This window comes from Acanthochromis polyacanthus, chromosome 2 (genome assembly GCF_021347895.1).
Source record: "Acanthochromis polyacanthus isolate Apoly-LR-REF ecotype Palm Island chromosome 2, KAUST_Apoly_ChrSc, whole genome shotgun sequence".
NCBI classification, from domain to species: domain Eukaryota; kingdom Metazoa; phylum Chordata; class Actinopteri; family Pomacentridae; genus Acanthochromis; species Acanthochromis polyacanthus.
In genome coordinates, this window is record NC_067114.1 from 16,363,987 (window position 1) to 16,652,344 (window position 288,358).

General features: G+C 40.1%; 14 protein-coding genes across 18 annotated transcripts in view; 7 read left to right on the forward strand and 7 right to left on the reverse strand.

Annotated features, from left to right (window-relative positions):
* The first annotated feature begins 9,989 nt into the window (after positions 1 to 9,989).
* On the forward strand, positions 9,990 to 75,833 carry galnt2 (UDP-N-acetyl-alpha-D-galactosamine:polypeptide N-acetylgalactosaminyltransferase 2). Its single transcript, XM_022193561.2, has 16 exons — positions 9,990 to 10,774; positions 48,509 to 48,596; positions 52,506 to 52,659; positions 54,949 to 55,047; positions 55,140 to 55,207; positions 55,305 to 55,370; positions 55,503 to 55,624; positions 57,057 to 57,144; positions 59,088 to 59,175; positions 59,265 to 59,368; positions 62,577 to 62,703; positions 66,927 to 67,019; positions 67,929 to 68,012; positions 68,518 to 68,644; positions 70,489 to 70,608; positions 70,700 to 75,833. Exons 1-16 carry the CDS (start codon positions 10,679 to 10,681, stop codon positions 70,853 to 70,855), a joined length of 1,680 nt encoding a protein of 559 aa, XP_022049253.1. The 5' UTR covers positions 9,990 to 10,678; the 3' UTR covers positions 70,856 to 75,833.
* A 4,177-nt stretch (positions 75,834 to 80,010) lies between these two features.
* smyd2a (SET and MYND domain containing 2a) lies at positions 80,011 to 93,075 on the forward strand. Its single transcript, XM_022193562.2, has 12 exons — positions 80,011 to 80,324; positions 81,511 to 81,574; positions 82,403 to 82,513; positions 83,244 to 83,304; positions 84,956 to 85,083; positions 86,491 to 86,558; positions 87,764 to 87,866; positions 87,971 to 88,081; positions 88,801 to 88,921; positions 89,043 to 89,217; positions 89,994 to 90,102; positions 90,382 to 93,075. Exons 1-12 carry the CDS (start codon positions 80,152 to 80,154, stop codon positions 90,463 to 90,465), a joined length of 1,308 nt encoding a protein of 435 aa, XP_022049254.1. The 5' UTR covers positions 80,011 to 80,151; the 3' UTR covers positions 90,466 to 93,075.
* A 488-nt stretch (positions 93,076 to 93,563) lies between these two features.
* On the forward strand, positions 93,564 to 114,594 carry cenpf (centromere protein F). 2 transcript variants are annotated; one of them, XM_022193563.2, is made up of 38 exons: positions 93,564 to 93,645; positions 94,422 to 94,597; positions 94,801 to 94,926; positions 95,248 to 95,318; positions 95,491 to 95,627; positions 95,880 to 95,971; positions 96,053 to 96,326; positions 96,493 to 96,695; positions 96,825 to 96,950; positions 97,051 to 97,179; positions 97,516 to 97,638; positions 97,751 to 97,886; positions 97,994 to 98,123; positions 98,244 to 98,523; positions 98,863 to 99,069; positions 99,328 to 99,536; positions 99,760 to 99,889; positions 100,716 to 100,994; positions 101,098 to 101,685; positions 101,834 to 102,007; positions 102,231 to 103,135; positions 103,902 to 104,110; positions 104,212 to 104,347; positions 104,454 to 104,580; positions 104,876 to 104,987; positions 105,219 to 105,469; positions 105,575 to 105,683; positions 105,858 to 106,063; positions 106,278 to 106,496; positions 106,778 to 106,921; positions 107,159 to 107,348; positions 107,431 to 107,528; positions 107,617 to 107,658; positions 109,034 to 109,852; positions 110,115 to 110,244; positions 110,441 to 111,145; positions 111,937 to 112,058; positions 113,725 to 114,594. In XM_022193563.2, the coding sequence occupies exons 2-38, from the start codon at positions 94,436 to 94,438 to the stop codon at positions 113,890 to 113,892; spliced, it is 8,268 nt and encodes a 2,755-aa protein (XP_022049255.2). In that variant the 5' UTR covers positions 93,564 to 93,645; positions 94,422 to 94,435; the 3' UTR covers positions 113,893 to 114,594. The 2 variants fall into 2 exon arrangements, with proteins under 2 accessions (XP_022049255.2, XP_051799914.1); XM_051943954.1 differs by having other exon boundaries at positions 103,902 to 104,107.
* Positions 114,595 to 121,683: 7,089 nt separating this feature from the next.
* kcnk2a (potassium channel, subfamily K, member 2a) lies at positions 121,684 to 138,698 on the reverse strand. Its single transcript, XM_051944939.1, is given in 8 exon segments — positions 121,684 to 125,496; positions 129,106 to 129,540; positions 132,485 to 132,645; positions 133,848 to 133,965; positions 134,518 to 134,608; positions 135,294 to 135,406; positions 135,531 to 135,637; positions 138,386 to 138,698. Coding segments are annotated over 8 exon segments (1,365 nt in total). The 5' UTR covers positions 138,387 to 138,698; the 3' UTR covers positions 121,684 to 125,157.
* A 17,854-nt stretch (positions 138,699 to 156,552) lies between these two features.
* Positions 156,553 to 162,309, forward strand: cgref1 (cell growth regulator with EF-hand domain 1). Its single transcript, XM_022193527.2, has 7 exons — positions 156,553 to 156,759; positions 157,880 to 157,985; positions 158,228 to 158,302; positions 160,915 to 160,988; positions 161,257 to 161,381; positions 161,514 to 161,615; positions 161,728 to 162,309. Exons 1-7 carry the CDS (start codon positions 156,729 to 156,731, stop codon positions 162,013 to 162,015), a joined length of 801 nt encoding a protein of 266 aa, XP_022049219.1. The 5' UTR covers positions 156,553 to 156,728; the 3' UTR covers positions 162,016 to 162,309.
* Positions 162,310 to 164,138: 1,829 nt separating this feature from the next.
* On the forward strand, positions 164,139 to 174,621 carry efcab2 (EF-hand calcium binding domain 2). Its single transcript, XM_022193566.2, has 7 exons — positions 164,139 to 164,839; positions 165,027 to 165,111; positions 172,621 to 172,693; positions 173,011 to 173,087; positions 173,906 to 173,948; positions 174,189 to 174,255; positions 174,359 to 174,621. Exons 1-7 carry the CDS (start codon positions 164,761 to 164,763, stop codon positions 174,475 to 174,477), a joined length of 543 nt encoding a protein of 180 aa, XP_022049258.2. The 5' UTR covers positions 164,139 to 164,760; the 3' UTR covers positions 174,478 to 174,621.
* adpgk2 (ADP-dependent glucokinase 2) lies at positions 173,384 to 185,233 on the reverse strand. The gene is made up of 7 exons (XM_022193565.2): positions 184,990 to 185,233; positions 183,390 to 183,549; positions 181,071 to 181,261; positions 180,854 to 180,950; positions 180,606 to 180,742; positions 179,071 to 179,207; positions 173,384 to 178,516 (listed from the first exon to the last, which is right to left on the reverse strand). The coding sequence occupies exons 1-7, from the start codon at positions 185,183 to 185,185 to the stop codon at positions 177,959 to 177,961; spliced, it is 1,476 nt and encodes a 491-aa protein (XP_022049257.1). The 5' UTR covers positions 185,186 to 185,233; the 3' UTR covers positions 173,384 to 177,958.
* A 1,493-nt stretch (positions 185,234 to 186,726) lies between these two features.
* On the reverse strand, positions 186,727 to 194,674 carry ctsba (cathepsin Ba). Its single transcript, XM_051945025.1, has 11 exons — positions 194,509 to 194,674; positions 191,393 to 191,520; positions 191,221 to 191,306; positions 190,895 to 191,009; positions 190,528 to 190,643; positions 189,970 to 190,055; positions 189,733 to 189,879; positions 189,108 to 189,224; positions 188,797 to 188,925; positions 187,716 to 187,797; positions 186,727 to 187,498 (listed from the first exon to the last, which is right to left on the reverse strand). Exons 2-10 carry the CDS (start codon positions 191,513 to 191,515, stop codon positions 187,724 to 187,726), a joined length of 993 nt encoding a protein of 330 aa, XP_051800985.1. The 5' UTR covers positions 191,516 to 191,520; positions 194,509 to 194,674; the 3' UTR covers positions 186,727 to 187,498; positions 187,716 to 187,723.
* A 2,923-nt stretch (positions 194,675 to 197,597) lies between these two features.
* Positions 197,598 to 211,302, reverse strand: xkr5b (XK related 5b). 3 transcript variants are annotated; one of them, XM_022193569.2, is made up of 13 exons: positions 211,081 to 211,302; positions 208,643 to 208,732; positions 208,448 to 208,553; positions 208,086 to 208,252; positions 206,629 to 206,762; positions 206,444 to 206,522; positions 206,100 to 206,269; positions 205,173 to 205,284; positions 204,801 to 204,968; positions 204,402 to 204,589; positions 204,180 to 204,269; positions 203,638 to 203,821; positions 197,598 to 201,994 (listed from the first exon to the last, which is right to left on the reverse strand). In XM_022193569.2, the coding sequence occupies exons 1-13, from the start codon at positions 211,187 to 211,189 to the stop codon at positions 201,306 to 201,308; spliced, it is 2,286 nt and encodes a 761-aa protein (XP_022049261.1). In that variant the 5' UTR covers positions 211,190 to 211,302; the 3' UTR covers positions 197,598 to 201,305. The 3 variants fall into 3 exon arrangements, with proteins under 3 accessions (XP_022049261.1, XP_022049262.1, XP_022049260.1); XM_022193570.2 differs by having other exon boundaries at positions 204,198 to 204,269; positions 204,402 to 204,592; XM_022193568.2 differs by having other exon boundaries at positions 204,402 to 204,592.
* Positions 211,303 to 214,036: 2,734 nt separating this feature from the next.
* Positions 214,037 to 223,603, reverse strand: eva1a (eva-1 homolog A (C. elegans)). Of its 2 annotated transcripts, XM_051945026.1 has the most exons (5): positions 222,998 to 223,603; positions 220,647 to 220,765; positions 216,221 to 216,404; positions 215,278 to 215,637; positions 214,037 to 214,932 (listed from the first exon to the last, which is right to left on the reverse strand). In XM_051945026.1, the coding sequence occupies exons 3-5, from the start codon at positions 216,321 to 216,323 to the stop codon at positions 214,820 to 214,822; spliced, it is 576 nt and encodes a 191-aa protein (XP_051800986.1). In that variant the 5' UTR covers positions 216,324 to 216,404; positions 220,647 to 220,765; positions 222,998 to 223,603; the 3' UTR covers positions 214,037 to 214,819. The 2 variants fall into 2 exon arrangements, with proteins under 2 accessions (XP_051800986.1, XP_022049265.1); XM_022193573.2 differs by lacking the exon at positions 220,647 to 220,765.
* Positions 223,604 to 231,365: 7,762 nt separating this feature from the next.
* Positions 231,366 to 267,015, reverse strand: itsn2b (intersectin 2b). The gene is given in 41 exon segments (XM_022193575.2): positions 231,366 to 233,707; positions 233,948 to 234,121; positions 234,913 to 234,996; positions 235,079 to 235,102; positions 235,105 to 235,160; positions 235,993 to 236,111; positions 236,220 to 236,369; positions 236,829 to 236,891; positions 236,981 to 237,064; positions 237,207 to 237,290; positions 237,417 to 237,515; positions 237,860 to 238,043; positions 238,182 to 238,288; positions 238,486 to 238,607; positions 242,291 to 242,485; positions 242,601 to 242,697; positions 243,072 to 243,193; positions 243,276 to 243,306; positions 243,516 to 243,682; positions 244,072 to 244,127; positions 245,168 to 245,364; positions 245,475 to 245,729; positions 245,855 to 245,976; positions 246,079 to 246,887; positions 247,014 to 247,213; positions 248,513 to 248,652; positions 248,967 to 249,054; positions 249,292 to 249,432; positions 249,558 to 249,707; positions 249,814 to 250,076; positions 251,044 to 251,132; positions 251,285 to 251,422; positions 252,190 to 252,253; positions 253,051 to 253,187; positions 253,322 to 253,421; positions 253,947 to 254,207; positions 254,413 to 254,600; positions 254,744 to 254,807; positions 255,755 to 255,847; positions 257,639 to 257,697; positions 266,746 to 267,015. Coding segments are annotated over 40 exon segments (5,673 nt in total). The 5' UTR covers positions 257,646 to 257,697; positions 266,746 to 267,015; the 3' UTR covers positions 231,366 to 233,558.
* Positions 267,016 to 267,446: 431 nt separating this feature from the next.
* On the forward strand, positions 267,447 to 275,686 carry gcfc2 (GC-rich sequence DNA-binding factor 2). The gene is made up of 18 exons (XM_022193577.2): positions 267,447 to 267,945; positions 268,202 to 268,303; positions 269,309 to 269,521; positions 269,740 to 269,988; positions 270,388 to 270,488; positions 270,662 to 270,813; positions 271,035 to 271,218; positions 272,131 to 272,254; positions 272,347 to 272,398; positions 272,577 to 272,671; positions 272,944 to 273,143; positions 273,255 to 273,399; positions 273,736 to 273,857; positions 274,090 to 274,166; positions 274,455 to 274,521; positions 274,633 to 274,773; positions 274,893 to 275,029; positions 275,344 to 275,686. Exons 1-18 carry the CDS (start codon positions 267,627 to 267,629, stop codon positions 275,474 to 275,476), a joined length of 2,613 nt encoding a protein of 870 aa, XP_022049269.2. The 5' UTR covers positions 267,447 to 267,626; the 3' UTR covers positions 275,477 to 275,686.
* Positions 275,687 to 276,789: 1,103 nt separating this feature from the next.
* LOC110950799 (saccharopine dehydrogenase-like oxidoreductase) lies at positions 276,790 to 287,181 on the reverse strand. The gene is made up of 12 exons (XM_022193579.2): positions 286,854 to 287,181; positions 284,843 to 284,955; positions 282,502 to 282,582; positions 281,575 to 281,704; positions 281,392 to 281,441; positions 281,019 to 281,149; positions 279,691 to 279,808; positions 279,455 to 279,574; positions 279,238 to 279,294; positions 279,028 to 279,139; positions 278,640 to 278,721; positions 276,790 to 278,249 (listed from the first exon to the last, which is right to left on the reverse strand). The coding sequence occupies exons 1-12, from the start codon at positions 287,050 to 287,052 to the stop codon at positions 278,159 to 278,161; spliced, it is 1,284 nt and encodes a 427-aa protein (XP_022049271.1). The 5' UTR covers positions 287,053 to 287,181; the 3' UTR covers positions 276,790 to 278,158.
* A 243-nt stretch (positions 287,182 to 287,424) lies between these two features.
* tfb2m (transcription factor B2, mitochondrial) overlaps positions 287,425 to 288,358 on the forward strand; it is a 5,978-nt gene continuing 5,044 nt past the window's right edge. The window contains exons 1-2 of the mRNA XM_022193578.2: positions 287,425 to 287,602; positions 288,194 to 288,358. The exon at positions 288,194 to 288,358 is cut by the window's right edge and continues 198 nt beyond it. Coding sequence (XP_022049270.1) covers positions 288,269 to 288,358 — 90 coding nt within the window. The 5' untranslated portion in view covers positions 287,425 to 287,602; positions 288,194 to 288,268. The remainder of the gene's footprint in view (positions 287,603 to 288,193) is intronic.

Here is a 288,358-nt window from a genome sequence, read left to right on the forward strand (position 1 = left end):
CGGGTTAGCGGTTGCTCAGAAGGTTTACCGCTATTTATAAAGTTGATGGTTTGATCCCCTGCTCCTCAATGTGTCCTAAGGGCAAGATGCTGAACTCTGAAGAGCCCCCATTACCATTTTTCTACACCCCACTTCTTGTGTTTTTGTGCTCAGGTGAGTGTCTTGGCTTCAAGTCCATTTTCAGACAAATGGCTTTGCTGACTTACAGCACTTCCACAAGACCACTTCTGGTATCTATATTATATAAAAAAAGAAAAACTTGCTAAAAATAACGCACCTTACCACTTAACTAAAGAGACAGAGGGTTGTTCCATGGTGCCACTGGTCTCCACACCATTTCTGATGGCACTGCTGGACATCTTCCAGTTTCAAAGTGAAGTCATCTTGATGTTTCTTTTCTCTGCTGCCCCGTGTGCCTCTGGAATATTTAGCTGTTTTTGAAAGGAACTGCAGAAGTTATAAACAGCAAACGTTCTTTCGACACTTATTTGTGTGCATCTCTACATTTATTTGGTTCAGTTGTAGTGAGGGATCAGGTGGGTTGTTTCAACTCAGAATGTGTAAAGTGCTGTACATCTAAGGAGTCTGAAGACCTAACATGTTAAACATGAATCCATTTACACAAGTAAAAGAAGTCTAGAACAAAAGCAAAATCGCATGTTTGTACTGTGAAGGGGAAGACAACTGCATCTTTGGCCACTGAATCTCTGAGGAACTTATATAAAAATGTCCACAGAGCCTGCACATCAAAAATACAGAAAGTGGCTTTGTTTTTTTTTAAATAAATAAACTACTAATGATGAATAAAATAGATGCTCAGCCGTGTTACTGTCAAACAAGCAGGTTATCATTAAGTGGATTTATGGAATCAGATTTTATGAGGTTCTGGAGCTTTTCCATTTAAAGCGCCGTAAGAGTCTGGAAGGACAGGCTTTGCTATTGTTGCTGTCATCACGGCTCTCAATTAAACACACACTGTTGTCCTGCCAACCTCATTAACGGTTTAGATTTACTGTACTTGCTCCGTTTGTGTGCAGCTGTTAAAACAGTCAGTCTAATGAGGGGGGAAGCACTAATGAAAGTATATTAAAACTACTGTAAATCTGTCACTGTGTAACACCCCTGAGCTGTTTTATGTTTATATAAACTAAATGACAGTTGTTTGGTTTTATTTTCAGTAGAGCTACTAAGCTGTTCAAACAAAAGATAGCAGTAAGTGACAAATCACACTGTAAACTGATTATTGAGACTGACTGTAAATGTTTGCAAATACCTGGAACATTCCTGTAAATAACAAAATATATGATGTTGGTTCTACAATATTTCAGCTCTGATTTTATTTACTTCTCTTCTTCAGACAGAACTATAAAATGAATAAACTCCACCCTTGTCACAGTGCTTGCACCAATGTAATATGCTTTCTCATAACACGGTGAGCAGATAGAAAATTCTCCTGTCACAAGTTCGTGCATCAGTGCTCAGAAATGGAAAATATTAAATTACAAAACAGGAGCATCAAAGCAAAGTTCAAGAAAGTGGAAAATTGTTCTTAAAACCTTGTTTCCTATTTCAGTAAAAGCTTCACAAATGAGGCATGTAGTCAACCAGAAATAGCTTGAAATCTTCCCATCATATTTTGCAGCACATCTCAGAAAAGTTGGACACTTTTTTTTTACTCATAAGTCTCCTGTTTGTTCCTGGAAATCTGTGCAGGACTGAAATGTGAAGGCTGAACAGGCCAGAAGGCTCCCTGTAAGGGTTAGTCACTAGCTTTTTTTAAAAAAAAAAGAATGTAGCGGTGTAAAGTAATGTTTTAGTGCCACTCTTGAGGCAGAAGATAAAAATGGTGCTTATACAACTGCTAGTGTTGTGACAATTTGTGATTTTTGAAATGCTTGTGTGAGTATTGTTTATTATTGTTTATTTATTTGATTATTATTACTAAAGATCCATCATCAGCTCAGGCTGTTCCACACAAGGGTCCACACAACAGGTGGCTAAAACTGTGATGATCAGACTAAATTAATTAATATATATGACTAATAAGTATGAGCTTTGCCTTACATTTGTTTTAGAGTGACAGACAGACATTCATATCTCCCATTGCTAGGATACCTCAACGTGTCCGCCATGTTGGACCAAGACAGACTGCTCTGTAACATAACGGAAGGAAACTGAGAAGCTGCGTTTTTTCTGCATAAAAGCCACTAAAATGTTCACATTTCTCATTTTCAGACTCAAGGGTTGATATTATATGTTGAGCACAACATTATTTTATTATCAGCAGTTACTTAGAATCTCTAACTAAAGCTATAATTAATGCTAGAGGCTCAACAGAAAAGTATGTATCAACATTTTGGCTAATTCAAATTACTTAAGTGGCTGAAAAGAGATCACGGTCATAATGAACTGAATGAATTTGACTCATTTTCCTTTTGTTGGGTTTAGGTTATTGGCCATGGAGTTGTCCCTATTTAACATACAGTTTTATAATTTAATGCTCAGTAAATGTACAGAAAGTCTTTCACATTGTGGAAATGGCCTTTCTGTCTGAGTCTCCTTCATTTCAGCATTTCTTGTGCTCCAGTTCACAATATAGCTCATTAGCTCTGAATTATGGGAAAATATATTGCTTATGCTTGTGACATAATCATGCAAATATGTGAAGCGGATATGCAATAACAAAATGCCACACTGTTCCTTTCCCTTTTATAACTTTTCCAGTACAAGAACAGAAATATAGTGGAGTTACTGAAGTATGTATGATACTATGTGTATCTTACAGATGGGCACATTGTCTATCATGCATATCTATATGTATATCCACCACACCATATCTGTACATGTAAAAGGTGTACATAGTTTTTAATTCCATCCCTATAGCGCTTTTATATTTCTTGTTTTGCTTCTTACTCTGATGTATTTGTGTATAGCTGCTGTAATGTGAATTTCTTCAGTAGGGGATCAATGAAGTTTATCTTATCTTATCTTATCTTATCTTATCTTATCTTGTCTTATCTTATCTTATCTTATCTTATCTTATCTTATCTTGTCAGTTAGGTTAATTAACCATCACTCAAAATTGAACAAAATTGGCAAATATAAATCAAATAGTGAGATCCTGGCAATCAGTCTTCTTTCTGTCCTTTTATATCACTGAAACGATATTTTCTAAGAAATAATTACAGATTAGTATATTTATGTTTATTGATCACCAAAGGGAGAATCCAGGTGTTACAGCAGTGTATATTAAAACTATTATACAGTATGAATAGGATACAATATAAGTGTGATATAGTATAACATGGGCTGTACTACTAGTGAAACATTATATGGTATAGGGCAGCAGTTTAATAAGTAAATAAATTATCAAACAGTCGCATGGCAGCATTCTATCCCAGATGATTAGTAGAGACCAGTTCATCACAAGTGGACCCAGAGACAGACTGATTCCTCGTGACACACCTTCTATTTGGACTGCTGACAAGTTGCTTAGCTCCGTCTCTTAACCTGTCAGTCTGACCAGCCCGTCAAAGTCCTCTGGTTTGAAGGATTCACTGCAGAGCATGGAAGACTCACAGGTAGGAAAACTTTACCTTCTTGCTGCTACTTTCCACTGCTTCCTCAACTCTTTGTGTTGAGGAAACCTTAGAAGTGTGAGAAGAGTTAGGCTGCCAATGAACTACAATCAGATTTATAATATGTTGGTCATTCAGCCAAAACAAGTAGTTTGTAAATAGATGAAAACCTTGACAATGGGTAGGTTAGTGTTTATTATTTCTGTCAGGGCTCCCTCCTCACCCCCGTTCTTCCCACCTGACATCCTCAATACCCCCTTTCCTATCTGGTTTCTCCTCCTCTCCCCCTCTCCTGTTCCTCTGCCCTGTCTGTCTTGCCTGTCTCCCATCCGCTCCTCTGCCCTGTATCTCCCCCTACAGCTCGGTGCCTGAGTGGAGTCTAGCTTCCCAGCTGACTCCACTCAGGCAATCAACCACCTCCACGGCTCCCGGACAGCTGACGATCATCACACTAATGACTCACCTCAACAATAAGAACCGGTTCATCCTTCCACTCCCTGCCAGATTGTTGGACAAGAACCACGCAGTTCAGTTTGCTCTTTAGCCTCTACAAGATCTGTTTTGAGTTCCTGCCATGTTTTCTAACGTTGTTTTCTCCTGCCTCCACACAGTCAGCTGTCCGGGATCCCCCGCCATCCTCCTTCCCCTCCGGCTCTCCCCGACAAGTCTTCACCGGTTTCCCCTGCCTGGACCCCCCACTCCTGCCTGGACCCCCCACTCCTGCCTGGACCCCCACTCTTGCCTGGACCCCCACTCTTGCCTGGACCCCCACTCTTGCCTGGACCCCCACTCCTGCCTGGACCCCCCACTCTTGCCTGGACCCCCACTCTTGCCTGGACCCCCACTCTTGCCTGGACCCCCACTCCTGCCTGGACCCCCACTCTTGCCTGGACCCCCACTCTTGCCTGGACCCCCACTCCTGCCTGGAACCCCCCACTCCTGCACCCTGGATTTCCCCCCTCTGTTCCATTATTCACCCCCCCAACAATAAATCACTTTCATTCAGCCAGCCTTGGTAGTGTGGCTTTCTGCTTGGGTCCACCTGCTCGCCATGACAATTTCCTTTAAACTTTGATCTTCTATTCCTACCATTATAGCAAATTATTAATAGTCAGACTTGGTGGCCTACTAGTTAGCTGTAAGTAATATTATATGATAACAAAATACAACCAAAAACACACCACAAAAAGGTGCACACAACTCAGATATCTTTTCTAGTTTAATCTACCAAGACTTGTGGCAAGTTGCCCAGTCCAATATGGCATCAACTTTGACGAACAATCCAGTGGCAAGTGCGGTATTTACATTTTGTCTGGTGATGTTTGTTTATGATTAAGCCTCGTGGACAGAACTCCAGATTTTTGGACTTAAAATTTAATCTTATTTTAATGAAAATAATGGCCACAACTAACTAAAAAGGACATACGTCTCTGCTTAGTTCTTTTTCAACAATATAAACCATTAACATTTTTTTTTCCAGAAAAATCAGAGATCAATTCTTGTCTATAAAGGTCTAAAACAGATGTATCTGCTATGTGCTATTTTAATCAACAATAGACTGTTTCATGACAGTAGTAATATCTTCCTCTTGCATCATTTTGTCACTCTAGATCTCCCACAGCACTATGTCTGTCAGGTGAAGGAGGTTCTCACTGACCAGCAGCTCTGTAACCAGGAGAGGAACTCAACTCTGGACCAGGAAGAACCAGAACCTCCACAGACTAAAGAGGAACATGAAGAACCCTGTCCCAGTCTGGATCTGGAGGACCTGGAGCATCTACAAATTAAAGGAGAACAGGAGGAACCCTGCACCAGTAAGGAGGGTGACCAGCATGCACTGAAACAAGAGACTCATATGCTGGCTCGGTGAAAGTACAAATGTGAAAAAAAAAAATATATATGTTGAGAAATATTGAGAGTCTTTGAAAACACACTCATGCTGTATAAGGAAGAGATTTATTGTCAGAGCAGACTGCTGGAAAACATCTGGAAGCCCTAAATTAAAATACACAGAATACAAATGTATCTAGCTCCATGCTGCATACTGTATATTCTTAGGGTGACAGGAGAATATTATGGGTTTACTGCAATAAATAGCATTAATGCATCTCTTTTTGAAACTGAAAGATGCAACCTTAAACCTACAGTGTACATGAGACACAGAAGACACTGGCTTATACATATTTTTTGCACATTTGTACATTCAGAGTATTTTACACTGTTGCTTTTGGTACTTTTCCTGAGGTACAAGATCTTAGTACCAGCTGTGTGGGTAGATCAGTGCTTTCTGAAAAATGCCATTTTTACAATAACTGAGTGCATTTACTCAAGTACTCTATGTCCAAAATGATTGTCCTCTGATGGACCAGATTACAGATGACACACACAAGAAATAGACAAGAAAAGAACATTTTTGAAGTTTTAATGAAATATATACTAGATTTAAACTACATTTCACTGATAGCTAGAATTTACAATGAGCTTCTAAACTATAACCTTTACTGATAGTGGAGATTTCAAGGCCAGTATGTGCTGTAGAAACTATGTTGGACCTGGTAACTTTGTCACCACAAAAGCGACCACAGATCACGACAGCTTGCACAATTCTCACTCTCTGAATCTGACAGATAGTTGGCAGTTGCGTTGAGATATTTCAAACTTTGGCTCATCACTCCATGTTCATAGATGCACAGAAGAAAATCCTTTTCTCTTGGCAACAGTAGCTTTTACACAATCCTCCCCGCTCGGCTCATGTTGAAAAACCTGCACTTAAAGTGGCTGGGCTTATGTTTCACTGCCACTTCATCACAGCTTTATAAGACTCATGACTTGAATTAATTATATGTTTAAATCTGACGTCGCCTGGCTGACAGATGTGCATTGTCATCTCGGTTGCAGGAGTTTTCTTCACTGAATTAAGTACAACAACTAACTATAGTGGTGTGTTTATGCTGCGTGTTCATATAGTGATGACACACCTGCACATGTGAACAATGATTTGGATTTGAAGGAATTTCGATCAAACAGATGATTAAAATCAATCCTCCGTCTTCAGTGTAGTAATAACTGTTATTTTCTGGTCATATTTTCTGAGCTGAGTTTTGTCAAGCCCTGTAATCCCAATTGCTCTGATGATATACTGGGTGTCCATAAAGTCTCTTTACAGTTTAAAGAATTTATGACAAAGGCAGCTGATAAGATATTTGACCAGATTTGTTTCATTGTAATCAATAGTTGTCAAAGTATTTTCTACCTCATTTAATACACCTCTATATTGACACCATTAGTTGCTCGAAGCACTTCAAGTCGGTACTCGATTTCTTGCCATGTACGCTGTAGCATAGCCTCATCAATGGTGGGAATGGCATCAGAAATCTTTAGCTTCAAGTCAGTAATGTTCCATATCTTTGTTCGATACACAATATCTTTAACAATCAATCATCATAATCCACCTTCAATAAACCATGATACACATTGTGCCTTCTCTTGAGGAGTGGCCATTTTTTAGGGTTTCATTTAACAGTACCTCTTTCACCAACAGGACACCCAAAACACACAGTTTCAATGTGATTACAAACTTTAATAAACACTGATTACAACAAAACAAATCTGGTTAAGATATCTTATCAACTGCCTTTGTAATAAATTCTTAAAATTGTAAAGAGACTTTATGGACACCCGTATATTTGTTATTACCTTCTGAAAATTACTCATTAATACAGTTTATCTTAGTTAGAGGGGCCATATTGGCACCACCTCTCCCACTGTTTTGGACGATGCTTCATTGATCCTTTAATTACAGTTATCTACGTTTCCAATGTTAATTTGCACTATTGTGTTCTTTTTATTGTACAATGAAAAATGCCGACATTCAAACCCATGTGTGTTACAGACACCGTGTGTGTTTTTGTGAAGCAATACAAAGAACACAAAAACATGACAAGTGATTTAACATAGACAGATATGATATGACATCTGCAATGTCGGTTTAACAGCCAGGATCAAAGGCATCAAGATGTTCTTTGTTGCCTCTGATCTTTATTTCTGAAGGACAGGCAGGCCGAATTCTTGAAGAGTCAAACTGACCCTCTTCAGGGGTAATTTGAGACCCTCATAACAGCTATATAAGGGCATCCAGGGCAAAGGGCAAAAGATAAAAACCTCTTTCACCTCTGTGCTGCTAAATTTGCACATCTGTTTCTCGGCTTCTTACTCCTCCTCCCCTCTCTCTCTCTCCTTGAGTTTGACTTCCATCCATCCATGCTCTAACACTACTGTAGGTAACATAAACACACACTTCTCAGACCACCGTAGTGAGGGCAGCTATGAATCAGTGTGTGTATGTGTGTAATACTACTGGGACGTCTTTGGAGGCACGGCACAATGTTCGTATTGATAGCATTTTTAACTTGGACTGCGGGGCATTTCGCTCTCCAGTCAAAATCTCATTTTGTCACCATTAAAATGAGAAATGTCAGGGGCAGATTGAACCGTGCACAACACGAACTAGACCTTTTAGTTTAGCCAGAGGTGTTCCAGCTGAGCTCTGTCTCACAGAGAGTTGATCTGAGAGCAGCAGACCACAGAAAAATCTATTTGTACTGCTCTCTGAAATTGTTTTAACGCTGTCAGTTTGACTCGCGCTAAAATTTCTCACTGAACACTTAAAGATTTTCTGAAATGATCCATCAACTTCCTTTTATTTGTGCTGGGGAGTTGCTGAATTTTATGGATTTCTGCTGCTTAAAAGGCCCTGATAGCTTCTTACCATGAGCAATGAGAGGCGATATAAACACAGAATTGTCTGCCAAAATGAAAGCAGTTTTGCTTCTTTCATATGGAAGATTTTCAGAGTGTTTGGTTGTGTCTGCGCTCTTCTCTCTAGCGTGGCGTTGGCAGGGAAATGATGATGTTACAGAGATGTACTGGAAGCAAAATGTTCAGGCTTTGTAAAAAAAAAAAAAAAAAAAAATCCACCACCTAGCCTCTTGCTTCAGAAGTGTCATTATTGTGTGTTTTCTTGCTCATATTTAGGACAGTCCATCTCAGGAACTACACTACATGTTACATTATAATTATGAGAAGCTTGGACATCATTAAAACTTTTTGCTCCGTCATCATGGGGCTCATTGAGATCAGGGTGTGACCCTCATCTGCTGCACTGCCACGGTCCACGTCACCCACATGCTCTAACTGTATAAAAATACCCTGAAGTCCCAGAGTGACTACAACAGATTTTAGTACTTCGCCTGCATATAAAAACATAAAGAGACTTGGAAATGAGACAATAATACAGATTTTTAAAAAAAAAGTAAACCCAGGATGAAGCAGTGAGCTCCAACTGAAATGTATTAAAATTACTTTTGTAAGGTGATTTGTCCTTTCCCAGTATTTATAGAACTTTTTGTTGTGATGAACCAGAGTAATTGTGAGCACCAATTATTGATCTAAATGATATCAAAATTCAGCTGATTGCACATCATTGCAACTCAAAATGTGCAATCTGGCCTGGTCTTCATGCAGAGACCCAAACGCGCTTTGGATTTGTCATCCTGCAGTCACTATGAGACTCCTGATTATTGTTTTATGACCCTGGTTGTTTGGTTTGACACCCTACTTAAGGCGGCTAAGAAACAATTAACACAATTATTTATTAACCAGCTAATTATTTTTCCTTCACTGTTGATTTAAGTGTGAAAAATGGCCATCACGGTGTTCTTACCCCAAGGGAGGGGGGAGAAAAGCTTGTTAGTCTGCTCAACCAAAAGAATGAACCTCAAGGTGAGGTTGTTGCTGCTTAAAAGGGCCAAGAATGAACTTTAAAGTTTAAAGCCAAGTTCTTACAAAAAGTTCTTACAGGAGTTTGAACAACCATAACTCCATGACCAAATGTAATGAGGAAGACTATGTGTTGAGACTGATAGATAGATAGATAGATAGATAGATAGATAGATAGATAGATAGATAGATAGATAGATAGATAGATAGATAGATAGATAGATAGATAGACAGACAGACAGACAGACAGATAGATAGATAGATAGATACTAAATTGAGGAAATGTTCAAATCCCATGATCTGAAATCTTTGTCATGTATATTACACATCTTTTATGGGATGTGTTTTCTACAAATTTGGACATTTCAAGACATTTAGAATCACACTCCACTTTTTTTCCAAGCAGGTTTTCACATGAGTAATTTGACTTGGTGTCTTGATGCATAACCACAAAAACTGAAAAGTATAGAAGTACAAATAGACAAATAGGATGAAAGGATGTAAATAAAATAAACACTTTTATGAATACATATATTTATTTATAACTGTAAGCTTGGTGTATAAATCAGAACAGAGATCCCAAAATATTGGGTGGAAATAAGAAAGAGGACATTATTTCTTTCAGATATTGTCTCTTTTAAAGGTTTTGACACTGAAAAACATGAAAGAATGCATTGAAACAAACACAGCATATCAGACTGTCAGAGAAGGAACAATAAAGCCACAGTTGTTTCTGCTGTTGCCCCAGATGTTTTCACTGGAAAAAATTTCCTTTGAGGTGCAACATCAGAAGTAGAGGGAGAAGAAAAGGGAAAGGAGACAATTAAATAAAACAGGCAGTGATCCAGTGAAGGCTTTAAAGAGGAAGCTTTTGCATGCTGCTTTTTAACCCGGTTTAAAGTGTCTCTGGCGCCCCTACCGTCTCTCACACACAGTGAAACCATGTAGCACGGTGATCACAGACACTCTCAGCTCCACATAACTGAATTTTTACAACAATCGTTTCCTACAGGGACTATCCCCACCCCCTCCGCTCTAGCACGGCACGGCTCGACTCGCTGCCAACCCCGGCCCTCCTCCAGGACTGACTGAGCCGGTGTTTGATTGGATTAGAGTCGGCTAGCCTTTGCCCTCTAACCCCGCTGATGTTGGCTTGCTGCTTCCTGCTCCCTCTGACCGACTGACGAAGCCTGCCGAAGCCGCACGGCGAAGCGCCCTGCACGGACACAGCCGACCGGGACGAGCCGCGACAGCCGGAGGAGAGCGGAGCCGAGAGCCGCGCAGCACACAGGCAGGCGGGCGGACGGAGAAAACGGGCAGCCATGCGGAGGAAATCAAGGATATTGTTGTGTTTTGCGGTGCTGTGGGTGCTGGGGATAGCCTACTACTTCTACTCGGGGACAGCGCTGAACAGAAAGGTAGGATTTCCGTTCCTAGACTGCTTTTTTTTCCTCCTGGCCGCTCGGTGCGTGTCGGTGCCCGTGTGGAGGTTTTTCTTCCAGGACAAAGCGAAGATGGAGCGGCTGTGATTCGGCGCCGCTCTGCCTCTTTTTTTAACCTCTTTTTTGCGGCTGCACGACGCTGAGAGGAAAGTGATAAGGGGCCTGCTAGTATCAGTGGGCAGGCATTGATTTGGTGGAGATGAGTGTGGACAAGGGCAGCTCAGTGTAGCGGGGCTGGCGTGCACGGACCTCCCGCTGCGCCGCCGGTCGTCTCCCCGCGGCAGCCCGAGCGGAGCACGTCATCACCGGGCAGAGTGTCCGGCGCTGAGCGCCGGTGGTTGCCGGTCAATGTGTAGGCAAATTGAGAGCATGCAGAAGCGGCTCTTCTGGATATGAGGCTGCTGGCCTGGCTGGCAGGGCCGGTGGGGGGTTTGAGCCTGTAGAGCACGTCAGCACAAGCTGCTCCGAGAACCGAGCACAGATCAGGAAGTGTGCAGATTAACGACGCCGGGTTAGAGGGCTCTCACGCCGGCCTTTCAGCGTGGGACTTCTCCTTATAAAAGAAGCTCATTTTTAAACATTAGATCGTCGCTCTGCTGTGAGAACAACCGAGACTGTAGTCCAGATTGTGTTTGCCGGTTGTGTGAAAACATTTTTACTCTGATCAACACTTAACTGAGCTACAACTAATCCACAATAATGCCAAAATATCTTATTTAGTTTTAGCTGAAACAGTTTAAGAGATCAAACTTTGTGTTTCTGATATTTTCTCCACCTCCAAACCTGTCTGCCGCTGTGACAGTCAACTATTTTTATGACAAACTTTAGTCAGATGAGAGAAAATGGACTGTAATTTGACATTTAATGGGTAGTAATTGTCATGTAGGTCATAGCTTTTGGTTGTAATCTGTTGTCTGTACATTATAAGGCATTCAGAATCAACATCTGTTTAATGTGTAATTTGACTTGCAGACGTGATGCAAAACAGGAAACAACGATGAGCAGAAAAATAGGGGGGAAAAGTACGTCAAGTAAGCATGTTACAAGACAAATAAGAAGTGTTGCAAATCAAAGCTGCTAAAAAGGGAGACCTTCCATGCGATTATGGGAAGCTGCAATCCTCTGCAGATAAATCGGCTATAAAACTATAATTAGTGGCATCCTTCATTCCAGCTTAACAAATGTGAGGCTTAAATGATAATAAACCGAAAAGATCTTTAAAGTTCTGGGTTAATGGAGGCTGATGAAGACATCACTCTGGAAACTGTGGCGGGCTTCTCTCATTATTTTCTGATGTTTTATGGATCAAATGATTAATCATCAGCATCGGTATAATCAGTCTTTCCCTGAAATGTGTGGATTTTCATGCGTGCGAGACGACGTGGGCTTGCTTCTCCAGCTAGTGGGTGTGTGTGTACCTGGCGGTGGAGTCACAGCAGTAGTCGCTGGTGAGGCTGAGTGTGTTTCTGTGGAGGCACAGATTCCATTCATGATACTCTGGGCCTGTACTTGCAGCAGTATGTCATGCATGAAATGTAAGTAAAATATCCTCAAGGTGTTCGCATGTGGAGTTAGACATGGCACTGTTGTTGTGCTCATGTGTGTCAAAGAGAGACTGAATCACTTTTGTGTGTGCGCGCTAATGTAGGCCAGTGTGTGTATGTATGGAGTGCTCTGCATGAGTGGTTGTGTGCACAGTACACTGCCTCTATTACCCCTCTGGATTTGGTTGTGTGTGTGAACATCCTGTGTGTATTCCACCTGTCTCTTGTCTTGTCCTATCTGTCTCTCTGTGTTTGCTTTGCTCCAGTCAACCAGAGCAGCCCTTTTACTTTTCCATTAGGCTGATAGCTCCAGTGTGTGTGTGTGTGTTTGGGGTTCTTAAGGGGGTCAAAGTGACACTCCACGATAAGCAACTTTCTCCGGCGTTGGATTGCAAGTAGCATTAATATGGATGATGGGCCGTACACAGCTGGTGTCTTTACACTGTGGGACATTTAATCTGTTTAAACAAACGCAGCAGCTGCACAGGTAGAGCGTTGTTTTCCATCACGTCTTCGTCCCGTTTGAAACAGCTGGGGCATTTAATAGTCCCTCCCTGCAGCCGCAAGGCAAACTTTATAACTCTACTTTTAGTGAGATTTGTCAGAGGCACTCAACATTGAGAAAAAGACTCCCAACGGACAGACAAAATTTCACAGATGTTGGATTTATAAAACCAATTCAAAAGCAGATCTGAAGTTTTAGACACCTGCTGCTGGTTGTGTTAAAACTGAGGATCTTTTTCTCCATCAGCTAATCTGCTGTGCTGATGTCTTCAAATACAGTTAAAATGCTTAATAATTATATGTTTCTGTGGTCCAAAGTGCTGACTCACAGTTCAGAACATCCACTAATGCAAAACAGAAAATGCCCTCGTTGGATCCTTTTCCTTTGTAAATTGCTCGATGACTTAAAATTGTCTTCGGTTAAGTTATTGGGTCTCTCGACCTCTAAAATGTCATAATCATTCTGCAGTAGCTCCTGGTGCTTCTTTAGCTCACCGGTTTTAATTTCATTGAGATAATTGAACACAATGTTGCAGCGAGAAGCATGTCCAGGAGCAGCGGCCGGATTTGAACCATGAAAACTTCCCAACAACTTCATCAGACTGACCAAACGGTGGATATTTATACCACACTCCAGCCAGACCTCGGTCCTGCCGCCCTCTCTCACTGGTCTCAGTTAGTTCCCCGCATCCAACATTACACCTCACAAAGCTGCGTGTTGTTGTGTTGTCGCTGCACTGTGAGGTGCATTCAGAGCCTCCAGTCCAGACTGAGCAGGACTTCCATTCCCATGGCACCTAATTCAAAAGCCCACTTCTGAATAATCTGAAAGACAGTGTCTCTGCCAGAAGAATTAGTTCTTGAGCTCCGTCACACGCCAGTGATACTGCAGCCCGTGAGATAAAAGCGCTCACCAAATAGCATTTCTACTATTATCGGCTGTAAAGTCCCTTATTTGGAAGAATGTGTCTCTTGTTGGAAAGTTTACGCCAATTTAAAGTCCCTTCTTGGACACAGTATCAGTGCCTCTGAGCGATCACAGTGCAGAGAATGAATGCTGCCGTTCCTGACAAATATCTTGTGAGCTTCTTTAATATTGCAGTTGGAAAAAAAACAACACGTCTCTCGAGGTCAAAAGCAAACCTTTGTACAAAATGTTCCTCATATCTTTGATCAGAGATTTCATGCGGCATCAGTGGGAAGGATTCTGTCTTTTATTAGTTTACACAGTGACACTGAGGGTTCTTGAGTGTTTCTCAGGTTTGCTGAACTCGGCTACATCGACCTGCAGCGTAAAAGACACGGGCTGAGACTTGAACTGGGCTGTAACAACAACCTTGTTTTGGTACTTTTAAAACGGACTCTTAAAGTAATCCCTAGAAAAGTCTTGTCATTTGGATCATTTTTTAATCTTTTAAGGAGTTTTTGCAACAAAGGCCAGCAGTCTTTTATAAAACCTTTTCAGATTACCGGCCTCTTACAGCTGGAATTTAAAAATGCATTTCTATGAATTCTAATTCTTTTATATTGCTACACAGAAGTGATCTGATGGACAGACAGTGAAATTTCTTCCTCGTTTCTTCTCCCATACTCTCTCTGTAAAGTATGTAGAATGACAGGAAACGTTTGGAGACTCCTAGCAGCTGAACTCTGTACAAACCCACGTATGTGTAAAGCACATTGTTGTGCACAGCAGGATAATGTTGCATCAGGATGCCCCATGAAAGTCTTCTTTATTGGACAGACCTTACAGGGTTTTTTCCTGGCACCTCTTTAGAAGCCAGCGTCTCACTGTAGAGCCTACTTTTCCTGCTAATCAGCGGGATGTGAGGGGAGATAAATGACAGACAGATGAGGGCGGCACCGAACCACAGGAAAAACCAACAAAAATAGACTTTTTTAGTAAAGTTATCTGTGTGAGCAAAGCTGCAGACAGGCGGTAATTGGATTTATCAAAGTTTAAAGCAGTGTGACTGCTTTGTTTTTCCCTCAGATGCAGTGTGTTACATGCACTTCCAAATCAAGTTCAACCAGTGCGACATACCTGTTCCAAACAAAAATATATTTAATTTAATACAAAATAAATTCTGCTTCTCAAGGGAAAGGAGAAGAATGACATTGAACGCTGCTGAAATGAAACTCAGCTCTCATCCAAAGGCGCATCAGAGGTTCAAACTGCAGGTATTTCAGAGAGGATTCTGTGTAGCCAGAGGTTTGGATTATTCTCCTGCTGGACTGTAGAGTGACTTCTTCTTCCAGTGAAATAAAGAAGGGAGAGAAGTGCACATGAACTGGCTCAGGAGGGATTCTGGCAAGTCCAGAAGTCTTGAGTGAACCTTACAGTCTCTGTTATCTGCAGCTTAAGGCTTTCAGCTTCTGCCTGTCCGTGCATGTCTCAGACTTCAGCTTTATCGATACATCTGCCTCTCATCGTGGGCAGCAGGACTTCACTGGCTCTGAGCGTTACTGCTGTTTTTTTTTTTGAAGCAGAAAATGTTAGAAAGACGGTTCAGCTGCTGCAGACCACAGTGTCTGTGAGGGAGCAAGTGATGATATTACATTAAGGTTACTGAGTATGTTTTGTGTTAGACCTGTCCCTTAGCGGGTGGACTCCCGTCTCTGTTCTTCAGGACACAACACTGCTGTCAGCTCCCTCAGGAACACACACTCACACAGACCAGCAGCTACATGTGTGTCATCTTTACAGTAAAATTGCTGCTCACAGCTTTACTCATAATACTGATTACATGTGTTGGCGTTCCTGCTGTTGTGTAACCGCATCACAATCATTGAGCCTGCAGACCCGTGGCGGTGAAACCACTTGAGGCCTCAGCGGCTCGATATGTTTATAATGCCAAAATACAATGTAATTTTAGCCAGCGCACAGATCCATTACTGCTAACTAACTAAATGCAGTTCCACAGAAGAAACACTGAGTCAATAAAAGGCTTAAATTAACCCAGGGATCCCTGGGTGCTGAATCCTTTACAGATGCACAGATTTTAGTTTGAAGTCTTGACTGTGTGTCATTTTTTGCTCCTTAAATAATGATAAGTTCAGACAGGCTTTCCACTGATTTGGGGTGTCAATAGAGATGCCAAAGAAGAAGTTGTGTCATTGTAGAGGGCACCGTTACCTGAAAACACTCCTTTCAACCTGGAAAATGTGTCACAGTCACTTTGGGGTTACACAACTTCGTAGCTGGGAGTCCCAGGAGAGAGATGGTGTTGTTCTGGTGGAGCAGCTCCACAGATGTGTGCAGGCGGACCGATGCCTTGCTCAAGGGAGAGAACATGTGAGCAGAACATGTTGCTGTTTGACAGTGTGGCTGCTCCAAAGAGAAATGTAAGGAGCTACTTGCAGTACGCTGAATAACCGACTTTTTTAAAAACAGTTTTTAGCTATAATTTGTAAAAACAATGTATTTTTATTTTAAAGGTTTTCCCATCTTCTTTAATGATCAACATTTAGCTAAATCACAGAGAATAAGTATAAATTCACGTTGACCAATAAATGTTGTTCGCATCAAACATCTGCATTTCAATGTTAGATCATGTTTACTGCATTTAAATCTGCAAAAATAGTGTTTTACAGATATTTATTGTAATTTTAAAAGAAATTTGTGTACATTCAGAATTGAGCAATAATTAAAAAATTTTTCAAGTATTGTTTTACAGAATTTTGCGGTAAAATCACAGACAAAAATATAAATTCACACGTTGGCTGTAAAAATGAAAAGAGAAGTCTACGGGGCGGCATGGCTCAGTGGGTAGAGTGGCCGTCTCACAACCGGAGGGTTGCAGTTCGACCCCCCGGTTTGTTGTGCTCATGTCGAGGTGTCCCTGAGCAAGACACCTAACCCCTAATTGCTCCTGGTGGGTCGTGGTTAGCGCCTTGCTCGGCAGCTCCCACCATCAGTGTGTGAATGGGTGAATGTGACGTATCATGTAAAGTGCTTTGGATAAAAGCGCTATATAAATACAACCATTTACCATTTACAACTGTAAATAATGTCCACATTAAATATCAATATTTTTGCAAATAGTAATTAAGTCTTCAACATTACACAGTTTTACTGAATTTAAATTGGCCAAAAAATGCTGTTATTTTTTAATCATTTTTACAGTATTGGACTTTACAGTATTCCACAGTTTTGTCTTTACAGCGTAGTAACCTAGCATCACTGTGAGTGCTGAACAGAGCAATATTTAGTTCGGTTTTAGGTTAAATAAAAGCACCTTGTTTCACGAGAGCACATCCGCTGTCTGGATTGCAGTTTGCAGCTACTTCGAGATGCTTTGCCAGAGTTGAAACTAACAGTGCAGGTCTGTACTTCATGGAGGTTGTGGGTTCGCCAGCATTCATAAAACTCACCAAAGCTCTCTCTTTTTTTTTTTCCGAAGATACTTTCCAGCTTTCTAGCTGTAATCCCTGATATCGAGAACCTACTGGAGCATTCACTACACCAACAACTGCTGTTTTTTTTTTTGAGACACGGCACTTGATCCTGCTGGTGTCCAGGGCTGATTCTGAATTCACTTCTGTTTAACTTGACTCCACTTTTGCTTGCTGCCTTTTGTCTGATTTTCGACTGTGTAAATGTGTCCGTTAGGGATGCATGTTAAATATTTCACAAAGAATAGAAATAAGCTGCGTTCACAGCATGTAAACATTCTGCGAACAGTCCCACAATGCCATGTTCTGCATTTTATAGAGAGCTGACAGTCATGATAAAAGAGTTTCTGAAACCTCACTATATTGATCATTACTGAATGAGTAAAGAAGAGCTTATTTTAGATACAGCTCAGGGCTTATGGGAATTGGCGTTCATTAAAAAGCTGCTATAAACATGTAGTGGAAAACATGAAAAACATGAATGAACCACACAGCACCCTGCTGAGAAAGGCGGCTTCATGTCTCTATTTTTAGTTATCAGCAAATGTCTGAGGGATTTCAGTGAGGTTTTCTTCTTTTCACAACTTGGAAACTCCAGTTTCACTGGATAAGCTGTCGTGTTTGTCCAAATATGTGAGCTAACCTGCCCAGCTGGATAACACCGGAGTGGAATAACAGTCTTATCTCACGGTTACCTCTTAACATTTCAGTGACTCTGTGTAGAAAACAAGAGTAGTGCTCCTCCTTTGTTTTCATGTTTAATGCATGGATCATTAACTGCTGAGGATGATGACTGGCTGCCTGGGACCTGTTAGCTTTGGATTTTTCTGTCTCTCACCATTACATCACATACCCTGATCAGCCACAACAATAAAACCACTGACAGGTACAGTGAAGAACACTGATGCAATCCTTTAGGGTTGAGTTCTGGGATTAGTATGGATGTGACTGTGACACCTACCAAATGCCTCAATGTTGTTGCTCAAGAACAGCTTGAGCAACGAGATCAGGAGCCTGAGATGTTGACCCATCCTCCAAACTTCCTAGATTCTAATCAGATTGAGCATTGATGAGATACAAATACCTGACAGCCAACAAAACCCAAAGGTTCTCCTGCCAACATCCTGGTTCCAGATAACAGGTGTGTCTCTGGCCTTATCGGTACAAGGGGACCTACATAATACTCGGCAGGCGGTTTAAATGCTGTGGCTGATCGGTGGATGTAGCCTTCAAATGCCGATTAGAGAGCTCTTTGTGGGATTCAGGCTCAGAAATGATGGTTTATTCAGCTGGAAGTGAAATTAAATTATAACAGTAGCCGGGGACAGCGTTTCAGACGACCTCTTGAGGCTAACGTTACCTTTATTACCCAGACAGCTGCAGTTGGAAAATCTGACAATCACTGGCTCGAATTTGAAGCCTGCTTTTAACTGAATCTGTATGACATTAATGACCAGATTCTTAAAAAAAAAACAAATCTATTTAAAGATATATCAGCTGCTGCCATTCTGGATCTGTGCAGTGTAAGAACAGAAACGCATGATATGTGAAGTGATGGTAGATGAGTAATTTAGCCAACACACCAATTACTTCCATTTATTTCCACTAAGAAGGACAAAGAAAATAAGTGATGGAGGAAAAAAATGATGACTGAGGGAAAAATATGGTTGAAAAAAACCCAGCAGCTGCATCCAGAACAGGAGAATGGTGGGTTGTGTCGGGTTTGGCAGCTTTTATTTCCACCAGTCAGAAGGAGTGAGCCCTGATGAGCCAGCTGCAGGAGCCAATGGCCGACTGACTGCAGTGAACCGACACACAATTGTGCAGATACGAGGAGATAAAGACTGAATCATGGCCAAAAAGGAAGACAAAAGCTTACTTAATAGTGCCACGGAGGTAGAGTGGTTTATATCTGGTATCAAACTGTTCGTCATCTGATCTGAGGCATGAAAACTCCAGGTTTTGTTTACTTCTGTTGTGTGTTTTTTATCTTTTGTCTTACAAATCCTCCCAGTCATTAGTGGGGTCTTTGTGGTTAAATACAGCAGCGTGTTGCATCTGTGCGTGTGCTCTAAACTGGATTATTTTTTTTCTTGTGATGATTTTCTTCCCCGGCAGATGACGAGCGTTCATGGAAAAGTTGAAAGGAATGAGGATTTCCATTGTTCAAGGGACCGGCGATGAGACGGAGAGCATTTCAAAGGGCTGTTTATATTACCATCAAGAGAAAACACAGCAGCCCTCTTTTATTCAGTTTGTCACTGAGAGGCAAACGACTGTAGCCGCGTCACAAAGCTGAAGCTGACGTCCTCATAACTTCACCGTCGGGTCAGCAGTAATCTGTGTTCCCATTATCAGGCTCAGCTATTTAAATAGGCCTGATAATGAGCGCAGGTGGTCACTTTGTTTTGCCTGCGACCTATCTGTGGCAAGGACATTTGAATAAAGGAAACGAATGAGAAGTATTGCGCAGCTAATTGCAACATGTAGTGGCTGCTGTACTTCCAGCCACTTCTATTGGACTGTTGTAATGCTTTAATGGAGGTGATGCACTCAGTTTTAGATGAACGTTGTGCAAACGTTTTGAGAATATCAGGAATAGCAGAGATGTAGACACCCTCAAGTGTGAGCTTTTTGCCTTTTCTTGTAATGTGGCTGCATTTCTGTGTCCCTGAAATCTCACAGTTTGAATCTTATTTTTCTATTCAACCACCTGAAGGGCAGATTGCTGCACATACATTACACCTGATTTTCAAGTCAAAATAGCTTTGTGGTTTTTTTTTGTTTTATCTTTGACATATTTCAAAATCCAAGCTCAGGGAAGGCACACAAAAGACTATTTTTGCTCTACCAGCTTTTGACAGATGCTCCATGTGCCCCGCTCTTGCCTTTTGTTACTTACAAATCAAATATCCAATAAAACGCAGAGAGGATTGAGGTACGTGTAAGCAGCAATCCTGGCCAGTGGTCGCCCACCTCGACCTCGTCACAGTAGATGCGTATGAATCTGTTGTGCATCGATTTCAACCTCAACCACGGTGCAGATCTTTGTTTACTCATGTCTGAACTGTACTTTTTTGTGTGTTTTCGGCCACATTCGGAAAATTAATACAGCACTGATCTCATGGAAATTCACGTCACACTGTAAAATTAAATTCAATGCAAGAAATTCAAGAAGTTGGATTCTTTAACCCTCCCGTTGTCTTCATTTACGGGCACCAAAAAATATTGTTTCCTTGTCTGAAAAAATGTGCAAAAAAATCCCCCAAATTTCTGAAAATTTGCAAAACCTTCAGGAAGAACATTCCAATAGTTTCCAGTAAAAGTTTTACTTTAAAATAATCCCGCAAATTTGGCAAAAAATCTTGTAAATATTTCAAAAAATGAGTAAAAATCTTCCAAAAAAATCTTAAAAATATCGAAAGCGATGATATATATATATATATATATCAGTAAAACTTCTAATATTTTTTAAGAACATTCATATTAAGAACATTCACAAAAAATCAATCAAAATCCACTGAAATTTGCTGGATTTTGGTTGCTTTTTTGTGAATGTTCTTAAACATTTTTAACTTTTTTCCACCAAAAAATGTTCAAAGATTTCCCAAAAGTGTTGAAAATGGAGACAGCAGAAGTTTCATTGTGGAAATATATTGTTTTCCCCACATTTTCAAACTTTAAAATGGATCAATTTTGACCTGCAAGACAACGCAAGGGTTAATATTTACCAGGTGTAGTATTTGAAGAATTTTGCGAGTATTCTTGAATAACTACGCGAAATATCGTCCAGAGCTTTCTTCGCTGTAAATAATCATTCAGTAGATGTTGTAGAGCAAAGAGGAGGAACCAGGACCAGGCTGCTTGATGCGTTTTATGTAGAGCGGCTTTCACATAAACACAGAAAAGCTCCTCCTTTGCTGAATGTGAAGTGGAAGAAATGTCCAAATAATGTCTGGTCATCTGCCAGAGCGGTGGGTAGATAGATTTTTAACAGCGCTTTGTGGGAGGTGTTAATTTCTCTCTATGCATCACATCACAGCCAGTCAATAATCACCTGCTATTTGTTTGAGCTTTTCTCAGTGAAATCCTCCCAAAGCAGTAACAGTTCTGTTACTATTTGTGCTGCACTTTGGCTTTCGGATGTTGCAGCAATCGATTGTTGTGGTTTAATCTGCATCTTCTTCATGCTTGTACCGTCTTAGTGGTCTCCTCGGGATTTCCTACCGGCCTGTCAGAACGAATCAACCAGGCGTTCTGTCTTGTCGTGTCACCTTGGTGGTTGCACGGCTGGGAAGAAGATACAGATCTGACCAGTTTCTCCACTAACAGCGGCCTTGATAGACGAGAATGCCGCAGTGTTTTGTGCGAGTACAAATGTCGCTCAAATGGAACAACAAAGGTAAATTACAGCACTCTGTCCCTAGTGCTGTCACTGCTGATTCTTGTGGCCTCTCCACCCTCGTAGTCCTGTCAGACGGGCTGCTGCAGGACCCAAATGAACCGAGTCCTGCACAGTAACACTCATAAAAAGGTCCAGATTCCACAGTTAAGATTGTAATGTTGTTGGCCAACGCTAGTAAAGAAGAAGCTTGTAAAGTGTCTTTTTACAATATGTCGAAATGGGAAGCAGAGATGCTGACTTGGCTGCACCGGTGTCCTGCATCTGCTTTAAAATGAGGAAGAACTGGACTGAATGACTGAAGGAACAGCAACCAGAAAGATTTTTGTTACTGAAACTAGATTCCTGTGTGTAGAGATTCAAGTGTTAGTGTACGAAGAGTCAAAACACCGTGGATGGGAGTGGGTGAAATGAATAATCAGAGAGATTTAGTGTGTTCTTTTAACGCTCAAACAGTTCTCCTCTCAGGGACACGTCAGCAGACTTTTGTGTTTGTGTCTCCGGCTGTCTCGTGTTTATACACCAGCTTATTACACAGTTTGGCATCTCAGAAAATGCTCCTCGAGTCAAGTTGTGGTGTCAAACCTGGATAGCTCACCAGAAATCACTAAAAAGGTAGCTTGAAAGTGGAATGAATAGGAGTTGTCTGTTCAAGTGGTTGAAATTCTGCAGAAAAAAGTCTGAAAATTGCATCATTTAAAAAAAAAAAAGCCTCCTGAGACAGCGCAGCCAGTCTGCTGTTAAGAAACAGACTGCTACTGTATGGCATATTCCTCTGCTGACACAAAGTTTGGTTGGCGGTCCTGTAAAAATAGACTCATTTAACATAATGGTAAAGTTCGCCTCTGTTTTAACATAAACCCTCCATTTTAACACAAACCGTCCAAAGCTCCTGTCAGCAGAGGTTTGTGTGTAACGGCGTGTCCTAAACGGCAGACTGACTCTGCTGCCTCAGGACTGTGCAGCCGGCGCTCACTGTAATTGTATGAGTTCATGTGCGGTGATTTATGGTCGGAAATTCTTTGTCGCTGCCGTACCCATCGGTTCCAGTCAGGAATACCAGCGCTGCCAGTAGCCGAGTATCAGGCACTGAACGTGATTTTAAATTCCTCCCTGTACAAGAGCAGAATTGCGAGGACTGGATAAGACTTGTGTGTTTATCTGCTCTCATGTTTCTACCTACTTATTACCATCAGCGGTAACCTCAGCCCACATTTCTTTATTGGCAGAGGGAGATGACGGTTGCATTACTTAAATATCTGTTCATGATACATCCGCTGTGCAATAGTTCCCCCTCCTGTTGTTATGCAATATTCTGTACAAATGGTTGCTGCTGTTTGCATGAATCCTTTTTTCAAAGTGTGTTAAAGAAAGAGTATTTAGATGCTGCAGACAGTTTAATTTGTGTCACTGTCGGAAGATCTATTTAAAAAAGCAGGAATTATGAGACACTTGGCATTTATTTCACCTTCTTTAAAGACTGAATAACATCCAAAATATTTATCAGAGGTGGATGTGATGATAACCTTTTTCAGTGGAACTGGAGACCATATTTTCAACCAATGCTTGAAGCGATCTGGTTATCTAATTGAAATTATGCAAACTGTGACCAAATGTGTACAGTTGTCATTTTATCCCATGAAATGTATAATAGCAGACTTAAAATGAGTGAGAGGCCTTCTTTTGTTGCATTATTTAAACATTTCTAAAGTTTTGGACAGTAAAATCGGTAAAACTCCACAAAAATGTTTGGTTTCTAGGGAAGAGTGGTGGTTAACCTTTGGCAAAGGTACGGCAAATTTGCAGCAGAGTCATGTTCTTATTTGCAAACTTACTTTAAGCCTTTTAGCTCATACTGTGGAAATTGGCAAACAGTTGATTATGTCTGATTTGCATAAGAAAACACGACCTTTCTTCCAAAGGTTGACTACAACTGTGTGCCAGAAACCTAGAAAACTATGAATGATGGCATTATTGCAAGAAATGCTGCCTAACTTGTTACCAGAAGGTCTCTACAAGTTTAGCACTACTGGCGAATTGTAGTGGCAAACCACCAGTGAACATCTTTCCCAGGCAAAACAAAATTCTGCCCAAGTTTACCACTGCACCGGCAGTCTTATTATATTATTATATGTCTTTACTGCACATCTGCCACAAGCATTCTGCTTTTTGGAGGGCAGTTATCCTTGTACGTCTGTACTTGTGGAAATGGGAGGGTTGTCAAGCTGAGCACTAATGCTAAATAAAGGAAATGAAACTTAAGTCATTTGTGGAGATAGAATCTCAGCAAATGACCACAATTTCAGATTTTCCTCTTTGAGCAGTCAGAGCTCCCCCTTTATGGAGTGGATATCATTTATCACCGGAAACATGCTCAAATAGATGATTGTCAGTCTGTGTGTGTGTTGACTGTCTGTTCCCTCTGACTCAGGCCCTATTTCAGTTTTCTTCCAACAAGCCATATGGTAATTCATTCATTTCCCTCCTTCTTTCCACATTTCTCTTCTCCCTTGGTTATTTGCCTTCTTTGTGTTCCTGTCTTCTCACAAATCCATTTTTCTCTGTTGCAATGCGGGCTTGCCTTCCCGTGCTATTTGTTTGAGATTTTTTTTATTTAGTTTGTTTGTTCTTTTGAAGTAGGCCAGAAATTTAGTCGGTCACCCAGGGAGCCAATTAGACAACACAATATTTCTGCCATGCACAGGCCCACCAGAAGCACGCCTGTGACCCACTTTGGGGGCCGAAACCCACAGTTTAAGAAACCAGTCGTATGAAGAAAGTAACAAAATATCCTGAGCTCCAAGGCCAGCAGGCATTGTGCTGTTTTCTGTCTCTATGCCTTAAAAGGTAAGTTTGATGTATCTGTGCTCTCAGCCTGGTGGGGGTGGAGCAGATGTGATTGTGTCAGACCCCATCAAGACGGGCTAAGAATAGCAAGCGCTATCTAACACCTTAGCTTGGATTGGGTTGAAATGGGTTGTTTCATGCCTTCTCCGCTGCGTGTTCCTGTACTCTAACGTCATGTAGGAGATGAAGCCAGGTCTGCTGCCGACACACACTTTACAGATGCAGGTAGAAGCAGCTGAAGCCAGGCTTTGGCAGGGAGCTCAACTACTTGATGCTGCATGGTATCTTCTCTGTAAGACTTAACCTTCGTGTCGTCCTGCTGGTCATAATTGACACGTTTTAAAGTTTGAAAATGTGGAGAAAGCAAATATTTTCAGTCTGATGTCCACATTTTCAACATTTTTGGAAAACTTTTGAACATTTTTTGGTGGAAAAAAGAAATGTTAAGAATGTTTCTTTAAGAACATTCACATAAAAATCAACCAAAATCCAGCGAATTTCGCTGGATTTTGGTTGATTTTTATGTGAATGTTCTTAAAGAAAATATCAGAAGTTTTACTGATATGTATGTACGGTAATCACTTTAGATATTTTTAGGATTTTTTTTGGAAGATTTTTGCTCATTTTTCCAAAATAATTGCAAGCATTTTCTTGCCAAATTTGTTTGGTTTTTTTTAAAATTAAACTTCTAAGGGATTTTTTTTTTGGCCTTTTCAGCTTTATTCTATAGGTGCAATGAAGACAGACAGGAAAGGAGGGGGAAGACATGCAGCAAAGGCCCACGAGCGGGAATCAAACCCGGGCCGATGCATCATGGGTCGCCCGATTAACCCGTTGAGCTATCTGGGTGCCCATTAGGGACATTTTTAACTAATTATTGAAATTTTCTTCCTGAAGGTTTTGCAAATTTTCAGAAATTTGCGGAATTTTTTTCAGACAAGAACACAGTATTTTTTGGTGCCTGTGAATGAGGACAACAGGAGGGTTAAAGTTGTGTGTCTCTGTTTGTGGGTTCATGGAGTGTTCCTGTATAACAACACAACCTGCTGCCTGTCAGCTTTGTTCCTGATACGCTCTGCCTCACCTGTCTGCCTCCTTCTCCTCCCCACTGCCACTCTTCCCTCTGCTGTTGTCCATTAACGACACTGAGGCTGCAGATTGTGTGATATCCTCGCAGGTCGGAGTTCACCGTCGCACCCTGCCAATGAATTACTGACCCAGCAATGTGTAACTACAGCAGCACGAGGATCTGCAGCCATGAACAGCCAGCAGCAGCAGCAGCGTCTGCATGCACGGCTCCTGGCAGCTGACTGATTAAAATGCATGAACACAGCAAATGTAATTACACTTTCAAAGCTATAATTGCAGAATTGAGATAAAGTGTGGCAACGGCGAGTTTGTTTTCTGGCTAGACTGAAGTTGGCGTGTTTTTGTTTCTGTTATTGGCAGATTACTGAGCCCTCGCTCGGTATTACTCACAGCTCTCACACAGTAGCAACGAGAAATGAAATCAAACTTAGTTACCGCTGTGCAGTTGGAGCTCGGTACTGAAAGCAAATGTCTCTGTTCTCGCTGTGACTGGGCATGGTCAGTGGATAATTCAATTTGAAGCCGAACTTTAAGGCAGGAGCAGATTGTCGACTCCTCCTGTACGGCCGAAGCTCCGTATCCTCTGACGGAATGGATTTTTCCTAGATTTAAGCACAAGTAAGAAAGCATTATGTCTACAAGGTGAATGAACAGCAAACATGTGGCTCACAGGACATATTAGAAATACAACAATGGTGACCAGCTGCTTGGTGATGGTATTTTGTGGTGTGGTGACAAAAGCCCTGTTGAAATTTTAATTAATTCTTTGCTCACTGATGGGATCCAAGCCAGTGCAAGCAGCTCTAATGTCATAAACCTGCGTGTTTAAATCGGACTTCTTCTGTGTCACGCCTTATTTGTTGAGACACATTATGACCTTTCGGTTGTATTGTTTTCTGCTCAAATTTCTAATGATACGATCTTGGAAAAACATGTTGTGAAGCCACATAAGATGTAATGAACTAGGTAAAGAATAATACAGCTTGGCACGGAATCAACAGCTTTTTCTTTTCCTTTAAAATACTAAAAAGATGAATTTGTTGTTTACATGTCACAGATGCAATATAATGATAAGATCCCTTCCAAAAGCCTTTGAAAATGGTCAAAAATGTATCATGGCTGAACCAAACTGTGAACAATGCACCCTGAAACCAGAACGCCACCCCAGATTGTCAGAGCGGTTCATAAAAATGGCTTGATAAGGGTCTGTAATATGTCACTGTCTGGTTACTGAAAGTATAGGTCATAACTCAAAATGAGGCGTGTGCCTTTCCCGAGGGAGAGCCACATGATAAGAGTAGCAATTTGTTTCAAAAGGCCTGTATCCCATTACAAAAAGAAGAGTCTTTTGTGTGCCAGAAAAGCTATGGAACAAGAGCTGGAGTGTGTAATTAGACTTCATTAAAAGTCTTACATCTGCTCCCCGTCTGTAACTCCAGCCTGTTGAACACGTCTGTGAAGTTTTCATGTAATAGAAGCTGAGTTGGTGTTGTGATCCTGCCGTGTAAAGGCCGTGTGCTCGCTGTTCGCCCCATGCATACCTCAAATAGGGCTCATCTGGACCAGATGTGTCAATGACACACAAAGCTAGGAAACTAGTACTTACCAAAAAAACAACTGAATTCCTCTGGATACTTTATACTGCAGGCTTAAAATTTAAAGGGACACTTCACCAAACATGACTTTTTGTGCTTCACTTGCAGATCACTTCACTGGAAGAACTGCTCAGCCAGTGAAACAGTTAATGATGTCATAGTGATGTTATTGAGACTTGTTTTTCTCAAGTTTGAACAAGACTTTAGCATCCATAACTACATGACGAGAGCGAGAATCAAGCTCTTCAGGTAGAGGTGGTCAAAAAATCAATTGACGATCTTTTGGGGGGAAATCTAATGAACCACCATCTGAATCACAGTTCTTCTGTAAACTTCTGTAATAATCACATGATTTGTCGTGACCATTTTTGTCTGGACACAAACCTTGCCTCTGACTGTTAGTTGTGGTTAGTGTCTTTGAGGCGTCCTACTTCTAGCAGGTTCTGTTAGTTCATGTCCTTCATCTGCCATGCTTTCCTCTGTTTACAAATTGCAATGTACACAATGAATATCTCATTCTGCTGCCTCTCCAGTCTTTTGTCCTGCAGTTGGACTTCAACTCCACCATCTTGGACTGCAGCTGGTGATAGAAGTCAGCTGTCTCATCCAGGGTGATCTTTGTGGCATTTCTTGCCTTGTAATGTCATGGTGCGCGTCTACAGGGTCCATCATGTCAACACTTCCCATTCATTGTCATGCAAATGCCCCTACATGGCATTTTACTAGTGTTGTGGTGCATTTCGAGGGGCGGGGCATCTTGCTTCCCACTTTTCATTTTCATAAAGTTGAGGTTGTGACAACGTTTTGCAAATCAAATGCATCATCGGACACCTCTGTGAACTCCTGAAAAACAGTCATGCTATGAGGTATTGAGCTAAAATGAAGACAGATTCAGTAACCACATTGTCTCATCTCAAAAGCGTTCATCTAATCAAGCACAGCCAGTGTCTGTGTGGCTGTCGGAGGACGAAGCCTGTATTGGTTTCCAGTTCCAGAGCCCCTGTCAGTCATCCCCTGTGACACTGGCTAGTCGTACGCCCATCAAGTGTCCAAGTCTGGGAAGCTGCGTACCCTCTCGCATCCAAAAACACCCCTGTGGACACGCACCATCAGCGAGGTCGACGTAGCGGGAATTGAAGCAGGTTCTAATCGGAATGTTCCTCCAGCTCACAGCAGACCAGAATAAGAACTACTGTCACCGGCTGCAGTCCAGAACAGTGGAGCTGGTTTCTGTCTGTGGTTTGAGAGACTCACTGTAGAGGCAGCTGAAAGACATCACGGACCACCACAACTGCCTCCTGGCTCTATGGCACCCTTAATGTGATCTCTATGTCCCTCTGAAAAGCAATAATATGGCAAGTTAGGATAATCTGCAACATAAGCTCATCACATCCCCTACCTTCTTCTGGTAACCACTTTGTATAACAAGAACTCGTATGCACAGAGCAAAAGTTCTGTTTGCACATTTCTACATTTGGTCTTGAATCTACACAACATTATTTTGCAGCAGAGCTACCAGACAGTATAGTCCTGAAGTGGAAGCTGATGCTGCTTCAGTCCAGTCTAAACAAACACACATTGCACACCACCACAGCTCACATCCATATGGGATTCTCAGCAACACACCTTCCCCCGCTGACTTACAGAAAACTTTTCTCCTTGTATGGGAAAGAAAATATTTATAGACTTAAAGCTCCTTCTTGTTCCAACCAAACACACACACACACACACACACTCCGAGGGTATGAGGTAACGTGCTGTGCTGCGATTTCACTAGCTATCAGTACTTAAACACTGATGGCCTCTGGAGATGTTACTGTAAACTCATCCAAAGCTGTTAGCAGGTGTGACCTTTCTGCCTTTTTTTAAGAGCAAAACTCTTCGACTGTATGTCCCATTATATTCTCTTTAAGAAGCACCGGGAGCTGCAATTTTCACAAATGACAACCCTCTCTGTGTCATAAAGAACATAATGAAAGCACTTTCCAACATGCAGATTGTCTTAAAGCATGTCGAGACCTTTTCGGTGGCAGTAATCACAGCCCACCAGAGCTGGTTGAGGAGGGACAATCAATTACTGTTAGCGGGGAGGAGGAGGAGGCATCAAAGGAGGCAGGGAGGAAGAGAGGGGTGAAGGGAAAGAAAAGGGAGGAAGCAAGTGGTTGATGAAAGAGTTTGTACAACTGAATTGGGGATTTTACCATCCCCACCCGCTGCACCCCTCCACCCTGACCTACTTTTTTTCCCCTCTGCTGACACACAAACACACACGCCGATGATTCAGCATTTCACTCCATCTCCCTCCCTGCTTCATCTTTCACCCTCAACACTTCTCTCCTTCTCCTGCCGGCTTTGTCTTGTTTTGCATTCCGTCTTTCCAAGCTCCAGCAGTGCAGCGCCTCTTCTCTGAAAATTGAATCTGAACTTGCACATTATCAGGAGCCATTTGTTCGAATTAATTCTCAAACTGACAAACAGCAGGGAAACGAGCAGCTTTCACAACGCTGAATAATCATCGGCACCACGTACAGATCTGACATTTTCAAAAGATTTCAAGGTTTGGAAGTGAACGTTTTGTTGTTGGACTGATGATCGCCAGTTCTTCGCTGTATAATGACAACAGATGAGGGTGTTGTGACTTGTTGAGTGCGTCTTTAAATCCAGGTTGACGGATGAAACCCTCCGGTGACTCAGTGGGCTGGGTGTCCGATCGCTCTTCCCATCTCCTTCAGTTGTTTCCCTCCTTTGTGTCTCCTTGTTTCTCACCCTCACCAAACTCTTCACTGCTTCCGTCAACAACTGTGAATCAGCTCTCTGGCTTTCTTTGACGCCTTCTTTCTCACCTTTTATTGCACTCTTTTCATGTCCGCTGCGGTCCAGGACAGGAACACAGAAGGTCCTGTCTCTGACCTCGCTCACTCAACATGAAAAGACCGTGTGTGTGTGTGTCTTAAAAAGGCATTAATACAGAGCTGCAACAATAGATGTAAAGGACACCATGGCACCATGAACATGAGCTCTGGTTATTGTTGAACCATCGCTGACAGACTGGGAGGGAGATGAGTTGGTTGTCCTGGGCAACGCTGTTTGGTAAACTGGCCTTTTTCCTTTCATCAGTCAATGACGGCTGCCTACTTTCAGTAATCCACCTCCACAGCCTCCTCCTGTATTAGCATTTAGTCATGATGTCTGTATTAATATATTCATTTTCGTTAATGGTGCCTGTCTCTGGCTCTGTTGGAGTTTTGCGAGCTCAGAGGTGATCAGCATCAGACCACACCGCCGACATGAAATGATTAAATGTTATTTAGGTGCTTTTTTAAAAAACACGTTCTTTCCTCCTTCAGTTAAAAAAGTTTAAAAATGTAATGTCCGTGTACAATTGAAGCCAAACCAGCAGTGATATAAAGCAACGTTGGCCAATGCAAAGCCTGGAAAAAAAACTGAAGATTCTCTGTTCCTTAGTGTAGTGGAAGTGTACATTTAGGTATAAACATGTAAAAAAGTCCTTACAACTGTCACTGTTTCGCCACGTCTACCATTGCACAAATTTGCTTCATGAAAACAAAGCAGATAACGCTGAACTAAAAGAATGATCACGATAAAGTCTCCCACATCAGTTGATAATTATCAGTCATTTTCGAAACCTATATTCAATAAAGACTAGCAAAGAAAAACCACAATTTGAATGTAACCACTTGGACTTTTTATCAACTCAATGAGGTGATAAATTTAACACAATAATGAAAGAAGATGCACATTTATATACCTTTGCTCACACAAATAAAAATAGATATGGATAAAAGAAATTACCTCATTTTGATGCACATCAAATACAGAAAAGTAAGCAAAACCTGCTCTGAGGTTAAGGGTTGAAGTGGCTGCTAGGATGAGGGGTCACAGGATGGAAACTATGAATCAACATCTGTGTTCACCACTAGTCTGTCAACCTTCAGTGCTGGGAGTCATTGAGTCAGAGGTGATGGGAAACACAAGGTCACAGGTGTTTTTCACCTGCGAAGCCGACTCTATCGGCCACAACATCCACCAAGAGAGGTCTGTAGATACAGACAAGAGGAGCAGCAGTCTAACATGCCTTGGGAGACCTGCACAGAATCCAGGGGAGAGCCGCAGAGGGTAAAGAAGCTCCATTATCAAGATATGACAGGCTGTTATGAGCCACACATTAGGTTTGTTTATGCATTCAAAGTTTGAGTTTTCAGGTGCTTTCATAAAAGTTTGCATCTGATGCATTTAAGCAAAAGCATCAAACATTCCACTGACCAGCTTTCCTATTGGTATGAATTAAGTTTCTAGCATTGGTACATCTCCCTATCGTTTAGGCCAGTGCTGCTCTGGCATTAAAAACAAGAGTGTTTCCCCTGTCTACACATCAGTACTGCAAATAGACTATAACCTAAAGCTATATCTGTATATAAACACGTCATATCGAAGTATGTAGAAAAAGGTTTAAAACATACTTGTGGATCGCCCCAAACATATCAAACCTACTATAACAGATGTCAAAGAAAACCTGTGACTCCCTCCAGGAGGCAAGGAGGAAATATTTGTCATTTTTTCATGAGAAAGCATTTAAACAATAAATCACTTTTTGGAATAGCTGCAACAAATTGTTTCCGCTTTAGTGGGGAAAAATACTTTTGTTGTGCTGAACAGTAGCCAGTAGTCTTCCTACTTTCCTCTCCAGCGTCGCTGAGCTGCAGCTGTGGAAAATCACTGCAGCAGGCTACTCAAATGCTTTAAACTCCCCCAGGGGAAGATGTTCCACTTGGTGGACATTTTCTCAGCACCGTAGGTGTGCTAGTACTTTGTATTCTTATGAATGACATTGCTTCGGACAGTGCAGAACTGTGCTTCTTTTCTGTAAACACTGTGTTGTGGGAGCATCAGGTGTACAGTAGATGGTGTTGGTCTTTTAATCGTCCCTAAATGATGCGGCTGTGATTTGGTAGAAGTCTGTCTGTGGCTTCAGGAGGGCAGATTAAGAGGTTTCAGTCGATTCAGATGTCACCCACTTCATCCAGCGTTAAACAAAAACCCAGGAACTGATGGTAATTTGTTTGATTTCGTGTGTGTGTGTGTGTGTGTGTGTGTGTGTGTGTGTGTGTGTGTGTGTGTGTGTGTGTGTGTGTGTGTGTGTGTGTGTGTGTGTGTGTGTGTGTGTGTGTGTGTGTGTGTGTGTGTGTGTGTGTGTGTGTGTGTGTGTGTGTGTGTGTGTGTGGTTTGACTTTAGTTTGGAGATTGTGGGAATGTGTGTGTGCATCTTTCTTTGCATGTGTTTGTGTGTGTAGGATGCAGATGGAGTTTTGGGAAGGAGGCCAGAGCACACAATTGCTCCATTGAGCCGTCTTACATCCCCCGAGTCTTTCTCACTTACACACACACACTGGCAGACACACACCCTGGTGAGACTTGTCACAGTTTGCTCAGTTCAGTCTGAATTCAGAACCGAGTGAAGTCGAAGGGGCTTCGGGGTTGTCTGATATTACAAACAGCTCCCCTCTCCTCTCATTTGTTTATTGTTCTGTCTTCCCTTTTACTTTCTCACTGCCTATCTGCCTCTCTCGCAGATCGTTCTTTTTATTTCGAAGGGGCGAAAGTTACGGCATTATTTTAAAGCTACAAACAAGCATCGGGCTCCTCCATGTGTTTGAAGCAGAGGATTCCTACAGCCATGAATCAGCAGCAGTGTGTGAGTGTGTGTGACACACTTGTGATGGGTCTGTGATGTTTTGGATAACTTTCCCTCTCAGTCATGCCTTATTAAACGTCAGGGAGATAGACAGAGGGGGAGCAGAGGCATTTTTTATCCAGTGGTGGTTCAATGAACAACTTGAAGCTTCTCTGTGTTGCAGCACTGAGTGGAAGTTTGGGTAGATTAATTTACCTGCTGAGCGATTAATTCATCCATATATAAATCACAGGTTGATTTACTCTATCTCTGTCTTCATCAGTGTCCTTCATGATTTTTTCTCAGTATTACTCTATATATTTCACTGTATCTGTATGGATGCTCCACTAAGCTGCTGCATGACTCATGCCATTCATTGTTATGGAGGATTATAGTTTAGTAAACAGTGTCATACAGAAGAAAACAATATATCTACAAGCTATAATGCGATAATTTGATATTTTGTCCAGCTTGTCACTGTTTCTCCATTCTAATTTACGATGTCGGTCTACTCCTCTATTAGTAAGACATCAGTAGAAGGACCTGCCTCCTCCATCATCCACCTTCCTCCCTCAATCACTCACCCTGTCGAACATTATTTAGACATCGCAAAGGCTGATGACCTCCTAATGCCGCAACAGTAATCTGTCTTTAATGACAGTAAAAGCCTCTGAGGCTGCCCCCTAATAGCTCATCAAATGTTAGTCGATGAAAAGTTTTGATTGGTCAGTTGGTTGATGAGAATAAAAAAGGGAAACTGCACAGATTCGGTCATGGATGGATGTTATCTAATTTATCTGATTATCAGAGGGAAAATTGCACATGTTGGCGAGGAAATCTAAGGTGTTTTAAGAGAGGAAAGGATGAAGCAGAGAAGGTGACATTCAGACTGCAGGAAATCATTCTCTTCTCCTTCGCCAAACTCAAACACTGGCTTGTTTATGTAAGTTACCTTTTGTAAAAAGTTAAAAAGCCTGAATAAAAATGTCCTTTCACTGTCTTTTCCGTAGTCACTGCAGTTTGCTCAAGGCTCATTTTTGAGGTTTTGTGTTTTCCTCTTAAATGTGCTTTTAACATTTTTTCCCCAACTTCCAAATATACACTGATCATCACTCTGGGGGTCTCCTTTGACGTCTGGTAAAGCTACATTGTTAGTGCATGCTTTGTGTCTTGTGGGTTCTCCATTGGTAAAGCTTGTTCTGGTGCAGCCTATGGATGCTCAGTCACATTGGGATTTGGGGAGTTTAGAAGCCAGGTCAATGCCTTGGGCTCTTTGTTGTGTTGCTTGAGGTGTTCCTGAGCAGCATTTGCAGTGTTTTGCCGTGGGAGGCTGTGCTTGTTCTGCAGCAATGTTTAGGTTACATCCACATGAATGCCAGGAACCAAGGTTTCCCAGCAGAAGACCGGATTGTTACGAGATGTTCAGTGGTTTTATTGTTGCAACTGGCTGAAGTGTATCTAAAAGCTTTGGTCTCGGTTAGCCCTATGAAGCTCACTCAGGTTAGTCTGGTTTAGTAAATGTGCGTAAACCATCTCTTTACTCACCCTTCCCTGCCTCTGCTGTCAGTATCAATTTTCCTGTCACTCTTCGTCTTGCATGTCTTCCAAACACTTAGGTGGGAGCCATGTGCAAATTCTTCTATGTTCCCTTCAGCATTTACACTTTACAGGAGCAGTTTGGTAAATTAAAGCATTTACAGTTCAAGCAGACTCTCCAGCTGAGTTTCTTTGGCATGGTTAAGACAAGACGTTTTCACTTTATTTTATAGGCTTGAACCCAAATCGTCCCGCTTTAACTCGGACAGGACTTTAAAATGTGACCTTTTTTTCTCTCCGGCTTTTTGTTTCTAGGTGCAGAATATCTTGAGGAAATAAACTAGAATCCAAAATGTCAAGTTATTTACTGAGGAAGAAAGCAGGAGCGTTAAAGGAGATGAGGTGAGGGCAACGATGTGGAGGGAAGCGATGAGAGAGGGAACCAGAGACAGGAGGGAGAAGCCACCGCATGACAAAGAACTGCAGGGAGGCGAGTCAAGGAGGAGGGAAATGAGATGCATTAAGATGAAATGAAGTCATGAGAGAGTGCAAGGAGAGGAGCGTTTGCAGGTGAAAAGTTCAGTCATGTGCAATTTGACAGTTTTATTCCAAAGTTTGCTGCCACAGAGGCACAAAAAACAGTCAGTTTCAGCAGGTTGAATGTGCAAACGGCATTGCTTGAAAGCTCTGCTGGGTGGCAAAACAAAACGACCGCAAATGCCTCGACGCTCCATCTGCGTCTTCCCTCCTCAGCCAACCTCACTCTCCCCCCTGTGTAATGACATCCCAGTTACTGCTGTTTTTTAAGGCTTGTTTTCAGCAACAAGCTTCTTTCACTCCTTTCATCTTTCATGTTGAACTGCTGCCAGAGGATACTGTGTGTGTCTTTGTGTGTGTGTGTGGCCCGAAGACACGGAGTTGTGATTAAAGAGGAGAGAAAAAAAATGTGACTTGTTCTAGATTCTTTCTTCTCCTAGATAAACAACTTGCAGCATGAGCCGGAGAGGATAATGTCACAACAAGGGGGCCTGAATCAGGGATTTGAACACGGTCGCAGTGTGAACACATGAAGTCTCTCCTCGTGTTATGTGGACGAAGACGTCGCATTGCTTTGCTCAGTACATGCCATATCCCTGCTTTTGTTTCGTTGGTGATATAATGAGGGATTAAAGGACTGTACTGGAGATATGCTACAATCTAATTTTTGTTTTCTGATTTGTTTGATCTCCTCCAGCAAGCACAGCTGTTTTTTTGCGGTTGTCCATGTGATACTTACTCATTCACATGTACGCACACTTCTTCTATAAACTCTTAAGTTTGCTTTCCTGCTGCTCTAATGTTGTGTATAACAAGAAGCAGTTTGGAAAGATGGGACTTTTGTGGACTTTAAATCCTTAAATAACCCAGCTTCAGCTTTAAAGTTGCTTCTATTCCTCTTGGGTAACCTGGATGTGCTTCTGAATGAGTTTCTGTGGATGCCAGCATGGCTGCAGACTCCCTGTTTTTCCACCAATAACCCAAACGTGCAATCACCACTTTGAGAGGTTCTGTGTACTAAATTCTCCCTGTAAAGTCAGTGTTGTAAACATTTATGGGAGGGAATTGGGTGCACATGACTTGATGGCGAGAAATAAGCGGGTTCGTTTCCAGGTCAAGTCTGCAGTAGTTAACGGCGCCGTCACACCACACTACGATAAAATGGAAAAGAAATCTTTTCCTCCTCATTACGCTCCATCATAGACTGCGGTTGTGGCTGGATATAAATAAAATATTCTGTCTTATTAATGTTTTCTGCTCTGCCATAACTGCAGCTGACTTGCAGATTCTTTTTTTTTTTGCTACAGATGTGGTTTGGTTGTAGTTTAAATTCACATTTGCATTATTTATCACAGTCAAGGCGGGTTAGCAGCAGGTTTTAGCAGATTTGGCTGATTGAGAGGAGGAGGTATGATGCAGAGGGTGATGTGAGGTACTTGTTAAAGAGATTAGCTTTCAAAGTGCAGTGATGGGAGACGGTCGGTGACTGTGAGGGGACAGTCACTCTTGAGACGTTCTTGATGTTTATCGGACTCGACAAGCAGGTTAAACTTGACTTCCATTCGTTTATAGTGATGGTAAAGAACAAAGACATATCTCGCATGCATCTGGGGAAAAAACGGTTAGACTCCCTGTCGGATAGCCGGAGCTGTATGATATTTGTCTGATATTGCTTTGAGCCCCTGTGTGGATGTTTCTGTTTCCACTTCTCGGGGAGATTAAAGGTCAGGCTCAGCCACTGAGCTTCGTTCCTGGAGCAGATCTGGATTCAGTGTCTTGCTTAAGGACACCTCAGCAGGACAGATGCTGGCTGTCACAAGGACTTGAACCTCAGTTGTCCAGTTGAAGGACGTTTTCTCTAATCGGGAACAGCACTCGCTGCTGTACGCCAGCCCGTGGGTAAAAGCCTGCAACAGATGGCATATAACAATATCCCTCCCTGGGTTTGAATGGTATTAAGACATTGAACACATTAAATATGTCTCTAAAACTGCCATAGTTATCCAGTATGATATTTGTTAGTCATCTCTCAAGCGAAAGCATTTGCTGATCATCTACACTATCTTTTCTGCTGGAATCCAGAATATTTTATGGCTTGCTGGCGTTTTCCTCTGTAACATTTTACCGACCGTGCAGTTATTCGATTAAATGAGAAAACAGCCAGCGGGTTAATCAATACTGCTGGAACCATAAAACCAGTGATGAAAAACAACAAAAAGTAATTTCAGATTGGATTTCAGTAATAACATCTTTGAGCATCACATTGTTCCATCACCGTGCACTGTTTTCCATCAGTACGTTTCATTGCTTCCCCTCCCTGCTGCTCTTCACAGCTGATGTCCTGCACTGCGCTGCTGTGTTGTTGTTGTTTTTGTTTTTTTATTTTGGAGCGATTTTGCGATGAATTCAGCTTGCAGAGCAAATCATATCGTTGGCACAACTTGTTGTATCAGAGACGGTGAGATGAAATGCAGTTTTGGCCTGAGTTTGAATGTGTTGCAGGAGAGTTTCTGTCAATGACCGGTGTAAAGATGCTCCCTTTATGCGCCGTTCACATGGATTTAGGAATAATATGTGCTTTTTTTTGTGTGTGTGTGCACGTCACCCTAGGCATAAATGTTGTGTGTGTGTTGGTGGTGAGCTCTTGGCTCCTCTCCGAGTTAATCTATCAGTGGATGTGATCAGATTACCGTGGATTATACCGACTATTAGAGACCATACCACAAGTACGCACTCCCACTCGTAGACACTCACTCAAGTGCACAAAGTGTTTGTGTATGTGGACTAACACACCGGGGCATGTGAACTCACAAAGCCCCACATACTCAAATATGAAGTGACACTTGTGAACACACGCGTGCATGCTTGGTCTGATCTGTCGGGGGCTTAACGTCCATCCCATTATCAGAAAAGCAGGTGGGAGACCTCTGTTGTGCCCTGAGGTCCTTCAGCTGGCAAAGAGAAAATGTTTATCGAAGGTTTATTATGAGCTGCTTGTTTACAGTATACAGCAGAAGTGAGTAAACCCCTGTGTATTATGTAACTGAATCTCCAAACCTTCCTGTAGTTGCATCGGCTCTAAATTTATAAGTGGGACATTCGCTCTTATAAGGAATTAAAACTACTAGTTTAGATTTAATATACTGAAAATACATGGCCACACAGTAGGAACTAAATGTGACAAAAGTAAGATAAGATAAGATAGACTTTATTGATCTCACAAAGGAGAAATTTACTTTTACAGGGCTCTTAGGAAGAAAAAACAGAGGAGTGCAAAAAGTCACGAAAGTGCAAGTACTCGATCCTCCTCGGTGTGGTACGTACCAACGCTGCAGAAATTTCTGGAGAGACGTTCTGGCATTTTTCAAAACATTTTTTTTTTTTTTTAGTTGCTCTTTGCTGCCAGTGTTGTGTTGCTCTAACTTTCTCTTTAAAATGTCCCAAAGGTGTTCTGTTGGATGCAAGTCAGGAGACAGACTTGGCCAGGTCATAATTTTCCCTTTTTTGTTCTTTAGAAACTTTAATGTGATTTTGGCAATGTGCTTCGGATTGTTGATGCTGGAATATTTTGGCTCTGCCAAGCTTCTGCAGACTGGGAATCTTCTTGTCAGCCAGTATTTTGGATATATCCACAGGCAGTCATTGTGCCGTCCATAAATGTCATCTCATCTCCCCAGTAGTTTCTGCACTCAGGTAGATGCATATTATCACACGCCCGCCTCTGTGCTTCACTGTCAGGGCTAGGACTGAAACGATTCTTTGAGTTGTTCGTGTAATTTGATTACTAAAATTCCTCGAGGCAAAATTCTCTGCATTAAGGCTTCGTTTCATCAACTACACACGTGGACAAAATTGTTGGTACCCCTCAGTTAAAGAAGGAAAAACCCACAATTCTCACTGAAATCACTTGAAACTCACAAAAGTAACAATAAATAAAAATTTATTGAAAATTAAATAATCAAAATCAGCCATCACTTTTGAATTGTTGATTAACATAATTATTTAAAAAAACAAACTAATGAAATAGGGCTGGACAAAAATGATGGTACCCATAACTTAATATTTTGTTGCACAACCTTTTGAGGCAATCACTGCAATTAAACGATTTCTGTATTTGTCAATGAGCGTTCTGCAGCTGTCAACAGGTATTTTGGCCCACTCCTCATGAGCAAACAGCTCCAGTTGTCTCAGGTTTGATGGGTGTCTTCTCCAAATGGCATGTTTCAGCTCCTTCCACATATGTTCAATGGGATTCAGATCTGGGCTCATAGAAGGCCACTTTAGAATAGTCCAACGCTTTTCTCTCAGCCATTCTTGGGTGTTTTTGGCTGTGTGTTTTGGATCGTTGTCCTGTTGGAAGACCCATGACCTGCGACTGAGACCAAGCTTTCTGACACGAGGCAGCACATTTCTCTCCAGAATGCCTTGATAGTCTTCAGATTTCATCGTACCTTGCACACTTTCAAGACACCCTGTGCCAGATGCAGCAAAGCAGCCCCAAAACATTACTGAGCCTCCTCCATGTTTCACCGTAGGGACAGTGTTCTTTTCTTCGTATGCTTGGTTTTTGAGTCTATGAACATAGAGTTGATGTGCCTTACCAAAAGCTCCAGTTTGGTCTCATCTGTCCAAAGGACATTCTCTCAGAAGCTTTGTGGCTTGTCAACATGCATTTTTGCAAATTCCAGTCTGGCTTTTTTATGAGTTTTTTTCAGCAGTGGTGTCCTCCTTGGTCGTCTCCCATGAAGTCCACTTTGGCTCAAACAACGACGAATGGTGCGATCTGACACTGATGTACCTTGGCCTTGGAGTTCACCTTTAATTTCTTTGGAGGTTGCTCTGGGCTCTTTGGATACAATTCCAACGATCCGTCTCTTCAATTTGTTATCAATTTTCCTCTTGCGGCCACGTCCAGGGAGGTTGGCTACTGTCCCGTGGGTCTTGAACTTCTGAATAATATGAGCCACTGTTGTCACAGGAACTTCAAGCTGTTTAGAGATGGTCTTATAGCCTTTACCTTTAAGATGTTTGTCTATAATTTTTTTCGGATGTCCTGGGACAATTCTCTCCTTCGCTTTCTGTTGTCCATGTTCAGTGTGGTACACACCTTTTCACCAAACAGCAGGGTGACTACTTGTCTCCCTTTAAATAGGCAGACTGACTGATTATGAGTTTGGAAACACCTGTGATGTCAATTAAATGACACACCTGAGTTAATCATGTCACTCTGGTCAAATAGTTTTCAATCTTTTATAGAGGTACCATCATTTTTGTCCAGGCCTGTTTCATTAGTTTGTTTTTTTAAATAATTATGTTAATCAACAATTCAGAAGTAATGGCTGTTTTTGATTATTTAATTTTCAATAAATTTTTATTTATTGTTACTTTTGTGAGTTTCAAGTGATTTCAGTGAGAATTGTGGGTTTTTCCTTCTTTAACTGAGGGGTACCAACAATTTTGTCCACGTGTGTACATACTAGACCCTAGGTTGCTTACTGGCAAACCGTGATCCAAGTCCCGACCCAGACTTCAGACCAGGACCTATAATCAATAAACTATAAGAGGAGTTTACATTTCCCGGACACTTCTATTTTAACTGCTTTTTTAGTGTTTACAGCATTTATCAGATCAGAGGCTGAACTATGAAAGCAGCTTGACATATCCAGGCTTCTTTGTGTGAGTCGGCTCGACAAAAACTGAATCCTCAGTCAGAGTTAACGGGTATGAAGGTGGTTTTCAACTTTCTTTATTAACTCAGACTTTCTGCTTCAAACTCGCCACACAAACAGAAGCTTTTAACGCTTCATTTGACTCGTTTTCCGCACAAAATGAACCGATGGCAAACGGGTTGTTTGAATGGAGAACAGTGAGGAACATAAACATTTATGATGGTGAAAAGCTGCTACTGGACATTATGTAGGACAGGAATGCTGGTAGAAAACTGGTAAACAAGCGTAATCTAATTATTTTACCAATCAGTGCAGCTGATTATTGATAACAGACAACTGCACAATAAAACTATCAAACTTCATGTATTGTCACTTCACCTTTTGATGCTGTAACGCGCATGTCAAGCGCAGAATCCGATTACTCGATTAATCGCCAGAATAATCGATAGAATACTAAAATGATCGATAGCTGCAGCTCTAGTCAGGACTATACATTCAATGTGGTACTCCAGGCCAGGTTCACAGCAAACATGCTGCACCCCACCTGAGCCGAACATATTTATCTTGGTTTATCTGACCACATGTGTTCCCACTATTCACCAGGATTCATTTCATGTTCTTTGGTAAAGACCATAGAGGTTCTTTTTCGCTGAGCTGACACAAAACCTTTGATTTCCACGAATAACCCTCGCGTCAAGTATGAAAAATTGGTCCGTTTTCGGAGCTGAATTATTCTTGTAGCACACTGTCTGGTGTCTTTTCAGGAGTACAACCACTGTGACTAATTAAAATCTCACTCCATACTCCCTGAATGCCGCTGCAGCTGTCCACTGATTTTTAGTTGGTCACTGATTTTCCGTCTTCAAAGTCTCACAATCAGATTTTTTTGTTTCTCTAGCTGTTCCTTTTCATGGAGAGACATGATGCAGACATGCAGATAGGCCATAGATCCAAAACTGAGAAACTTCTAGTGCGATTTTCGTGCAGTTGGGCTTTTTGAAAATCACAGATGCACCCAGCAATGACTTCCAGGTTGTGTGTCAGTGATCACAGGCGTATTCAGTTGTGTTGCAATGGATTTCTACTTTAGGGCCTATGTTTTTGATGTGGCCTTTATAACACACTATTTTTCATTTTATAAATAATGCAGTTATGAAAAGCTGATGCAGTTTTGAATTGATTCACACTGAAGTTATATCGCACAGAGCTGTTCTCTATTCTGCTGCATACTGAGAGGAAAGTCAATCTGTAATCTGAATTTCTTGTCTAAGTGTACATAAATGGCCGGTGTGTTCTAAATACGTTCCACTGAACTGACTGACAGCATGTGGTTTTTCTGTTTTTATTTCTACGCAGCACTTTCAGATCCCTCCACACATAATGGAAGATAGAAGGGGCTGTTTTTGATAATGAAATCTGCTCTGACAGTCTCAGTGTGTGCTCATTGTTTGTTGACTTCAGCTGCTTTGACGTACACCGTGTACTTGTCACATTGTGAAAACGTTGCACATCTCCTGCCAGGTACCATTTGCTCCTGTCGCCCCGTGTTAAAGCGTGACACTAAAAGCCCCCAAATTGTCCCTCTTTTCTTAACCAGTATGAATTCTTTATTGCTCTGCGTGCAGTAAGATGCTTATTGCTGCCCTACATAAACCGACAACAAGGCACAGAGATAAACACACACCGCAGGGACGCGGACACCCACGAGAGTTGTGAGGTGGCTCCAACCAGAAAAACAAACCGACCACCACAGGAGAAAAATCCTAAAGAGGTAGACTAAACAGAAGAGGAAGAGAACCGAACAAAAAGGAGCTAAGCCTCACGGACACTTAAAACTGCCTCTTACATCTATATTTATAAAGAAATGAATTTAACATCATGTCCTCTCCGTAGAGCATTTATGAGATGTACTTCATCTGTTCTCTCGCTGACCACAGAGCTGGACACAGACCGGCTTTTCCCCACGACTCAGATGTGTTCCTTTTTATATGTGTGTGTTGTTCGAAATTCAGTGTGTCTTTTTGCCTGTATGTGTCATGACCATCTGTCAGATGGCAAACTAAGCAAAAAGCTGCCCAAGTGACACAACGGAAGACAGGAAGACAAAGTGAGAGACAGAAAAGATGTGAGAGACGGGAAGATGGAGGGAGAGATAAAAAGAAGGAGAGAGATGCAGGCAGGAGGGACCAGACGAAAAATGGAAATATATTTTGTGCTTGGCATGAATTAGATGACCAGATCGAAGCCTCTCTTGCACCTGTGCACTAAATGTGAAGCTACAGCCAGGACACCGAACTGAATGAGATGCTTCTGTCAGTAGACAACAAAAACCACCTACAAGCAGCTCAAAAGAAAGCTCGCAATTAACAACACGTTTCTCTCTCATATGCACCAAAAAATTCTGACTCTCAAACCCAACAGAAGTTTTAGTCGACATCCCAAATTTTGGGGTACTTGATTAATTACTACTTATTTTGGGATACAGAAATAAAAAAAGACACTTTTTTTTTTTTTGCCTAATATTTTGAATAATCTACTGTTATATTATAAGATGTTCCCTGTTTTGTTAAAGAACAGATAACTAGTAAAATCAAAGAAAAAGGGTATTCATTTCCATGTTAACTGTAAAGAACACACCAAAATTATAAATCAGGGGTGTCAAACTTTATCATGGTTCAGGGGCCACATTCTGCCCAATTTGATCTCAAGTGGGCCGGACCAGTAAAGTCCCAGAGCAATAACAGATTAATAACCACAAAAAAACACAAGCGAGACATAAAAGAAACACAAAACGACAAAAACATGAGACAAACGACAAAAAAAACAACAAAAACAAGACAAAATATGACAAAAATGAGACACAAAATGACAGAAGAACAACAAGCAATCTAGTATTATGATCAGAACAACTTATCATGGCCTAGAAATTATTTAAAAATTATAGTTTTATAAATTTCCAATCTGCAGTTAATGTGTTCTCTGTAGTTTTTACACTTTGAAGGCCGGATTGGACCCTCTGGAGGGCCGATTTTTTTGATTTAAATCAGGTGAAAATATTATTATTTCACAGATATCTGCCATTATCGTCACAGTTTTTAATGCTTTTGAACATTACAGTATTGTACCATTTTTAAACCTTTTTTTCAGGCACCACATTTTCACAGATTTCTTATTTATTCATTTTTTACAGTGTATGTGAAATGATGCAAACAGTATCTAAAACCTTTTCTATATGACACTCTGTAAACGTCATTCTGCTCTAATTAAGGCTTAGAAGAACAGTGTTGCAGTCACAAAGTGGAATAAGGTGCTACTTTCAACTAGAAAAACTGCATTTTTAAGGGATTCAAAGCTACTCAACACTAATTTAATAATATATAAGTACCTGGTAGTACGTGGCACACTGAGTTGCGTGTTGTTCATGTGTTTATATCATATGTATGTGTTGATTTATTCAGTCAGGTTTGAACTAAAGGGAGGCAGATACGAGCTGGGGTGATTTTCAGGTTCTCAAAGCCGTTCGTATGATGTGAGTTTTAAAAATAGCTTTTCAGCATTTGCTCCCCACTTACCCTTTTACATCGTGTTTCAATCAGCATTTAGTCATATTTATAGCGACCATTTGTTGATAAATCGTGCGTTCTGCTCCTTAAAGCACCGCGTTGTTCTCATCATCTCCTAATGTTTTGTGTCTTGGTGCGATCCGTGATGGACTTTAATCGCTCATAAATCACAGAGGAGTTCAGACGGAAAGCATGCAGCACTAATGCACCTGGAGTGTTGTCCTTTTTCTCTCATTACTTTTCTCCGGTTCACTCTTTTCCCCCCTCGTTTTTCCATTATTTTCTCCGCTATCTTGCCTGATAGAAAATCAAATGATGAATTTCTGCGCTTGAAAACGGGTACAATGCTGCATCCATGAAACAAACATCTTCCATTTACGAGCACAGCCGGGAAAACGACTTGCTGATCGTTTCTCGACTCTCGCTCTTCATGGGAATCTTGAGGGTAAACATTCACACAAAGACATGGGGCAGATTTGAAGAGAAAGTGGTGCATCGCTTCGTCTCCATGGTCTCTCAAGACTCTCAGCGATGAACTGGCAGATATTCTTCAGGCTGTCAGCGGTATCCTTATACTTTTTGCTTGTCAAGAAATGTTCAGCCAGATATGTAGCACTTAAAGTGTGGTCCATTATGTGAAACAGCTGCAGAAACTGTCAGTTCTGTCAAAAGCCTTTCAGTAGACTTAATTACACAGAATGGAAATGGTGGAAGTAAATTCACCTTATTCCTTTAGCTGTACTATAAGCTCAGACTTTAATACTTTAATCAAACCAGGCGCTGCTCACATGCAGCTTTTTTATGTCGGCATTTTGACCTGTCAGACACACCTTAGGTTAATATTAATGTCGGCGCCGCAGACGTAAAGTAAATAATGAATTCAGCCACGACTGATTTCTGTTCAGCTGTTCTTGTTTCAGGGTCTTTGTACTGTGAATGCTGTCTACGCTGTTATGACCTCCTGGGATCCTGAATGGAGCAGGATTAATGTTGTCAGTAGCACCTGTGCTTTTCCTGCTGCGACAAGTCAAACTGTGAAGAAAGTCTTTAGTGCACGCTCAAACTATTTCCTATTTAGCCTTGCTGCTGTGACTTAAAATGCCAAAAAACTCCGGGGAGTGTAGGCCACTTTTCACTGGAAAAAATGCCCCTCTCAAAACGAGAAAAAAAAAACTCATTTCGAGGAACTTTTTCCTTGAAAAAATGAAAAACATCTGCCAATAGAACAAGTGAAAAATGGCTTGGTAAGATGTGATATTTAGAATATTGAGATCTTAAAATTAGCTGGGAAAACTTATTTTAAGCTGTATTTTACCAAGATTGTCAAGCTTAGGTGTCTTCACCCTCCTGTTGTCCCCATTTATGGCACCAAAAAATGTTTCCTTGTCTGAAAAAAATCCAAAAATTCAGCAAAAAAATTCCCCAAATTTTTAAAAAATTTGCAAAACCTTCAGGAAGAAAATTCTTTAAAAATTTCCCTTAAAAGTTTTGTTTTTTTAAAAAAAAGAAAGTTTGGAAAGAAATAAAAATTTGAGAAATATATAAAAATTGTAAATATTTTCAAAACATGAGTACAAATCTTCCAAAAAAAATCCTAAAAATATCTACAGTGATTCCATATTTGTCAATAAAACTTCCAATATTTTCTTTTAAGAACAGCCATATATTCTTAAAGAAGCATTTTTTTAAACATTTCTTTTTTTCCCATCAAAAAATGTTCAAAAATTTCCCCCCAAAATTTTGAAAATGTGGAAGTTTTCACTGTGAAAATATTATTTTTTCCCCACATTTTCAATCTGTAACACGGGTCAATTCGACCCGCAGGATGACAGGAGGGTTAAAACAAGATAATTTCAAGATTGTTTGACTTAGCAAGATATTTAAGATGCATTGTCTTAAAACGAGTCCTTCTATCTTGCTGAAATGTCTCTTGTTTATGTGGATTTATCTTAAATCAAGTGAGATGAGACATTTTGACTAAAAATAAGACAAATAGGATTGGTAAGATTTTGAATTTTTGCACTGTTGTTTCACAAAATTAATAGCTATAACGAGTATTTAACAAAACGACTGGCACAAATTCAAAGCCGGATGATTAAAGTATGGATTTTTTTGCTCGTCCATACCCCGCCGTGTGACGACGCTTCGTTCAGATCTCCTGCCCATCAAGTGTCTTTGTGCATTATCCAGGTCTGATTTTCACATTTGTTGTTTCACATAAGCACAGATGCTTTTATCTTCTCTCATGAGATGTAAAGGCTCCACAGCAGCGTTTCAGCGTGCCTCTGTAGTGGCACTGAGCTGTGGACTGTGAGGCAGCCAGGCGGATAAAGAGGCAGATGACGTGTTTTTGTGTTGATCAGGCAGAGGAAGGGAACACCTTAGCTGACATCACTGTTGGCCTGCTATTTTACCTGAGCTGTCGTCACGTGGAGATTCAGGCATGCAGAGTATGGCACAAGTTCCTCATGACAGTCGCTTCCTAATCACTCATAAAATGGAAGACGTCCTGTAATTAACTCAAAATGCGAAGACTTTCTGGTGTGAAGAGTCGACAGCAAAATGTCAGCGAGAGAAAGGGAGACTTTTCCTGACGAAGCAAAAGTCCAAAGCCAATTTGCAGCTTTATTTTACCTGAAATGTTCCCTGTTTTATCTTTCTTTAAAACCTGTCAAACTGTATTCTTGCTGGAAGAATCCTGCCAGCTTTAGTTTTCATCCTACACTGAGCATCCTAACATCTCACTGTGTACGCGCTCATCTGTCCTGGGCACTTATAGAAATTGATTTTATGTAGGATTTCTATTTTTTACAGCAGTTGTGGGTAGTGGACAGACTAATCTTATTCCAGTCACTGAGAAATGAGTGTAGTTTAAGAACAGATTGAGACTCTGTCCACAGCAGATGAATTGACAATCTGGCACAGAGTGAAATGATGAGCAACAGTCACACAAAACAACAGCAGCTATTTGGCTACTAGAAATGCATGAAAAGCATTTAACAAAATGACCTAAGAAACAGTGTGAAAATCCTTTTTTTTTTTCATCCATTTCGCAGGTTATTTGTGATATCACACAGTCGATGCTTATCCTAAAGCAACAAAGAAAGCGGATCAATAAAGCATTTTGGGGAGGCTGAAGGTGAAACCAGACTACAGAGCAAATAAGAGTGATGCACAATAGTTTTCGAGAGTCAAGGGCAGCGGAGTGGACAGGGAATGAACGGTGCTAATTGCTGTGCCTCCCAGCGTATCGATCCAATGGGTTTTAATGGTAATGTATGGCATATAGAGACAAGGATAAATGGCTCGGTCATGTGTCCACTTGTGTAAATGGTCAGGGCATGAAAATGACTGCGATGCACAGAAGATGACCTCAGTAGGGACGGGATAAATGGATCAATGAGATAATGAATGGGCAGGAGAAAATGCAAGTAACAAATGCATGAGTCAATAAAATAATGGATAATGACTGAACCTGGACCTCTGAATCACACCCACACTGATTCAAACGGAGCATGGAGTGAAACAAAATTAGTTTTTAGTCTGAATGTTAGGCTGTGGATGACTACAGGAGTGGATAAGTGGAGGGATTATAGTATAGCATGTGACATGTGAATTACCGATTTATTTATAAATGCTCAGGGTATTTTCTGGGTCAGAGTGGGCGTTTGGGGGGAGGGGGGTGACTACACAAGAGAGAAACAATTACCAGTCTTCATGCAGACATAAAGCCGTGTTTTTTTCCCTCCATTTTGTACTTTTCTCTGACCATTTCATTAACATTTATTTACTATGCTTGAATACATGAAATCTTAATTCACAAAAGTGGTTTAAAAAACATTATTCTCCATTCTTATCATTTTGCCGGTGATGATTTTTCTTTAGCCCTGGCTTTAACCTTGTTGACAGCACCTAAAAACCCTCTATGCATTAACAACCTGGAGTGCCTTGCTAAAAGACAGTGTTGATTATTTAAAATTTTGGGGTACTTCGGTCATGCTCCCTGGACCTTCTTTTGTCTAAATGGACTCTTTATGACTGGGCTCAACTTCATGTATAAATACCTGTTTTTTTTAAAGCTCTGAATTTGATCCCATGAGTCAAACATTTTACAAAATGACATGCTGAAATATCCTCACAGATTTCTACTGCTAATTGCCATCATATCAGTAAAAAAAATGTCATTTAGATGAATGCTTTGTATCCTCTGCTTTGAAGAATGTCTGTCTGCTGCGCCTCCCTACAATCAGCTGATTTCTGTTTGCTGTGTTTCTGGTTCAGCTGTGTGTACCTGGGCTAATGTGATGTGTCTAACTGTCTCGTCTTGTTGGTTTCAGGATGATTGGGGCTCCAGCGACTCGTCCAGTCAGAGCAAAGCGCGCAACTCTGACGACAAGGCTCACAGCCTGGAGACTCTGCCGCCAGGTAGGAACCTTCACCACCAGTCAAACCCCACAAACTCTCTGAATCTAATCACTTGACCAGGTGACAACGAGGAGGAGTGATCCACTGATTCAGCACAGAGATGTAGTAAGTTTGTTGACTCATAGTGAAGAGAGTAAAAAACTTTTTTTTATTCTACACATTGTTGAGAACTGGTACCTACATTTGCCACATTGTGTCCTGACTGCCAGCAGACTTGGTGTGTTATTTGGATAGCAGGTATTGTTGACTCTTACCTAAAGCACACACATATTTTTTTTTCATACTCTAACATGAGGCACTTTATCAGCTGGCGCAGCTCCATCTGTAACTGTTTACATACACAGCAATGATACCAGAGGCTTATTAACCTGTAAAATCAATGGAGTTCCCCTTTTAATGCTGGGAATGGAAGCAGAGGGAGATGGTTTGTGTTCAAGGCGTAAGAGCAGCAACAGGATCTCCCTCCGGATCTGGACAGAGTTCAGCATCTCATTGTTTGCAGTTGTGATTGAACTAAAGGAAAAAGCACGACCAATGCATCCCAGCTGTAGAGCATGTGCTTTGCAGACACTGCACACCACATTCAATGCATCCAGAAAGTATTCTACATCGCGTTCCCACAACCAAAACCATTTCCCATTTAAAATGTGGGAACACAACGGCATAAATTGGCGTTCATTACCAGCAGAGCGCCATCATCCTTAACCTTACCGTGTTCAAATAACCACAGAGAGAGAAGACAATGCAACACAGGCAGCTGTGTTAAAAAGGCTGAGGCCAGGAGTTTGTCTAAAATAATTCAGAGGACCATTTTAATCTTCCCACAAACCCAGCTATGTGTCTCCACCCAGACTGTGAGAAACATTGTTTGAGTGTCCAACAGTGTAGAGGAGAGGAGCAGGAGGAAAATCTGAGCAGCGATTTCTCATTCAGCTCTCATCGTCAGCCGCCGCCCCTCCTTCACAAGCCTGTGACCTGCGAACGCTGAACACACACTCTCTTATCTGATGCAGCAGTGGAAATGGAATCCAATTTGAATGTTGAAGTGGGGGCATTTCAACTTCAGGGTGCCTTGCACTAAACACCGACAGCGTATCACAACATCACCCACAGCACAAACACTCTCAGGAAGAGGAGAAAGAAGCAGAGGGAAAACGAGAGAAATGAGGAGACCGAGGGACGGAGGAAACTGAAAGAGTAAAAGATGAAAAGGCCATGAAAGAAGGTGGAGATGAAGGGGGAAATAGTGAAATGGTATCATTCAGGTTCCTCAGAAGCGTGTGATGTGTTTTTCTTGCTCTGGGTGATTCTGAAAGCCACTCTTAGGAAAGAAAAAAGACTGAACTTAATTAAAAAACAATGTCGCACGTCTTCACTGTAAAACATTTAAAGTGGAAATGTACTGAGCAAACCTCATTACAGTGAATATTTAATAAATTGTTAGGGCTGGATTGGTGCTGTTTTAAAGGGTTTTATCGTGTTTATTCAGACAGGGTTGGCTGAGCGTGTTGTTTGCTGCAAACTCTCACATATTTCTGCTTTGAGTTGAAGACAAACTTAATCTTAATTCATTGGCGGCTTTTCCAGATACTCCGAGGTCCTGATGAGACCAGTTTTGAGCTTTTTGACCGTTGAATTAGACGTTATGTTTGGGGGACACTAAACACTGCACATCATCCGAAGCACACCATCCCCACCGTGAAGCATGGCGGTGGCAGCATCATGCGGAGATGCTTCTCTGATAATTTACCTTGAGAGTAATTTACCCCAGTCATGATGACAGTTTCAGCAGTTTTTCAAAGAAGAATGGAGCAAAATTGCAGTGTCCAGATGTGCAACTCAGATTGAGATCTCTCCACACAGGCTTAGTTCTATAATTACAGTCACGCCGGATTAACTTATGAGCTTATGTGACCTTGCAGAACATGTTTTTGCCTATAACTAAAGAATCCTATGCTAATTATGACATTTTACACAAATGTCTAATAGGATAAAATGATGAATCGATGACTTTTGATATTCAAAGGGTCAAATTCTGGGCAGACATGGATGTAAACGCCACTGATTGGTGGAGGCATGCAACCATGGGGCGAAAATGAGTTAGTTTCATTCAAAATTTCACAGAATGCTTAGTGATGTTTCAGAAAAATAGGCTAATGGATGCTCTGTACCCTCGGTTAATCTTTTGGAATGTGAAGAGAAAAATAAATCAGGCTGCGTATGTGATTGAAATGCATCTGTTCAAGTTTATTCAGAGTGAATCCAACTAGACATGCAAGCACATTCAGCGTTTGTGTCCTCTGGGCTGGTGGTTCAAAACAGATGGAGCCAACGATACTGAGCACAATTCCTCCTCGTCAGCCTCCATCACTTGCAACAAACAACCACAACCAGTCGGCAGCAGCGGGTTCAAACACCTCAGCGACGAAGAGTCCGAGGGAGAGTGAAAAGTGTTCAAACAGCTGTAATGGCATCCAGCAGACCGCACCATTCACCAGTACAGAGTGAGAGGGACAGAGGCAGGAAACCACCGGCTGAGACTAGATGGATGTACCTGCTGAAGGGGCCTCGCAGTATTGGAAAAATGTCAGATGAAAGAGTAATGCCAGTGAGAAAGCGGAGACTTAATCTGGTACGGAGAAGACGGAGGGCGGAAAGAGAACAGACTAATCAAGACCTTTAAAGGCTCACAAACATTAATTTCAACACATTAATTGCTCGCTGCCACTAAACTTAGATATCAACAAGGACATCACACACTCTGACACATACAGCACTGTCTCAGAGGCACTGTTATACAGCCGCAAGCAGATCGTTGTGAGCTGCAGCTAATTAACATGCCAGACACATTCGCATGCTGTCAGGGTAGACACATGAACACACTCTCGCTGGCTCGCTCTCCTCGTCGTCGGGCTCCATTTCTCTGTCCGTCCGTCTGTCTGTTCCCGCCTGTCATGCACACACTCTTCTATACTGAGAGATACTGTAATCTCACACTGCCATATGCTTAACACAAGTCATTAGCATAGCAGCTGCACCCAGCTAATTAGTTGCATTATTATTCGTGTGTGTCTGCGTCTCAGTAGTCAGTGATAAACTGTGAAATTAAACATGACAACTTTCTCTGTTTAGTGCACAGACATGTCAGTAATCTGGTCAAACAGACATGACGAGCACACGGTGTGTGTGTGGCGTAGATAATGTGTGTTTTTTCTAAACAAATATTGATCCAGTTTATTCATACTGATCTGTGTTCCAAACTTAGATATCAAGCCGCAGCAAATTAGTAAATTTATGGGATTTTTTTTCTTATTCACTGCGCTGCATAATAAATGTTCCTTCATGTTTTTTTTGCTTTGCCAAAGTAGTGTCACTCTGTCTCCTGAATTCTGTTCAGCATATTTTTGCATACAAGCGGCATAAATTTCATGTCAGCTTTCCTCAGTGCCATGTTGCTGCCTTGTCAAGCAGCAGCTTGAAGCAGCGAGGTTTTCTTCCTGTCAGTCGTGAAGGATTCTTGCATCAGCCAGGCTGCTGCCTACATTTCATATTCAACAGATGTATAATCCCATTCATTCCTGAGACACATTCAGCCTTTGTGAGGGTTTAAACATCGTCTTTGGTGGCTGCTTTTATGTTTGGATCTGCTGTGTTTATTTAGCATTAGTCACATTAATGAAATATTTCTTATTAAAACCTGGATTTACATTTTTGTTCTTTACTTGTTTATTTGAATGTTTAAAACTGAAAAAAAAGAAATTACTGCTCCAGTCCTGTTTGCTTTTATCCTGTCAGGCACAGTAGCTGTTGCAGTTCAAGTTACATTTCTTATTGAAAAGGTGTCCTTCTATCTTCTGTGTACATTTATTTGTGCCTAATATGTGTGTGTGTTTCTTTTTTTTTCCTTAGGTAAGGTGCGTTGGCAGGATTTTGACCAGGATCTGTATGTTGGAGCCACGGTGGTCCGACCAGGTCAGGACCCGTACGCCAGGAACAAGTTCAACCAGGTGGAGAGTGACAAACTCCGCATGGACAGAGCTGTTCCTGACACGAGACACGATCAGTACGTACTGTTATCACTGCTCCGAACGTCTCTAAAACACAGCTGATACGGGAACTCAATGCCATCTCTCTCGACTTCTACTGTTGCATGTGTGACTGACTGGATTGTGTGCGTACATGCTGCCCTATGCCGTCTGTCGATTTGACTAATTGGTACCAGACTGGATAAGATCTCCTGGGAACTCCCTCTATTGTGGTCTATCAGATGAAACCAGGAAGTAGCAGCAGAGCAGACGCACAGCACAGTGTCTGCTTCAGTCATAAAACAAACCCCCGGTAATGGCTGCTGATTGTTCTGCTTGTTAAATAGTGAGGAGATACAAAGGGCTCATGACATAATGTCAGTGGGGTTTATAATTCGGAGAATGTTGTGTTTTAGTAAGCTATCCGATGTCTGTCACTTTGTCTTTTTGGCCTATTTCAGTCCTTTTACTTGAATTTAAGTTGGAGTGTGTAGGTGTGGAGCTCTGTGAACTTGGCAGTGATCTGGTGTTTTACTGAGCAGCGAAGTCTCGTCACATGTCACAGCTCCTGCTCTCTCCCATTCTTCTTGTCTCTTTTCACTGTTTTCTTCAATAAAGCAGCAACGCGTTGATGTAAACTACATTCTGGGAAAATGTGTCAACATCAAGGCCTACAGCTGAACAACAGCAGCTTGGAAGATGATTTAAATATTGGAAACATTTACTACTACTTCTTATTTGTATGGCACCAAAATGTGTCCTTGCTTCTTCGTTTTCTGTCAATACAGTGGCACTGATGGTGGTATTTTTGACCAAATCATGTCTAATTTTGAGTCTTGTCTTGTATAAATTAGGATTGTTTTGAGTCAAGGATTTTCCCCGAACACAAAGAAACTGAATATGATGTGTCCTCTGGGTGTGTTTGACTGGTTTGAAGTGAATCTCGTTCAGATTGGTAACCTGTTGAAGCTAATGGGATGCTTTAAAACACACTGATGGTGCTCTCAGAATAATTTCAAACCCTCGGTGTGAGCGTATCTCCACTGTCGTGCAGTTTTGTTTCCTGATTGCGAGATGGGGAATTTGCGGAATTGTTTCACATCTGGGACTTTTTAGGATGTGTTTAGTGATTATTTCCACTTATCAGCTCTTTTCAAGAACAGTTAATCCTGTTTAGGACAATTTAATGTGCTTTGTACCTCTTTTTCTTGCTGCAAATACTGTCCTTGCTTCAGCAGGAACTTTAACAGAAGGGTTAATGGTAAAAAACCTGAGGCGCAAAGAAATAAAACCGCAGCCATCACTGTCATCTTACAGCTGTATACCACCACTATAGTGGTTTTATTCCTGCATCATCTGTCTAGATCCACAGTGGGTGATTCAAAGACTATTTGTATATGTGCAGGCATGTGTCCTCGCTGACATATTGACCTAACTTTGACAGTTGGAGCCATTAGCCTACTAAAAGAGCAGGGATGTGCTTCCTATTGATCGGACAGTGATGTGTCATTTATGAAGCATGTAGCAGCTCCGACTGTGAAGGTTTTCCAGACAAAGAAAAGAAGTAGCCTGGTTGATTTTATGTTTTCCGTAGCCAGGCTCATAGCGCTTTCAACACAGGATCAGAGCCACTCGCAGACTCGCCTAAAGCTAAAAAAACAAAACAGCTTTTTTGTCAGTAGAAGATGCTGATTTCAGGATAGATGCAGCTGTATTTGAGTTTGAGAGCCAATGCTGCCCTGGCAGACGCGCTGCACGGACAAAGACACAACTACACATACGTATATTCATGTGTTTTACAACAGGCTTTGACACATATGCTGTAGTTTTAGGGTCAGAGAGTTCAGACGGGTTTCTTACGCTCCTCCAGGCCTTCCTCATCTTGTCACTCTCCTCTCATGTGACTGTTTATCACTCATGTTCCTCACTTTTAATTTGAGGCAGGATTTGTTTTTTGGACACACAAACATGCGCATGACCTCACGGGAATTTTACCCTGCAAAACTCACTGCCAATCCCTGCTTCAGCAGAGCATTACTCTGCAAGTGTGTGTATGTGTGTGTCCCTGCATCCCCATAAGTGCATGTGTGTTTGTGTTTGTGTGAACCTCGGTGTCACTGTGTGCTCAATCCTATTTATTGTGTTCATGGATTCGAAATCTGTTTAGGGAGCGGTTCCAGCTTGCAGCTTGGCTGGCACATCCAACGAGGTGCTTATGTGTGTAGGAGTGTTTGTGCAAGTGTGTGAGCATTTATACTTTGTCTTTTTGTGTGTGTTTTTTTTCTCTGTTTTCTTACCTAATTGGTTTGTTTTTTGTGTTTGTGTAGCTGCAGACATAAACAGTGGAAGTCCGACCTGCCGGCCTCCAGCGTCGTCATCACCTTCCACAACGAAGCTCGCTCAGCTCTGCTCAGAACTGTGGTCAGGTAGGGGAAATACATTTTGTCTGCTGCACCTTTGTTTATTCTTATTTGTCCACTTTCAAACACTATTTGTCCTCCTGTTTCAATTTGTTTAGTGTCTTGAAGAAAAGTCCTCCTCACTTGGTCAAAGAGATCATTCTGGTTGATGACTACAGTGACAACCGTGAGTGATGCATGCAAACACAACACACCCAGTGAAGCCTGTCAACAGCCATGTGAAAATCCTAACAAACCGCTTTGTGTGTGTGTCTGCGTTCCAGCTGAGGATGGAGCGCTGCTGGGGAAGATTGAGAAAGTGCGCGTGTTGAGAAACGACCGCAGAGAAGGTACGCAGAAGAGCAAAGTTTTTCCATTAAAACATCACTGCGCTGTTTCCTGAGGTGTCGGAGGAAGCTGTTCAGCTATTCAGCAGGAATGTTGTTTGTAATTAAGTTTCTTTTTGTTGTAACGTCTCTCAGGACTGATGCGTTCGAGGGTTCGAGGTGCAGATGCCGCCACAGCGCCGGTCCTCACCTTCCTGGACTCCCACTGTGAATGTAATGACCACTGGCTGGAGCCGCTACTGGAGAGAGTGGCTGAGGTACACCCAGATACACAGACATGTTTTCATAGCTGAATGCTGGGATATTATCCTATTTATGCACACACCCTTTTTTGAGCAGTGAAAAGACAGAAATTAGAGACTGGTGTGGAACTATCAGACTAAACAGGCACACACTCTGTAGAGCAGCTCGCCAGGTCATAAAGTTACTGGTTTGGACGCCTTTTCACCTTGAAAAATGGCTGAAATTAAACATCTATCAGGCTTCTTTTAAGCATGACAGTGTGTTTGATATGAAACGATCACTTTATCACATAGAACTACACTGTAATTGTGCTTTTAAATAGATGGACACATATTTTAACCCACAGAAAAAAACTAATCCTGGCAATGTAAGAAAGTTTAAAAGGCACGAAAAGAGAAAAGAGTCTATCTCCGTGTCCGACACGTGTTGCATTTAGCACCAATAGCTCAATAATAGTAATAACTGGCTGAGCTACAGAGCATTGCCCCTGGTGCTGGTAGTCACTCAGCATCTTGTTAGCATTCATGTAGCAAAGCAAGAAGCCCATGACATCGCTTCAATGTTTGGATCTTTGTGGCAGCTGTGGACATTTTTGTTGAGCTGATGTGATCAAATCCGTAGTTCTGGTTGAGCGACTAGATGATGTTTATCTTTTGGGACCATCGCAGTCAGGATTTATCCCCACATTGTTTATTAAAGTAAAGCTGATCTCCGTTCCAGATCAGATGATATTCAGAGTGAGGCCGTTTGGTAAAGACTTGAAACGGAGCTCCTTGATTGACTGTAATCTTAATCCAAACTGGGACACCGCGTGTAATATTAAGCTTCTTCAAATATTTATCTGATATGCTTGAAAATAGTCAGATCCTGCATTTAATCCTCCCGAACGTGGCACTTTGTCGTTCCCAAGTTAATAAATGCCCTCAGCCAAATCTGAAACATTTTTCTGTCAGAGTAATTGACTTTGTATTTCTTTCCTTTAGTTGCTCTTCTAAATAATAAAAGAGGAAAATGCAGTCTTTTTGTAAGAAATGTTGTGTGTCGTATCTGAACGTCTGACGCCAAAATAAATAAACACACTGGAAGCTTGGTTCTGTTGTTGCCGTTCAGACAATCCTTTCTTGAAATGACTGTGTTTACCGTGGTGCAAAAGGGACACAGCTGCTTTACTTTTGATTCTCCATCTTAAATCCAGTAATAACCTAAATATAGAACATCAACAAAAAACATGAATCATTGATGTTGATGGGAATATTTACTTCTGCTCTAAAATTCCACAAACAGAGTGAAGCGCTCAGTCGTCTGCAACTCTGCATCATTTGGTTGTTTTATTCAACTTGTAGTAAATATTTATTGATGGGCCAGATTTTCTTGTGTTGCAATTCTGTGTTTATCCATTGCTGAAATTGTTTAATTTCTCGTTTTTCCTTTCTCCTTCGTCCTCAGGATAAGACCAGAGTAGTTTCTCCGATCATTGATGTCATCAACATGGACAACTTTCAGTATGTGGGAGCCTCGGCCGACCTGAAAGGAGGTGAAGCACACGCGCACACACACACACACACACACACACACACACACACACACACACACACACACACACACACACACACACACACACACACACACACACACACACACACACACACACACACACACACACACACACACACACTCGTGTCTTGTGTAGTTCAGTCAGCAGAGCTTGGCAACAAGTCTGTTCATTACATTTGTAGAGGATTGGCTTCCTAATTCTTTTAGTTAGAGTGAATGTCTGCTGTCGTCTTACTAACAGCAATAATACCTGTTGTTTTGACATCCAGTGATTTACTTTATAAACTGTTTTTGCTGTTATCGTTTCTCACAAACAAGAGCCGCACTTCTGCCAGCTGTCCAGCATGTTTAGTTTAGCGGCTTATATAAGCTCTGTTTCCCAAGCTGTGTTAAAGCAGTCTGGGTTTTTAATATTTGTAGTGCATTTATGCTGAAAAATTGACAACTCGCATAGAGATGGGTGACAAACTAAAGTGCCATAAAGTGTCTTAGTATGGTGTCAGCTTCAGTGCTCCTTGGCATTGATTCTCCAAACATCTGGAACTCTACTGGACGAATAAACATGATTCTGTCAAAAGATATTCCTTAATTTGATGTGTTGATGATGGTGATGCAGAGTGCTGTTCAGTCTGTCAGTTCAAAATCTCCCTTTGGAGTTCAGTTGGGTTGATATCTGGTGACTATGAAGGCCACAGAAAGTGATTTACATTACTCTCATACTCATTAAACCACTAAGACCCTGCGCTCGATTGATTCAGTCAGCGTCATCCTGGAGGAGACCATTAGGAAAGAAATGTTTCATCATCATATAAAGTTGATCACTGAGAACAACTCGTATTGATTTGCAGTGACTCTACTCTCTAATGAGACAAATGGATCCAAACCATGCCAGCAAAATACCCCCCAGATCTCCTCACTGTAGCGCTTCAGCATTCAGACCTGTGTTGTTTTCTTGCCACGCATTGAGTCTCCGCTTGTTAAAATTTTGGTGAACGATGATTCATCTGACTATATAACTTACTTCCATGTCTCTGTAGACCGATACTGATGATTTCTGCACCACTCAACTCTCAAATGTGCTTTCATCTTTGTAATGAGGAGTTTACACACTGCAGCCTACTATAATAACTCTCTCCCTGTAATTGTGGACTGACTTTTTTCGCTGACAGTCTGATTATGTCCTGCATTGACATTCTCAGTCCCCTGAGGAAGAATTGTTCTTCTGTTTGCATATTACACTAATAAACAAGCACTACGCTCATCAAATGTGCGCTGTCGACCACAATTTCAAACCCCATTAGCTGTTGTATATCCCATAGATCTAAAGGCAGGTGTTACTTTAGTCACTCTTCCTGTTGTTACCAGTTGAACAGTCGTTGTGACTGAAACTCCTGTGATCCACATCCCAACAGTGAACCTTATTTCAAAACCACTTAATTGCTTTATTGTGCCGTGGAGTACGTGTGTGTCGAAGCAACAGCATTCGTGGAGGTTATATTTTCAGGTTTTTTTCTTTAATTTGTCACCTGCCTATATGACTGGAACCAGAAAACTGTTCATAGCAACAACAAAAAAAACACTTGTTTAGCCTTTTTAGTCTTTGAACTAACATTTTACTCACTAAAATCTGCTTTTAGATTTTTTTTTCCTATTAATAATGAATCAAGTGACTACATGTAGTTGAAGCTTTAATGTTCCAAATCTGAGTTGGTGCCCAGCCACATACTCTATTGTTAGTTGAAGGGCTCTCCCTGCTGACACTCGAACACTTACAGACATGTGAAATCAGGCAGCTGCTGATGTAGCCAGTCGACTAATATGAACCTGCCAAATCTAATTATAGAACCAGACTGCTACTTCATCCCAGCTAATGGCTATAATTGTGCTGTTCCTTTGTGTGTGTGTGTGTGTTTTTGTTGGTAGGCTTTGACTGGAATTTGGTGTTTAAATGGGACTACATGACTCTGGAGCAGAGACGAGCCAGACAAGGGAACCCCATCGCCCCAATAAAGTAAGAAGCCCAGACTGTCTCTGAATGCTCAAACACACCTGAAACACCGCTAACCGTCCACCTGCCCTCTATTCTCTGTGCCTCTGCAGGACCCCAATGATAGCAGGAGGCCTGTTTGTCATGGACAAGGAATACTTTGAGCAGCTGGGGAAGTATGACATGATGATGGATGTATGGGGAGGAGAGAACCTGGGTAAGTGCTGCACATCCAGGAGAACCACAGTAGACTGATTATAATGGTGATGGTGGTTAATGGATGTCAGGAGAGTAGAAGTTCCTGATGAGCGAACGTAACAACAGTCAGATAAGAAAGAAGGATTTAGAGTGAAAAGTCGACCAAAGTAGCAAATTGAGAAAATAAACAAAAGCTACTTTCAATGTTTATCATCAATACACTCCGCTGTCTGGCCTTCTGTCAGCCTTTGACTTTGACAGATATTTTCAGATGGTTTGAAGGATTAGTTCGATATTTGGACAATAACTCACTTTGAGTTTCTCGCAGGAGGTGCTCAGATCTGTTTGCTAAGCGTAGGACATCTGCACAAAGCTGAGCTCATACAATGACTGAAAACAGCAGTAAACAGTTAGTGTGACTCTGTCCAAAAGCAGCAAGATCCACCAAAAAGCCCTCTGGGTCTGGATAATACCAGAAATGAACACGTTCTTCCTCATTTGGAAGTAAAGTGTTTGCAGTCATTTAGTCTGAAGTACCACATTTGGATTCAATTGTACACATGAAAAGTGACTGGAAAGTTGTGTGTATAATAACTGATGAAAGGTGTAAGGGAAGTGTTTTCCTAAACTGTTCAGTCATCAGCAAAGCAGTTTCATTTTTTTGGGACCTTTTGTTTATGCATGGAGTTATGTGCTGGACCGCTTCTTTGTCAAGCAATGAAAGTGGATTTTCTTCATTTTGAACCGAGGCAGAACAGTCTTAGTGCTAAGCTAAGCTAACTGGCTGCTGACTGTTGAGCGTCAGAAGACAAGCCACTTCTCTCAGTTAAAGTTGTTTATTCTGCAATGCCAGCTAGCTTGATATCAATGACTGTTCAAAGTGTTTATCTGAAGGTGTCTTCCCTGGAATGGATAAAGTTCACAATTTAAAGAATGTTTTTATGGAATGTCATCAGTCTCATTGGTCAAAAACTGTTAGAGAGAAACTGTATTTACAGTCTCTTTGTTAGTGCACAGGCATGTCCTTAGCCTCTTGGTACACAATCCCTCCAATCAGAAGATCCCAGATTCTGTAAAAGAGTCCCTCCCTATTATGATTCATATGTTTCTTAGTGCATTGTCTTTTCTGCATTAACTGTTGACTTTTGTCTCAGCCATAGATTATCCAGGCTTCTAGTTGACACAAAACTCCAATCATGAGTATTTTATCAGTTCTTAAACACAGCAGCTTTTGTTCCCACAAGAAGTCTTAATGACATGGAGTGGCCTTCAGTGCTAAGTGAGTGTGTGAGAATGTGCAGTGTGTATGCATGTATGTGTGCCAGCAGTGAGTGTTCACATGAAGTGAGTGTAAGCTGCTGCAGTTTGAAATAGCTCTTTACATCTTTGGTTTACCACAATTCACATAGTCTGGGATAATGTTCCTGACCTTCCTTGTCTTCATAGGTCAACACAGCTCTTTTTATTAGCACTTAAGCAATGTGTAAATCAGCATAGAGCCAACAGTATGTCTAACAGGAATGTTAAAAACAGCAGTATGTTCAACAGGAGTGTTAGAAACAAATAAGACATATGTAGATCAATATTAAGCAAATAGTATGTTTAGCATGAATATTAGAAATAACAAACCCTAACATGAGTGTTGCTTCATATTTAATGTAATTCAGTTTCATTTATATAGTGTCAGTTGACTACATAAATCATATCAAGGCACTTCAAAGAGGCCTGTAGCTGGATAATTAAAGGATGGTTCATGGTCACCTGAGCCAATTCTAAGCCTAATCTTAAAAGAAGAGACGGTGTCTGCCTCCTGAAAGTAAACTGGAGCTGATTCCGCTGTTGACAGCTGAAGTCTCTGCTTATCATTTTGCTTCTAGAAACTGTAGCAGTGAGTGAAGTGCTCTGTTGGGTCAAAATGGTACAAAAATCTCTTTAAGATATGATGGAGCTCGGTCCTGCAAACAGACATGAGGGTGATTCTCATCTAATTCTCTGCAGGAAATCAAATAAATGCATTTCCTAAAATGTTAAACTATATTTTTAAACAATGAGAAGTTTTTCTTTTTTACCTTGATGGCGTGTTCATATGACATTTCTTACCTTCACCTTTATTCTGCAGCAGACCAATGACAATTTCAAAAACATGAATTTAGACTTTCAGGGTTTCATATGCGACAAATCCAAGAATCCTGTCCTGTTAACTGGCAGCGCTCGGCTTTCTGTGTCATCATTTTTACGTATTGGCTTCTGGTACAAACGTGTGACCGAATTACTGAAATATTACAACTTTCCATTGTGTAGTGTAGATTAGTTTTACAGAGTCATGGGTGAGCTTGTGTGCTGCAGCAAGTGAAGAGAGGTGGCTGAAAAGAAGGGACTTTAAAGATCTGCACATCTTAGGGGAAGCAGCAGTGTTGAGTTACATCTAAGCCATTTTAAAGAAGGAAATTATGTCTTTAATGGCAGAAAATGTATAACTTTTTTCATACGCAGAGATGAGGTGTAATCTGTGACTAAAAAGGAAAGTTAAGTCTTACTTAGAAACAAATGTAATTTCCTTCCCTTATAAATGCTGTGCTTTGGGCTCAGGAAGCCACATATCCCTGCCCATTTATGAAAACGCTGCTCTCCAGTGAGATTCGGTACTTAAGTAGCACCATAGATCTGCCTCATGCTCTGATCAGCTCATGAGATCATCTGCGTTTCCACGCCAAGAGCATGATAAATCGAAAATCCCTCTGTAATTTGGCTGTCATATCCGAGTAAGAGAGTCCTCCACAGTACAGTTGATCTTATAAAATTACAGTGGTAATGTGATGACGATTAGAGTCAGCACCGAAAGACAATAACTGTAGTGTAGACAATAGAGATCATTTGCAGCCAGTACAATGATATAATAGCAGCTGTGTCTCCCTGTCGCTTTAGTCTGAATTCATTTGGGAAATCGGTAAGAATAAACAGCTGACAGAGTGATTCACGCTCCTCTCGAGGCGATACAATGAATCAGAAGTGGATTGACAGTTCAGACACTGGTTTGTTCGTGTGCTCATTTAGACAACACTTAACTCAAATGCTCACAATGCTAGGGAGTGAACCTGCTGCAACATCAACACAGTGCAAATATTTACGGGGTGCGGACGTCCTGATTTAACTCCACCGCCAGTCTTTTTTACAAACTGCTTGTAGTAATTAACTGACTTTCCCTGTATGTGTGTGTGTGTTTTTAGAGATCTCATTCCGTGTGTGGCAGTGTGGAGGCAGTCTGGAGATCATCCCCTGCAGCAGAGTGGGCCATGTCTTCAGAAAGCAACATCCATATACCTTCCCTGGTGGCAGTGGGACGGTGTTTGCGAGGTAACACACATGCACACACACAAATAGGAAGGTTGAACACTCATTAACCAGTCACACTCCCCGTATTATGTCTATCCTTTATTTACTAAAGCACAGCAGAAGTTCATTCACAGAGCTTGTCTTGTCAACAGCTGTTAGGTGTAAGTGCCCTGAATACCATCTGTGTGTAAATGTGTGTGTGAATATGGACCAAAATAGTGATAGTGCTCTGGATAAAAATGTTAGATGAATGCGCTCTATTCATTTGTTTGTGTTTGTGGAGCAAATATCACAAACAAGAGTTCTCATTCACAGACCAAATTTTCAAAACCAGATAATTCGCATTTTTGATGAAATACAAATGTAGGACTTTCTTAGATACATCTATCAAGAGACATTTTTAAGATCATAGATAGAGGATGTTTGCACTGAATAAGCAGAACTGAGAGGTGACTCCATTTACTAGTTCCTCTGGGCCACGAGTCCTCCCATTAACTTTGCATTTCCACTTTCTCTGTGTACTTTAAGATCAGGTGATAGGACTGAAAGCTGCGGAGGAGCTATTGAGTGGCCCTTGGTGTAAGATTTAAAGTCATGAATGAACCTCAGGTCTCGACTTTAAGCCTACGTGGTCGACACATTTTAAGTGTTCAGAGGGCAGGAAATTTAAACAATGTGATGACAGCTGCTGATAAAGTTCATGTGAAGTGATGGAAAGCCTCAAAACATCCACTAAATCTCCTCATTTAAGCTGCACCGTTTTATGACGACCATAATTTGTAATGGCATTTTAATTTACTGTCATGTCTAATGTCAGGACGCTCTGCCAGTATATTGTAATGATGCTTTTTATATCTTAGTGGGGTTTCACCCTCCATCTGACTCTTAACCATGAAATCGCCTCTGATTTCTGTGCCATAGTTATTTACCAAAAGCGCTGCAGAGTGAATTATTTTGTGTGGCTGCGGTTTGTAAATGATCGAACATACTAAAGCTCTGAGAACCAAACCATTGTTGGATAATTAAAACAAAGCACCATCAATTACAATACAATAAAAATGTAATCACAGGGAAAATTGCCTTAAAATTTGGGAAAGAAAAGCTTTTTTTAAATGTGTAAAATCTGTCCTTGCTTGGGCTGCCCTTCAGAGCTCTGATGAACGCATAAATAATCACTGCAAGCCTCTAATGGGGGAAACGTGATACATGGGACGATATGGATCTGTCCTTTGGAACAGTCTCCAACCACAAGTAACCACCCTTGGAAAGGAGCCCGGCAAACAAACCCTCATGGTCCTGATTAAGAACATGTGGGTGGATCAACAAACAGATAACAGGGAATTTAAAATGGCTGTGGGCTCTCTGGTCTTCCCAGCGATGTGTGAAGCAAAGGAAAAAAAAAAGAGAAATGTGGAGCATCGTAAATGAACAAGTATTTTTTTAATCAGCTCATCATTATCTTAAATTGGGGTCGGAAACAGTCATTTTGAGACCGTTAGTGGCGGACTTTCACTGGCAGTCATTCAGCTGCACAATATGACGGCTCGAGATGCAGGAATGAATCCTGCCACACAGAATGGAGGAGCACTCATGTTTTATTGCTTGGCTAGTACTTCAAAAATGTGAATTAGACGTTCCTGAATGGATGAAGCCACAAACGAAGAACTTCGCATGAACTTTAGATCAAGCTGTATCAGAACTTCAACATTTCTTGTGGACTGCTATGTTTTTATCTGTTCCATCAGGAGTTGCGTAACCCTTTCCGACAATTAAAGACGTGATTTATTCATTGATAGTTGCAACGGTCTCCTCCTCCGTCACAGTGCAGAGCAGCTTCGTCTTCTCTTCGAGGCTGCTTCAGTTCATCATGTTGTCCTTCGGCCTGAATAAAGTCTCAGGCAGCGTCTCTGTGGCCACTGGCCGTGACTCTGGGGAGCTGGAGACAGCACCTGTTCTGTGTGTCTGGATGACATTATAATGGTTCTTCAGGGAGCAACATTTCCAACACAGCCAAGTTATAATGGACATGTTGACACAGGACCAACTTACAATCAATGTGAAGAAGATCCTCAGGAGACCTAAATAAATGTCATCCTGCATTTGTAATGCTGGAGTGAAAATACAGAGATTCCTGCTGAGCGAAAACACGTTGCACATTGAAAATGATCACTCATAAATCTTTGAAATACTGAAACCACAACATCTGACCTTAAGATGCCAAAAGCTGATCGCCTCAAGGCTTCTAGTCCAGCAAGAGACTAGAAACATGTTAGCAGAAGCCTCCTCAATGTTAGAATTTACATCGTCTACAGACTGCAAAAGGCTAATTTAAGCACTTTAATCGTTTTTTTGTCCCAGACTGAAACGCTGAAGGCCACTTTCCCTGAATGTGTCACCATAGTGACACTTTAAAGGTTCACAGGTGCAAGATGTGCTTCTGTCTGCTACAGAACATGTTTATATTTGCTGAATCATAGGACCTCACAGTTTTTCATCTCCGCCTGGTTACAACCTCTTCACAGTTTAAGGTTCCACCAGACAATTATTTTCACCTTCACTTAGTCTGATTAGTTTCTTGATTGAAGAGTTTGTGCCTGTTTTTCTTTTCTGATTATAAAATGTTCAGAATGTAATGTTTTTACCACCTCCACAAATGACCTTCAATCAGGGACTGTATAGCTTACATAGCTTTTATCTGTGTTTATTCTGTATTTGGTTCAGTACATGTACTGTGCGCTCTACTTAGGTTCTGTTAAATATACAGTGTGATAACCGAAATAAATAAAAATAAAAAAGATTAAGGAAATGACAAAAACAAAGCACATGACTGACATTAACCTCCTACCACCCTGGAGGTCCACTTAATGGGACCAGGCTGTATCTGTTATAAAACTACAACTGCTGCAAAAAGCATGACGCATTCAGTGAAGTGGCCACGTAGTACAACTATAACTAAAACTGGACTGCAGATGAGAATTTTTAGAGCAGGTTCAATAACATCAATGTCACTGACTCATCATTATAAGGCAGTTGTTTACTTTAATTTATGGTTTTCATCCGGCGGAAGTAAAAATGTTATTTATGCTGTTTTTTTTTAATCTCTCGCTGACTTGATGATGAGCATGAGAAGACTTAATGTGTTTCAAAGTTCTTTCAAGTGCCTCTAATCCTCTGAGCCCATTGTTGTTCACTTTGGACAAACAATGTTGCGGCTGTTACTGTTTCTGCACTTTAAGTTTCAAGAAATTACCCATGGCTTAAAAGGTGAACTATTCCCCATCATTACAAGCCAGTGATGATCAGAATGGTTACTTATTAATTAACTAATTGTTCCATTTGAAGGAACTTGTCTCATGCTGAGTGAAGCCAAAATTGGGTTCACTGTGCTGTGTTGTTTCCTTTTTGTGTCGCACATCGCAGTAGCAGCCAGCTCTTCCTGCTTCATGAGATAGATGTGGTTTTTGAAGCACAGCAGCTCACTTTCCCACAAGTCACACCAGTAAATTAATTAAAGAGCTTGTCTGCCTCTGTGTTTGTGTACTCTAATAGTAGTCAGGCCAATATAAACTAGTTATTGTCCTGACGTTGCCAAACTGGGAGAGTCGATTCAGTGTGGGCTCACTTAGACTATTACGGTGCTTTTGTAGGCACCCAAATGCAACAATTTACACTGCATTTGTCTTGATTCATTCAGATAGACGGCCAACGCTGTCAGACCTTAAACATATGAGCAAGCTGTTTTTCACACTGACACCAACTGACACACGGTCTGACAGTGAGCCGTTACATCACCAGAAAAATATAAATTGGGCAGAGTGTCACAGGACGTCATGTCAGCACTTTGCTTCGGTTGGCAGTATTCGCTCTGTTGACTGATGACTGCAGTAACTGGAAAAATAAACACATATTCACATGTGTAACCAGTGGAACTGTGCCCTCTTATGGCTGTAGAGGTGTATGAGTGCGTGAGACTGCTTGCCTTTGTCGTGTCTCTAACAAAACCTCACACACACATCTGGGCGTAGCTCCATCTAATGCTGGTTCAGTCTGACACATGCCTGTTTCTTCATCCGCTCTGATTGCTCCTCTTTTCCTCCGTTTTCATTTCCTTCTCCATACTTACCTCTCCTCACCTATTCTTGGTCTCATTTACACCCTGTTTCATGTCTCCTCTATCACACACCTCTCCGTTTTCTCCTGTCCCTCACCATGTCTTATTTTCCTTCTTCTCGCCCCTCTCTCAGGAACACGAGGAGAGCAGCAGAGGTGTGGATGGATGAGTACAAAAACTTCTACTATGCTGCCGTCCCCTCGGCGAGAAATGTCCCTTACGGGAAGTAAGTACCATGAAATATTGGCCCTGCAGGAGCTGGACATAATGATGTAGCCAGATCATAAAATTGCAAAGGCAGCCACATGAATGGGCATATTAATTGTATTGCCAATTAAAAGTATGTCCGCTGTTAAAGATGTCATTTTCCCTTTGTATTAAAGTGACATGAGGCAGTTAATGACGCTCAAAAGAAGGCAAAAAGTCAGGGCCTAATTTGCACTGTTCAAAGACTGCTGCATTATTTGATGTCCTAAAGGGCCATCAGTGACAGCATGCGCCAAGGCTACAGAACATGATGGACACAAATGGCACTGGTAAAGAGGAGCGCAGATCAGACAGCAAAGCTAATTGAAATGTGTAGAGAGATAATATGACAGGATTTGTTGTTAGCCAGGCTTGTGGTGTGACTCGAGGGGATTATTATAGCAGTCGTCCACCATTGAAAATACCACAAAAACTACTGGATGGATTAACATTCATGTCCTACAGAGGGTGACATCTGCAGACACTGCAGCAGGTCAGATTAAACGTGTTAACACATTGTACGAGACCATTTATTGATTCAGTTGAGTGTTATTCCCGCCTTATCTACATACTGGCTTCTGCCTGCAGCTGCTTCATACCACACATAGAAGTCAACACAGCAACAAGCTCTCTCACATTCATACAGTGTAGCCATACAACTATACAACCACTTATTATGCGACCTTGTGGGAACAAACTTGGCATCTCCCCTCTGGTGTCAGTCTAAGCAGTTATTTTCCCCACAGGATGTAGCCTCAGACATGCCCTGGGCCTCCACTCCCTGCCCCTCACAAAATGACTGACGAGGGCTATAATTCAATCAAACTTTAGAGACGTATTGAAAACTAGAGGTGATGGACTCTTTCTTCACTGTCTCTTTCTCTCTCAGCATCCAGAGTCGCTTGGAGATGAAGAAGAGATTAGCCTGCAAGCCTTTTAAATGGTACCTGGAGAACGTCTACCCTGAACTGAGGTAAGAAAGTGAGAGCTGTTTTGTAATATGATAATAGAGTGATATATATTCTGAGAGATTAATTTCATTTAGGAACTTGAGCCACAGCTAGGTTTGTGAGAGACGACAGCTCAGCCAGGAGTCGCAGTGCGACTGTGATCTCCTCAGCTCGGATATAATGTTTTACACTTCAGTAAGACTCTCAAATGACTGTAGTGACACTAATGACTAACCATTAGCAGCAGTTATGATTCAAGCACATTATTACACTCGGGCAGGTTTGCAATTTGTCAGTTACTTGAATGAGTTTAATAAAGTATAAATGTAACAGATCTAAACCTGAATAATTTTAGATTGCCTAAATATAAAAGCTGCATTGCCCTCTTTGTCAAGAGAAAAACACAGTTCCCTCTCTTGCTCTTTCATTATCCCTCTCCTTCTTTCTGCCCTCTTTAGTGCTACAATCCACTGTGTCCTCCTGACTAATAAAACAGGAGTATTTTATTAGATTTTCCTGTGTGTTCAGGGTCCCAGATCACCAGGACATCGCTTTCGGAGCCCTGCAGCAGGGAGGAAACTGTCTGGACACCCTGGGCCATTTTGCAGATGGAGTGGTGGGCGTCTATGAATGTCACAACGCCGGGGGAAACCAGGTAGCGTTACCACGACGATACACACAGGTCAGCTTGTGAAATCCTCACTCAGGAGACACCTGGGTGGAAGGTGGTGGTACATGTGGTGAGAGCACAGGGGGTATGTGAATGGATTCAGCTATTAAAGGTCATACATTACACACAATGTGGTGCTTTTAGGACAACTGGAGTCACCAAAAGGTCAGATGAGAAGCCACGTATCTCGTTGCAGTCAGTAAAAACTCTACATGTAGCTTACGACAGTTCGGCTGTAAACACGCCGACTAAAATCTGTTTTTTTAAACACAGAATATTTGCACATTGAAGTATGTCAACATTGTTCTTGGAGGAGGTGCATGTTTCTTGTAGCTCTTTAAATGTGGACGGTGAACACGGTGTCTGTGTGTGCATACGCTCTTACTCATGTTGTTCTGTCAGCAGTTTCTCAAATAGTGTTTCTCCTAAAATAGAATGACAGGTGTAGAGCAGAAAACTGCTGTCACTTGATGTTATAGACCACTGGCTTTGCACGTCTGTTTCACCCTCACCATTTTGCAATTCTTGCCTCATGAGTGGTTTTTCAGTTTTCCAAACCAAAAGTTGCTGCGTCAGATCAAGCTTTAGATTAAATGCAGACTTGGCTAAGACAGACGTCCTGCTTAGTTGGTGTGTGATGGACAGTACAGCTCCATAGGCAGCATGTTCTGAGTGGGCATTAACAGTTCCTCCTCTGGATGTCAGTTAGAATAAAATTAAACCTCTGTTGTTTGTTGAATATACAGGAAAATAAAATGATTACTTACTGATATTGATGCAAAACATCACAGAAGAACAATGTTGGTTTTATTTGCCCCTGGTCTCACGTTTCATGTTAAATATATGTGATCAGCTAATCTGGAGAGGACATCCTCTTTTTAATTGGTATTGTTTATTTTATGCTCAGTCTAAGGCCACTATGTTATTTTTAAATCCTTTTGGACAAAACGCTGACTCAGACGTTGCTCCCAGTGGCAGCTCTGAATTAGAAACATGTTGTAAAACACTTTGAAAAACCTCACAAAGGTTAAAAGGTGCTATATAAGGGAGATCATTTGTCAGTTGGACTTAAAGCCTTTTTTCTCCAAAAGAATTGGATGCCTTGTTTTTTGGGATTTTTTTCTGTACTGTAACTTTAGTATATTTATTAAAGCCTTGCAAACTTTTACCTTCAATTTTCTTTCTTATTGTAAAACTGCTTACCCAGCTTAGCAGTGTACAGTACGTTTACATGTTCTGTGCAGCTGTGATGTTTTTTGGTATTAAATAAGCATCACCTCAGGACATTATATCAGCCAACATTAGACACTGATCAGCCACAACTTGAACACCAAATGCCTAACATCCCACTCTCACTATGAACACCTGGAGGTGTCCTGTGGTTTCTGACGCCGGGATGTTGGCAGTGAGGCCTTTGGGTTTTGGGGAGTTTTGAAACACAGTCAGTGCGTTGAACAAGCTCTTTATCGTGGTCCCCAAGCTGGTCCTAAGCAGGTTTTGCAGTGTGACGGGGTGCTCTGTCCTGCTGGCAGAGTGCTGCTGTCGCCAGAAAGTGCTGCTTTCATGGGAGGATGCGTTGGGTCTGTAACAATGTTTAGATGGTGGTACATGCCAAAGCCACATCCACATGAAAGTCAGGACACGAGGCTTCTCAGGAGAAAGTTGCAGCGTATCGAGATGATCAATGTTACACACTTTACCTGTCGGTACCTGTAGTATTGTCTGATTAGTGTGTGTATATGAGACTTATATTATTGGCTAAGACTCTGCTCAGAATGTCTCAAACGCTGGCACGAATACTGATGTTCTACATGTATGCATTTGTAAAGGAATGGGCCCTAACCAAGGATAAATCAGTAAAACATATGGACCTCTGTCTGACGGTGGTGGACAGAACAGCTGGTTCCCTCATCAAACTACAAGGCTGTCGAGAGAATGACAGCAGACAGGTATAAAAAAGACAAAAAAAAACATCACAGAAGAGAGCAGAATCCGGCTTGTTGTATTTCTGACTCTATGCTGTTGTTTTATTCCATCCAGAAATGGGAGCAGATTGAGTCCAACTCGAAGCTCCGTCATGTGGGCAGCAACCTCTGCCTGGACAGCCGCAGTGCCAGGATGGGTGGACTCACCGTGGAGGTCTGCAGCCCGAGCCTCAACCAACAGTGGAAGTTCACCCTCAATTTACAATCATAGGGGGCGCTGTAGACCCCGGGAAGACTTGGTTAATGGATAGAGACACCAACAGACTCTGAGATCAGAAGATGGATAGACTCGTGGAGAAAGACTAACTCGGTGGATTCGTGGATCCTTCTTGCTCCTCCTCCTCCTCCTCCACAGAGGTGCAGCCAGCCATGCGTACACCCCTCTCTTCCACCTCACCTCCCTCCCTAAAACAATGAGCCACGCCCCCTGGGGGAGGGGCTTGTAGGCCACAACGGAGTAAACCGGAAACTGGCTGTATGTGGTGGATGGACGGTGACAGTGGTGGTCTGGATGAGGATGAAAGCGATGAAAAGGCTTTTGTTTCAAACTACATACCTCAGTGTTTTTTCATTGATGGTTCCAGAGGCAAATGACCAGTGAATTCTTTTTTGTTCTATTACTTTCTCTAATGCTGGTGAAACTGAACTCTAATTATTTTTTATTTTCTTATTCATGTTTTTTTTTTTTTTTTTTTTAAATTTCTAGCTGTTAATTCTTCACGGAGACTTGCAGGAGCATTTTTTTGGTTCTTGAGAGAATCCTGTAACAGCGGACGGAGGCTTCGGGTTGTGCTTTTCAGGGAGGTATAGGTGCTGAGTGATGGGAAGGGAGGGAATAGACTCGATCCCTTGAGCTTTTCCTTTTGTTTGCTTTTGTTGCTTTTACAGAATCAACAGAGAAAAGAGAGGCAAAGCGGAGAGAAGAGAAGAGCGCTGTGTGTTCTGCTTTGTTTTCTATACAGTTCTTTTTCTACGGTTTGCGTCTTGGGCAGACAAAGGGGTTCAGGGAGGTGCTTCTCGACTTTGCATGGGGGGTTTTTGCTCGGGAATTGGAGTTCCTGAAACCAGCAAGTGTGGTGAAGCCCACCCTGGAGGTTTTACTGTCTGTCTTCAGGCTGCTGCAGCATCCTCACAGCTACACTTCTATCCCGCCGACCAAAACACACAGAAAAAACAATCTCTTATCATTCTGTTTTCTTTGTTTGTTTACTTCTATCTAAAAGGAACCAAATCTGAAAAGGTTGTGTTGGGTTTCAGGAAGAGCAGAGTAGCGATTAAAACAGTTTTTTGTTGCATACCCGCACTGCTCTTCGACTGCTCCCTGTGGAGCGGTTCAGTTTACCAACCTTTTCTTTTTTCCCCCGCACAGATAATTTTCTTTGCCTGTGTCTTTGTTGCCATTGTCGGAGTTCTAATACTCACAACCAAACTGCATTTATGTTGCAGCTTCTTCTCTAGAGCAAGATAAAAGTGGCATTCATAATAACAACATAATGAGATCCACAATATTTTACAGTTCACATAGGCACGATTGAGATCAGTATTTCTCCACTGTGCATACATTGCTGGTGTTCAAGAAGGAAACACAGCAATTTATACGTGGTGAACTTCTAAGAGGACAATAATAATAATTTAAAGTTAATTCATACAGGCATCAGTGGTCTCATTTTATTAACAGTGTAAAACCTTGGTTATTCCAGCCTGGGAGCAGATGACATGCAAAAAGAAAAGTCCAGACTGCAGTCACACTCTGGGAAACGTGCACGCACGTGTTCTGAAAAACTCCTTCTAACCGCATGCATTACTGACATGTTCCCACGTTTGCACTCAGTCAGTAGCGTTTCACATCAACATATTTTTTTCTCCATTGTGCCTGCTAGATGAGCCATCTGTTCCCAAGTTTGCAACTGCAATAAACAAGGTTTTGCTGTTTGTACTCACTCTGTTCCTGCTGGAGGTGAGCAGATTTTTCTGATTGCACAAGCAAGAAAAAAAACTCAGTTTTTGCTGATACAAAGTAGAAATAAGAATACTTTTGTTGTTCATCTGAGCGAGCTACTTTATTCACAGCAATATTTTGGTATCACAGCACAGTGCCACTTTCTAGTTTTTGTTACTGGATAGTGTTCCTGCTACCATTTACAGTACATTTATCTGTGTGTAAGTCCATTACCTGATGCCTTTTGTGTGTTTCTGTTGCGCCACCAGTCTCTTCTGGGCTTCATCATCACTTCATCTTCAGTACGGTTAGTCACTGATGAGTGATGATGGTGAAGTTTGGAAAACTGGTTGTGATTAAATTTGAAGTGACTCATCACTTGGCAACTTCAAGGCAGCAACATCAACACAAACCATCTCTGAACAGATACATTTCACAGCCAGCAGCTAATAACAGTCACACATTTCCTAGTTACAGTAACTAGAAAGAAGTTGCAACCTCAAGTCTTCTGTCAAATATTCTCCCATTTTCCTCGGTTTGTCTCATTCACATCGCACGTTCGCATCCTTCCTCGTTTAAGCTTCTTGGATTTTATTCTATTTTTTTCAAGTTCTACCTGCGAACTAACAAAGACAGCTGGTCCTGTTTGCTGTGTTGTCTGATGGTTTTGCAGCGTCTACTTAATCGCTGTTTTCTGCCATTTTCTTTCTTTTTACCTGCTTTTTTTCCCCCTTTGTTTTGCTTGTTGATCATTAAGCGGAGTGAGGGGAGTGGAGAAGGTCAGCTGAAGCTGCAGCTGGTTATTAAAGCCTATCCTGTGACTTGATAGGCTGCTGCGTTGTGCTGCGAGGCACAGGACCCACACATATGGCTCAACAGAGAGACTTGACTAGATGTCGGGAAAGTTTTGTGTTGCCTTGGAGACCAGATTCAAAGGCTCAGATCTGATTTAGGGCTTCAGTTAGATTTCATGGTAATCAGGAGGGGGATTTACTTTTAAATTCTAGGAAAGTCTGCCGTTCTGTTTGGAGGATGCAAAAGAATATGAAACAATTTCAGTGTCTTAATTTCTGAAGAATGTTGCAATTTAGAAGAAGAATTGATTGGAATTTAAGTTTTAATGTCATTTTCCTCAAATATGTATTTAAGGCCTCAAATAGACATTTAATTTCATTGCAAGTGTGCAGATGCATGTCTTCTGACTCTTATTATTTCCCCCTTGGCCCACTACATGCACACAAAGCTCTTCAGTGTGACCAGACACCATGAGAATTGAATTTAAAAAAAATTAAATTAATATAATAATAAATAAAATTATACCTTTTTATTTCATGTGTTGTAGGAGTGGTACTATTATAGATGATGGTTATTCAGCTGATTCTGAATCTGCTTAAAATGAAGATCCTTCATAGGACAAAATCTGTGATGTTCTGGAATAGATAAGGTGCATTATTCATTTTCTTTTCCTCCACTGGGTGCAAATGAGGACCTGTTAGTGGGCTGGATTAATGTCTAAATGTTGCAACCTCCTCAGCACAATTTACCAATTTGAATGCATTGATGTGTCAGTAAATCTTGATGCTCCTCAGTCAGTGTGGGATGTTTAGGATCTCAGATCGGATTGGCAGCATACTGATGTTTTTTGTGGTGTATAGCGCCCTCTATTGCCTCACTTGCTGTATGTAGGCAACAATTTGCCAACTGAGAAAGAAAAGAAAAACAGGGACTTGAGGTAGTCAGTTTCTGATGCACAATTCACAGTCAGACAATTTCCGATTTCCTTCTAATTTAAATTTTCTTGACTTTTGTTTTTTAAACTGTTGGTTTGACTCTGCTAGCCGGGTGGTGGAAACGAGCGTAGCTACTCCACATGACAGGAATGAGAACCAAACTGCACACACCTGAGTGACCGGATCACATGTGTGGTTGGAAGCCTTTTCTTTTTAAAACTAGTCTTATTCTTGTGAAGTTCAGAACTTTGCTATTTTATTTTTTATTCTTTTTATGTTATACGCGGAGGAAACAACTGTAATAATTAAGGAGTCCAGCACCTCATTTTGATTGGATGATTAAATGTTTACATCTTTAGCACAATGTGCCAAAGTTCCTTCCTGAGTTTTCTGTGTAAAGAAGAATGAGAAAAGGGGTCAAGAACGAGTCCCAGGGGACTAATTCGGTGTTGGTTTGCCTACAGTATGTTGTGTTTCTTATTGTTCTCTCCAGTCTTGAGTTCAACCTGTGGGAGACATCGTGGGGAGGACGGCTCTTAGCTGCTGATCCAGTGTCAGCTTTATTATTATAAGTGGGTTATTTCCTTATTTGACATCTTTAGATTTGTGAACATCAGTTATGTAATGCATTTAAGCCTTCATGTCAGCAAAAGGCCTGTTGAGATGGAGCCAGCTGTGTGTTTGGCAGTCATTAGAAGTGCTAATCAAAGACAAGAAGAGTAATGACAATCTTGCAGATGGGCGTCTTTACTAGCATTAAAAGTGGGAAAATAACTGAACACCAGTCAGTAAACAAGATCATCCTCCCCACTGAGCCCGCAGGACTTTATTCATACTCACAGTGTTTTCAAGGGGAAACAATCAATGGTTTATTTTTAATGGAGTTCAACAAAAAGAGAAGGCACGAAAGTTGAGATTTGCATTCTGTGAGCTTTTCCTTTAAACGGGGATGAGAGTTCAGTTATGATTTGTCCTGCAGCCGGGACGTCTTCCCCTCTCGACCCACCTCAAATCCCCTCTTAGGATTAGCAGAAGAAAAGCCCTCTCTGATATGTGAAAAGCCCTGCTGAGACATCCAGCTCAGGACTGCTTAAGCTTCTCCATCTTTTGCTACAAAGCGACTGTAACTGTGTGTGTGAGTAACAGGGGCTGAACATGCACATGAGAAAATATACTGTAAAAATGTCATCTGCCTGTCATGATCGATACCAGATGAAGCAGCAATCAGCGGGGAGGGACGTGAACTAATGTGTTTTCTAAGAGGAATTTGGATTTGTTGAATGACGAGGGGTCACATATGTAAAAGTGTATATTTTTGTATATACCTACATCAGTGTGTGTACAGTATGTACATATATACACAGTGTACTCAGCCGCGGTTCCTAGTTTTGTTGTCCGACTGTACAGCGCTTCTAACTGTTCCCTGTTTTATAGATACTGCAGAAATTCAACTTTGAATGAGGAGAAATGATTAACTTAAATAAATGCATTTATATATATATACATATATATAAACTAAATGGTGTGAAATGTTTCTGCTCATACAAACAAACCGTATAAACATACCCTTAAGTATAAAATATATTTGTGTTATGTAGCCTCGGATCTGGACCACATCTGCAAAAAACTTTCATGTCGCTACTTTAAAATGCTGAAATGTTAATGAGTCACGTTGTTGAGTGGTGCTAAGCCGGTCCTTTCTTCATTTTCTTTTTGGCTTTTTCTTGTTGAAAAGCACAGTGTGGCAGCTGTGCATTAATTTTACATGTGTTTTGACGTTTTAATATTTAAAGAAGGAACGTTTTCCATCCGTCAGTCAAGCTTTGCTGCTCTGGTCTGGATCTTTGGAAGCAGCATTTGGGCAAGGTTAGAATAAAGATCCTCACAGACTTGTAATGAATTCATAGCATGGCAGCATATTGTGGCCCTCATAACCACATAATGTAGGCAATATATTTTCTGTAATTACTCATCTCGATTTCTTTTGGCCAGAGTTGTTTTGAGATTTCAGATTTTAGCTCAATGCAGATAATATTTTCTCCTACAGAGATGGGCTACTGGGACGAAAGCAATATGGTTTTAGTACGGGCCTCCAAGTTCCACATGCATAATGTATAAACTCATTTTTCAGAGGCTTTGTTTATCATGAGGACAGATAATGATCATCTTTGTTTACAGTGTGTATTGCATGGTTACTTCTTCACATTTGAGGTCAAATCTATGTTTACAGGCCGTTCATATTTTCAATTTGAAAAACACAGATATGTGGACCGATGGTTCACAGTATGATTTTGAACATCTAATCCAAAACCATGATCATTTACATGCTGCTGTAACAGCCACAGTCCTCTTGAAGACTCTACAGCGTTTTGGAACCTGGCTGCAGCGATTTCATTCTCATTCAGACTTAAAATCATGATGCTGATGTTGGGTGATGACGTCTAGGTAATTTCACTCTACGTGTTGGATGGTTTGTGGTCAGTACTCTAGGCAGCCTGGTCAAGTTATTCTACTGCAAACTCAGAATACTGTTATTGTAAAGACACTCCTAGTCCTGCACTGTGCTGTGTTATCTTACTGGGGCCTTAATGCTAACTTAATACAATTCTAAATTTATCCAATAAATAATCTGAACAGATAATGAGGCACATTTACACATACACGTAAATATTTTACTTTCTTAAAGGTAATATAAATGGTTGATTGTCTAGGACTGTCTTTATTTTAATTTTCTTTATTGTCTAAGTTTGTTACAAGACATACCTACAAGAAAATACATAAAATCAGGATGCAGTTCTAGTAGCTGTCGATGTACACTACTGGTTAAAAGTTTTAGAACGCCCCAATTTTTCCATTTTTTTTAATTGAAATATCATGTAATTCAAATCCAATGAATAGCTTGAAATGGTTCAAAGGTGAGTGGTGAACTGCCAGAGGTTTAATAAAAGGTAAGAATACCCAAAACTGAAAAATAATTTACATTTCAGAATTATACAAAAAGGCCTTTTTCAGGGAACAAGAAATGGGTTAACAACTTAAGGGGGGAGTACACCTTATTTCACAGGTTCGCAAAGCCATTATATTGTACAGGCTCTTAACAATGTTTGATATGACCCAATTTAACATGCTATACATCATTTTAAAGCTTATGAGTTGCAAATTATCATTTTAACAGTTAGAAGTTACATGCAGTGATCCCTGGGGACAAAATCTTGTCATAAACATGCCAATACACATTTCCCGATGACCCATCTTTAGATGCCATCTACTCAGAGTCCATAAATTTTGGGTCAATGACTATTATACCTTTTGATAGAGTAACCTACTGTAAAACAAATAATGGGTGCTTTGGGGATAACTCTTTTTCTTATTGCCACAGCAACCATTTCAATCTAAATAACTCTTTACCCCAGAATGAAAATAGTCTTAAGTGGTCGGATTATAAAGTATTTAAAAAAACATCCATTATTTTAAGAAGTACTGTCTTAAGAACAATCTGTGAAAAAATCAGCATGATTGCTCAAATAGTTTAAAAGTTATTAGGTTTTATGGAACGCCTGTCCCAAAAAATACAGATTTTGAGAAAATGGCAGATAAAGATTGTGAACCATGCACAAGTACTTGCCAAGCTGTTGTATGTCACTAACTAAACATTTCTTTGATACCTAATGAATAGTTTAAGCACTTAAATTTTTTTTAGATTTTTTTGAAGTCATATAAGGTGTACTCCCCCCTTAAAACTGTTCTGCAACAATGGAGATTCATCAAACCTTGATAGTTGGTGCTACCAAATCCTACAGGTGTCCCAACCTTTCTTGATCACTTACAACCCCCTCTGTCTGCATAAAAGTAGCGTTGGAACACACCGTGGCACCATACCCTGAACAGTATACTGCAGAAAGTAGTGTGTTGCTAGAAAAATGGTGAGGAAAAGGCAATTAACAACAGAAGAGAGACAGATCATCATAACGCTTAAAAATGTAGGTCTTTCTTTCTGGCCGGCACAGTCTCCAGACTTAAACAACATAGAGCTGGTTTGGGACGATGAACAGTACAGAAAGTGAAAGCAAAGCAACCTACAAGTGCCACACATTTATGGGAACTTCAGCTGCAGAGTTGGGCAGAACTTTCTGAAGAATATCTGTTCCATTGTGGAAAGAATGCCACGAGTGTGTTCAGCTGTTAAATCTGCCAAAGATGCTACTTTGATGAGTCAAAAGTTTAGAATACATTTTGGTTGCTTTCATTTCAGAGTACGGTGAGACATGGAATTTACAATAAAAAAATGGAAAAATTATGGATTTTGAAAGCTTTTGACCGGTAGTATATATAGAAATCTACTAGAATAGGTAACATAAAACATAAAACTAAAGCAAGGACAGCTGAAAGAAGATAAACAAAAATGTAACCTATACATATTGAAAGCAACAAATACATAACAACATACAGTAAAGCTTCCATATACAGTCACCAGGTCATGCAGCCTCTGACAGACTGAAGTTGGTTTCTGATTCATAACTTCTGATTCTGCGTTTAAGGAATATTTTTAAAGAGATTAACAGCACTGAGCAACCCGTTCTCTGTTTATTCCACATTGTAAAGATGTAAAGCTGTGTGAGACAATTTGGGTAAACCGTTAATACTTTCTGAAACTCATTTTAAATATCTGAAAATGAAACAAAAGTAGATTCCATTGCTTCTTTCGCTCACAGATCATGTTGGACCTGGTCTAGTTCTAAACCACTATAGACAGTGAGGTCAAATGTGGACTTGATTGCACCAGAGAGGCTAAAGATTCTTTTAACCACAGTTTCTGAGTGGTGGGGGGAAAGGAAATATGAAAGATTCAGTGTTTCATTTTTTTTTCTTCTTTTTTTTTCCACATCTGGATTACTTTAGACCTGGTCCACATCCACAACCACTATATAATTGGTAAAATCTGGACAAAACTATACAAGAAAAAAATGTATTTTTAAAGCACTGTTTGTGAAAATGCAAAAAAAAAGGGGGGGGGGGATTTCACTGCTTTTTCTGCATGTAAATCACATCAGAACAGGTCTAGAGCTAAATCCACTATATATAGAGATCAATTGTCCTTGAGAGGCTAAAGATGATTTAAAACAGTTTCTGAATTGTTAAGCATTTATTCTGCTTACGAAAATAGAAAAAGGGAAAATGTCACTGCTTTTTTCACATAAAGACTACATTGGATCTGACATTTTATTGTCTTTATTATTGTTATTGTCATTATTATTATTCAGTTTAAGTCTAAGATCATCCCAGGGAGGCAAACAGTTCTTTAAACTACAATTTTGAATTGTGGACCCTTATTCTATTTATGTAAATGCAAAAAAAGAGGAAATACTGCTGTTTTTCGTATGCAGAAGTTCAGAGGCTGGTGAAAAATAAATAAATAAATAAATAGCATTAAAAAATTAAAAATCTGTAAAACACAGTTGTTTCTGTGGTTTTTAGATCTGTACCTGGTCTAATGTGGTCTGAACGGGAAGGACAAACATCACATCATTCTCTCTGTTTTTGTATTTTCAAAAAATTGAAAGTCAGTTTCAGGTAACGATCAGGGTTTACCTAACATACGATTTTGCGTCTTTAAAATGTGGGGGGAAAGTTAAGTTTCCCGTAACTCTGTCTTTAGCTACCGTCAGTCTGGTCCAGCTGTACGAGTGTCTCCTCTCCAGCAGGGGGCGCTGCCGGGCTCTCCGGACACACGGAGCTCCGCGGAGGAAGAAGGAGCTCCGCCACAAGCTGATTAGAGCAGCCAGCGGACACAGGTGGTGGTTGGTGCTATCTACCGGAGGACCGTAAGCACAACAAACCATGAAGAACGAAGGCATAGAGGGCACGGAGAGGTTCCTGAGCCCGGACAGGGGCCGCGGCCTGCGGGCGGTGAGGCACTTCTCTGTGGGGGAGCTGGTGTTCGCCTGCCCCGCTTACTCCTACGTGTTGACGGTGAATGAGAGGGGAGCACACTGTGAGAACTGCTTCAGCAGGTAAACCCACCTCACCTCCACGAAACAGCTCGAAAGCACCTCTGTGACACTTAGCTACAACACGCTGCCTTGTCCTCCGCCGTTTAACGCGGACCGGAGCGGGTTCGTGTCCAGCTGATCGCCGGCTAACCTCGTTACCTTGCTAGGTTAGCTGGTGAACCTCTGGACACACCGAGCTGGTGCTGCTTAAACTGGGTCAATGCGCTGAAGCAGCTCACCTGACCGGAGCTGCAGCGTCTGTGTTGCACTGCAGAGTCAGGAGAGTCTAGCACTGGAGCATAATACAGGCTAAATATGAAATAACTGCTTGTCTTTGCTCTCAGTGGGGCTATTAAGATGCTACTACAGTTATAAACATGGTATCAATGCTTCCAGGTAGCATACTTAGCTAAAGGAGCACTTACCAAGCCATTTATGACACACTGCAAAACATGATTGATGTTGGCACCATTGCTCCTGAAAAACTTCAGTAATGTCAGGCTCAACTATAGCATGAATGCTTGCAGCAATAACTGTGTAGGATGTGGAGTGGTTAGAAAATCCTACAGCATTCAGAGAGTGCTGTCATGTGTAGGTGTGTGTAGGCGCACTCTGTCAAAAACATGAAGTTAAATTCACTGCACTGGCCTCTCAAAGTTTAACTGTGCCACTAGTGACTGTCTTTAAGATTACATTAACTCTGTCCTGTCACACACATGCTTCCTACCGGAGCTGCCATTAAAAGGTTTGCACAGCACTTAAAGGTTATGGAGCTAAATTTAGGTGTCCATGTGTCCCCAGAGAGGAGGAGTCTGGGGATGAGAAGGCCAGGGGTGCATGGGTGACATGAGGAAGGGTGGTGGTACTGAGTGTGCACAATTACTCATTTACAGTATTGTACAGAATTACTCCTTTTTTTAAAAATGAAACTGAACTGAAAATGTTTATAGATTTTGCTAGGTTGTGAGTAAAATCAAGTATTTGGCAAAGTGCATCAGTGTGTCCCACCTCCTCACATCCTAAAACAAATCTGTCTCACATAGCTTCAGTTTAAGAATGAATATACCAAGGCTCTAAATATTATTGGATAGGTATATAAAGTTTTACCCTACATTGACCTACAAACAAACATTAGATGAAGTTCCCTCAAGTGTCTCCTCAGCGCAGTTGTAGTGGATGAATGTGTTGCGTTTCTTTGTCTTTACAGGAGAGAAGACCTTTTTAAGTGTGGCAAATGTAAGCAGGCCTACTACTGCAATGTAGACTGTCAGGTAAGAGGGTCTTTTTATACTTGTTGTTTGTGTGTATAAGGGTGTGGCAGTTTCTCATATTAACACAAGGTCATGATAATGATTAGATTTTATTGAAGACGCTAATTTTTTTTTACTTAAAAAATGTGTTCCTGCAATTGTATCCTAATCAGACATCCTGTGAGACTTTTTTTGTAAAATTCTGCATTCTTGTCTTATTTATTTTGGCCCTATTCCTGATATCTGTTGTCAGGACAGACAGCATGAGGACGGGCATTTCATTGTTTCTGTCAAGAATGTAGAAGATGACTGACTGTCTCATTTCAGCTTGATTCCTTTTGAGTGTGTCTCCTCCGCTGTGTGATGTGTGCTGTCAAAAGATGATCATGTAACATCTCTGATACCAACCCGGAGTAGTTTGAAGAACCTATTTAATGGTTGCTAGACACACCTTGCAACCTTGAGCCACATGTTGAGAACCAATTCAAAAGAGCTCCAAGCAGCCAGAAACAAAGCGAGCACATGCTCACTGCTGTTGCTATGACGATGTGGTCTGTCCTCCCTCTGACTTCGTCTAGTTTTTAAGTCACGGTACAAAACACACTCAGTGCAGCAAAATACAGACAAAGAGATGGAGAGTGAGTTGTTTTCCTGGCTGATTGTTTAAGAAAGATTTGTTATGTCATAATAAAACCATTAAACTGCCACTCGGTTAATTCTCTTTTTTTGTGCTTTGTGCCATTTGTTTATTTTCTGATGCGTATTCTGCTGAAACAGATGCACTTGTGGCAGAAATGAGAATTGTTAACTCATTTCTGATTTCATCTGTGTGTTTGTCTATTTGTGTAGAGAGGGGATTGGCCCATGCATAAGCTGGAGTGTGTAGCCATGTGTGCCTACGGAGAAAACTGGTGTCCATCAGAGACAGTCAGACTGGTGGCCAGAATCATCATGAAACAGGTGAAGTAATAACGAGAAAAAATGGAGTTTCCCTCGGGATTAATAAAGTGTCTGTCTGTCTGTCTGTCAAAATAGAATCATTACATTTTTCTATAATGTTTGTCTGGCAACAATTAAAACTATACCTTAAATGAAAGCAGAATATATTTGCATTGAAATACTTGATTATGTATTAGTAATAACACAAAGACGGTTAAATTAGTAGTTATACATTGCATTTATGTAGAATTGGCTGAATGAAAGAACAGGAGACTGTAAACCCTAAATCAGATTAAGATTCAAATAAGTCCTGATAAACGGTTGACTTGCCTCATATCAGTTCATTTGTATACTTTTGCATGAGTTGTTGAGTGTCTCATCTTCATTTCATTTATTGCAGTTCAGGAGTGTAATTTGTTAAGGCTGGTATCAGCTTTGGCCACAATAGACTGATTATGAAACAGACAGGGAGGACTTATGCTCATGCAGGTTTTATCAGACTTCTTTTAATTTTACCTTGAGTTCAAACAAAGCGTTGTTCTTAGTTCCTGTCAGCTTTCTTGAAGCGTGTTCTGCTGTCATCCAGCTGTGCTTGAAAACTGCTACATTATCATGCAGCGTTTTAATGAGTAATTGGCGCAAAGTTTTTAACAAATCCATCTGTGAAATATGAATTTAGTCATGTCTTTTGCATACCTCTGTTTTTTCCTGAAAATCCTCTCCTGTCTCTCCACTGTGCTTCATGCTGCAGAGAGTCACAACAGAGCGAACCCCTTCAGAAAGAGTGCTGCTGCTCAAAGAGTTTGAATCACGTAAGTAGATCTGTGTGTGTCTGCGCGCGCATGTGTGTGTGCATGTGTGTAAACTTGTGAGCGTTTAGTTACATATCCATGCTCTTTTAGTTACATGGTGCAGTGTGTGTGTGAGATCTTGCTGTGCCTCTGCAGTTGTAGCAGCGTGTCTATTAATATCCTTGACTGTAGCCTCCAGTCCTGGTTCTGTCTCTTTCATTCACTCCAAGTGTGCAGAGCATTGGGACTTAAATCCCAAGCTTCTGGGTGCTGTAATTTCATGTTCTCTCCCCTCCTTTAACAACTACTGCTACTGTGCCCTTGAGCAAGGACTTGAACACAGTGATTGTACTGAGACATGCTTAGCACATAACTTCATTTCCACTCATAATTACAATTCAAAGAAACTTATCTCTGTTACTCTTTTTGCTGCTTCTCTGTTTCCTACAGTTCTTCTGTGCTGCTTTAAAGATACTAATGTGTGGTTTTTATTTTTGATTAACATGAAATCCTGAAAGCACAGTGAAGCTTCTTCTGCTGCTTTACATACTGTAGGTTGATGAAACAAGACTGTGGCTCACCTGAGAGCCCACAAACTGTTTTCTCTGCTCCATTTGAAGTGATCATTTAGTCTGAGCAGTTGTTGCTGGCTCAGATTTGTCACCGCAGGATTGTCACAGAATTAACCTTCACACCTGTCTCTCATGCAAACAAAACAAGTGTGTGGCCAGCTGCTGCAACCAGCCTGAGTCAGTGTGAGTTTGTGTGATTGGCAACAACACATGGCCTTCAGCAGTTGTAGATTTTACAGTGAGGGGTTTCTTCTATAGAGCTATTCTACAAATAAATATGGTGCAAGTCACAAACAATGACAAGACGTAATGATAAAACTGTGGATGAACAGTATAACCTTTATTTTTTATGCCATATCTTTATCCCTCATCTGTGAAATTTCCATTACTAGTGAATGCAATCTTCAAACTTCATTACTGCTGATAGATACCCATGTGTCACTGACTCATGTATGCTCTTAGTCTGACTCACCAGATGTAGGCTGTTAGTATAAGGTTGCCATCAGTCGCACATTTCAAGCTGCTTTCTCTTTCGCTATCAACTTGTTACCGTTTTCAAAATCTCCTTCACTATGAAAACAACAACAACGACAACAGCCTCTGAGCAACAAACTGTGACGTAGAAAATTTCAGGCTTTGAAAAGATTTGGATCATGCAGTAAGGCAGCCCGGCTAGTTGTTTTCAGAGACAGTGCTCATCTCCCTGCATGCAGATGTTACACTAGTCACTATTATAAGGGAACACCATTGCTTTGTCCAGATGGTAGTGACTGATTGAAACAAATATAAACAAGCCAGAGCTTGTTTTCTCCCCTATTGCAGGATGGTTTTAAGGTGCAGCCAGACCATTCCACATGATGCTGTGTTAGTGCTAGAAAATGATCTTTCAATAGAGGTCTGGTTTGTTTTTACGTAGCTGGTTGTCGCTTTTAAAGGGGAATATTTAAATGAGTTTTTGGGTGTTGCCTTTAGAGTTATCCAGCTGTCTCAGGTCCAACAACTGGTCCATTACAATGTTCATTACACCCCATGTAACTCTTTCTTTGTCTCTTGTCATCCCTGTTTCCCCCTTTCTTTCTATGATTCTTTACCCCTGACAGATTTAGATAAGATGGACAGTGAGAAGGACGAGATGAACCAGGCAGACATCGCAGCGCTGCATCACTTCTACTCCAGACACATCAGTGACATCCCTGATGAACAGGCTCTCACTGAGCTCTTTGCACAGGTAAATTCTATGATCAGAGAACGGGGAAGCTAACTTAAATGTTTACTTATTTGCCAGTTTAAATAAAGATGGGTTCTTCTGATGCAACTAGCAAACACTGAGCTCAACTTTGTTGTTTATCAGTTTGATTTCTGTCATTGTCATCCATTGTAGAGGAAGAGGATGTGTTCTAGGTATCAAAATGTACCCCAGAGATTCTTTGGATTCTTTTTGTTTTATTTGGTGGTTTTGCAGAGTTGCACTCTGTATGGATCCTGGCGTGGTTTGTGTACATGTATTACTATGACTGTAGTGTGAACAAACCCTCTCCAGGCCTCAGTCATATAATTCTTAAAAGACTTTGGTTTCGATGTATTATTGCTACATTACACTGGATACCACTGTTGTCTAACTGATAACTGGGGGCATTTCTGTATACGGTTAATGTCCCCTATGTGAGATGTACCATAACTGTTTGGCCACTGGACAGCCCTGACTTAATATTTTATCCCTCTACTAGTAGAAGCCTCTCCATTTCTTGACCACTTCTGTGAGCAGTAGCTGTGACAGGTGGTGCGTGTCCCGACCCAAACCCAGTCAGCTGAGGATGCTTTAGTGGAGATTTTTAGTGGGGAAAAACCACTTAGGCTCTCTAGCAAAATCCTAAGCCTCTATCTGTGTCCCCTTTGCCAGCATCAGTCTCTACAGGCAGAGATTTTAGGGATTTTGAGATTTGCTGCTTTTAGTCCCTTGTTTGTATAGAAGTACCCCCCCCCCCCCCCCCCCCCAAAAAAAAAAAAAAAACACCTAATAAATCCTCAGCCATGCTTTTTTAAACACCAGCTTTAAATCAGTGGATTAAAGGCCTTCTCCCAGAAAGATCCAGGATCTTTATTTAAGTGCGTTCTGTTACTGCCATGTGATATTTTTTAGGAGCACATAGAACACTCTGTACAAGGGCATGCTGGGTTGCTCCGTACATTTTTTTTTTTATACACAAAGCATTAATACACACAATGTGGACGTGCAGTATGTTTACATGTTTAAGATGTGGGTTTTTTTGCACATGGAGGAGCACATGTTAGCTGCAACCAGGATCAGTATCACACACCAGCTGGGTGCTGTCTGTTTAACTCTTCAGCTTTTAGCCCTTTAATTTAATCTGTCTGGCAGAGCTGCTGCCTTCTTTGCCTTCACACTACATGAATGGAAGCAACCCCTTTGGCTTCTTGTCACACAGCCACACTTAATCTCTACTACCGGATTTCCTCCCCCTCAATGGAGGGGGAGTCGCAGCACAGCAGAGTAGAGGGGGTTGCATGTTGTTTTATCGTTATACTCAACCCTGCCGTCTCTGCTGGTTTGTTTGTGTCTTTCCTTCTGTTTTTCTCTGTCCCTCCTGGCCTCACTTGTTTCTTTTGTCTCCAGGTTAACTGTAATGGTTTTACTATAGAGGACGAAGAGCTCTCCCATCTGGGATCGGCTGTTTTTCCTGAGTAAGTTACACATCATCACTATTAAACAGTTATTCATCAAGTTTGTGTACTATGTGAATAAAGCTTTAACAGATTAAATCATACACTGGAAAAAATGCCCCTCTCAAAACAAGAAAAAAAAACATTTTTCAAGGTTTTTTTTTTTTTTTACCTTGAAATAAGTGAAAAAATCTGCCAATAGAACAAGTGGAAATGGCTTGGTCAGATTTCTTGAAATAAAATATGATATTTAGAATATTGAGATCTTAAAATTAGCTGGGAAAACTTATTTTAAGCTGTATTTTATCAGGATTGTCAAGCTTAGGTGTCTTAAAATAAGCCAAGTTTTTCACTCAAAAACAGATTTTTGCTTTCATGTAACCTCCTAATTTGAGATGTATTAAACTTATTTTGTGTTTTCTTGTAAAATACAACTCAAAGCAAGGTAATTTTGAGATTGTTTGCCTTAACAAGATATTTAAGATGCATTGTTTTAAAACAAGTCCCTCCATCTTGCTGAAATGTCTCTTGTTAAGTGAATTTATCTTAAATCAAGTGGGATGAGACATTTAGACTAAAAATAAGACAAATAGACTTGGTAAGATTTTGAATTTTTGCAGTATACAATAATTTCTGCTTTCACTTCTCTGCATGTTTTCAGAAATCCACACTTGTCCCCCCCTCTTCAGTGCCACTTCATCTTCCCAACAGTGTTTTATATATATATGGAACAGTTACCTTTCAATCTGTTTATCTCTTGTGTTTCTGATTTGCTTAATCGTTTTAGTCTCTATCTGCTTATTATATACTGTGTAGCATAAACCATGAAAAGGTTAGAGGCACTTGAGATGTTAAGATTCTTATTCAGCATGAAGTCCCTTCAGGAGGCATTATCAGTCTGAGTTACCTTGAAAACTGAAAAAGTGTGTTTTGAAGAAATGGTGCAGTTTTAAAGGCCGATGGTGCTCACATAATGTATTGATTTATTGATGTGATGTTTTTCTGTTTACTGCACTTTGTTTGAACATCACTGGAAAAACAAGAAATGATTCATGACCTTGTTTTTGAAGGCATCCTCACTTTTCACATCTAAAATCTTTGCACAGTGCTGCATATAGCAACCAAAGTGCTGCACTCCCAACATTATGAAGCTGCTAAATGTCATCTTTTATTACTATTCTTTGATTTCACACCTCGCCTCTACTCTTTCTTTTTCTTCCTTCCAGTGTAGCACTGATGAATCACAGCTGTAGCCCGAATGTCATCGTGACCTATAAAGGCACAGTGGCTGAGGTCAGAGCTGTTAAAGAGATAAACCCGGGAGAGGAGGTAAGGAAGCACAAGAATTATGAAACTAGATACAATTACAGAAAAATAGATAGCCCAGTCTAGTTTTGTGACTGTTTCTCTTCCTCTTATGTGTCTTTTTGCAGATCTTTAACAGTTACATAGACCTGCTTTACCCGACAGAGGACAGGAAAGAGAGGTTGTTGGATTCCTACTTCTTCACATGCCAGTGTACAGAGTGCACCACCAAATCTAAGGTACAGTTGATGCAACTCCCTGGAGAATGCTCTTATGCTGTTACCATTTTGGTTTGTTTATTTGAGAAATATACCAGAAAGCATAGTCAGTCTCTGTTGCCTGTTTGAGGATCATGCTGTCCTCCTCTCTGTGCCGACATCATTACCATTGTTTTTGTTGTTTCTGTTTTTCTTCCTTTCTTTCAGACATTATTCTTTCTCAGTAGCTGTGTCTTTAATCTGTGATTTTCATGTGCAAATCTGTTTTGTTGAGAAATTATAGTAAACATGGAGCAACAAATGCCACAAATCATTTCAACTTCTGACAAGCTAATCGTGCATTTGGAAACTCACACGGCGAGGATTTAGCAAGTGCTTTGAAAATGAAATCCTTGTTTTCAGAGGTCTTAGTGGAATTGTCTCAGTTAGTAGTTTGTAATCATTTTCAGCTGCAGGCTGCTTATATCGTGCATTGCATGGCAAAGTGCTGAATCAGCACAGTAATCAAAAATAAAGCTGACTGAGTGGGTAATGCATGCGGATGTATCTGAGTGTATCTGATTTTGCTGCTTCTCCAGAGTGAACCCTGTACAGAGGTAGAGCCAGTTCAGAAACACAGCTAGTGATACTGAGATGTTTCAATCTTATTTGTAGCCATTTCACTTGAACCTCTTGAAGATATCCTGGTAGAATATGTTGGCATCCAACTGTTTGTGTTGTTTTTGTCTGTCTCTGCCTAGGACAAGGAAAAAATGGAGATTAGAAAGCTGAGTTCTCCACCAGAGCCCGAGGAAATCAGATCCATGGTCCGTTACGCCAAGAATGTCATCGAAGAGTTTAGGAGAGCCAAACACTACAAAAATATCCTGTTTTCTTGGCAGTGAATTCTCATCTTTCTCTTTATCAATGACAGTCTTTCACTTCCCTGCCTCCTCTTCTTTTGCTGCGTTGTCTGCATCATTATTCCTTGACTCTCTTGCACCCCCCAGTGAGCTTTTGGAAATGTGTGAGCTCAGCCAGGAGAAGATGGGAGCTATTTTTGCAGACACCAACGTCTACATGCTGCACATGATGTATCAGGCCATGGGCGTCTGTCTCTACATGCAGGACTGGGACGGCGCTATGAGCTACGGAGAGAAGATCATTCAACCATACAGGTAAATTGATCTGTCATAGATCTGCAGGCAAGCTGTCATGCAGGTTCCGTAGATTCATGCGGTCAGTCAGTTGCACAGTAGTGTTGTGGTCTGACAATCCCCAGAGCAGAAGTGGATGAAAAAGCTCTGTGATTGAGTTAAGTAGCTGCGTGATCTCTCAATCTGTCAGTAAGAATTTAATCTAATTTAGTCGAGCTTTAGTCTTGTTACAGGTGTATAGGTTTGGAGATATTTAAGGGCATGTAAGCACAGTGGGCTGTAGTCACACCACAATACAAACTAATCACGCTGTCAAAAGTTTTTTGTACTTGAACAGAGAGATTAGAAGATTTATGTGCATTTCTCTGTTTTGCGGATGGTCCTTTTATATACAAATATCATCGATCGACTCCTTCCCACTTGTGTAGTAACGATATTCAGATTTCTGAGTTTGTTGTTACAGCTCAGAATAAAATGTTTTATTTATTTCATACTTTACAAAATACAATAGAACTCGTCTTTCCCACATCATGTTCATTTGTTATTTACAATACACCCACTGTGCACGTATTATATTAGGCTTCTGTAGTCGTCACTAAAGCTTGATAATACCTAACATGTTTTCCTTCTGTAGTAAACAACCATCAGCCATGTCTGCTCTAGTATATGTTTTATCTTTTATTTTTGTTATCTCCCAGCTTGGTATGTTTTAAATTTGTGCAGCCACTATAACAGAACAAAATGTTGCATTAATTGTTGACTGCATCTTGTTTTCTCTTTTCGTATTCTCTCTGCAGTGTTCACTATCCAGCCTATTCTCTGAATGTGGCGTCGATGTATTTGAAATTGGGACGTCTGTATTTGGGACTTGAAAAGAAGACACAAGGAGTCAAAGCTCTGAAGAAGGTAAATTTATAGATATTTGATCCATTGATATTTGGATTGTTGGCAATAGAAGAGATTAATTTGACAATTAACGGACTTGAAGAAGTCAGTTAATTGTTGAGCTAGTTGAGAGCTCATCCATGTCATGAGGCTCATATTTCCAAACTGAACTGATCTAAGTTTAGTTTACAGAACTGAATTATTGTATTAGGATGTAACCACATCATGCACAGACAATTTGATCAACTGCCACGGCCTGAGTTTTTCTAAATGGAGAAAATGTTGTTTTTCTGTCTGCAGGCTCTTGCAATCATGGAGGTAGCTCATGGAAAAGACCACCATTATGTAGCAGAGGTCAAACGAGAAATCGAGGATCAGAAGTAAAGAAAGTGGAGCTGAAGGAGCAAAAAGAATGAGAGAGTTTCCAGAGCGATGAACCTTTCTAAAAGAAACAACAAAATACACATACAAAATGCATGGCATGCATCTTATACCTCTCAGTTTTTTAAAACGTTTTTGTTCCTACTCTGTTCTGTCTGCCTCTCTTTGGGCAGTTTCTTTTACATGTCTATCGTCAACCGATAATGACCACGTTTTGTATCTACAGCAGCCTACTTTCTGTCAGACCTGCTCTTAAATGCAGACAAATTAGAGGTACATTTTTTGGAATGGGAAAAAAAAAACATTTGAGATATTTCTCTTGTAACCTTGAGCATGATTTAGAAATGTTGGTTGGTTTGTGCTTAAGCTCAGTTAACCCATACTGTAACTGAAGAAACAATCAGACATGGGAAAAAGAAAACCGTTAAAGCTGCCTTTCAGAAGCGCCAAAGCTTTCATGTGATAGCTCAATATTCTGAAGTCACATTTTGACCCTGTTTTTCTTTCCGAGTGAGTCTGAAATCATTCACTGTGTGTTTATTGACCCATAAATAGACTGTTTCACCATCATGTATGTTTTTGGCTCCAGAGCAGTTGTTCATGATTTAAAAATATGTAGTGAGTAGTTGTTACTGAGGGCATTACTACTTACTTTACAGCCACTGCATTTTTTTCTATCAAATATTCCGCAGCAGAGTTTCTTGCTTCACTAATTCTTGTTTAAGCCGTGAAAAAAAAAAAAAAAAAAAAAAAAGGCGACTGACCATGCATCAGGCGCTCTGTAGCAGCAGAGAAGAGAATGCAAAGAACTATTCCTGAATGAATAACGAGCAGTTTTATTGGCTTATCCTACAGTATGTTTTGCTTGTTTAGAAGAACCACAAAGTGTTGCATGTTTGACTGTTCATAGTGTGCGTTTGTATGCGTGTTTTTCACGTGGGGCTTGTTGACCAAATGGGCCACGGGTTTAACTGACAAGGAACCAGCTATTCTATCTATTCACAGTGTATCCTTAACCAGGGGTGCTGACTTGAGACCAGTTTGCCTCTGAAGTCGCAGTAAAGACATTGGTCGTGTAATCTGACTGATGATCCTGGATCGGAGCCCCTTCGCTCTCAGGAATAAAAGGGGCAACACTGTAGCTTTTGTTGCCTTTCGCCACGATCAACATTATCATAACTTTTTGGTGTTTTCTTAGAAGCGTCATGCATCCAGATCGTCGTGAAGTCACCTTAGCAGCTGTGGGCCGGATTTTACCATGCACTCTAACTTGATAAAATATATCTTTTACGTACAACTGTTCATGAGGGTGTGAGGTGTGTCATCATTACACACGCACACAGGTGACAAGAATGAAATATTTTTTTTGTAATTTCATCTCCCTTTAATCTCTGTTTTAGTGTGAAGTTAATTTTTGCGCTCTTGTAATTTGAGCATACTGAGCTACTTTAGAAGCATTACCTTCAACAGGAGTTGGTATTGAAAACCTAAGAAATCTGTGGGTGGTTGAAAACGAACCGTTTGTTGACAGCAGGGTTGATCATAAATACTGTAAATGTTGCCTGTGGTTTACAGTTTTAACTGACCCCAGCCCACACCCCAAAATCAGGAGCAGTAAAAGGTCATAGAACTGTACTTCTGGAGATTTGAGTAATGAAAAAAAATACCAGGCAACTATGTTTTGTGGCTGCGGGTTAAAATCAGAGTCTTACAATGTGAGTGAGCATTTAAAAAGCTGAGCTAAAGTATTGCAAAGATCATCACTTGGGCCTTATTAAAGGGTTCTTGTTGCACTCCAATTTTGTACAGTTTTTATGACAAAATGATGTCAAAATGGCAATTCTAGAAGCACATTTCGTGTCATTTTAACAGTTTCTGAATGGATAATTGGCCTGTCTGCTGTCTTCATTTTGCACTGCCAGAGAAACTGAAGTCACAGATTGAATTCCTTTCTTCTTATGAAATGCCTATAGCCTCTCCATCTTGTTTACTAAAGAAACAGTTTAATGCATCACATGAATGTGGCTTACTGGTGATTAGAAATAACCAAATGTGATGAGTTGTCTGTAGTCATATTTGTAGCAACTCCTGCATACGTGACTCTCTTTGTCACCTGCAAAAATGCATCTAGAAGGTGCCTGCCTTACAGCTTTGCCTAGGTAATCCAAAAGCACCAGTTTACCAACTTTGTTCCACATGTTTATTTATGTGTGTTTCTGTACAGTGGAAAACATGATGCAAAGAGGGTTTGTAGGCTGGTTGGCACCAACCAAAAACCATCTGAATTTTCTGTTGGCCAGATTTAAGCAGTGCATTTAGGTTCTGGTCAGACATAAAATACACAATATAAATATGTACATTATTTCTTTTTGTGATGTCTTTAGATTTGAAACCTGTGGCATTAGTGTTGTGAAATCCTTACTCATGCTGCATGTAAACCAGGCGAAGACTAATTGAAAGGCCACCAACAATATGTTTTCTGTTTTTCTGTAATGAACTGTTAACCTTTTCAGGCATGAATGTTATTCTATTGGTATGCATTACTAAAATCTGAGCCTCTGGTTCTTTCTGTACTATGTCAGTGGAACTCAATAAATGACAGTATGGCACTTCCTTTGCTGTATATTTGATTAACAGAGTGTAGGAATCTTTCTATGTATTTAATCTCTTTTTCAGGCTCAAACTGTGTTTCTTGATCATGTGACATCAAGATTGCAGACACGTTGAAATAGTGTTATTTAAAGCAATTTTACGGTGACACTTGGATTTGAAGTCTGTAAGAGCATCACAGCAGTCAGATATAGGCAGGTGAATAAAATAAAATATTCAGCCAGCAATTATCTTAAACATTTATAGATGCAAAGGAAATTCAGGATTACACATTGCTTGGTCATGAGCTTGTCTTCCCAATATTAATATTCTTTTGTCCACACATGACAGTTTAAAAATAGTCTTAATACGTGACATCCTGTTTATTGGTAGTATTTACAGTCTCCTACCACATAGGGGCACTGTGGAGGCAGTAACAGGAATAAGCCAATCATATGCTTACCTTCACGATGTCACATCAACTAGCCAATGAGCGTTCAGCAGAGTGGACTGGGACTTCCTCCGCTGCAGTTTGAATTTTCCAACAACAGCTCAAACAATTCAGAAGGCTGATTAGGAAGCATCGCGCCCAAAGTAAGTGAAGCCAAGCTCTGTCTTATCTCGAGTTCATTTGAGTATATGTGTCATTTTGAAACGCATTTCATAAGCTTCGACCTCAGGCTGGTTAGTTTTTGTGTAAATTCAAGATGAAAGTTGGCTAACTTGTCATATTTGCTCAAACCGTGTTCAGCTCATCTAAGATAACGCTAAATCTTAATAAAAACTGTTAGCTGTGTGCTTGTTTTGGTGTTCCACTTTAAGTTAACGCTAGCTTTATTAGTATTTTACATGTATGCTTACTAGTTATTAATTAAAACAAATTGGTTAATGCTGCAGCGTTAACGTAGTTAGCTAATCTTTGCTAACATCGCAGTGCCGTAGAATGGTCGGCCGATTAATTGAACTAACGGTAAATTCAACGTTTCGGTTTTCTTATACTGTCTCCTTACAACTAAAACCTGGTACTAGTGGATTTAAGCCAGGCAAGGCTTGAAAACAAACCTTATTAATGTTGTCGTCGTTTCCTTCTAAGCGCTATAGTTGTTTATTTAATGTTACATTACGTTTACAAATATGTTAAACGTCAATGTTGTGACTTTGCGTTGTAACAAGAGGAAACGGCTTAGGTTGTCTATTTTAATGCAACTCTACCTTCATTTGAGCTCAACCTGCGACTTGCATTGTTTCCATCACATGGCAATACACACAGAACCGGTGGTTACCCTAATGTCACTTAGTTTGTTTATCTGCATGTTTTTTATTAGTTTAGACTTCATGCTTTAACGTTAAACAAATGCATGTGGGTTCAGTCAGGTTATAAACCATGAGCTGGGCGGTGGAGGAGTGGAAGGATGGACTTCCAGGGAAAGCCCTGCAGAAGATCCAGGAGATGGAAGTCCAGCTGGACAAGCTGAAGAAGGAGAGGACACAGAAGCAGTTTCAGCTGGACTCATTAGAAGCTGCCCTGCAGAAACAGAAACAAAAGGTCAGTATTTATTGGGAATAATTTAATCAACTCAGAATTGTAATGTGTTTAGATAAATGAAACTCAGTTGAGTCCCTTGGGAAACTTGCTGATGCCTGAACAAAAATGGAAATTTTACCAAGAGAAAATACACTTGTACACAAAATATTTTCAATATCTTACAGAAATGCTTCTGTTAATCCTCTATATGTATCTTTCTCCAGGTGGACAGTGAACGCTCAGAGATCTCTTCTTTAAAAAGAGAAAACCAGTCTTTAGTAGAATCGTGTGATTCCCTAGAGAAAGCTCGCCAAAGGGTCACCCATGACCTCGGAGTCAAAGAGCAGCAGGTTAGTTTCCGATCTGAGGAATAAGCATCTGCTGCTGCTTCAAGCAACAGAGATTGAAATGTATTGGGCACTGAAGGACATGGCTCACTAATAATTAACAGCTAATATATATATTTCAGCAGATTTATTTCAATGTAAATTTCTGAAAAATAGAATTAAAATACCAGATTTTCTGTCTGCAGCTATTATATCCAAACATCTTATTCTTACCAACACAATCACACCCTATGATGAAATATATAAATGAAGTCAAGTGTACACAGATCTGGAATCAACATGAAATTCAAGCCTCTTGTGGTTGTAATCTCTTCCTGGATGTAGGTGAGCTACCTGGAGGGTCAGCTTAACTCCTGCAGGAAAACCATAGAGCGACTGGAGCAAGAGCTCAAGAAGTGAGTGAAGCAGAATGGGTTGACATGTGAAATAATGTCCTATGAGTTGGTGCTTTATGAAGTACAGCTTAGTATTTAACTTAATGATGGCTATAGGTCAAATTCATGCCCAGACTCTTTAATTACTGTTAATGTTATGGTCTTTAATGTTTTTTCTTTTTTGTCTGTCCAGGTACAAAAACGAACTGGATCGCTCGCAGCCTGCCGGCTCTGCCTCCTTGTCTTCCTCCTCTGCTGACCTGCAGCCTTACACTACTCCACAGAAGACTTTCGCTACTCCAGCACCTGTCCCGGCCTACAGACACCAGGGTATTTGTTTCCATCTGCAGCGAGTTATGCTTTGTGTTCATTTTTAAGAAAATAATCTATTTAATATGTATTGATCCCACAGATTTACTTTTGTACCACCTATATTGTTGGTTTCTAGTTGTGTTTAATTCTCAGGGTTCTTTTTACATACGTCAATGATGTTGTCAACTGCATCTGCCTCTCATGGCAGCTAATGTTGTCTGAGGTTTTTTTAGTGTACCCTAACATGTAATTTGTGTATCTGTTTCATAGATAACAGACTTGAGGAGCTTCAGGAGAAATACACCCAAGAGGTAGAAGAAAGGAAAAGACTGGAGACAGAACTCAAAGTCCTGCAAGTCAAAGTGAGTACATTATTTCTATATTTTTTAAATTATTATGTGTGTTCGTTTCTCAGTGGTTTTACGTTGCATCTTCTGCTTTAGCTGTTGAGTCAGTCATCAGTCAGTGTAAGCCACAAGGACATCGCTGCCCGCCAAGCAGGATCCTCCATATTCCCATGGCAACAGCAAGATCAGGCCCACAGTCGCCAATCTCAGGGTGCAATGGAGACGCCTTTGAAGAGGCGGGGGACATCCCTGTGGGACGCCCACGAAGAGACACCAATCAAACCCAGCCAGCGGATGAGCTGCTCCATAGCAGTGCAGAGTCCCAGTGGATCATCCCAGCAGATGGAGCAGCTAAAGACTCTCAACCAAGGTGGATTGTTATTTGTTTTGGAGTTAATGTGGTTAGCATTTATTAGCGTAGTAGTATTATGTATACGTCCTCTAATATATTTCATTTTGTTAATGCTAACTGTCTAGGTTAAACATCCCGCATGTGTACAGTAACGGAGTTTAATATTTTTCTGTTTCTTCACCAGAGCTGCGTGGTCGTGTGTCAGAGCTGGAGAGGAATCTGTCTAATCAGGAGAAGGACATTCGTACCCAAGCTTCCAAACTGCAGGAACTACAAACTCAACTGAATCAGGCCCACAAAGACCTTACTGAAAGGGACAGAGACTTGGCCAAGACCAGCCATGAGCTGAGTCAGGCCACAGACAGACACCAAAAGGTTGAAGCCAAGGTAGGACAGATTGGTTTTATTTTATATCTGCATGGATGCAGAGTTCACAGTAGACACAATGGTTATTAAGTTAAGAGAACCTGTAAATGGCTGGCAAGATGACGAAATGTTTTTCTGTGTTGTTCTCAGTGTTCATCAGTTGAGCAAAAGCTTAAACAAGTCACAGAAGAGATGAGCTGTCAGAGGCACAATGCTGAAATCTGCAAACGAGCCCTGGAGCAGAAAGTCAAGGACCAAGAGAGAGATAGTCAGAAGGTGCAACCATATGGAGTCATATGATGATTAGGCTTTTAATGTTTGTAAATTTTATTAAACATTAAAAATATTAATGCATTTTTTTTTGTTGTGTGTGTAGGAACTTGCCCAGCTGCAGAGTTCACATCAGGCTTTGGATCAGCAGTTGAACCAGACCAGAACCAAACTAACACAGGAGATACAACAATCCAAAAAAGACTGTAACATACTGCAGGCTGACATGGAGAAGGTAGCTCTGCCCTTCCTTCATCTGTTCCTTCTCACTTCATGCAGGCATGAACTTAGATGACAAGTCACTGAACCCTCAATATGTTAAGGTGCAAAGCACTTTAATATGTAAAAGAAATGTTTGAGGCTGTTAGAATGCATTCTGTGCTTTCAAAATTTCACTTTTGTTATGCAATTTACTGTCAATGGCATGTCTACAGCAGCAGCTATATCAGGTTACATACAGCATGTCAGCCATGGGCAATATTAAAACAGTTTTATTCTGCAAAGTAAACAAAACTGAGCAATGATTAAAACATTTGTGCATGACATTTCTATCACACCTGCTTTTTTCCAGATGCGCGTCCAGAGGAATCAGATGGAGAAGGAGATGGAGGAGCAGAAGCAAAGACTTCTCCGTTCAGAGCAAAGCCTCCAGGCCAATCAGACCAAAGAGCAGGATCTGCGCAAGAAGATGGAGGTGGGTTGCTTTTAGCTGAAAATCCATTTTCTGTAATGGTGAGCTGCCAATTTCGTAGCATATCTGCTGATACAGCTTTGACTCATCGTTTTCCTCTTCTTCATCCTACCAGGAGCTGCAGAAAGAGAAGAACAGCGTGACTGTTCAGCTGGACCAGAGTAACAGACGCCTGTCTCAGCTGGAAGAAGAGAAGAAGAGCTCAGAACAGAGCTTCAAACGCACACAAGGACTGCTAGATGATCTTAAAGGTAAGTTAGTGTTAGGAGTGGCAATAAAAAAAAAATGGTTACAGTTATTTTTTAGAATTATCTGAAATCATCTTAATGTTTTCCTGATCTGTCTTTTGGTATTTTAGCTAAATCAGAAGGACAGGCAGAGGAGCTGAAGAAGCTTCAGTCTAAACTGGAACAGCAGACACAGGCTTCAGCAAGGGAGCAAGAACATTTGAAGAAAACACTGTCTGATGCAGAGACTAAAAATGACAGGTAAATATAGTTTTATTCTGCAAAAATGAAAAGGTACTCAAGATCTGAGAGATAAAGAGAACCTTTTATCATTTATTTCTTTTGTTTTTCAATCACTGTAAATATTTTGTTACCCTGCAGATCTCAGAATGAACTCCAGAAACAGAAACAAGAGACAGAGAGGCTGAGCAACAGGCTGACTGTGCTAGACAAGGAGAGCCAAGAGCTGAAATCCAATCTCACTGCGAGTCAGAATGAGTGCACAAAACTGAAACAAGAACATCAAGCTCTGGTGGAGTGGACGACAGAGAAGGAGACCTTAATTAACGAAACTGAAGCAGTGCAAAAAGAGCTCAGTGACAAAATTAACAACCTGGAGAGTAGCGTCAGCTCTCTGAATGAAGCCAACGGTGAACTTCAGGTAAGGTGTTTTGATTTCCATAGAATTTGATGTAATTGTTTGGATATACTGTGCAGTTTTTAGCGAATGTAAGTAAATGTAACTACTTGGAAAGTGTTAAAGTGTCATTAACTGGTTACACCTTCATCAAATCATGACTGACTTCGATTCCACAGACCCTTATAGTACAAAAAATATTTCTCAAAATATAATTGTTTCTTAAAAAGCATCTGTAAATAGCAGTTTAGTGTTTTCAAATACATTCAGAGATGTGCTAAAATAAGACAAAATGCAAGCAACAACTATATTCTTAAAGTATCTTACCTCTCACCCTGAATCCATTTCTTTTAATCATTGCAGAAGCAGCTCATGTGTGCAGAGAGAGAAAAGGCCAGTCTGTCATCTCACATTGACTCTTTAAAAGGAGAACTCCTCAACAAGAGCACAGAGTTGGAAGAGAAAGAGCATCAGTACAAAGAGCTTCAGTCTCAGTTTTCTGAGGCTGGACAGAAACACACCAAAGACCTGGAGAATGTTGGCATTCAGGTGGCTCAGCTTGAATCACAGGTGACTTATATTTTTTCCACAACAGCAAATTTCATGGTTTCCAGGATGATCTCTCATTAAAACTGCATCTTAGTCTTGTGTGAGGCTCTATCATGTGTGACCAGTGATCTCTATGAACATGTTTAAGATGCTGAAGACCTGGCATTTATCCCTCCCAATTTATAACTCAGTTAGATCAGTAGATACTCGTTTAATTCATAATCAGACCTTGCTGAATGATCCTAATTGACTGTGTGCTCTTTTTTTTAATCTGAACAGGTCAAAGATCTGGAGTTACAATTGCAAAAGGAAATTACGCGAGCAGAGCTTGCTGAGAGGACAAACACGGAGCTGCAGGAGGAGCATCAAGCAGCCTGCGACCTGATTCGCTCCAAAGACCAGCTAATCGAACTTGGCCAGACTGAGATCAGCCAGCTGAGGGAAAGTCTCACACAGGCCACAGCACAGCAGGAAGAGCAAAATGCCAGGTGGGAGTTGCTCACTCAGCAATTTTGTTTTCGACAATGTTTTCTAGCCCTGCTTTAAATCCTACAGTTTGAAGGGTAATGAGTATAACTACAATGAAATAGCTAGCAATGCCAAAACATTTTTATTTTTGTATTGGCGTGAAAACACAGTGAAGATTATAATACAGGTATGTGGCCCCAGTCATTCCTTACTTTTAACGCATATTTCCTTGATTTCTTGTAGGCTGTCAGAGGAGAAGGCAGTCCTGTTGAAGCAGTGTGAGGACAGTGTTTCAGCGAAGGTTGAGGAGACTGAACACATCAAGCTACAGATGGAGGAGGTCCAGCAAGAGCTGCTTCTAACCAAAACCCAGGTCTGATTTAATGACTTTCAACTGCCATGGGAGCTTTAACAGGCTGCTGGTGGTTCATTCTTCTAAATAACTGAAGTCACTTTTTTTCTCTTTACAGTGTTTATGCAATATGTTAATTTGAAGAGTTATTTGCAAAAACAGATAACTCCATTTTGATACATTTTCAAAAACCTTTTTTTTATCGTTTACTTGAGATAATATCAATCAAACTGAAGCTGAGTGGATTTGACTTAGTAGTAAAATAGATGACAAAATAGAGAAAAAATAAATTATTAGTGTTATTATTATCTCAAGTAAACAATAAAAAGAGTTTTCTGAAAATGGAGTTGCCTGTTTTTGCAAATGAACTCTTCATTTATTAATCAGTTCTTGAAGTAAAAGCTTTTGATTAAACGGCAATGCCGAATGTAGAACAATACTAGTTAATCACACTGGAAAAATAGACACTCTTTCTTTGAAATACCACCAAAATCATTTTGTGACAAATACAATATTTATGAAGATGGTTTTGTTTAATTGCCGCTGCTATGTCAGAAAGGAGTTGTATGAAAGTCAGTTTTGACAGTATGGATAGTGTTCTTATAGTTTAAAGCGGAAAAATATCCAAATTACTATTAACTATCACAAAAAAGTTATATTTGCTATCATTTTTTAGCATTTAACCTGTGTGTCTGACATTTTGGGAAGTATTCTGTAAGAATGGTTCTGGAAAAACGCGGCTTTTTAAATGTATGGTCTGTCCTTGTTCATTACAAATATTTATATTGGATTTTGTTTCCTTACTTTAGTCTTGACGTCCTAGTTTGATTTTCTGTTCATGTTTCAGATCAGTTCTACAGAGCAGTTCCTGAAGGTCCAGGAGCAACTGGGGGCTGAGCTACAAAAACAAATCAAGACATTGTCAGATGGGGAAGAGGAACTCAAAAAGATGTGCAAGAAGAAATCGGAGGAGCTCAAGCAGTTAGAAGAGGACCTGAAGGATCAGCGGAGCCAGACAGAAGAGAAGGAGAAGCAGTTTAGAGAGGCTGAAGCCCACATGGTTTCTGTGGAGAAACAAAAGGCTGAGCTGGAAAATTTGGTTCAACAGATGAAGAAAGAAGCAGAGGTAAAAAAAAAAAAAAAAACAGCATATTTTTTGTATTGTTTAGTTATGTATATTTTGTCATATATATTATTACAAATAACAAACTTGCATCTGTTTTATTAAGATCCTCCAGCATAGTCAGACTGAGACAATCAACAGCCTGCTGGATCAGATTTCTTCCTTGGAAGAAAAGATGGCAGCGAACGAAGATGCAGCTGAGAAACTTCTGGTCTTGAAGAATGAGCTGGTCGTGGTCAATCAGTCTTATGCTGACCTTAAAAATTCTCTAGAAGCTCTTGAGAAGAGTCACTCTTCCACAATTGAAATCAAATCCAACCTGGAGAACACTTTGGCCGAGAAAAGTGAACTGATCTCTGCTTTGGAAAAAGAGATTAAAGATCTCACAGAGAAGATGAGTAAAGAATCAGAGAGTCACACTTTGGAGATTGAAAATTTCATCAATAAAGAGAAAAGCCTTAAAGAGCAACTTGAGGCCACTAAGAAATCAATAAGTGCTGCCAAAGTAGAATCAAGTTCTCGTCGAGAGGAGATCAAGACCATGAAGACGACTCTGTCTGCTGCTTCACGTGGTTTGGAAGAAAGAGACAACACAATAAAGAGTCTGAAGCAGAAACTGAATGAAGCAGAGGCAGAGCATGCCAAAACCTCAGATCTCCTTAAGGAGAAGGTGGTCGCCATGAACAAAATCAAGGTTGGTTACTAATGGTTTTGTTTGTTTATATTTGAGGCCTTGCATTTCTACACAGTGTCATATATTATCTTAATCTTGCCTTGTTCAAAGTATCTTCTACTGAAGTATGCTGAGTCACTTAAAAAAAGCCTCTTCTATGTAAATTAAGGTGCAGCTGGAAATGCTGCAGATGGACCTGGAGGACAATGAGACAGCCATGAACTCTTTTGACAGTCAGGTGGAGGAGCTAAAAGGAACAATAGAGTTGCTAGAGGCTCAGCTTGCTCAGAACAAGACCCAGATGTCTGACATGGAGGCCAGGCTGGAGGAAAGCAAAGCCCAGGTTTGGCCACAGTCTTTGCACACAAAATTCTGCCAAGAAAACACATATTTTCGTAAAGTCCAGAATAACTCCCAGGTTTATTTAGTTGTTCTACCCACTCCTGCTTTTTTGTACCTTAGTCTGCCCTCACACCGAGTCCTGGTCTACAGCCAGGTTGAAGATTAAAGTTAAAGAAGGCATCCCTAAGTGTGGCATTGTCATTAACCAATATCTCTATTTCTAGGTCTCTGTCTTGGAAACCCGCTTGGATGAGGTTCAATCCCAGAACTCTGTGCTGGAGACAAAGTATGTCACAGCAAAGGAGGAGTTATTTGAGCGGAGCTGTGAAATAAGTCGTCTGGAAGAGGACTCTGTCCGACGAAACCAGCTGGAAGAGACTGTTGCCTCATTAGAGTCTAAACTTAGTCAGATGACAGAAGAGAACGCCAAGGTAGAGACGAGCTTCAGGCAGATGGTTCAAGACAAAGACAACAATATCAACCAGTTACTCCAGCAGAAAACACACCTGGACACTTCTTTGAAACAGTTAATGAATGACAAAGAGCAAATTGAAGCTGAAATTATTCAAATAAATGCAGAGAAGAAACAGCTGGAGACCAGTTTAGAAGAGCTATCTGAGCAGAACAAACAACTGCAGTCCAACATTCAGCAGTTAACTGAAGAAAAGCTGCAAACACAAGTCAGGATTGAGGAAATGACTGCTGAGAAAAATGAGGCTGAGTTGGCTCTTAGTCAGGTCATTGAAGAGAAAGCCCAGTTTGATGTTACCCTGCATCAGATAAAGGAGGAAAATGCCGACCTTCAGAGTAACCTCTCTGCATTAATCTCTGAGAAATGCGATTTAGTTGCTAACTTAAATCAAGCAGTAGAGGAAAAGCTCCAGCTAGAATCTAACTGTTCTCAGCTGTCTGAAGAAAACACCAAACTACAGTCTTGTGTAAATGAAATAACTGAAGAGAAGCTGAAGTTACAAGAAAACATAGAGAGGCATCAAGATGAGGTGACTTCTCTGAGAGAGGAAAACGAGAGGATCCAGAGCTCCCTCCTGTCCTCTGAACAAGAGCGCCAGAGGCTGAAGGAGCAGCTTGAGATGAGGGACGAAATGACTGAGGAGGAGAACAAAGAGCGGTATGTTTGTCTTCCATGTGCAGCATGTTTGTATTGGCTGGTTGTTACGTGTGGCTGGCTGCTACCTCTCTCCTTGCTCTCTCTGGTCTCCCTCTTCCCTTTACCTGTGCAACTGCAGCACACCTGAGTGCTGTTAGCATTTAGGGAGGAGGAGGGTATTTAGTGAGGCAGTAGAGAGCGGCAGTCAGAGCAGAGACATGAGCAACACAGCCACACGTCCTGCCTGGACAAACGCGTGAGGGTTTTTTTGTGTTTGTGCAAACTGTGCTTTCGTGATTTAATAATGAGTTTTTTTCTCTTTTCATGCATTTGATTCATCACCCCCCCCTTTCCCCCCATTGCATGTTTAGATTGCTGGGTTTTGTTGTTTGTTTGGCTGTAGTTGCTGGTAGGCCTGTTTTTGCTTTTTTCCTTTTGTAGCAGTTATTTTTGGTTAGGCAGTTTAGTTAGGGATGGTGACTGGTTTGAGGCCCCGTTGTTGGGTTAGCCATGTTCACCACCCCTTTTTTTTGTTTCTTTTGGCCAGCACCTATAGCCTTTTTCCTTTCACTGTTATTTCTACCTTGATTAGTTGGATTACTCATAAATAAAGCTGTTTTTTTTTTTTCCCTTCACCAACTCACCCGCCGTGTCTGTGTCCAGTTTATATGTTGCCGGTTTCTGTGTTTGTTTGAGCCTAATTTGTTAATTTTTAAAGAGGCCGTAACACTGGTATAGTAAATAATAGCAGAAATGATAATAACTTGACTTCCACATTGTATCACAGGAGCCAGCAGTTTGAAGAACGGGCTGAGCTGCACCACAAGCTGGCGGTCTTACAGAAGGAGCTGACTGTGTTCAAGCAGCAGTATGATTCACTGCTGGAACGGGTGGACCAACAGCACAGCCTCATACAGCAGCTCTCAGAACCACAGGGAACCCAGAACCCAGCAGAAATAATCAGCCACATGGAGACTGAAGACACAGAAACTGGTGGTGAATGTGGACTGAAGCTACATTAAACTTTTAATTATTTACTGGATCTACTTACATTGAAATACATATTTATGTTTAATTATATGTGACTGTTTTCCCAGCTGAAGTCAAAGGACAGATTGGTGTTGAGCCAGAAAATGATGCAAGCATCAGTACCGGTACAGAGCCACTTCCAGTGAAGGAGCAGTGTGTGCCATCTGAACTGAGTGAACTTTCTCACCAGTCTGAGACCTTCAGGTACCATGAATTTTGTGCTAAGCAAAGATATGCAGTTGAAGTCTTTTTTTTGAGTTGAGCATTTTTATGATGTTAAAGGTGAATCTAATCTCTTCTGCCCTGCTAGTGCGACTGAGCTGGAATACAAGTTAGAGCAGGAGATCATCCAGGAAGGGGAGGAGGAGAAGGAGGCCAGTGCAGCTGCTGTTGAAGAAATAAGGACTAATGAGGAGGAGCAGCATCTTCATCAGCAGGTAAAAAAAAAAAAGATAATGTATTTTCTTTTAATTATGATGCTACCCTTCATTAACTTTGGGAGTGGGAAAGTGTACTTTCCATACTCAATAGTTATTAATATTTATAAACACCTATTTTAGTGATTTTTTTTTTTAAATCTAAAGCACTTTCTGAACATTTTTGGCATGTTAGTTTTAAGTTCATCCTGTGTCTTGAATTTACAGTTGAAAAACATTATTATTTGAATGCATACACTTTATTTTTGTTTTCATAGTGGTGCTGATCTTAATGATTTAATTTTCTTTATTACAGGTTTCTGAAGACAGCTGTAGTCCCAGAGATGATTCAGAAAATGAGCCTGTAATCTGTGACCAGCCTTCACAATCTTCCTCCTCGAGTGAGATGAGAGAGTTGGAATCCTGTGGTGAGTGATCAAATGGTGCCTATAAATGTATGTGAACCACACTGAGATCATTTAGACTAACATTTTTCTAGCTATATTACAGAGAAATTGCAACTTCATAGGGTGTTACAATTTATTTATCTTTTTTTTTGCATTTAAAGATCACCTTCTGTTGACTAATATAAGCATCACATTTGAATGTGTTCTGCTTCAGTCAAGTCATTTAAACACACATCTGTCTATCTTTAACAGAGTCATCCCAGATGCTTGATCTCAGCCAATACAAGGAGATGATCTGTAAACAAGAAAATGAGCTTGAGACTCTGCGCTCAGAGTTCAACCTACTGAGCTCTGACCTTGAACTCAGAAAAGAATTGAACTTTGAACTGGAAGTTCAAGTTCAAAATTTGGAGAAGAAACTTCAAGCTGCAGATGAGGAGGCATGTGGAGCAACATGCCGGCTGAAAAATGCTCTGGAGGCAAAGAAAAGCCTAGCTGATGAGGTAGGAGGAGGGAATGGCAGAATGCCAGACATCAATTTAGTGTCAGTGTTAATGATGGAATTATTTTTATGACTGTTTACATTAATACTGTGTGTTTATATTTAGTTAACCCAGCTGTCGGAGGAGAAAGAGACATTAACTCTGCAACTACAAACAGCTAAATGTCAGCTGACAGATGTTATGGAGATGCTGGAAGGCCTTGAGATGGCCAAAGGTATCTATTTTTAATTAAATATTTTACTTAAAGCATTCAGAGATCTAATCTAAGGTTACAGATTTGAAACATCAGTCTGAAACCAGATTTAAATTATTTCAGAAGGTTTCAAAAGGTTGTATTTATCTATTTGTTTGTTTTTGTGTTGATTAAATATTTTACTCGGTTTTGTAGGTGGATGTGACGAGAAGTGTCTTCAGCAGGAGAGTGAATTAAAGAGGGTTCGCTCTGAGAAAGCTAACCTGGAGCAGCACATCCTGGGAATGGAATCAGAGCTGGAGACCATGCAGGTGGAGAAGACCAGACTGACGGATGAAATGGAGACCCAGAAGAAGACTTCTTCAAGCATGGAGCAAAAGATAGATAAACTAATGACTGAGGTTAGCGCTCTTTTAAAACATCAAAACGCTGCATGTGCAATGGCAAAATTAATTAAATATATGTATGTAACATGAATTAAAGCAGTTCTCAGGTTCACATCTTTTAGTTTTTTTTCCTGTACAAAAACCGATGGCACATTCAGAAGTTACTGAGCTTCTTCTGTCCTGTAAGCCTCCTGTTAACAGAAACCTTTCTGTAAATCTAATTTTCCAGACCACCCAGCTGAGATCTGAACTTGTGCTGTGCTCCGAGGAGCGTGACGAGTTGAGCCAGTCTTTGGGCCAATGGAGAGAGAAAGTTCATACTCTGGAGAAGACTAACTGTGACACCAGACACCTGATTTCCATCCTGGAGGACGACATTAGAGCAGGAAGGAAGGAGTATGAAGCCCTCCAGAGCAACACAGAGAAACTGAAGACCGAGAGGCAACAGGTACAAGGTTGTTTTTAGTCAGACAAAAGCATTAGTTTCACAGAGTACAGACATGATTAGTTGTTCTGTCACTGAAAAACATCAAAACACCTGAATTACAACAGCACAAGTACATAAAGTGAACTGAACCCGAGGTCTGAGGTCTGGTTTAAAGTATATCTTTATAATAGATACAAGACTAGTTTAATGAAATCTATTTATGCTAATGTCTTCTGTTAACCAATTGTTGATGTTTACAGTTTTCTTCTACTTAATGTTGATTCCATTTCTTTCATATAAAGCTTATGGAGCAGGTTAAGCTCCTGGAGCAGGCAGTCTCTCAACAGTGTGGAGAAAGAGAGGAGCTGATCGGCCATCTTAACCAGATAAAAGAAGATCACACCTCTGCCAGTGAAAATACTGAGTCAATGATGGGCAAGATACAGGTGAGGAAAAGTATGACATTAAACGGATCATTATTAGTTTAAACGTTTAGTGTTTGCACAGATGCTGTTTTTACAGTGCTTTTGTGTTTCTTTGTCTTATTTTAGTGTATTTTTCTCAGATTTTAGAATAGCACAGCAGAATCATTTTGGAACGTTTAGTTTTTGAGAAGAATAAAGCTGAAAACTTCACCTAAATATCTGCTCAAAATAATAATTTTCTCCTGTTTTTCCCTTTAGGCTTTAGAGGGAGAGGTTTGTCGTCTTTCACAATCTCTCGAGTCCTCTCTGCTAGAAAAAGGAGAGATTGCCTCTCGCCTGAACTCCACACAAGAGGAGGTCCAGCAGATGAGAACTGGTATTGAAAAGCTCCAGGTTCGCATTGAGTCAGATGAGAGGAAGAAAAAGAAGATGGGAGAACTGCTCAAAGGTAACTCTTAACACCCTTGGCAATTACATAACCTCTTGAGTTTTGTGAAGTGTTGGTCTAAATGTGACTTTTCTCTGTGTAGCTGCCCAGAGAAAGTCCGACTCACTGCAAGATCGTATTGATGCCCTGGAGCGAGAGAAGGAAGATGTAGAGCAAAGTCTAGAGGACGCTGTGCTACAGGTATTCTATCACAAACATTCAGTCAATAAATAACCACTGAGTCTTCCTTATACTGACTTAAAACTAAGTTTGGTTTGCTGTTCTACAGGCTGAAACTGCCAAAGCTGAACTGGAGGAGGAAAGGACAAAGGTACCTTCATGCTATTCAAATTAGCTTTCTCCGTATCTGTGTTTTTTTTTGTTTGTTTGTTTTTTTTAACTTTCTAAAAGCAGGGTTCCCATGGTCCTTGAAAATTCTGGAAATTCCTGGAAAAAAAAGTGATCCTGGAAAGTCATGGAAAAGTCCTGAAATACTGCCACAAATCAGGTGGTCCTGGAATTAGGATCATCAGCTAAAAAAGTCATTGAAAGTCCTTGAATTCAGTGTTGCATGGATGTTGGTTGTGCTAAATATTCTACAGTGTGTCATGTCTGCACCTATCACATGGCTATGGCAGCCATGCACGTGCACACATAGACCTAAAGGGGGGCTTCAGCCCCTGCCCTTTTTGCCTCGTATTGAAAAGTGCCCTCTTTTGCCCCTTTTAAATATATATATATATATATATATATATATATATATATATATAATAATGCGCACTGCATTAATACAACAACTGCACGAAAAAAACCTGTCCCCCTCGGTATTTTCTCGTAATTCGGGGTTGTGTCTTGAGCCTCTGCCAGCCCTTCTACCTTTGACGTGCGGGTTAGCGCAGCTCGGCCACAGAGGCGTATATTGCATGTGCGTGGAGGAGGAAGATGAACAGCAGGAGGAAGAGGGGCAGATGAGGATGCGCATTAATGCTTACAGGTTATTTTGGAGGAGATACTTGGATAAATCTCCTCTTTATCCACCTCCTACTCCTACCCCGTCACTCCGAAACCCCCAATGCCGAGCTCCCATCCAGCCATCTGAAGGCACTGATCAGCACAGTCCACAGCCGTCGACAGCCTAGGGCCGGCCCAAGCTTTTATGGGGCCCTAAGCATAATTAGTTTTGAGGGGCCCCTCAACCCACCAGCATAGTGTCACCTGTGATTTACAAAACTAAATTTTATTAAAATACTTTCATTTTAAATGTGTATCATAAATTATTTTAAAAATGTTATATTTTGTAGTTGGTATTTTACCTGACACTTTAATGTTGTTATCTAACACAGGTAGACTGTATAGTATAATAAAGTGGGTGGAATCGGCTGGCTGTAAGGGGTGGAGGAGGCCAGAAAGATTAGTTTGTATGAGAAAATTGTTTCAGAAATTCCGTTCAAAATCCTGGAAATTGGATGATTTTTATCCTGGAATATCCTGGAAAAGTCCTGGAATTTAGTTTTCAATTTTCAGTGGGAACCCTGTAAAAGTAAAACATGACAGTTGTTGTACACCAAGCACAATATTAATCAGACTTTTCTCTCTTTCTGTCATGCTCATCCTTTCCACCTTTATTTTCTCCCTCATCTTTGACTTGTCTCCTGTAAAACACTCTGCTGCTACCTTTCCTCAACCCTCTACTTCTGGACCCTCAGGTAGAGGAGGAAAAGAAAGAGCTTAGTGAGAAACTGTCAGAGCTCTCTGCCACACTGGACAACCTGAGATCTGAGAAAGAACATATGGAGAGAGAGCTGGAAACAAAAAACCGAGAGATCGAGGAGCTGAAGGCGGCTAAGGAGGAGCTGGAGAGAGGACTGGAGAAGGCAGAGGTAGACAGAAGAGAAGAAGAGGAAAAACAGAAATACAGGGTTGAAGAGCTAGAGAAAGGAATTAAAGAAGCAGAGAGGCAAATTAGACGAGTAGATGATCTTCAAGCACAGCTGGAAGCCTCTCGGCAGAGGGAGATTTTGCTTAAAGAAAAGCTGGCTGAAAATGAACAGCTGGTAGAGGAAAAGGAGAAACTGCATTCGACCCTGTTATCTCTACAACAAGAAGGAGATAACCTGCGCTGCACTCTGACATCTGTAGAAGGAGAGAAAGAAAGACTAGATCAGGAGAGAAGTGTGTTAGCAGATGAGAAAGAAAAGCTTCAATCAGGCCTCTCCTTGATAGAAAAGGAGAAATGTGATTTGCAACAAAATCTTTCGTCATTAAAGCAAGAGAAGGAGAGAATAGAGGAGGAGAAACAGAAGCTGGAGGCTGAAAAACAAGAACTGCAATCTTCCCTTTCTTTGGTTGAAGAAGAGAAAAAGAAACTGTCTTTGACCGTTTCCTCACTGGAACAAGAAAAGCAGCAAACAGAAGAGGAGAAAGAGAAACTCAGACAAGAACAAGAGAGTCTTCAGACAGCAGTTGCCTCTGTTGAGAAGGAATTGGAAACAAACAAACTGTCCATCTCACAGCTCAAAGAACAGGTATATGGACACACAGATTCACATCTCTATAGCTCTGAAACCAAGGGCCACTTTCAGCCACCATGTGCACATAATGAAAATGTCTGTCAAGCACTCAGCTAATTTTAAAATCTAAAATGTTGAACAAAATATGAGGGGAAAAAAAAGGCTGAGAGAATTTTGGGATTGACCTTTGTATGATGGCACTTGGCTAACTACTAATGCTAAAAGTCAGACTGATTTGTATTGTAAAACACTGTTTCGTTCTGTCTGTTCCTTCCAGGTGTCTGAGTTGACGTCTCATGCTGCTCGTCTGTCTAAAGAGAGAGACTCTGCCCTGAGCAAGATCAGTCTGTGGATGAAGACCTGCAAACAGCTGGAGCAGGAAAAGCAGACTATGCTGAACAGCTCAGGTGTGCACAAAAAGAAGCAAATTTAACATCCAGTTTTCAAGTGAAATTTACAGCATGCCAATTATAAAGAAATTGAGGTTAACATTCAGAGAAGGAAGGCATCTTATTGACATTTTTAGAGATTTTCCTTTTCTTCAATTATCTTCACAAAGTATAGCTGAATATTTTTTTAACATGGGCCACATTTATGTTTCAGGAGATAAGAGCAGCGAAGAGGTCCAGCCTGAAGTGACCCAGCTGAGGATGGAGGCAGAGACGAGAAAGAAAGACATAGAAGACTTGAAGAAAGCCCTGGAGAAGAAGACGACAGAGGCTGAAGAAAGACTGGTGGAGTCACAAGAAAAAAACAAAGAGTTTGAGCAACTCATGGCAGCCCTCGATGGAAAGAAGAAGGAAATAGAGGACAAGGAGAGAAAACTGGAGGAAATGAAGAGTGAGCTGGATGAGCTGAACAACATTCTGGATGAGAAAAGCAAAGAGGCTGATGACAGCATGGATAAATACTGCAGTCTGATGGTTAAAGTCCACAAACTGGAAGAGACCAATGATGCACTGAAAACACGACTGGAACAGATCACTGCCACTCAGCGTACTGAAGCAGCTAACGGCCTCGCCAGCAGCACTGACAACCGCAGGCGTTCAGGAAGGAGGTCTTCCTCCAAACACCAGGAGGAAAAAATGAATGACAACACTGAGAACGTGGATCCTCAGAGGTCTCCTCAGGGCTCTTCTTCAGGAAAACGAGGTCATCGTGACATCAGTGACAAAGACAGCGCCCAGGAGGCCCTGCACAACCTGACAAAGAAGATCAAAGCCAATGCCATGACAACACCCAGACCAAGAGCTGAACAGGACGATGAAGAGTTCAGACCAGAGGGGCTTCCAGAGCTGGTGCAGAAAGGTTGGTGCTGAATGATATTCCAATCTAACACTTTCACACGTTCACCAACATCTGCAACACCTGTAGGTTGTTTTTTAGTTTCATCAGAATAATTGGCTCGAAACTGAGGTGTAGAAAATGTGTTACGACGTACAAGAGATTTTAAGAAATCATCCTTAGCATGCTGTACTTGGCACCAGTATGACTCTTGAACCCACAGCTTTCTGTGTGGATTTCAACTAGCCCTGCATAGCCAGCTTGTTCTACTGCACAGGATGAGCTACACAGCGTCATCATTCTTCTGTAAGGGAGTAATGTTCTGGCTTGTTTGTATTTCTTTAAACCAATCATGCACCGTCATGTTGAACAGAACCAAGCAAAGGATGCAGCAACAGTGTCTCCTCAAAATGGTAACGGGAATTGTTTTGGTGGAACTTTAATGTGAACAGTAGCTGGGCTGCATTATTGTATGATGCAAAACTTGAAATTTTATGTGTGGTCAGTTGCTGCCTGCAGGTTGTCATTTCATGAAGAGGACTTTAAAAAATATAACTTCTTGATTATGAAAGGTGAGGAGAAAGCTAGTGGCAGGTTTATACCCACAATCTACTTCCAGTTAGTCAGATGAGATATCAGCAGACCACCATGAGCTTAAGACATAAGTTTGTGTCTGTAGCATTAGCTGTGTAAGCACAGGTACAAATGCACAACTATAATTCACCAGGTGGGACAGTAGTTTATGAAACAAAGCACCAAATTTTAGTTGTGAGCTTCTTTCACTGTACAGAAAAACTTCCTGCTTTGTTCCTCAGGGTTTGCTGATATTCCTCTGGGGGAGGCCAGTCCATTCATCATTAGAAGAACCACAGCGAAGCGCTGCAGTCCTCGACTGGCTGCCAGACAGGCTCTTCATACATCGTCACCTGATGGCAAGGTGAGCAACACATTCCCCCTCTTTTTCCTACACAGTACAGTACTCTGCTTGTACCAGCAACCAGCTTCAAAACCATACCTAAGTGGACACATTGTCATCTATTTTCTGTTCACTGAGGATACAATCCAGAACTGTGGAGTCTGATTCTAAGCATAGGCCTGAAGTGTTTCTGTAACGGTTATGTCTGACACATCGTCTGACACATCACATTCCTTTCTCAAATCTGTGCTGCGCTTGTTTTAGTTACAACTGGCATTTGCCACTATATATTCAAAGTATTTTGGATAAGGTAAAAAGCGGTGCCGTGTTCCAGCATTTTCTCAGAAGTCAGATTTTAATCAACAGCTCAAACACTTTCCAGCTGTCTGAAATCACCAGGACTACTTGTTCCAAAAGGACATTATTATTAATATTATTATTATTATTATTATTAATAATACTAAATTACAGAGCAAATTGTCCTGATTTATTACGCAAATGGAAAAATAACATTTCATGTGTTTTGCTTGCTGTATAAACCTGCATTTCTGCTTACATACACTGACTCATAATATTCATGTAACATCATGTAAAGGCAGTTTATACTCTTGTACTGTTGTAGAAAATGGACTCAGTGTCTTTGAGGTCATCTGAAGGAAGTCCAGCAGCTTATTCAGTTGGCTGAACAGCAAGTTCAGAGTAGGAGAATCCATATCTTCAGCCAACTATGTGGGTCAGTATGTATGTAGTAGTTTAGGTTTTGCCTGGGGACCAGACAGCCTTTATATTGTGTATTACAAATACACATAAAGTCAGTCTGGAACTGCTCCATTGAACCAAATCTAGCCCAGAGGCGGGACTACCGATCACAGCTTGAATTGGAGAGAGCCAATCAGCGTAACACATGTGTGACGCAATCACTAAGCGACCTAACAATTGCCTTTCCGCCATGATATTTTGTAGTTTTAACAGCTTCCTTCGCCGTACAGGGGTCCTGAGGAAAATCTAAGCTCTCCCTTTCAACAGTGGAGGGCAGCATTACGCATTCTATCATACAGCCTGCCGGAATTAAAAGAAGAAGTAGTAGTAGTCCAAACAGTTATGGCGACCAGTCGAGGACAAAGGAGAAATTCAGCCCGTGCAAAACAGAGGAAAGCGCACGAGAGAAACCTCGCTCTGTTGCGGTCGCCATTTTGTTTGTATGCGGGAGGTGCACAGGTGTTAGATGGGTAATCTCGGCCCTGAAGATGACGCATCGTTAACTCCCGCCTCTGGTGCTCTGATTGGTTCGGTCTGATCTGCTCGGAGCTTGAAAACCTGTCAAAATGTGTCAATGGAGGAGGGCTGGACCGTATTCCCGTATATCCCTTACAGTCTAGCTAAGCTAGGCTAGTTTAGGTTTCCAGGCCTCTAATGTGTCTACAGGCTATCCGGACCCCCTCCCACCGCTGGGTCAGTCCAGGTCAGTGAAGCAGTTATGGGTTTACAGGATGTAGAGGTTTCAGGTCACAGAGGTAAAGAGGAAAGAATGTTAACTGCTTTACTGAACCTACTCTAGGACTGTGTGTTTACTTTGGTGAACTTTACATCTTTCATTTCTGACTTTAATTGACAATTATCCCTACCTACTTCACTGTTTCTGTTTCACCTGTTCTCTCTCATCTCCTATCTTGCTCTTTCTCCAAAGGTTTTGAGTCCCTTCGCTGGTCCATCAACAGACGGCTCCAATAAGAAGCGTTTTTCTCCGAGCAGCGAGGAGAAACCTGTGCATCGTTTACTGAAGACACCCCAGCAGAAAGACAAACAACCTTTAGGACAACAGACACAACAAGGAGACAACTGTCACATCCAGTAGATCAGTTTACACACTCATGGTTTCGCACACAGAAATGAACACTCGCACATCGCAGATATTAACACAGATATGAACACTCCATGTTTAAAAAAAAAAGTGTGGATTTTTGACTAAAATCCCACCTTAAAGTCTTTAACACTTAAAAAACACCTTTTCTTTTCTTTTCTTTTTGAGGCTGTGTGTTTTTCCATTTGTGGGTAAATCACTTTCTTCCAGGACTTTAAAAGACTAAACTACCTGTTCTCATTAGTAGCTGATATTCTTCATAGCACAGTTCTGACCATTTTTTAAAGCATTTTCATATCTTTGAACATAAACCAGCCGTATGTTTGTCACATTTTCACCACTTCATGTATTTTTTAATAATTTCTTTGTGTAGTTACCACTGACTCTGGACTTTATTTTCTGTTAAACTTCTCCTGTGTTGGTTTGTATGTGAGAGATCTTTTTGTGAACCTTGTTTATTGTAGATATTATCTATGTAGTGACGCCTCCCTATGCTTCACCCATATATTTAGTTCTGTAACATATCACCCGAGTACTAATTGGCAGCTAAGATTTTCTGCTCTGTTTTTATGTTTTCTAGATATTTTTATAGCATGTTTCTGTTGTTTAGGCTTTGATCAGTGTTCATGATCACTGTAAATAGTAACTGATGCAAAACAGCTTTTTTTTAGTAAACTTATTTTAACTGCTTCCTAACATTTGTTGAGTCTCTGTTCTGTTGCTGTGATGGAAACCTTTAAAAGTTACGGAATGTGTGACCAGCAGAGGTCGTACCTACAGTCTGCTACCACACGGTGGAGAACCTGAGCTGCATGTTTAAACGTGTTTGAATTTACAGTTGGCTGTTTCAGACACAGTAACTTTAATCTGTCAGGGGAGAGAATTAACTATCTGCTGTGACTATTTTATGTGATTCCTTTGGTCACATAAACTGGAAATCTGTTGCAAAGTGAAAAACATTAATTTAGCTCAGGCAATTGGGTATGCAGCTTTTTAATAATGCAGAGCTTGATTCATAGGCAAACTTCAAAGAACACGTAATTAGAATTTGCTCATAAAGGACACAAGCAAGTACTGTTCAGTTTTAGAGGAGACAACTTTGGAACAAACTAATTTGCTTTTGATGGAGTGGTAATGGCATGGTGGTTCTGTTTGGCTTGATTAGGCCGTCTGGGGTGTTGAGGTGGACCGATTGTTTCTATCAGTCACAGCTATAACTATTATAGAAGTGATTCACATTGTGGACATGGACTTCAAATAATCTCACTGTACTGCAACTTTGGATACTTCAACACTGAAAATTACCTTTTATTGCAACTTAACAGCAGCAGTTTATTTCCAAAGTGGATATATTTTCAGTTTTGTTTGTTGCGCCTTCACCTACCTGCAGTTTAATATAACATAGTTTAACTATTTCTGCTTGATCATGGACGTGACAAACGATATGAAGAGAAAACCTGGATTTTTGTTTTTTTGTTTACATTTTTACCTTTTTTTTGCTGAAGTAATTTTTTGGGATTGGGTGCATATTTGCCTTCCTTTGTAAAGCATAATAATGAGAAATACTAAATGTTAAGGAGGCCATGAGTCAAGAGTTGTTTGCACTCTGCCCAACATCTTCACTTTTTAACATAAAAATCACATTACAAAGACTAAAGACATTCAGTGATGTGAAGTAAATGAAACTTAATGGATTAACTAAAGTCTTGTTACACAAAACAGATTTCTGCTTACTTGAAAGATAATGTTAATGATTCTTATGCAAAATTATTTAACACCCAAAGTCAATATTTCTTTTCTCAGCATGGTTTTTAATCTTTCTGGTAATTTCACTGAGATTTCTCATTTTCAATTTTAGCTCTGTAATCGTGCAAAATCTCCCTGCTCACCATTCTTTTTTGTCAACGGATAAAACGGCTTTCTTTAAATCCCACCTAAGATTTTTAACTGAATTCAAATCCAAGACCTGAGATTGTCAACTGAGGACACTCCAGGAACGTTTCTTTGACCAATCAGAGTGATTAACGAGCTTCAGTTTGTTCTGTCGATGTCGCACTGTTTTTCAAAATGGCCTCAGCAGGGTCGACTCGCCTCCATGCTGACTGCTGAGGACGTACAGCTGATTCATGCAACCACATAGTTCCAGGTTAGTCTCATCTCTGCATAAAACACACTCAGAACTTTCCTTGAATGTTCACTTTGACTTTTGTATACTTTTATGTGAAAACTGGACTGTGATGAGGTTTGATGATGTTTGGTGTTGGTTCTTCCAGTCTGTTCTGATACTTTTGTTCTTGCCTTCTACATGTCCCCGTGCAGGTCTTTGGAAGACACTCTGGGTTTTCACAGCTGATGTGTCGCTGGTTTATTCTCCCTGGAGAAACTCTTCTTGGGGAGCAGTGGCTGGTGTAAATGTCCGAAATAAGTGAGGTTTTTTGTTTTTTCTTGGCTAGCCTTTACAGTGTGACTGAGGAACACTGCTTTAGATCAGTAGCCATTGATTATCTCTTTACACATTGGAAATGGAGGTATTGACGTGTGCCGACCTTTTGACCTCTTATTCTGCTGAGGTCTTGTTAGGACACATTGAGAAAGGACACGAGATACTCATCAGTTTCAGATGGAGCGTATGTCAGAGAGCGGAGGGAAGAAACTCAGGTTTGTGCGTTCACCTGGTTTGTCGGTTCACTCCTACATGCTGCTGTATCTCTGCCTGGCAGCGGCTGAGGGGGCAGCAGGGCATGCTGGGTTATGGGAACAGAGCGGAGACGGCACGGTCACACACCTCAGAGCGGATGCAGTCCTGCTCTCATGTCTCTGGCTGGAGCTGTTAGCGGAAGCTGCAGTGCCAGAACCAACTCTGGCCGAGGACACGGGAAATGAGGAGATGGGTCCGCTGAGCTATGTTATCACTGGCACTCAGGCTGGAGAGTGTGTGTTTGTTTATGCATGTGTGTGTGTGTCTGTCTGTAAAACGGACGGACTGATGGACTGTCAATCCCCACCGCTGTATGCATGGTTTGCCCCATTCTTTGCCGGGCAACACTGTGTAAGCAGCAGTTCTCAGGGCCAGAGGAGAGTCAGTGACAGGATGTGTCGACTGGAGTGTGTGAACAGGACGCAGGGAAAGAGACCAAGAGCTTAACTCATGGAGTTACTTTAAAACCAAATTATGTGTCTGAAATACTCAAATATATATCCCAGCTGTAGCTTTAAACTGAGAGTGAGAAACTTAAATACCACTTTACAATCATCCCTCAGAAAAGACTTGAAACCAGTGACTTAATGGTTCAAAAATATTTTACTAATCCATCACATATGTTATTATATATTAGTTCTTTCTTATTAATGCTTTTAAATAACTTATGAAGTGTTCGCAAAATGGTTTAAGAACAGTTAATAAAGCCATTCATCTCAACCTGTAAACCTTGTGTGAAAGGCAGCAGAACTGAGCAGAAACAAACTCGATGCTGCTTTGAACATCAACTCGTGCATAAGTAGACTCAGTAAATCATCAAATTAACCACAACATACCTAGTAAGTTAGATTACTCTTGAGTTATTTCAGAATTGAATTTCCCATTTGCTTTCCTATCATCATCCTGACATTTTAAGATTCTCCAGCAGATTGGCGACTGACAAATCTACAGTCACTCTGTGTCAGCATGTATTCCTGAGTTAGTCCAGAGCTACTGAAGCTTCATCAGTTTTACCATCATCCATCCATTATCTATACGCCACTTAATCTTCGTTAGGGTTGGTCCCAGCCGGCTTAGGGTGAAGACAGGATACTCTGGACAGGTCGCTGGTCTATGGCAGGGCCACACAGAGAGACAAACATTCACTCCCACAGACAACTGGGAATCACCAGTTAACTTGAGCATATTTTTGGACTGTAGAAAGAAGCCGGAGTACCTGGAGAAAACCCACGCATGCACAGGGAGAACATGCAAATCCATGGAGAAAGATCCCAGGAAGGCTGGGATGTGAACTGGGGACCTTCTAGCTGCAAGGTAAAAGTGCTCACCACCAAGCCACTGTTGAGCTCTTCAGTTTTACTGATTCTGTGTATATTTATTTTCCACAGGTACGCTCTTTCAAGGATGAATTTCCGCATGTCGGTGTCTGCTGCAGTTCAACAATGCAACAGTGTTGTAAAAACACGAAAAGGGGATCTGACACTGTGAGGACGGTAAGATATCTACTTGATTTGACCATCTCTGACTGCTTGAGTTTCAGTTTGACTTCAGTTGCAGTTTAAATGCATTTTTGAAAAGAATCGGGAGTAGATTTTGTTCCCTATCAGTTCCATTTACATTACTTTAGGAAAAAATCTCTTCATGGCAAGAGAAGAGGAATAAATCACTACAAGTAATAACTTTTCAGTAAACAAATGATAATGTGAATATATCCATTAAATAAAAAGTAAAGATTTATGCAGCACAAGTCCCGACATCCTGACTTTGAAGCAGAATTGATAAACGTCTGGACTAAAGACTATATATTTTTTAGAAATTCTGGCAGATCACATGAATATGTTCAGGCTGGTTTCCTCTCTGAAGTTCCAGCATGTCCGATTTCTGTGTTGGCTCCCTGCCTCCTCCTGGATGGAAATAATATGTTTAATCACACACACAGAGTAGGAGCTATTTTTAACCACCAGCATCCCTGGGCTTTTACAGCACCTATTGAGCAATGAATTGCCTCTGCATGCAAAGCACTAAAAATAGAAACCATTAGAATAGAATCAACATAAAAGCCAGCGGAGCCTCAGTTCATCTGCCCGCTGTAGTTACAATGTTTTGAGACGTTAACCCCCCTGAGGGCAAAAGCTTTCAGAGAAGTGGCAAATAGAAGTGAACAATCTGTTCCATCCAGCTGCTTCTTAGAGCTGAGTTAATTCAAAAACCTCCTGGACACATGTGTTAATAAACCGAGATCTGCACTGTTTGGCTGAAAAAATATTCACTCCGGTACTCTCACATGGCATGTGGCCAGCCAATTATGGCTCAAGTAAAAAAAAAATAAAGAAAAAAACACATGAGCAAAAATGAGGAGCATCACGTATAGCAGAGTTTGTTGAATTTAATCTCGAGATGTGAAAGGATTCCTTAGAGGTCAGTGAGGCTGATCCATATTTAGTGAGGATGGACTTTTATCTCCACAATTTCTCACAGGGACAATTCAACTAATAAAAAAATGCAAAAATGGCCACTCCATTTTGCCTTACAAATAGTAGTTTTGGGGGGTTTTTTGGTAATATTTTAGGGCTGCTGCAGATATTTACAGTGTGAATCACATTTTAAAACTCACCAGAAAAATGTCTTTTCACGTGTAATGTGATTACAGTGGACCATCCTCTAACCTCACACTGTGACCTGCTGCTTTTTTCTGTATTGTAGGTTGTGCCTTCTTAGACCTTCTCATGTGATCTGTTCAACATCAAAGCTCAGGTGAGTTTCTCTGACAGTTTGAAGTACTAAAGATGCAAAACTTTTGTCCTGATTCTGGACTTGGATGCCAACGCCTGTGTCACGTTTTAAGTTTTTTTTGTGAAGTTCATGTGATGATAAACAAACAGCTTCTGCTTTTCACTCTGTGTAATCCATCTACCGCCCTCATCTTAAAATATGAATTTCGAGGCTACACGTGGCATTTTTCACAGATTGAGATTTTAGGAAAACATGACATTTCTGCCAAAAGTAAGATAAGAAGCTTAATTCTGTGCTGATATCTGGGCACTAAATATTAATCTGCCACCTGCAGCAGGTCCAGCTCAGCTTAGCAACAAGTCTGGAAACAGCCTCTCTGACTCTGTCCAAAAGTAGCACCAATCAGCTCCTTAAAAACTCACCGAGACCTCATTTGTCCAAAAACTAAAGTTCTAAGCAGCAATTTTAAAGTCTCTGCTGGATCTCTCAACCTTGGAAGGGAAGATGGGCTTTACAACGGGGGAAATATGGTGAAATGAGCCACCGCACTGTATCTGTCTCACTGTGTGCTGTTGATTCTGGTCTGTACTTCCTGCTTTCATAACTTTCCCTCACGCATCATAAGAGCTGCTGCCACTGGTCCGTCACGCTCATCGGGCTGCTGGAACATCCAGGAAGTTTAAACACTCATGATTATTCAGTGGTTCAGCGAATTCTGATTAATGTGCTTCCAAATTCCTAATAAAGCAGAGTTACATGTCGGGTAGAGAAAGGAATGAGAAAATTGTCGCAGTGACAACTTTTAACTTAGCTTTAAATTTTCATGAGTGAATAAGAAGAGTTAATCACATAATTAGTTATTACAAATGAAGATTTTAAAACTGAAAAACTTTGTGTGGGTTTGGTTCGCATAGATTTGTCTGAAAACGCTCCAGCTGTCATCAGATTCTAAGTGAAGTTTTATTAGATCCAGATGGCTGCATGGAGATGTGTGACACTGAACCAGCAAGAAGAAGCCACAAGAAACAGAAATATGTCATGTGAAACAGCCACAACTGATAATCACTCCTTGTAATAAACTGACTGAGAAAATATAGTCTCAGTGCGTTTAAAGGGAAAATCAAAAGTGTGATCATATTTAGACAAGTCTTGCAGTATTCAGAAGGTTTTTCTAGTGTTTCTAGGTGTAAAATAAACTATCCTTCTTTGCAATGGGCACTGGAGATCCTTCTCCATCTGACTATGATACTAAAAATATGTATTGTGCCGCAGCGTTCACATTTGATCAGTTTACGACTCCAAGATAGAAAGGTGTTTTTGATCTACGTGCCTTAACTGCCTCCATGATCTGCGTGTCACGACTGAGTTGTCAAATCAGCAGCCAAACTTGCTTTTAGTTGTTTGGATCTGCAAGTTCTCACAAATCATCAGTTTGCCTTGTTTATGCTCATATTTCTTTTGGAATATTGAAAGAGCAACTGGGCTGCACAGTGGAGTAGTGGTTAGCACTTTGCCTTGCAGCAAGAAGATCCCCGGTTCAAACCCGGGGGTGGGCCTGGGATCTTTCTGCATGGAGTTCGCATGTTCTCCCTGTGCATGCGTGGGTTTTCTCCAGGCACTCCGGCTTCCTCCCACAGTCCAAAAGTATGCTGAGGTTAATTGATTACTCTAAACTGTCCGTAGGTGTGAATGTGAGTATGATTGTGTGTCTGTATATGTAGCCCTGCGACAGACTGGCGACCTGTCCAGGGTGTCCCCTGCCTTCACCCGAGTCAGCTGGGATAGGCTCCAGCACCCCCCGCGACTCTGATGAGGATAAAGCGGTGTATAGAGAATGGATGGATGGATGAAAGAGCAACCTAATGTCGGCTGCTTTAGTTCACCTTTGGAGGTTTAACTTTGTGCCTGAATACAATTTGAAAGGGTGAGTTGTAGGAAAATTCCCACCCTGTATATTTGTCATGATCAGGGAAATTAGTCAGAGACCCAAAACCGGTCTGTGTACCAGGCTGTAAAGATATCTATTTCTCCTATAAAATTAGCATTTTAACACGATACTCTGTGGGAACTGACTCATTTTGGAGTCAGCCTCTGGTGGATTTTCCTGGAACTGCAGATTTTGGTACTTAATTTTTCAGACAGGAAGGTTAGAGTTTGAAAGTGTAAATTATTCTTTAAGTTTGAGCAAATGTTGGCATAAAAAAATTACTATTATAACAACTATGCATGCTGTACCCTCACTGACTAAGCTGTTCTTGTGCAATAATGAGTGACTGAATGATGCACACTCTTCTTTTGAATATACAGACGAAACTGCAAAAGCTGAGCACCTTGAATCACACAGGAGGCAGAGAAAGAATCCAAAGTTGGTATATTTCAAGTCATACATTGTACAAAAATCTTTTACATTAGAGGTTAGCTCTACAGACAGTATTATTATTATTATTACAATGTCTTTTCCAGACTCATCAGCGTCTCTACAAGTACAAACAGTTTAGAAAAATACAGTTGTTGTCATAAAAAGCATTAATATATGTAGCACAGAATGAAAAATGAAAAAGTTTCATTTTAGCACGGCTAAAAACAGATGGTTGCGTAACAATGGCATGCTGAATAGCAAAGAGAGAAGGCAACGACATACCAGCGTAATGCTGCTGTTGTTTCTATTCAGTGTTAGTACTGAACCATACAAACTCTGAGTTAATTCATAAATTAAAAGCACTTCTATTGTAAAAGTTAAAACATCCATAGAACTTCACTTTCCCATCTTTCCATCCATTCAATTAGGATGTCCAGTGCATCCAGTGAAAATAAAAGAACCTCTGTCACCTCCTATGAATGCATTTCAATGAGGACTAAATAAAGGGTCCCATATTTGACTAATATTTTTAATCTATTCTGATACTTTACCTGCTGTTCTGAGTGTATTATTGGTCTATAAAATACCTACAGGCTGCACTAAAGATTTATTTCTAGTTTCCTTTGTCATTACAGTCACTTGATTGATTTATTCACCTTTCAGTAAATTAACATCAATTTTTTGAAGCTATTAGATTTACAGTATTTTTTTCACACAAGTCTTGTGTGTGTGAGAGAGATAATCAATGGATTGAATTCTCTTGTGTGGGTTATTCAAGAGAAGAAGTTTGTGTGCTAAATCGTTTAGTTGTCATTAATGCCACATGACAATAATCAAAGTCCTGTGAGTGGATGGACTGGTTCTCTGTGGAAGCCGTGATGTTACATTGAACGACTGTTGACTCAAAGTGCATTTTTAACGGCAGGTGTGTGTGTGAAAGCTGGACTTTCATGACTTGTCGTCACTGTGCACATCTGTGACAGTCAAACACTCCAACCTTCATCTCTTTCTTCAGTAAAACTTTTAAACAAAAGGACACTTTAATCCAATCCATTATATCTTCAAGGCCTGAAAAATACTGAGCAACACAAAATAAGATATTACAAATGTCCTTGCAATTCCAGAATTGTTTGCAAAAAAAAAAGTATTTAAATATGTGGTATTCAGACAAGGCATTCGCTGTGAGTTCTAGCAGCTTTGGGTTGATGAACAGAAGGTAAACAGAAGGCCAGTATGATGCTGATACATTACAGAACCTGAACCATAAAATCACAGCTTGTTTTAGATGCTGATTTTGTCGGTGTTTGGGCTAATAGAACAATATGACTGACAATAACAAAAATGGTTTTGCTGGAATAGAAACATACTGACAGAAATGTGCCTCATTTGAAGTAAACCAAATTAGCACAGATAACTGTTTCAGTGTCACCATGCAGCTCAGTGAAATGTAACTCTTGTGCAAAATGTGTTGTTAACCTCACGTGGCGTTGGACTTGGTCTTGTCAACAGTGTGAAGAGTTTGAGGCACTGCAGTGTTCATAGAGTTAATTCTTTTAAAATGCATCCAGATTCAGAGGCCCAACTTAAACCACACGGAAATAATGCTTCTTCTGTAAAACTGAGAGGAGTTGTGTGATGCCGCAGTGCCCTCTAATAAAAACAAATGTGAAGCTGACACCATCACACAGAGATCTGCAGTAAGAATAAAAGCTGATGGCAGCAGAACTGTAAGACAGACATGAGACGTGACTGGAAAACTGCCACAGTCTTTAAATATTTTAATATTGTTCTCCAGTGAAGAACAAATAAATGTTTGGTTTCTGAAAAGTAGAAAAAAATGCTGATAAACATCATGTTTGTGAAAAGCAATGGCTTGTACTTGTTAGAAAGAAGGATAATTCTATACCAACAACTTTTATAATCAAAATATGTTGGCATCTAATAAAAATATCAGTAACAGTGCTGCTTTTCAGCATCACAGTGGTTTGTTGGAGTGATTATAACTGTTAGCAACACCACTGTAATATGCAAAAGTTAACAATCATCAAGAATCTAATGTTTTGACTAAAGAGGGAAAACCTCATTTATCTGAGCTGCTCTATAACACGGGTATAATTACATTCAGCAAAAAGCTTTAAATTAAAACATTATTAAACCACACCTTTATGTATCATGTTTTAAATAAGCTTTTGTGCAGGAGCTAAATTGCCAAACTTATTTTTGGCAACAATGGTCTTTTCCATCGTTTGTGTAAAATGTCATAAAAACATCTCTAAAATTAGCTCCATGTTAATGTAGAAGACCTGCTAGACACAGTCTACCATGTTTGTAGTTCAGACATTATTTCTTTGTGTACAGTTCTAATACCATTTATATTCCACCTATAAGGAACATCTCAGCAGACCGTGATTGTCATTGTCACTCAGATATAAACAGAATTATCCTTAAAACAGTGTTATGGGGTTCGTGGTGGTAACATTTGACACCAGCCAGTCTTTGCAGTCAGTCACACTCTGCAGAACTCTAATATGCAAGATGCAGACAGAGAGCAAACACAGGTGGTTACCATTGACACACCCTCTGACTTCAATATTAGGTCAGCAAAAACCATTGTTTTATGTACACTAATCAGCCACAACATTAAAACCACCTGCCTGATACTGTTTAGATTCCCTTTCTGTGGTCAAAAACATCTCGACCTTCACGGTGTCTGGCGCCGGGACATCGGTCGTGGATCCTGTGATTCACTGAGTGTGATCTCCATGAATGAAGCTTGTTCTTCTGCTTGATCGAATTAGGATCTGGGGAGTTTAGGCCAGGCCATTGCCCTAAGCTCTTGTTCATGTTCCTCAAGCAGTTTTTTCCATGTGGCATTGAACACTGCCCTGCTGGAAGTGCAAAGACCACAGGGAATGAACTTTGTCTGAGACAGTATTTAGGTGGATGGCGGTGTCATAACATCCACGTGAACGCTAGGACTCTCTGTCTCCCAGCAGAACATTGTGTTTTAACAAGATGATCAATGTGATTTACTTCACCTGTAGTTCTAATGTTATGGCTGTTCAGTGTACACAGTATGTTAGAAATGTAACTTCCATAGTCCTTTAGAAAAGGTTAACGACTGATCCCAAATCACTGCCAATCAGCAAATCTGCTTTCCTCGGAGGCATACTTGGGATTTAGTTGAAGCTGACAGACATCCAGTAAATTCATGACGTTCATGCTCTCTATATTCCTGATACGCTTTTTCATTTTTGTAATGAGTTGTGTCCTGCTGTCAGAAATCCACTGAAGCAAGCCTCCTCTTATGTCCCTGCAGAGGGTGAAGATGCCCCTGTTGGGGTAACAAAGTTGCACATTACTAGATTTGAGTGGAAACAGTTCATTTGGTCGAGCAGCACTGATGAGACCAGTGATGACACGCTGAAAAGATTTGGAAGGATCCTGAAAGGTGCTGACTGTCCTCGTTCTACTTGAGGTGTTCAATAATTGAGATATCTCCTCTCTCTGGGTCCAAACCGTTCATGTACAAACCACCGTTTCTGGTCAGAGGTGTTGTCAAACCCTGTAGTCCGGCATCCCTCTCGGTCTTGTCCCGCTCGTCGTTGAAGTTGACCGACACAGTCCTCCTGGGCAGAGTGAGTTCTGGTGCTGGACTGAAGCCCAGCTCTGAGGACAGTTTGCGTTTAATTGACGCTGCACGCTGGAACTTGTCGTAGATCTCAACGCTGACACGACGACGAGTTTCTTTAAACTCTGCAGAGACATTAGCCGTCCACTCTGCAGCATGAGCTCTGATCTCCCCGACCTGCAGAGACAAAGAGAGGCGTGATGAGACAAGTAGTGAGCAGACAGGACAGAGATGATATGGCACAGACAGCTATAATCTACATTTTAAAGATTATTTTGTATTTAGAATCAGTAATTATAGTCCATTTGTGGATTTTGTGTTTCATCTTTAAAGCAGACAAAAGAGTCAGAGCATGAGTGAAGTGGAGATTGACGACAACACTGACCAGGAAGTCAACCTGATTATATTAAAACAATGTATCTGCAGCTAAATAGGACATCACAGTGTATTCGTCAGCCGTGGAAAATATGACACATGTACACACACACAGCTGAGTTACATCTACAGCCATTACATGCATATTACTGGTGGGACAGAGCAAGATAACAGACACATTCACGAAGTCACAGAGAGGAAAACAACACTTTTCTTTTTATCCAGCTTACAGAGTGAAAATACATGAATGATAATACAATGAACTAAACAATCCAATCCAGCTAATTTGAATAACATTAATAACTCTAACTGACTTTGCTGACATACCAAATCTGTTGACTCTTTTGTGAATGTTCTTAAAGAAAATTTAAGTTTTACTGATATATATGTAATCACTTTAGATATTTTTAGAACTTTTTTGAAAGATTTTTACACATTTTTTGAAAATATTTACAAGAATTTTTAAATAAAACTTTTAAGGGAAACTTTTAAGGAATAACTGGAATTTTCTTCTTGAAAGTTTTGCAAATTTTCAGAAATTTGGGGAATTTTTTTTCTTAATTTTTGGATTTTTCAGACAAGGAAACAATACTTTTTGGGGCCTGTAAATGAAGACAACAGGAGAGTTAAACACCAAAGAGTCTTAATTCAGAAAGCTTCAGAATCTAATCTGAAATGTAATGTGGATACTACATAGATGCTTAGTCAGTATTCCACAGGTCAGCAGTTACTACAGGCAATCATGCATCTAGCAAACCCAACCAAAAGTTAAGAAAAAAAAAAAGATTTCTGCAAATGGATAACTAGTGAAGAAAATAGCAGCACTGTTTCTAACTTCTGATTGGACAGACTACAGCCGACCTTCAAAGCTGCCTGCTGCAGTGTCCCTCCAAATATAAGCACAAACACAGTCCAGCTGTCAACAGAAAACCTTGGAACTAATTCTAAATAATTTTCTGACTTAAGTCAAGTTTTCATTGATCAGACTAATTTATGTCAAAACAGGAGATGCTGATCTTTGACCTCAAACTGGCAACCTGGTGGTAACTGATGCAAACTACTGCCCACGTTGGTCATTTAAAGTTTGTAGGAACCCACATTAATATATCCAACTGGAGTAGGTCCTGAATACTTCTGCTGCATTGAGATAAAGTCATAAAATGAAGCAAAACATTGTTACATACTTTGCCTGTGGGGATGAGTCTGTATTTTAACTCCAGCTGCAACACACTGAAAACAGACTGTATGTTTCCACTAATATGATTTTTTTCTAAAAAGCATAACACTGCAACAGGCCAATGATTGCCAAACAATACAGTCAAGCCTCCCAGTATTAGCCTAGCGGCGCTAGACCCAGCTCTTAAGACACAAGGGTCTAGGAACGCTCGACAGGGAGGGAGGCGGGCTAAAAGGTTGTCTATCAAATCACTCTGCAGCAATTGGGTAGGTATACAACCATTCAGCGCAACGAATAGGCTGACGTAGTTCCTAGAGCGCCGGATTGTGGCTAAGTCAAATTAGCATCCCAACCAGCGGAGCCAACTGGTATATTAAGGATTTGCCATATCCCGTCGGCATAAGTCCAAATACGTCTTTCTTCTCAATGAAACACTTAAGTGCCATCCTTTTTTTATCTTTCAAGTTGAATTTTAGCTTCAGATCTTTAAGGGCTGTGGCCAAAGCCGAGTCGAAAGATAACTGTTGATTGTGCGCCGGTTGTTTCTGTCAGAATCGTCACGCCTCTGTCGTCACTTAGTTTCGCCCGCCTTCTGACTCTACACTTCATGGTGATTCGTCCGGCCAGTTTTAGGAGAATCGAACCTCGAGCCTTATGGAGGGTAACTAGACCCACCCTGGCAGAGAATTTAATTTGTTGCCATGGGTTGTCTAGCGCGGCTAGGCTATCCCAGTATGGCTTCTATTTTTATGTATACTGTTAAATACATTTTCCCTCCAATATGCAAAAAAGCCAAGTTGACAGATGGACACATACACAGAGAAGTGAAGTAGAGTCATGCAGAGCTCTGACTTTGTTTCCTCCCTAATATTTATGTGCCTCAATGGGACACTGACATGATTCAGAAAGACTGGAGCAAAAACCAACCCTGTACCAGACAGTGATAATGCCTCTGTGCCTAATACATGTATATCATACATCAATGAGGTATCACAGCAGGACTTCAGCATGAGAACGTATCAGGAGCAAGAACTCACATCATCAAACATCTCTACAGCTTCACTCAGCTGATCATGTTCAGCTAATGTCTCACCATGTCCCTGCCAAAGATGTCTGGTCCCCTGAAACTAGACCATGTGTTTGTAAACTGGCTGAAATGTTTGACAGAATCTGCATTCATACCCTTGCCTGGAAAATCCAGACTGACTTTATTTATGTATTAATATAAATACAAATAAAGGCAGTCTGGCATTGCGATGATAGGAGACGATTTCAAAAAGGAGGGGCTAACGAATGCAGCTTGAACAAGAAAGAACCAATCAGCGTAACACAGATGTGACGCACAAACAAATCGACCTTGAAGTCCATGTAGTCCAAACAACAATGGCATGCAGCCGAGAAAGCGTCGCGGTGAATGATTACTGCCGTTTTTGTCACAAAAATCTGCGATTACATGGGGTACTCTCAAGTACAACACTTATTTTTGAAAAGGCTACGCAACAAAAGACTCCTTCCGAACGATTAACGGTGTTAGGAATAACTTTGTTAATGTTTGTGTTTGGTTACGGGAGGTGCGCAGGTGTTTTGGGTAATCCAGGTGCTGAAGATGACGCAGCATTAACTCCCGCCTCCCGTGCTATGATTGGTCGTACCAAACTTTCCCGGGAGGGAAACGCGATTCAATTCGCCCAATGCCAAACTGATTCTCCTGTATCTCCTAGCATGGAGATAGGAGATTACATGGAGATTCAGTTTGGATTTTCCAAGCTATTCATACCCACCAGTCACATCCAATTATCTCACTGTGGAGGGGAACCTCAGGGCTGGAAACTCACAGATGTTGGAAACTGAATTTATTTCCATAACCTGTGTTATATTTAGTGTTGACACAGTCCCATGTTCATTTTCTGATACAGAACATCATCACACATTGTCTAAATGATATCTGGAGTTGCTCACAATAATGCCTGAAGACTGTGTTCATGTGTTTGGATGACAGAGAGTCGATTGGATTAGAAAACAGGTGCATCATTGAAATGAAGTTAGGCAGAGGGCGAAAGTTGAGGTGGGGATGTGGCTCTAGCTTATGTAACCTGTGTGTCACTGTGCAGAAGGGCGGAGACAGAGGATTGAAAGAGCTGCAAACAAGCAATATGAAAGACAAGTGAGAAGAAAAGCAGCAAAAGAAATGAGACGAAGCAACTGGACGGAAATGAGAACCACGGGTCTCGTACCTCCTCTTTGGTCCTCTTGGAGATGACTCGGAGCCAGTCTCCTATCATGCTGAGGATAGCAGCGAAGTAGGCCAGTCCCACCAGGATCCAGAACCACACAACTGGTTTATAGTAGTCCAGGTATTCTATTTCTGACCCACCTGGACACAAAAACAGTTAGTTTTTCACCACCTGATGGGAGACATCAATGTGAAGCAGAGACTTGGACAGATGTGAAGAGTGTGTTTCATTACTTTCTGTATCTGCACCTGCAACAAAGTCCCCAAATCCGATGGTAGTCAAGGTGATGACCACAAAGTAGAGCGACTCCAGAGCAGACCAGCCCTCGATGTGCTTAAAGATGGCTGCCGGAAGCGCCACAAACAGCAGGCAGCCGAACAGCACGAACAGCAGGGTGGATATGACCCGGATCTTAGTCTGACTGATGTCCCAGTGCTGCAGGGGAGAACCGAAGACAGAGGAGACATTATGTATGATTCATCAGAACAGCTGAGAATCTCATCATGTCGCTTTTAATGAAAGATAGTAGAGACAACAGTAGATGAAGTATTCAGATTCCAGTCTGAATCACAACCACCTCATACTAAAAGTACAGAAGTATCATCACCAAAATGTACCTAAATTATAAAAAGTAAAAGTAGAAAAATGCAAAAACTGCAATAATAGCTTGTTGATTCGCATGTAATAACCGTTTTTGCAGTTTAAAAAACAACAAAACATGTACATTCAGGCAGCGTAGTCGCTTCTTCCTGAGAGTCCAGTGATAAATCTGAGGGCTGTGAGATGATTGAGGTTGCAAAGAAGAAAAGATTTCTCTTTTTTCTCGCCATTTCTCTATTTTTTGTTTTTCTTTAGTTAAACGTGAGAGTATTGTAACAGTTATTCAAAGTAAACCATTTGAGATGTTTAGAGTAGAAATACTGTACAGAAGTAACAACCTCTCTTGGACATCTGAAACCTGCAAAGAGGCCTCATTTTTTAAAACGTGCCCTGAGCTAAAATTGACTCTCAGATTAGATGTTGAACTTCGATACATCAGTCATGTAGTAGATTGAACAAAATATCATATTTTCTTCTAAAATGTAGTGAAGTATTAACCCTCGTGTCGCCCTACGGGTCAAAATTGACCTGGTTTAAAGTTTGAAAATCTGGGAAAAATATATATTTTCACAGTGAAAATTCTGACGTCCACATTTTCAACATTTTTGGGAAACCTTTGAACATTTTTTGTTGTTAAAGAAATGTTAAAAATGTTTAAAAACATTCACAAAAAAGTCTATGAATTTTTTAGTGAATGTTCTTAAAGAACATATTAGAAGCTTTATTGATATATATGAAATCACTTTAGATATTTTTAGGATTTTTTTGAAGGTTTTTTTTTTAATTTTGCAAATTTTTAGAAATGTGGGGAATTTTTTTGCTGGATTGTTGGATTTTTTCAGACAAGGCAACAATATTTTTTGGTGCCCGTAAATGGGGACAATAGGAGGGTTAAAATGTGACCTGAGCTAAAATTGACTCATAGATTAGATGTTGAGCTTTGAGTGCATGAATAATGTAGTAAACTAAACAAAATATCATATTTTCTTCTGAAATGTAGTGAAGTAGTAAGAAGCCATAGCAAATCTAAAGTATAACTTCACAACATATAATCACTGAGGGTGTTTTTGTGTTGAAATGTGTCACTTTAGGGTCCTCGTCCTGCAGTGAGAAGATTTAATTTGTTAAGATTATTCACTGAACAACAACGAGTTGTCGTGTGCTGGAGGAAAACTGCCAAAGTCATTAGGATTCATTGTCTAATCCTCAGCCTGGTCCAAAGCAGAGGACAGACTGACAATTATAAAACACACTGCTGTGGAAAAAGCAGTGTTTGAAGTGAGATGTTAAAAGAGGCTGGCGCTGTAGGCAGTAATAGCATTATTCCATAAATTGGTCCTCTGTGCGCAGTAAAAAGAAAAGCCGCTCATTGATGATAATGCTGCAGGCGCTCACAGTATGCACAGAGCAGTAAGGCTTCAACAAACACACACACTTACACAATGAATTTTTGTGCTCTTTTTTAATCATAATATTCATCACTGAGTTCCTCGGGTGCTCTGAGAGCCGCAGGAGCGAATCATTCTAAAATAAATTTCTGTTTTCTGTTCATTTCATTCAAGACTGCAAAGCAAATAATTTGGAAACCTGACCACTAACTGAGTTATCTTTGCTCAGCAGACTCAGTCCAACATGCATGGAGCCTCATCGTAAAACACTGTATCTAAGAATATATCATGAAAAAAAATTAATCAGCTAGAAAATTACTGCTCAGCATCAACAACTTCTGTATAATTTAGACAGCTATGACAGCTTAATGAGCGTAAACCTTAAAATAAATGAGTTCATTTACTCAGTTTGGGTTCTGGATTCAGCTTAAATGAACCATGATGCTGAATTACAAAGTCATTTAGTGGCCCAATGTTATGTTGTTGTTTCTAAAGCAGCTCAGCATGCAGAGGTTTGCATCTTTTACAGGTTAAAAGGCCACAGACATTAAACTAATGGCACAAATATTTAAAAACCGAGCTGACCTTGTTACAGAAACATCCGTGTTTAGATTTCACTCCTACTGGAGTAAATGTTTGAAACCAACGGCACCGCGAAGTTCTTCTAATAAAAGCTTCAAAAAGGCAGAATGATTTATCTCTGTGGTGATTCTATCGAACTAATCCAGACATATAGGATCAGAACTGGTTCAGCTGTTTTTTTCTCTGCTATTTCTGAGCTAAACCAGGTTTATGCAGAATATATGCATGAGTAACATACGAGGAAACAAATCCTGAAAAATTAATTCGTATTAGAACATTAATAGCAGTCATATTGGATTTTTTGCATCAATGTAGTGACGTTTTCTTTTTAACTCAAAATTCAATTTTGAAACAGATTGTCCTTAGTATTGCCCACAGTAACATAATACATATAGTACAATATAAGTAATCCATAACGTCCTGCTTTAGTATATGATGTGGTTAAATCTGATTAAACTGGGCTGGTTAGCTGGTTAAGCAGGCAACCCATAAACAGGGGCTGTAGTCCCATGGCCATTTGCTGCATGTTCTTCCCCTACTCCTTTCCCCGTTTCCTGTCAGTCTCCAATTTCAAACTGTCACAAATGCTAAAAAGCCCCAAAAAATAACTTTTAAAAATAAAATCTGATTAAATTTAAACTGAAGACAGAAAAGACAAATGATTGGATGTAAATAAATCAGGTGCAGCTGATCTAAACTGTCCATCTGCAGTCCATAAACATGTTCCAAGTCTCCTGTGAGTGTTTAAATATCATCTGCTTGCCTGTGTGTATGTTTAAGTTTATGTGACTGTGCTACATTAGACTCACCACAAACATTTTCTCCACTTTGGCGATTCCTTTGCCGAATATGGTGCCGAGCTGATCTCCTACACCGGCCAGAAGGAAGCCGAACAGAGGTATCCCTAACAACGCGTAGACGATGCAGAATATTCTTCCACCTTCAGTGTGGGGAGACGTGTTCCCAAATCCTGCAGGGAGGACGATTTAAAACAGAGAAAACACACTCTGGTTATCTATGTCATGATGACAACGGTGTAAAGACCGGCTATCTGGCCTAATGTGGCGTTGTCATGTCTGTTACTGCAACCAACATTTTTTTCAGAGCAACGCTTAAACACGCTTCTGTAACTACTTAATTTAAGAGATCAACTGTTGCACTTGAATCATTGTTGCTGCATAAAAGCATGAAGTGAAAGCATTTTTAAATAGTCAAGCAGAAAGAACAGAATGAAGAAACAGAATGAGGAAACAGTCTCAGCAGCAGAGGAGGTGAATCTGAGTCCTCAAACTACATTCAAACTACAATAACTGTGCTTTTAGCCAGTATTTTATGATTAAATTAAGTGTAACAAAAAGACAACAAAAGCCGTTAAACTGATCAGTAATGGCAGAATGGAAGAAGGGAAAGAAAAGAGAGACGGAGAAGAAGAGTGAAAGAATAAGACACACACACACACAAGCACTGTGTTTTTCTATCATTGTGGGGACATACCATTGACTCCCATTCATATCTAACCCCTAAGCTTTACCCTAACCCTAACCTTAACCAACACCAAAACAATGCCCAACCCAAAAGAAACGTTTTTGCACTTTTACTTTTTTCAGTAACAACAACATGGCCAAGAAAACACTGTTTAAACTTGTGGGGACTGAAATGAGGTCCCCACAAGTGACATTGTTTTCGGTTTTTCTACAGTTGTGGGGACATTTGGTCCCCACAAGTATAGCCAGCACCTGAGCGCGCGCACACACACACACACACACACACACACACACACACACACACACACACACACAAATGGTAAATGTAAATGTATAGTGGTGAGACACTAGTTTGTCTCTATCCAGGAAGCAGATGTACAATCAATGATAAAAGAAACTCCCTCCTCTTTCAGCAGCAGTAGGTCAGTGTCACTGTTACATAACAGCTACACAAATGCAAACACAACAGATCCACTCACTTGAAAGGACATTTAAAGACCCCTTAGGCAAAAATCAACATCTGTAGGAGGTTTTTTAGAGATGAGTTCTTTGGGGTTAGAGATAAACATTAAATTATCTGAACTCATAAAGAGGTAACGCAAAAAATAAACACACAGTCACCAACACCTGCTCATTTACAGAGTGATCAATGATCTGGGTTAACCTTCTGTCCGTGTGCGTTTCCTACCGATGGTTGTGATGACAGTCCCAGCAAAGAAGAAGGCCGAGCTCAGGTCCCACAGGCTGCTGTGGTTGGTCAGCGTTCCTGCAGGGTTCACTCCTGAACGGATGGCAGACACAACTTGCTGCAAGAGACGAGAGAGAGGGAGAGAGAGCTTGTCAGCCATGTGTTCCTCGTAGAGGTGCAGGAAAGTGTCCACATGCTCGCCCGCCTAATAAATTAAAGATGGCCTCATATAAAAGTTGAGATGACTGTGAGGGTGGCAAAAACCTGGAGCTGTCAAGGAGAATGCATTAAGGAAATCTGGTGCCGGTGAAAGTCTGAGTCCCAGGAGAGCTTCCTGGTTCAGAACAGGAAACAACAAGAGTCTGACAACAACAGAAACAAACTTTGTGTGGCTCATAGACTGTATAATACAGTCTATGGTGTTTCTCAGCCGGTCGTTCCTCCTGGAGGACTGAGGGAGCTGTCCATGGTGCTGAAACCACGGCTGCTGTGCTCAGTCTCAACTTCATAGTATATATATATAGTATTACTTCTTCTGTTACTTTTAGCAGCTTACTGATTTAAATGTCTGCTAATGTGCTGTACCTAAATCCATCTTGTCTTGTCTTGTCTTGTCTTATGTTATTTCATGTATATTTTCTGTATTTCCCTAATGTAGCATTAGTCTCACCTTAACCAGCTCCTCCAGCTGGCTCTGGTTGACACACGAGTGCTTGGACAGAAACTCCAGCTTCTGGGACAGGATGGCCAAACGCTGAGCACTGGGAAGAGAGAAAAATAGGGAAGATGAGAAATATTTGTGACTAAGTCTTCATATTTTAAAAAGAGATCGTACTCTTCTTCAAACACATCCACTTTAAGGGTGGACAGAGAGATCAGAGTTGGAGGTTTGCAGGTTTCTGGCAAAAAGTGTGAAGAGACTGAACTACAAAGGCCCAATAATCAAGCCCCAGGGGACTCCATCTGCATATTCTACTAAGATCTACTAACTGTGATTAGTATGCTGAGGTCAACAGTGTTGACATTTTTTAATTCTGTTGTATCAAGCAAGCAAAATTTTGTATCTTTTATCTATAAGGGGTCTCAATGCTGGATCGAAAATATAGAAAACAACAATTAAATTCAGGTAAATTAAAATGAAAGTAAAATTTCATTTTAAAGTAAAATACTTAAAATTTTCATTTTAAGTAAAATAAAATTTGCATTTAAAAGTTTATACATTCAATAACAATAGTATCTCCATAAACAAAATATTCAAAGCAGGTCAATGGTTATTAAGCATGACTACAACCACATCATACTTTTTAGAAGAAGCTTAATGCCTTCAGTTTTGAGAGGCAGAGAGGAAAAGCCTGATAGGAGGGGGAATGATGGGTAAATGGTGGATGGATGACTGTTCTGGCGGTGAGGCGGACAGACAGGCAGACATGCTTTTAACCTGCCTACCTCTCGTGAGGCTGCTCCAGGGATCTGAAGACGGCTGCTCCCATCACCAGGTACAGAACCACCAGAAGAAAGATGGCTGTCACCGTCTTCCACTTCATCACCGTGGCAACCATCTGCAACAACTGATCAGTGAACCCAGACGCAGACAGGATGGTGTCCAAAACAGATGTATAGAACCTGTCTCCCACTGTTCAAACTTTTTAAGCAGCTTTTTCTTTGATATTTTTAGTCTCTCACCTCGCTCTCCTCCCGAGGAGTCAGTGTGATTGGCTTTGTGGAGAAGGAGAGGCGGGGCTTAGTGTTGTGAGTGGCGGATTTAGGGTCCAATAAGTCTGGAGCTGCCACTGTCAGGGGAAATAAGAAAATGGCATTGAATTTTTCTTTCTTTTTTTTCCCCCTTCCACATACTTCTCCTCCTGCCTGTCCCTGCTCACATGCCTCAGTCAACACATCTAGCTGTTAATTTTAGAAAATCCTTATGAATTAATCACAAGTGGCCTTCAGATCCTAACACTGGTGAAAGCATGAATCAGGCCTGAGCATTTAGTGTAGTATCACTTGGGTGCATAGCATGTGTGTGTGTGTGCGCTTTTGAAATATCCAGAATGTAGTTCACCCTGGAAGCAGGAGAAAAGAGGAGAATGAGAGTCATTTTAAATGTAAGAGGATGGATGTGGTGAGAGCAGGAATGTTAAGGGTGCTTGAAAGCTTGAAAAGCAAGAAACAAAGGATGAATGTAGCTGTTCATGTCAAGAGACCTTTGAAGGGGGAGAACGAACAGCTTTTTATCTGCTGCAGGTGAGTTATTGTGTAAGAGATATGTTGTCATTTCTGTTTAATCATGAAGCATCTTTCTACCAGATCAAGTGTCTAATTTACAGAGAAAATGAGCATAAAACCATCAACAGTTATTTTTTCTCATGTATTCTCAGTAGTTAGAAATAAGAGAGTCACAGAGGAAACAGAAGCAGTTTGCTACAATACGGTAACTTTCTCCAATGTCATGACTGCTGACTCATTTTTTCATTCTTAATTGTTTTGGGAACATTATTTAACCAGCTTGATGGAAATTAAACTGAAATGTAAGTAGGGAAAGGAGTCATCAGTGCATCAGTATTAGATGACAACTGTCATATACTATACATTAATATAATGTATTTTAATGGTCTTACAAACCAAGTGTGAGAATGTGAGATGGATGGAGGGTGAGGGAGCAGCAAAGAGATAAAGTAGATATGGGACTTTCAAAAGACAGATGGATGTTCAGAAAACAAGAGAACAGAAGCCCTAAAAATGTTTGGAACATTTTATCCTCATAATGAAAACTAGAAAAGTACTCAGAGAGTGCAGACCTCCGCCAAGGATAGAGAGGAAAACAGGAAACCCTGCAGTAAATGAGCATGAGCTAGATACAAACCTGCATCTATGACACAGTTCTGCTTACGAATCACCTTAACCAGTTGAGCTATCTGGACACCTTGCTCCAATTTGTTGGACGACATACTAACCTATGATGTTTTTGTCATATTTTGGACCACATACTAAAACATACTAAAAAATTCAAAGTGATCTAGAATCCAGGATCCTTTCTGGATTGCCACCAAAATTAAATCAGCTCTTCCTCTTACCATAATCTACATTCCCTCAAAATTTCATGTGAATCTGGCCAGGCGTTTTTGAGTTATCTTGCTAACAGATAGACAGACAGTCAGACGGACGGACACACAAACGCCAGGTGTCACATAAAAATAAATGAACTATATGCTCCATAAGTCACTGTAAGTCCCCGCAATACAAGAAGGTCAAAGGCGGTGCAATTTGATATGTCCAAGCTGAGATAAATCCCGTATAATATTGATTTGTGCTTTTTCTTTTAAAGATTCTGTCTGCGTACCGAATGTACAAAATCATATTAGCGCAAGAATGAAATATGGTCAGAAGCATTCAAGCTAATTACTTTCAGGTATGGTTTGACCAAACTACTACATGTACAGTTAGTGCTGGCAACCAACAGTTTGCAATTAAAACACCAGCAGGGTCTCTTTATAAGCAGTAGGTTTCTTTTAATGCAACATAAATCCAAAGCTGAACTCAAATGCCAACTTGTGTGACGAGACTTACTTCTTAACCCTCGTGTCATCCTGTGGGTCAAAATTGACCCGTTTTAAAGTTTGAAAATGTGGAGGAAAAAAAATGTTTTCACAGTGAAACTTCTGATGTCCACATTTTCAACATTTTTGGGAAATCTTTGAACAGTTTTTGGTGAGAAAAAGAAATGTTAAAAATGTTTTCTTCAAGAACATTCACATAAAAATCAACCAAAATCCAGCGAATTTCGCTGGATTTTGGTTGATTTTTATGTGAATGTTCTTGAAGAAAACATTAGACGTTTTACTGATATATATGTAATCATTTTAGACATTTTTAGGATTTTTTTTGAAGATTTTTACTCATTTTTTAAAAAAAATATTTACAACAATTTTCTTGCCAAATTTGGGGGATTTTTTTTTATAGAAGGGAAACTTTTAAGGAGTTATTGGAATTTTCTTCCTGAAGGTTTTGCAAATTTTTAGAAATTTGGGGAATTTTTGGCTGAATGTTTGGATTTTTTTCAGACAAGGAAACAATTTTTTTTTTTGGTGTGTGTAAATGAGGACAACAGGAGGGTAAATATAAAGCCAACAATGAACACATCTCATGTAGATGCAGTTCTACAAATTGTTGGATCTCTTGCATGATTTTACTTCTCAAATAAAAGGAATGCAACAATATTTTGTCCACCAAGTTGGCATATTTAATCAGGATGAATATTTAATAGATGTAATCAGACATGTGGTGAGTGTGGCTGTGCAGGAGGCAGAGACAATCAGTCACACAACAGCAGGTGGAGAACTAAAAGAAGGGGAACAAGTCCTGCATGAGCTTCAGGACATCATATGTCTAGTGAATTCTGCCCTTTCAGGATTGTGTTGATGTCATGTAGACAGTTTGGATATTTGGGCTGTTTTTACTCTCAAACTGCACTAAACTTCCAGTAGAAGTTCTCTCCCTCCAGTCAAACTGTGCCTACACCATGTTAACTCCGTACTTACTCCTTGTTGCTGCCTATCCGATGCCCTCCGCTCTCCTCTTCTCCTCATCCGAGGCTCTCACTGCGTTTAGGGGAATCTTTCCTCCTCTGCGTGTCTCCTCCCTGCGCTGCTGAAGCGGGGGGACGAACAGGAGCTCCGTTTTCCTTCTGCTTCTCTACTTTCACCGCTGATCGGACTCTGATGCTGCTCCTGCAGTTTGGTTTTGGTGTCTCCACGTGGCACCGAGGAGACTTCTCCTCTCTGTTCTCTCCTTCTTCAGCCTCCCTCCTGGTTTCAGCTCTCCACCGTCCACTGCTCCGTCTGCGCTCCGGCTTTTGAGCGCACCGGTGGAATAACGGGGAGGAGAGGAGGGGAGGAGAGAGCACTGGGGGGAGGAGGTGCAGGATGCAAGGAGGTGGTTCCCAAACTAAGGTCCGCAGAACCCAGGGAGGTCCTCCACAGGGTTGGAGAAGTCCCCATAAGTCTGTAGTGATATCATTAACTGAAAGTACATGCAGGGATGGAGGATTACTTTACCCATTCTGTTGTCCTGCAGGTCAAATAGACCCTGTTTAAAGTTTGAAAATTTGGAAAAATGATATAAATATATTCACAGTGAAAGTTCTGGTGTCCACATCTAGAGCATTTTGGGGAAATTTTTGAACTTTTTTTGTGGGAAAAAATAAATGTTTCATAAGAACATTCACACAAAAAAATCAACCAAAAGCCAACGAAATTCGCTGGATTTTGGTTGATTTTTTGTGAATGTTCTCAAAGAAGTTTTACTGATATTTATATATGTAATCACTTTAGATATTTGGTAGAAGATTTTTATGCATTTTTTGAAAATATTTAAAATAATTTTCTTGCCAAATTTGGGGGATTTTTTAAAAATAAAACTTTTAAGGGAAACTTTAAAAGAATTATTGGAATTTCTTCCTGAAGGTTTGCACATTTTCAGAAATTTGGGGAATTTTTTTCAGACAAGGAAACAATATTTTTTGGTGCCCTAAGTGGTGGTTAAAAATGTCTCCTTATTCTCCCAGTATCACAATAGCATCATGATTTGGTTACTTTCCATTACTTTTGGATTATTTTTGAGACAAATATGCACAGAAATACAATAAAAAATAAATATCATTGTGTATTCTGTGATATGTGAACATGTGCACAATCATTTTCTGTTTAAAATGTATTTCAAAATCTTATTCCTGCAACAACAGCAACCAAAAAAACTCATTTTTACTATATGGATTGGTAGTTTCATAAGTTTTTCTGCAGTGTAATGGAATAGAGGTACTTACTTTTGTATCCTATGTGTAGGATTATTCACCAAACCTGCATCAACATACTATCAGAGCAGAGAAGAACCATTGTACACAGTGTCCTTCAGACTAAGTATGTTGTTCAGAACCAATCAGAGAGTTAAACCATTAAACCTTTTGGTGTAGAGGAACAGACAAGTATGATGGAAGTGGAGAAAGAGGGCACAGGAGTGAAGAAGAAGGTTTTCATGTGGTTGTTTTACAGTTTTAGTTTGATGTTGAAACAGTGGCTGCTCTGGAAGTAATGATTCCCAAGTTTTAAGGTTTGGGATCTTCAAAAAAATGCTTCAGATTCTGCTCATCTCACCTGTCTGGTTAATGGCATGACGTGTTCGATTTAGGGATCAAAAACTGAAATCAATTCACATTTTGTTTGCTGTTTTCTCTTCATTATTTCCCCAATGAAGTGCACAACTCCAGTTATTTATTTGTTTTGTGTGTGGGGGCTGCAGGTCTGTGCTAAAATACTAACAGAACCCTAAATATGCAGCTGAACATGGAGGAGTTACTTTGTGCTTTCTGCCATAAAAACAACTGTAACATAGAACTCGTTCTCTCAATGTTTAACCAGTACAGATGCTGTAAACCTACTTTGAAAGAACACAAAGCTGGGTTTTTATTTCCACTCATTCCCTGCTATCAAACACATCTTATTTGCTTTAGGATATTGGCTCACATCGCAGTCACGATTAAAATCCAGAGTTTTTATTTTGAGAAGAGAAGAGAAGAGAAGAGAAGAGGAGAGGAGAGGAGAGGAGAGGAGAGGAGAGGAGAGGAGAGGAGAGGAGAGGAGACTGATTCTCTGATTAATTTGTGCATCTTTAGGTAGCATAAAGTGATTTACAGAAAAATATCCTGTAATTTAATCAGTCATTTGAGAAGTCCTGTACACACACGTGTTTGTTTCTGTCACAGATATAAAGAAGAGATGGGTGGTTGGACAGGATTGAACCAGGTTAAATGAAATGTGTTTGAGGTGGAAGGCTCGTGCTACATACATTTAGAGGAGAGTATAAATGGAAGCCACCTCCCCACAGTAAGTCTCAACATTGTTGAATGTCGCCTCTCAGCAGGCAGTAAATCTCCGGTTTGAGCTGCACCCTCTGATTGAAACCAAATTTGGCAGTTTCCTGAGGTGAAAGCTGTTGCTTGCTGTGTGTTGGTGGATAAATCAGGCTGCTGTTCACGCACTAATTAAGGCCCTGAAGGTACCAAGGCAGAAAACAGGTGGTATAGATGGCTGATTGTCGAAAACCTAAAAGTGTTTTCATTTTCAAATGTCCATGTTTCTACTGAAAACATGCTGTTTTTTTAAATGAATAATCTCTGTTATCATCCATCTCTATTTCTGTCTCCTCTGTCTCTCCCACTCGCTCCACTGCTCTGACTCTCAGACCCTGATGAGAAACTAATAGCAGCTTAATTGTTCGAGTTTCCACCTCATGACTCCAACATCTAAACATTAATTACACGCCTATTTATACAGCTAAACATAGAGACTGAGTGTGTGTTGGAGTGTCTGGAAGTTACATGTTACCAGACGTGTGTATTTTGTTTTCATGAGTCTGTGTGTGTGTGTGTGTGTGTGTGTGTGTGTGTGTGTGTGTGTGTGTGTGTGTGTGTGTGTGTGTGTGTGTGTGTGTGTGTGTGTGTATGAACACCTGTCTAAATTTGTCCACACATCTGCTGAAAACAGATGTACAGACGGGAACTAAATGAGATTTGTCCTGTTCTCTCACACTGTGCAGCACCTGCTGGTCGCTGTACTCTGAGCTTTGTCCCACATGAACATTTAATGATACGTTTTAGTCAGCAGCATGTAAGTGTTTGAGTGCATCACTTCTAAAAGCCTGTATCTGCTGAGGAAAAGACACTTGTGCTGCGCTGAATGATGCTGATTAGAACCTGACAGACATGACACAGACTATGTTATTGATGTTTTTATTACAAATTAGTCTTTAGCAGCAACATTTCAAACTGAACTGACTTTAATAAATCAACATCATCAGTGACTAAATTAGTAACTTTTAGCAGTGAAGCTTCTCACAGGTGAATGTGTTTCATCTCAGGTGTGGTAATTGTACACTGTAAAAAATGTTTGCATATCTGACTGTCAAACAATTACGGTAAAACTCTGTGAACTCTAAAACAGTTTATATAACACTGAATCAGGAGAAAAGAGCATCTTTTTGATTTTAATGCACAATTTTAATGGAGAAGCACCATAATTTGTATGACAATGCTGTCATTTTTGCATTTAGTTCTTGAAAGCAATACAGCTTTTCCCAGTTAATTCCCCAGTAAATATTGTTGTTCTGCTAATGGAAACATGCTGCAATATTTATAACCAGTAGCATGGCAATTTCTGCATTTATTACATGTAAAAAAAAAACACAGTTTGCAATGGTCAAATTGATATACTTTTGTGTTAATAACAGACACATGCTTTAATTGCATTTTTTGCTAAAAATGCATATCTTTAATGTTAAACACACTAACTGTTGTGCGGATAATGGAAAAATGCTGCAATACTTATAAGTTACACAAACTTTATTGTGTATAGTATTTTCATGTACATTTTTAAATTTTTAAAGGTTAAAACTCTTTTTTTTAACACTAAAATATGGACTGAAGCACATTTTTAACACTAAAATCAACAATTTCAATATATCTATTTGCCACAAATGCAGAAAATGTTTTACCATAATTTTATGGTAGCTTTATGGCAACTATAGCTACCGGAATTTAACTTTAAAACAATTTCTTCTTCTTCCTTCTTCTTCTTTTTTTTTTTTTTTTTTTTACAGTGTATGTTATCTGCTTGTTAAATTGTGTTTGCCTCAATTTGGTTTTATTTATATTGTGCAAATTAACAACACAAGTTCTCTCAGGCCACTTCAATACTAAGGCCAAAACCTTACAATATGATATTACAGAGAAAATAAACAGCAAATCCAAAGACTCGCTGCAGCTCTTTGGAAATGTGAAGAAGATGAAACTTCTGGACTTTTCAGGCTCAGGGGTTGGTCATCTGCCATCTACCTACAGAAAGGACAAAAGACAAAATGCAGGGGAGAGATTCCACAAAGTCAGTGACATGAAGTGGTGGCACATAAATGTAAGATAAGATAAGATAAGATAAGATAAGATAAGATAAGATAAGATAAGATATCCCCATGCCAAGGGAAATTCATATTGTTACAGCAAACATATTTAGCGAATAAATGTAGAAACAAAAAGTACTAATAATATTAATATACCAGAATAGGAAATAAAAATGAATGAATACAGTATTGACACACTGTAAACAACACAATATAAAATGGCTTGAGAAATAAATTGAAAAAGTGCTAAGTTGCAGCAGTGCAAGAATTTCTGTGCATTTTTTTGGGGATGATATGATATGAGTCCTGTTTATGTTAAGATCAGCCAGTGATGCTGATGTTGTAAAGTCTTCCAGCAGATGGGATGAATTACCTGTGATAGCACTCCTTCTTGCAGGATGGGTGTCTAGGTCTGCTGCTGAAGGAGCTGCTTAAAGCCCCCACGGTGTCATGATATGAAACAACAGGCTTTTTAGGATATTTAGAAACTTGGTCGTTTAGAGCTTTGTATGTAGGAGTGAAGGATTTAGAGTTTTTTTGGTCTGATTGTACAGAGTGGTGGTCGGAGATTAGCACCGTCGTCTCACAGCTAGAAAATGTCCGGTTTGCATCTCGGCCTGGGCTTTGGATCTGTGTGGAGTTCATGTGTTCTCCCTGTACATGTGTTGGTTTTCACCAGGTTTTCAAACTTCCTCCTACAGTCTAAAAACATGCTGAGGTTAACTGATGATTCTAAACTGTCCGTAGGGGTGAATGTGGTTTTAAGTTTTAGTTACTTAAAGGTTATAAATCTCTACATTTACATTTTTTGTTGTATATTGCAAAATATCAAGTGTAAATGAACACAGGAGATCTTTATTTATGTTGAAGGTCTTTATTTATTGAATTAAATGTACAGCTATGTACTGGTTAACTGCACTGCCAGTGGTTGTTTTCAGTCTTCAGTTCAGTCTGGGTAGTTATTGTACAGTCATTTATTCATTCATTGGGCTCATCATGAAGAACATTTTGTACTCCCATTCTGGTAATGTTTAGCAATCTGTCATTTTATTTTATGCGCAGGTTGTTTTAGATATTTCCAGCAGTTAAATAACAAAAGCTGTAGCTTTACAACAATATGTCTCGTCTGAATTAGCACATTGCCTCAGATTGTTAATATCCAAACTGTTTAGTTCAGAAAGTACTTTTTGTCAGCACAGATTAATCTATTATGCACATATTTCCATATTTCCATTTGTCATGCTCCACCCAGGGTGGTTCTGATGACTACCACCTGATAGAAATATTATTCCAGTTGTGCTGTACGTGCCTGTGTGTCTGTATGTCTGTGAGTTGTGTCTCACACTGCAGCAGATAATTTAGAAAGTAACTGCTTAATGATAGCAGTCAGTCTGGTGTATGATAATCAGTAACACTGATACTTAGTCACAGACAATTTACACTGCAGTAACCAAATATAGAACTCTCATTTCAGCTTATTTTCCCATCATTTGTTATCAGTGATATGAAGTCTGTCTGAAGGGTAAAAATTACACAAATGCAGACATTCTCTTGTTATGAAATGAAATTGTGTTCAGATGAACTCTTTTAAAAGCTTGTGCCCAGCTGATTAAAAAATAAGAAGTGACTGAAACAGTGTATTTTTATTGAAAAATGTTAGTTTTACAATTTTGTGGATCATAGAGCCTGAGGTATCATGGAGACCTTTAATCATGAAATCAAAGAAGAAACGCAACAACTATGTCTTCACGCAAAAGTGATGATTAAATTGTGCACAGCTGTATTTATAACATTTATCAAATGTTATTGTCTTGTTCAGAAGCAGGCAGCATATTTCTCCTCCCAGTCTAAACTTAAGGTTCTAACTGGAAAGGTCAGCTTCTAACTTCCATTTGTTAAATTCAGTCTGTTTTTATCTTACAATAATGTCACAGAGAGAGAAACACTGCAGGAATGATTATTTATGTAGGGGAAATAAACAGAAAACTGACGAGATTGTGCTGACATTCATCACTTATTCAATTTCAATTGCCTCCTTTTTTATTAGCTGTTCTCCCAGTACTATTAATAACTGATAAATAAAAAAGCACAGACCAATAGTATTAAGCAAAACACTGTGCAGAATTCCAAATGAGGAAACTGAACACACTAGATGCAGCGAGCAGAAGAAAACAACTCTAATGTGGAAACAAGTGTGACCCCTCCTGACCTTCTCTGACATCGCCATGACAACCTGACTAAGTGAGTTACCAACATAAGTTCTGTAAGTTTTCCTCCATTTCTACAGGCTGTTTAAGTGCATGTGTGCATGACTTTGTATGCAGTTTTAGTGAATTGCTGCAAACAGGTACAGTAACAACTTCATGTAGCCACCTATAAAAAAAAAGACCTAAATCAGAATCAGTTTGAGCGTACGTTATGCTAAGAACATTGTCATCAGACATCACTCTGCAAAGGCCGACTTTCTGCAAGGCCACCAGACTCCATTGACAAAAGGAGTAACTTCACCTTACACTGTATTCCTCTACCGCTGCCTCAGACAGTTGGTTTGTGTTATGCTGTGACTTTAAAACACTTTTATTCAGGTCAGAATTAAGATGATAAAACATCAGCGTGACAGTGTTAGAGCAGCAACTCCTCGTCTGAGATGTAACGTTGTTGTTTTGATAATGGAGTCTGGTTGCCTTGTAGAGAGAAATATAAATGCTTCACTTCAGTCTAACAGCGACGCAATCTTGAGATGATTGAGATGTTTTGCTGCTGATCTCCTGCACACATTTCACTGCTTTGCTTCTGTCATTTCTGCCTCTGTGCCTCTGGAAACTGAGGCTGTGCCATCTACTGTACTGCAGGTAATACACTCACTACTGATAGGCAGCTCATCAACAGCAGGTCAAAGAAACTGAATGATCCCTTTAAGAAGCAAAGCTGCTCTTACAGGTGACTGGTCCTGACGGTGTGGCACCCCTGAAACTGCCTGTGGAGAAATAACCCTGGGTCCTCAAGATTTCATGTGGAGGTTGGACACAAGTCTGCAATTAGCTGCCCATGAAGCGGAACTTCCCTCTGTGTGTGTGTGTGTGTGTGTGTGTGTGTGTGTGTGTGTGTGTGTGTGTGTGTGTGTGTGTGTGTGTGTGTGTGTGTGTGTGTGTGTGTGCGCGTACAAGTACAGTATGTTATGTGTGGCTAGAGTGCAAGAGAATCTGCCTCCCTGTGTGAATCTGACTGGGCCAGAAGCTGCAACAATAACTGCGTGAGTACAAAGCCGTGTGTGCACATCCGTGTGTGTGTGTGAAGCCAGTGCAACAGAATTAGTGCTTCCTCTCCTTCTCTGGTTGACCTGAAACCCAGAAGAATTAGCTTGTGGAATGTGACAGCAACTATTTCAAACAAACTCATAGTATAGAGCTGTGTGCCCCTGTGTGTGTGTGTGTGTGTGTGTGTGTGTGTGTGTGTGTGTGTGTGTGTGTGTGCGTGTGTGTGTGCGCGTGTGTCTGTGCAATGCAAGTTACACAAAATTTTCGACTTGCTGCATCCAGACATTTACTGTACAGTACGCACCATCTGTATTGTTTTAATGTTCTCTTTTTGTCATCTTTATTTCCTGGAAGTCACTTTGAGCAATCCACTGATGTAGTATGAGATGTGTAAATCTAAAGTTTTTCTGTGTTTGACTGCTTAAAGCTGGGAGAATTTTTAAGAAGGTGTAGGAAAAATAGAGACTAGAATATATAAAGACAAAAAAAACTAAATCAGTGCCCAACTCCAATAGGAAACAGCATTAACTATAGCCACTATAGTCTATTAAAGTACTTCTACACTGTATTGATTGACTAACATGTGTAAGCAACAAGCTTCGAGTCCAAGAGGTAAAAATCCACACTCTGACTGCTTTAGAATAGTTCCAGACAGTGCAAAGCTTTGAGATGTATTCCAGGCATGAGGTGACAAAGACTGCTGGTGTTTATCTAACAGAGAATATCAGTGTTAGTGTGACACGTCCATGTGAGCACCACTGACCGATAATGCAGCCATTATCGTGGTAAGTATCTGTTGATATTAGGTTGGGGTCCGGGGTTAAATATAGCTCACGCAGTTTTGACTGTTGGGGCCACAAAAGAGTGGAACCTGATCCTTGTTACATAACTGAGCGACAGTGTGTGTGTGTGTGTGTGTGTGTGTGTGTGTGTGTGTGTGTGTGTGTGTGTGTGTGTGTGTCTGTGTGTGTGTACTTGTTTGTGTGTGTGTCTCTGCTAGTGTGAGTATGCATGTGATTTCACTTGTGCTATGCTAAAGGCAAACAGAACCCTGCAGTTGCGTGACACGCTACTGGGAAGTGGGAACAGCAGCCAGAAAACCACGGGCAATTTTTGTAAGATCCTAAAGAGGGGAAGAATCCCTAAAAACCTTGTTGAGTTGCAGTGAACACAACACTAAGTTATCAGTCCTCAGTAGCACCCACATTAACCCTCATGTTGTCCTGTGGGTCAAAACTGATCTAGTTTAAAGTTTGAAAATGTGGAAAAAATATATGGTTTCACAGTTAAACTTCTGATGTCCACATTTTCAATATTTTTGGGAAATCTTTGAACATTTTTTAGAGAAAAAGAAGAAATGTTAAAAATGTTTCTTAAAAACATTCACACAAAAAAATCAACCAAAATCGAGCGAATTTTGCTGGATTTTGGTTGATTTTTTTGTGAATGTTGTCACAGAAAATATTCAAAGTTTTACTGATATATATGTAACCACTTTAGATAATTGTAGGATTTTTTTGGAAAATTTTTACTCATTTTTTTGAAAATATTTCCAAGAATTTTCTTGCCAAATTTGGGGGATTTTTTAAAAATAAAACTTTTAAGGGAAACTTTTAAGGAATTATTGAAATTTTCTTCCTGAAGGTTTTGCAAATTTTCTTAAATTTGGGAAATTTTTTTGCTGAATTTTTGGATTTTTTTCAGACAAGGAAAAAATATTTTTTGTGCCCGTAAATGAAGACAACGGGAGGATTAAACTTATATTCTTTGTTTACGATGCAGTTGTGCCTGTCGAGTGCACAACGAGGACAAATAAAATATCTCATCATTGCTCTCTGTATCACAAGGATGAATCGACAGACAAAATAAATCATAAAAATAATAGTCATATCATTATCTTTATCTAACAACTCAACTGTTACAGCTGAAACTTTTGCATTTGCTCTCTCATTCTAATCTCAAACCCAAAGTACTTTTTGTTGCTTCAGGAAAATCAGCCTTAGAGCTGAGTCAATGATGGCCAGGTTGACAAGAACTCCAAACTTCATGACAGGATCTGCTGGATATCTCTTGGTCAAATAACAATCAGAAAGACGTTGCACAGATTTGACCATTGTGAGCAGAGTGTTAGGAAACATTACAGCGAAACTATTATTTCAATCAACATACATGGCTTTTAGGATAGTGTGGTTTGGACAGAAGATTGAAAAGTAGAATTGGTTTGCAGCAGCAACAGTAGACATGTTTGGTGCAGATCAAAGGCAGCTTTTCAGGAGAAGAACCTCATACCAGCTGTGAAGCACAATCATGGAAATGTCATTGTTCAAGGTGGTTTCTCTGCTTCAGGGGCTGGACAGCTTGTAGGCACTGATTCATCTATGAATTCTGCATCATATGAAACAGTGTTTGAAGATAATGTGAGGGCAAAAGTTGAAGTGGGTTTTTCAACAACTTCAAAGTGCATCAAGGAATGACTGAAAAGGATTAAATCAAGTGTCACAGCCCAGATTTGAATCCAATTAAAATGTGGATTTTTGAAACAGGCGACACATGCAAGAAATCCCTTAAACATCATCATCTTCTTTCCTCTTTTGCCCAAACATTTGTTTTCACCGCGGTGGTGCCACAAAAAGTGTCACTGCACAGTGGCATTAACCGTGGCACCACGGCGGTGCCACAAAAAGTGTCACTGCGGCAGTGGCATTAACCGTGGCATCCGGCGCGGTGCCACAAAAAGTGTCACTGCACAGTGGCATTAACCGTGGCATCCGGCGCGGTGCCACAAAAAGTGTCACGGCACAGTGGCATTAACCGTGGCATCCGGCGCGGTGCCACAAAAAGTGTCACTGCACAGTGGCATTAACCGTGGCATCCGGCGCGGTGCCACAAAAAGTGTCACTGCGGCAGTGGCATTAACCGTGGCACCGCGGCGGTGCCACAAAAAGTGTCACTGCGGCAGTGGCATTAACCGTGGCATCCGGCGCGGTGCCACAAAAAGTGTCACTGCGGCAGTGGCATTAACCGTGGCATCCGGCGCGGTGCCACAAAAAGTGTCACTGCGGCAGTGGCATTAACCGTGGCATCCGGCTCGGTGCCACAAAAAGTGTCACTGCTCGCTGCGAGTGCCACAAATCGGACCTGCTGTCTCTCTAGTTGTTTATTGCTTTGGACGTGGGTGGTGGAAGTTCTGGATTATTTTTATGGTATTAAGTACTTTCCGTCATTTTTTATTCGACAATTAAAGTCTGACCAACAGATCTGGCAACCGAAGGACCTTTGTGTGCTCGAGTGGCCAACTAACACAAACCTACTGTATTTCATCTGTGTGCACTGTTTAAAAGAGGATCAGAGGTTTACTTCTCCATCTACGTGTTGAAAGTCTGACGTTTCTTTACCTTCATTAGGCTGCATCACTGACACAGTCGCAATGCAGTTTGGAGAGTCTTTCAATGCAGCTTCTGCTCTTCTCACAACTGTGTTTTCTCACCTCAGATATGGGTCACAACTGTCTCTTTGGTCCATTGTTTTGCTTCTTCCTTCATCTGTCTTTTTTTTTTGCCCTCATCTCTCATCAGCTCCTGTTTATCTTTCTACTGCAATTAATCATTTTTATCCTTTGCTTTAACAACTATTCCTGCTCTTTGAACATTTCTCTTTGAATCCTCATCCAGATCAGTTTGCAATTTGTAGTTTTGTAAACAATAAAATGTGGTTCATGGGAAAAAATAGAATAAAAATGTGAATGAATAATCGAACTCGAAATAAAACAAGAGGTGAATAATTGAGTGATACAGTTGAAAGAAAGGGTTCAGGACAGAGTTGTGACGGGATATGTGGAAGGAAAATACAGGTTGCTTCTGCTCTGACAGGGGCGGTGATCAAAGTAGGCCCCACCACCGAAAAAACAGTGCCTTAAAAATAGAACTGAGTGGTTAAAAAAAGCCACAATATTCACCTTCATGTGGTCTGATAATGGAGGGGGTCATATACAGCAAAACAGTTACTGGGAGGAGAGAGAGCAGAGACAAGGACAGGTGTTTTCACGTTTACACACCATGATGGATCAGCATTTGTGTCATTTTCCCATGAGACGTGGTGGGAATCATTATTCTTAGCATGTAAGGTTTGGTGGCATTATGTAGCAGGTCTATTTCTGCAGCAGAGGCAGAAAAGCAGACGTGTTACTACCAGCAGTGATGCCTCTGTTCTATTCTGGTGTCCCAGTAAACTGTGTGACAGTGAGTCAGCAGACACGACAACACGACCCTGAAACTCAACAAGCCAAATTGAATTCACCTATTAATAATTTTATTAGCTTCACCTGTGACATGTCAAACTGCCCTCCGTGAAAAAAGCTGATTCACCAGTGTCAGCCTGAGCAGTAACTGAAAATAGTGTTCATGCAGAGAAAAGCATCTAAATCAAACTCATTTTAGGTCAGGGGCCACATTCAGCCCAATTTGATCTCAAGTGGACCAGGCCAATAAAACCACAGTAAAATTACCTATAAATCACAAAATAAACCTCCAATTTTTTCTTTTGTTTTAGTACAAAAAAGGTCACATTTAAGGAATTATCTTTTTACAAAACATTATGAGCATCCTGAAATTTCTGAAGAGAAAAAATTCAATTTCAAAAACATTATGCCTGAGTTAGTAATTTACACAATACAACTTACAGATCACAGAGTGTCTCTGAAGACACAAAACATTTATTCACAGGTATCTGGAACTGGACAATATATTTTATTTTAAAAAAGACAAAAACAAGACAAAATACTGCAAAAATTGGACACAAAATGACAAAAACGAGACACAAAACGACAAAAGCGAAGACCAAAGTGACAACAAATAGAGAAAAAAACACTAGCGAGAAAAACCCCCCCACAAAAGGATTACAATGTTACACAAAACAATGAAGAGTGAGCCAGAAAGGAAACATAAAAAGACAAAAAACACGAGACATATGACAAAAAAAGCCAAAAACAAGACAAAATATTCCAAAAACAGGACACAAAATGAGAAAAGAACAATGAGTAATATAGTATTTTACTTTATGATCAAAACAACTTGTCATGGTGTAGAAATTATTTTAAATTTATAGTTTTACAAATTTAAAATTTCAAGTTGGTGTCTTCTCTGTAATTTTTACACTTTGCAATGTCATCCCACAGGCCGGATGTGACCCTCTGGCGAGCCACTTTTGGCCTACGGGCCGCATGTTAAATAAATGAGCGGAAAAAACATCTACATGAAGCCCTGCATGATTTTAATAAGCAGTTAACATCTAAAAATAATCCCTGGCCTCTTAAATAGTACAGTTTACTTTGAGTTTTACCGAATACGCGAGTAAAAGTGCAAAAGTCCTCTCTACTTTAGAGGTAAGGATTTCAATAGTTTCGCCTGCATTTGTACATTTTAAGTTCATTCATCTTAGAAACATCTCCTGCTGTATTTTGAGTAATTAGTCATCTTAGAAGGTGTGAAAAAGTAAAGTAGAGAAGCTAATTTAACTGATCCTGAAAACAACTTCAGTAAATTTGATTACATAGACAAATATTACAGAAAGAATCCCATTTACTTTCACATCATGCCAGTTTAAAGAGCTTTTTAATTAACACAGAACACTTACATTTGCAGCTGCTGCAGCCTTTTTATTCCAGTATCACTGCAGAGGCAGACCGTGAGGCTGCTGCCAGCGACAGTGAGATAAATTATAAAGTCTACGAGCGCAGGGGCTGAATTCAAGACTAATTATTATGTTTTAATTGTCAAGAAAAAACGTGACTTCAAGCTGGAGTGGGGATTTTTTTATATATATAAATGAATGTGCATTGCATTCAAGCTCTTGACAAATTACTTCACACAGTGATGTTTAAGTCTGTAAATGGCATCTGGTTTCTGTTTTTGATCACGGGTAGCAACGAGTTGTACGTGAACTAGCAATAATAAGACTGTGAGAGCCGAAGAAGGGAGACTGTAGTGACAAAGATGGAGTCTGATGGAGAATGTCAGTCTGTGGAAAAAAAGCTATTCATAGTAAAACATACATTATCGGCATGCTTCAACGGTGTTTGTGTAATTACTCTCACTGCCACAAGGGGGAGGCAAAGATTCCACACAGCAAATTCAATTTAACATGAATTGAAGATACAAAGCAAGTTTCTCCATTCATGTTGTCTCAAATTACAAAGAGTCTCTAAGAAGTTTGAACTCATCTGCTAATAAGCCGGTTTTGTTTCTCATTTACCAAAATGAATGAGTTGAGTGAACTCTCAGCTGTTTATTAATTCAACTTATTATTAGGGTCCGACCACTGATGGTCCCAAGGCACCAACCGTGTCGAAGGACCCTATTGAAACCCTAGGGTTTCTGTTTCTTCTTCTTCACTCTTTTCCCGTCTTTTGAAACTACACTTTGGCGGCCTAAACATACCCCAAAACGTGTCAAACTTTGCATGCACATCAGGACTGGCGAAAAATTTGATATTTTATGGGAGTTGCACACATGTGTGGCAAAACGGCTCCATAGCGCCCTCTGTAAAATTGAAAACGTGGTCATTAGGCCAACTGCCACGAAACACCAACTGGTGGACATGCATGGACTCGCCGATCAGCAAGGATGTGAGAACCCATCCAACGCTGCTTGCAGCTTTAATTGCTTTTACTTTTTCACTTCATTAAGAGGCTGCTATCTGTTTCAGGAACCCGGCCAGATGGTTTATCAGCCCCGGCTCATGGCAGCAATGTCAGCAATTGCAGGTCAAATTTAAATTTAATTAAATAATTTTAAAAATTTAAATGTAAAATTTAAATGTAATATTTAATTATAATAATATGTAATAATAGTTAAAGAGCAAGCAAAAATGGTTGTCATCATTTTTCTCAGAACAGAATAGTGCAACCAGAATGAGTGCACGCAAAAAGAATAAAGTGACTGGCAAATGGAGGTTATTTAATAGTTCATAAATCTGACAGCTGAGGGGAAGAAATTGATTTTGTGGCGGGTGGTTCTGGTCCGTATGGACCATAGCCTCCTACCTGAGGGAAGTGGCTCTAAAAGTTTGTGTCCAGGATGAGAAGGCTGCTTTCCGGTCTGCACGCCCCTGAGTCTTGGAGACATACAGATCCTGGAGAGATAGGAGGCTGCAGCTGATCACCTTCTCAGCAGAGCAACAATGCTCTGAAGTCTGGCTGTCCCTGGCAGTGACCCCAACGACCACATGGTGATGGACGAGATGAGGATGGACTTCATGATGGCGGTGTAGAACTTTGTATCAGGCTGGGGCTTTTCTGAAGTCGATCCTCATCTCCACTGTCTTCTGAGCGTTGAGCTCCAGGTGGTACATATTAATTTAATGACCTAGTATATACAATAATATAATTTAAGTTATTCTATTTTATATTATATCATTTAATATCTGAATTTAAGTTTAAAATATCTTTGATATCTTTAGATACAGTCAATAAATAATGTGTTTGTGTCATAACATGAAAATCAAAGTGAAAGTGTTGTGAATGTCAGGATGCTTATGTACTTGTCTTTGAGGCAGGGAGGGGAAATATATTTAAAATATATTTTTTAATAAGAAAAACAAGTTTTTCCAAGGTCTTGGCATTCAGGATTTGAGTTCTGATAGATCAAGTGGAACTGAGAGGAACAGGATGAAACAAGGGAATAGAAACAAATACCTTATTTGCCAATATAAAATCACCTATTGATAGAATCCACTTCAAATGCCATACTGTCAAATCCAAATTTGAAAGAGAGAACGTCAATTGCAAACCAATTTTCAGTCACAAAAACACAGGAGCAAATGCAACTACACTTCTCACCACTGTCTGCACTCAGGTTGGAGCTTTTCCTTTGGTTAACTAAGTAATACTGGGCCTGAAATGATCTCTGCTGAAGCTCTGTTATGCTGCTTTCTATCCACTCAAGCTGTAATAAATTATACTGCAGAAGAAAAAGCATCTCTGTGGAATGAAATCTTTTGCCAGGACCCTGACTATCATTCGCAAAGTGTGTGAAAGCTCCCCATGTGCTTATTACCTGATGAAATTGGAAACAACCTTGGGACCATAAGCGCTGAATGCTAAGTGACTTTAATGCTGCAGCCTTCAAGCAGCGTCAACCTGATAACACCACTTACTCTGCTGTTTCTGTTGAAGTGAAGAATGCCCAGAGTCGACTCATCTTAACAATAACAATACATTCTGTTTGGTGTGATCTGTGAGAGTAGCATCGCCAATTTTGGACTGCCAATTTCCTCCATCATGTCTCCATCTGTCTGCTGCCTGCTGTGCGTGAGAATAAAAACTGCTTTCAAAATGAAACGCGTTACACACAAACACCAGACAGCAACTCATGTTAACAATTACATGATAATCTCCCTTCCTGTAAGTGAGTGTCAGTAGGATGTTTGTGCACCAGCCAGCTGTGAAATAATGAGCTACTACCGTGCTGAGCCACTCAGTGAGTCACGCACGGAGACATTTGAGTGCGTTACATGTCTACAACTACTTTGCGTCCAGTTATGTTGAGTTTTGATTGGTGTTTCCCGTCCACCCCTCTGACTGAAGGCCAAATTCCTCCCTCTGACCTGTGTGTAGCTGTATATGGTCGAGTGTGTTGAAGGTTCTTTCAGTCCACATTTAGAAGCTGCAGCTCCACTCAGAGTTTCTAGTCTAAAATCCACTTGAACGTGCTGCAGCTATAATAACAATAATAACTTTATTTGTATAGCACCTTTAAGAAGAACATTTACAACATGTTTTGACAGATACCAGAACATAAAATAAGCTAAAATGCACAGAATGGATAGCTAAATTCACACAAGTTGGTTATGAGAGAAGCTGACGTGGAAACAAAAGATAGAATAAGATCAGGAGGCGAGAAAGAGGGACTACAAGCAGTCAACATTTTAAAAGGGATGAAAGGTCAGAATGATAAAAGAGAACTTTACTTGAAGGTGAGTCTAGAAAATTGGTTTTTTTTATGAAGTCATTTAAACGAAGTTGCTGGTTTGACTAGCCTTATCACCTCAGGAAGGTCGTTCCAAAGCTGCGTGGCCTTGATGGAGAAGGCCTGGTCATCCTTGGATTTAAGCCTCGATTTCGGAATGACCAGGAGGTCCCCATCTGAGCTGTAGCTCTGAGTTGTGAGCCACAGAGTAATTTATTACTTTTAATTAGGTGTTCTGTTTGAACTGACTGTGTGTCTTATTCAGCTTCTATAGACTGGCCAGTGTGGCTTTGAATAACAGGAAGAGAAATTACAATAATTAGATTTTGAGTCAAAGAATTGCTAATAATGTTTACTTGGACTCTACAAAGACAAAAAATAAAAACCTCTAAACACAGATCTTGCCACAGATCTCAATCATTTTTTTTAATAAACGCTGTGATACAATGTTGTTGTATTATCAGTGTTTTGATGATGTAATTTACCTTCCGGCAATACTTCATGAGAATTCATTCAAATAAAGGGATACAGCGACACCTTGTGGTCAAATACCACGAGTTGAGAGGATACTTCTTTTACTGTGTTTGTATTAAACACAGGGAAGATAGAAGTACTTTATTTAACATACACTCTAAAAAAATGTATTTTGGCTCACCAAAAGTAACACATCCAACTTGAATCTGTCTTGTTGATTTAGAAAAACTTTGATAGAGATGATTTGCTGTCAGAAATTGTAAAAATTGTGAAAACAATGGCAAATACCCGCAAAATCATGACATTTTTAGCTGATTAAAAGGTAGTGATACTGCAATTTAAATTTCACTCATTATAAAGAAACACATGACTATTTGTAAAACTACAAACTTTTGTTTTGCACAGTCTGGGCCTTTTTTTTACCTGTCACCATGTAAATTTGAATAATTTGGTCACTTTCTTAGTTATAATCTGTAAAATAACAGTTTTATATAGTAATTGTTTGCTTTTTTCAATCCCTAAAATGAATATTTTTTCTTTCAAATAATGTCAAATATATGTAAAATAACGACTTTTTTTTGCTAATTTAGACACAGTAAAGATAGTGTGATGTTGTTTATAAAAAATACAGACTTCTGATGAGATTTTTTTTTTACAGTTTTGACCTGTATTGTATAGTTGACATGTAAATTAATATTTTTTTTCAGATTGCAGTGTTTTTTTTAATATATTAATTTAACAAAGCAAGGAAAATGTATGAAATAACAGAGATCAGAACAAATATTTAATTTTCTACAGTGTGAATACTGTATAGTGAAGAAGCTGCCTCTCTGGAGGATGAGTCTGGACCTAAACTGTCACTTGGAGAATGAACTGCTAAATAATAATATAACACTAGCAAACGCTCTCTGTCTGTATCGTGTTACAGCAGCTCACAGAGACCCGAAACTCAACACTGAGCTCTGATCCTGATTCCTCCACCGGCGCTACCGGATCGGTGAAGACGTGGCGGAAAACCCGGATCGAGGAGCACAAAGAGCTACCAGCTGCGCAGCCGCAGTGACGCGGCGGCGGCGGCTCCGCTTCCACGTGGACCCTGTCATTGACCAAAACACGCGCCGGTCTCCGTGGCAGCCGGGGGGCGCGCGTGCCGCCGCCGTTGCGCAGTGCAGACCGGGAAGCGCGAGCAGGGCGGAGCGGGCCAGAGGTGCTCTCCAGATGTGAACCCGTAACCTGAAGACATGACGCCGCTCACCGTCCGACCGCAGACAGGTACGTTCACCGGCACCGGGAGGACGTTTACCGAGAGGTTCCTCCGTCCGCAGACATAATATTCATCCTAATAACAGCGCAGTGAGCCTCCAGACCAGAGGACCGCTTTACAACCAGATCATTATATTCTCATTATATTTGCTTTAATCCACGACTGAAGCGTCAGATCAGCCCAGAGGAGCCTCCAGCTGCGGTGCTGCAGTGAGCTGCGGTCTGTCCTGGGTCATGTGTCTTCATAGGAGGAAGCGGCTCTGCGCAGCTCAGTGCGGATAAAGCAGCACTGCGCACATCTGAGGCGTAGTTCACCTCAATTTACTTCACATATCTAGCATCCGGTTGTCTTAATGGACTAGAAACACATAAGCAATTTCACTGATCACCAGATGGATTGTGCTGGGCTATAAATAGATGCAGAGGGTTTAACTGATTTTAGTGAACCATAAGGGAAGCTACATGATGCTGTGGTATCACCATGACTGTTCTGTGTTTGTGGGTAACAGGTGTAAGAGCACTCTAGCAGTGGAAAACCAACTTTGTACAGGATTGTGTGACTGTTGTGGAACATAAAGTAGATTCATAAAGAGCAAATGACCACCAGAATAACACTCAGGCCTCTGAAAGCCCAGAACCTGAAGTACAAAGTAGTTTGTTTGACAGGGAAGTTTGTCTTTCATACTCATCCAAGCAAAGTGAAAATGGTTTAGTCTTGCTGTTCCACTAGCAAGACACTGTTACGAGGAATTTATTTGTGTGGACCTTCAGGAGACAAGATAGGATCTCCTCAGCTAAAACAGGAGAGAATGAGCAACAAACCCTCACATATGAGAGCACACAGCTCATTATGAAACATGGAAAATAAGAATATACCTACTAGACTTTCCACCGCAGTGAGCAGCATCGCCACTCAAATTCTCACATTACCTATTTAGAAATGTCAATATCATCTTTTTCCAACAATTTAATATATTGAGCTACCAGTTCTGTACATTGCAGGTCTGTTATGCTTAATTTAGTTTCATGCCGTTTTAATACTTGCAGTAAAAGTGTTGTCTGTGGGCAGATGAATGGATGATGTGTACAGATCTGACATGAAGTGTTTAACCTGTCTGCGTCCTTTCAGGTGCGTTCATGGAGTCCCATCTGGACCGGCTGCTGTCCTGTGTTCTGTCTCTGTCTCTGCTCATACACCTGAGTCTGGCTGCACCGGGGATGCCAGGGACACAAAGGTAACCCACTACGTTTTACATTCCAAGTCATAAATATTTTGGATGTGTTAAGCAGAACTTTTTAAAATGCACAGATATGTTGTCAGCATGGCCTAAAGCTAAAGACTCAAGCTTGTTTTCCCCCATATTGTAAGTGTTTGGCAGAATAACTAAAGGAGATTAAGTGAAAATGAAACAAACAAAGGAAAGAGGCTCTCTGATTTGCTTTTTTTATGAGAGTTTTTTATTTGTTTATGTTGCAGAGAAGAATCATTAGATGCCCATCCCCCTTCGGTAGCACTACCCAATCCCTTTGGCTCTGGAGAGGATGAACGCAGGTGAGTGGCACCTGGACCGTGTGCAACATCTAAGTTTTTCTAAGCCATAAAACCACTTTAAATTGCCTCCTCTGAAACAGGAGAATCAATGCAGTTACCTAATAGGAAGTTCATTCTGCCAGTTTTTCTGGTGTATGTCTAACTATCAAAGTGACCTTTTATCCAGAGTTTGATACAATTGTTCCATAGAATAAAGATATCGACTATGAATTGTTTGTTGAACTACTTTCTGGCTTAGTTGTCAGTAATATGCAAACAATACCTAAATTTGTACATCTTATGGCCTGTTGGACTCTGCAGCTCCCGTCTGGACTTTGGCTGCTCTGTTGCTCTGATGATGTGGCCTGCACCATATACTGATAAGATTATATGTGCATGTCACTGCTTCATGTTGCATTTATGATATATTTTTCCTCTGCGGAGATCTGCACACATATTACAGATATTATCTGGGCTTCCATTACTGTATTGTACCAGTATGAAATATAATAATAATAAATAAGAGGCTCAGTTTATCCAAGGAACAGACAGACATATGAGAGATGAAACCACTTTACAAACTTTGTGCTGTAGAATATGTGTTTGTGACAGAGTGACTGTGGCTTCTGAAGCAGTCTGAATCAACAAACGAAATTTTTAAATGAATGTTTTTTCAACTGTTAAAGGATTAATCAAATATTAAGACCATGTTGTTATGGAGACTAGAGGAAAGCAAAAAATAGAAAATATAATATAATGTCCAGCATATTTCTGCTAGAGCTCGGTTTAACATCAAACAGAGACTGTGACCGTTTTCTCACATTTCTTAAATTCAGCTCCTGAGAAATAGCTTTCCTCTCATCTCAGCCTGATCCCAATTTAAACTGTTTAAAAGCTTTTTTTTTAACCTCTTTCTCACTGCACTGATGCTTATTTTTCTGTAATAATCAGCCTCTTGAGACATCAGTGAGATCCAAAAAAAAATATTGATTAGTCTATAAATTAACCTGCACGATTCTGTTGAGGCAAAGAACATTTTCCTCTGGGATACCACTTCAGCAGCTTCAGTTATTGAATCTGTATCTTGTCTGAATGCCGTTTTAAGTCTTGCGTGAAGCACGTGACGCTCCTGATTTCATCTTTAAGAAAAAAAGTGTATCCTCCTGAGCAGAACGTAGTGCAGACCGTCATCACTGCCTTCTGCTTCATGTAGCATAGCTTCCAAAAACTAACTAGGTCAACAAATATATAAATAATCTTGTTTTTCAATTGTTTACTTTGTAATGAGGTCACACCTCCTTCTGCTATGTTGAGTCATGTGTGTCAGGAACTATTTTAAGTACTCCAATGTTCTGCCCTTCTGTGGCTAAATATTATCCAGTATAATTCTACCTGTTCAGAGGTTACACAGTAGGAAGAAGTGTCATTTTTCTGCAGCCAATGATGCTACAGTTAATATTTAAAGGGGCAGTTTGGTTTCTTTAAAGTGAAAGTACAGAGGTAGATGAAGGTCTGTTTGGAACACGGACACCTAAACAATGAACTGCTCTGGATGTCATCAGCAACAAAATTTACTTTACCCACCTAAAAAAGGGCCAGATTTAAAAGAAAAATCCACATCAGTTAAACTATGTGCTGTATTTGGAATGTTTTTTGTGAGACTTTGATATTTTAAGACATGAGTCTGGATCCAAGCTAACATGCTAAAACACCAGAGTCTTCCCATAATGCAAAACAACCTCAAGACAACAGTAGACCAGGATGTCCTGTTTATTACAGGTGAATAAAATACATTTTTCTGCTGACATTGCACACAGAAGCGCTGACTGTCCTCTACTGAAATTAAGATTCTGACCATAGATAAATACCTCATACTTAACTGTTTTTCTCTCAGATGTTTGATCTTTACTGTGCATAAAAAATGACTGTTCACATATTCTTTGGGCGAAGTGGAAAACTCTTCTGAGATCAGTTACAACCTGACTTTATGCCAGTGCTGCTTATAGCACACACTGAAATGGACTTTCAATGATGGAGAAGTCATTTTGTATCCAGTAGTGCAAACATATTGTGTGTTACAGTTTTTTTTCTTAGGTTTCATTTGAACCTTTCTAATCAAGTAATTGACCTTCTTTGTCATCTTTGAACATGCTTCAAGGTGATCTTTTTGACAGTGACTTCTGAGTTAAGAGCCATAACAGGGAGGAATTCGGGCTGAAATAGTGTCATTGATCAGGTTTTTGGAGGAGGAGGATCCTAGATGCTGCAGAGATTAACCGTTTGGGGGTGGGGTGGGGGGTGGGGGGTGGGAGTGTGTGTGTGTGTACTCTTGTGTAGTCTGATAATGGCAGCTCAGATGTATTGGTACCTTCTGCCAGTCAAGCAGAGGCTGGGAAAAGGCTGTTACAATAACAGCTGTATGGTGGATGAAGTGTTAAGTGGAGAGGCACATGATAGGTGGATGACAGAAAAGTGAGATTTTGATAAATCCACCCAAGATATTTTGTCGATTGTTTCTCACAGATTGTGCATCCAGAACGAATCATTCCTTACAGGGCTGAATACATCTGACTCTTCAGTGTTAATACTTAGCCCTAAATATTTTTCTAAAATCTACACTGTGTACATTGCAGGTTTCTGGAGAGTTACATTCAGTCTAGCGTAAAGAACGACCAGAGAGGACCAGAGATCAACACCTGGGAACAAGGTAGACAGCACCCCACACTCTAATTCTAACTCTAATTATACAGTTGGTGATGAAAATATTTAAGGACATCTCAGGTTCTAATTAAGTAATTTTCTATAATTTAGCATTTTGAATTTCAAACTTCTTATGTCTAATGACAGGGAAATGTAACATCTTTAAAATGTTTACTGTCAGCTGATAAAATGTCTAAAAGTTTGTTGTGTATGTTCACAGTTTCACTCTGCGTCCACAGCAGGTGGTATTTAAATGTCACTCTGCTTTGTTTCAGAGGTTTTCTTCCTGTTTGGGCTGTATGACTATGATCGCAGTGGGCTCTTGGACGGCTTAGAGATGATGAAGCTACTGTCAGACTACAGCTCCCATCATAGACCTGGAGCACAGGCCAATGAGCAGGTGAGCAGGAGGGACTATAGGTGTGTGTGTTTGGATTGACATGGTATTTGTGTGTACTTGCATACTTTTTGGCCTTTTACTCTGACTTGCAGTGTGTTTATATCTTTGTGTGCATACGTCTCCTGAGTTCAGGTGGTGTCCATGGTAGATTTCTTACTCCAAACTCAGGATCTAAACCAGGACGGCCTGCTGGCACCTTCTGAGCTGCTCTCTCCTCCAATGGCTCACACACTGGTACATTATTATTTTATATACATTACACACACATTTACATTTACTGAGCCACATCTACTTTAATTCTCAGCTTCATTTTTGTTAACATTACATCACACTTTCCTCCATAAAGGACTCAGGCAAAAACAATGCACGTCACCCAGAGCAGGAGGTGGAGGAGAAGCTACCAAACGCTGATGAGGAGAATGCAGGAGCTGTGGAGCAAAGAGTGGAGGAGACTCAGAATGAGATTCAGCCTCTAGCAGAAGAAGAACCTCAACAGGAAGTAAAGACAGAAGAAGAAGAAGAAGCCATAAAGCAAATAGATGCACATGAGGGACAAGAAATCCCAGAAGCCCTTGCTGCAGATCTGGAGCAGCACCGCCAAGTCCCTGTACATCAGGGCCAACCAGAGATATAAATACACTTATTGGAGAAACAACCACTCAGTCAGTCTGACCTTTTTGATCATTCTCCCCACAAATTTTTTTGTCTGGATCTGAATTTTAAGAGATTATTTTAGTGGACTGTCAAGCATGTGGATGGTTTAAGAGAAGTTTGCATTGAAAGCATTCCTGTCACTGTGTTAATATGTTCTTCCTCTGAATGCAGTGAGAGCTGTTAAAAGGAAAAGTTGTAAATTCAGAATGCAATCATCCATCATTTACAGACTTTTGAATACTTTTTACTTTCTAAATACACTTTATTGCTTTAATTGTTTTTGTCTGCTATTTTCTGTCATACCTGAGAAACTGGCCATGCTTTTCATGCATTTGGGTTTTAATATGTTGAGTCATTGCTTGTACCTCCACTGGTTTCATTTTTTAATCCCTGCATCATTTTCCTGGACATTACTGGTACATTTATGTCAGTAGACATTTTCATGTGCACATTGATGGACCTTATCATCTCTTTAATGCACATTTTCCATTTAGCTATTATGCACGAGGAGCACATGACTGTTGTTTATTTAAACTAGTCTAATTCCAGTCAGACCACTTCAGCCAGTCTGCTGAGGCTTACTACACACGTGGACAAAATTGTTGGTACCCCTCAGTTAAAGAAGGAAAAACCCACAATTCTCACTGAAATCACTTGAAACTCACAAAAGTAACAATAAATAAAAATTTATTGAAAATTAAATAATCAAAATCAGCCATCACTTTTGAATTGTTGATTAACATAATTATTTTAAAAAAACAAACTAATGAAATAGGACTGGACAAAAATGATGGTACCCATAACTTAATATTTTGTTGCACAACCTTTTGAGGCAATCACTGCAATTAAACGATTTCTGTATTTGTCAATGAGCATTCTGCAGCTGTCAACAGGTATTTTGGCCCACTCCTCATGAGCAAACAGCTCCAGTTGTCTCAGGTTTGATGGGTGTCTTCTCCAAATGGCATGTTTCAGCTCCTTCCACATATGTTCAATGGGATTCAGATCTGGGCTCATAGAAGGCCACTTTAGAATAGTCCAACGCTTTTCTCTCAGCCATTCTTGGGTGTTTTTGGCTGTGTGTTTTGGATCGTTGTCCTGTTGGAAGATCCATGACCTGCGACTGAGACCAAGCTTTCTGACACTAGGCAGCACATTTCTCTCCAGAATGCCTTGATAGTCTTCAGATTTCATCTTACCTTGCACACTTTCAAGACACCCTGTGCCAGATGCAGCAAAGCAGCCCCAAAACATTACTGAGCCTCCTCCATGTTTCACCGTAGGGACAGTGTTCTTTTCTTCGTATGCTTGGTTTTTGAGTCTATGAACATAGAGTTGATGTGCCTTACCAAAAAGCTCCAGTTTGGTCTCATCTGTCCAAAGGACATTCTCCCAGAAGCTTTGTGGCTTGTCAACATGCATTTTTGCAAATTCCAGTCTCACTTTTTTATGAGTTTTTTTCAGCAGTGGTGTCCTCCTTGGTCGTCTCCCATGAAGTCCACTTTGGCTCAAACAACGACGAATGGTGCGATCTGACACTGATGTACCTTGGCCTTGGAGTTCACCTTTAATTTCTTTGGAGGTTGCTCTGGGCTCTTTGGATACAATTCCAACGATCCGTCTCTTCAATTTGTCATCAATTTTCCTCTTGCGGCCACGTCCAGGGAGGTTGGCTACTGTCCCGTGGGTCTTGAACTTCTGAATAATATGAGCCACTGTTGTCACAGGAACTTCAAGCTGTTTAGAGATGGTCTTATAGCCTTTACCTTTAAGATGTTTGTCTATAATTTTTTTTCGGATGTCCTGGGACAATTCTCTCCTTCGCTTTCTGTTGTCCATGTTCAGTGTGGTACACACCTTTTCACCAAACAGCAGGGTGACTACTTGTCTCCCTTTAAATAGGCAGACTGACTGATTATGAGTTTGGAAACACCTGTGATGTCAATTAAATGACACACCTGAGTTAATCATGTCACTCTGGTCAAATAGTTTTCAATCTTTTATAGAGGTACCATCATTTTTGTCCAGGCCTGTTTCATTAGTTTGTTTTTTTAAATAATTATGTTAATCAACAATTCAAAAGTAATGGCTGTCTTTGATTATTTAATTTTCAATAAATTTTTATTTATTGTTACTTTTGTGAGTTTCAAGTGATTTCAGTGAGAATTGTGGGTTTTTCCTTCTTTAACTGAGGGGTACCAACAATTTTGTCCACGTGTGTATGAGGCATAGACAGAAATGTTGTCATCTCTCACAATTTGCTCACCTTAGTAACACTCCAGCAATAGTTTATTAAATCAAATGAATGCTTAATGAGTTGTAGTCTTTAACCAGCAGGCTTGTGACCACAGACTTAAAATGTTCATCTTTATAATTAAGGTTAAAAGGCCATGTTAAAACAGCATTAAAGGTAATATGATGTAAAATTCTATCTGCAAACTTGAAATGTATTTACAGTATGAAAAGGTTTCCTATTTATTGAAACATTTTGTTGACTTTGTTTTTTAATCATTTGCATTTATACAGTTGAAAAAAATGAAGCAAGCATTTCTTTGTCCTCTTTTTTGTCCCAGTTCAGTCAATCTTATGCTTCAAGTTGTTAGAATTAAAATTAAGCAAATTAAATTTAAAAGACACAACACACAAAGACGCTGTACTGTAAATAAAATAGGCAAAAATTTACATGTACAGATATTGTGAACTGAGACAGTGAAGGTTTTTGGTGATGAACCACACTGACAAAACACCGGTGGTTGCTAGGCGACGTGACAACAATATGGCGGAGAGCAACAACCAGAGCGCAGGTTCGTACTAGTTAGCTGTTTAGATCCGTATGTCTGCTGGTTTAACATTTCTCATGTTTAGACAACAACATAAGAGCATTTTTAGTGTTACTAATTTTTCCTTCAAAATTATGTTTCGGTGTTGAAAGTAATTTCTGTTAAAGCTGCACCAACACTTTAGCTAACTGTTAGCTCTGCTGTCTGTCAGAGACTAAACTGTCAGAAGTCCAAAAGAGGATCAAAGCTGCTTTTGAGACGTTTGACAATGCAGCCAACAACACAGTGGACGTCAGGTGAGTAAGTAAAGGTGAAAGTATAAGTCGGACTAATACAGAGTAAAAACATTGGTGAAAAAGCCCTCCATTCAAAATTCTGCCAGAGTAAAAATACATAAATATTACTAGTAATGTACTCATGCACTTTTTAAAATTTGAAATACTCCAGATAAATATGTTCTGTGCTCGTTATCTTTAAAATAACACCAAAGAAAGCATTTTTTCAGGTCTTTGTGGTCTCTTTGTTTATAGTTTTATTCAGTTCAGTTTTATTTATATAATGCCAACATAAGTCACCTTAATGCACTATACTTTAGAAAGGAGATATCATTACAGAATTATATTGCAAAGAGAAACCCAACAACTTTATGCAAAGATGCCCTTTGAGGTCTGTTTGGTGACAGTGGGAATTAAAACCTTCCCTTTAACAGGAAGAAACCTCTGGATGAACGGGGCTCAGGGAGAACAGACATGATACACAGGATACAGACAAACATTATACTTGGGTGAGGCCAAGAACCACAGATCAGAAATGTGTAGCTTTGCAGCCAGAGATACACAAACTATAGGAGAGAGAAGACACAGGGTTAACGGCAACGTTGCCATATGGAAGTATGAAGAGAGAAAAGAGAGTAGAGAGGTGCTCAGTGCATCATAGCCTTTAGCAACATAACTCGGGGTGGTCAATGGTCACCTGAGCCAGCTCTAAGCTTCAACACAAAGGAAAGTTTAAAGATAGATCTTTGAAGTAAAGAGGGTGTCTGTGTGTTGAACCCAAACTGACAACTGATTCTACAGCAGAGAAGCCTTAATACTTGAAGAGTCTACCTTGTAGAGTTGATATTTGGTATGCTGGACAAGTTACACTCAGTGTTGTTGGAGACCTCAAAACTGTCATCAGAGCTTTGTACAACTCCAACATGAGGACCTCTGATCAGCCACACAACACCTAGAAAACATCTGTGGAAGTGCATCATATGATACAAGCCAACTCTATTGCTTGTATGTAAAATCAACAGAACTATTGTGATAGAACACTTTATTAACATTCCTGTAAAATATTTAAATGTAGTACAGCCTCATTATAGACATATTAAATGCAATGCTCTAAACGGAATGCATTCCTGATCAACTGTTTAATCAAGACTTGTGTGCAGGCTCTAGCCTTTGTTAGACTTCACCTGAGTGCAGATCAGTGTATTAACTTGTGTTTTTAGAACAGATCCTGACAAATCTAAACACAGTTGGTTCAGGGATCTACTCTAGTATCTTTCCATCTGTGGACTTCTGAGACAGAATCTCTCACCACTGAGGACACTTTGTCTTTTAAACTGAGCTTGAAATACATCAAGTGAACAAAATTAATGCATAGTTTTTAAAATACAGTTGTTTGGTGGAGCGTAAACTGAATCCTGCTTGTCACTACTTGAGCTAATCCAACCTTTTCCATCAGTGAATGAGGTAAGAAAGCAGCTCAGACTGGTAGTGACAAGTGAGAAAGTTGGTGGTTGGACACCGAAAGAAGACAATGCCGTTTACTGGTTAGTGGGATCTGGTAGAACAGGGGTGTCAAACATGTGGCTCGCGGCCAAAACTGGCCGCCAGAAGGTCCAATCTGACCCGTGGGACGACTTTACGAAGTGTAAAAATTACAGAGATTAACTGCAAATTGTAAATTTGTGAGACCATGATCATTAAGTAAAATACCAGATTGCTCGTAGTTTTTGTTGTTGTTTTGTGCCTTGTTTTTGTAGTATTTTGTCTTGTTTTAGTTGTTTTGATGTTTTTTTTTGTCTGACTTTTGTCATTCGTGTCATATTTTTGCCGTATGTGTCTTGTTTTTGTCGTTTTGTGTTTCCTTTTTGTCTCGCTTGTGATTTTGTCTTATTTTTGTCATTTTGTGTTTTGCTTTATTCATTGTTTTATGTATTGTTTTTGTCAGTTTGTGTCTTTTTTTGGTCTCACTTGTGTTGTTTCTCCATTTGTTGTTGCTTTGTGTCTTGGTTTAGGAATATTTGCTTTTGTTGTTTTTTTGTCTTTTGTTGTCGCTTTGATCATAAAGTAAAATATTATATTGTTCAGTTCCAGATACCTGAGACTAAATGTGTTGTTCCTTTGTAGACACTCTGTGATCTGTAGGTTGTAATTTGTAAATGATTAACTGAGGCATAATATTTTGAAATTGAACTTATTTTTCTTAAGAAATTTCAGTTGTTCGTGATGTTTTGCAAAAAATTAACTCCTGACACAAGAACATTTTCAGAATTGCACTTTTTTGCACTAAAACAAAGGTAAAAAAAAAATTGGAGTTGTTATTTATAGGTTATTATGATAATTATAACTCCACCAACACGGTGGAGTTATGTGACGATCGGCATACGTTTGTCTGTGAATCTGTGAATCTGTCTGTGTGAAACATTGCTCAAAAACAGACCAACCGATTTGGATGAAATTTTCAGGGAAGGTCAGAAATGACACAAGGACCAAGTGATCAGATTTTGGCATTGATGCGGCTTATAATCTGGATCCAAGGATTTGTTAAGGATTTCCCATTGTGAGATATAGCTGCCGGCACGGCGTCGCTGTAACCATGACATGAACACTCAGTTACCCGCTGACGATCACATGATTGCAATCCTACTACAAATTGTCCGTGATTTATCAGTTGGAAATCATACAAGGAACAATAACATCATAGTTTTGTACACTGACAGTCATTAAAAACTTTGAGACCATATTTTTCAACAGAATTTTTATTTTGAAGCCCAAAACTGGATTTTCTTCATATGAATCATTTGTTTAGCATATTGGCATACAGAAACAAAAATCTAAAGTTTCAAGAATGATTTCAAAATAAAGAATTTCACAAAAGAAAATGGCACCTGCCAAACACAAAGTCACAACAGTCAATACCGAGTATGGCCTCCATTTGCTTCAATGCAGGCAGCAATCCGTCGGCGCATGCTTTGGACCAGGCTTCTGATTGTGGGTTGGGAACAGCCCATACGCCTGGCTACATCACTGTAGCTCAAACCGGCCTCCACCATATCCAGTGCCCGGAGACGCTGTTCATGTGATAGACGCGGCATGATGCTGTTCACTGGACTAACAATGGTGGCCTTTTTGGGGCCTTTATATAGGCCTTCAAAACCCATTCTCAAATTGTGCAGATACTCACTGAGTATTCCTTGGTGTGTATTTGGTTCACTTTTGCAAAGTGACAAACCCATATGCAATGAATCATGACAAAATTGCAACTCATCATTATCTCAACTACCAGGGCACTAGATCATCCGTAAATCCACAATGAATAATTACAACCCCCCTACAAGTAGAATTCTGCGTACATTTCTACCTCAAAGTTTCTATTGACTGTCTGTATATGTCGTCCAAAATATGAAAAAAACATCATAGTTAAGTATGTCATCCAAAATATGACAAAAACATCATAGTTTAGTATGTCCTCCAAAATATGACAAAAACGTCATAGTTTAGTATGTCGTCTAATATAACAAAAATGGCAGAGTTTAGTATGTCATTCAAAACATGACCAAAACGTCATGATTTAGTATGTGGTCCAAAATATGACAAAAACGTCGTAGTTTAGTATGTGGTCCAACATATGACAACAATGGCAGAGTTTAATATGTCATCCAAAATATGGAAAAAATGTCATGGTTTCATATGTGGTCCAAAATATGACAAAAATGGCAGAGTTTAGTATGTCGTCTAATATAACAAAAATGACAGAGTTTAGTATGTCATCCAAAATATGACAAAAATGTCATGGTTTCATATGTGGTCCAAAACATGACAAAAATGTCAAAGCTTAGTATGTCGTCCAAAATATGACAAAAACGTCATAGTTTCGTATGTTGACCAAAATGTCATTGAAACATTAGAGTTTAGTATATTGTCCAAAATATGACAAAAACGTTATAGTTGAGCATGTTGTCCAAAATGTAACAAAAACGTTATAGTTTAGTATGTCATCCAAAATATGACAAAACCATCATGGTTTCATATGTGGTCCAAAATATGAAAAAAACATCACAGTTTAGTATGTTGTCCAAAATATGATGAAAACATCATAGTTTAGTATGTCGTCCAAAACATCACTAAAACGTCATAGTTTAGAATGTCATCCAAAACATGACAAAAACGTCATGGTTTCGTATATCGTGCAAAATATGACAAAAACATCATAGTTTAGTATGTCGTCCAAAATGTGGAAAAAATGTCGTAGTTTTGGATGTTGTCCAAAATGTCTTTGAAACGACATAATTTAGTATGTTGTCCAAAACATGACTAAAACGTCATAGTTTAGCACGTTGTTCAAAATATGACAAAAACGTCATAGTTTAGTATGTCGTCCAAAACATGACAACAACGCCGTAGTTTAGCATGTTGTCCAAAATGTAACAAAAACGTTAGAGATTAGTATGTCATCCAAGACATGACAAAAACGTCATGGTTTCATATGTGGTCCAAAACATGACAAAAACGTCATAGTTTAGTATGTCCTCCAAAATATGACAAAAACGTCATAGTTTAGTATGTCGTCTAATATAACAAAAATGGCAGAGTTTAGTATGTCATTCAAAACATGACCAAAACGTCATGATTTAGTATGTGGTCCAAAATATGACAAAAACGTCGTAGTTTAGTATGTGGTCCAACATATGACAACAATGGCAGAGTTTAATATGTCATCCAAAACATGGAAAAAATGTCATGGTTTCATATGTGGTCCAAAATATGACAAAAATGGCAGAGTTTAGTATGTCGTCTAATATAACAAAAATGACAGAGTTTAGTATGTCATCCAAAATATGACAAAAATGTCATGGTTTCATATGTGGTCCAAAACATGACAAAAATGTCAAAGCTTAGTATGTCGTCCAAAATATGACAAAAACGTCATAGTTTCGTATGTTGACCAAAATGTCATTGAAACATTAGAGTTTAGTATATTGTCCAAAATATGACAAAAACGTCACAGTTTAGTATGTCATCCAAAATATGTCTAAAACGTCATAGTTTAGTATGTTGTCCAAAATGTAACAAAAACGTTATAGTTTAGTATGTCGTCCAAAATATGACAAAAACGTTATAGTTGAGCATGTTGTCCAAAATGTAACAAAAACGTTATAGTTTAGTATGTCATCCAAAATATGACAAAAACATCATGGTTTCATACGTGGTCCAAAATATGAAAAAAACATCACAGTTTAGTATGTTGTCCAAAATATGATGAAAACATCATAGTTTAGTATGTCGTCCAAAACATCACTAAAACGTCATAGTTTAGAATGTCATCCAAAACATGACAAAACGTCATGGTTTCGTATATCGTGCAAAATATGACAAAAACATCATAGTTTAGTATGTCGTCCAAAATGTGGAAAAAATGTCGTAGTTTTGGATGTTGTCCAAAATGTCTTTGAAACGACATAGTTTAGTATGTTGTCCAAAACATGACTAAAACGTCATAGTTTAGCACGTTGTTCAAAATATGACAAAAACGTCATAGTTTAGTATGTCGTCCAAAACATGACAACAACGCCGTAGTTTAGCATGTTGTCCAAAATGTAACAAAAACGTTAGAGATTAGTATGTCATCCAAAACATGACAAAAATGTCATGGTTTCATATGTGGTCCAAAACATGACAAAAATGTTATAGTTTAGCATGTTGTCCAAAAGTTTTCTCCGGGGTACTCCGGCTTCCTCCCACAGTCCAAAAATATGCTGAGGTTCATTGGTTACTCTAAATTGCCTGTAGGTGTGAATGTGAGTGTGCTTGTTTGTCTGTATATGTAGCCCTGTGACAGACCAGCGACCTGTCCAGGGTGTCCCCTGCCTTCGCTCAAGTCAGCTGGGATAGGCTCCAGCACCCCCCGCGACCCTAATGAGGATAAAGCGGTGTATAGAGGATGGATGGATGTTGTCCAAAATGTAACAAAAACGTTATAGTTTAGTATGTCGTCCAAAATATGACAAAAACGTCACAGTTTAGTATTTCGTCCAAAATATGACAAAAACATCATAGTTTAGTATGTGGTCCAAAACATGACTAAAACATCATAGTTTAGCATGTTGTCCAAAATGTAACGAAAACGTCATAGTTTAGTATGTCGTCCAAAACATGACAAAAACGTCATAGTTTAAAATGTCATCGAAAACATGACAAAAACGTCATGGTTTCGTATATCGTGCAAAATATGACAAAAACGTCATGATTTCGTATATCGTGCAAAATATGACAAAAACGTCATAGTTTAGTATGTCGTCCAAAATGTGTGAAAGACGTCATAGTTTATTATATTGTCCAAAAGATGACTAAAACGTCACAGTTAAGTATGTCGTCCTAAATGTGGAAAAAATGTCGTAGTTTCGTATGTCATCCAAAATGTCTTTGAAACGACATAGTTTAGTATGTTGTTCAAAATATGACAAAAACATCATAGTTTAGCATGTTGTCCAAAATGTAACAAAAACGTGAGAGTTTAGTATGTCATCCAAAACATGACAAAAACGTCATGGTTTCGTATGTGGTCCAAAACATGACTAAAACGTCATAGTTTAGTATGTCGTCCAAAACATGAAAAAAACGTTATAGTTTAGTATGTCGTCCAAAACATGACAAAAATGTCATAGTTTAGAATGTCGTCCAAAATATGACAAAAACATCATAGTTTAGTATGTTGTCCAAAATATGACGAAAACATCATAGTTTAGTATGTTGTCCAAAACATGACTAAAACATCATAGTTTCACATGTTGTCCAAAATGTGACAAAAACGGTATAGCTTAGTATGTCATCCAAAACATGACAACAACGTCATAATTTAGTATGTCGTCCAAAATGTATAAAAAAAGTCTTAGTTTAGAATGTTGTCCAAAATATGACCGTGGAACTGTTTTCTTTCGTCTTTACTGGAATTTTCGGACTTTTCGGTAGGCAGCGTCTTCGTCATGTCAAGAAACCTCTTTTTAGATAAACACTTCTTTTGTGACTGGAATGGTGACAAAATAAAAGCCTGTAACATTAAAAATACATTTTCAAAATAAAAGCATGGAGGGAATGGTTATTTTAACACTAGCAAAACAAAGCTTGCCAAAAGTGATGAACTGATCAACAGACCTTTATAAGAGTAATTTACACGCAATTCGGTATCCATACATAATGTGCACATGCATAACACATGCCTATGCTCAGCACAAGGTCATTTTTTTATTCAAGACTTCATTCGTCGGAAATTATACGTCAACTGAGCAGCCTTGGCGGAGTACTGCGCTCTCTGAGTGCTTTTCTAGTTATGCTAGGTTATGATTTTACTGGTGCGACCCACTTCAGATCAAATTGGGATGACTGTGACCCCTGAACCAAGACGAGTTTGACACTCCTGTGGTAGAGCTACATAAAGTGATGAGATCAGTCAGTAGTGAGTCTAACATGAAGTCATGATTTCAACTGAAGCTACCTTTTTAAAATCTTCAAATGAATGTTGTGTGTGTTTTCTAGGGAGATTGGCACCATTATCTACTCTCTGGGTTGCTTCCCCTCTCAGGCAGACCTACATGACTTCATAGCAGAGGTCAGAGCACTGTCTACTCATGATTTGGTTTTATCTTGGATGAATAAATCAGCCAGTCAGATAAATCACCAGAGACTTTCTCAGATGTGCAATTATTAAAAACAAGGTGTTATATATTTTAGCTATTATAGCATTTATTATACCTTCAAGTGAATACTTTAAAATTATAGTTAATTACAGTATAGTCAGTATGGCATTTACCCAAAAGAGGTAATGTACAGAGAAAAGTGTTTTTTACAGTAGAAGCATCAGGATTGTTGGGAAATTCAGAGCCTGGTCAGGAATTCAGACCCAGAAGCTTTGTCCTGTTCATCCAGGTGGAAGAGGACCACTCAGGATATATCCATTTGGACAGTTTCCTCCCAGCCATGACCAAAGTGCTGTTGGAGCACAAGTAAGATTACGCTCTTATCTCCAGTGTATCCTCATGACCAAAGCCAGTCACATTTCTTTTTTCATTTTCATGTCATCCCAAAATGCCTCATAGAAATAGTACCGATTTATCTGTGCTGCATTTTGGTTTTATGTTTTTTTGGTTTTATGTATTCTGTGGTTTTATAGTAATCTAAATTGTATTGTTTTATTATGCTGTTGGAAAGCACTTTGGTCTTGTTTTTGTTGTTGTAAAGTGCTCTACAACTAAATTTTGATTGATTGATTGTATATATAAGTGAAGTCACCACGCAAAGAAGCAAGCAAAGGATTTATTGTACATCTTATCATTCCACTGGATGTTACAGAGGCAGCATTCGAACCGTCCTTGGTGCACATTTTTAGGCAGTTGTACATTTTTTAAAATGCTGTCTAATAAGGTATTTACTGCAGTATTTCCAGAACAGATGTGTCAAAGTAATGACAATATGATCTGTTTTTGGTCATTAATCTTTCAGGCAGTTCACCACCTGGAATATACTAAATGTCTGACTTATATAAAAAAAAAATACTCTGTAGCACTTTCTGAGTGCTTTTCTGTGTTAAAGGCTGCTAAAAGAGATCTTCATTTATTCTCGATAATAAAGAGTTTTGTCCTTATGTTTTCTCCAATTTTTCAAAATCACATAAAACCAGGGAACACCTCAGAACCTCATAGTAAAATAGTACAGTCTGAGGAGGAAATCAGGCTTAGAAATTGCTGATAAAGTCTTTGTTAATTCCACCATATTCTGCTGTGTGACTGGTGTAAAATAATTTGAGCTTTCATCTGTCTGTCAGGTTCCCTCCCATCCCTAAGGACCTTCTTCTTCAGGCCTTTGAGGTGAGAACAGCTGCCGTTTCCTCATGTTGTTCAGTGTCGCAGTTTATGAGCTGCTAACAGGTCACTTAAAGAGTCTGAGAGTTTTATCTGGTAACTGCAGATCTGACTCCTCTGGACAAGCAGCGACACAGCACCTAAATGAAGCAGCCTCTGCGATACTGTCAGCATAGTGATGCTAACATCACAGTGTTGGTTAAATGTATTTGTTAAGGCAAAAAGACACTAATGCTGTGTTTCCAGGTTCTGGACAAAGACAATAAAGGATATCTGGAGCCTGAGGAGCTGACAAAGTATATGACACAGGAAGGTAAAGCTTTCTTTAAAGGAGACTGTCCCACAGATGTATTTTATGTCTGACCTCGTCTTTCTTTAAACCTCCGCTGTGTTGTTAATGGTTGTCTTTAATCCAGGAGAGCCCTTCACTCAGGAGGAGATGGATGAGATGCTGACAGCGCTTGCTGACCATGAGAGGAACGTTGTCTATTACAAAGACCTCATCAGTCAGCTGGCCATTGACCCTGACATGTAGGCAGAACACAGAGTGTCAGCAGAACTGTGGAGAAATATTGCATACACACAGTTTGTGTGTGTTTGGTGTTCATATCTGTATGTTTTTATAACAGACTAGTATTTGTGCAATGGTTTAATAAATACATGTACATTTTGTCAGTCAGCTCTGGCTTTGTGCTTCCAGAATCCTCCCTTAATTCAGATCTTTTTTTTTTAATGAGGGCAGATTTTAGAAAACATAGTAGTGAAGAAGCACCAGTTTCTGACCACATCATTTGTAAGCCCATTCTTTTGGTACTACATGTCTATTTTTCCAGAATCATTGAAATTACAGAGTACATGTACAATATAAACTATTAATCCACTTTTTGCAAATGTGAACTCATTCAGACAGCAGGTAACCATCTGATTTACTCGCTAATTTAAACAACATTGGCTGTAATCTTGCATTTGAATGGAATTAATTACTATTAATCCAGACTGCTGGTGTGCATTGATAAAATGCTTTCTGAGCTAATCTGGAGGTAGTGAAATGTGCTCATGTTTTTGAGAGGGAAAAGCTGTATTTAAGAGGGAGAGCTTGTTGCTTCCCCAAACCCAGAATGTGGGCCCAAAATAGAGGCAACACGCTGGTTCCTGAAATAACCCAGGCTCCTTACAATCTCTGCAGTGGACTCAGAGTATGTGGGATTTTAAAGGCTTGTTTTATAGCACAAAGATGCCATGTGGCAGTAATAAAATTTAGGTTTTATGAAAGCCTCGTCAAGCAGCAAAACCTGAGAGATATGATCAAAAGAGAAATGGAATAAAGACTAGTAACAGGATAAAGACCAGGAACATTACCTATATGACGTATATAATACCAGATGAAATGAAATGTACTAAATGTTTGCGGTGGGAAGAAAAGAAACAACCCTCATTATGGTGAATTATGCTGTGACAAAGAAGCTGTGACGTGACACTGCATGGTATTTGTCATCGGTATCTACATCACCAGACTGCAGTTCACTGAATATCAAGAAAAATAACTAAACGCCGCTTTGTCTGAAGTATTTGCATTGCAGCCAAAATGACCATGAACCATCTTAATGATCCCAATTATAATACAAAATAAAACCAAGCAATGGTTGCGTAATCAGCATAGCATTTTATCTCAGGTGATTCTGCATTGAATAGTCAACATGCATGAAAACAGCTAAACACAACGTTGGGACGTGGGTGATGTGACTTATCTTGAGAGCAGATAAGCACAGTGGTGGCAAACACAAGCAGTTCTTTATGAGCATGAAGACATGCTATGATTTCAGTTCACAGTAAAAACATAACCCGTTACTCCTGATCACTGTTCACCACAATGACATCAGAAAAAAACCCATAATTCTAGTGATAGAAAAAGTCTGTATTAAACCATCTCTTTTCACTAAACACAAAAGTAAAAACAGAATAAGGCTCATTTACCTTCAGCTTTCACCAGACAGCATCAGATCAGTACAGTCCTGATACAGAGAAAAGATTTAAAGGGATTTCTTCCACCTTTACATTCCTTTTTCTCTTGACCTCATACTTTGTAACAAATTGAAAATGTTTTTTAGTAAAAATGGGCTTTGCTCTTTCTTTTTAGAAATCTAAGGACAGTAGTCCACTTAAACACATGCTGAAACATGTAATTCTGAAAGGAGAAAATAACTTAACCTGGTCTGTGATGGAATGTTTGACTTGTACATAGGGAGGAAAGAAGAAGAGTTGGCATCATTCCCAGTTAGTCCAGTTGCATTAGTAAATAGTGCTGAATGGAAGTGATCTCAACCCTAAAAGGTGTGATGATGGTCATGTAGAGACAGAGCCCTACTTTCTCCTCCAGATCACCTCAATGTCATCAATTTTAAAAATGGAAACAACATCAGTGTGGGTGTGAAAAGTGAGACAAGGCACCAACACACCATGTTGGATCATTCTTGTAGCCAAGTGAGACAAAGTAAACATGGAAAATATCATTTGTGAGTGGTCCACTGCTCCACAGACTAAAGGCTTTCATGGCAACTAACATATCATGGCTTCAAGTAAGTATTACAATGTCCTGCTAAAATAATAAAGATGACATCGTTTTGTTCCACTGAATTTAGCCACATCATACGAGAATGTGAGACTCATTCTCTCTGGAGCTACACTGTCTGGGCAGTCCACACTGGTTATTTGGTCCTTAAAGAGCCATAAATTAGACAAGACAAAGAGAAGAACAAATATGACAGAATTATAATGAAGGAACAGAGAAGAGAGATGGGAGATGGAAAAAAGAGAAGGAAAACAAAGAGAAACGGAGGTAGAGAGGAAAAGTTTGACATCATATCCAGCTACCACCAGCAGTCTCTTTAACATAAATCTTGCATAATTGCACTGCAACTGAACCACAGAGGAATGACAATCCAAACACAAACACACCCAAACCACTACGCACACTTTTCACATGTACTGGGAAGAACAGGAGCTCTCTGCTGTAAAGGTTTCCTAGACTTAAAGAATGAGATAGGAGAGGAAAGAGGCAGGACAGTCTCTCATTACAATGGTTCAGATGTGGCACATTTTCAGCATAAGGTTGGTCTGCTCAAAGGCAAGTGAGGTCAAAGGCTTGGAAACGCAGATTTCAAGTAGGTGACAACATCTAATGAATGTGCTGCCAAGAAACAGCAGATCCAGCGGTTCTGAATCTTTTTGCTGCATAGCGGAGTCCCAGGTTTAACTGATACAAAGAGAACTTATTTTAAAGCTCGCCATGACACAGGCTACCCAATGTAGCGCTATAAAAACAACCTGGAGTATGTTTGACTTCACCCAAACCTCATCCCTCCTTATCTCATCCTGAGTAAAGGTCAAGCCTTGTAAGGCCTTGGAGAAATAGAGAAAAGCCGCCATAAAAATCCATAGAGTCAGATGATGGACTGCAGTGGTTTGTTGGTTCTGTTGAGTCTACCTGGGACACACAGCAGGATGGTGTTTGCTGTATGTTTTGGCTCTAAAAATCAAATTAACTGGATACAAAGGGGCTTTGACAGTGTCAGTGGTAAATATTAAATGTACACAATGTGAAAGCAAGAGGGATTAAATCAGTGACCGTGTCCCCACCCAATGTAAACACAAACACACCTAACTCGATCTAAATCTATTTAGCACAGACTTGAGTCAACTAGCAAAACAGTCGCTTTAGAAGTTACTGGCTTTTCACTGTATCTTCTTAAAAAAAATATAAACTGAGTTTATGCATGTTCAAAATGTGGTATCCTGACCTGATTAGAAACCACTGCACTCCATCATGTGACTCTCATGAGATCCATTGTTCTTGTTGTCCACCTGGGCCAATAGCTGCAAAGGTGATAGCATTAGCCTGATACCTGCGTTGGTACCTGACGCTAGTGTGCATCACACTGAGATCAAGTTTCCAGAGTCACAATGTTTGCCAACATCTAGTTAGCACTACACACACACAGACCACTGACTGTCCTTCACTAGATCTGCAGCACCAGACCAGCAGCTGAGATGTTGTCTCCTCCACCTGCAGTTTGGTAAACATCAGTGCACACCAGAACTGGTGCCACACAGATCTCATAGTCGTCCTCATGCCAGCAGCTGACGGGCCTGGTCTCCTGCAGAGGGATACGCTGGCTTCCCTCTCGCCGGCTTACAGAGAAAGAGTCGTCCATGATGAGCCTCGCCTTACTGGGATCGATGTCATTCGAGCCACAGACGTGGCGGTTTGCTGTGAGCGAGGCTTTGGCAGTGGCTGACATTGTATTCTTCCACTGGGAGCCACGAGTCACAATCATGGCCTGGAAGGCCAGCGTGTGGACGTGCAGTCGGGTCAGCGGCTTACTCTTAGCCCTGTCCGTGTGACTTTCTTTACTGCCCTCCTTGGAGCGCTGGTTCAAAATGCGATAGACCTCCCTCATCTGGTCGAGGACGGTGGCTACACGAGGGTTTGGGTCTGACAACACTGTGATGTTGGAGCCTTTGAGTAGGCTGAGCAGGTTGGGAAGTTCCTGTTCATTCATCCCTAATGAGTCCGCCTGGAAAAACAAAAACACAAGTAGGATGAATCTCTAAACTGCAATGAACTGAAATTTATCTTTAAAAACAAAACCAACTGTACTGAAGCAGTGAATGATGGTGTGTTGGTTCACATCACTGACTAACATCGGTATTTTTGCTGAACTGAGTGGAATAAAGTCACTATAAAAGCACGGCAATATTTATTATCTATCAATAATCATTATTGATGCAATTAGAACATTTCAACAGTCTTGTTAAATTAGAAATTGAATGCAAGAAAAAGGGGAAGTCCTTTGTTAATGTTTTTACATCAGCATGCTCAGATCAAATTATGCAAATACATTTCCTACTCAGACTGTTTTGTTTATAAATGTATTCAACAAATTTACCTACACAAATCTAATTTCAAACTACCTTGTATTACCTGTACCTTTGGATTGGACCTCACCTTATTTTCATTCTTGGCTGATCATTTAGTATTTCTACATCCGTGTTTGGCTATTCACCCTCATCTGAGTAGTAAGTACAAATATGTATGTGTGGACTCATTTAATTGTTCTTTCCTACATACATGGGGAATGACATAGTGAAGAAGGTCTTCCATTATACTCTCTTCTACAAAACTGGCCATCTCAAAATGGACGCCAATCTGAGGAGACGAGGAGGACAACAGGTCTGCCAGGCGTGAGAGGAGAGCGTCTCGCTCACCTGAGTGATGAAAGGAGAAGATCAAAGATTAGGGAGGAGGTTTAGACTAAAGGCCATCAGGAGTGAAGGAAACAAAGAAAAAAGAAAATGTGGAGTGAGTAAAGGGTGGAGATTAAATAAACAAGGCTTAGCAGGAAAGATATTAGAGGTGCAAGGATATTAATGAAGGGAAAGGCAATTGAAGAGTAGGGACAGATAGACATGAGAGATGAGGAAGAAGAAAATCGCAGTAACAAAGGGACTGTCACATTAAATAAAACACAGCTGATCTGCTGCACAAACAGTCTGGCTCACAGTGGGAAGTTAGTTATGTTCTGCCTGTGATACTGTGTGATACCGGCCTATCTTTTCCTCTTTCTTTGAGCTTCTGTCCTCATCAACAGCCTTCATTAATATTTTAAATGTAGCCGAGGCCAAGCCAAATTCAACAGCTGAGTGTTGATTAAATAACAAGTCATGACCAGATGTCTCTATTTACACTCCATCTCCATTACCTGCACACCACTAATGCAGTGTGTCAGCTTAACTATCTTAGCATGTTGTCACCATAAAACTGTTAAGATAACAGACAATGTAAATACAATCAGCAAAGATACAGAATCATATGAGTGCAATCCTAGTCTTCAATCTGAATCTTAAACTCATTTTTTTATCTGCAGGAAACTCATAGTTTAATCCTCAAAGTATCACAGAGTAATCTAAGTGCTTTAAGGCCAAATTTGACCTTTTATAATAACTTTGAATAGAGCTCATTTAACCGCCGTGTTGTCCTGCGGGTCAAAATGGACCCATTGCAAAGTTTGAAAATGTGGAGAAAAAAAATAGATTTTCACAGTGAAACTTCTGGTGTCCACATTTCCAACATTTTTGGTAAATTTTTGAACATTTTTGGTGGGAAAAAAATAAATGTTTCGCTGGATTTTGGTAGATTTTTTGTGAATGTTCTTAAAGAAAATATCAGAAATTTTACTGATATATATGTAATCACTTCAGATACTTTTAGGATTTTTTTGGAAGATTTTTACAAGAATGTTCTTGCCAAATTTGGGGGAAATTTTTAAATAAACTTTTAAGGAATTATTGGAATTTTCTTCCTTAAGGTTTTGCAAATTTTCAGAAAATTGGGGTTTTTTTTTGCTGAAGTTTTGGATTTTTTTCAGACAAGGAAACAATATTTCTTGGTGCCTGTAAATGAAGACAACAGGAGGGTTAATGTATTATAAGTTAATTAACTAAACACCTGCAATAAAGCTCAGTTTACACAATATCACCTTCATATGATGTCTCAGCAGTTCCTAGCTGGGTTGAATGCTCAGCACTGTCCCATTTCACTCATGACACCAACAGTGGATAGGCCACGTCAGCAACAGATAAAGACTGCCGCTAGATTTTCTTTACCTGACTGAAAGGGGAAGTTGTCCATCATTTGCAGACCACCGACCACCAGCAGATCTGGTCTGAAGTTTTCCAGCTTTGCAGCAAACTCCTCCATGGAGGACAGGTAGGGGTTATGGTCATCACTGTGGATAATATATCTACAAACACAAGTCAAAGTTAGCCTCAAATGCCTCCTAAGCACAAGCACAGAGTACAACATTCTTGAAACTGTATGATGTTTCAACACAGTACAGCTTACAAATACATACCTGTTGGCTCTACGTGAGGTGTAGTGGCCCCAGTTTGCACCAGTCGGATACTCCAGGATCAGATGAATGTCGGGCTCTTCTACTACATGACCTGCCACTGGACAGACAGGCAGGTGAGGTGGAATTAATGTCGGTGGAAATGAAACGATTTTATTTTAAAGTAAAAATGAACAGATTCTTGAAACCGCTGACGGTGTTTGCGTTTGCGTGGGTTTACCTGTAATGTGCTCGGACAGGACGTCAGTAAAATCAGGGCTGAAACTTCCCCCCAGCAACACATCACAACCCTCGGTTGCCATGCGACCAGCCATCACTGGAGCGTTGCCGCCTACTGACCATCTGTTTCCAGGTAAGTCACGGGCCCCCTCGACCAGCTCAGTGAATAAGGTGTCATTTAGCATAAAACGCCTGCAAGACGAAGAAAAGGAAATGATGAAATAATGTTACAAAAGAAAGATCTGAATTCAAAAGCAGTTCCAACACTCTACTTTTCAGTCTTACTGTAGTCTCATTCTTTAATGCATTTTCTGTGATTTTAAACCTGCAGTGTGGAACTCTGGTGACAGGAATTACACAAACACTGCTGATGCATAAAACATACTTCACTTTCTCCAAATGCCAAGTTTCCTTTTATCTGGAGCATCAGAAACTTTCTTGGATGGTTCCTAGGTTTATCCCTGCTGGCGGACAGAAAACGTATTGCTACTGCTTTGAAAACTTTCTTTTACTGCAAAGCACACAGATTTACCTGCAACTTTTGAGCTTAGTGAGCATTGCGTCAGCCTGTTTGACTGGGGCTTCAATGGCACTGATGCTAAAGTACACACAAATGTCCTGCACTCCAGCTTAGAAATGCCACTGTGTTTGACATGTGCACTACAAAACAGGGCTCGCCTTGCCCCACCTTAAACACTGTGACTGTAAGAGAGAGCCCTGTTGAGCTGCTCTGTATGCCATGTGTGGTACTGAAATTACAGTGAAACGAAGCATTCAAATCACGTTTTGAATTAATTTTCAAAACAAAGTCTGCACCTGAAAAACGCCCCAACTGCTACTACTGTGACAGTTTATCTTCAAGTAACAACACAGACTTGTTTTACGGCACAAAGCTCCACGGAAAGCTGAGATAAGAGAATTTGAAGGAAATAAATTGGGAAACAATAATGAAATAAAAATAAGAAACATATATACACTATAGCTATAAATAAAAAAAAACCAAAACAAAAACAGGGGAGAGGTAGTCAGACGAGGAAGCAGCAGAAATATGGTCTGGAAGCAGAGTTGACAAAAAACAACACTGTAAACTTTGTGCTTTAAACATTAAGGCTACATAGCACAAAACTTGTTTTGAGATTCCTGCATATCCAGTTCAAACTGGTATTCTTCTGATGAAGCCTGAATTATTTCTGGCTTCATTATCCTGTTACTTTGATTACTGAAGGTGGAGTCATTACAAAGAAAAAAAGACTAACATAAGTGTTGTGTGGATGAAGACACCAAGTGGTCATGCAACCTAAAGCAAACCTAGAGTAACACAATGTGGCAAAAGCAGCACAAGTGCTATTTTATGAGGTTAGTCTGGTTAGCCAAACAGTAGCAACGTGTAGAATAAGGTTTTTTCTAGCTCACCTCATTATCAGTATCTCAAAAAATGTGGACTAAAAAAACACAAAGCAGAAGCAAAGCTAACGAGTAAAACTAAAGTATTATTTAATAAAACGTAAGCTGCCCAATCTGGTTCTCGTAGACATATTCCATCATCTCCTCTATTCTTTCTCATATTTTTACTGCTTCTTTGTTTTTGTTTAGATAATTCTGAATTATGATCTCAAACATTACCTAAATACGTTTAACATCAAGTATGAACAATCTCAAATTCTGCAAAAAACAAGCTATAAAGGGCAAGACAAATAAGCGTAAATACTGATAAAGGTCTTGCCTATCTGTCTAACACAGGACTTTCTTGTTCATCCTCTCTTGCCTTTTCTGCCCCTGATGAATTTGAAGGCTTGTTGCCTTTCGCTGTTTGTTCCAGACAACGAACAAAGGTTAACAGAAGCATTGAACAGTGACGGAGGACAGACAGGAGATAAGTTCAGCTGCATACATACCAAACTCTTGAAATGTCTTTTAACTAACTACGTGGGAAATACCATCAGCAACAAATATAGACATGCACTGAGTAGGAGAAATGGTTTTAAATGCATTAACAGAGACATAAGAACAGGAAAGAATTAGATTAAGTGTGTAGTTGCGTGCATTTGTTGTGTGTACATCAAACATGCGAGAGAAATTATTTTTTCAATTTGTACTTGACTGATCTCAACCAACACACAGCAGACACGTCCCACATTACAGATTAATAGGAAAACTAGGCTGAATCCAATCAACGAGAAGATGTAAACGTTCAAATATTTGCAAAAGCACTGAGTTATGTGGACATGTGTTTCCATTAGAGTCCTCTACATGTAGGATTCTCTTCCTGAACTAGATCACAGTGTCTAAACAAGCCGCTCTTCACACACATATCACTTACTCTGCAGCGGCTCCCGGTGCAAAGAAGTAGGCAAAGCTCTGCGCCAGCTGCTCAGCATTTTCTAAGTAGTCATGATGCAGGGGCTGGTCTGTGGGAAGGAGGCCTATCTTATTCAGCAGCGACACGCCGTCTACGATCAGGTCAACACAACCTCCAAAACCTGTGAGTTAGAGGAAAGTGGCCGAGAGAGAGAGAAAACCAAAGAACGGTTATTATGCAAAAAAGACACCTGTAACAGGTATAAGAAAATATGAGGCCAAAAAAGACAAAGACATGTCTTTAAAAAAGGAGGCAGTGAGAAGATACAGAACCACACTGATATTTTCTTTTAGACACTGTAGTAAATTGAACAGCACAAATAAAGCAAAGAAGGTTTAGTATACTGCAACATTTGTCTGCCACCTTGGATGTTTTCGCATTTTCTGCTGCTGGACTGAACACGTATCTCATCGATACATAGCTCAAAGCTACACACATTTCCCGTCAAGTCAGAACAAATGCCGACAGGCTGGGTAACATAACCAATGACGTATCTATGCAGGAAGCATGCCAACATGCGCCAAAAGTCAAAAAGTGTCAGCTGATCTCACATTTTAGTTAAGTTTGGATATTTGACTCACTCTGCTCTGTCTACAGTTGCTTCGCACAGCTATTAGAGATTTATTTCTGCCGTAAATAAAAAGTCCTGTTTAAAATTGTTGTCATGATGTGGTTGCTATGAGTGGTGCATTTTCATGGCGCTTTTTGCAGAATGTCAGCAAGTCAGAATTTGTCAGGGTGGTAGAGTTTTTAAGCACATGAACCACCAAATAACAACACATGATAACACTTCCACTACTAGATAATTAGCAATGCTTGCAACATGCAGGTGGGACAGCGTGGCTGAGCCTGCTGTTGGACTGGGTAAAGGTTGAACAGATAACGTGACTTATTTAGTGTGTTTGTGTCATGGTGCAAAAGACAAGATTTCAGATTTATTTTTCCTGCATGTCACACATTGACTACAGTCTTGGGTATTTGGTCACATGTACTGTGCAAATATTGATCCCATCTTGCCTGTATTTCCATGTACCATGTTTGGCCCCCTGCAGTTCAAACACAGCAGGTCTGGACTGAGGGGCCCCACAGACATGACAGCCATGATGAGTCTGTGTCCAGCTGCTTCCCCTTCATCTACTTCAAAATACCACATTCGCTCACATCTGCTTGCTTTTTTATTGTCATCTGCTGGAACTCGACTGTACAGCTAACGTTATAGTCAGTTCACTACGTAGAATTTTCTCAGTATATTTTTGATTTTTTAAAATAATTTTCATTAGACCAATATAAGTTTGCTTAGGTTAACACAGCAACATCAACATCAGTCAATTCCATTTATAATATCCAGAGTTAACAGTTAACTTCTATTTTTGCAGTTTTGCTAGCTTATAAGAGCAATAAATGAAGGCATTGTGGTTGTTATTAGTCTGGAGCAGCTGACTTCTTTAGTTGCAGCTATTCTGGATGCCATTCGTATCAGACCTAATCGATTATTAACCCAGAATCTCCACCAGCCCCTAAAACAGCCTCGGCTGGCTAACATTAGCTAGCTCACACTTACCAATGGCCACTTTCGGTCTGGCGACGTTATTCATCCCGACTTTCCGCTCCGCCCGGAGCAGCGAGGACAGGACGGTATCCAGCCGGTCGTCCAGTTCTGCATTCTGGGGTGACCGGAACCAGAGCGCCAACAGAACCACAAGTAAGGACACAAAAGAGCCATATTTCATCCACGACACGGTTCCTCCCCCCTCCATCGCTCGCACAGTAATGAACTAGCACTTTCAGCCGCTCCACACTGAAGAGCCCTGCGCTCCGTCGTGCGTTTGTTTCAATAACCGGAGTAAACCGGTTGTACCTTAACGGGGCGGGTACGAAACAGTATCCAGGATTTCATCGATTAATTCAAAACCACTTCGATTGTCATTCAATGTCTGTAAACACATACTAATCAACCATAGTCGTAACTTCATGTTTTTTTCTCACAGATTTCGGTTTTATGCGACACCATTGTCCAGGTGGGAAAATGAGCAGACAGACGCCGGTGCACAAAAAGAGCAATCCTTAGCCTACTATGAAGGGGAGGGGCGGTGTCGGTGTTTGTTTTTGCTGACAACAAGGCGGAAAAGGCAAATGTTCAAGAGCTTACCCTGATCTTTTTACATAGTTAAACCTTTGAGGGGAACATTTGTGCGTAGTAGCCTTGTTTTCCATTACCAGTTCACACACATTACAGATAATATGGTAACTTTTAGGTCTTGAACCATGTTTGGATTAATGTTTTAAATGCAGCATACAGTGTTTTGAACAACAGAAAAGTCCTCCTCTGTCGCATTAATCTATCGACAATTTCTTAAGGAATCAATCCTGTGAGGCGGCAGGGCTTGAAATCAGACAGTAAATGTTGAGTAATAACACAAATTTCATTTAATTTAAAAGTGCCAATATTTTTGATCTATATGGGTAAAAAAATACATCTAAATTCCAATTAACTCAGTAGCTTGCATTTTAAAATATGGACACACTGATGTGGAGTGATATGTGGAATATACACACAACAACAGCACAGTCACAAAAATGGAGAGAATTTGCGTGGAAAAACCAAATTCGGTACTTCATTACACCTAAAATGAAAACAAACCAAATAAAGACTCAACAGCCATGCTGGAGACTATGCAGCCACACAGAACCAAATCATACACACATATTTTGGAGTTGCACGAAAACACAACCTTACTGGGAAAACATACACACTACTCTATGTGAGGTCCTGGGCTATAAAATCTCCCAATCCTGTATAACACTCTATTTGGGACACTTAGAAGAAAAAGTACAAAGAAAAGACCAGTACCTGGTCAAAATTCTCTTGACTGCTGCCAAGAAGGCTATTACAAAGAACTGGCTTAAGACTGAAACACCAAATCACAAACAATGGCTGTCTCTAGTAGAAGAAATACTAGAAATGGAAAAGCTCACATACAAATTAAAAATGAAAGAAGAAAGATTTGCAACAGACTGGGAAAAATGGCTAAAACATACAGTGTGTATATATATGTTTACAGTGTTTTAGAGAAGGGAAAAAAAGCCCCCAGACGGTCAGAGAAAGCTACCATTCTTTGTAGGATGCCAGACTATCAATATAAAAGCACCAAGACATTAAAATGAACACATCAGGGATTGTGAGATATGCTGATTTTCAGTGTTGTTGTTTTTTATATTAATCTCAAGGTAGGCTTGTGAGGATTGAAATCAGTAAATTAATGTTAGAGATTAAGTAAAAACCCAGAGAGACAAAAGATTCATTCCATTTTTTTTATTCAATTAAAAACAATGTGCCAATATTTTTGATTAATAAAGGCAAACAAATACACTCCATCTTATTTCCTACTGTATTTTTTTTAAAAAGGCTCAATTCTCATCTTTTTTTAAAAATTAAAAACACTTACAGGCATCAGTTACAGACAGTACATTAGTTGTCATGTTGAGTAGCAGTGGTTGTATCTGTCAAATACAAGCAGCAATCAATATAAAAACTGGGATTGTTGTAAACTACACTCACACAAACATCTCATTTACTCCATTCAGTAGAACTTAAAATTCACTGAAAATTCAGTTATATCCTGCATTGCTCTGAAATGGTCTAAAGTGTCCATAAGCGCAGAAAAAGTGGTGACCAGGATATTTTCAATCTACAACAGTGACAGTGTGCATCAAAGTAGCAGAGATACAATTAATTGTACATGCGGTGTCTTTAAACATGATCTTCTTGTGTAAATCTTACACTAAGCTTTTCTTTTCTCTCACAGAGACAAACCACCCGTTCAATGGGGATTTGTGCACAGGCACATTCTAGCTATTTTTGCTAAGAGATCTGTAAATCCATCTAAATGAAGCGAAGGCTGCTGGAGTTTTTCCTGTTTGCACACACAGCATGTGGCTTCCTTTAAACACCAAAGTGATCAGTTGGCTCTAAAAGGACTAAAAGCAGTAAATTGTGATCACTGTTCTGTGACAGATAAGCGGAGTGTGTCGCCCTCTAGGGATGATGTAATGATGCTGCACTTCAAAACCTGCATGAGAAAAATACAAAACAGACTTACAGCCACAACTACACCAACATTTGTGTTGATAGACTTGAAATAGGAGGAAGAAAAAGGCATTTATTAATTTTCAATCCAATCATGGTTAAGAGATAAACTATTGCAATACAATACCAGAGTTATGCTTTCAACAACATTCACAAGCTTGTGTGTAGCATCCTTATCACATGCTGGTTTGTTTTCTTACCTTAGGTTTTATTTGGGAATTCCTGCCACAATCTCAGACTCAATACCACAGTGATCAGATCCACGCAGGATTTTAAAGAATCCTGAAGATCAGAGACACAGAAATCAATTAGTTCAGTGTAAAAAGGTCAATTAAGAAAAGGCATGCATATTTGTAGGCATTGCATATCTTTTTCATCTGGAGTGTGCGAGTATAGAGTAGATCTCATTCTTTATAAATGTGGCAGATGCATGTGCTTACACACGCATGTCAGAATTGTAAATATACTGGTATAGTAGTTAAGTAAAAGAGCCATACCATAGTGTAAAAGTTAATAGTGAAAATGTACCTAAAGGGAAATAAGCTCATGTTTTGTGTATGATATCTAAATTTGGACAGTTTTGAGTTGAGATAAACATAGTGAAGTAAGATGTGTATCAAGATAATGATGAAGAAAATAGCACATCCTTTTACTACAGACACACCCTACCCCTGGTGCCACTCTTTATTCCATTACCTTTGTCCTTGATAACTTCCTTACCATTTGTTGTCTGCTAGCTTCATCTGACAGTCCTCTCATTCTCTTACCATTTGTTGTCTATCAGACCTCTTGATTCCATCACCATTTTTCACTGATCAGAAACTATATGCAAACTGACCACTATTCCTTTCTCTATTTACATACTGTCCCCTTCCAGCTGACTGACCAACTGTATAAAATGTTTCACTCTGCAAATGTTCTGGGTTGGCTTACCTTCACAAACTCATGCTCCGTGTTGGTAAGCCACCATATATTTGAATACCAATAAACATCCCACTACATCAAACTTTGCATAAATTTCTTAACAATCGCATTTTGTGGGGTGCTACTCATCAACTGAATGCAGTGGAATTCAATAACCCTGTAAAGTGTCTTCATGAAGGTTATATTTTTGAGACACTGTGAGAGAAATGCTAGTTCAGAGTGTGGTCACTTAAGGCTGCAGGTGGTGTGTTGTACAGCATTATACTGCAGTGATTAGTGCATAGAAATGCTGTTGTTTATAATGAAAGTGACTATTTTGTTTGAGTTAAAAGTAGTAAAATACAGGTCTCTGCTTACCATTATCACCCCAGTCAGTGTTCCAGGAGTTGGCACAGAGCCAGTAGGGGACGCCATCCTCCTCTCCCCAGCCCAGGATCTTGATGGCATGTCCGCCCACAGCAGAGCCTGACACATGCTGATACACACCTGAAGACAAGAAGAGGACGCATGAAACACAAGAGGTGAACTACGAGGTCAGAAACAATACCGTACACGATCACTGAGCAGAATATGCAGTTAGGGTTTACCCTGTATTCAACTGGTAGAGTGCAAATATTCAGTGTGAGATGTGTTTACATTACATCTGTTAGCAGTGCATGTGTTCTTACCAGACTTGTACAGGACAAAGTCTTCATAGACTGTGAATGCTCCCTCTACTGGGCCGTTCTTGTATATCTCAGTCTGAATCTGCATCTCGTCTGACTCCACGCTGTAAGACGATTTACCTGAAACACATTTTGGATTAGGATCTTGCTCTGTGTGTGTGTGTGTGTGTGTGTGTGTGTGTGTGTGTGTGTGTGTGTGTGTGTGTGTGTGTGTGTGTGTTCACCAGCATTAGGGTTAGACTCATCCTTAGGACATCAACATACTGTCTGTGATACATGAAAGTGGTTAATAAAGCTATGATTCCATGTCAGAGCAGCCAAAATTTTTATTTAATAAAAATTTATATATGTACTAAGATACTCAGGCTAGTAACTGTTGAACTGAGACCCTTTACTATTTAAATTGCTTTCATGTTTTAGAATTATTCATGAAGCAGAATCAACTCGATACATAACCAGACTTAATGTAACAAACTAAACATTTCAATCAATTGTATGGCGGAACAAGACATAGTTCAAATGTTAAATATAATTTCTCCTTTTATATAGTAAATATAAGTGAATATGCAACACCACACAGCTAACATTATTAAAACACTAATCATTACACTTCTTTTGCCTTTCTTACCAAAGTGCTTGTCTTTTTTGTAGGCGGGTGCGTATCCAGATTCACACCTGGTGATGCAGTCTGGTGTGCTGCCACCTTCTCCAGTGCAGGCAGGTCTGCTGCCATTCACATGGTGCTCACAGGGAGGGATGGTGTACGGACGACAGCCTGTAGGCACAAAGATATTCTGTCAAACATATTCACGTCTAAAAACACATGTGTACCACTGCAAGAGTCTTTTTACAGACACTAACTCACCAATGTGGGAGTCATATAGACCTCCAGTGACAAGTCCCTCACTGGTCCAGAAGTCCCAGGCAGCTGAGGGGTAACCACCATTACATCTGAAAACAAGACCAAAAATAAAAGCAAATAAATACCAAATTTTCATCCTTTACTAGATCTACTCCATCTCTGCATCCAACTCTCAGTGTTCACGCTGCACCATACAGAGAGGCTGAGCGGACTGGATTTCTACCAGTGTTGATTCTTTATGCAACTTCTTGGTACTGAAACCAGCTAAAATTCACTGAAAGTGCTCTTTCCACATTTAAAATACGTATGCCTTATTCTGTGGAACTCACTGGAATTATTTTCATCTTGGTCACATTATAGCATGAAATTTCACTGGTGAGCTCATATCGAGCTAAAATACATTTTTCACCCCTTAAATACTCAGTAATTTAAATTATAAACTGCATTCCTCAATACCAAGCTCTGGATTATCATCCACATGCTACAGGTCGCTGCAGTTATCTACTGGGGACTACTGAATATGACAAAGTAAAGAAATACTGCCACTTCGCTGCCTCTTACCCCATGCCACAGCTGTCACAGCAGGTCAGCAGATCCTCAGAAGAGATCTCCACACTGACCTTGGCATTGCTGTGGATGCACACACGGTCAGAGATGGCCTCTGCAGCACCAAACGCCTGGGAGAAGAACAACAAAGACACTGAGTCTACAAGTGATATTGTACTTGATCATGGCATCAAAATTAGACAGGCAGAAATATTGTCAACCTGATGTCCATTAGTTTTAGGCTTTTTTTCCGACTTTAATTTTTGTTTTGTGAAGTTTTACCTTATCTGAATTGAGAGGCCAAGGGATGGCATTCATCATTTGCCGTTTAACTACAAAGCTTTTTAAGGCCAACATCCCAGTCAGTGACTGAGTATCTCACCCAGCAGGATCCACAGGAGCCCTGGTCTCTGATCTCCTTCAGGGTAGGACAGTTGGGCCACTGCTCTCTGGCGTCAAAGTCTTTAGGCAGCTTCAGGTCTCCAGCATACTGAACCCTACAGAGGAAAACAGAGCCAAGTATTATGCTGCGATAGTGCTGTATAACTTGATGTACTGGTGTTCCTTAGAAGGTGTGCCAGTTTTCCTCAGTGACACTGAAAATGCTGTCAAATTTACACAGTTAACTCACTGACATGAAAGTATATTAAAATACTACATGATCTACTGTGATTCATAACCATCACACAAAGTACGCGTGACACTCACATGACTGGCAGTTTAGGTCCCTTCAGCATTGTGCCGCAGAGTTTCTGGACATAACTGTAGTCAACATTGTGGAAGTTGTGACCAGCCTGCAGGACAGGAAGGAGAGTCAGTCAAATTGAGCCACTTTTATTCATTGACGGATGTCTGAAGGAAGGGAAAAAGTAAAACTCACCTTCCAGGTAGTATTGATCTTATTGATGTAGTTGACCATTTCATTGGACATCGGTTGAAGCCGAGGTCTGGCCAGGCTCATCGACAAGCTGGCAGCCAGTAGGAGGAAGGCTGCGTGCCACATTTTTCCTATAAAGACACAAAATGAAGAAGAGGCGAATTCATTTGTTATTCCCATTAAATACTGCAATCAAAAGCTTTGAGTTGAAGCAGTTAAATCAATTCAGACTCCGTCACTAAACCTTAAATCATAATTTACCTAAGCCTGACAAACACAGACTGTTTTAATTTAAGTCATGTTCTAATTCATTCATCACATAACGACTGAATGGATTACAAAGAAAGTTGAAGGACAACACATGAGTTACAGATATATACAGTAGGTACACAATAAAAACAAGAGTTATTGAAAACTGTAAGGGCTTGAACTTAACTGAAGAAAAATTTGTATTTGTCATCAATAAAATCCTGAAGCAACACAATGCTGTGCTTGGACACATGACAGTCCCCACTTAGATGCACTCCTGGAGTTACACAGCCAGCAAAAAAAGTTCTTAGTTGATTGAACATGGTCACATTGGTTGAAGCTAGAAGTGGAACACATGTATGGAGTGTACTTAAAGAGGGAAGAAAACCCTCTTATCCTCAGTCATGCTGGTCAGAGCAAGTTCCAGTCCAGTGGATAAACTGACTGCATCAACACACAGTACACAGATTTCCACTAATTTACTACACGTAAATCTTTGGATTTGTTGGGTTTCTCTGTGTAAATTTCGTAATGTACCTTATGATGCAAAGTGCCTTGAGATGACATACGTTGTGAATTGGCGCTATACAAATAAACTTATTTCAATGGAAATGTACATTCACAGAGTAAAGACAGGAACTTTACATTTACAACATAAAGGACATTTACTCTTATGAAAGGCCATTTCCACTTGAAAAATACTCAGTTCAGATATAGAAACTCATGCATTTTAATAAAAGAATCCCCTAAATGGCCTCAGTGTATCCATAATACAAATCATATTACGGGCAGTGAAATGCATCGCTGAGAGTTGAGTTCAGCTCCATTAGCGATCCTAATGTAGTCTATTAAACAGAAGTCGGAAATGTGCTCAGGATATGCAGGAAGTCTAGCAAAATCAATACCAAAGCAGACAGTGCTTCTTCCATGATGAGACTAACTTACAACTTAAGGTCAAAATACAACTGGTGATTTTGTTTGACCCACTAGTGCTTCAAAACTAAGTTGAACATAATTTCACATGAGCTTAATTTGCAACTTAGGTGTAGATGTTCAGTTTTGGCAATTTTCCTTACAGACTGAGGACAAAGGCCACTCTTGTTAGCCACCTGTAAACTCAGGACACCTGTTTAGGCATGCCTTTTCTACATTTGAATTCTAGTGAAACTGGTTTCATATCACATGAGCGAGGCTGACGGAACATCGTCAGCTAAAAGTACACAAACGGAAGTAAAAACTGAAAATCCCCCGCCACAGAAGGACATGTGCTCTGAAATCACGCTGATGTACCACTTTCCTTCTCTACAGTCTAAACCAAGCTCTTTTCAAGTCACTTCAGAAGTATATTTACCACCATAAAGTTCAGGTTATGTGTACAGAGATGTCAGTGGGTCCACCAGCGGCTGGATAACCTATGTGCAGTGTACACCTTGTGAAAATATGATTACTACCAAGAAATTATTTGTTGAGTTTTTAGAGAAGTGGCTGAACCACAAAGAAACTGTCGATGAAACGATGGATGTGATTTAGGGAAGTGAAACATTAGCGTACTGCCCTAAAGAAATTAGTACAACATCAATTTCTGTCAATGCACACAGCAAGGCTACATGATGTTGCTGAGTCACAGTGGCGGGTTACGAGGCCTTTCTTCCAAAGTACTCTTAAGTGTCTCTTAAATTAGCTGACAGAAAAACATCCCCCATTTTCAGGGTGTTTTTCTGATGGCAACCTACAGATTCTTGTCTGACTTTTAAAGGTCAAGGGGTTGCGAAACTGAGAAAAAGATGAGTCAGCATCAAAGTCACAGAAATACATTACTTAAGTTCCTCATCAACTCGGTACAACTGATTGACTTGATATAAATCCTATAATGTTGGGCTGAGTTCAGCTGAAAGAGACCTTTGTTTCCTCAATCTTTTCTTATCTACACTAATCATGACAACACTGATATGCATGCCTCTATTTTTAAGTCTGTCATTTAAAACTACAACAATAAAGGATTTTTTTTAACATAATGCTGTAGAGTGGGTGGGACAAAGCAGTATGATCTCATTTATTTGCGCCATATATCTGAACAAGGTGACACAGTTAGATAAACACAGCAGTAAAAATCTGGTTGTTTTGTCCTCTGCATACTGACAAATAAAACTCATTTCCTCATTCCCCGTCATAAAGGCCTGCTGACAATAAGCAGCCCGATGTCGCGTTTATTTAACAGTTAGTAAGTCTTTCCTGGAAGAGGGGGAGGCTTTTTAAAATTTCTTTGGCGCTGAACACAATATGGTGACAAGCTGGATGATTACTTAAAGCTCCTACAGGTTTACTCATCCAGCTCTGACCCTCTGCTGTATCTCAGATATGTTAAAACAAGTCTCAGCCTCCCTGTTTTTGTAGATAATGTAGAGGACAGAGTGGGTGCTCTTATAAAACACAGTTTCACTTTCCATTCCCTCTGGTACCCTGTTTCATAATCATTTCACCCTCATGTTTACCATTATTTTCTGTATGTAGCTGAGATACTGTCTGCCTGCACTAGCTTAATTCATGGATTTACCTTAATTAATAAATGATACCTGTGTGTTTGGACGATTTAGCCCCACCCTACATGTCTCACCTCTGACCGTGAAGTTAAATTGGGTCAGACAGGGAAAAACAATACGAGCTATGAAAACAAATAAGCTCCCTGCTACAATGAAGACTGTTTCTTTGTAGTGGGTCAGAAATATTAAATATTTTTTACCTTTTAGCGTGTTTAAAGAGACGTGGAACAGATTTAGCTAGCTGCTGTGTCTGTGAGTAAACAACGTGTAACTCACGTAAAAGCTTAAAAGCTGAGAAAGAAAACGAAGAAAACAAGAAAAATCTGTTACCTGTAGTTTGTCTGTCAGCTGTTAGTGTGGGTTTGGTTAGTTCTTAGTGTCCAGCTCTTCTCCGTGCCCGTCTGTTGGACTCACAGCTCAAAGGGCCTGTTTTATTTACCGTTGCAAGCACGTGAGCCGGTCACATGAACGCGGCTCACGTGACCACCGACACCCCAACGGTCACCATCTACTTCCTGTGGTCGTCTGAATGTCTATGATCAGCGATTATTAATTACAGTGAATACATATAAAACCTAGTCTGATTATAACTGACCAAAACTCAGATTTAATAGTGACAGTTTGCTGCAGTGAGACACAGTTGATCTGAACAACTCTAATCTGACCGCTAGGTGGTGTTGAAGTTCACCATGTGCTTCATAATTTCTCAGGATAACCCTGCCGTCTTTGTTTGCTTATACGTTTCTTGTAATGTTTTCTGCTGCACTGTAAAATACCCTCTAATGTTATAGCTTCTCAAGTGCAACAACATAATATAGCTCTGTTACTCTACATAAGTTTAACTCTATACTCTGTGGTTCTCCTACAATTTAGGTAGGCTACATTTATCCAATATGCCATATCTATCTTCTTCTTTTGCCATTCAGTTCCAAGTGGAGCACCAGGCCGTCTACAACCCTTTACCATTCACCTCTGTCCTGGGTCAGTCTTTCCATTTCTTTCCTCGCTTGGTTTCTGCCATGATGTTTTTGGTCTCCCTCTGGATCTTTTCCCTTATGGGTTCCATTGATCTTCTCATAAACTTTGGCCTATGTATCTCTACTTTCTTTTTCTAATTTCTTCAGCAACAGAATTTTAATAGATTTTCCCCCAGAGTTCAAGGTTTTTTGATGTAGTTAAACCAAGGATTTGTCGTAAGCACTAGGTGATGAATGCCTGGACTTTCTGCACTGTGCAAGATGTTAGTTTCCGATTTTCTGACCCATGTAGCAGCACTGCCTTGACATTTGAGTTAAAGATTTGAATTTGAATTTTTGTTCCACCACATCTGTATGTAGTCTTTATTATATCTTTATTTTTATCATTACTTAATTTTGTTTTATATTGTTTCTCACACCACTTTATTTCTATCGTGCTGCTGCAATGTGTCCATTTCCTCGGTGAGGGATGATCTTGTCTAATTTTCTCTACAACTGTAATTTCCAAGTTGAAGGGCTGCAACCTACAAATGTGATATGGCTGTAAATGCAGAAAATTAAAAGCAAAATGTGTAAATATCCAAATCTTTAACAAGCTTAAGGTAGTCTAAGTAAATCTGCTGTTTTATGTAAAAAAAAATTGTGTAAATTTTTGATTGAAGTAGAGTACGACAGCCCAACTTTATCTCTTATTGTGCTGTTTCTTTAAGGGTTGTTATTTTGTCAACTCTGATTCTCATTTAAGACATTTTGTTTCATGGTCTGCTAATTTAACTGTATGGCACTTTGATTCTAATCCTATTGTTTTTATATGTGCTCAATGACAAAATGTGACTTTGACTTTTTGTAACAGTAAGAGTCTTTTTATCATCAAGTACTAAACATTAAATGAATAACATTGGAAGCAAAAAAGAAAACTGTGATCAAAACATTGTTGTGTTTTACTCCTCTGTTTGAAATGATAACAGTCACTCCAAACAGAGGTTATATTGGGACCCCTGATAGTCTGGGTCCCAAAATCTGTGAATGCACATTTACTGCTTGATTCTCATTGACTGAATATCCCTGATTCATTTAACCAGTAACCATTAACCAGTCATCATCACATCTTAGATATGAGTCTGAAGTGCTTAATGTCGTCATTATGATGCCTTTTAAATAAATGCAACTCAAACATAGTAGTCATTTGTTACTCATTGGATTAAGACATTTGCTTAGAGGCCATTATATTTTACTTATTAAAAATCAAGACAGTAAGTTGCTCAGTTTGTACTATGAAGTTGTAGTAAACAGATGAGATTAGTTTAATCTACAAGCATACAGAGAACTCAACAGTCTGGTGAAACTATCCAGATGATAATTTAATTATTGTGTTGAAAGGATCCTTTCAGTCATTTCCAAATCTTACTATCTTCAAAGGCATTTAATGGGGTGAAGGTTCTCTGCAGTATTATTTGGGCTATGAATGAAATATTCATAGTGGAACATAGGTAATGCAAATGATTTTTCTATTTATAATATATGTGTGACTCTTTTGTTTCATGTCATTCTTTTGAGGTGTATCTTGTGATTTGCAACTGACTGGCATTTTTTTTTTGTCTTTCATGCTGTATTGTGCTGTGGATCACTGACTACAGGAAAATGCTGAGTGTCTTGCTGCTTTCTCTTCCTTTAATGGGTCTGTCATCTGACTTTCAAAATGATGACATGGGAAAATACTGTAACCATAGCACAGTAGCTTTAACTATTGTTCCACCCATCCAGTTGCATAAGAGCAGATCCTCTTTTTGACCAAAAACACTTCCTGCTTCAACCAGACAGCGTGACCTCGGTCACATTCTTCTTTTAACATGTTATCATATGAGAATATTATTTAGAGACAAATTAGTAGCAAAGTAGTTGTTAAGGTGTGTTCAGTCGTTGACCATGCACCTTTAAGAATATTGGTGCATTTCTGCTCTCCTGGAGCCCTAAAAAAATAAATGAAAAATATTCTAATATGACAATGAGAGTTTGTTGAAATGGGTTGTAGGCTGCAGGATAAATTTAATTGCATTGAACTGAACTGAATGAATTTAAAGTCAATATAAAGATACACTATCGGGGCTTTAAGATGATTTCTGCTTTCTTTTCAATCAGACCATAAAGCTCTTGAGGACAGGCCCTGTGTCTAAATCAAGACCTTTGTTACTTCAGTTAATGTTATGCTGACATGATACTGTGTCCTATTACAATTTGTCTTTAATAAATATGTCTGTACAGTCATTATGGGGAGCAGGAACACAGTGTACAGAAGAGTGGGAGAAATGTGATTTAATCCCTGAGCCCCTCCAGCAGGCCAATCCAGTACATTGTGATGTTGATTTACAAACCAGGTTATTGAGGTTGTACCATCACCAAATATAAATGAATCAAAGGACAACAGATCACTCTGGGCTTCGATCATGATTTAATGACTTTATTTTGCCACATCAATAGCACACTTAATGAGTCACGAGTATCACCCACAGCTGCTCTGTGGAAATCCTTGCACAGATAAAGGTGACGCTTGTTGATGAATGGAGGCCGTCCAGTGACTGTGGTGAAGTTACACTCAATCAGCAATCATCTGTTTCAAGTCTGTCAATGAAAACTATCCATTACCTAAACGCCTTCACGTGTGAAACTGTAACACAAAACCTTGTCCACCTATTTCAGAACAGTAAGTGTGATCAAATATAAAACAAGAGCATTTAAAAAATACAAAAAGAGTCAAATTATCAACACAGGTAGGTATCACCATATACACCAGGTACACAAAGCAAGGTGTAGTGTTCTATTAGAAAGCAATATACATACATGACGCAAGCGTGACAGCAGAAGCCGTCTCTCTACAAGGCAAAGCGCAGATTTGTGATGATCAAGCCAAGGCCAAGGCATCGTTGCAGTCTAAAGCGTAGATATTTTACATCAGTGCACTGAGACACATTTCATTTGCTGGCTTATTGCTGTTGCATACACATACATTCAAGCATGTGCGGGAACTACTATAATGTGCATGTGTAGTTAAAGTAAGTGCTTTCTTTCTCTATGGGAGGAGGTACAACCCTCTGGCTGCCTGTATGGATGAGTAACATGCAGTGACTCTTTTATCTATCAGCAGGCTGCGGTACATGGAGATCAGTTTGACACCGTTTGATGAAGCAGTTCTGCCAAAAGCAAGTTTAACTCTGTATTTTGTTCCATAGACCCAAATTTACGGTATATTCTCAAAGTGCTGCTCAACTTTCTCACCCTCAAACATGAGCTGCACAACCATCTACCTGCTCATTATAGACACTGACCCTACAGTTACTATTTTACAGTTATTCAGATACAAAGTAAAGTTATCTAGCATAGTAAAAGTAAACATAAAATCCGACAGATTCACATGGAAGACTGATATTGTCAAGTACCACATTCTATGATTATAAATACATTTCCATATCTAAATAAACGGCATTCATATCATTTCTTGATACTAGCAGCACACCATTTCGACCATTATTTAAAGTCTGAACTTTAATTAGCTTTCTCCTTCTGGGAGCTACATTATTAAAATGTTTAAAGACATAAAACATTTTTTTTTTCAGTCAGAGAGAAAGAAAGTACATGTTCTTAAAAAAAAAAAGTTTTTGCCGCATGGAAATTCAGTTATATTGAGGTAGAAGGTTCAACTAAGGGATGGGCTGTGGGACAACACACATATGTGAAAATTGAACTTTACAGGAGTTGTACAGCTGTTTAGTTAGGTCAAATTTGATTTTCCCAACTCAAGAAATGCTGAATAATTTACAAAGTAGTTTCAGTGTTTTCACAAATTTGAATTTGTGTCCCAGCTGACTAAGTTTGTGAACCATTTCCATTTATTTCTGAGGGCTATAATGTCTCATGTATTCTGTGAACAGCACACCCGAAGACCAAATATGTTCTGACATTTTACATTTTTCAATAAGTATGTAGTGATCTAAGATATCTAATTCAAATTTAAAACTTGTAATTTTTTTTTCATCTGGAGTTTGCTTGGTCAGAAAAAAAGCATCTTGCTTGGCCTGGATTGACTTCCATAGCATCTGTAATTGGGATTAAGAAAGCACAGAACTGAACGATATTTCTGCAGGTCAGCTCCCTGTTTCATACATAATAGCTTATCATCAGTCAGACATTTTACCTTCTTTCATTGGTTCAACAATGAAACAAGAAGTGATTGTCAGTGACCCTACATTCTGTCTCTTAGAGACATGTATACAATAAGTGATTATGCCCTGCAGAGTTATTTGGTTGGACTGTATCTTTTCCGTGCCTCTTAACTTACCTTTTGTTCTTGTTCGTCAATATTTCGGGACCCAAACATGAGAAAAAGCATATTTTTAAAACAATGTCAAGAAAATGTGTGAGATACATTGTCTAATTTATGAAAAAAAATCTGTTTCTTTATAGAGTGAGAGAATTATTGTAGTTTATAAACTAATAATAAACACATAAAATGTATGTTTTGATATCAAATACACATGACAAAAAAATTATGTAAATAAAATGAAATACATATAATAACAGAAACATGAGCTGATATCCCTTAATATCCTATATTGCTTAATTTCCCTTTTATAGCTTCCTTCATCAAATCCATAGTTTGCAAAATATCATGCTACAGCTAATTAGCCTGCTAGCAATTAACATAAATTGTACCTTTTATGTTGTGTTCTAAAGTGCTCAATGATTGAAATTATTGCGGTTAAAGCAAATTAGCAATGTTTATTATTACTTATATTCATAGTTTAGTTGAAACCTTTACTTTTTGTCATTTGCCTGTCTGATAGTTTCATTAAAACAAGGACAGAATGTTCAGCTAACAGATTTTACTGTTTCACAGATGGTAAATTCTGACCTGTTTCTTTATGTATGACAGTGATGTGTGTAAACACCAACCGTGTACTGCACAGTAAATACAGTAAAGACAGCAAGTTGGATAAATGAGTGGCTTCCTGAAAATTGGACGGGATGTTCAACATCATCTAAAGGCTTTTAAAAATGAGAATAAGAACTTCCAAGCAGAATAAAATCAGAAGCTTTGAATGTTAGCTTGGATTGACTTAGTATGCCTTACTTAAATATTTTATTACAAATTCTCTGTGTCCATGTAATAGACAAACCTAAAAAGAGAGAGAGAAAAGACTGGTATTGATGACGTTATATGAAATTCTGCAGCCTGGCAGTCAGCATGTTTGGTTACTGTAAACTAGTTGTTTTGTAATTTCCTGATTAATGGGATCCAACTAGCAGTTAAATAACTTTGTCTTAACTTTCTGATGCTTAAGCTTTGAAGATTATTTAAATTCATTTGTTTTCTCTTAAATTTTATCCAATGTGGCCTCGGCTGACTGAAGACTTAGCTGCTTTATGTTTTCTTTGTCGTTTTCTAAATTAATGAAAGTAAAGCCTTATGTTCATTAGCACCTGTTAAGTTCTGTTTTTCTTTAATTTTCTGTGAAGTCGTATTTTCTATTTTTCTCAGTAACTGATATTTACTGAAAAACACAAGTTAAATATAATATATAAGTTTCAACTGACCTCGTCCTTCATTTTATCCGAATTTGGATCAGACAATTCTCATGTACAGCAGTGTTTGTCGCTGCAAACTGCTCTGATTGTGTACACAGGAATACAAAGTGTATGAATTGACCTTGTTATTGACCTGGCAGGCAGCATCACATGTTAGGAGGGTCATACTCTACAACCCTCCTCCATGCAGCTGCTCCAAGCAAGCCGAGATGCTACTGCAGCGACGTTATCCATCACCAGCTGACAAACACTGCTGCGTGTTTAGAAGGACTGGAAAAACCAAGGGTTCTGTTATTAAGAATTAAAGTGATGTCCCAATGTTGTCAGCCTTTAATATTTCCATTTTCAGCTGTTTTTTCTGCTATATCTGCACACAAGGGGAAAAACATAAACAGTAATTTATATTTAGAAGCTTTCGCAACTTTCAAATCAGCTGAAAACATCCCCAACTCCCCACCAAGTCCTCCCTAAGTTAGTTAAAGCATGAATTCATGTATATCCTGAAGAGCTAAACTGAAAACGACCTCATTCCCCACCCAGGACTGGCTTTCCCCTGTACCATCACCCACCTTAGACCGCCCTCTCTCTACTGTCCACAAACTGGACCAGCTGTTTGCGAGCGTGGGAGATGACTGGAGTGAGAGGAACGACTTGAGTACCAGGCGTAGTAGCACCAGGGGTTGAAGCACCTGGAGTCGAAGCTGCAGTATTAGAAGCTGCAGGGGTTGAAGCTGCAGTATTCGAGCCTGCAGGAGTCGAGGCTGCAGGAGTTGAAGCTGCAGGAGTTGAGGCACCAGGGGTCCCACCCGGGGTCGTACCTGGTGTTGTGCCAGGAGTGGCAGGGATGATGACAACAGGGGCCAGGCCTGGACTTTCAGCCCCAGCACGAGGCTCCAGTCGTGGGGTAGATGTGACAAAGCGGGCCTCCCTGATCCTGTAGGGACTTCGGTAGGTGGAGATGGGCGATAACTCGGAGCCCCAGCCGAGATAGCTGCCACTGGAGGGCGACTGCGCATCTGCACTGAAATACAGTGTAGTGCTGGATTCTCCGGGGACCGCAGATTTTTTCTCTGGGGAACCGATCAGGAGAGGGGAACGTCGCTCAGGTGACCAGCCAGGTGTCTTAATGTCCAGAGAACCTACGGAGGACGCCTCAGTCAGCGTCACTGCGTTGCTGTCGATGTGATGGAGGCTTCCTGCTTGTTGAGGAGACGAAAGTGACGGCGAGCCGTAAGCAGCGCTCTGGAATTCGTCATCACCTTTAAAAATGGAACCACATTGGAAAGATAAGTATGCTTAAAACAGTGCAGATGTCTCCTTCAAGAATTACATACCAAAAGTGCAACTACCAGGGCACTTCTGCAGTAACTACAAACAATTCATCTCACAGTATTAAAAACATGAGCTGATAAAACACATCTGTTTAAGTGCTTTTCACAAATATACACTCTGGTCCTTCATCTCAGGCTGAATAGCTTGGTATTCATGGCAAGTATTAACATTTCACAGTTAAGATTAAAAGATTAGTTGAACTAGCACTCTCATGTTCAGGCTGCATACACTCAACGACCAGAAAATTTACAGTCAAGTGTAGAAGTACATGGACAATAACACAGTTTATATAATCCGTAATTGCATCTGTATGCTACTACAGTGGATTTGAAATGAAGCAATGAAGATGTGAGTCGTGTGTAGAGTTTAATTCAGTTTGGTTTAACCAAAATATTGCATAGCTGTATAAAAATTAGAGCCAATTTCTTGTCCACATATTTAAGAACGTCAGTGTAAGAACCTGATTCTGTAAAGAAATAGATGTATAGATAGTAAAACGTGTCACTGTATTGACATCAGTAACATCACTTGCTCTCTCATTTTGCATGTAAATAAATATTAAAGCTGCAACATTTTATTAAAAGAATGTTCATTATGTATTACTGTACACAACCTGCTCAGCATTAAACAGCAGTTTAACACACACTACTAATGATTAGTCAGCGAACACAGCGGAGGAGTTCACAGCTAAAGGAACAGACACTAAAAACAGACACACATTCATCAGGTGGCCAGAAATGTGACTCCAACTGAATGATAACGTTGCTCTGTGCCTGTTTGATGTGTCAGTAGTAAACTGTTTGGTACCACAGCAGCTGGATAAAGTGCTGTGTTCATAGCATCTGCTGCTCCCAAGTGGCCAAAAACACTATTGTCCTCATAAACAAAGCTGCCTCAAAGGTGCACAGTGAATGAAGCAGACACCTCCTCAAAATGTTCACTCCTTCAACTGAGATGCTGTGGGGCTCTGTTCATAATATACATATATGCATATATTGTTTTCTGGTATTCAAGTCATGTACGCCCAGGAAGATGTGATGAACATGAGCATTTTTAGTACAGTAGTTTGAGCATGATTCAACGAACATCCTGCTGAGATCAAAGGTGATCCAACACCTTAATAAACAGTTTTTTAAAATAGTTCTCTGTTCATTGTTAGTATGTTTTTGTGTACTGTATGCACTTGTGATGAACCCCAAGGTCATCTTGAAGGTTGCTTTAGTTTCCTTTTGGTTTTGGGAGGGGTTGATTAGTGCAATAAGAAGCACCTGTGGGCCTCAGTGTGTTCCTGCATTATTTAAGAGCTGGTTGCATTCTAATCACTCTCTGCTTCCCTCTGCAGGTAGCACACTCTGGTTTGGTTATGGTGTTTTAGTTTTCCCTTCAGGACTTGGTTTGCATTTGCAACACCTGCACAGACATGATTCACACATGCACCCCCCACACACCACTAACCTTACTGATTTTCATTACCCCATACTCTTTTAGCTTTAATTTGATTTAAGTTAATAAAAACAATCTTTAATTCTTATACTTTGTGTGTCTCTCCTTTTGTTTCGAGTCGCCTAACCTTTGTCCTCTGATGGTGCAGCGCTGGAATCTTCTTCTGCGGTCTCTTCAAGAATGACCTCCTGCACTGGGATGATCTCTGGAAACCTCCTCATATCCTGGATGGTTGTAGGAGGAGCTTTCCTCACCGGTCGGGCCACTGCGCTGGTCAGAGGCGGTTTTGGTGGTGGCGCTGCCTCGCTAACCTGGAAACAAGGACGACAGCAGAACCTCAGACTGCAGACATGCAAACTCAAAGGATCAAATCACTTCTTAATGGCAAAGCTACTGGTGGGCCCGGGGACATTTGTTCTCATCCTGTCCGACTGAATATCTCTTCACGTATTAACATAATTTTCCACTTGATCAAGACTCTTACAGCCACTGTGTAGACTTTTCTTGTGATTATAATAAAATTAGTCTGATTGCATTTTTGTGCTTTTTGTTGCAAAATCTGTTGTATGCAGTCTATATGCTGCTTTCAGCTTCATCTTCAAACCCTAGACAATCAAAATGTGAATTTATTGTTTTCTTATTTGAAATGACAACAAACTAAGATCTTGCCTGTGGAGCCTGGGTCACCTGTGGTGGAGCTGCTGCAGGAGCGGGCTGAGGAGCTGAGAGCTGAGGAACCTGCGGCGGAACAATTGGAGCCTAAAAAAATCACAACACAGATTTTAAGAGCAGGGATTTCATTGCTCCACTGAAACCAACAGCAATGACAACTTCTCTCAGAACCTAAAGTTTAAGGAACTCTCATGTCTACAGCTCAGGAACACAACAAACCCGAGGGTAATGAGGCTCATCAGGGGAGTGAACTTCTTCAGACAGACCCATCAGTCCGGCCAGACCCCCTTCACCATAGGCAGACCAGATGGTTGAAACGTCTCCTGTCTTCAGAGCCAAACGGATCAGCAGCCAGTGGTGATGCTTCCAACCCTCCCATTGGATAGGAAGGTCCATGAGGGTCCCGCCTCCTGACCAGAACATTATCAGTCATTTAATACCATGAGACAGATAGATAGATAGATAGATAGATAGATAGATAGATAGATAGATAGATAGATAGATAGATAGATAGATAGATAGATAGATAGATAGATAGATAGATAGATAGATAGATAGATAGATAGATAGATAGATAGATAGATAGATAGATAGATCAGTCATTGACTTAAAACAGACCAGATAGCGTTGCATGGCGATGGAAAGTGGGTGAGACTTTCTCTTCCAATGAGAGTGTAGATCCTCGCTCCATGCAGGCTCCACCGATCCCTCTGTGACGAATACTCTGGAAGATCTCGAAAGACTTTGGATGCAGGAAACGATAGTACAACACCAAAGCTATCAGTCCTGGAGACAGAAAAACAGACAAGAGGGGGAAACTATAAAGACTTAAAGACAGAAAAAGTTAATAGTTCTCAAAATGTAAAAAGCAAATATCCCTTCAGGCAAGTCACACTTGGAACAGTCCCTTTTGATTAAATTATGAACAAATAGAGCTTGAAAGTGTAGACAGAATCTAACTTTTACACAGCATATGCGTGTGTGTCTCACCAATGAGGAAACTGCAGAACACTGCAGCGGGGATGCCCACAGTGTCCCAGGACACCATAGTGAACAACCAGGAGGAGGCCAGAAGGAGAAAAGCATTTTCTATGAACATGGCCTGAGGAAGAATGAACAGAAACACAGGGAGATGGTTATTGATTCCCAAAACTGCATCATATATTTTTATATATGGTTTACATTTAGGTTTTCTTTATCTATACCAAAGTTTTAAATCCAGCCAGTATCTGAAAACAGTTGTCTTAGAGAGTACAATGATTCAGCTGGAATCATTTAATTGTTTAGACATTTTCTATGATCTTTAAAAAGGATTATGTGAAAAAGGCCCACTTTAACCCTCCTGTTTTCAATTATGGGCATAAAAAAATATGGTTTCCTTGCCTGAAAAAAAATCAAAAAATTCAGCAAAGAAAATCCCCACATTTCTAAAAATTTGCAAAACCTTCAGGAAGAAAATTCCAATAACTCCTTAAAAGTTTCCCTTAAAAGTTTTTTAATTCCCCAAATTTGGCAAGAAAAAATCTTCCAAAAAATATTAAAAATATCTAAAGTGATAACATATATATCAGTAAAACTTCAAATATTTTCTTTAAGAACATTCACATAAAAATCGATGAATGTTCTTAAGAAACATTTCACTGTGAAAATATTTTTTTTCCACATCTTCAAACTTTAACACGGGTCAATTTTGACCCACAGGACAACACGAGGGTTAAGGTGTACATTTTTAGCATCGATGTGCCCTCCTAAACCTTGAAGTATGAGTGGAACACTTTACACAGTCAAACTGCACAAAATCAGTCATTCACAGTGTTTCTGATGGCTTGCACTTTTTAAAACTTTTGCGATTTTGCACGTATAATCCATGGCAACACGAGCACACGAGCATGAAGCATTTACAAACCACGCACGTACCAGGTAGAAGCCAGCCATGCGGTATCTGGACTGACCGTACTTCACATTGAGGAAGAGAAAGATGTGAATGGCTCCCAGAACAAGGTTGAAGAGTCTCCATCGACTAGTTGATCGTATGATGTCGGTCTGCTGAGACACCATCCAGAAAGTTGCACCGAGCCAGTGCACACCTGACACACACAAACACACGCATTCAAATCAATATTCAACCTCTAATACATACATAAACACACTAAAACAAGATAAACCTGATGGTAGAGATCACAACCGCTTCACTCGGCAGAAAACTTTCTCAGATTGAACAAACATGAGTTTTTAGATGACGTCTTGACATCCAGACTGACCGATGACTCCCAGGATCCACTGTTTGAAGATCCGTGTGAAGAGCATGAGAACAGCAAACCTGGATCCCAACATACCGACCTGCAGACAAAGAAAACACATCTGTCACACAAGCAGCCACTCATGATATGAATACTGTTGTTTTTAGTGTGTACGTTGCACGAGCAGGTGGTTTAAATAAGCTCACCCTCCAGAGCAGTCGGCACAGAATGGCAGCAGGGGTCATGTGTAAGTGTCCTGGTCTGATGAGTGAACAGGCTCTCGCATAGAGGACCAAGGCCCAGGCCAGAGACAACAAACACACCACAAAACACACTGAGGCTGCAGGAGACGGAGGCAGAGAGGAGGAGAAATCTGAGTAAATAAAATCACTGAAATGCTTTATGGATACGCAACATCAGAAGCACGCACACACCTGAAAAAATGGTAGAGAAGTTATTCAGATTTAAAGCAGCAGTTACAGATCATTCGGCCACTCTGTCACTGACTCTTGTCTGGGGAAGCTGATTGCTTCTATTGGAAGACTCTTCTCTTCCCTCAGTTATACCACAAGTGTTTGACTGATTGCATTTACACTTTTGTGTATTAATTTTAGCACTGCAATACACTGAACTACTCTCAAAAATGAGCTCCACATATAAAGGTCCTGGGCACTAACAGTATTCTTACTCTCACTGATGTAAATGATGTTTCAGCACCTCTATGGATGCAACACTTTTTTTTAAAGTGAAAGATTAATTGACTATCTAATTTACAGAAATTAGCTGAACTAAAGAAAGCTGGAATAAATATGTACAACATTTTTCCAGGTGTTACCAATAATAAGAAACTGGCAACTCTACATAAAAGTTACTCTACATACAGAAATTTTATCTATTAGATTTTTCATTTGTTTCCATACATGTCTCATTATTGTTCTCTTATTTGGAGCATTCTTCATTTTCATGGTCTGCTGCAACTGAGAAAGACTCTAACAGACTCAAATTAGCCCAGAATAAAACTGCCAGATTGGTTTTAGGAAGTCCTGACTATACAAGCATTACTGAAATATTAAGCAAACTGTCCTGGGTCCCAGTAGAAGTCAAAATTCATTATGGTTTAACTCTGTTCATGAGGAAAGCACTAGTTTTATTACCTGCTACAAAATCAAAAACACAACACTGTGTATGGTTCCTATGTCACACATCAAACAACCATCCAGCATCAGATAAATGCAGCAAACTGCCTCACACAAATAGAGAATAATGTAGCATCCTCACCTTCAAGAGATGCATAAAAACACATCTCAGCTCTACTATATGACTGAACATAGTTGAAGGAGTTTGAATCAATGCTCTTCTTGGTCTGCTGTGTCTGTATAATAATGCTTGTGCTGATATTACTGTAGTGTTTATGCATGGCAGGATCCCTGTATGTGGTTTCATGTGTGATTTTGGGATGTTCTTTAAGACAGTGGATCTCAGGAAGACAGGAAGCAGAAGGTAATGAAAAATAAATAAACCACTAAACACAAATCAATTTCAACTGCACTAAATTTAGTCTATTGCTGATTACTGTCAGACAACATGTACTGCACATCCTCTACTACCACATAGACCCCTGCACACATACTTTCCGCATTTCTTATCCAGCCTTTCCTTTTACCTGGAGATTTGATTCCTATATCGGTACAGATGAGCACGTAAGTCTGGAGCAGCGTTTCAGGGAGGGTGACCACCAAGGCCTCAAACAGCCGCAAGGCAGATGCATCAGCCTGCTGCATGATCTCACCGTAAACATCCTCATCCGGCAGACGCATACACTCCCACAGTCTGGCCAAGACGAGGATGGAGACACAAACAAGCAGAGAGAGACACCATTATAGTCATTATCATCATCATACATTTTTAAACTGCATTTGTAACCTCAATCCCTCTCTCCTCTCCAACCACAGCTGAAGAGTTTCTGTTAAAGACAGTTTGACCATATCTCCATCACATGCACACAAACAAATGAGGTCAGTTCACCTTTTGAAGAGACCCAGGTGCAGAATGTGTGTCCAGGTGAGAGACTTTCTGCGGATTCGTCCATCTGACAGATACCACAGATAACTGAGCCACTGGGGACCCCAACCTGAGAAACGCAGGAGGAGAAAAATGAATATCAAACCCTCTCTATATGAACCTACTGTGTCTATCTATTGAGCCATTTGTGGTTGTCACCTGGCAGCAGGAACAGCGCAGTGAAGCCGGCAAGATGAGCGTAGCAGTAGTTGTGACCCACCCACAGATAGTACACAAAGCAGTAGATCACTGAGAAAAGATAGAAAACACACAATTAAACACACTTAAAAGTGTATGCCTATGGTCACTGATCATTGTCCTTTAACCCTCGTGTTGTCCTATGGGTCAAAATTGACCCAGTTTAAAGTTTGAAAATATGGAAAAAATATATATATATATATATATATATATTCACAGTGAAACTTCTGATGTCCACATTTTCAACATTTTTGGGAAATCTTTGAACATTTTTAGTGGGAAAAAAAGAAATGTTAAAAATGTTTCTTCAGAACATTCACATAAAAATGAACCAAAATCCAGCACATTTCGCAGGATTTTGGTTGATTTTTATGTGAATGTTCTTAAAGAAAATATTAGAAATTTCACTGATATATATCTAATCATTTTAGATATTTGGGTTTTTTGGAAGATTTTTACCCATTTTTTGAAAATAATTACAAGAATTGTTTTGTCAAATTTGGGGATTTTTTTTATTTAAGGGAAATTTTTAATGAATTATTTAAATTTTCTTTCTGGAGGTTTTGCAAATTTTCAGAAATGTGGGGAATTTTTTGCTGATTTTTTGGAATTTTTTTTAAGCAAGGAAACAATATTTTTTGGTGCCCGTAAATGAGGGAGGGTTAAAGCCAGGAGGGTTAAAGCCATATGCAACTGAAACCGTAAAATGTATTGGCTAGTTTGTCAACTGTAAAATAATCACCCACTATTCTGATAAACAATTATTCAGCTTGAGCTTAAGGAAAAAAATAAAATGTCTAGTGTATTGTACAAAGTCTGACTCCAGCTTCTTAAATGTGAATACTTTCTGCTTTCTTTCGTCCTCCTTGACTGAAAGCTGAATATCTGGGGACAAAATACAGACATCTTTAGCTTTAGGAAACACTGATTGGCATTTTCACCATTTTCTTACATTTTATCAAACAAAAAACAAACTGATTATGAATGAAAATAGTTGCAGGGCTCCACCTGACTCGGATGTGGATTAACTCAGTGTATCAGCAGCTGAACAGCTCAAAAACTTTCGTGCACAGGTGGCTAAATTCAATCATTTTCTACACAGAAAATGAGTTATTTTGTCTCTAGTCAGAAAACAAGAATCAATCAAGTGTATAACATAATGTACCTTACATTTATGTCTTACATTATTAATTACTTAAATGATTACAGTTTAACACACCGAATGCACCACCTCTTTATAAAATATGACACAGATTAAGCTGCTCTATAGTAGAGGAGTTAAACCAAGGTCTAGTTTGCCTCATTTAAACGCGTTAGAATCACATGATGTGTAAACAAGATCTGTCGGAAGTCATTCTGCTACATAATGAGAACATGAAACTGATACTTGGATGCAGGAATCTGAATTTGAATGTCCAACTTTTAAAATGTCAACTTTTGCTTGAATCAGGGTTGCTGAATAGCTAATTATGTGGACAACCTCACAAAACAAATCAGCCTCACGAATTACAGTAACAACATCATGCTTTGTAATGCAGCCCAGTGTACTCCAGCTTTAGTAAATGACACACAGGCACACTGCAGTGTCTAGAACAGTAATGTTTATGTCAGGAGGAATCCATGGATAATTGCCAGAATATGCACAACACTGTTTGTGTCTCCACATTTTCAGTGTCCTCTGCTGTGCACTTCACCTCATCTAAGGTTCATTGAGAGCCAGGCTGCTGTTCTCTCCTCCTCTGCTCTCTACATCCATCTCTGCAGCTCTGCCTCCCTCCACACATGTAACCTGAACCGTCAGAGCTGCCAAACAGGCGGGCTGTCCTGGGCGGACTAGGCCCTCATCCTGGGGTCCGCCCATCCCCTCGTCCATTCATGCACCTCCAAAAAAGAGCGCTGAAATATGACAACATGGCTCCGCTTTGCTTTTAGTCACGAATCATCAGGTAGACTGTGACATGGTGGAGTTTAGAAAGGTGGACAACTCTGACATGAGTCAGCAGTCCTGCGGCATACAGGATTTCATAACATGCAGGGTGTAAAAATAGGAGAGACTGCAGACTCTGGTGTGACTCTATTATTCATGACAGCAGCACAAAACAGGCGCTGAGCTGAGAACTAATGCACAACTTTGTATGTTTGTATTTAACATATGACACCTCAGACTGTGCATCATCCTACATGTGAGGGTCTCTGAGCTCCAGCTGCTTTGCAGACATGAACTGTGCGTGTGCACGGATGTGGCGCGCACACGCACAATAAAGTCAAATAACATGCATTCAGGATTCACGTTAACCAACACAATCAGCCTCTGACATGCTGTTAGAGACACAACACTCCGTCTACAGTGTGTGCGTGTGTTTGCGTGCGTGTGTGTGTGTGTCCCAGGTAGGACTCACGCGCCGTCCTCTCCGCAACGATGAGAAATGCGGTAAAAGCAAAGACGCAAACTTGGCAACACGGCATGCAGGCGCCTCCGTTGCTCGGAGTGGCCGAGTAGTCCCTCATTTTGGATTAAAACCGGACCAGTCCCTCTGGTTCACACGGTTCTATCAGCGTCTGCAGGCCCGTCGTGCGGTTCTGGTCCCGGTCGGTCCAGCTGCGGCAGCCCGCCCTCCCCGCTCCGTGTCCCCGTCCCAACGTCACCGCCCGTCCCGTTAAAGAGATAGCGCTGCTGGTGCTGATGTAAGAGACACCGAGGAGACAAGCAGACCAAATCTGTCTGATATTAACTTTTAATTTAACACTGTCAGGATGATGATCTGATTTGGTCATAAAATCACACATGTTCATCTTCTTTATGGCTTATAATAAAGACTTTGAACTGGATGTGACTTGATTTTAATGAGATCAGATCATACATCTGATGCTTTTAAGAGCTGCACAGATTTGCATTTTTATATTTTTAATCATCATTATTATTATTATTATTATTATTATTATTATTTTGCAATTCAACATTCTTTGAAGAATCTTCTCTAGGAAACTACTTATTTCTGTCAACTTTAAAGTTGCAATAATAACATTGTCAGCATCCTTCAAAACCGTGGACTTCTTCATTGAGCAATCTGATATTGGCATAAGACATAAGACCTCATAGATCAGGGACTGATCGCCTTTAAGGTGATCTTGTGTGTTGCCAATTAGTTTGTCATGAGAGCAACATTTTTCTCAGAGGTGTCTATATTTATTGTGTTTAAACTATTAATGAACACATGATAGGTCAAAGTCTCTCTTCATTTATTGATTAAACCTATAAACTCATCTCTGTGTATAAATATTCAGAAGTTGTTTACATGAAAAATAATCCCTTTCTGCTGTGAAAACGGCTCAGATATAACTCAACTTTGATGCTTCTCCAGCTCAAGCACACCAGCTCACTTATGACTGTACACTGTAAAACAAAACTGTTGTAATGTGTAGTTCAGCCCTATACACTACCATCCAAAAGTTTACTTAGAAATGTCCTTATTTTTATTTAAAAAGCAATTCTTTCAGTGAAGATGATATTAAATGAATCAGAAATACAGTTTAGACATTATTAATGGGGTAAATGACTATTCTAGCTGGAAATAGCTGATTTTTAATGGAATATCTACATAGGGGTACAGAGGAACATTTCCAGCAACCATCACTCCTGTGTTCTAATGCTACATTGTGTTAGCTAATCATGTTAAAAGGTTAATTGATGATTAGAAAACCCTTGTGCAATCATGTTATCACATGAATAAAATTGTGAGTTTTCATGGAAAAGATGAAATTGCCTGGGTGAAACCAAACTTTTGAATGTCAGTTCATGTTCCATCCTGAAACAGATTCTGTAAAATTTGTTTCATATGAAAATCCCAGAAGTCTGAATCCATGCCATTGAGACAGTAATTAGTGCGCTGTAGTTTCACAACGGAAATACTCATCCATTATCCATCCATCCATTCTCTATACACAGCTTTATCCTCACTCGGGTCCCAGGGGGTGCTGGAGCCTATCCCAGCTGACTTGGGTGAAGGCAGGGGACACCCTGGACAGGTCGCCAGTCTGTCACAGGACTACATATACAGACAAACAATCACTCTCACATTCACACCTACGGGTAATTTAGAGTAATCAATTAACCTCAGCATATTTTTGGACTGTGGGAGGAAGCCGGAGTGCCCGGAGAAAACCCACGCATGCACAGGAAGAACATGCAAACTCCATGCAGAAAGATCCCAGGCCAGGATTTGAACCAGGGATCTTCTTGCTGCAAGGCCAAAGTGCTAACCACTACGTCACTGTGCAGCCCCCTCATCCATTATTTGATTTATAATTTTTCTTCCTGTATAAGCACCAAAAAGACATGTTAACAAGGTACAAACTTGATTTTCAGTTGTCCAGTTGCTTTAATTTGTTTGCTGACCTTTTGTCCTTTGTATTTTACTCAATATCTTTCAACCATTTTGAACTGTGTGTAAATAATGATGAGTGGAGGATAAGTTTAGAAATTATTTTTGGGCAGCAGATGCACTCTATGGACACCAGGTGGAGTAAGGGGCAGTTTCACAGGATACACACTACACATCTTCAACTACCCATCCATCCATTATCCATCCACCATGTAAACCTCATTAGGGTTGGGGGTGCTGGAGTCTATCCCAGCTGACTTAAGGTGAAGGCAGGGGACACCCTGGACAGGCCACCAGTCTATCACAGGGAGACAAATAGAGACAAACTATCACACTCACATTCACACAATCACCAATTAAACTTGTGAACAAGCAAGTTTTTTGGACTTTGAGAGGAAGCCGGACTACCTGATGGAAACCCACCTATGAGCAGGGAGAACATGCAAACTCCACAGAGAAAAGTCCCAGGGTCAGGCCAGGAGATGAACCGAGGATTTTCTAGCTGCAAAGTGACAATGATAACTACAGAGCCACTGTGCAGTCCCCTCTTCAACTACCAATTAAAAGCAAAGGTATATTGAGGAAGTAACATGTCAGAAACACAATGCATTTAGACATGTGGACATGATCATGCTGGTTAGCAGCAGCAGTAGTCATCTTTGTCAATACAAGGTTATTTGTTGGGTTCTGGAACCTTGTCTCAGGGTGTGGGGATAATGATGACTCCCCCTTGCCCTGTCTGGCTGTGACTTGCTGTAGCATCTTTGTAGTTCGGACGGACTCCCTGGATTCAATTTCTCCATCTCCTGCACCAAAGTGAGTAGTGATACGTGCTGAACTATGGAGCTCAGCAACTTCTGCAGACCTCAGCGATTTTCTCACTGTAGAGGAGAAGATGTATGTGTAACAGACCTCGAGACACTGTTTGGAAGTTTTAAACCGGGGAATTCACTGAGGGATACGTGAAAACAGCTTTCGTGAAATCCAGGACTTAAATTTTATTAACATATTCAACTTCACAAACTAAAAAGAGAGCACAACCTTCTCAGACACAGTCAGCTCCTGTTCTAATATGCAACTAAACCTACAGCTGCCAGCCTACAGAGCTGTTAGGAAATCCTTGCTGCAATACTTTAATGCAGTCATCATAAACGAGGTTCAGAACTGCAGCATGGAGTTAATGTGCTCAATCAATCGATCTCTCTCTATTTCAGTTTCCATTTCTCCCCCAATGACTATAGCAGGTTCACAGACAAATAAGGGTGAGCTGAGGAAAAGTGCAACAACAACACACGATTTGAATCCAAACTGTACACTCATAAACAGCACCTGACTCCTTCTGCGCATCTCCAAAGCACCTGTTAGAAATGGAAAAGTTAGAAAATCCCTGTAGCTTTATGGCAGCAGTAACAGGTCGCAGGATCTACAAAACATCTGCAGGAGATGACAGCAGCATTGGCCGTCTGCGCCCTGTGGGTCCCATTGTGTCTTGGCTTTCTTCTTCCAAACACAAAACTGTCATCTTGTATTGGAGGACGGAGCCATCACTGCTCATGTGTGCTCCTGGAGGGGCTGCTGCAGGCTGCACGGTCACTGACTGTTGGATAAGAGTCTCTTTGGTGCTGTCAATACATCATTGTTCATTTAATGCAGTGTTTGTTCACCTGCGCACCCATTTGTTCACCGTTCATCCGTCTGTCTGCCTCTATATTTTCAGTTTTCTGCCTCCCAGTCTGCCCTTGTGTTGACTTTCGTGTCAGTAATATCTGTTGAGGCTTTGAGTGACCGTGCTGATGTCAGGTTGTCCGTTCATCCAGATCTCCCGGAGAATCCTTTCCCGCTCTTCTAGCCTCTGGGCTCGATCCAGCTCTGACGATACACACACAGAGAATATAGTTGAAACACACTCATACGCTGTCCATTCACGTAACCATCAAATTTCCATTCTTCTCATTATTCTATTTTAAAGCAGGAGCATGTGTGTCTGAGTGCATCTGACAGCCCAGCTCAGAGATAATCAGAGCGAGCATCTACAGGGAGGAAACGTGTCCTGACACTGTATTAGGCTGAAAACATGGAAAAGAAAATTGCACGGGGTGATTCAGATTTCCAAGCAGCTTGTTGCATGTTGTTCAGGCTGTTTTTAGTGTTTGGGGCATTATCAGCTGATTATATTGATCTTGATGTGTGTCGTGTGTGTGTGTGTCTGTGTACCCTCGGCTGATGTGAACATGGTGGCGTGCAGCAGGGCTCTCTCAAAGCGCCTGCGTCTCCGTGCCGACAGGTCGGACGTATCATCCCAGTCCTCTGACTCGCTGTCCCCAGTGGGCCCAGTCCCTCCAGAGGCCACGACAGCAGTGGGGTCCGGGTTGCTGTCGCCCTGCTGCTGATGGATGGGACAGTTGTGATGGCGGTGTTGGTGATGTTTCTTCCTCTGGCGATGCTGGGGGTTGTTGCTGTTGCCGTAGTGGCAGTCAGCACGACAGTGGATCTGGAAGACGATGGCGCACAGTGTGACCAGAAGGCCGACACACACCCCGCCGAGAAACACCAGTGCTGTCCTCTCAGGTTGGTCTGCGAGAGACGGAGGGCAAACCGACAAATAATTTAAGGAAGTAAAATGTTCAGTCAGCTGCTGCTTTATTCTCTTCTGCTTCCTTCTCTGCACTCACACTGTGAAAAATAAATGTTTTAACATTTATTATTATTATTGTTTGCTCTTTTACAGATTTAGCCTGTTTTGTTTAATTGCTGGTAATATCTAGTAAAATCACAGAAAGAAGTATTAAATTACATGTTAACTGGAGAAAAACAGGTCAAAATTGTAAATAATGTTCACATCAACAATCTATTATTGGGTCGATATATAATTGAGGGATTTTTGAAGTCCATGGGATATATTTTGCATACATTTTTATTAAAGTATAAAAACCAGTGTTTTAATTTTCATTATGATCATGTCTTCACAAATTCCATAATTATTTATTATGGAAACAATCACTCATTAATCAAGTGTGGCACTCAGGCCCCAAAGTGATCTTTGGGAAATCCAGAAAACAGAAGGCCACTACAGTTGAGAGCTTTTCCTTTAACTTAGCGCAAGAGTTTAATGCTATTTTCAATCTACACATGGCCATACACGGATGATGGTTTCTACCTGCGATGAAGGTGTAAGCTGCCAGGATGTTACTAAGCAGTGCCATCTCCTGGGAAACCACCTTCACCTCCATGGTGGGGCTTGCTGTCGTTGGGGTGCTCATGATTTCACAGTGAGTTGAGATGATGATATTCTCCTGCAGAGGGCAGTTCACTTCCTCAGGACTCCCTGAGATTGATGGTTCCTGTGGTAGGAGGAGGTAGGAGGAAGTAGGAGGACAAAAACAAGACAGAATGAACGAAGAGGAACAAGAATAGAAAATAAAAGATGCAGGAGGGTGATGGGAAAGAGGCAGAAAGAGGTGGAGAGAAAGAATGAGGAAGAAGCTGAAGTTAATGCTCTTGACATATCATCTTTTACCCACAGTTTAAAACATAATGTACAGAGAGAATCCAAAGTCATGTCAGAAAACTACACATTCTTCTTCTACATATAGATTCCCATCCAAAATATAACATTTTTATCTATATAGTTGTGTTATCTCACCCTGTTGTTACACTTGGCATCCGTGCCTTCAGGTTTCTGTTTACAATCCTTTCACCATAACAGATTTTAAAGCTTTCACAGTCACGTCACTCATGTCAACCAGCTGTGCTCTCTGAAGTAGCACACAACTACTTTATGCTGAAGGCCCCTTTAAAAAAAATTTTCTCGTAGAAAATTTATCACCAATCTTTTCCATTTATTCATAACTGAAACGTATCTTTTATGGAGACAAGCTGATGTGATTAAACTGCCAAACAAACAACAAATCGTTGAGTTAATCATGGAGTACTTTGGAAAATGTGACACCTCACCCGTAAATCTATACCTCTCTCCCAATTCCACCATCATTATCAACAAGTCTGAGCAAAGACAAGAAGAAAACAACACTGAGGCATGCACACCTTAAAAAAACCTACTCTAATTTTGCCACACATGCAAAGTAGTAGAGCAAGTATTCACAAACAGTTTATTGCACTTGTGTATGCACTGTAGCATCAGAACTGCATACACAAATGCAAACACACACAGACATGATTTACTGCAGGCTGTTTGGAAGTGAAGGGAGTTAGCATGGAGAGAAAAAACAGCTGTGAAGTGTTTATTGTGTGTTTGTTTGTTTGGTGTTTACACAAAGCAGTACACAGAATACGGATGGTGCTATACATATGGAATGTATGTACAATATATGGCTCATGATTTGGAAAAATTGGTCACTTATCCAGCCCCTAGGTGGCAACAAATAGCCATCAACATTGCAGCCAACCGACACATGCAGTCATTCACATCGAAATTTTGCTGGTCTTGCAAGTAGACACAATCACAGAGACATGATGCTGTTGTCAGCTGATCACCGACATACTGTTTTTTGTTTTGTTGCTTTCATTCGGTGTTAATGCTTAGTAACTGCTCGTGTCATGAGAGGGCAAAAATCAAATCATAGAAAAAGCAGGAACAAGTTAAGAGGTATACAACTTAGCCCATGAGTGCAGCTCTGCAGCACACAGTGCTAGCCATGAATACTGTATGTTCCATTATAGGTTGGGATATGATTGTGTATATGTCAGCGTACAAGGTGAAAACATTAACCTCCAGCTTAGCGCCGTTTGACATCCATGTCAGCTGGGTACTGTAAAATGAGAGTTAGTATCAATCATTAATGTTTCCACCTAAAAAATACTGTCATTAAAGTTTAACATATTGCCCAGTTTTGTCATTTAGCTGCACTTAGTGGAAATATGACATTGGTTTAATGTACACATGTGTGCTGCGGGCCTGAAATTGCTGTGTCTGTTTCAGATGCAGCATCAAACAATGTCGCACATTACTTACACTAGCCTGCAGCAGCCAGACAAACAGTTGTACAATTTTATCTGGATCACAAACTATATAAAGGAAAATTTTTTTATGCACAATCTAACATTTGTACATGAGGAGCCAAATGTAGACTCTTGTTTGCACTGAAAAGGTCTGAGCATTTGTTTGTGCTCCCACAATCGTGAGTTTAAATATTTCAAACAGATCATGATTTGAGGAAGACTGTTTCCTTAAAATTGACGATGATAAAAGCGTTGAATTTAGCGGCTCCAGGCAACCCGAGGGGTCACCAGATGATTAACAAGCAACAACAAAAAAGAAAAAATAAGCGATTGGGTTTCAAAAAATGGTGACATTTCTTTAATCTGTGCTTTTAATTTGTTAAATACCATCGTTCTTCCCATTTAGCACTCAGCCTCAGATCACTCTTTGCTTTATTACAGCTTTGTATTAAAAGGTCACAAGGCCCCAGTTTTTTATTTTTTTATTAAACTCCAGGCTTTGCATATTTCTTATGTTGTGTACATCATGCTGTGTCAATTTAAAAAACGCGATGATGTGGTTTGACAGGCTGAGTTGTGCTGCTCCAGAAATAAACCTGTCGACATCAGCTCTCCTCTTAAAGAAGATAATGCCAATTAGAGACTCCTGCTTATTACTGTGTTGCGTAACAGTGTAAGATAAGTGTGTTTAAATTATCATCACTTACTGGACTCATTAACACTCAGATCCTGCAAACATTTACAGTCTTCTTTAAGTGTTCATTATTTTCAAAGAATAAATGAAAATCTGCGTGTTCAGTCACTTTTTTTCTCTTTATCTGCAAAATTGCAACACTTGAGTAAAGCAATATCTGCATGAGTGACATTTCACATCTGAACTGGGCTTGAAGCATGACTTTCTAATTACACAGAAAATTTGCGAAGCCGCTCAGCAAGACTTCCTCTGCTGACTTTCTTTCCCAGCATTTCATAATGTTGAGTCTTAAAACCAAATAAAATCAAGACACATAATGGAGCTGGGTTAAAAGGACGGAGGCATGTGTTATTATTATTTTTTGAACTTTTTTTAATTTCATAAATGTGTTGATTTCCCCTGCTGGCAACTTTAAACACATCTAATTACATGTTAATATGTTCTCACTGAGCTTTTGCTCCATTAAGACTCTTTATTAATGATTGCAAACAGGCCAAGTGGTTGAGTGAGGACTGCGCTGTCCTCAGGAAAAACAACAGAGTGGATATCACACAATGAAAAAACAGTCCTTGAAAAATTAACAGTGAAGTCTTTAAACATTTAAGACCAAAACTGTGCAGAAATATAAAGACTCGAAAACCTGGATGTTGTACTCTCATGCTGTGAAGCTGTAAAGACAGAAGTTTAAACTTGAACAGATAAAAAATGGATGAAGCTCTCAGAGAAGATCAAACTGGCCTAATTTCTGAGAAGGTATTCGGCTGTAACAACACAGAAGCGCAGCATTCTTGACCTGTTTGGAGAAACCGCAAAACACACTGAAGAACAAATCTGCATTTCATCGGTCATTTTTATGAAAGCGTGTCCCGACAAGATGCTCTTCTGTCCCATCCCTGCTCCTTCATTACCATGTACAAACATCTTTGGTTTGTAATTCAGCTGCAGAACTAACTAAACAGTCAAAAACAACACAACAACAAATCGCTTTACACTGCAATGCAACATAACACAACCAAACGCAAGACAACCTCCAAGCACTTCTAAATTCACTGACTGTCAGGGTCATTTTGTGATGTTGTGTGTAAATGCTGCAGGACGTCGCTGCCCTTCTCTCCCACTTTCCCTCTTCCTCTCTCTTTCTGTCTCTGGATTTGACAATTTGGGTTACTGTATGTCACAGCGAAAAGCTTGCCATTGGGCCATCAGAAAGTATTTATAGTTCAGGATGTTCATTTTGTAATGTAGTGCAAATGACGCTCTTTAAAACTAAAATTTAATTGATCTTTTGCTTTATGAAGTAACATCTGTAAAATCCTTATGAACAAGCAGAGAGCTCGTGAAAATGGAGAGCAGATAGTCATCAGTGTCAGAGCAGGTAAATGTGGTGAAAAATCTTCATAGTCATAATTTACTATCATGGAGCTGAATATCTCAGTTATGTAATGACATTAGAGTGAGACATTTGGCCAGCAGCCAGCTCATTACAGCCAGTCACACTCTGTCCAACAGTCTAGACAACAAGAGCTGTTTATACCGACAACACTCTATCTATCTATCTATCTATCTATCTATCTATCTATCTATCTATCTATCTATCTATCTATCTATCTATCTATCTATCTATCTATCTATCTATCTATCTATCTATATCTATATCTATCTATCTATCTATCTATCTATCTATCTATCTATCTATCTATCTATCTATCTGCCTAGAGTAATTTCTGACTTACATTCAAGACGTAGCACAACTCAGAAGTTGTCAGCTCTCACATAATGCTGAAAACTAAAGAATTATGTGAAGCCACAACGGCAGCCATCTTGGCACTGCTGGAAATTGGCATGAATGAGACACAGGTAGTGAAAAAACTGAAAATCTCCAAGACAACGGTTCATTACACCGAGAAAAACAAGTTGAACATGGTACTACCAAATTGCTAGCTGGTCGCGTCAGGAAACATCGTTCTGCCCACCGGATGATCGTCACTCATCTGTTCCTGTGTCAGGAATCATCGTCAGACCTCCAGGGACCTTATAAATGAGTGGGCACTGTCAAGAAATGAGATTTGTTAAAGGACAGTTGGAAACCGATTTCTTGAAGATGGTCTAAAGTCACACAGGGCACAGAAGACGCCCTTCATCAGAAAAAGGCAGAGGAAAGTCTGGATACTCTTTGCTGGGATCACAAGGATTGGACTGTTGATGACTGGGCTAAGGTTCTCTTCAGTGATGAATCCAATTTTCAGTTGATGATGTCCACTCCAGTCAACTTACTGGTTAGGAGGAAGCCTGGAGAAGCTACAAACCAGACTGTCTGCCCCTACAGTAAAACATGGCGGTGGATCAGTGATGATCTGGGGTTGTTTCAGTTTGGGTGGAACAGGGCAAATGAACCAGGTCATGTACAGGGATACTCTTGAAAACAACATTCCATCAGCTGGAAAACTCTTTCCTGCCTCCAATATCTGGATTTTCCAACAAGACAACACCTCTCGCCACACGACAAGGTCAGTTAAAGCCTGGATGGAGAACCCAAACACTGGAACCATGCCTTGGCTGCTCAATCACCAGATCTAAATCCAATTGAAAACCTGTGGAAAATCATCAAACGCAAAATGGAGAGCCACAAGCCCAAAAACAAAGCAAATTTGTTTGAATTTGTACAACATGAGCTGATAGAGAGCATGCCAAGACAAATGGCTGCAGTCATCAAAAACAATGGTTATGCATTGAAGTACAAACTCCTGTGTGCATCATATGACTAAAACAGACAGAAAAGCAAACATGGAATGCCTAAAAGCTGTCTTTGGAAGTACAATGCCATAGCTATTGATGTAAGAACTTAAGTGATTTTGGTTACTGTCAAGAAAACCATGGAACATGGCTGGATATCAGCGCTTAAATCAAACTCTTATGAACAATTTTTGCTATCATTATATTTGTCCAAACAAATGTACCTTTAGTTGTATCAGGTATTAAAAGGAACAAAAAATTGAAGAAAACAAGGGCGGTCTAATATTTTTTTCCATGACTGCATCTATCAAGTGGCCAGTTTTAGAGATGCTGGTAAAGTGACAAACTCTGAAAGTTGCAGTTCCTCAACTGTCCACTTGAGGCTGCTTCAAATAGTGAATCAATCCCCATAGACCCCAACGTTAAAATGTCCAACTTTATAGTAAAAATCAGGCTGTTGCGAGAAAACATTTTGGTCTCTGTAGCTAATTTTCTGATTCTGACAACTTTACGGAGGGTGAATTTTTATATAACTTGCCTATTTCAATTATATCAAAGACTGAAGTTGTAGATAATTATGGGTTATTGAGTGATAGATACATTTGCCTGACCCAGCTCAGCTCTAACTTTCACTCACATTTAATCTTTCTCTTAATTTCTACATTAGCTGGAATTTAAGGAAAGTCAGGCACTCCCAGTACACATACACCCACGCTGACTATAGGTTCAGTTCCCCCCAACACTGGTATCAATCTTCTCATTTAACCCTTTCAAATGTGAGTGTGAATCGACAGTGTCAAACTATTCTTTTAAACTTGGTTTGAACTGTGTGAAACACCGTGTGAAAAATAAAAGCCAGAGAGATCAGTAACAAATAAGCATGCAAGCAGTTCTCTTATTGCATTTTGCCTCATCTAATGTGACACAATCCGATGTTTAGTCTAGATCCAGCATGCCAGCAGTCAGTGCAAAACACTTTTCCATCCTATTTTGTTTTTTTTCGGAGACACCGATCTTCCTCTCACTTCTCTTTTCTGTGTCTCTGCAGTCTGGCCAAGTACTTATGTGGCACAAAAGCTCTTTGTTTTTCTCTGTGCGGTTAAAGAAAACCATATAGCTGCTACGACTGTTTCAGCTCAGCTCACACTGAACTCCAGCACACACACAAACAGACACACGGGGGAGATACAAAGACTCTCCTCACACATCAAGCGTATATTTTCCCTCTGTGTGTGTCTGCTAATGTTAATCTAATGTGACAGTGGCCTTTCGCTCCCCCGCTGCACCGTTACTATCTAACGTGACCTGCAGAGAGAGGAGAGCGAGCAACACAGAAATAGAAACTAGGAATTAAGGAATTAAGATGCAGAGAATTAGAGCAAGAGAAATTAAAGATAGTTAAGAGAAGGGGGGAAGAGCAATATGTGGAGGAAAACAAAGTGGTGAAAGACTTCATTAGCATCATCATGGCCATCATTAGAGATGTCAACAGCAGTAGCGGCATCATGTGCAGCTCTGAACACATGCAAACTAAATGTTTATACTTACATTTTATTAATGCCAGGATCCCATCTGGTGTGCTCACTCCTCTCCTCTCATCTCCTTCCTTCTCTGTATTCCTCTACTCGCTGCACTCTGCTCTCTCCTCCCCTTTCCTCTCCTCTCCTATTATCTCCTCTCTGCTCTTTGCCTTTCCCTCAAAGAAAGCCAAAAGCTCACTAAGAGTACAATTATACGTATAAATCTGCTCCGTCCTCCCACAGTTGTCAGACAGGCCCACAAGACTCCGTCTCCTCTTCACTTTCTTATGTAGATACAAATTAAAAACGTCACTCATTCTCCTTTCTTCCCTTCACTTCTTCTGTCTCTGATGCAGCAGCAGGAGGGACGTCGCCCCGACTGTTCTCCACAGTGCAGTTTTCCAGTATTCCATTTTAGTTTTTCCAGGTTATTTTCCAGACAGAGAGACAGAGGTCAGCTCCTGAGGGCACATCTGTGACATGAGAGACCCGGACAGGTCGACCGAATCGCTCTCCCCTCTGCATCCTCCTCCTCTCTGACTCTGTCTCTTTTTCTCTTTCTCTCACTCAGACTAACAACACACACAGGCGCACAGTTGTAAATGCAGACTTGCTGCTTCCCCTCTCGTGCTTTTACTCTGTGTTTCATGCCTTCAGCGGAGGGAGGAGAGAGAGAAGGACTGACAGAAGGAGGGACTCGGAGGCAGAAAAGCCAGCAGAATACCTTTTACAAAAAAATAGAAGAACATCTAATGTGAAAATAAAATGTACCAAATGTGAAATATCACATTTTATAGCACCAATATTGCAAAGTGTTTGATACAGTACGCCTCTTTGTATAGACAGATGACGATTAATACATGAATTAATTACAGAAAAAGAATATATGGAGTTCTATGATGTGAATAAGTAATTCACTCAGCTGTGTTCAGGACTTCACCTTTTCCCTGCATGCACGGATTACAGCTGCTGTTGCTGCGTGTACAGTATGTGCATACGTTCATGCGCTTGACTGAATTTTATGCCATTATGGGATTGCGAGTTTAGACTTAAATCAACATTTTTCTATAAACAACTTCAGATCAGATAACGTTTATGAAAATTTTATCAGCCAACCTGTCATCTTGGCAGGTTATTTTTGTGCTCATGTTATGCAACAAACCTGAAAACCTCTGCTGCTGCTGGTTGGGAGCAAACAGAGTTATCCAGGACAGCAGGTCTCAACAGGTATGAAAAATTAAAAAGAAATGTGTAAAGGTGCCCTAAGAATGAGGTGGTAAAACCTTACATTTAGGTGCAATGAGCCATGCTAACTCAGAATATAATTAGAACAACACTGTGAACTAATTTGTTTACCAGCTCAAACAGGAGGGATAACATCTAACTAGCATCAAAACAGGTAAAAGTCTGAACAGTCACACAGCAACAGTTCACTTCTACACTCACTCAACAGACTCCTTTCGCTGCTACACACCTTTAAATCATGGAGGTGTACTTAAGCTGCCAGCGCTTTGCTCCTTCTTTTGCTGCATGCCTGCGCACATTGCTAACCTGAAAGCTGTGCTGCTGCTGACAGCAGTTCAAAAACCTTGTACCCAATATAGCATCCACCTCAAACTGAATCCAGTTTCCCTGTTGGGGACTGAGGTAAGTATGTTCCCTCCTGAGCTGAGCTTGATGTTTTCTTGTTGGGATCATAGACTGCACAGAAAGGATTGACAGGTCTCTGGGTCTGACAAGTGAGGTAAATGCAGGAGTGACTTAAGCTTGCATTCTGTCCAACAGCCACCAGGGGGCGACTCCTCTGGTTGCAAAAAGAAGTTTGATTGTATAGAAGTCTGAGAAAATTGTCTTACTTCTCACCTGGCTTGCTACCCTAACAACCATTTTCCTAATGATTTCATTAATGATTGAGATCTCACTACAAATCGACCGCTGTGGACTTATCTGGACTTATCCGTCGGAAATGATACAAGAAACAATTGATTAAATTGTGGGGGTGTTTCCGAGTCCCATCAATTCCCGACACCCGCTACATATTTAGGTCAGGTGATGCGATATCCGTACATAATGTACACATGGATAATGCAGCCTGTGCTCAGTGCCAGGTCATTTTTTTATGAAAGATTTCATCTGTCAGAAATGATACAAAGGTTGAGCAGCCTTGGCAGAGTACTTTGCTCTCTGAGTGCTTTTTTGTTCAACATTGAATTCAAAACCCAAAAGTGTTTTCCTGACGGTGGAACAGACATTTTTCCCTTTCCAATAGTAGAAACAACAGTACGGATAATTTTTCCAATAGACAGAAGAAAAGTCAGTGGGTTTGATAATTCTTAATATTCATCATTTGAGAGCGTATGAATGTCTACAACAATTTTTAAAAAATCCGTTAAGTAGTTTTTGTTATATTTTGGTCTGAAGAAAAGACATGGATTGAGCAACAGCAATTTTGCTAAAAAGGGTGAAAGCAACTAAAATCCACATTATTCCCTCTAATGTGCATCATGTTCTTCCACTTTTTTCTCCTTTCTCTTTTATTATCCATTCTAACACCTGTACAAATCATAGGATCAACGTCTAAACACGTTTCTGGAGAACTCAGTAGTGACCTGTTCATACACTTTATGTTACCCAAAAGAATTCTAATTATGGACGTGCTCCAGTCAGCACAATATGAAATCCCAGCACATTTTAGCTCCTGTCTTTCAATGAACTGCACAAATTACCAGAGAGAGAACGTTACAATAACTCCTTCACGGATGTTGAGGTCTTTGTTTTGCCCAAGATGTGAGAGAAAGGCAGAAAACAGACATCCTCCTTTTATACTACTACTGTACATGAGAATAACCTTCTCCCACAGACAGGACTGAGAGGATTAAACTGACAATTATTGAAAAAGAGCAATTTATTAAGGAAAAAATGCATATTTCCTGTGAGCACAAGCAAATGTGTTTAAAAAACCAAATCAGTGACACTTCCATCGCTGACACCGCCCACCATTATCACCCCATCATTACTAATGTTAAATTTCTCCTTTGTGAGATTAATAAAGTCTATCTTATCTTATTTTATCTTATCTTAAAAAACAGAAGCGTGGTTCTCCATGCAGAATACAACAACACATGCACCGCTTTCAATCCATCCGTCTCTGCAGCTCCTCCTCATGGTGGTAAAATATTAACTCTGACATCCCTGTGCAGCGTGTTGTGTGAGGAGCTGTTGTCAGTCATCTCTGAACCAGTGAGGGACGGGACTTTTGAGGTTCAGAAAGCTGCGGCTGCACAACAGCACAGCCTTTGCTCTGCTTCATTATTTATGACCAAAGGGAAAGCCTCAGGTCGCTGAGGGCAAGCTCGTCCATCAGCAAAATAAAACAGGGACAACTTCATTATGGGTGAAAGCAATTAATATTTATCGATGAATTTAAACTTCACACGAAAACCTTCAGCCTGAGCTACAGAAGTCCTGAATTTCTCTGCTTCATGGCTTTGCTTCGGTTGACTCAGACACACTGGGTGGTCTGTGGCACCAAAACCCCAAACCCAGAGATACTTGAAGGATGTATTTCTTCAAATATGGCTCACAAAACTGCAATTTCAATTGAGCAAATGGGCAAATAATTTTCTTAACCCTTGTGTTGTCCTGCGGGTCAAAATTGACCCGGTTTAAAGTTTGAAAATGTGGAAAAAATATGTATTTTCATAGGGAAACTTCTGATGTCCACATTTTCAACATTTTTGGGAAATCTTTGAACTTTTTTGGTGGAAAAAATAAATGTTCAAAATGTTTCTTAAGAACATTCACCAAAAAAAGGATTTTGGTTGATTTTTTGTGAATGTTCTTTAAGAAAATAGTAGACGTTTACTGATATATATGTAATCACTTTAGATATTCTTAAGGATTTTTGGAAGATATTTACTAATTTTTTGAAAATATTTACAAGAATTTTATTGCAAAATTTGTGGATTTTTTTAAAACAATAAAACTTTTAAGGGAAACTTTAAGGAATCATTGGAATTTTCTTCCTGAAGGTTTTGCAAATTTTCAGAAATTTTGGATTTTTTGGCTGAATTTTTGGATTTTTTTTCAGACAAGGAAGCAATATTTTTTGGTGCCCGTAAATGAGGACAACAGGAGGGTTATACAGCTGGGCACTGTAGATTTTAGCAGACCTTTTTAAAACAACACAGTAAATGCTGCTTTATTTTGGAACTACTTTCAGCTGTGGAAACATACACATTTGTTCATCTTGAGAGCATTTAACAGCAGGAAGACTTATGTGGGATAAATGAACAGTTTATACACTCAGTATTTGTTGGTAGGATCAATTTATTGTTGGTTTTGCTTCTATGATTAAAATTAATATTGGAAAAATTTAAAGAAATAACACCAACTTAATCACTTAATTTTAATTTGGAGGTACTTGAACTGTAGGTGAGTACTACATTTGTATTTTTATATCACTAGAAGTAGTTCATAGTTCTGTTGTTTTGCAGATAAAAAGCTTTCATGCAAAAGCTATGATGAATTCATAAAATCTGATGCATTGTCACAGGTGAAACTAACAAATGGTTGATAGGAGCTCCAACTCAGCACGCTGCACATTAATATGCCGCTTAATGCATCAGCACTAATGGTGTCATTTATAATAATGTAGCACTCTCAGCTGCCATTCTGATGAATAATCTGTACTTATCATGAAATGTCAAATAAAAAAAATATGAAATAAATAAATGGAGAAAAGCACATTTTCATTGTGCCTCAGAAAAACGTCTGCATCATTAGCTGCTAAATGCTGCCCCATTAAACTGATGAACATTTAACTAATACAGCAAAGCTGGAGTGTGGAAAATCAAAACATTGAGCTGGAAACTGCATTAAAGCTCTGCAGAGTGAAGGTGAGCTGCAGTCTGCTGATCATTCATTCATGGGTTTATCAAAGAGCCAACAAGGACAACAAGTAACGGATCTGAATACTTTCTCTACTGAAAAGCAACAGTGTAAAATGGGCTACAGGAGGGTTTTATTCTTTAATCCTCCTGTTGTCCTCATTTATGGGCACCAAAAAATATTGTTTTCTTTCTTTCTGAAAAAATCCAAAAATTCAGCAAAAAATTCCCCACATTTCTGAAAATTTGCAAAACCGTCAGGAAGAAAATTCAAATAATTCCATAAAAATTTCCCTTGAATGTTTTATTTTTTTTTAAATCACCCAAATTTGGCAAGAAAATTCTTGTAAATATTTTCAAAAATGAGTAAAAATCTTCCAAAAAAAATCCTAAAAATATCTAAAGTGATTACAGATATATCAGTAAAACTTCTAATATTTTTTAAAGAACACTTTTAACATTTCTTTTTTCCACCAAAAAATGTTCAATTTTTTTTTATTCAAATTTCCCCAAAATGTAGAAAATGTGGACATCAGAAGTTTCACTGTGAAAATATCTTTTTTTCCCACATTTTCAAACTTGAAAACGGGTCAATTTGACCCGCTGGACGACACGAGGGTTAATTTTACATGTCCCAGTCTCCACATGAGACCTGGCTGCCTCTGTAGGTTCGCTTTGATGTGGACTTTCTCTTTGACTCTGTTGTCTCTCTGTTGCTACAGGGCACCTTTACCCAGAGTAGGTTTTTGGCCACAACACAGACCCCTTGTTATTTCTGAGTTCTCTTTGTGTGCGTGTGTGTGAGTGCGTTACATAAGACAGCTGTTCATGTGGTGATAATCAAATCATTCCCATGACTAAGTCAAGTGGAACTGAGGGCCTCTCAGACTCATCCTCTGTGCACATGTCACTCACGCTTTCTCTCTCTCTCTCTCCATGCTGCTGCTCTCTTTCTCCACATGTGTTGATTCCCCTTTGCCTGCTTTCTCTTCCTGCCTCTAAACTATGTTCTTCTTCTGGTTTACTGCACTTTTCTTTCATACTTCTCTGTCTCTACCTGTTTGGGTTTTTTTTAATCTCCCCCCCCCGGCTCTTCTTTTGCGATCTCTGCCCTCTTTCTGCCTCTATACACACTGTAAAAATATTTGCACATTTTGCAGTGAAAACTGTCAAACCATGACAGTAAAAATCTGTAAACTCTAAAACAGTTTGATGCCGAATCACTGTAAATAAGGGAATCAGGAGAAAACTGTAATTTAAAAGAATTCTGTTGATAAAATACATTGCTCTACTCTTGCACAGTTATTTAATGGAAAAATGCAAATTATTGCTGTAATTTTTGCATTTATTTCTCAAAGGAATATAATTTTTCACAGCTACATCTACCTATTGTTGTGCTGATTAATTTCATGTAAAAATGACAGTTTGTACTGGTCAAATGGACGCATTTTTGTGTTAATAATAGACTATGTAAATGCTAAAAATACAGCTATTTAATGATAAAAACACAATCTGTTGTGCTAATAATGGGAAAACGCTGTAATATTTATAATAAGTTACACAATCTTTATTTGATATGGTATCTTCATGTAATTTTTCAAGTTTTTAAAGGTTGACACATTTATTCTAAAAGTAAAACATGCTATGAAGATTTTTTTTAATACTGTAAAATCAACAGTATCAATACATTTAATTTTTTTTATTGTAAATGACGAAAATGTTTTACTGGTATTTTATGACAGCGCTCTGGTAACCACAGCTGCCGGAATTTTACCATAAAAATAACTTCTTTTTTTTTTTTTTTTACAGTGCAAACTGTACTTTTATTTGGAAGAAAAAAAAATCCTTACACTGATCTTGGAGAGAAAACAAATCATAAGTGACCCTGAGATTTAGACACGAGACACACCAAAGAATCATATTTGTTGGCAAACATTGTATTTGTGTACAAAGCAACAATCTCTTTCATTCGCAGCCGTCATTTTGGCAAACTAGTAAATATAAGTCCAATATTTTCACTCTTACAGCTCTGGTTTTGGTCTCCATCAGCTCCTGAATGAAATATCTAACTCTTTAGGTAGAAATGTTGGGTGTTGGACCAATGAGCTTAAAGATGCTGAAAAGCTCAGTGGAGCCAAAGAGAACTGCAGTCAGGTGATATCTGTCCGGCACTAAGATCCATTATTAGTATGAAAAAGAACTGAGGAGACGACCCTGCTTGATAACCAGCCGATCCTCTCGTTGTGCTGCAGGGATTGATGGTGGATGTGAGTTAATATATTGTAATTACAGCTGAAATGATTTCAAGTTACATACAGATTCCTCACAAATCAGTCAATTTAAGATCTGAAATAGCAATATTTTTTCTATCATAAATTTTGATTGTTTTAAAATTGCATATCACAATTTCTCTCAAATATTGTTCACAAATCTGTCTAAATCTGTGATAGTGAGCACTTCTCCTTTGCTGAGATAATCCATCCCACCTCACAGGTGTTCCATATCAAGATGCTGATTAGACACCATGATTAGTGCACAGGTGTGCCTTAGACTGCTCACAATGTGCAACCCTTGGTGATATTGTGTATGTGGAAAAAGTTTTAGATCTTTGAGTTCATTTCATAAAAAATGGGAGCAAAAACAAAAGTGTTGTGTTTATATTTTTGTTGAGTGTAGTTTTGTTACATATGAAACCCCAGAAGTCTGAATGTGTTTTTTTGTCAATGGATCACTGCAGTTTAAACACTCAGTATCAGTGTCTTCTGGCTTCTAAGAAACATCATATGGATATTTTAACAAGAAAGGAATGTCGATTTTTACCCAGGGGGATCTTTAAGTCCTTTTCCACACGACACATTTCCTATAAATCAAGTGTAAAATAGCTTAGAATCAGTGGCCGTCACTTGCATCACCTTATCCTCACTGCATTAAGCCCATTACCATCCATTACGTAGCACTCAGCTGCAGAAGGCTGAGTTCAGCTGACTTTGTGGACTCAGTTACGCACTTAGTGTGGTTACATAATGACTTTTACTCCTGTGGCCTCAGAGCCAGTGGAGGGTGAAGAAGGACTTAATGAAGTCTATTGGTGCGCACTGACAACTCCACACGAACTCCACTGACACTGGACACCAACAGGAGCTGAGAAATATGAAATAAAATCTCTAAAAAAGTATTTTGCTTGTTTCAACAGGAGAGATTCTTGAATTTCCTTTAAGTTGTGTCTGGTTTATGGTATATTTGACTAAACCTACCTGCACTGAATTTCTACACTCCATCCTGATTACTAGATCTACTCCACACAAATACTGTATCTGAAAATAAAAGCACAAATCAGTCTTTTGCTGTAGCTGCTAATGGTGAGATGGGATTGTAGCTGTGCACTAAAGCTGAATCCGTGTATTTTCAGCAGTAATAACTGGGTCCTTTACCTCTCATGCACCGCTGCACAAGGTCAGCTCACAGTTCATGCAGTTAAATGCTCTGTTTTTTTTAGCCACTCAATAATTTGACAGTTTGTTCACTTTTATTATCTTTAATTTGTCTTAAGAAACCCTGATTCAGAGAGTGCCACGTAGAGGCCAAAGTGAGTACAAACAGCAGGTTACAGACTCCAGGCTGATCAGCTGCGAACAGACAGTCTGGGTTAAAGAGGCCATAAACTCAGTTAGCACAGCAGCTGTCCATGCAGAAGGCTGCAGAGGATAAAAAATAAAAACAGAAGACAAGGAAGGTAGTCCAGTCTCTTTGCACATTTTCCACAAATTAAAAAAAACCAAAACAAAACATGAGAGTTAATATAAGACTTAAAAACAAACTGTTGCTGATTGAATAAGACAAAAACACAAAACAGCAGGCCTAAGAAAACGACTAGTGACCTAGTCTACTAACAGTAAAACTCAATCGCCCTCAGGATCTAAGATATCGAACCAGCTTTCAAAACAGTATCAACATGTTCAAAACAAACCCAGTGAACACCAACTGATTATCCAGGATGACACAGCAAAGGCGCTCCGATCCTTTGGATAGTCACACGCATAAATTAAGAAATAAATACAACCTTTCTCATTCGGTATATCCAGAGCACCAGCAGGCGCTCAGAGTTAGAAAACAAAACGGGACACAAAGGACAAAAGAGTAAAAACAAGGCAGAAGACACCAGAAAGTCAAACTACAACACAAATGTACAGCTTTTACACCCTATATGCTTTTATCATTTTCATGCCGATACAGAGCGACTTTTTGAGGCAACAGAGATGAACAATATTGGTGTAACACAACGCTTAAACCATATCTGTCAGGGTAAAATATAACAAATGAAAATGTGGAAAAAAAAGTTTATTATTTCCAACAAATTGCCAATCTGTGATACCTCAAAAAGCTGACATCCTCAAAGTCCTCTGCACCAAAAGCTGGAGAGCAGCTGGAGAGAGACAGATGTGTAGAAAGAAACGTTCATCAAAACAGCTTTTTAAAATGATTTTTACCTTAATTAATTTGAAATTACTTGGCCTTGCTTGATTTTTCACACTAAAGAAAAAGCAAAGAAGACTTCATCCCAATGAAACCAAAAGATTTTAGAAGCTGAGACATTATAAAAGTCTTCAGACTTGCATTAAGGCCAGAAGTTGTAAGTTAACTCCCAAAGTTGCAGCGTCAAAAGCCTTAGGATATCTGTATGTTTCTTTAAACTCTTCCACACTCCAGACTTATGCACTCTCACACACACACACACACCAATAAAGCTCAAGAAAATAAACGTTCAGTATTGTTACAGTGACACAGACTCGACCCAGAACGACATATCCTGAGATCTTGTCTACAGTAGTAAACTGACTTCAGACTTCTTGATGCGTTTCATGTTGCTGTTTCTGACGCCCTTAATGTCTCAGAGGGAAGACAACACCGAGGTCAGACAGCTTATGATCAGAGGCGGACAACAATCAGATCCAGAGTCTCTCAAATCCCATCAGTTGTGATCTCGTCAGAAAAAAAAAAACTGTATTTAACATATAAATATCTTGACAGTTACCATAAAACACTTGTTACTTCAGCGTCGGCTCATTAAACGCGTCGGTTGAGCAGACTTGGCAAAATGTGAATACTTAAAAACTGACTGTTGTAACGGAGCTGTGAGGGTCTAGAAAAGAGCACATGAAGTCTTATTGCTTTAATAGTACTAGAATTATTTGCTTCTAGTCAGCCTTTGTGCAGTTGTAGCATCATTACAGAGGAGCCAGGTTGAGCTTTGCAACACACTGAGTCTCCACTGAAGGCAGGCCGTGCTCTTTTCTTGCAACTCCATCAGAGTGTAAATATTGTGCAGGTGCTACACTGCTCACGCTTCCCTTTCCATGTGATGTCACGGTGAAAAAATAAAACATTAAAGAGCTCTAGTCCTATTGGTAGCTTTAGGTGATGTCACACAGGTCCTATGATCCCTACTGGAGGATTTAGATGACATCAGAAGAGGTATTATTAGTGCTGGTTAATATGAAATTTATTAAGGCCTGACGTGTGAAACAGTTCAGGGGTGTTTCTTTAAGTACGAGTCCCTCCTTAGAGTCTATTTTAGGCGAGTAGGAGCAACCATTCTTATGACTTAATGTGAAAACAAGCAGCTTTTCCTATTTGGTTAATTGTTATTTTCTGGATGTCTCTGTAGACGAAGCAGTCTCTTAGTTCAGTTTGTTTCATGTCCTATTTGTTGCCAAAGAGCTGCAGGTCGAGGCGGACCCATACTTCCCCTGTTGGAACCTCGTGCAGCAGAAGACGACGTGTTACCGGCCCCTTGTTCTCCAACTCCTTCTTTATGGTTGCCACGGGAACCTCAGTTCGACCCAGGAAGTCTGATATAAGAAAAGGAACAGAAGGGCACATGTGAATGGAGGGACTGGATTTAAAGGAAGCTGAGCCAAAAAAATGAAGAAGAATCTAAAAAAACACAATTTTTAAAATAATTAATAATAAAATATATATTAAAATAATAAAATAATAGTAAAGGTTGAATTTTGTAGATTTAAAGCGATACCATTAGGTGTTACTAACGGATAGTTAAAAGAAGATAAAATAACTAGCATGTAGCTGACCGTCAGGTGAAAACTGGTCTCTTTCAAAGATGGTGATGCAGAGAACGTCCTGGTAGAGATCTTTGATGTGGAACTGACAGGTGAAGTTCCACTTGGGGTTCAGAGTGTCGTTGATCGTTCGGGATGTGAAGATCTGAGCTCCCATGGTCACTTCACAATAAGGGTTGCTTTTACCTGAAGGAGCGACGGAGAGCAGAAAGAGAAGAGGATGTAAGAATATAACAAAGCAAGAGAGTCCAGAAGAGATCAAGATCATGAAAAACAAAGGAGGGGAGGAGATAATCAAGAAAAAGAAAGAAAGAAAGTTAAAAAAATGTAATGTGAATAAACCAAAGCAAAAAAAATGGAACATAGAGAAGACAGACAGAGAACCAGTTTGTTTTCTATTCACATTCACTGGACCCACAAAGACAAACAGGGTCATGAACAGATACATTTTAACTGCAGCAGAACTTCCACACTCAGATCTGGTAGGTGGTGGTTTTTACCAGCGAGTTCTGCAATACAATTAGTTTTTCTGAGTAGAACATCTGTTAAAACTCAGTAGGTGTCCAATTTGGCATAGACACTTCTTTCTCATTTTGCTTGTTTGCTTCCAGGGGTTTCATTCATTGCAGGAATATTCTCATGATTCACAATTAGATTTGGCTGACGTGATACTTGCTGGGAACAAATATTTCACTTACATATATATATATATATATATATATACATATGTATTCTCGGACCAATGTGCCTTAAGCTTTGCCTGTGAACTACAACTGAACTGTTTCTCAGATTAAAAGCTCCAAAGAGAGGCATTAGACGGCAGACCCAGTTAAATGTTTGTATATCCTGGTTTCATTTGGCATCCATGCAGCAGGAATTAAAAGCTGGATTCCAACACAACAGTTAACGCTCACAGTTTGCTTTTTAGTCCACTGAACTGGAAGTACATCCTGCATCACGTGTGTATTCATGCTCACCGTTGGGTTTTGCCGCCTTGAGTTCAGTGGCTTCTAAAATAGTAACAAGCAGTCGGCCGATTCCACTGGTCTTGACAGAGCGTGCTGCAAACACACACAGATCGATTAAACAAGCGACTGAGATCATCGTGCTGGTAAAGATGGATGTCGGTTTGTTGAGGCAAACCTTGATAAGCTTTTTCCCTTTTTTCTTTTCAGTCTCAATAAACTCCTCAGATGCAGCCTTGATCTTCTGAACCCATGCCGTCCTGAAAACACAAACAGCACTTGTAAAGACTGCCAAATGTAAGTAAGTAAAATTTATTTATATAGCACCTTTCACAGATATAAAATCACAAGGTGCTTTACCACAAAAATAAAACAAGGATAAAAACAAAAACAAGACTGCTAAAGGTATTAAACTGTTAAAACAGGGGAGCAGCTAAAGTAAAGTGCTTCAAAACTATAAATAAAATAAAGCAGTTACAGGACAACTAAAGGCCTCTTAGAATAAAAACGTTTTCAGTTGTCTCATAAAAGCTCCACAGGAGTCGACCGATCTCAGCTGCAGAGGAAGAGCATTTCACAGTTTTGGCGCAAGAGCTTGGAAAGCACAGTCACCACGGGTTTTATACTTGGAACAAGAGACATCAAGTAATTTTTGTTGGCCTGACCTGAGAGCTCTATTTGGGGTGTACGGCTGAAGGAGGTCGGAGATACGCCGTGGTGATCGGCCACGTAAAGCCTTAAAAGTAATCACCTGCATTTTAAAATGTACGAGAAAACTGATGGGGGACCAGTGAAGAGAGGAAATGATTGGGGTGATGTGGGATCTCCGGCTAGTTCCTGTTAAAAGACGAGCAGCCGCATTTTGGACTGTTTGAAAACGGTTAAGAGGGGATTGATTTAAACACAAACAGCATACAGCATGTAAAATCATCTTCAGTCCCACTTTGGATAACATGGATTGTAACTTATGTTGCACAGATGGAAACAAACAGGAATGTGTAAGCTGGATGACACGGTTGTCAAGTGACAGAGACTGATCAAAAATCAAAATGTACAACTTTTCTCTTTGTGTGTGTGTGTGTGTGTAGCTACCGTTCATTGATGTTGTCCGTCTTGAGTATGTAGACTCTATCGATGTGTGAGATGTGGAAGGTGGGTTCGTCACTGGAAGGATCTGGCAGCTTCACCAGAACTTCATTGAGCAGCACAGGCTACAGGAAAACACAGAGGACACACTGTCCAGTATAAAAATACACAAACACAACCACAAAAATGACAAACGATCAAAGCGTCATGCTGCCTCAGAGGAAAACATTTACCGGTTTGTACATCTTCAGCTGCACATTGTTCCTGTTGGTGAACAGCTTATCAGGCCCAGACGAAGTGAATTGTTTCGACGCGTGAGTTAGAAGCAAAAAGTCATTAAAGAGGAAAGCCCAAAGTTCCTTGTTGCTCTTTGCCTTGAACATCTGAAGACAAGAAAGTATGTGATTTATTTTTGTGGCTAACAACAATTAGAAAATACAGATTAACAGATTTACTTTAATACAGTCAACTCTTCAGCACCAAAAGACATTTAATTCTCAAGCCAAAACGCAATCATTTTCCATGGTGGTGTATCATCACTGCCTCATATCCGTCTGTTGGGTTTGTGCTCACATGAAGCAGCTCACTGGTGCCTCCAAGTTTCACTCTGTGGTCTGAGGCTTGTAACAAGTCAACATTGTGGGATGTGACCCAGTAAAGTTCTGCATTTATCTCCCTGCATGTCCCACTCTGCCTGGTCTCTTTCACTTCCTTACATTTTTAAACATTTATACAGCCAGATGAAAAATATTTTCGTGAGAACAAGAAGACCCACCAGACTTGCTCACAGACTCTGACTGCATCCAGGGTCACAGTTTGATAAACTCTGTGGTGTTACTCACCTTCCCACTGTGGAGCAGCTTCCTGGGGCCCAAGCAGTTGGTAAGTGAGTTAAAGACTAAATACTGTGAGAGAAAGAGGGAAGGTTTAGAACAAATCCTTTATGTGTTTTTTGCAGATAGCGATGAGGGTGAGTTAGCAGTAAGTTTAATACCTCGGCAGCACCATCACACTGTACGTGGTTCTGAATCCATTCCAGTCTGTCGGAGTTCTCCTTCTCTCTCACACCTTCATTTACCTGCAGAGGATAATTGTCAGCACAGACACACAATTTAATTAAAAAGACCCCTTTTTGACCCACAACACACAATCTAAAACCTTCAAGTTAAACTACAGTAACAAGTGCAGTCATAAATGAGAGAAATATCAATTTTTAGAACCTGCTGACAGAGTTCTTCTGCTCTCTCCAGAGCCTCTTTCAGAGGACCTCGGTCAGCGTGGCCCTCTGCAGTGCACTCCAGGATCTACAAACACACAGAAGCAAATACGCCAACAATTACGCTCACTAATGAGAGAATAAACCATTATTTTTTTCTAACTGCACACTCTAAGGTCAGCACAACAGATGAACTCGTGAGCATGAGGCCTACATTTTTAATGTGCAGTGGGTAGCGTGTGATCCTCTGCATGGGCTTCAGCAGGAAGCTGGACAGCGGCATGCCTTTACACCTGTAGTCTGTGGCGATTTTCTGATGGAAATAAAAGACAAATATTAAAAACAGTTTTTTTGTTTGCGCTTTCATGTCTGTAAACAAAACACATGCAGGTCTCACAAGGTCAATCTAAGATGTTCCAGCAGTATGTAAAGAATATACAGTCAGTTTAAACCTTTAAAAACACAGCTGGAGACCACAAAGATGTCAAACTATAAATGGAAAACAGACATCTGTCACTGCAGGTGTTGGAAGTGGAGTAAATATGGATGCCAAACCATTTTTCCATCTCCTTCTCACTTCTTTCTTGACTCCATGTTTTCCCTGTCACTCTAGTGTGTTTCTTTCCCCACTACACCTCTCCTTGCTCACTCTCCTACCTTGAGGAAGTCCTTGAAGTCCGGCTCGCTGTCGGTACGAGTTTGGAGCAGTGTGGCACCGTTGATCTGGCAGGAGCAGAAGCGGATATATGGCTGCATGTGGGACAGCTCGGCGGCCAGGATATCGCCGATCATCTGCACCGGCATGTTCTCCCCACCTGTCTTCTTACGAACACGGAGCGCCCTGCACATACAGAAATAAATACAAACGGCTTTGTGTTTTTGCACAGACAGAAATCACATAAACACAAAAAAACTGCACTTGTTGTCACTCCATCACTGTAATTTTAAGATCTGTTTACTCCATCTGTGTGATATTTACTTGACAAGTTTGGTGTTGCAGGCCAGCAGTTCTTTCCAGTTGACAAAGATCATGCTCATCTCGGAGTCGTTCAGTCGTCCTGACTCGGACATAGGCTTGTGGAAAACCTACACCAAGGAACAAAATGAATTTACAAACGCTAATAGGCAAGTGATCAGTAGAATATACAAATCCAATGATAAATATCAATTTAATAAAAGTGCAAGTGTTTTCCCACAGCATGTAATTGTTGTTTGATGATTTACTGGACATGTAATCTTTCATAATGGAGCTTGTTTATCCGCCAGTTATTCAGCAGGATTACCTCCAGCACTATCTGCAAGTCATCCACATATCTTTCCTCGGTCTGTAAAAGCTCATGGATGTAACCCTGCCTCTTCTTCTCCTGAGGGCTCAGTGAGTCCAGGCTGTTCAGGTCTGCACACCCTGCAGGAGAGCAGCAATACATAAAAGCAGGTTAGTAAAAAAACACATCCAGACAGTGTGCCCTTTGAACAAAAACACGCCAGCACTGCATTTACTGCCTCCTGCTGGAAGTTCCGGCGTGAAAACAAAACCGATTCTTCCTCCTGCACTTTGTCTTGTTTGTGTGCACATTACTGAATCTGTCAGACTGGAGGTGGGAGATGACAAAGGGGAAGAAGAAGAAGAAGAAGAAGAAGAAGAAGAAGGATGGAAAAGGAAACACACAGACTACCGTGTTGATCTGCAAAAACACACTTACCTGGTACAGAGAGTCCATCTGCCCATTGTGAGGGTCCTACACAAACTGAATGCTGCTCACTCACAGACTCCTCTCTTCCCTCTCCTGCTTCACCCTCATCGTCTGTCTCATCCCAAAGGTTTAGAAAGTGAAATCTGCCCTGTGAAGCCATTGCTATAATGGCGATCCTGTTTCTTCAGGTATTTCAGATCTGGTTTCTGTCGAGTTTTCTCAAAGTCTGATCGTACTCTGTCTCTCCTGTCCGGTTTGTCTCTTTCTCCTTCTTTGCCGTTATCTTCTCGTTGCTGGTAAATCTGTTTCTACCAAAACAGGAAGGGAGATTCTTTCTTTCTTTTTCACCCTGACGCATGTTCAGAGTAGCTAAAGCTCATCTTTTTTTCTAGTTTTCTTGTGGCAGTGAGAAGAGCCTGTAAAAGACAGCTTATATTCACAGAAAATATTAAGGTCAGGCAGCTGATATATTAAGTTAGGTACAGATTTAACCAGAATTGGATAAAATATTTTTAAAGCTGAACAAAAGTAGAGAAATACATTCAAACTATTTGGGAATCCATTCTTTGCAGCTAATGTACAAAGCAGGCCTTGATTGTTAAAAACAAATGAAAAGAAACAGAGAAGAGGGGCCTGGCTGAGAGAATGTTCTCATGTATCTGTTCATCTTAATCTCATGTATTGTGTTGACAATATAAACACACACACACACACACACACACACACACACACACTGCAGAGCTGAGCAAAGACATATTAAACACAAACAAATCACTAAACTGTCACCTCAAAACAATGGGCATTTTCAAATTTTTTTATTTCAGATTCAGAAAATATATTAGACACATTTTCTAAAATAGTTACACCATCTTTTACCACAAATATTCTGTATAAAGTCAGTTGTGCTAACAGCTGCTGTGTTGACCTCCTTATGCAGCTCTCTGTCAGTGTTGTTCACCCAGTTTTATTGCAGCTTAAAATCTAACAGACATTTACTAAGTCTGCTGTTCACTGAATTAAAAACAAAGAAAAAGAAGCCAAAGCCTTAATTTTCTTGCATCAGATCATCAAATTGTAATGAAACATTTTTCAATTAACTCCATCCTGACGGTAAACCAGGAAAGAAATCGCAGTATATATTTTTCACTTACTGATCTGGAGGAAATGTACTCCCGAACTTGACAATAATGATTAATATGTTATTTTTTCCACTGTGTGACCTTCAGTGAACACTGTGTGCAGACATGCATTCACTTATGGCATCAAAAAAAAAAAACATCAGTCAGAGCAGCAAAACAGCATTGATTGAATAGAAAGTGCAGCAGTTGCTTTTTTTTTGTAAATCGTCACCCCTGGAGGCAAAGCTTATTCGCCATATGGTGAAGAGTCGCTCACTTCAACACTACATATGCAAAATTATGCCTCTGTTAGTGCTATTAGCAGACCCACTTATGGCTTTTAAATGTGCAGGACAAACTGTATGCTTCTGCATGTACAATCACAACTAAAGCAAGCAATCAAAGACCCACTGCAAGGAGAAAGCAGCATGATGTCTTTACTAGAGACTGAAAAGATTTAGCTTGGTGTCCATTTCAAACTTCTCCCTCTCAAGTATACTGATCAAAAATATTCTTGAGCATGTCTTGTTTATTTCCTGTTTAAAATATTTCTTTTATAAAGACAGGAACTCAGTGACTGCTTTCAAGCATTTTTAGATGCAAAGCACGAGCCTAATGCAGAACCTGGACAATCTATTCTTTGTCAAATTATCCAAAGGTTTGAGAGACAAGAAAAAGAAAGTTCCTGTAAAACTTCACCCTCATATCTGAGTACAGGCAGATCTCTGAGGACAGACAGAGATCATTAGTGGGCTCCATGTGAGCTGAACTCCCAAAACCGGAGAGCAAGAATTGGGGAAAAAAGAAAAGTTTCAGAAACAAGGCAAAAAAAGAAAGAAATGTAGAAAAAAATATGTCAAGGGAAGAGGTGTCAGATGTGGGGTAAAAGGGGAGAAAAATAAGTGACTCTGTGAAGAGAAATAAAAGAAAGGAACAAGGACAAGCCACAGAGAAACCCACAATCGCTCTGCTTCACTCACTGTTCTTGTGATTCAGTGTCATCAATCAAAACAAGAGCTGAAAGAATCAACAAGGCACTGAGGCTTCAACAACTCACAGATTCAGCAGAGAGCCATAAGAGAGTCGCTTCAAGTTCCAATTCATTCACTCAAAGACCCTGTTTTCATTTTTAATCTGACACCTGTTCACAGTTTGTGTTTCTCTCACACTTAAAGAGAACATTTGAAGAAGTTAGTGGGTAGAGTCCAGACACTCCACCCCATCAGAGCAGAGTGTGATAGTGGGTCTCTCTGAAGTCAGGAGGAGAGGAAGAGGAGGTGAAGGAGGAAGAGTCTTTCTACCACCCTAGAAGGAGAAAGAGACAGAAGCCGAGGAATGAGAGAGAGAGGGAAGGAGAAATACAGATCGGAGAGGGAGGGAGGGAGAAGGTGAGAAAAACAAGTAAATGGTGAAAAAGTCAGCGGGAAGAAAAGATAAACAGATGGACAGACATGTTGATGATAAACTGTCAGTGATGGGAGGCAGGGGTTGGATAGATGAACAAAAGGAAAGGTATAGTTAGTCACAGAAATCTGAAGCAACATGGACGTCTCTGTGTTTCAAACATTTCCTTACATACACCGACCGTTCGTAACATTATGACCACCTGCTTAATATTGTGTTGGTCCTCCGTTTGCTGTCAAAACCGTCCTGACTCGAGGCTCCACTAGACCTCTGAAGGTGTGCTTTGGTATCTGCCTTCAAGATGTTAGCAGCAGATCCTTCAAGTCCTGGAAGTTATGAGATGGGGCCTCCATGGATGGGACTTGTTTGTGCAGTACATCCCACAGATGCTGGACTGGATTGAGGTCTGACCCAGTCGTCTAGCTATCACAGTTTGGCTCTTGTCAAACTTTTTCAAATCCTTATATTTGTCCATTTTCCTGCTTCCAATGCAGCAACTTTGAGGACAAAATGTTCACTTGCTGTCTAATATATCCAACCCACTAAGAGGTGCCATGATGAAGAGATAGTCAGTGTTGTTGACTTCACCTGTCAGTGGTCATAATGTTATACCTGATCGGTGTACATACTGTATTTCCTCCAATAAAAACTAGAAGTCAACTAAAAGCTGATTCTCTGATAAAAGTCAGGGGTGTGGTCAACACAAACAAATACAGGCTGCATTTAGAAGAGCCGTAATACTAAAATATGACAGACACAACCGACCCTCAAACAAATGTCTGGTAATCGGGTCAGAAAAGGCAAATAAAGGCCCTGATCACTTAATGAGGAAAAACAGTACACATGATATGAAGCCTGAGAGATTTACTTACACTGCTGGCTGGGGTCACAGTCCGCTGTGGTCATCTTAACGTAATTGGTGGGAAACAGGCCAGTGACCCCGTTGATCTCTCCTTTCCACCAGTCAGGGTTGTTCTTGTCTAGAACGTTGATGAGCTGCCCTTTAGTGAAGCTCATCTCGTCCTGATTGGCGGCCGTGTAGTCGTATATGGCGATCACCTGACAGACTGAGGGAAACAAGGACAGCGTGTATTACAATTATTCATTATTATTTTAAGCACTATGCATTGCCTCACTTCACCTCTTACCCTAACATGACCTGTAAAGGTGTGTGTGTTTTACCTGGTTGGTGTGCTGGTGTGGACTTTCCACTGTTGGACCCCAGTATTTTAACATTACTGGAAGGGAACCAGCCCTTTTGACGTTTTTTGCCCCGTGCCTTAAGTCAGAAACAGAAACAAACCAGATAAATGAAGTTTTAATTACACATCAGGGATGCTGGGAAAAGCATTATCTTCAGAAACCTTAAATGCACATGAGGGTCAAAATATGAGTCTGAAGGGAAACAAGCATAAAACAGGACAAAAAAGCAGACCCTTGCACTTTCAAAACTAAAGAAAAACATGTTCAAACACAACAGGAAAAGATATTATTGTGAAGTGGGCACAGCCAAAAAACTGCAACTGTAGGCTGCTACACCAATAGTGATGTAACCTAGCTGAGTCAAGATAACGTAGACCCTCTGTGATTATCTACTGTGCAGAACTAAGGATGCATTTAAATAAAAGACACAAACTACAGTTACGTGCTAACCTGCAGTTCTCCAAGCCACCAGCCTGAGGCGGTCTTGCCGAGGATGACGATGAGCTGACCATTTTCCAGATTTAGCTGCTCAGAGCCGGCAGAGGTGTGTGCCCTGATCACCTGAGCGATCTCTGTGTACACAAGACACAAATTCAAATGAAATTGCAGCAGAAGTAATGTGTTGTTAGAAAATAACAGAGAAGGTTAGCTCACCTGGCTTTTTCTTTCCAGATATGCTCGATGTCTGTAAAAAAAAAAAACCAAAACAAATTATGGCTTTATTATTTTAGTAGAATTTTGAACGCAAAATGAATCCCTTATAACATGATGCACAAATAAAAAACAAAACAAAACATTAACAAAATCAAGAGCTCTCCAACATATATATTCACATTATTTATCATATTACACCAGTTCAGCCTCTATATGTCAGTATGTCTTGAGTGTTCTTACATCCGCCTCTTTAGGTTTGACATAGTTGCTGGGGAAGACGCCTGTGCGGTCGCCGATCGAGCCGTACCACCACTCTCCCTCCCTCTTGCTCACCAAAATCACATCTCCCTCACTGAACGTCAGATCACCATGCTCCGGAGACTCATAGGTGTACAACGCCACATATTCTGCAAACATAAATAAACATTAATGTAGCTACAGGTCTGGTGATGTTGCTAAAATCGGCTAAAAGCCACAATTTGGTAGTTGGGAGCTTATACTAACGAGACCAGAATGACTGTCCACAAGATTCCTTGCATATAAGAGATAAAAATGTAGATGAACATTATTTGGTGCTGAGAGAAATCCAGATTATCTTTGTAAATTTAAAACATGAAAAATAATTCAAGTCCCAGATGGAGAAAGTCATTTATGTCTGTCAATACTTGTGAAAATCATAATTAAATGTTTAAAAATACAAACAGAAACATATGTATGCAGGGTGTGTGTAATGTGTGAAGCCGGCATACTGATTGAACTACACTGCAGTGAGATTTCAGAGGAATTTGTACTGTACCTTCAAACTGCAGGCTGTCACTGGAGTCTGGAGCATCAGGAGGGGAGCTCTTCATGCTATAAACACAAAGATCACAAAGGCTATATTAATACTATTCCATCCGTCACTTGCATAACTTCCTGTCTGAATCACAGTGGGAACCAGTAAACTACGCAACACACAGAGTCGTGTCTCTCAGGCTCTCCTGGGAAATAAACAGCCTTTACAGTCAGATATCTCTGAGATGAAATATCACAAGTCAGGGATTCTGCTCAGGGCCCTTAAATCTGCAGTGTCACTGCTTTGGTCATGAGCCAAACATGATCAGTGCAAGTGAACGTTGGAAAGTGCACTTGATTGACTGGTAAATCAAGAGCGTCACTCTCAGGCTCAGTTTCGTCTCAACATTGTGGCACAATGCAAAATGTCATTACACTGTATTTACAATAATTAATATATCAACAATAAAACAGCATGCTTCAGTGCAATACGTAAGTGTAAAGACGCCACATTGGAAATGACAAGGAAGGGAAGAAATCATATCTTTGGCCTGAATTCCTATCATACTTGAACCGTTGCAGCACCTGTACATGCAGGTACATTCACATATATCATGTGACTGTTTTCAGTGATTACTGGAGATAGAAACATCTCAACAGTCACAAACTATGTTGGTATGAAACAATGATAGTTATGTCCTTCAGGTAACTGAGACAGACAGTTACCTGAAGCACATAACTGCTTCTAAAAAAAGAAAAAAAAACAGATCCTGATCAGTGAAGCTCAAATTGTGGGTAACTTAAGCAAATTTAAGTTTGATAATATGTGAGGTCAAAGCTACTCTACTGTAAGAAAACATGTAGCAGCTGAAAGGTTCAGGAATCATCTTTTAACATCTTCAACACACAGTTAATAAGAAAAACATGTTAGCATAAGTTGGGAATGAAAATAAATGAAATATTTGGCAGCACAAGTTTCATTCCCAAGTCTGAACTGGTACCAGTAGTTGAACTTTCAGGCTTGTATGACTTCAACATTGGCAGTGATGTTCTCAGAAAGGGTTCCAAGACAAATGTTGTTTTAAAAATGCAGCTACATTAACTCCATGAGCACTTACTTTGAACTCTCTTCTTCACCCAGCAGTGTCACATATGTCTTGGGGAACCAGCCCTGTTCACCATTCAGCTCTCCCAGCCACCAGTTCTCCTGCTGCTCCAGCACCTGGATGACATCGTCCTTATTGAAGTTCAGATGGTTGTCTGTCTTTGCTGTCCAGGAACACAGAGCCTGGGCCAAAAGGTTACCGACCACCTGCTGAAAAAGACAGTGCAGCAATATCTGAGCATTTCTGTACGTCCTGACAGCAATCATACTGTGGTAGTCAAAATTTAGAAGCTTATCTAGTTGCTTTCCAAAGGCCTCACCTGTCCTTGTGTCTCAGAGGGTGCAGGGTTTGGTGAGTGCGTTGGTGTGAAGGCAGACTTCGTCCCTGCTGTCTTCGCAGCCTCAAGGGCATTGGAGAGCTGTGACTGGAGCGGCACTTTAGGAGAAGCAGCAGCAGTGTTATTAGCTGCAACTGAAGGAGCCACTCTCTCTACGTAGCTCTCTGGGAACCAGCCCATCTTCCCCTGTCTGCTGCCGTACAGCCAACCCTCCTCTCGCTCTGTCGTCTCATCAACCTGACAAGATGACACAGGAACGTTTGAGAGGAAAGCTTTTACATGAGGAGGAAGAGGGATGAACAAAAATGGGATCTGCAGACGTGGCCTGACAATCTGAAAAGAAAACATCACTTCATTTATACCTCAATGATATCCTCTGCATTGAAGCTGAGCTCTTCGTTGTTTCGTGCAGTGAACGGATAGAGGGCTTTGAAGGATGTGAGAGCTGCTGACTTTCTGTGTTGTCTGGCCCTTGGCTGCCCACCTGAGGCAACAGATCAGGAATCATAATGTGAAACAATCAAGGATTTTTAATTGAAGACTACAGAAGAGCACAGAAGTATGAACACTTGTTTGTGAGTCCTACCCTTCCTCTCCTCCAGTCCTCTCAGCAGAGCCGTCAGTTTCTCCTGAATATCCACCTTCCCTCCTCCATTCGGCTGCTGCTGACGAGGTGTCTCCTCCTTCCTCTTTCGCTCCTCCTCAGCTTTCCTCCTCTCCTCTTCCTCCTCCTTCCTTTTCCTCTCCTCTTCTGCCCTTTTCCTCTCCTCCTCACGCCTCCTCCTCTCTTCCTCCTGCTGATGAAGTCTTCTCCTCTCTTCATCCTGCCTTCTCCTGTCTTCCTCCTCTCTCTTCTTTCTCTCCTCCTCCTCTCGCTTTCTTCTCTCCTCCAAATCTCGGGCAGCTGCTACAGCTGCCCTCTGTCTCCTCCTTTCCTCCTCTTCTCTCTCCCTCCTGCGCTCCTCCTCCCTCCTCTCCTCCTCTAACCTCTTCCTCTCTTCCTCCCTCTTGCGTTGTTCCTCTTCTTCTTTCCTTCTCTTCTCCCCTTGCCTCCTCTCTTCCTCCAGTTTCCTCCTCTCTTCCTCTAACTGCCTTCTCTCCTCCTCCAGCTTTCTCCGCTCCTCTTCCTGTCTCCGTCTTTCTGCTTGCCTCCGACGCTCGTCCTCTTCTCTTTTCTTTCTGTCCTCCTCCATTCTTTTCTTCCGCTCTGCCTCCTCCTTTATTCTGAGCTCTCGTTCGGCCTGTTCCTTGGCAGCCCTGATGATAGCCTGCCTCTCTTTCTCCTCTTCCTCCCTCTGTTTGGCCTCCCTTTCCTCCTGAAGCCTCCTCTGCCGCTCCTCTTCATCCCTCTTGAGCTTCTCCTGCCATTGACGCTCCTTCTCCAGCTTTATGAGCCTGTGAGTGTCAAAAGTTTGTACACCATAATTACACCTTTATCTTCGCTTCTCATGGACATTCTACAAGTCAACAAATCAAAACTATTACTTTATTGTAAAATCCAAAAATACCAATGCACTGTACCTCTGAGCTTCTTCCTCCTCCTTCCGCCTCCTTTCCTCTTCCTTCTGCCTCCTTTCCTCCTCCTGTCGTTTCCTCTCCTCTTCCCTCCTCCTGTCCTCTTCTTGCTCTTTCCGTCGAATCAGCTCATGTCGTTTGTCTTCTTTGATGCTTCGCAGTTTCTCCAGTGCTGCCTGCTGCTGTCTCTGGCTCTCCCGCAGTTCCTTGTCAACAAAAAAAGCACACACATTTACTGGCAGTGAAAGAGACGCAACTGATTTAAAGAATAAAATGATTAGATAAACACAACAAGCAAAAAAAATAAGTCAAAAGACACAAACTTTAGCAAAGACCAAAGGAGATATGCAAAAAAAGACAAGAACAACAAAGAGACCTAAAGCAAAAACCTTTAGTAGGAAGAAGAGGTTACGGAGGCAGGCCAGCAGACAGAAGACAGCCTGAAGCATTGACTCCTCAGCACCCACATACTGTGAAGTTAGGGAGAAGGAATATGGGATGGGTGAGAGGAAGGAGAAGGGATCCAGTGTAGGTAAGAGCAGAGCATTCAAAAGGAGATGAAAGGAGGAGAGGTGCATAAGAGAAAAATAAAAGTTAAAGATAAAAAAGGAGTGAAATTGGTGGAAAGAAATTATGATGGGAAGGAAAGAGGAAGACAGAAAAAAGGCCTCAAGGCCAGAAGCAATAGTGAGTATTGTCATTTGTGTTTAACTATAAACACTGCACAAAGATCACAGCTTTAATATTAGCAAACAACGTGCAAAGACGTGTTAAGCTTAGTCTGCAAAGTAGTGAGAATCAAAACTGTCTGTATCTTCTTGTTAAAGCTTCACAGTGCAACTGAAGAAACACACTTCTGTTCACATAATATAGTAACAGTCATAGGTAGACGTCCATTTTATGTGCTTTGTTACTGACACTAATGTAAGAATGTGAAGCAATTGCTCAATCTACTGCTAAAAATAAGGTTTTTGCAGTAACAAGCACGGTGAGAAACAGATTTTAAAGTCTGACTGAGTGAAATCTAAGCATGGACCTTTTCATTACCAGGCATGAATGGTAGAATTCAACTATCCAGAATAAAATAAATATAAAATATGTAAGTACACCTCTGCTGTCATGACATTTCAAAATATATGTCATAAAGCGAGGGGCAACACGACATGCTGAAAGTTCCCCAGGATGAAAAAGATCCTACACAAATGGTGGAGAACCACAAGGAGTAATATATCAAAATTAACATTCTTTCTTGGGGTATTTTTTATACTAAAACAGTTCTGGATTAACACTTTAAATGTTTAGAGCTAAAATGAAGACTCTCGACTCTGTTTATTACTTTGCAAGTCATGTTGAAGACAATGTGAGTCAGTCTGAAGGACCTGAAAACCAATCACAGTATTCCTGGATAAACACAGACTCAAAATGAATGTTTTATGTAAGTTGTTGCTGTAACTGATACCACGTGAAGTCACTCTAATAATTCCATGCTAGTGATAAATTCTTACCTGCATATTGTTGTTGTATTGGTCCATCTCAGCTAGTTTGGCAGCAGTCTCTTTCTCCAGAGCTTCCAGCTGGTCTCGCAGTTTCACACATTTCCCATTCTTCTCTGTGACACTCATCTTCAGCGTGGACATAGTCGAAACTATCAACAGAGGAAATACAGTTCAATTGTTTGTTTGGGAGCCATATAACAACAGGAGGGAGGTTTATCAGGCAAAATTCATTCAAGTTTTCCAATATTTTGTTTTTGTAATTTTTAACACACTGCATACACTCGCATTTAACATTTTTTTTCAAAAAAATCATTAATTTAATACTGTGTTGCAGTGGTTCACTGCATTATGTTAAATGAGCATAATAATATGGAGTATATTCAAATTGTTCAGTTATAACAATCCAGTTTTGCTATTAAATGTTATGCACTTCTGCCTATTTTCCATTGACCCCTGTACTAACCAGGTGGGTTATTTAGACCCATGTTCCTCAGCTTTTCACTCAGTCTCCTCTGCTCCGGAGTCAGATGGGACAGTTTCCTCTGGAACTCCTAACCAAGACAAAAAGCAAACAAGAAATGCATCACAAGAGGAAAACATCTGAGAACACATTGATACACTTCCTCTCAGGAATGCAACAAGCACACACATAAATCACAGATAATGCAGAAGTACTGCCTTCGTTAATAATTGTCACAGCTACTTTGCCACAATAAAAACAAATGAGCAACTGAGGTGAACTCAGAAGACAAAAAAAAAATCTGAAATAAAAAAGCAAGCACAGAGACCTCTAACTGTTTCTGCAGGTTGTTAATGTCCTGTTGACGTGTCTCTTTCCTTTGATTGTTTAGATCGATCTCTGTCTTCTGAAGTTTCTTGTTGTTTTGTATGTCACACAGTCGATCTGAGATCTGACGGTGCTTATTGCCCTGAAGCAGAGAGAGGCAGAAGAACAAGAGCGGTGAGGTCAATTTAGCGTTTGCAGGATGGGTGAAAAACATCCAAACACAGACAGTACGTCTACTGACAAAGGCACAGCATCTTCACCACTCACCACGGCCTCCAGCTCCATCTCCAGACTCCTCTTCTTAGCCTTCAGTTTGATGATTTCATCCTGCTCCTGTTCCTTCTTTATCTGGAGCTCTCCTCGCCTCCTTCTCTCCCACTCCTCTTTCCTCTGACGCTCCAGCTCCCGCTGAGCAGCCTAGAATGAGCAGACACAGAACACGTTAACAAAAGGATACACACTCAGAATGCAGACTACATGTATGTACAGAGCTCATTCAGAGATCTGCAACATGTCCCCTCACCTCTTTTCTTTCTATCTCTCTCTGCCGCTCCTCTTCTTTCTGTCTCTCCAGCTCTCTCTGGCGCTCCAACCTCCTCTCCTCCTCTTTCCTCCTCCTCTCCTCAGCCTCCCGAGCCTCCTTCTCTCTCCTCTCTCGCTCCACTCTCTCCTTCTGAGCTTGTCGCTCCTGCTCCCTCCTCTCAGCCTCCAGCAGCGCCAGTCGTCTTTTCTCCAGTTCTGCATTCCCTCGCTCCAGGTTGGCTTTGAATTTATCCTCGAACGACACTGAACACAGAGGAGGAAAAAGTTTGGATACAGTCAGCTTTAATGCACTTTTCATAGTGACAGTTACAACACAGTGTGAAAACAAGGATGACTCATTTGACCGATGTGACTGATTAGGGCTGCAACTAACAACAATTTTAACTGTCGGTTAATCTAAAGAGTGTTTGTCTTAATTTAATAGTTGCATTGACAATAAAATGCCAGAAAATGGTAAACAAACATTAATTAGTATTCCCCAAAACACAAGACAAAGGTAATTTGGCCACAACACAAAAATATCCTGTTTACTGTCACAGAGGACAAAATAAACCAGAAAATACTGAAAGTTACAAAGCTAGAATCAGAGAATTTGATACTTCTACCTTAAAAATTAAACTTATTGTCATAATATTAATTGATTAGTTAACTAATGAATGAATCACTGTAGTTTTATTACTGATTACTTAGCAGAGAATATGAGTTTAAAAGGATGTCAATGAACAGCTTAAATAGGAACACAAGTACATTTAACACTTGTAGTTTGAGTACAGCAGCCACAGAGAAATAACAACAGACAGGAATATGACAGCATAACTAATGTTTAGGAAATTTAGGGGATTTTACAAAGCATTTTACTGCTCTAGATATAACATTTAATACTAGCTGCTACAAGTTGCCCTGTGACTTCATGTAAGATGATAGTGTGTACAAACCCAACACCAAACTGCGATGTCCTACATACTTGTGTATCACTTGGTTGCTCTTCATTGACTATAGTTTAGCCTGTTGCAGGTGGCTACTGTATGTGATACAACAACATGTGCATATTGTTAATATTACATTACTGTTTGTCAGTATGTGTGCAAAGATAAATGGCAACTTTGACAGCCATGCCAGCTGCACAGCTGTGATACACAGCCACTACTTGTACATAATGCAGTTAAACAGGCTGCACTCTGTCTGCAGGGTTGGTAGGGAGAGTACTGACTGTTGGTTTTGGCTTTCTGTGGAGGTTCTATGTCCAAGTCCTCAGTCAGAGCTGCATAAGGAGAAGAGCTGGATCCATTCATGGCACCCCTGTAACAGAGTTAAATAACTTATCTGAAAAGATAAATCACATCATTCATCTTTATAGTAACAGATAAATTAATGTAATCAGTGTTTAAGGAACATAACTGCTTTAAATAACTCAACTATTTACATTTAAAGGGTGTGTAAAGTTTACATACCTTTGTGAGGGTGGTACCAGCTCAGTTGGCAGTGTTAGTGGCAGTGGTTGTGCGTTCTTTGCCATGTCCACAAGATGCATGGCCAGAATAAACTCCTCTGCTTTTAGTTTGCCATCCTTATCCACATCAGCTAAAGTCCTGAACGATGGATACAAATTGGAGATACAAGTATTTCATGTGACTGTACACTGGAATATTTGCTGATCAGTAGAACTGTAGACAGGAGACAAAAACACAGTGTACACAGATTCTGACTGAATTTATGTGAAACACAAGATACAGAGTCAATGTGACCACTGCACCTTCACTGAATGAAAGCTACCATCAGCTGTGGCTTTCATGGACTTTATATTATATAAAATACTATTTAACATAACACATATAATATCTGGTGTTATCACAAGGAGCTATATACCTAATACATACTGCCATATGCAAACATAGTGAAGGAGTCCTTAAGATCTTGCAGTGTATTTATTTGCATAAAAATGATTTCAGAAGTTTAAAAAAAATTACAACAAAGATACTGGATGAATATTTATAGTTAAAAGCTGGGATACGCAGTATTCTTTTGTTTTTTGGTGACTTTTTCTTAACTCTGGTTTCAAGCTTTAAAAAAGCATATGATGGGAAGTTCTTGCCAATCAAAGAGGGGCGTTGTTCTTATTGACTGTTCTACAAACCAACATTATTTTCGTCTACTAACCAGTAATAGACACTGGATAATAGAAGATTCATTATTTGGAAACAAATATTTATATAACAAAAACCTATTGTCACAGCAGATTAGATGGAATGAAGTTTCTTTCTTATGGCTGCCAAACCGGACTTTGACTTCGTAACACAACACTGTGGCAATCACAGGACATGTACAGACACACACCCAAACACACATATATTCTCACCAGATGGAGGCCAGCTGTGTCTGTGTCAGCATCGTGGTTGCCATGGCACCCCTCACCTGCTGACCTGGTGAAAGACAAATGTCAGAACATGTGTATAGCACAGATGTGTGGGCGAGGTGAAGGAAGGAGAAGTGATGGGTGTGTATGTGTGTGTACAGTATGTGCTGATAGTGACAAATGAAACCACATTCAAAATGTGTCACGTGGCAGCAACAGTGTCATGCATCGACACAACCTATTCCCAAGATTATATGATGCAACTGCACAAGAGTCAAAAATGAAAAGCAAATACAGAACTGTCATTCCGTCACTTGCATATAAAAGATGACGATACAAGAACTGTGACATGACACAGCATGAACAACAGCCATGCTTTGTAATGAGTTTACAAAAGATCTATGCCAAGAACTCAAACAAAAACAAACAAACAAGGCATTCGTGTTTGATAATCTGCCAAGTCACATTTGTAAGGAAATCATCTGCAAGTCTGGCTAAAGTGAGTGTGTCTTTGTGCATGCATGGGCCACAATCATTTCACTAAATCACAGGTTTTTCAAGAGAACAGGTTGAGCAGGACTTGTTCTCTAGCAGAACAAAAAGTCAAATGCATAGTAGGCTGTGTGTGTTGAGAAACCGTCCTGTGCCTGAACACACCCGCAAATACAACTTCAACTTTCTAAGAGTCAACTAAGACTTAACACACAATGTAAAAACTGAAAAAAAAGAAAAAAAATACAGGGAGGAAACCATCAAGACATTGTCAGTGACTGTTGTTTACGTACATCCACGCCTGCATTCCACACATAGCTTGGCTTTGTGTGACCTAAACACTGTACATAAATAAGACAATACACATCGTACCAGTGAGGTAGCCAGTCATCTGTTTGTCCAAGCTGTTGAACTGCTGTCTGTATTTAAGTCTGGAGGCATGAGGCACGGCCCAGTCACTGGGAGCAGCAGCCATGGGGGACATCATAGACGGGGATGAGGAAGCAGAGCTGAAAGACGGAACACACCAAACTTTACTTTTAAGTGTTTGCACATTTAAAGACACTAACTAGATAACGAAAACAATTATGCAAAAGGGTGAAACTGCTTCATGCTCCCAAGTTTCTGTCTGCGTGTGTTTTACCTGCCAGACCCCAGGTCCAGGAGTGACGAGGCCTTGTTCATACCAGCAGGAGAGGAGAGTCCCAGTGGAGAGGAGTAGGGGCTTGCAGACAGAGGTAGGCCTGAAGCACACACACATATCTATTACATTATGTGCACATTTATTCTGTTATTTGCAACATTATTAGGACATTTCATTCAAATAACTGACCACAGCTATAATATTTGATGCTCTCATTTCCATACATGTTTAGAATTTTTTGTTTTTACAGTTCTGCGAATAGGTAAAGGGGCTCTCTGGAAGACCAGTATTGCACTTAGATTCACTCACTGCTGTAGCGTTGTCAAGGAAAAAGAGGTTATTTGTATGGAGATGAGACTGACAGACCTGACACTGCAAAAAAGGGTCATCTTTTCTCAACAGAAATATGGCACATGTATACATACACACTATTTAATATCAGTGCAAAACTCCTCCATAGTCTTCATGCTTCAAGAAATTGCAAATAAGCATCACACAAATGGTAATCAAAATGCAAGCAAATTAATTTCATCATACTGGAGACAATCCTAATGGTTTTCTTTTCAGCAGTGACACCTGAATAATATCAGAAGGAAAAATATAGAGGCAAACAGATCCCATGTACCTGTAGTCAAAGCTCCAGCTGGGATTGGATGGAGCATTCCCATGGTGCCGTTTGGCAACGTGGCGTTTCCCATGGTGGGCATCAGGGGCCTGGTGGGGGTGGATGCTATTAGTGGGTTCAGACCTGTTGCTGTAGGAACCAAAGGGGTGAGGCCTGTCACTGGTGCCAAAGGTGTGAGTCCAGGAGTTGTCATGGAGATGGGAGTCAACATGGAAAGGTTTGTTCCAGGGATCATGGACAAGTTAGGCACAGAACCAAAACCTTCAATACACACAAAGACACAGCAAACAGTAGTTTAGATGACACAGTAATCAACAATCAGTGACACACACTATAGATTAGCTGATTAACAGCTGTATAAAATCCTAAAATGGTTTTACATTCATGGTGACAGATGAAAGAAAAGACTAAATCTAACTCACATCCACATACAGTGTAGAGTGTCATAATAACAATAACAGTGTACCATAGGCTGAGCTGGTCATGGTTGAGGTGGGGTTATTAAGGCTGGGAGCAGGCACTGGAGGCTGCTTCATGATGATTGGCAGTGCTGAGGGAAGCGCTGTGCCCTGGAGTTTTAGCTTTATGAGCTTCATAGCGATGGAAAACTCCAACCTGTCCATCTTTCCATCTTTATTCATGTCAGCCAAAGCCCTAGGAGACAGATAAAAGCCAGGAGTGAGAAAAATGGGAAAAGACAGTGCACTTCAAGTATAGATTTTAGGGAAATCTTTCACAAAAAAATTAATCACTGACAAATCTGTCTAGGTGTGAGAGTGAATGTGTGTCTTTCTCACCATATATCTGCCAATACATTGGAAGGAAGCCCAGACTGAAGGAAAAACTTCCTTGTCTGTTCCCCTATAAAATGAGACAGAACGGGAAAAAAAAGGGAAAAAACATGATAAAAACTGACATTTTGGGGCATAACAAAATGAAAAATGTGCGTCCGTTTACCAATGCAAGCCTGTATTTCTAACCTGGCAATAGCCAGATTAATAATTGTGTAGTACTTGACAGTACTCCACAATATCAATCTGGGACCGCTCCATGTAAATCCGTTCGGAGGAAAGAGGCACGGATTGGACAATGCAACAGTATGTCCCGCCTCTGACAGGTTTGTTTTTAGCCAATCGCGGGATCTTCACAACGAGCGGAGCCAATTGGTAGATTAAACTCTTACCAAAACCCGTAGGTAAAAAAGCACAAACATCTTTACCATCCAGAAATGCGCAAAGAGCCTCTCGTTGTTCTTCCTTCAAAGAAGCGACACGAGATTCGGCTAAAACTGACTTAACAGCAGCATCTACACGATCGTTGTCCTCCGTTGCCATGTTTGTTTTGATCAACTGGCGCTTGGTGTTTGTATATATCTATGTCGTCTAGAGTGCTGTCGTCTTCACACCCGGATATCCCGCCCCACACACGAATACTGCTGCGTGATTGGCCCGTGCCAACTTGGCTCTGTCCGAACAGTGAAAGCGGGAGCGGTACAAGATGCTTTCTTGAGAGATTTGTGAACTCACAAATATCGCGAGAAATCAACTTGCTGGCAAGGTTACTGTATTTCACCATCTGTAGCATGTCTTTGCCTGTAGATGTTTCTATATTTGGATATTCACTTAAGCATGTGTGTCTTTCATAGCTACTTGCATTGTCTTTACATGTGCATTATTGTGGGTATTACTAGGATATCTCTGAAGTTTATACATTTGATGAATGTATCATGCCTTGAATAGCAAAACACTGACTGGGCAATGACTGTGCGCCACCAGTGTGTACGAGTGAGAGCATGCAAGTATGTGTACCTGAGACAAAGCCCATTGATGGGGAGAGGGTGTCAAACTTCTGATCATGTTTGTTCCTCTCCTCTGGGGAGATTGCCCAAACACTTTTACCACCTACAGAGGAAAAATAAGTCATAGATTAATGTGAAGTTTCAGACACAGGACAACAGGCCAACTAGCTCCAAGGAGCAGGCATAATAAAACTAACTTTTCTGAATAACACTGAGGTTTGCACATCCACTCATTCTTAAAACATGGGAACTTTCTGCTTTCTGGTAAGAAATCTGTTTCTTAAATAGACTGAAGGTTAGAGGTTCTCACTGTTTAAAATAAGTGTAAACTACACACATCAAGCTCTTACATCTGAGCAAGACAACATTTGCTGCAGTTCCACCAAGCGACAACCTCCAAAGTTTAAAATAAATCTAACACATGAAGTGCCAAAAGCTAAAGTTCTTCGAATGGCCAAAAGTGAGTCAAACCCCACAAACCCCCCTGTTAAATGCCCACTAGAAATAAACATATTTGTAGTCTGGTATGAAAAACAGTTTTTTTTTTTGACTCAATCTCATTCTGTAACTTGTCTTGGCAGGCATCGCCCAGATGATGATGTCAGGAGCCAATACACTAAGCTTTAAAAGAAAACTAAGGGTGATGTCACAGCAGGTTTGTCCATCTTCAAATACAGCATTTTGTTTCCACTCGAAGTAGCTACAACTCTTAGTCCAAGCATTTTTTTAGGGGACTAAAAGTTTCTTTTAGACTGGTGGTTGTCTACAATTCCATTGTGGTCTAAAAACAAAAATGCAAATTAGGTTGACGTATGATGAAAGGACTGCTTCTACACGCCATTTCTGCTCGCTACTATACTATATTTGATTGTTAGTCAATCTGTCTTACGCTGTTGTCTGTAAATTCATGTTGATGTTCTGAAGCGTAATGAACAATAAACTGGACTCATTGCAGCAGACTTCTAAAATTGTCCGGTAAAATAAAATGCTGCAGTTACTCCATCAACCAGAAATGCTCCATCCCTACAATTCCTGTACTTCAGAAAGTTACAACACCCTTCAGCTGGGACTTTTTTGGGGGTAAAATAATTTCCCTCCAAACTTAATTTTAAATCCTGGTCCCTGCAGTGGAAACGCACTGTGTTTCCTCAAAGGAGACCAGGAACCCCTGAAGAAGGATAGGCTCTATTTATTCACTTTCCATGACTACTTAAGAGCAAGAAACCATTTTATGACTTGCAAACAAACATGAGCAGGAAGTCAGGTGCGCACTCAGACATACACACACAGGAGATGACAAAGTACTCTGAGACCAGCCTCAGTGGTAGCTGAAATGCACTGCTATTGACAAAGTGATAATGAAGCTTAGTGATGCCAGTGATTCTGTGTCCCTTAGTTCAGAGAGGAGGGCAGGACAAGCGCATGCTTTCACTAGTATTTACCCAACGAAGGCTAATGACACATCAGCAGGAACAATAAAAGGAGAGTTTATTACATTACTAAAACAATATATGTATTTAGATACAGTTCCTGTAACTTTTGTTGCGTAACCAAAACTGTTACTAAAACTGGTGCCAAAATGTAAAAGAAATGGAGCAGACTTCAGAATGACTACAACTGTACTATAAGTAGTACTAAAAATAAGCTGATCCACTGGAGATTTTAGGTTTAAAACCTCACAATTAGACAAATGATAAGAAATTAATAAGAAACAAATAATTGGAACAATGTGTGCACATAAATTGGCATGAAACAGCAATTTACTACAAGAAACAAGCACTGTGCTGCCCTTGGCAGACCTGCAGAGCCAAAAAACACAAATCTATCCTTTTCTCTCTTCACACACACAGGTTTATAGCCTCTGTTATACATACACAAACTGCAGTGGTCTTACCATTCATATTTGCAAGAGGGGAACTCCCAGTGGCGTCCTCAGCTACTGCTCGCAGCCATCTGCAAAACACACAGTCACAGTCCAGTCATCAGTCAATACTGCAGCTATGCCAGGACAGTGCTGTCACTGAGAGGAGGAGAGAAAAAGGCAGAGAGAGGAACAGAGAGATCAGGGAGAGAGAGAGATATTCTGGTCGGTCAGCAGAGTCAAACAGGGCTTCTCCTGTTCTCTTCAGTCAGGAGCAAACTGGCCACGTCCCAAACCTTTTAAACCACTGGGACTTGTTTCAATACTATCCACACTGACGCTGTAGTGGCCTGAAACCTGTGCAACACATACAACACAAACTGAACTGACAAACACTTCTTAGAAGAATTTTACATTTATTGACCCCAGGAATACAAACCCCAGTTCAGAACTATGTTGGATCAGATTGAGCTCTAACAGCTAGCACACACTGAAACAAAAAACCTATAGTGTCTCAATGTCATGCAGACTCAGATCTCTTTTTGAGAAACTGTCCAGCTCTAACCAGTCCTCTGCAAACAACATTAACCCGTCACCATTGTCTGTTGTTAAACCTATAACACACAATGAGTCTGAAACTGGTGGTTGTACTTCATGATAGCAAACAAAACTAAGACAGAAGTCATGCTTGCAACTCTTTAAGGCTGTATGTAGGGACAATGGTGCACTGAGCTAAATGTTAACACCAGCATCCTAACATGCTGATGCCAAGCAAGTATAATAGCAAAATATATCTAATAGTTATTGAAATGCTTTTATCAGGACCAAAGTGGTGGATTTACACTGCATTAATTCAGTTATTCCATGAGCATGACTAAAATCTAAGCAAACAATCTATATTTTCAGTGGCTTCCAACCTCTCTTCCTGTCAACCACGATAAGGTCTTTATAACAGTTTGTTTCATCATGGTTTAAAACCGCTCTTGTTGAGTCATGCACATGTGAATAAAGTGTGGAAATGAGCCTGTTGTTGCGTAAACGTGTTATGTAGCAGGAAGGCTCATTACTTCTGTAATGACAGTTTATAAGTTTGAGGGAATTTCACAATTTGTAGAATCAGTGGAGAGTGTCTGCGCCTTCACTTTCTGAGAAAAATTTGATTAGCTTAACAAAAGAGAAGTTATTCAGAAGAGGTGTGTGTTCAGCGGTATGGTTAGTTAACAGAACCAGCTGTACAACTTGCTAATGTATCACAACTTTTACATTTTTTCAGTTTCTGTCAGATCACGTTTTTTTAGAGATAGCAATGCCTGAAATATCTCAAAATTTTGTACAGACATCCATGGTGCCCAGGGGTTAATTACTTTGAAGATTCGCTGACTTTTTGGTTGGCTCCACCAATAGGTTGATATTTATGATCTAGAGTTAAATATACAACAACTATTAAACGATTTGCCCTGGAATCTACTACACATACTTAAGGTCCCTTAATGATGCATTCTGATGATTTACTGATCCACTGGTAGGTCAAAATGTTCACTTAATACGATGAAAATCTGATAGCTACATTATAGTTTGGCGCAGATTACCCCCCCCAAACTTTCCAGATGCTTTACTTTGATGACTGTGATCCCTGAAGCTTTTTAAAACTGAAATATCAATCAATATCAGCACTTAAGTAGATCACTATAAATTTTTGGAGATTTTTGTGTCTCTTTCTGAATAATCTGCAAATTTGTGCTATGTTGTGCTAGCACACAAAGCTAACACAACAAATGCTAAACCTGGTAAACATCAACATGTTGGCAATTAACAGTCTGCATAAACAAATCAGGGCAGGTACAGATAAAATTAATTAAATTCAAAATGTGCTACTCCATGTACAGTCACCACTCTGAACTGAAGCCCACATCACTATCTGATTGATTACGTCATGCCTTTAATCACTGCAGCATAAATTTTGAAACTTACATGAAGTTTTGTGTTAGAATTTGTATTATTCTAAATTTTGACACCAAGACTTTCATGTTTATCGCAAATACAAACTGGTTTCAAATGTCAGTTATTGGTCTCCTTGATTAATAACCCAATTTCGTTGTTGAACATAACAATGACAAAGTGATTCGTGAAAATAATTCATGTTGATCCTGAAAAAACATACGAGTCGACCGCTTGGAGGAAGCTTGTAGTTGGTCATAATATGCTATATGTGCTAGACTGTGTGTCCACAGACTAAATGTACCATATAAGGGCTCCTTGTTGACAAAAGATCAGTATGTTGTATTGTGCTGGGTTTGCAGGTATATTTAGAAGCCTCATCTGTGACTGCAGCCCTGTCCGTTCCTGTTGAAATACAGCCAGCACAAAACCGCCTTGTTTAGATTTCAAACAGCTTTTGCTGTGGAATGAATAGAGTGAACTTTTGCTTCAGGAGGTCACAGCAAAAGACGGGAACAAGACAGCTGCAAGCACTACACAGACTGAATTTTCTGAAAAGAACTCCGAAAACATAGAAGTAACGTAACGCTGAATACTAAGATGATTTTATCTTTAATTCTCTTGCAGGTAAATTAATTATTAATTATAGATGCACACGCCCCTACTGGGAACTCTTGTTATTCTGACTCGCGTTGTTTCTGTATCTTTCACATTGATTTGATTAGAGCCTTGCTGAACATCTGCTTCAACTTGGATTATCTCTCTGCCATCAGCCAGTCAGACTCATGTGATGAAGGTGGAGGAGGAAAAGGAGGACAGAAATTCCAATCTTTCTGCTCAGCACTTCCTACCCGGTAACCTACGAACACAAGCATTTCCTCAGCCAGCATCAGTTGACAGGAAGAGATCGTGGACTTTGGCAGAGGGACAGCTTTGATGTCCCAGAGAATATATCAGCGTCAGAGCTACGGTGGAAACTGAGGCAGCACTAAAGAATTACAGACTGACAAACGATTTTCAGGAAGTGACGCCGCTGATCTCCGACTTGTCTGCTGATCAGATCTTTGTGCAGGAGAATGAATGAGATGACGGAGAAGATGGAAAGAAAAGCAGAATGAGAGTGATAGTGTGCATTTTTTCCGAATGCAGCCTGGCTGACGATCTCACGAGGGCAAAGAACAGCAAGGGGGGGCTAATCTACTGCCTGCCATCTGTCGCTCTCCCTCTCTCCTTCCTCACTCCTCCTGGGTCAGGTCCTCCTCTTATTCACTCTTTTTATCATACTTCCCTTCTTTCATTTTTCTTGCCGTTTCACATCTACAATACGTTATTAAAAACCAGAGTGTGAGTGTATATGATTTGTTTTTACAGAAAAATACAAAGGAGACTTCTAACAAAATTAACCAGACATACAGCAACAAAATTGCCTTAATTTAGAGGAGAAACAAAACATGTGTTACTAAACATATAACTATATTTATTATTATTTGGCTAAGCATCACATTAACCTTTATTGCTGAACAAAATGCATAGCTTAAATCAAAGCCGGACAGGGCAGAAGCAGCTGTGATACTTAAAACTGATAAATAAGGTATGAGAATATTGTTCAGGAATATTTGATTCATGTGCAAGTGCATACATTTCAACATGAACATAGTTCTTAAGAGTCACATCACCATAGTTACAGACAGGTTTTACCTTGCATGAACTAATCATTCTTACTATCATGTGTAGTCTAAACCCTATCGGTCAGCTCTGAGCCTGGAAAACACTGGAACTAGAACCACAGACAGAGTTTGAAGCATAAAAAGGTGGGGTTTCCCTTTAACAGACAGCTGACAGCTCAGGTGTTGCAGAGCGCTGCAGAGTTAACAGTCCAGTTTGCTGGACAAACTATGCAGTACTAACACTACAGCAAGCACTTTGACTACTTTGAATGCTGTAAAACATCATTGGAAACAGTGACATTAGTGAGACAAACACCTGGATCTAGTCACAATACTGTTGAGCATATATGAGTGATAAGCCAACATCTGCATCAATAGTGACAACCATCTGGTGTTGTTGACTGTAAGGTCTGGTAAGGTAACACTACATTTTAATGAATAAATGAAAGCTAGCAGAGACTGTCAGCTTTAGGGTTTACTGTTTCCAAAGAGAGGAGTCTGACTTTTCCTGGTGGGACGGCTGCCTGACCAACTGACTTGGCTGGCACAAGCCACTGACTTCAGGGGAAGACTCTGCTTTGCAAACCTCATGCAAATTCTTTCTGGAACAGCCCTCCTCATACACCTGCACACAAAACAGACATTCTGCCTTAGTAAGAAGCCTTGAGCCGCTAAATGAACACAGCACACTCAGTATTTGCATAGTGATAACCCCATTGATGCAGACTCGGGGTGAGGGTCAGCGACCAGGGCTCCACCTACACTGAAAACTAACTTCATCTGTACTTCACCAGTGATGCAGGATCTTATGAAAACAGAAACTAAGCTACAGAAAAGCGGCTCTCAGTGAAAATCTGATGCACTTCCACCGCGTTTCGATAGCATTACAGCCGTCATGAAGGAGAGGGAGGCATAAGCAACACATTTAAGGAAAACGTAAAGGTTTCACTTTTTACATAAAGGTTTGCATGACTTTCAAATGTGCTGGAAAGTGTTCATAAACTCAGAAGAACCTTTCAGAACACACCCTATAGTCTGGACACTGGGTCCTTATAATGAGTAGAGGAAAGCTGTGTTAAACCTGTGTGGCAGCAGGAAGGCATGCTGCTGAAGTGCCCAGGAGCGACACTTTGATTTCCTCCCAGTTCTAGCTGTACTAGTGAATGATGCTGCATTAGATGTATTATATGTGGACGGACAGCATCCAGAAGGGTTTAAGAACGGATTTTAAAAAACTGTTCATATAGTTCCTTTTTTTTCGCTTTATGCAAGTCAAACTTAACGGGTGAAATACAGTCTGACAATCCTTGGACAGAGTTAGATTCAGGTAGCACAGTGTTTTCCTACTTTCTAAGCTCTGGACTCATGCTGATTATGTGTCAGCCAACACATTTGTAATATTCCCATTACTGTTGTCACAGCTCAGTACATAAATAGATATATGACTCACGCTGTGTCCCAACTTGTAGTTTATGAAACGGCACTTGCACAGGCATGCAGAGGTGGTGAAACATGCAAGCATACTTACTAAAAGTTGTCAGCACCAACACACACACAGTAACAATAATGTCCATAATATTAGCAATCATTACTGTGCACTAGACAGAGACCATCATTAAAATGATACTAGGGATGTTGTGATACACTGGTATTGACGATAATTGTGACTGAAATGATGTTAAAAATGCATGAATCTGGTCCACAGACTCTCTCTTCACTTATCTATACTTAGATCTGAGTGGAATTCATACAAACAAAACACTTAATTAAAAAAATTGATGTAATTGATAGCACTATTTTTTCTGACTTGTAGAGACACTGCTAACAGCACCAGGTAATCGTATGGAGAAAACTCGATAATTTGACAGTCCTAAATGTCACTTTAACATTTTAGACTCACAGCGAGGAGTAGACTGGTTCATTACTTTGGAAAATTGCAAACAACTAACTGTTTGTGTCTACTGGTATATACTGCATGTTTATGGTTTTGTCTTTGGGCTGTACTTAACAATGTGTCCAGAAGATCTCTGGTACTAGGAGCCATTATGAACCAGTGTGTTTTTGTTTGACTTCTTCATTTGCCTGGCAAAAATATACGATAATAATAATAACAATTTTTGCATCACTTATCCAGATAGCCAGATGTGGATACAGACTACATGTAACTACCGCTTGCAGATGAAGCCTAATTGTAGATGTGCGCAGGATAGATGAAAAGACTATTTGACCAGCTTCTGGTGATCTTGTACAGAGGAATCATAGACAGGTTGTCTACTAACCAGAAAGAGGAAGACATTTTTACACGTTTCCCTCAGTTTGTGTCTTAAACGGAGCACCACCTGTCTAAACCAATTCTCAAAATAAAGAAGCTTTCCATCCTACTTCCACAAACTGTGGAGTCTAATAAGATCATGCAACACTTCACTACAAACTGCAGACTACATTTGTCTGTCTCTTTTGCACATTTTCTTTGGACTAATAATGACTATTTGGAACTATTTTGCAAGGCCAGCAGGTACCACTAAATGCTGCATTTATGCCTGACTGGAAGGTAGCAGTAAAAGAAATAACACACTTCCTAAGAGTGTGGTCTATCTATTCATGTCTGCTTTGGCTTCATCGGTCAGACCTCACCTGCTTCAGTTCTGCTTTGGACCTCATTGAAAGACTGGGACATTTCTCTCAGTTAGTACATACAACACTGAAAACTGTTGAATAAATAGCTTGGCTGTGCCTGACCTTCGCTGCTTCAGTAGCAGCTATCAGCCCTGTGGGTCTAACGCTCTTTCTCTCTGACTGCATCTGTCTGTGTAGCCCTTATGCTCAGTTTAAGCTGCACTTTTGCCTTGCTGCCATCAAAAAGACAGAACATCATAAAGAACCAGACACAGATTAATGAGACTGAGAGAGACAAAAATTCTCGTCTACTTAATGCTGCCATTTCCTAATTCCCTGACTGTCGTTTGGGCAGTTCTTTTTTTTCCTGATCTTTGTCTCCATCTCTAACTATACCATACCAGTTTTGTGTCTGTGGCCTGTCCCCACCACAACTCTGTTCAGAAACAAGCACTGCCTGTTTGACTGCTGCCGTTCTAAGAAATGATTGATTTTCAGCCGCCTCGCTCACTGACCTCACACCAATGACATCAACTTCGTCCACTATTCTGTTTCTGCCCGATGACTCTCATTCTCCCTCTCTGTGTTTGTATACTGTGAAATTATATGTTCTCTTTTGGCTATCCATCTCTTTCACTAAGTCTCCTCTCATCTTTGTTATCTTGTCCTGTTGTTTGGACTTCTCTCTTCGGGTGGCCTTGTTCGAGTGATATTTCAGTACAATATATCAACCAACTGTGGGAAAAAATAACCCACCTACCAGTGGCGTTCACAAATTCAGAGAGACTGGGTTTGATTAAATTTGTTTGTCGTGCTGGCCTTTGTTTTCTTAAGAGGCAAGGCATGCCTCTCCCTGATTCAGTCTGCTGCGACCTGCCCCGATTTGTCCATATATCACTGTATGACAGGAGTAAAGAAAATACTCTGATAAATTTTGATTTGATTGTCAAATCTGCGCATGTTTCATCATTCTTCGTCGACTTAGCTGAAGCTTAAATAAAGATAAAATGACTGAACGTTACATCTGATAAATACACACTCTGCCAAACCAATATTAGACCAATAACCACACAACTACTGCAAGAGGGATGGAAATAATGTAAGCTGCTGTATGAACTGCAGCTTGTCAAGAATTCAGTCCAAGCGTCACACAGTACGTGGGTGATAGTGAATGTACATCTAAACACAAACATACTGACCACTAAAATGTTACTGGCTTCATTACTGGTGGATTCTGCTTTTTCTAAAGAAAACAGCAGCTACACTCAACATGCATTTTACATCAAGCTCTGTAAAATGCCCACTGCTCTCCAGCATATTCTGTATCACTCTCCCTTTTACATTTTCCAGGGAAACCGTCTAATAGTGCTTTAGGTTCACAACAATATTGAAAATATTAAACCCCTGAGCCTCACTGTAAAGGAACACCAAATTAGTCAACTTATCAGTGCCAGGCAACAACTGTTAAACCATAGGATTTACATTGGAGAGGACATCACTGGTAGGACTACTAATGATGCTGATGATGTGTATTTTGTGCTACTGGGTAGCTTTTTAACCAACAGAGTGCAGTGTAGGAAAATACTGAAGCAAAGATGATTAAAGGCATAATGCAACAACAAATATGACATTTTTTGCTATATTTAAATTGAAATCCTTTCTCTGTGCTCATAGTCGTCAATAATTGTGAACCACAGAATACTTTGAAGTAGAGCTGAATAATAAATCGAAATATCAAAATCAAAAATATGTCTGAGTGCAACATCTACATCGTTTTTTTGCTAAAGGTAAAATTTGTCACAAAATACCACTTGTCTGAAGCATTGTAGTGTTACTGATATGCTCTGGACTACTAATTATATCTTCCAGACATAGAAGAAAAAGCTGGATGGAAAAGAAATGCAAAAATAGTCATTCCCAAGAAAAAAGTGACACATAACACAATGTCTGTCAAAATAATTAGAAAAGTGTTTTTCTTTGCATGGTGTTCAGCTTTAAGAACAGATGCTAAAAAAGGGAGTATCAGCCCTAAAACTATGCATTACAGTACTTTATAGTCCATCCATCCATCCATTCTCTACACACCGCTTTATCCTCACTAGGGTCGCGGGGGGGGGGGGGGGGGGGGGGGGGGTGCTGGAGCTTATCTCGGCTGACTCAGGAGAAGGCAGGGGACACCCTGGACAGGTCGTACTTTATAGTCAGTAAGCTTAAATCTTAGCAAATATTAGTTGTGAAACACTGCTAAAAATATGAAAAATGTAATATTACATCAGTCTTATCTGTCTGTGTTGCCTGTAACTTTTCATGGTGCTGGAAGTGATGCTCATTTACTGTCATTTGTGATTTTGTCAGGAAACTTCAGACCCAATAGAGGTCTGTCCAAATTAGGCCAACATTTAATTTTCTAAAAAAAAAATAACAGTGCACTTTATTGAGCTTTTCTGTATTCACAATCTCAGATGTGTTTGAGCTCGATGTGTCTGTAGATGAACTGATAGGGTTACATTCCCTGATCACTTGTCACCAGCCACTGGGACCTGCCTGCAACCTGCTCAACTAGTTTGAACCGAGAGGAATTTAATAGACTTTCCTGCAAATCTGCCTTTACAAACTCCCCAGCTATACAGAAGTCCCAATAATACCTCACATCTGCCCGTAAACCCAGCATCTGATGAAAACACAACTTAGCTAGCTGCCCCAACTCCTGCTTGTTGAGAGACCAGCAGACAAGCATCACCCCGTCAAAGATAAAACTTTTCTTTCATGTTACCAAGCTTTAAAACACGCATTAACAAACACAAATAAGCAAAGAGACACTTACAACGCATGTGAGACCTCGAAAGTAGTCAATATTAGCATTAACATGACAATATCAAAGTTACACTCATGCTTAGATAAGCAGTTTCGCGTGCGTACCTCTTTCACTACGGTCAAAAAAACACCAACTTCCGAGCTTTCGAAGGGCCTGAAATGATCCTCCGCCACTTCTGGACGCTTTCCCGGACACACCGTGAAGTTTAGTATCCAAAGAGAGCCCCAGTTGTCGGGGAAAATGTTCAGTTTGGTTGGCGTTAGCACTCAGAGAACCTGTTGCTGACAGCTCAGTGTGTCACACCAACAACATGGCTGACGACGACTGATCATAGACTGCGGGGCGCTGTTAACGTCCGACCGACCGACCGACGGACTGCTGGGTGGGAGGAGAGAGAAAGGGAGGAATAAAAGTTGAACAGATGGAGAATGAGAACAATTGATGGGAGAGCGGATGGGAGAAAGATAAGGGAGGAAGCAACACGGTAACTACGGTCACTTCTTCATCTGAAGTCCTGTTTTGACTATGGTTAGCCGCAGTCTTCAAACGTTGTTTGTGACGATATTAATGTTGCCCACAGATGTTCATACGCACTTATATTTAACTAGTCTTAGTTAATGTCACTGTTTATAATAGTATCCTATGCAAAAGACATAAATTATTAATTTCTCCTAAATAGTATAGTTACTTAGTCGTAAAACAGGTGACTTAAGAGATAAACAGCAGAGCTCTGACATTACAGTTTTCTACCATATATTATTTTTTTGCAAGTCACAGTGAAAAATAAATAACTAAAAGTTGCATAAGTTTTAATTTGTTTCAATTGGTTAGCCCCTGACATACCGGCTTCTATGTTCACTACATTGTCCGTGGTGCTTTGCGGCTGCTTTGCGACATTTTCAAACATTTTACGTTGTGACGCACAGGTTTACGTCTAGTTTACGTCTAGTGTACAGTTTCAGTCTCTTTGGAAAAGTGGAGCGAAATGTTCAACAAGAAGCCCAGAAGAAACTTTCGGCAGAGGAAAGACAGCTCCAGTGACGACGAGGACCAACAGAAGAACAGCGGTGATGGAGACAAAGACCAGGAAGCTTCTCCAGCTGTGGTAAATAAACCATCTAAAGTGGCACAGGCCCGCGGCATCTCATGCAGCTCAAAGCGGGAAGCGACGCCTCCGAAGCCGGATAGCAGTGACGGAGAAGACGGGGAGACCTTGGAAGTGACAGAAGAAGGAGGGGAGAAGAAGAAAGATGGGCTTAAGAAGAAAACAAACTCCATTCTTAGCTTCTCTGACGATAAAGAAGGTGACTAAGGGTTATTATGTAAAAAATGTGTACAAATGTATGACACAAAGACAATCTTAAAGTGCCCTAATCTGAGGGAAGATGAACAGCAAAGATACAGTGACAGAATGTATTTGATCTGACTTGTTGGTATGTGATTTTGTTACCAGTTACATAGTCTCCATCACTTGGGCATCCAACAGACCTCGCTGAAGGATGGATGATGATGGTTGGTGGTGAATGCTCTAATCTCAGGTATCTCTGGTTATTGTTTTAGCTGGAGAATCAACATTTAAATTGAAGAAGTCATCAGATAAAGCCGTGCTGTTCCAGGTTAGGAAGAAGGAGGTTCCACCTGCTAAGACAACCCATAGCAAAGGTAAGTTCAAGACTGGAGCATGTTAAGACAATGAAGGTATTTAGAGTATTAATGGTATACATACACTACATACACTTTGCATTTGTAAAATATGAACAGGGTCACTCAGCAGGCACAATATCTACAGATGTATGGCACATTGAAGGAAACGCTAATGCCAAATGTTCTAGTGTGGTGCTGGGGCACACCTTCAGTTTGCCTTGGTATTGGTTCTACAAGTCTCTGGACTGAAGGGACACCAGTCTTTCAAAAGATGTTCGCTCATTGGTTGTTTTGATGATGTTGGCAGAGAGCACTGTTCAACTCGTCAAGCCAAAATTTCTCACAGATGTTCAGAGTTGAGATCTGGTGATTGAAGATTACATTATTTTCATATTCATTAAATCATTCAGTGGTCCTTTGTGATGTATGGAGCCAGAAGGTCCTGTACTGAATAGGTCAAGGGTTAAGGTTTCCCCTCTAATTTGTCTCACATTTATACATACACAGGAGTGCACCAATTTGCACAATTAGTACTAAGTAGCAATGTGACAGTAACTGATGAATGTGTGCATCCAAGTAAAACAGCCATCTAATGCAACAGCCTAGCAATACATCCTGCCCTCATCAAGATGATAATGTTTAGAAGAAAAAAAAGATGATAACGTTTAGGTTTGTGGTTAGATGTATTCTCTGATATATTTGATATACACTATTAGTGTACTTACTAAATGTGCAGCTGAGTGAATGTTCTGATTAAACATGCATTGTAGTATAATACGCATTTAACTATTCATGGAGTAGTAGGAAAAACATTAGGACAGGAACAGAGACAAATTTGGTATAGTGTAGACAACTTTTGAAAATGTGTCCGTCCGTCAAGATTACAATCTTGCCATGACCGAGTCTATGCACTTACTACAATATATGAAAAAATAAGTTTTCATCTTTAATTGGTAGTTATCCTAATGACAGTATGTCATCATATTTTTTTGTAATTTCATGTCTCCCTCTGCACTTTCACAGCCTCAGGTGGTCGAGGTGTCCCATCATCTAGTTCTCCCAGGAAAGATTATGGCAGTCAGACTTCACCACAGTCTCTGCACAGTCTGGATAGTGATGAGGATGATGATGATGGTGGTGGTAATGTTGACGATGACAATGGCAGTGATGAAGGAGGTGGCAGGTCTCCCTCAGCTAGCTCAGCCTCAGACTCCAGCTGCTCTGCCACTGAACGAGGTATGTTTTAACGTGGGTGTATACTGTATGTCTGTGTAAAAGTGAGAGAGTGTGTGCGTTTGGTTGTTTTAATCCACAGATGGTGCTCCCTAAAGGTTTTGGCATGTGCACACATTGCTCATTAGGGCTGCATGATTTGGGGAAAGTGCCCATTGACTGTGTGTTTATCTGCATGCGTGTTTGTTCATTCATGTGTGTGGATTTGTTTTTGGCTACAGTAATTATCCCTAATGCCGAAGCGATCGAGGCAGCCAGGAGGCAGCGTCGTGCCACTCGAGCCCGGAAAGAGTACATTCCCCTGGGTAGAGATGGCCAGAGCTCGGCTGGCAGCACTCCAGATCACTACAGCAGGGAAGATGAAGATGAAAGAGTCGATGATGACGATGATGAGCCAGATGATCATGAGAGAAGAATTGAGTTTGCCCCACGATTAAAAAGCATCAGGGAGAGGATTGCTGAAAAGCTTGGTATGTGAGAGAAAGAGAAAGGACACATAGGGTGAGGAGGGGCAGAGGAAAATGAGACATGCTGAAAATGTATCACAGATGATAAATTTACATAGAATCATGCTCAAGACAATTAAACAACTATTTCCCTTTGTTTATATAAATATCTTGAGTTGATCTAAATATGACTGTTTGCTCCTGGTAGAGAAAGTGCAAAAATATAAAGCAGACTGAATAAGATAGTACTCCTATTATATATAGTTTAATTTAAGTTGCATAAACTGAAATAAAAGGGAAAAAGCTGTATGTTAAGGAGTTAAAGATTACATCCCAAGAGGCTTGCCTAAATAGCTGTGCTTACTTTAAGGGAAATTGTGGGAATGTGTAGTGTTTGATTTTGTGTATTTTTGTGTAATTTAGGAGGAAGTGATGGCAGTCTCTCAGGATCTAATGAGGAAGAGCAGGAACTTTGGGAGGAGACACAAATTGGGAAAGGAGTCAAGAGACGACCAGGTGAACAGGTAGGAAGGTCTACTAAGCAACCTGTTTTTGATTTTTCTCTTTCTAAGCATGCTTTTGTGATTTTAATCTTTTCTCTATCTTGTGTAATTTATTTATTTTTTCTCCTGTGTTGCTGTCTTGTTTAGTGTATCTGCATCTTTGACACCCTTTTATCCTCCAAATTGCTCCTCAGAGCCCATCTGGCAGTGAGTCCAGCAGCTACAGCAGCTGTAGCAGCAGCAGGCGAAACAAAGGAAGACCAAAGAAGAGATCAGCAGGGGTCAGAATCCCGAAGACTCTTCCACCCATCACCGTCTCAATGGTCAAGAGAAGGATCACTGGACAGTAAGTTTCTCATAGCTGTATTTGGTCTTAATACCACACCATTAGATTTTGAAACATTAGTTATATAATAGGGTTGGACTCATGAATAAATCTGAATTCACACTAATATTCCCTAAGGTATTGCTCCATATTGCCAAATTGCCAAAGAGTATGTGTTTTTGTCAAAATGTGCAAATGTTCACACTTAAACCTCCTCCTAATTTCCATTCTGTTTTCCCTAGACTGGACTCCTTGAAAGAGGTACACAGGGCACGGCAGGCAGACCTGAGGAGGATGGAGGGCGACGTTGAGAGTGCTAAAACCTCCTTGGAGAACCTGGAGGAAAATTCATCAGAGCACCAGCTGAAGTTTTACAGGACTATGACCCTCTATGTCCACAACCTGGTGGAGTGTCTGCAGGAGAAGGTCAGAATTTAATGCATGAGTTTTTGAACTGTTATAAAAGCAAATATATGACATGATAAATAAGTTTGTCATCTTTCAAAGATGATGTTAGTATTTCTGTGAGAGTGAGGATTGTCTGTGAGAGGAGGTTGCAGGGCCCAGCAGTAAGTGCTTGTAGCCAAATGTTTATTTTTATTTGATCATTTTCTTAGTTTGATTATAATACATTTAGGGCTGCACAGTGCATTGGTGGTTAGCACTGTCGCCTCACATTTAGGAGATCCCCGGTTCTTGTCCCGGCCTGGGATCTTTCTGCATGGAGCTTGCATGTTCTCCCTGTCCATGCGTGGGTTTTCTCCGGGTACTCCAGCTTTCTCCCACAGTTCAAAAACATGCTGAGGTTAATTGGTAATTCTAAATTGTCCGTAGGTGTAAAAGTGAGTGTGATTGTTTGTCTTTGACCTGTCCACGGTGTCCCCTGCCTTCACCCTAAGTCAGCTGGGATAAACTCCCGCCCCTACCGCCCCTAATGAGGATTAAGCGGTGTAGATAATGTATGGCTGGATGGATGATACATTTATATTGAATGTTTTTGTAATGATATTAACACATATTATACAACAGATAGATGTTTTTGTTTTATCTTATTCTCCATCTAAAGTTGTACGTACTCCTAGCTAACTAAGATTTAGGTTTTAGGCCAGCATTATATACACTGTCAATGAGAGAACACCGACAACTTAATTTTTGAACAGAATATTATCCCACTCTGTGTCTATCTTTGTCATGTTCTTAATAAAACTAATATCAGTAGCCTATACTAAAATATATTTACTCAAATAGAACGATCAGACAGTACATAATTTTTACCCTTTTTAGTTTCATTACTCTCAATATCAGTCAGTTAATCCCATCGCCATTTGTTGAATCTAGATTGTTGAGATCAACTCTTTGGAACTGGACTTGCACACTCTGCTGTCTGACCATATGGACGTCCTGTTGGCTCAGAGACGAGAGAAGATTAAGGAGCAGGCTGATGGCCTGCAGCAGCTCAGCTGTGAGTGACATTTGTGCGTCCATGTGTAATAAAAGTATCTGTACAGTATGTCTCAGGATGTAATATTTAATCTAGCTGGATGTTGCTTGTAGATAGCACAGATGAGAGGAGTGGAATCTCAGCCAATGGAACAGAAACTCAGAGGTGAGTTTAATAAAAATATCTTCCAAGATAAAATTTCCGTCTCATATTATTATGTTAAATATATTCTCTGTCTGTGTTACAAAAGGATGTATGTGCACACTGGTGTATATATATATATATAGGGATTCCACTTTACTCTTAAGCAGATAGGTTTGATATTTGTCAATATATGTTGCAGTGACCTTGGTACTGGTGTTAAAACTGAAGATGACTTTCTACCTGAAGACACAGAGCCTTCGCCTGAGGACGAAGAACAGCTGCAAAAGAAAATAGGTGCCATGTTAAATCAGTTTGACTCTATATGTTATATACTTTAACCCATCAATCAAAGCTTTATTTTGACAGTGCGCCTGTAACACTATAGAGTGACACAGTAAGATTTTCCCACGCTACAGCATCAGTTTGCATTCTACTGACTGCAACTTTGCTTTTCTGTTTCTCTTCCACTTTTTATGCTGTAACATAACGAAAATCCTTTGTAGAAAAAAACAAGAAAATGTTCTGGCCGACTTTATAAACTTTTTCTGTCACTGCTTCCACTCCAGCTGATATCCTGTTGAAGTCCCAGGCCGTGTTTTCTGACGTCCAAGATGACTTCTACAACGTTAAAAAGATCCTGTCTCGCTTTGAAGAGTGGAGAGGATCCTACTCGGAGTCCTACCACAACGCCTACATCTCTCTGTGTCTGCCCAAACTGCTGAACCCCATCATTAGGCATCAGCTTCTGCCATGGAACCCTTTAAAGGTACTAAATATGTGGACACACAGAAACACAGAGGCTTAGTTATCCATAGACACAGCTGCTGTTGCACAGTATATGATATGATAGCAGTAATTGTGCTTGTCTGTGTTTCAGGATGTCAGCGGAGACTTTGAAAACCTCCCATGGTTCACAGCAGTGGAGACCTTTTGTCACGGACATGGCCATGAGGAGCTTGAGCACACAGACAGACAGACGCTTTCTAATATCATAGAAAAGACTGTTGTCCCCAAAATAACTGGTAGTGTGCTTCTTCTCTCTGAAACACGTTCTTATCTGCACTTGTCCAGACACTTAAAATTGCAAAGTGAAGTAAAAGAGTGCATGGAGAGTGGTAAGGGCTGTAAAAAATGCAGTTTTTTTGCGTATTTCTCTGCTTTCTGCTTTTCCACTGCCTGCTCCAGTATCATTTCTCTCCACATTCAAAAGCTAGTTAGCCACCAGTTCCACTGAGCCGCTCATCATGCTTACAGTCCCCCCGCCTTTGAACAATCACCCAACACAGCATCATTGGTCTGGTTTAGACTACAGATATGTCAAATACTAAAGCTTTTGCTATCTTTGTGTGTCTGTGCAGCTTATGTGGAGCTGGTGTGGGATCCCGTATCCCAAAAACAGTCAGTCTGCCTGTCTGATGTTTGTCACAGACTGAGGGAGGACTACTCCATCTTCGAAGGAGAGCAGAGTAAGCCAGTCAAGGTAAAGCAACACATGAAGCGTACACTATATATATTTATCAACACAGAAATCCTCCTGCTTTAGTTCTCATTTGAATTTTGTGTTTTAAGTTTTTGAGTTACAGTAAAAGAGCAATATAAAAAGACATGATATAAAAACCAATGTCATTATGTATTGTATGTATATAAATGTACAGTATAACAATGCACATGTAAGATTCATTGTGTTTCCTGTGTGTATGTGTCCCATTCAGACTTTCATAGAAGCTGTGGTCCGCAAGCTGAGGAGCTGTGTAGACGAAGATATCTTCATCCCCCTCTACCCCAAAAAGTATGTTTCTTTCCTTTGTCTTAGAGTTGAACTATTAAGTGAATATTTCAGTCTCTATCATTGAGAAAGCAGGTTGTGCTTTACCTCTGTGCCACCCTTGTTAAGAACAGGGTAACATAAGATTGTCCATCTTCTTCTCCTTTTCCAGTGTACTGTGTAGACTCAAATACTTCCAGCTCTCTTCTCGATCATTGAACAGAATTGTCGTTTCTGATGAATCAAAATGGCATCATGAAGCTCTGTGGTCTTTATAATCTCTTATTTATACCGTTCTTTTCTTAAATGCAGCCTTCTAGAGGACAAGTCGTCTCCTCAGCGTCACTTCAGGGATCAGCAGTTCTGGACGGCTGTAAAGGTACTGCTTAAAACACTTAAAAGCCTTATGTTGTCTCAGCTTTTCCATGTGGGCAGAAGAAAAAAATTCCCAGCTGCCCTTAGTTAATTGAGTCTGTATTGTGTTTGGTAGCTGCTAGGTAACATGGGGAAGTGGGACTTGCTCCTTCCTGAGTCTCTGTTGAAGGAACTGATGTTGGACAAACTGCTGAACCGCTACCTGATGATCACCTTGTGCAGTCAGACACTGTCCACCAATGCTGCATGCGGAAAGGTACTTAAATGGATGGTTTTAATACAGAATATGTGCATCATTGGTGTTATCTGTATTCTATTCCTTGATCGTGTGTTTTGTCTTTGTCTTCACACTACTCTCTCTCTCTCTCTCTGTAGATAGCAGACAGTCTGCCACTCTCATGGTTCAAAGGAGAGAGTGTGTGTTTGCCTCAGCTCCACAATTTTAGAAATCACATAGTTCAGAACGTTCATACCATCTGCAAACAGCAGCCTCCTGAAGATCCAAAGACCAGGTAATAAAACAACAAGTGTTTCTGTAGGAAAGACAAGGGTTTTGAGACTGTAATGAGACCACAATAAAATTAAATTAAATACTCTTGGCAGGAAAATCTCACAATAAATCGGTAGACTTTTATCGCATTTTTAACTTTTAATATTTAAAGATACTGCTGACGCATTTCTGCTTCACAACTTTTCAAGTGGCAAAATGTGACTGACAATTTTATGTCATCTGTAAATTTATGTATATGATGTGCGTTTATTTAAAAAAAAAAACAAACAAACACTGATGTGACTGTGCTTTTGTAACCTTGTGCCTCTGCTGTAGGTCTGCTGTGGTTGAACTTCTGAAGGTTCTAAGTAAAATCAGGTGTCACGACTCCATCATGGCCATAGCAGAGAAATACCACTATGAAGATGTCATCTACTCTCACCAGCTGCTGAACCAGGAGACAGTATAAGCAACAGATGCTGACTGGAAGATGAATCAAACTGAAACAGCAGGAGTGTGTGTGTGATTTAGGGGCATCAGCTAAATGTACAAATGATAAAGATTAACTGTGGGGGTAAATTAATTCACCTTTCTACAATTTTTACTCATGAACATTTTGTGGTCTTGTACAGGAAATAACTGTCTATTTTTATGAATAAATATTTGAATTTTGCTAAAACGTGGTGCTTCATTTGTAAACTACCCCTTTTGATGTTTAACACTGACTGTGCACAGTTAACTTGTTAATTCCTAAAATGCCACTTAAAAGTCAGACATATAAACACGGGTTTGGCACTGCCACGTCTCTAACATGTTCCAAGTTGTTGCCATAGAGACCAACACAGCAGGTCAGCTCTTTTAGGTAACTTCTTGTCCTCCCCCTCTTGATCAACACAGCAGGGTGGTAAAGTATGCAGTACAGTTCAGCTGTTTGTCTCAAACAGTCTGAGAAACAGCCTGACTGAGAAAACAGATTTCTGAATAAAGAGGCCTGAATAGTTGGATTTCACAAAGCTCAAATGGATTCTCCTACCATGCAGGTCTATGTTGACATTTATTAAACCATTATTTTCTCATTTTATAACCACTATCATCGTTATCCACGTCAGATGACAGTAAATACGGCGTGTTGCTGCCAACCATAGTTCAGAGAGCAGTCAGGCCACAAATGAACCAACGGCAATATGAGTTCAAGGTCAGTGCAGAAGAATTACACAAAGACTTTTAATACTGTCACTGACATCAGACCATTCACTAATGTAAGACATCTTTTATACTGTACCTTCATCAAAGCACTGTATATTATAATCTCTAATCTTTCAGCACATTAATAGTGGACCAAGATTTTGTGGAATATGCCGAAAGCCTCTACTGACCTCTACAGTCTGTTTTGTGCCACTGCTCTCAGCTAATTGAGGGAAATTAAATTCTCACTATACAGCACAATAGGAATAGAAAGTAAAATGGGGCAGATTCTGTTTGAATCAAGGCATTTTATTCTTTTACAGCGGTACAATGGAGTGCACCCCTGACCATGACTACACACCATCTTGTAGTTCACAAGCTAACTGTGACTTTATATGACACCTTTCTTGAAAATGCAAAGTATTTGGTTCATATACTAAATGTGTCTGTTACTTTAAAACCACTAACCTGTCGTGTGAATAAGGTTCAGGATAAGTGGTTTATAATTTACAGATAAATTTTCAAAATTATTTTGCATTTTAGAGAAATGGGTTACACTACTTACATGTGCGCTGAGAAAGACACAAGACTTAATAATACTTGCAGAGTTGGCTTTATTTATGAGTCCCTCACAAAGCAAAGCACACCAAAACATAACCAGGAAAAAGAACAGCAACATAGCTTGTCACATGCACAAGTCTGCACTGAGATCAACTTTATCACTGTGGGTGAAACTATTCCAGTCCTGGGGAGGGAAAAAAGAATGTTTCACTCACTTAACATCTAATCAGGAGAAGGGATTTGTGCAGTCTGATGGAGTAACTCATGCTGTTTGGTGCACAAGCAACTGGATGCATTTTCTGACAAGGCTCTAAAGCAAACATTTGGATCAGCGAACCACTGAAACATTCAGACAAAAAGGAACATTCAACAAATGATAGTTTGACTGTTAACTGTCTGAAACCAAGCAAACAAGATTCTAATCAACAGGCCAGAATCAGAACAAAACATGTAAAACTGTTATGGTAGTCTAATTACTATTGACCTTGCACATATGAAACTTATGTATGCTACATGAACAACAATCGAAAAGTGTAGAAGTTTAGTTTTTCCTTTTTTTTGCACAGCAACATCTGATGTATTTTCAGATAAGCTTTTTTAAAGAACATTTTTCTTCTAATGGAGTTCAGTATAGCTATGCTCCTGTTTTACACCTACCTCCCCTCCTTTAACCAAGCTACAGAAAATCATCACAGTTAACATCAGCCTAAAATATCATTTGGTAAGTGACACGGATCCTTGACGAGAACACAAGATTAATAACTCTGGTCCAACCGTCTAACCTTGTTTAAATCTGACAGGCTCCAACATAAATGTGTGCCAGACTTTTGTAATGCAGCTGTTATGGATGCAGTCCCATTAGAAAATGTGTTCTGTTTAAACAGATTTGGATTATTTACCTAAAGAAGATGTCACTAACCAGTCTTATACAAGTTCCATGTTTCTCTTTCAGTCCAATTGCATAAATTTAGGAATGACAGAGTAACATTATATCTTTTCATGGTCTCGGTTTAAAGAGATGAAGTGAATCAGGTTTTGTCCCAAATTCCTCTTTCATTGGCAATAATCATGTTAGTGGAGGACCATGCTGAACCCATTTACACACAACGGTTCTTTTTCCATCCTTGGCAAAGAAACACTGCCACAGTTGTGCTATTTGTTTTACAAGCAGAATGTTAATAGTACATTCAAGCCAAAAAGAGACTGGCAAGTTTTCGATTACATGAGAAGGATAAATGCCAAAAGTACCATCAAAGACAACGTTCGGACTTCATCTTAGTGTGTTCCATCTCTCTCTTGCGATTAAATGGCTCTCTTCTAAAGCTGGAAACTTCCCAGTTGTTATAATGCATATTAGTAAGTGCTCACAAAAACCTGGAGTACGGCATCAGCGAGGTGACGAAGTTTAGATGACAGAGAACTGGATGCCATGTTTGTTGAGGCGGTCGATGAGTGTGGTTTTTGCAAAAGCAGCTCCTGGAGTGTAAACGCCTCCTCTGGAAAAGGAAAAAAAAAAAAAAGAACATTTAATTAAAACCAAAATGAATTTCACATGCCGAGACCTAGAAAGTGTATCAAGTGACATTCATGGAATCCCCTTCCCATTCAAATTTTAAAACTTTTGGCACTAGCACAATATGATTTTTGTAATCACCATATAAGTGCATGAATGTATTAAACTACCATCTGGTTTGTCATAGACCATCAAACACACAACTCCATTAAATCTGAAAAACCTCATTCTAATGGAATTCAGCTAACTGGTGCCATCAAGTTTCAAAATGTAGTAGAAACCTAAAAAGCAAAGAATTTGTGCAAAGTGAAAAGTTCAAGGTGTGATTTGTCATTTCCAGGTCAGGCAGCAGGTTTGAGGTGTGATCACTCACTTCTTGGGTAAGGCTGTGGGTTCGTTGAGGATTGTTAGCGCAGCCTGCACCATGGCGATGGGTGTCGCCACGTATCCACACTCTGAATAACAACAAAGACAATTTTAGACTTTGAAAAGACAGTCAGCAAGGAAAGCTATGCTATGCTAATTTATCTCATTATCCAGCCTGGACAGAACAGGACCAAGTCAGCATCCATCTGACACTACAGCAGTGTTTTGTCCTGCATTTGTGGACGGTTTAATAAAGTATTTTCTAATTTTGCTGACCAGTTAACAACAACCAGCTAATAACAACAAGCCAAGCTGTTTTATGTTGGAAACCAAGTATTTTAGTTAAATCAAAGACAGACCTTTGTATTATACAGAAATCCTTCACGTCTACTTACCTGGTCCTTGAACCAGTGTGCGGATCTTGGCGTTGGGTTTTCCCTGTGAGGGGTCCTGGTCCTCTGTGTAGCCCTCTCCATAGAAGGCAAACTGGAAGGATGAAGCCTCCATCTAATACACAAAGGAAACAGAAAACCTTCCCCTTACTATACATAACTCTTTATCTGAATTAGTTTTATGTTGAACAGACAATTTAATCAACACATTACCTGCTTTCTGGTTGGTCCAGCTTTGGAGAAAAGTCCGAAAGAGAAGAACTCTGGGTGCTGAAAAGGCAGGTGCAAAAAAACAAACCAAAACCATACAGACATGAGCATCAAAACATTTCCAAACAAACCAGATGTTTCTACATTGTGCTGTGGAATATGTAGCTATAGTCACTTGTGAAATAAAAATTGTGTTTTTATGGACGTGGTGTACGTTTACCTTGATGAGCAAGTTTCGTCCAAAGCTGAACTTAACTAAGAACCAGAACATCATGCCAGCAAACATCAACTTGATAATGCTCCCGACACCTCCTATTCCTGCATATGTTCCATACTGGACCTGGGGTTGACAATAACATTCATGTAAACGCTGCATTCATGGTTCTGACATCTTAATTAGAAATATAAGATTAATAGGTATAAAACAAATAGATTTGAAAGAGTCATGAGACTAACTGGTGAGGCTTGATGTTCCTCCACCAGGAAGCGCTGGGTTCTCTTCACAACGGAGGAATCAGAGCCCATGAAGGGCACCGTATACTGCTGGATCTCTCTACTGAAGAACAATGAGCCCCTACAAATGCACACAGACACATGCTGTAAAAACATTTTCAAAGACTACACAAAAATATGTGTGGGGCAAACAGTAGCACATGCTTTTGTGTGTAATGAAGGATTAAGACATAAGGATGTTTCCCCTATAGCTGACCTAAGTCCAAAAATAAGGGATTCTCTACGTATCTGTTAGTTTCACCAAATTTTGAGCTCAAAAGATACATTACACCGATATTACTGGTTATTACCATGATATCAAAACATATCAGTGTAATGATGGCACCCAAATAACAACAAATAATCACAATACCAAGCACTCTAAATGTTACATAGTTTGTCCACCAGAGAGCACTGACAGGTTTATTTTTCAAACATATGTCGTACTTAATACTCTAATAACATACACTACTGTTCAAAAGTTTGGGGTGACCCAGATAATTTCATATTTTCCAAGAAAACTCACTTTTATCATGTGCTAACATAACTGCACAAGGGTTTTCTAATCATCAATTAGCTTTTCATCACCATTAGCTAACACAATGTAGCATTAGAACACAGGAGTGATGGTTGCTGGAAATGTTCCTCTGAACCCCTATGGAGATATTCCATTAAAAATCAGTCGTTTCCAGCTAAAATAGTCATTTACCACATTAACAATGTCTAGACTGTATTTATGATTCATTTAATGTTATCTTCACTAAAAAATTGCTTTTCTTTCAAAAATAAAGAAATTTCTAAGTGACCCCAAACTTTTAAACAATCGTGTATATCTCACCATCCCATGAATTTTAAAGAGAAAAAAATACCATCTGAGATATTGCATTTTTTTTTTTACTTCTTTAAATCAGTTTCCCTCTAAGTTACCAGGTAAACTGTACATCTTCTCAGCCATGTAACATTACTGCTTCTAGGAACATAGTTATGGCACTGTTTATCAGTGCTGTAAACAACACAGTCTGAAGACACACACCGAGAAAAAAAATCTTTGTCACAGCTGGAGGCGTCAATGTTAGATGTGACATTTTCTAGGGTTACTTTCTTCAACATGAAACCACAGGATGAGACAGGACTTGACAATGGCCTCTGGTAATGACAAACCATCTCTAAAATGTTTCTGAGTACTTGTTGATTGACCTTGATTTCTTCTCTGAATGTAAAGGCAGGCAAACTTAAAGGAAAATTAATGGATTATTTGGAGAGAAAAAAAAATGCATTACTGCTCTTCTTACCTGCGTCGGAGCCTTGAGCCAACAGTCGGGAGAGGTTTGTGATTAAACTTCCTTCTCAGACTCTGGAGCTTCTGGCTGTCTGCAAAACCATGGACAGCTGACTGCCATGTGCCATCATGAATACATCCGCCCTGACAGACGAACACAGACACACGACCAAAGGGGGAAAACATGGAAACCATCAATACTGTTATTAGAAGGCAAACAAAATACATGGAAATAAAATATGTGATTCTGTCACACAAATACAGGAAACAATTCTACAAAATTCAGGAAAAGAAGGTGAGAGTGGCAAGTATGGAGGAATGGGTATGACACGGATCAACAAGAAGCTGGTCCAGTTTATGGGTTCATGGGTAATGTAGTTACATACCTCAGGCCCTGAGTTGAGAGTCAGGAAGCTCTCCACTGCAGACAGCGTACCTGCAGGCCAACACACACGTTACAATTTTTGGCAGAGGATAATATGACAATGAATAAATCATTAACTGCATATCAGTGTCAGAGTGGACTTCAATTTTAGCTCTGTTGTGTGTGTGTGTTAATATGTGCATACCCTTGAACTGATCTCTGGTGTAGAGAACTCCCATGTCTGCAGGAATGGAGTCAAATCCACAGCTTCCAATGATGTACACACCTTTGTCAGCTGCCTGGCTGTTGTAGTTCAGCTGCATGCCCTCCAGAAACTGTATACAGCCAGACAGAAACACACACACACATGTGTAGTAGCAGAAGTAAACAACTGTGCAATTCCCGCCTTTTAATTATTTAATATTGTATACAGTTCTGCACATTTGAGGCTTTCTGTAACTGTGCCATTTTTGCAATGAAGACTGTACGTGAAATGATGATGAAAAGAAGCCTTAAAAACACAAACTGAACAGATACAACTATATCTAATAAAGGAGAAATAATGGCTTTTTGAACTAGTTCTGTGCTGAAGGAGGGATAGTTTGTTGAGCTTTCAGAGCCTCCAAGCACACATTAAACCCTCAAGTCTGTCTGCGTTTGAGTGAGACATGCTGCTTTACACACACCAGCACCTGACAGGAAGGGAACAGTTGCTGTCGTACTGCCAACTTAGAGATCATCTTGTCTAACAGGGTACGGCATGAAAATCAGCATGTCTCCTATTTAAGCCAAACGCAAACAAGTTCAAAGCTGAATGCGGGGTCGACTGCAGGGCAACATCCATACTCTGTCCAGTGACAGCCTCTCTAAGCAACTTAAGTCAAAAAATACCATACAAGAGGAATATTTTTGGGGAGTCAGTCTTTTCAACATCGGTACTGTTCAAGCATAAAATACGGACTTTACATTTGAGTGAAGAGCTTCAATCACTTTAGTTGGGGGTGAAGGTGATGAGATATGAAGCGTTTCTTGAGCGAACATCCATGTTGAAATTACTGTATCGACCCTGGTACACGCCAACCCAAACTTTGATAAACACATATGCACACATACACTCCAGCACTATACATACCTGAGGCTCTCCAGAGATGTCAATATGGTGTGCTCCATTCTCCACACATGCTTTGACCACTGCCTCACCATAGAATCTGTACTACAGTCACAGAGAGATACACATACAAACAAATTAATTTATACCCCTTAACACTTTTTATTTTGACTTTGGCCAATAGCCTACATCCCAAGCTTTGCAGTCCCTGTCGCTGCTAAATCTCTGCACATCGAGTTGCCAACTTACTATTTCCACCTGCAAGTGTCTATATTCTCTGTATCTGTCCAGAACCATACCTGCTACATTCAGGTATCCCAGTGTTGCAACAAGACATGATTCATCACTGACTGTTCACACAGAAACTCAGAAAAATGTATACCTGCACAGCCCAGGTCTGTAGGCAATTCTTGTTCAACTTGTTCATTGTGCAAACTAATCTTTACACACCATTTTACATGATAAGCCAGCAAGAAACAAATCCAACAGATCTGCCACAAAGTCTAATGGTCTTTACAATGTCCTGTTTTATTTAATACTATCAAAAAGGTTTTAAATCAACTGTACCTCTATTACCGAGGTCATATTGAGACAGTATTGTTGTATTTGACAGAACAAAACTGAAATGTCTCATATTTTTCTACTCTCATGTTTCTAAATTGGATACGATAACTATTCTCATAATGTACGACTGTCCAGTGCAACACCACTTACTACCTAAATCCCAAACCCAGCTTTCTTTACACTGAGTGAATAAATATTAAAGTTCCACTACACTCAAAACTGGGTTTTGCTCCATGTTAGATCTCCTGTATGTTAAATGAGTTTGCATCTTAAGGTTGTTTTCAAATTCAAATTTCTTTCAATTCACCTAAAATCTGAGTTCAAATACATAAAATAAATATAAATGTGGAAATGTAGAGCCTCCTTTTCCCATATAATGAGAACAAACTTTCTGTGACGCAGGAATCCCCTTTCATCCCATGGTTATGGCTTTTGAAGTGGAAAACATTTGTGTGTTCATAGACAGAGGCCATTGATCAAGTCATTGATCTTTTTCACACTTAAAAAAAAAAAAAAAATCAAAGAAAAGTACTTTCACATGTTTAAAACGCCCAAAGGATATATTTCTAATTACACAAGAGTCGCATGATTCTGATAGCAGACCTTCTGTTTGTAACCTTTTAAAGTAATCTTCAATCGGTTGATTTTCTGCACAAACTTCTCTCAAGTTGTTCTACACAGACCAACTTGCAGAGTAAGTCACACCATCACTGATTAACACCCATAGTTCTGTTCCTTAGAAGAATATATAAGACATTCTCCTGGCTGATTCCTATTGTACATAGTGTTCCTTAGGGGCTCCTGTAACATCTCTTCAAATGTTTGAGCAGTCGCTATCTTTTTCTCATTTTGGGAACAGGGTGTCCTCTCAGTTGTCAGATATATTCCCCTGCACTGTGACTGTATCTGTACCAGGGTCATTCTTGCTGGCCTGACTGCGGCCAGGAAATCGGCTGTTATGAGCTGGAACCATTGCGACAACCTCTTAGTAATCAGCAGAATTTTTGGATTGCTTAATTTAATTTATTTGGAAATAAGGGAGTCCAACATTACTGTGTGACTCACAGCAGCGGGAAAAAGCAGAGGAGAGGATTGAGTCATCTTATCTGATTATACTGCAGTCTGCAGTTGATGGTCTTGAGGCACCCTGGGGTCGGGGGAGTGTGGGTTTTTTTTGGTTGTTTATTCCTCTTGGTCATTTTCATCATTGCTCTCTTATCATTTTGTCTGTGGTTCATGTTGAAATGGGTATTACTGTCTGTCTTTTACCAAAATGTTGAATAAAAGAAAAAGACTATATGAGATGCATAAGGGTTATATGGGAATGGATGGCTTGAGGTGAAAAACAGAACCATCTGCAGCCTTTTGACCTAAACTATGTGCTTTAGTTTTAACAAAGCTTTCAAAACGCTGCTTTGTGTGACACTGGTGGTTACTGTGGTAGTGGAATTTGGTTTGTAACACAAACCCAGACGATGTACAAGCTGCAGTGCAGCAGTGCTGGAAACCTACTGTCCAGTCTCACTTTAACACAATATGACTTATTGTACACTGTAAGTCAGTAGCCTTCATTGTGTAAATGAAGGCTGCTCTATATGTGTGTGTGAGAGAGAGAGAGAGAGAGAGAGAGAGAGAGAGATATGTGGATACGTTGATAAGCTACACTGATGCCAAGGGGAGATGCCAAAATGCCACCGTTTTGAGACTAAGTGAGGGAAGCCTAGTCTCTGTCATGTGACAGCTGTGTGTGTGTGAAGATAAATAAACAGGAGCACACATTTCTGTGGAATCGTCTACTTACAGGCCCCACACAGTTGAGAACAATCACAGCCTGTTTGCACATTGCTGCTAGGGAGTCTGGTTCTCCTACATCTGCCACGATGACGTCCACCTCTGTTCTCAGCTCAGGCTTACCTGTACACACAGGGACATATTTCTGTCAAAATGCTTTGTTTAAAGCCCAATGAAAAGATGTATTTTGGATGTCTGGCATAAACTAATTATGCCACTACCATTACAGTACTACCCAACCAAAGATCCAAAGCAGATAACTCAGTCCTTTTGGTTTCCTAAAAGTAAAAAGTCTTATGAAAGTCTGTATTTGAATAACAGGGTGAATGAGCAAAAACTGGGCTAAAATGTGAACAGAAAATAATTAAAAGTCTCTAAAGATGGAGCAAGCCAACTATAGCATTGTGGTATACGTTGTACTGATGAGATTGTTCTGGTTGAGAAAAGTAACGCACATAAAAGGAGTGCACGGGGTGTTAGACATTTTAATTTTATGGTTACACTCAGCAGCATGCGGTCACATCTGCAGGTCTATTGAGAATGAGGTTTAAACTGAGTCACTGACATGTAGTAGCATCAGTGGGGCAGCTTGAAAGTAAAACAAACTATCTCATTACCAATGGGGGTGGACTTTCAATCAGTAATTAGAAATATGCTAAATTAGTCTCACTATACCCCCTAAAAACAAGAGAGAGGAGTGATGCACTGTCTGATGTATCTGTGCGAAAAGCAGCACACTGTAAATGAAGGAGAAACAACGCAAAACAGGCTACAAGAATGCAGATAAGGAATACACAAGAGGAAATGTCTCAGATGAGGTCTTTCTAAACCATTTACACACAATAGAAGTCGCTTTACTAACAATACAAGTTGTTTAAACATGCAACTGTCAATATTTGAAGCATCTGGGAGAAAAGACTCATTTGTGTTTAGTGTCTAGACTGCGCGCTGCCATGGACAGGGATTGTACAGTGAGCTGATATGTTCCATCAGCTGTTGTACACTCCCTGAAGAGACAGCCAAAGAGCGGCTACAACAGAATCACTTTCTAATCCTCTGGAAACTTGCATTACTATCATGACAACAGAACTGTTGCCTGGTCTTGATCAAGTGATGGATTTAATTTTCCATGTTAACAGTGTTGCATAGATACAAGTTGTGAAATTAGTGACATGCTAAATATATCCAGCAATTAACTAATATTTCATTTTGCACATTAAAATCATTCATGCTAATTACACTTCTATTTCGGTTGAAACTAAAACAATAATTTTCGGATTAGTTGACCCGTAGAATATATATCAACTGGTATGTTTATACATAACTGAATGATCATTTAAGTTTTCAGTCTAGCAATATGCAAAAAATGTCAATTTTTTCTGCTTTGCCCAATTTAAACAAGAAATACTAAATTAATCAAATTGAAAGAAACACTCCATAAATAAAATGGTTATTAGACTAGTCATTACTTTCAGATTTTACCTACATTTTTCGAATACTCGCATACAATTATTGCTGTTCAAACCAAACTGATCATCAGATAATAAGTTTTTAAATTGGATTAGTCTTTTACAGCATGAAATTGAAACCATCTCCCCCTAACAGTTTCAGTTAGTGGCAGAGTTGCTTTCTACAAAGTAATTAATAAACAGAAATAAATACTCATAAATGATTTTGATAATTTATTTTCCATCTGAGTTGACCAAATAACCACATAAAGCAACATGTCGTATGTGACTTTTGTTGCAACATCGCCTGCACTTTGGAGTTCAGTCAAACGAATCACCATCAGACCTCAACTTGGATAGCTTTATCATCCTTAGCCCGAGTTAAGCAATTTCTTTTTGTGTTTCTTTGGCAAAGTATTCTTGGACAGTTTGATTAAATGGCAGCTAAAACTGCAATATTCTTACATTGCTTGACTTTCATATAATAAATTAAAGGCTATCCTTGCTTCGTAAGTACTTCTAGAAACAATCTGCGTTTACATGCACGACTAATAGTCTTGCTCAGATACATACTGAGGATTCCAGCGGCCTGCTCCAGAACTTTTTCCAGTTTCTGCTTGCTCCTGCCGGCCACGGCCCACTTCAGGTTCCCCTTCGGACCTTCAGACACAGTCCGGGCCACCTCTTCCACCACAAACTGTCCCGTAAAGCCAGAGGCTCCGAAGATAACCAGGTGGTACGGCCTGCTGGAGGATGTTTCAATGCGCGCCATAGTGACAACAGACAGGCTAGAGAGTCTCACTGTAACACCTTCTCTCCTCACCAGGATACGAAGTGACAGAACAGACAGCAGCGTGCGGTTTTGACAACGCTCCTTTGTCTACTTCCGTAGCAAAATATGCTAATATGCTAACAGACGTTGGAAAGGGGGAGTTGCTTATTTAGCTACCGAAAAAAAACCAATGCAAAGAAAATGTGTTGTATTAAATGTATATTGTTAGGACATGTATATCTTTCTAATAATGTGTGACTTAAACGTAACCTCGTTTACCTATATTTTTTTCGTTCACTTTTGTATGTTAGCCATGGATGTTAGCTCGACTACTTCCTCAAGTTTGTGATTGGGCCAGACAAGAGTCACCTGACAATGACGACATTCATATGCGCCTGCAGCACCACGAGAGTTGCGAAAAACGACGTACGGAGGGTCAGGATGCTGCTTGTTCAATGTCACGCAGTTTCACCAGCGAGCCGCCAGACACGAGCCAGCTTTAAAGCACCGATGTCGTCAAATTTGGGAATTTAACTCATTCTGCAGAGAGGTATGCTTGTGTTTCTCCCGATTAAATCACTGTTTGGTGTAATGCCTTGAAGTGACGCTAGCGCTTTGCTAGCCGATGAGCTAACAACTTTGATGTTGTGCCTTTAAATTCCGATCATTTGATAGAAAGCCTGTCTGGTTATTTTTTGTCTTTTTGGCAAGCTGATGACCAAAGTCTGTGCACTCCTGTTGTGAATTCTACAAAGAGGTCGATAAGGTTAAGTTACTGCATGCTAAGAAGAAGAAGAAGAAGACATGCCACCCATCCTACCCCCCCCACGTGCTGACAGAATGGATTGTACCCAGTTTAGTACACGCGTGTTACAGAGACTGTATTCGCTTTACTGCACGAAACCTAAACCTACCTTCATATATGAGATCAACTTAAATGTTTTTCTAAAAACATCAACTTTTTATAGACTTTTATAATGGACACATATAAATACCAAGCTAGTTGACGTTTTGGGGAACTTCATTTTAACAGGTTATCCAATAATTTAAAAGAATGGTTGTCACTGAAGGTAACTTAAATCTCTGTTACTGCTGAAAATTATTGTTCATTCTTGTCCAATTTCCTCCCCATTTCCTCTAGGCAGTGACCTCTCAAAGAGGTCTCTAAATCTCCCTCCCCGTCCTTATTGTTGAGCCATATGTCCACTGGTCCACCATGTCCACCCAGATTTGCAGAGTGGTGGAGCTGATGCTGCGCTCTGCCTGCTGTCAGACTGTCAGAAGTAGATCATGTTTGCACAAGCCA

Bases quoted from the DNA above. Each gene is read 5' to 3' on its own strand.
- efcab2 (XM_022193566.2), top strand. From the start codon at position 164,761: ATGAACCACACTGACAAAACACCGGTGGTTGCTAGGCGACGTGACAAC. The intron at 173,088-173,905 runs GTAAGATTACGC...TCTGTCTGTCAG, and splicing joins AAAGTGCTGTTGGAGCACAA to GTTCCCTCCCATCCCTAAGG. The intron at 174,256-174,358 runs GTAAAGCTTTCT...TCTTTAATCCAG, and splicing joins AAAGTATATGACACAGGAAG to GAGAGCCCTTCACTCAGGAG.
- cgref1 (XM_022193527.2), top strand. From the start codon at position 156,729: ATGACGCCGCTCACCGTCCGACCGCAGACAG. The intron at 160,989-161,256 runs GTAGACAGCACC...GCTTTGTTTCAG, and splicing joins GATCAACACCTGGGAACAAG to AGGTTTTCTTCCTGTTTGGG. The intron at 161,616-161,727 runs GTACATTATTAT...TCCTCCATAAAG, and splicing joins CTCCAATGGCTCACACACTG to GACTCAGGCAAAAACAATGC.
- cenpf (XM_022193563.2), top strand. From the start codon at position 94,436: ATGAGCTGGGCGGTGGAGGAGTGGAAGGATGGACTTCCAGGGAAAGCC. The intron at 96,696-96,824 runs GTAGGACAGATT...TGTTGTTCTCAG, and splicing joins ACCAAAAGGTTGAAGCCAAG to TGTTCATCAGTTGAGCAAAA. The intron at 104,581-104,875 runs GTAAAAAAAAAA...TCTTTATTACAG, and splicing joins AGCAGCATCTTCATCAGCAG to GTTTCTGAAGACAGCTGTAG.
- LOC110950799 (XM_022193579.2), bottom strand. From the start codon at position 287,052: ATGGCGCGCATTGAAACATCCTCCAGCAGGCCGTACCACCTGGTTATC. The intron at 284,956-286,853 runs GTATGTATCTGA...CTGTGTGTACAG, and splicing joins GCAGGCCGCTGGAATCCTCA to GTAAGCCTGAGCTGAGAACA. The intron at 279,295-279,454 runs GTAAACGTACAC...CTGCCTTTTCAG, and splicing joins GACGAAACTTGCTCATCAAG to CACCCAGAGTTCTTCTCTTT.
- xkr5b (XM_022193568.2), bottom strand. From the start codon at position 211,189: ATGAGGGACTACTCGGCCACTCCGAGCAACGGAGGCGCCTGCATGCCG. The intron at 205,285-206,099 runs GTACGTGCGTGG...ATTCTTCCTCAG, and splicing joins GCATGGCTGGCTTCTACCTG to GCCATGTTCATAGAAAATGC. The intron at 203,822-204,179 runs GCAAGATCTTAG...CCTTGTTTCCAG, and splicing joins AGGTGACCCAGGCTCCACAG to GTTAGCGAGGCAGCGCCACC.
- adpgk2 (XM_022193565.2), bottom strand. From the start codon at position 185,185: ATGGAGGGGGGAGGAACCGTGTCGTGGATGAAATATGGCTCTTTTGTG. The intron at 183,550-184,989 runs GTAAGTGTGAGC...TCTAACTCACAG, and splicing joins CAGACCGAAAGTGGCCATTG to GTTTTGGAGGTTGTGTTGAC. The intron at 180,951-181,070 runs GTAAACCCACGC...CTGTCTGTCCAG, and splicing joins CCTGTCCGAGCACATTACAG to TGGCAGGTCATGTAGTAGAA.
- galnt2 (XM_022193561.2), top strand. From the start codon at position 10,679: ATGCGGAGGAAATCAAGGATATTGTTGTGTTTTGCGGTGCTGTGGGTG. The intron at 52,660-54,948 runs GTACGTACTGTT...GTGTTTGTGTAG, and splicing joins CCTGACACGAGACACGATCA to CTGCAGACATAAACAGTGGA. The intron at 55,371-55,502 runs GTACGCAGAAGA...AACGTCTCTCAG, and splicing joins GAGAAACGACCGCAGAGAAG to GACTGATGCGTTCGAGGGTT.
- gcfc2 (XM_022193577.2), top strand. From the start codon at position 267,627: ATGTTCAACAAGAAGCCCAGAAGAAACTTTCGGCAGAGGAAAGACAGC. The intron at 272,399-272,576 runs GTGAGTTTAATA...TATATGTTGCAG, and splicing joins AATGGAACAGAAACTCAGAG to TGACCTTGGTACTGGTGTTA. The intron at 273,400-273,735 runs GTAGTGTGCTTC...GTGTCTGTGCAG, and splicing joins TGTTGTCCCCAAAATAACTG to CTTATGTGGAGCTGGTGTGG.
- smyd2a (XM_022193562.2), top strand. From the start codon at position 80,152: ATGAAGAACGAAGGCATAGAGGGCACGGAGAGGTTCCTGAGCCCGGAC. The intron at 88,922-89,042 runs ATATCCTGTTTT...ACTCTCTTGCAC, and splicing joins GAGAGCCAAACACTACAAAA to CCCCCAGTGAGCTTTTGGAA. The intron at 89,218-89,993 runs GTAAATTGATCT...TTCTCTCTGCAG, and splicing joins AAGATCATTCAACCATACAG to TGTTCACTATCCAGCCTATT.
- ctsba (XM_051945025.1), bottom strand. From the start codon at position 191,515: ATGTGGCACGCAGCCTTCCTCCTACTGGCTGCCAGCTTGTCGATGAGC. The intron at 190,644-190,894 runs GTGAGATACTCA...TTCTTCTCCCAG, and splicing joins GCTCCTGTGGATCCTGCTGG to GCGTTTGGTGCTGCAGAGGC. The intron at 189,880-189,969 runs GTGAGTTAGTGT...TTGTGCCTACAG, and splicing joins TCTATATGACTCCCACATTG to GCTGTCGTCCGTACACCATC.
- eva1a (XM_022193573.2), bottom strand. From the start codon at position 216,323: ATGAGCACCCCAACGACAGCAAGCCCCACCATGGAGGTGAAGGTGGTT. The intron at 215,638-216,220 runs GTAGAAACCATC...CGTCTCTCGCAG, and splicing joins AGCTTACACCTTCATCGCAG to ACCAACCTGAGAGGACAGCA. The intron at 214,933-215,277 runs GTACACAGACAC...GTGTATCGTCAG, and splicing joins CATGTTCACATCAGCCGAGG to AGCTGGATCGAGCCCAGAGG.